This window comes from Calonectris borealis, chromosome 4, assembly GCF_964195595.1.
Source record: "Calonectris borealis chromosome 4, bCalBor7.hap1.2, whole genome shotgun sequence".
In the NCBI taxonomy this organism is placed as follows: Eukaryota; Metazoa; Chordata; class Aves; order Procellariiformes; family Procellariidae; genus Calonectris; species Calonectris borealis.
The window spans coordinates 17,156,011-17,402,143 of NC_134315.1; the positions used below are offsets into that span (position 1 = coordinate 17,156,011).

Here is a 246,133-nt window from a genome sequence, read left to right on the forward strand (position 1 = left end):
ATTCATATCCACTACACTCAATAAAGATAAGAGTAAAAAGAAATATGTCATCTCGTGACCACAGCAGTCATACCAATTGCTGTGGTGAGATTTTCCCACTCACTATTAATTTCCAACAGATTCCCTATTCTTTTCACTTAGCTCCTAACAGCGTTCAGAAATGTCTTTGCTTATGGTCTGGCACTATCAGAAGCCATTATAATCAGATTGCATATTTCAGTGGTAAAATCACCAAAGATCTTGATCCTGAGGATGTACAAGAGACATTACTTTTCACAGCAGCTGCAAAGCACGCCGAGTAACTAGCAGTTTTAATTACGAATAAGCAACTGAACCAGAGACTGCACCAAAGCTTCAGATTTAAACTGAAAGTTGCCCTCAGCTGGAGGGAAGCTGGGCTGCGGATGGGGGTCAGGCCACGCAAGCCATCATCCATCAGGCTGTTTCTTTAACTCAGAGGGGTTTTGGAGAGCAGCAGGCAGGCTGTTTTCACTTGCCATGAAATTTCCATAATGAATTATACTGCAAATGGCACAAAAAAAATGTTAGTCCATTTCTTTCAGTGGTTTTCCTTTCTTTCAGTAGCAACATTTCTTTCAGTATGTTTTAAATTTATCCATACTCCAACATCTTATTATAACCATCACATTAGAACAGCAATAGCTGGACGGTGCAGGATGGACAGACCAGGAGAGCTCTTCCTTACAAGTAGCTGTCAGGAGTCATTAGGATTTTTCTTCTCTCCATTTGTGCTTTATGACTGTTAATTAACTCCTCTGGCACCACTGCAAGGCAGGAAATCATTGCCCTTCATATGGAAATAAATAGAGAAATGAAGCAGATTATGTGATTTGCCCAAAGCTACAAAGAGAATCACTATCAGGACCAAGACAAGAACTGATTATTTTTTTTAGTGTCTGGTCCTGTGATGCAATTAGCAGAGCAACCTCCCTCCCCCTCATCATCTGCTATGTTATCCTCCACCTGAGAATGGCACTGACTTCAGCAGTCCTTGCTATCTGAAGCTGAATTTTGCTGCTAAGGTTGATTTCCACTCCAACAGGGTGACTCCTACCAATACATTCTTGCATCTAAGATAAACATTAATATATGCCTTTGATTAAAAGCGATGTAAGAATCCCTGTTAACTGCAGCGTGACCCCAACACTTGGTGTCCTGGTTTCAGCTGGGATAAAGTTAATTTTCTTCCTAGTAGCTGGTATAGTGCTGTGTTTCGGATTTAGTATGAGAATAATGTGATAACACACTGATGTTTTAGTTGTTGCTAAGCAGTTTTTATACTAAGTCAAAGACTTTTCAGCTTCCCAGTTCTGCCAGCGAGAAGGTACACAAGAAGCTGGGAGGGAGCACAGCCAGGACAGCTGACCCAAACTGGCCAAAGGGGTATTCCATACCATATGACGTCATGCTCAGTATATAAGCTCGGGGAAGTTGGCCGAGGGGCAGCGATTGGTGCTTGGGGACTGTCTGGGCATCCGTTGGCGGGTGGTGAGCGGTTGCATCACCTGTTTTTCCTGGGTTTTGTTCCTCTCTCTCTCTCTCGTTGTTTTCCTTTTCATTACAATTTATCATCATCATCGTCATTATTATTATTTTATTTTATTTCAATTATTAAACTGTTTTTATCTCAACCCATGAGTTTTCTTACTTTTGCTCTTCCGATTCTCTCCCCCATTCCCATCAGGGCGAGGGAGGGTGAGCGAGTGGCTGTGTGGGGCTTAGTTGCCGGCTGGGGTTAAACCACAACACTTGGTAAATTTTCAGGAACAAGCTGACTACAACAGCATTTTTTATGCCATCTAGTGGTCACAGAAAATCAAATGCAAAGCTCAAACCCAGTGTGCCACCCAGCAAAGGTGCCGCAGCAAATCTAGCTCCTGCTCGGATGATCCCTGCCCCGATTAGGGCTGCTTGTGCCTCCCTTTCTTTTGCTGCTCCTGTTGCTGATCTTTCACTTGGATGGCTGCAAGCTGTGCTGCTAAAACTCTGGAAAGCTGCAGTAAAAAGTGGCCTGAAAACAGAGTTAAGTAAATGGATACTCTCAGGAGCACTCTCACTCTCATCTTACATGAATGCTGTGTTTCTGTGGAATAGGGAACACGGTTTCTTCACTGCTTGGACAACGTGAAGGAAACTGTGGGGACTGATGAAACAACTGATAAATAATAGTAGCTTATACACACAGAAGATTAGTCATTTGTTTCCTGAGGAGATGGACACAACCGGGTGCCTTGGAGAACGGAGCTGGCCGCTCCGCCGGGCTGACCACCTGGTCCCTGCGGGGAGGACAAGCAGTGTGCAGGCAGGACCTCAGGGATGGGGCTTGGACCTGGGGTTATTTTCAGCCACCTTTTTGATTCACTTCTCAAAAAACACAGATAGGGACTGATTTCTGCATGTAACCATGATCTTTAAAAGTGCTATCGAAAGAAATACTCCCCTAGCAAGGGCAGTAAGGAAGGACTGCATTATGTATGCTTAATTAAAAACTGGCTAGGAGAATTAAGGAAAGCCAGGCAGCACCATCAGCAATAGCTACATTTTTCCCACTTTTCAATGGAAACAGCATTACCTGTCTTCTATAATAATAAGCAACTGTTGAACAATGGGAAGAAACCATAAATTTAGCGTGCTTGAAAATAGGTCAGCTCAACAGCTAAGGTCATGGCCACATAGATATTTTCGTAAGGCATTTAAGATGCTTTTAAGCTAATACATTTTAACTGAGAATTGTCATGAGACTGAACATGATAGTTCCTAATGCAGACAGGGTTTAAGACACAAAAAGCATGTTAATTTGTCACAGTTGACCTTAGTGTTACATAGGAAGTTTAATACCGTCTGCTAAGATAGTTTTGGCCAAGTGAAGCTAGCAGCTCACCAGACTTGGTCAACATTGTGTCATACTTTGTCTGTACACACATTAACACATTTGGTAAAAATATAACAGCTTGACGAGCAAAGCTTCCTTGTTTGGATTGGACTGCCTCTGACAATCCTTCGTCAGCCCCCGTGGTCCTAGCTCGAGCCAATGCCAAGACCTTGGGAAGTGAGCAGCCCAAAGCAGTTGAGTCCCCTGCCACTCTCCAAAACGCCTTTCCCACAGGTTGCCCCTCACGGCTTCGGCAGCAGGACACGTTTCTGCTCCCACCCCAGCACAGGAGGGCTGCAGAGAGACGGCCTCCTCTAGATCCAGCTGTGCCAACCCGAGCTTGTCCCCTGTGCTCCTGCTGTCCCCTGGCCAGTTAGGACTCCCCACTTCTTGTCAGACAAAATGAACCAGAGCAAACAAGAGCTCTCTTATTCCCACTGTACAGGCCAACCTACTTCACTTTGACTGAAAAAGGGCAGGAGACACACTTTGGAGCACCCAGCAGAGCTGGTGCTGTGCCAAGGAGGCCAGCGTGGGCAGGCGGGCGGTGACCTCTCCAGCCATCACCACCTGAGATGCATGTCTGCTCCCTGCTTGAGCCAAAGAGGATCTGGGATGGCTCTGCCAACAGAGCGGCAAGGGCAATAACCTCCAGCAGTGTGGCTTGTAATCTTCATCTGGCACAGCTCTCTACAAAATGAACATCTGTCCAGAGCCTAAAGATATGTTTCAAAGCTGATTTAATTAGACCAGCCCAAGCACCCATCTGGATACTTTTAGCACTTTGGCTCCCATTCACCTAGCAAACAACGGCGCTGGATAAAAATTGTTTTCACCTGCCCCAATTGCAAAGTGGCCAGAAGGAAAGGAGGATGTATCAGCCACGCTAGCATCTTAAACTTTTGACAAATAAGTCTGGTGAATCCTGATGAGGTGCTTTACGAAGTTGCCACCGACTGAGATCTCCTGCCCAAGGTGGTCACAGCCGCAGGAAGGGCAGCAGGAGGAACACGTGCCTTTGGCCATACAAAGCCCAGTGTCTCAGTTGAAACGGCTGGTTTCAGTGGGTCCAACGAGTGTAGGAATGGCTTACGCTGCACTGTGCCCTGGTCAGCCACTTACCACCTGGGAACCCCTCCCTCTCTTACCCGCCTGGCTCTTATGTTCCTCTACACAACTGTACTGCATAGCAAAGCATGCAAATGCTCCCCATGTGATTTAATGCAGTGTTGGATGGGTTAAACAGCCTGTGGAAGTGGTTGACCTACAAAGAAAGGGAGCCCCAGCAGAACAGCAGTAACAAACTGCAGAAGGATAGTTACATTTTAAATTGGTACACGCATTTCTGCAGCAAATGCCTGACTATATCCTTAGTTTATACAGCCTGACTATATCCTTAGTTTATATAGCTCCTTATTCCAGCTTAGGCCAAATAAAAATGAATTGGTTGGTTCTAGATCAACTAAGGCGTCCACTGAGGATCTGGCATTTATTTAACTAAATTATTTGAAGATAAACCAATGCAAGTTTGTGCATAAGTGTTAGAAAAACATATCCTACAGATTAAAAGAAAAAAATCATCTATGACAACTGAAAGCACCATCATTTTTTCAGCACCATTTGGAGGCTGCAGATAACCCAGGACTCTAATAGATTTTTTCTAAACTCTTAATAAAACCTACAATTTAAATTACTTTTAATCAACCTCATACCTACTATCCATTGTTAAAATCCTTTTTAAGAAAAACAATTGGAATTTTAACTAGTTACAGATGGTGGAGATAAAATTGGTCTTTACAAATCTGTGTTTAAAATAGGATTTTCAGGGAGAGTACTGTTTATGTTTGCTAATGTTATCCAGGTTGCCTATTTGTAAACAGGAGTAAAAGTTTTACAAGCTTTAGCCTGTAGTAAATCGGAAGAATGAGGGAACACTAAGAGCATTAAAACTCCCTGATATGCTGGAGCTGCTTTATCCTACACAGACAGGCCACAGCCAGGGGCAAGCAAGGAGCAGAAGGGAAGAGATGCCCTTCACACAATTTCTGTTTTCTTCATGGAGGGGATAGTATTCGTAACTCATCAAACCTCAGATTGGACGTCATGTTCCCCTGGCCTCTTCCTGATACCCAGACTAGACCAGGATGGTAAACAGGGACGTACATAGGCAGAGAGATCTCGGGGTTCCTGAGCTGTCTGCTGTTTCTGGGAAGTGGTACAAGTTCATGGCAAGAGGGATGCTGAACAGAGCCTCCGCCTGGCCTCTCCCCCTTTGTGGGTTTTAGCTGCTGTTGCAGGTGAGAAGGCTGAGGAGCCTCAGCCACGTCCTGCTGCTCCTCAGACGAGCCCGTCCCCTGCCTGCTCTTGGAAAGCAGATGTTCCTCCAGGTGAGAGCACAAACTCCGCTTTTGCTTATCGCAGGGAGACTTGCACAGCCTCTTGCTTTATTCTCTGGCTTCATTCATTTTTCCCTCAGAGCTATCAAAATGAAGCCGTGCAAAATCCAGGAGCTACCAACCATTTGTCATTTTGAAATGGCAGCGGCATCGTTTCCATGCACTCACTACACGCAGCGGGTCTCAGCTGCCTGTCCGCCTCCAGATCTTTGTGATTTTGGGCACAGAAAGAGTTGCAGACGGCCTGGCTTGCCCCAGGCCTCGCTGTGGCACTCACTAACAGGGCAGAAACAGGAAAGGTTTAAAAAATCACAGAAAAAAGCAACCCCACAGCTTACAGATGAAACTCCAAAACAGAACATCCTCTTTGCTTAACGGGATCCTTGTTTTTGCCAAACCCACTATTTTTGCTAATAGGCAGTGAGTCATTATTGCCCCTTCTCCACAGCCGAGGGCCTCTGGAGAGGAGGCTGTTTTGGCTGCGATTACTTCTGCACAAGTGGTACCACCTGCACAGCATCGCTGTTTCCAGGGTCCGAAAGAAACGACTGGTCTTCAGAAGTCTGCAAACAAGGGGAGGGCAGAGCCAGGGCACGGGGGCTCGGGCTATACCCTACACCCCGTGACCTTCCAGCAGCTCCCTCTTCTGTAACTGCTGGCATATTGCACCCCTGCCATGGTTTGAAGATGGACCTCAAGCAGGGAGAAGTGACTACGACAAGCTCACCACAGCTTGCACGTTCACTACAGCAAACAGTCCACTTCGGCCAGACTTCTGGCAGGAAAAACAAGTTCCACATCTGAGATTTCCATTTAAGGACCTTTCCCAGCCATATTTCAACTCGGCCAGCTGTAGCATCACGCAGCGGGGATGAGCCTTCGCACTGTCACCTCCCTGCCACCACACTGCTCTCCAGACAGGCCCCCCTCTTCCTCTGTCCTGTGCGGACATGGTGGCAATCTGGAGAGACATACAGAGGTGCACCAGGATGGCCCTGGCTGCCCCTGGGCTTCACACGCTGCTGCAGCTCTCCTTCCCCCTCACCTCCAGCCTCAGTGCCTGGCTATTAAAGAGAAAACCCAGAGGAAACTGCATCCCAATAAACAAGGAACAAAGGGAAAAAGGGTCTTTTCCCCATACGCTGTTGGGAGAAGGACAGATGCTTTGGGTTCCTGATGATGAGGAGAGCTCAGCAGTGTCAGGAGCCCAGCAAGGAGAGGGGAGCTCTGCACTGGCAGGCACTGGAGGAGGAGGAGGAGAAGGAGGAAGAGAAGGAGGAGGAGGAGGAGGAGAGCTACCCCGACAGGGAATGGCAAATGTCATCACCCCGTAACCTACCCAGCATTGTGGCTGTGAGGACAGGCGGTCATCAGTGACACCGCTGCGTTCAGCTGGCTACTCGTGGAGAGCAAAGCAAGAGTCTGTATAATCTGACACTCTGTGGTTAAAACAGATAAATAAACAAACTTGATTTTGAATAATAATGAGGCACATCTGTATTAAGAAACCATGATTGTTTTGTTAAAAGTGTGCCAACAAAAGCAGTATTTTATAGAGTATCTGGAAGACTGTCCTTTCAGCTGTCTGTAGCAAACACATGAGAGTTTATGCAGCTTTGATGAATTCAAAGGGTTTTTTTCTTTCTATAAGAGCCACCAATGTCTCCTGGAAAACATTCTATTTTATTTTTTACTACTTTTCTTGGCTTTTAAGTCTAGCAGAATGACAGTCACTACAGTGGGGAGATTCTGTCCCCTGTTGTACGACTTTGGCAGGGACCAGATAACACAATCTTAGGCAGCTGCATTTTTGCAGCTGCATTTCTGCATTTTTGTTAGAGATGGTGGGTTTACGCTGATCTGAGGACATAACATGAAAGCAGTGAAGCTGCTAGACCCACTGATCTTGTATGTCTTTCAGAATCTTGCTTACTAATGTTAATATACTAGAGGAAAATAGCAGATGGCTCTTACAATTTAGTGGACCACGTAACCACTAGAATTTGTAATTGTAAATTAAAAATATTCAACATGGAAATATTTGTGGCAATCGTAAGGACTCCAAAGTTATCACTTTTCTGAGAAAAATAACGAATGAAGGAGCAGATTAATCTTATATTTGTCTCTTATAATGCAAGAAATAGAAGGAATGAAATTAATTTATCAGTTAAGAAGATTTAAGGGAGGCAAAAAGGCTTAAGGGAGACAAATGTGTTCTGTGCATAATTTACAAATTTACTGATAGGTATGTTGTGGAAAGCCAAAGTTTAAACTCATCCCAAGTTTATGGATAAGGAGTCCAGCAAGGCTAGCAGAAAGCAAAGATTCAGAAAATATCTCCAGTTCAGAAGACCTCAGCTGCAGAGCACTGGAAGCAGGGAGATAACCTCCCGGCAGCATCGCTGCGCGCTTCCCACATCCTCGGGAAGAGCGCAAGGGCCTGCTACAGGACACTGCCAGCGAGCGAGGGTAGAGGGCTAGAAGGGCTTTTGATCGTATTTACCAGAGTCGTTCATATGTAACATTAATCCCAAAACAGAGACATAATGAAATGACATTGTTGTGCATGGCTTCGTAATTGCCCCAAGAGAACAAACTGGGATACCAATTAATTTTATGGAGAAAGAACAGCAGTGGCTTATGAACTTCTGCAGAGACCTAGTTTCATGCATTAACAAAATAAGCAGAATAAAAAAATCTATAACAGAGAAGCTGTGCCAATAAAATTGTCTCCAAATGAAGTGTTTCGATATTCTCTCCCATGAGCTGATAAATTTATAAAATTTATTTTTTAACTTTACAGTGTATGTGTACACACATATATACACACATACATACATTTAAACTTTCCTAAAGAAAAAGGAAAACCAGAAGCCTCATAAGAAATCACAGCATCTCAAAGAAAGAAAAGGAGGATTCTAAGCAGGAAAGACGTAACGTTTGAGCCTAGGAGAGTTTTCAATTGCAATTATCCTGTTCAAGGCATAATGTGTGTTTTAAGCAATAAACAAAATCACAAATATCAAAATGGAACTTTCTGCAATGCCCAATGAAGATACCTATCACAAAGATAAAAACAACAAAATGGCTGATTACATGCCAGCTTACTGTTTATCAGCTAGAAACAAATCTAAGTACATCGTTAATTCAGGCCATCGGAGAACAGATCTGTATTAAAGAAAATTAACTCCATCGGTCAAAGTCAAATAGAAAAAAACCCTTTAATAATATCTTTGACATAAAATGCATCCACCACGCTCCAGGGCCTTGAAGAAAAGCTAAGTGAGAATCAAGACCCCTTTGGCTGGTAAAGGTACAGAGGAATATGTGTATGCACACACACACGTGCACACACACACACGCTTGTCTGTGATAAAATTATGCCCTGGCTGAGGGAAAAGCAACTGCCTGAACTGATCTGAGACACTTTAAATTATAAGAAATCTTTTCAGTTTTATATCTTGATTCCATGCCATAAAACTTAAATAGTTTTATCACTGAAAGGAAAGGTCATTTTAACCAAGGCAAGAGAAAGCTTCTCCATGTTTTATGTATTTTCAACTTTATTTGCAAGTCAATACATTTTCAACCTCCGTAGGTTTCCATTAAAGTGGAAATTGCAAAACCCTTTACCCTGATGGAAACTTGAAGATAATATGCTCTAAGCCTTGCATGACTCCTCTTTTTTTATATGTTTTATTTGTATTACCAATTATGTAAGGAAATTTCTGGGAGACAGATCATTAGAAGCGATTCTGGCATACTGTTTGTCTTAGACTAGCCAGAACTTCTTCAGAAATAAATTTAAAGCAAGGTTACAGTTTAAAATGCAAAATGCCTCATGGCAGACAGCTGCCATGGAGTTGCAACTGTAAAACAACACTGAGTTTATTGTCATCATTGTAAATTGTATCAGTAGATACTTGTATGAGAAGCCTGAGCAAAACTCTAGATGCTACAATAAGGCGAAGTCATATTCACTGATTATGGAATTGCAAAGAGGGTTATCTCTAATCCCTTTTCTCTTCAAGAAATACGCACACTTTGGCATAACCTACCACATACCACTACCTTGGGCTGTGTTTCCACTGCAGGTGCACCCCAAGACTGTGTCATCTGTGGATATGACTCTGTGCTACCTGTGTGTCCTGCTTACTCCTTCCCCAAAGGACTCCCCTGGTGCTGTGTCTGGGCAGTCCAGCTGGCACCCCCACCACACAGCTTAGGGTCCACCCAAATGTACATTTACTGCGGTGGACTAACCTCAGCATGCTGCATTTGGGTGAGATGTCTCCATCTATGCTATTTGTTACACAGTGGCATCTTAATCAATGTGGGGAAGACCAGCTGGATTGGGTGACTCGTACGGTGACTTTAATACCCTGTGATTCAAGGTTAGGTGGGACTTGTTGGCAGGCTGACTTCAGGGCAAATTCAAGTGAAAATGAAATTAAACTGGTTGCTAAACACCCTGTGACCTTCAGACCATCCAGGAATGCCCACTTATGTCCTGTGGAGACCCTGCTGAGATCACCCTGAAGCATCACACACATGCAGAACAAAGTCAAGGTAAAGCCCACTCCTTACCAGCCAAAGGTCAGACTTTCCTACTGAAGAGTGGCAAGTTGACTGACAGCTGCAGCTTCTTCGTGCTATTCCCTGGAGGAACCCAAGGCAACAAACATTTCCCAGATAGGACGGATTTCAAAAAACAGTCAAATTACTGTTGCAAAAGCTTAAGTGAGAAAACACCTTGAAGGCCAGATGTAAATACAAGACACGTGTTTTCAATACAGTTATGCCCAACTACATGAGGCTCAAATTTTGGTCTTAATGATAAGCAGGAGTATGGCTGATGCTCTGTTACAAAGTCAGAAATAGCCAGGTAATCAGACACTAGACCTCATCTGCATTGTACTGAAAGAACTGCAGGAATTATGCTGACTTCATCCATTTTAATCTCCCATGAGAGAACTGATTTGGAATATGAAATGGCAGTTCACAATTACTTAAGAAAAACAGAATCTGAAAATATTTTGAAATAAACTGCTTTTACATCAGCAGAGCAATATTGTCCCTGATATTATTGACGCTGTTTTACTGATGAAGAAATAGAAGCATGTAAGATTAAATAATTGCCACGGAATAGACATCACTGATTGAGGAACAGAAATCAGATCTCCTGAAAGAAAACTCTGTGCTCTGTTTTCTTTCTTCCTCTCTGTGAATCTGATCAAACACCACGAATAACAGAGAGATTTGCATTTGATTTCAGTATGTACAGAATCAGGCTGACAAATGATTATGTGTATCAAATTGAAGTTACCATATCACAGGAAAAACTGTCATTCTTCTAAGTGAATTTGTGTCAGACAAATTTGTGTCAGACAAATTTGTGTCAAACAAAAGAAGACAAAGCTCTTCTCGCCTCGCCTCTCCTCTCCTCTTTGCTTTTCTCCTCTTCTCAATATCTTATGCTTGTTAATCTCTTTTTAAAGACTTGTTAGGATATATTGCCATTAGGATATATAGTAGGCTATAGTAGTTAGCAAAACAGATTGACAGATTCTCCAGAGCTCTATACAACAGCAGGAGTTTTTCACTGTCAAGGTTTGTATAAATTAGAAAAATAATAAATGAGATAATACTTTTTTTCCTTCATAAGCTTTTTTCTTGGAGATTTAAAGCTGCCTGCTTGAAATGTCCAAGTTAGAAATACAAGGAAAATAGATTAGTGTCAGTGTTACTTCAATAAGAAAAAGCTCTTATAATAGATTTTAGATTTTTCAATGTGTTGCAAGAACAATCCAAACATTTCTTCAAATAAGCAAGCTTGACACTCACATCTCACAATACATAGCAGTTTATGTATTAAAAAAAAACCAAACTCAGACTGAGACCTTGCAAACCCAAACAGTCCACCAGAGAAATGGTTCTCATCAGGAGACAGATGAAAGCAAAAGCAAATCCTGAAGGACACGAGTTGGCTATGTGGCTCAGCGAATGCTGCAGTGGGGAGGGGGGTAAGGATCCGTACAGAATTAAACAGACCTTTGAATGCCTTGTGCTGAAAACTGTTATTTCCACATGCGTAGAGTGGACTCATGCTGCCAGACTGGGATCACAATGCTTGTTTCCTCTTTGAATAAGTATGAACTGCCAGAGCCATGAGGGCATGACATCCCTGACAGTCCCTGCCAGCCTCTCCTGGGGCGTCCCACCACCCTGCCCATGGTCCAGGACCCGATTTCAGACCAGCTGACCCCCACCCACAGGCTGACGTCTTGGTCTGGCCTCGGATGCTGGGGGTGCCCCGGCTGCCTCCAGGCTGCCCTGCTCCCTGCTGGGGTGGTGGGCCCTGGCTGGCGAGACCCTGCCCTGCCACCCTGTGGGGAGCTCCATCACCCCCAGCCCCAGGGAGCAGCCAGCCCTTGCCCGACACAAACACCTCCACAAGATGTGAAGTTGTAGAACATCAGGCCCATCAACTAGAAATGCAGGTCCTGTGTGAGTGCTTGCCGGGTACCAATGGGGTTGCCAGAGGGTGGGCTTGGGTGGAGCTGGTGTTCCTGTGAAGCCTGATGGGAGGCAGGATGCATTGTCCCTTCTGCTCTTCTGTGGAAACACAAGTCTTTGTTTCAATACAATACCATACCATTTAGAATTTAAATGGAATTTTATTTTACAGCTCCAAACTGTTTAGAGCTCTCTTTCTAACGTGCATGTCCTCCAGTCTCGCAAAGAGGTCAACCTCACTGAAAATTGTTATTTAAAGGTTTGATTTAATCAGGAAGAAGCATACTTAAAAAACGTGCTATTACCCAAAAGCAGACATTACATAAATTTCATTCTATTTTTATATCTTCCTGGCTCCAATCTCCTGAATCTGACATTAACCATAACAATCACACATGTGACTAAACCAGGCCAAATTGTCCTTTTCCTATTCCAGTATAAATATAGAAGTAATACTGTTGAAGTAATAGCTTTGAGGTAGACTCACTCCACGAGAACAGGATTTTTCTCAGAACAGCCACAGTCAGGAAAGTATGCTGATTTTGAGGCCAGATTTTTATCTCCTGTACTGACAAGTTAGAGCACCAGCATGGAGGAGACCACCAGGGTTGATGTGAGGGCCTGGCAGTCCCAGAGGCTGGGGACTTACGTTAACGTGGGTGGCATTTTGAAAAGCTCTTGAGGCTTCAAAGCTCTTGTGCCACTTTCAAAATGCCTTAGGCTTTCCAAAGTTCAAGCCCCACTGATTTACAGTAAGGCTTAAGCTTTCAAATGCATTTATCGTTGTGCCGATGAGACACAACCTGCTAAGACTCACACCATTGTGGGATTCAGCTTCACAGCCACAATCTCTCCAAGTCTGACTCTTCAGTTTCATGTTGAGGCTCTCTCTTTGGTGCTCCTGAACATGCCAACGGTGCACCAAGGGTCAGAAGATAGAGACCTTGCAACTAGCTCTGGACAGTGGATAGTGCAGTGCCCTGTAGACGTAGTCCTGCAAGAAAGCTAGAAGTATTTGCAGGACTACAGGTTGCTTGGGCATTGAGCCATGTCAGGTGTGCACAGACTGGGTCTCACGTTGCTGTCCTGAGTATCTGTGTTGCACAGCACTGCTCCTGCAGATGTGCCTGAAGAGACCCCCTTCAGAAACTCTAGGCTAAGGCAGCCTCTCGTGCTCCAGGTGGTATGTCACAGGTTTTATGGTTCATTCATTTGGACTTAGGTACCCAATTCCCACCAAGATGCATTTTCTATGTGTGAAAGTCATATATAAAAGTTGGAACTTACAGGAACTTCTGTAAATTCAGCCCAAAGGTCTTAGCACCACAAAGTTTTTTCTTACCCAGGAATATTTAATTCCAGAATGCTGATTTTCTAAGTCTGTTTTCAAACGCACAATTGTGCAGTTATCTTTTGAAGGTTCTCAGAAGCAGGAACCTGGGAGCTGGAGTGAGTTTTTTTCGGGACTGGTATTATCTGAGCTCTGTTGTGCAGTTCTGCCATTCCTGGGAGCACAGCTTGGCTAGCATGGAGCACTTCAGAAATTCCTGCTCTTATGCTGCAACATATAAACTCTCAGTAATAAAATTCAGAGTAGTTTAAGATAATTAAATTCATACTATAGGGCTTTTACAATGCTTTCCATCTTCTAAGTCATATAAATAAAAACTAATTAGTCCTCCACAGTCTTGTCAGACATGCATACTTACCCAAATTTTGAAGTTATAAAATTTATACTTTATCCTACCTTTGCACTCCCCAGTATGTTAAGGACTGTTTATAATATCACCTGGATTGAAGGGACCACAGTGTTTGGCAAGACATTTCTAGCTGGGGATTTGCCCATGTAGGCAGGATTTCCAGTTCCCCTCTCAGAAAAGATAATGGCTTGCTGTGTTGCAACAGCAGTGCAGAGAGACCCTTTGTACATGTAAAAATATTGCTAACTGAACTATGACTGTTTGCAGTATGAAAAAATTTACTCGTATCAAGCCCCAAACAGATGTCCTCTTCCACATACAGCAGAACAGGGACAAGAGGTTGCCACTCAGCTGAACACGGCTGCTCCCTGCCCCAGGTCACAGCCTCCACTGCTCCTCTGGCAGAGAAGTTTATGGGAGCCTTCCCCAGCTTGCTTCAGGAGAAATCAACCAGCTTAGTCCTGCCCAAACATTTAAATTGCTCCTTTGGTCTTTGCCTAGTCTGATGTAGAATGTAATCCCTGGCTGGATGCCTACTTTTCCGTAGGGTTCCCAGAAAGGCACATTGCCTGGGTGATATCATTTGAAGAACTTCCAGAAGAAAACAATGTGCTGGAGGAGGAGTGTCCCTTTCAGGGTCTGGAAGCTTTCTTCTCTGCACAATTATCTTTCTAAATGGTGAACACCGTTCTTTGGTACAATATGCTGTCTCCAAGGGAGCAACTAGGTGAAGAGAATCCATCTTCAGAGGCGTCTGTGATCTAATAAATGACATTTACTTGAGGGGATGAGAATTAGGCCATGTCCAGGGACTAGAACATATTCAGCCAGAAATCCAGTGAAGTTCCCAAAGTTGTTCTTGCTGTTCTTGCTGTTCTTGGTGTCCTGAGCTCGCTTTGCTGGCTGGTCCCCACCATTCACCCCTGTGCAAAGTGATTGATTTCATGATGGGAGCTCTTTCTGGACTTTTGCTCACAAAGCCCAGGTGTGAACACAAGTGAGCACAAGGCACAAGGCAGTGGAAGTCCATCCCCTGTGACCTGTGGCAATAATCTATGACGTTTGTTCTTGTTTGTCTTCATGTGCCTTGCAGTCTGACATCTTCTTTTTGCAACCTCTGTTTTTCCTCCTTCCATGCCATCCGAAATGGTTTTCCCAGTCTGTTCTCCATTTCTCTTCTATCATCGCAAGGTTGGTAAAGCAGAATGATCTAAGATAGGAGATGGAAATTCTCCTGGCAAGGGCTGGGGAGGAAGCAAGAAGAGGAAGCCTGCCTGAACTGAAAGGCACTCCATGGGAGATGGGCACACTGCTAGGCATCTATCCACACGCATCTTTAGATGCCTACATGCTTCCACATGCGTTACTCCAGTTCAGACTCATAACTAGCCCTGCAAATTGCAGGTCATCCCTGAAGACAGATTGTGATTTATGGCTCCCGTGTCTTTTTTTATTATTATTTTAAGAAAATAGAGAAAATCTTTTAAAGAAGCCTGTACCCAAGGTGTAGGGACACTTGTATCCTGAGTCTTCCAGTGTTAAATCCTGGCCATTTTTCACTACGTTGCAAGCAAACATATTATTGCGTCCATGTTAATTGCCAACTGTAAGCAACTGGCCTAGCTTCTCAGCTCTCTGTCAAGACACATTCTGTCAGGTTTCATTTATTTGTGTGTTCTGGTACAGCTGGCAGTGAAACTGCTTCGCCTGCCAGCCCTCATGTTAAAATTTCCCCCAGCTGAGTCAGACTATCTCACTGATACTATCTTGTTCTGCACCACTAAGCCATTGCCAGTGCTGCAGACAGAAAAGGCCCAGGAGCATCGCTACTTCTCGTCTACATCTTTTTGCACAAGGAAGTTAAAACACATCTCCTCCTCCTCCTGAAATAGTTGTGCATATGTATTGGAAGTGAATTCAAAGCTAGCAAGGAAAGACAAAAGTAAGAACACAGCCAGGATAACTTGTGACTAATAATTACTGGCTTTTGACCCAGCTTTTATTTGTAACAGATTCACAGGAAATCTTCTAGGATTGTTTCCAAACAATGCCAATTAGCAAATTTTAGAATTAAGACCTGCATAGCTGGACAAGGGAGGAAGATTAGATATATACCAGGAAGTCTCAAAACTGGGAATTTCCTACAATCCCTTAATTCCTAAGCTTGAAAAAATGTTAGTGACATAGTCTGAGTATATTAGTAATGAAGTGAGATTTCCTAAAGGCTTGATGTTAAAGACTCTCTGCCCAGCACCTAGCTTTGATGTAATGTACAGAGTATCTTCTCAAGGTAGATCATAGAATCATAGAATCACAGAATGGTTTGGGTTAGAAGGGACCTCTAAAGGTCATCTAGTCCAACCACCCTGCCGTGGGCAGGGACATCTTCAACTAGATCAGAGCTCCATCCAGCCTGACCTTGAATGTTCCCAGGGATGGGGCATCTGCCACCTCTCCGGGCAACCTGTGCCAGTGTTTCACCACCCTCATTGTAAAAAATCTCTTCCTTGTATCTAGTCTGAATCTACCCTGTTTTAGTTTAAAACTATTCCCCCTTGTCCTCTCGCAACAGGCCCCACTAAAAAGTTTGTCCCCATCTTTCTTATAAGCCCCCTTTAAGTACTGAAAGGCTGCAATAAGGTCTCCCCAAAGCCTTCTCTTCTCCAGGCTGAACAACCCCAACTCTCTCAGCCTCTCTTCATAGGAGAGGCGTTCCACCCCCTGATCATTTTCGTGGCCCTCCTCTGGACCCGCTCCAACAGGTCCATGTCTTTCCTGTGCTGAGGGCTCCAGAGCTGGAGGCAGTGCTCCAGGTGGGGTCTCACCAGAGCAGAGTAGAGGGGCAGAATCACCTCCCTTGACCTGCTGGCCACCTTTCTTTTGATGCTTCTTTTGATTCTTTAGATCTGTCACCTTAACATTCTGCAACAAGGTATTAGGTACAGAATAGGTTTTTTAATATTTTTCCAATATCAAATGAATCAGATGATCTTTTGGATTTATGCACAAGGGCAGTGATTATGCTGCTTGTGCAGTTTGAACAGTGACGGAACAAATGGATCTGCCACCCTCACTTAGAAAAGCTGTTCCAGAAATCCACTGCACATTAGAATTGATCAGCATGTCCATCATCTTCCAGTGAATGCCTTGGCCTGCACTCTTGCTCTACCTAGTGGATTTGGAACCTATTGAAATGCCATTTTCTAAACTTGGAATAACATTATTCTAATCCTGTGTTCATATCATTCTTATTATTATTTTTGGTGATGGTTTTGATGAAGATGATTGTTATTGTTGTGAACAAGAATACCATGTGCTTGTTCTGGCTTTCAATATTTGGAAAAAAGAATGAACTCCTCAAATGTTGTTTTTCCCTGAAGAAAAATTATTTGGCATCTATAAATGACGTTGTTTCCTACCCCAGTTTGTGGACAAAAGTTTGTATCTTTGAAAAGGACAACCAGAAGCCAGGACCAAAGTGTAATTTATTACTCACTTTCTGTCTATCAGTTAACTCTCTGTGATCAAGTATTTCACTGCAACATAGGTGACTCCTGAGAAAGTGATCTGGGAGGTCTATTCCACCCTCTAACTTCATAAGCCCAGGCGAACTGAATTCTCTGATTTTGGCCTGAGATTTCAAAAGCATGGCCATATGTTATCATTCACCTTTAACATTACAATTTACCTTCTAGAGCACTCACCAAGAAACAGGGGGCATGGGTTCAACGCTGTACATCCTTCCTTGGTCTGAGGAGATTCACACTTTCCAAGAGACTGCTGCAATAACAAAGAGAGGCACCTTCCACCCCTCCTTTTAAAACTGGACGATTATGCAGGAAGAAATGCAAGTCAAAGGGCAAAAGAAGTCCTGATTCTGTCACCTAATGCATGGTTTCCCAAATGGCATTTTTGGTACCACTGTTGGGAGCAGCCTTCTGTATTGCCCCCAAGCCTAAACTGAGGACTGTAAACACCATCACCTGAACATTATCACCATTTTCTCCCAATCCCAGCTCTGTTCCCTTTCCTGCAGTCCCACCATTCTGCTTCACAGCCCATCACTCCTTAAGACCCCCAATCCATAGCTGAAAGCTCCACATATTTCTCTCTATGCCTTCTCCTTCCCAAATTGGTTCTCCAACCACAGTGCCCCAGCCATCTAAGGCGCATCCCTATCTCCACAACCCTGTTCCCTTCACGTTCCCCAAATGACTTCTTTCCCATGGCCTTAGCAGAAACACATGTCCCAGACTAATTAATTTCCTGTAGGCACATGAGAAGAACAGCAGGGGAGGTCTGGGAGCTGGAGACAGCTTCACGCATCAATAAGTTACTGGCCAGCCAGTGACAGGAGCAGCTGTGTGAAGGCTCTTACTCTCATTTGTAAAAGATCCTGGACACAGGCAAAACCAGCAGTTGTTGAGATATTGTTTTTGCTTGGCTTAGGTGCAACACAGTGTGGGAATATCTATCTTACTGATTCAGACTTTCATCTGGCAAAGGGCAGTTTTTGTTCCAGTCCTTGATCCTTAGGTCGTGTCTGCTTCTTAACCATCAGCTTTGTGTAAAATGCACATGCAAGTCTTAGGCATGGACTCCCTCCGAGCTGCTCCCCCCCGGCTAAGTGCTTATAGCTGTTCTCTGCAGAGAGCTTTGTTGTCTCTGATTTAGGTCTTATGAAAATCCACGAGCTTTATTTGGGTACACTCAGTAGTACATCGGAGCAAATGTCGCTGTGAAGTTTGTGGTTGTAGCTAACTACTGCCTTGGAGTTATCGTTTGCTGCTCTGCTGTAATGTTAGGCATTCATCTGTTAATCCACTCGTGGAGGCTGTTCTGCCTGACTGTACTGTAAGGCTTTCTCAAATGACAGCAAAATTAATAGTTTGGTTTCTACCAATTTGATACAAGATGCTTAATATGAAAAGCAGAATATACATCACTGAAGAGAATTTTGGAGCATTGCTTATTTCTCTCCAACTACAGTATTTTCATGCTTTTTTCTGCATTGCCATTGATACCAAGACAGTTTCTAATCTTCTATTCTGTAAAACAGAAAACATTCTTCATAAAGACTGTGTATGTGTATGTGTATATGCTGGTCTTTCTCCCTGCTGAATAGATTTGACCATGCCATATACCAGTTGAAATATCATGAACTGCAAATAAATGTAAGGGTTTGGGTTTTTAAATCAATCAGTCAATGCCAATCAGTATCACAGAGAAGGGAATGGGCATGATTTCTAGATTAGTTCACTTTGCAACTTCTTTAACTCTGAGTTTGAGAATGAATCTGAGTTTCACTGTAAAAAAAGGTAGATGGTATTTCACACTGATATTTTTCTGAATCCCCCATTCCATTTCTTCTTTTTCTCGCCACAGAAACCAGTGGACTCTGATTTCCTTGAATGCTGTAAATTAGCACTGAAGGAATGGACAACTCCAACAAAAAACCCCACACAAGTCTTCTGAGAAGCCAGCAAGGGAACTAGAAAAAACAGCTTGACTTGCAAAATCTCACCTGACCCATGACTGACTCTCTGCTAATGCAACACTAATTTAAGACACCTTTGTACATCGGGTACTGCAACTCCTCAGCATGTTACTGTTTGTACAGTGTTTCTTCTTTAGTCTCCCCATATATAGTGGAACAGAGAAATCCAATTTACATTCATTTGTTTACGAAAACACCCAAATACTACATGTATAGCTTTAAACAATTTTCTTGCAAGATATTGCAACACAGTTCATTTCATATGAGAGTCCAAGCCAGGCCTAAAAAACCCCAACCTGTTGGCAGCCCCGTCACACTCCATCCCTTCCCTGCAGGGCAGCTGCCTGACTCCACCTGACCCATTAGGGTGAAGTGGTTATTTGTGCTGTGGTCACCAGGGTTTCCAAGCAGGCACTGAAGCTGTAGCTCTCTTACTGGTATCCCTTCCACAGGCTCAGCGAGTTTCTGCTGCAGTTATTCGGGCTGGAGATTCATTTGTAACCATAAGGGCAAATTTCAAAATGAAATGAAGATGTAAGCTTTGTCCTCACTAGAAGAGACTGCTTCTAGGGGCACATCTCCTAGTACAGATATACCTCCCTCCAGCAAGAGGGCTTTTCTCCGTAAAGCTTATACAGGTCCCAAAGACAAAAACAACCATGCAAGCAAAGGACTTTGCATTGAAAAATCCAGATTCTTTTTTTAACATGTCAAAATTTGGTCCAAAAATGCTGGTATTCGCCAGTTATACTATGTCAGGCTACTTGAAAGACATACAATAACATACACGGTGACCAGAAAAAGGTCCAACCTGACAGACTTTCCTCCGTGCCTCCTACATGGATTCTGGTAATGCAGAAATCCCAGGTTGATCTCTGCATATATACCTGTGCATGATGCACCACAGTCTCACACTAATTAGCATATTCTGAGCCATCTCGATGTGACTAGAGTGCCATAATATGCATAAGTAGTCTTATTCCTATGTATTTTTTCCAGATCCAATGATGTTTGCGTTGCTTTACATTACAAGTTTTGCCATCTACACAAGTGAACAACCTCTTCAAAGCCAGTTCAAAGGAGAAAATTACTACACCAGATACATCTGTAGCATCCCTGGTTTGCCAGGCCCTGCGGGTCCCCCCGGAGCCGGCGGATCCCCGGGGCCACACGGACGCATTGGTCTTCCAGGAAGAGATGGTAGAGATGGCAGGAAGGGAGAAAAAGGTGAAAAAGGGAGCGCAGGTATTGAATATTTGTGTCACCTAACACAGTAGTACAACAAAGTAAGACCTTTCATCGTCACTGTTATACATACATATATATATATACACAATGAATGTGTGTATGTGCCTGTGTGGGGTTTAAGTGTGATGCATGTATATATAGTGAGAGAAAGAAAATATGCAGATATATTTTAGATATGTCTAATACGCATATACTGAAATCTGTGTAAATAAGTGTAAATGCATAGCCTTCTTGTGCAGAGATGCTAAGAAAAAGTTTGGGAAAAATGAAGCGTGTGTGGTATCAAATAAATAGTCTCGTTTGTGCCAGGAATAAAGCCAGGAATAAACAATTAGCAGGTATTCAGGTACACACTAAAAATGCTCAAATAGTAAGAGATATTTAGTGCACAAGTATCATTATATAGGTAGCCACGCTGCTGTCCTTCCCATCAGCAGTGCCCATAGATCAGTCAGCAATGGACTGATTTTGTATAAAATTCTTCAACGTGTAATCAAGACGTATGAAGAAAAGTAGGAATATAGAAACAAAGGACCCCCGGGCTGTGGAGCCTCGTCCTCTGTTCCAATGGGCCATTCCTTTCACAAACTTACTGGGGTTTTGAAAGTGTTTTTGGAGTATTTGAAATTCTGACCACGTTTTTCTTGTTTGTTCAGGCACACACAGTAGCCCACACAATCATTTACTGAGATGATATGTGCACCGATTAACTAACTTAAAATGTTTTTGAAGGTTTAAGAGGAAAGACTGGGCCATTAGGACCAGCTGGAGAGAAAGGAGACCAAGGTCAGTCTGGTAAAAAAGGACCTGGAGGATTGACTGGTGCCAAAGGTGAAGTAGGTCCAGCTGGACCACCTGGACCTAAGGGAGATAAAGGAGACCGAGGAGAGCCAGGTGCACCAGGGGTCTGTAAGTGTGGAAAGATAGTGCTGAAATCTGCCTTTTCTGTTGGCATCACCACCAGCTACCCAGAGGAAAGATTACCAATTGTATTCAATAAAGTCCTCTTCAATGAGGGGGAGCATTACAACCCTTCCACAGGGAAGTTTATTTGTGCCATCCCAGGGATTTATTATTTTTCTTATGATATCACCTTAGCAAACAAGCATCTTGCGATTGGCCTGGTTCACAATGGGAAGTACCGGATAAAGACATTTGATGCGAACACAGGCAACCATGATGTAGCTTCTGGATCCACAGTGATCTATCTTCAGCCAGAAGATGAAGTATGGCTTGAGATCTTCTACACTGACCAAAACGGTCTCTTTTCTGATCCAACATGGGCAGACAGTTTGTTTTCTGGATTTCTCTTATACGTTGATACAGATTACCTTGATGCTTTATCGGATGAAGATGAGCTCTGAAACAGATGACATTAAATGACATTCAAACTGGACACCCCAGCACAGGATGTTATCTAGCTGTGTGGGGGACACAAAGTTGAAAAAAAATAATCTGGGAGCTTGTTTTTGCTTTGATAGGAACCAAATCTGAGCTCATAAGGATCCTTCTAGAATCTAAGCTGGATTCTTTGCTGAACAGCAGGGATATCAAACAGAACTGTAATTAACAAAAGACTGCATCACTCCAGGACTGAATCCTCCTGAAAGTTATGTTTATAACACTATTTAAACAAATTTAAGGTACTGTACATTGGATTTTATATAAAATACATTAAGTTGCAATGTAGAATGGATATTTTGTATATGACATTAAAGTAAAGTTAAACAACGGCAATATCATCTTTGGTCATTTTAAGACAGGAAATACATTAAAAACAGAGAAAACATTGGTTTTAAGAAAGGGGAGGAATAAAATAGGAATGCCTGCTTCAGGATGCAGCCAAAAGGTCATAAGGACAGTCCCATCTGATATTTACACCAACAAGTGATATTCATAATTAACTAACTAACAAATACATGAAGATTTGTACTAGCTGAGGACTGCCCAATGACATAAAAGAAGAGAACAAAGGTATTAAACATATAAAATAATTAAAAACTGGGAGATCTGAAAACTTGGAGATAGACAATCAGTATTCAACGTGGGTATTTTCAGTGTAATTCCAAGTGAGTTTGCTATTCTTTCAATGCTATTCAGTATCTTTATAAGAATGTGGAAGAAAGTATAAACTTTCTGCTGAAGAAAATTATGGATGCCAAAAACCTGATAGAACAGTAACCAGTAACGAGAATAAATTATATGGAACAAACTGAGTCACATCATTAAAGCAGACTTACTTATATTCCAATATGGCCAAATGCAATGAAATAAATGTAGGTCACATACAAGATGAAAAACTTTCAGGAAATCAGTGAACTTGGAAAAGGTACATGGGACCTCATGGATAATCAGCTAAATATGAGTCATCAGAGTAGGCTGTTGCTACAGGCCTTTGGATGTTTGACAAATGGAATTACAAGTAGGAGTAAGTAGTCACTTATGAAGCTGCTACTTCTGTCCATTTTTCAAAAACTTACTGGAAAATTGAAAACAAAAGTGTAATTCTACCCATGCGGATTACACAAGAGATGTAACAAAGTAAATTTATTTTTCTTGTCAATGAGGTTAAGAGGTGATTTGATCACAGCCTGCAAGTACCTGCCTGGAGATAAAATTTCTGGTAGTAGCTGTCCCTTCCTTCAATCAGATAGGAGCACAAGAAGATCCACCTGTGAGAAACTGTATCAATTCCCACTGGAAATGAGGAACCCATTTTACCAGTGGCAGTAATCAATCACTGTGAAAATACCCAGGAACATCCTGAGTTCTCCAGCAATCGACATCTGTAAGTCAAGACAGGCAATCTTTAACTGGGTGTTCTTATTTTCCAAGAATTTACAGTCGTATTTTATTCATCCCAGATTTAGAGGAACCTGCTATTTTTATCAGTTATTCAGACAGTTTCAAATGCTAGTCGTTTGTGTTGCACAACTCCTGCTCCCACTTTATTTATGACCAAGGTGGAGGGAAATTTCTGGTTTTCTTCCCGTGTACTTGACTTAATTAAGAAAATTACAACCAAATAAATACAACAAAAATACTGCTGAGATTGCAAAATGAGGAAATGTTAGTACTAGTACTACAGCTATGTATGGAACGTTAATCTATGTACCCCGTATCGGTGCCCTCACTTCCCCCTGCATTAACACACATGTCTTTGAGTACATGATTGCTGCTTTATGCAGTGAACAGGTGCAAAGTCCTGTCCACAAATCAAACTGGCAATGCCTGTACAACCCTTATTTTATTTGACAGTGAGAGATGTGTGGAAGAAAATAGAAGTGGATTCTTTTTCTAACTAGACATCTAATTTATTAGTGTTATACAAGGGATGCTTCCTGTGAAAAATACGGAAAAGAACACTTACAGATTCAGTTTATCACTGTGCTGTACAATCATTTAGGCATCTGCAAATTAAGCACAATATGAGTGCAAAATGCAGCCCAATCATCATTTACAACGATGATTGATGCCAATGCTTCACAGCCATCAGTGCCTACACAAGGCACAAAGACTATCGGCGTTGCTGAGTGCTGTCTGCACTGAAATTCCACAGGACAGAACAATCGTATCAGGCCCATGACCTCCAGGAAGCATAATTCAATAGATGCAGGATTGGACCTATAATATGTATTATGCAGCAAAAGCAGCTAATAGAAGTATTTAATTATATGCTTATTTTAAAAAATATAGAAATAGGTTTATGACATTTGAATCAATAGAAAGTTTATGTTAGGAGTAACAAGTCAATTTTTATTAGAATTAGAAAATCTCCTGTAAAGCCAAACTTAAGAAAAGAGTATGATCGGTATCTTCAGACTCTACAGAAACATATTTGGTAGTTATAATAAATATGGAAATTTTCAGGCAAAACTCATTTTTCACAACTGAACAGAGAAAAAATAGGGCTTTATAGTGAAATGTTCCTGGTTGCAATCCTAACTTAAAGCAGCTTCCATGTAATAATCTTGTAAAAACGAACGAAATATAAAAGAGCTATTTTAACCACACCTATGTTGAAAATGACACCATGGGAATAAGTAAACCAAGAGTTATTGCTTCCCTTTACTTAATAATTTTAGATTTATGTTTGTACAATCATAGAAGAGTCATTTTAGCTTCCCTAAGTTTTCCCATTTGGATTCTGTAGTTATTTGAACAGTTCATATTTTGGCATCAACTGTTAAAAATAAGTAATTCTGTTGAATTATTCCTATAGGTTTTGGCAAGAAGAATCTTTTTACTACCTGTATGGACAACATATGTATACAAGTAGCATGTGTCCCTGCCCTCATTCAGGATCTCAAGACATTATTCTAAAGTAAATCATTGCTAATGCTATTATTTTACTTGAAAATAGATCAACTTTGATGACATGATATTTCATTAGGGGTATTCCTCTGTCTGAATTTGAATTTATATGGAAAATATCTTGGGCTGAAGTCTTCCCACTATTTACACCAGTAGGTGGGGAGGTCTGGTTTGGTTTCAAGACGTTGCAGGATAACAAAAGCAAAATCTCTTTGGGATTAATTTTGAAATCAATCAAAGATTTCTACACAATATATATGTCATTTTACACATGCCATAGTGCCATATAAAACTAGGCATCCAGACCAAGTTAGTCATCTAGACTTTGCCTACAGTCAGCAGAGAGAAATTAGTATCACCATGAGAAACTCCCAGGAGGAAGGGTGTCTTTGCTGCGGCACCAACTCTTGGGCTTCCTGATCGAGGCCCCAAGAACTCATACAAACCTGAGACCACCAGTAAACTTTCAAACAATATTAAGAAGATTAGCGTTCCTGAGATTCATAAGTAAAAAAAATACATATATTTACTTGGCATGTATGTATGTAAATATATGTAAGTAAAAATAAAGTTATTTGAAACAAAATAGCTCCCCACAATCTTTTACTCTTTCAGACTTTCTTTATAGCTGGTAGAGTGACATCAAGGAAGAAGTCAGTTACATGTTCCACTGCTGAACATTTTTAACCTAGATAACTAATTAAACATTAAACTCCACCTTCAAAATGGTATGCATATGTTACTTTGAATAAATATCTTCACTTTCTTCACTACTTGTATTCATGTCCATATGGTTTAGGCTGAACAATTTTTTCAGGAGCAATAGGTCCTAAAGAATTTTTTACAATGCTCAGACAATATAAAGGAAATAGTTACTAATGGATATCAGAACTGAGAACATTATCTACATTTTTCAAATCTTTTTAAATCTACCTAACGCCATTTATGTACAGGCAAAAATACATAAAACTGACAAGCAGCTTATTTCGTTCCCTACCAAGTATGTTTCATTAGTTGGTGCAGTTTGTATAATACTTTACTTTTATCTGTCTTCCACAGGTCACCCACTAGGTTCAGTTCACACTCATTCACTAAGACATTTACTGAATAATTTACTTTCCATTAACTGGTTTAATTTATCCATTGGCAAGTAATTCATACACAGGATAAATGTACTGATGCTGTACTAGGCAATTTGGTCAGTGGGAACTTCAGTTTTATGTGGAAAGGTGGCTTACTTTACATATGTATTTCAGTAGGTGATGAACCCCATCCAAGAAATAATACATGAGAGTAAACAGGAGAAAAATAGAGTTGAGAAAGCAATATACTACAATCTTTCTCAATGAGTAATACATTGCTTTCAAGAAGCAATTTATTCCTTTCAGTATAAATCATTTAGACTTCAGCTCAGAGAGCATTTAGAGGTTACATTCACTTCCCTGTAACTTCTTACGTCAACACTCCAAACTGAAATTATGTCAGTACTTCTAAATTTCAGAGGCATGATTCTTCCTCACATCGGCATCAAGAAATTTCCGACTACTCTCACAAAACTCTCCGTCTCTGATACCTGGTTTTGTCCTAGCTACATACGTCAGATCAATTCATGAAAGTTACTACCTAAAGCAACAGAAAAATTAATTAGACATATATACACATATCTTTTAAGAGTAAATATATACAAAGAAAAAGGTGTCTTGGATTATTTGGCATTTGGCTTATATCCCTCAATTCTGAGTATAATTATTTTGGTACGATCCAGCAGCTACCTGCTGGATGAGGTGGAAGGAGATTTTTCCTCTATGCAGATTATTCCTGTGGCAGCAAGTATTAGTATAAAATTTATCTTACCTGACTTTAATCTCTAAAAGCTTAGATCATTGCGTAGGCTAAATTAGTTGTTACCTCTCCTGTCATCAGTGCAAAAAAATAGGTGGGGTAAATCTCTGTTTGGATGACACTATATTAGACACAATTATTATTTTAAGACAGGAGGAATCAGGAGGTACCTGTCTCTCCACATTACCTGCATCTATGTGACTAACTTAGGTTAGCCTTTAACTTTGAGATGGCAAAAGTTAAATAAGATGTCTGCTCTTAGAGAACAATCTGCTAAGTGGAAAAATCGGCGTAATTTAATTTGGCAATTTATATGTCTCACAATTAGAGAGAAGATGTGGATTGATGAGAACATAGAAGTACCCTTATAATGATGGAAGTGACCTCTTGTCAGACCTTTTGTAAAGCATTGCTCAGGTTCCTCCTGGAACAACTTCAACTACAGTAACTTGGCTGTCCTCCAGAAAATTTTACAGTATATTAAGGTAGGCTAGATAATCCTCTCATGCCTCCAAATTCAACACACTTAAGTATATATAAAATATTGACATTTTTAAGGATACTTAATTTTAGGTATAGAAAATATGAATGTATCCTGGAGTGTTTCTACTTATACCAAAAAAATTATAAATTTGTTTCTTTTCAACTTTAAAGCACCTGTCAAAAACCTAAACACAAAACAAAACATAATGCAATATTTGTAAAATCATCTCTGTGAAAGAATAGCCTTGTTTATGTCATGTTAACAAAGGGACAAAAAATACTGAATTCTTGAAAAACATAAATGAACTATGATTCTCATCAGGCTCTAAAGTGAACTTTTAGTAAGAAGTTGATGGGATTTCTAGAAATGAGTGAATTGTATGAAGGAAATGTACAGCAGTCCCTTTTCTTTCTGTACTTCCAACAAAGTGTTATCCCTAGGCTCAGAAGACAGTGGAAAGGATTTAAAATTTTTGAGTTGAAGAACAATCTCTTTAATCATCTGAAAACTTGTCTACCACTGATACAGATGTCCCTTCCACGCACCACCTGCGTTCACCCACACGCTGTCAGACGTTCTGGTATGTGAACTCAGATTTCTTCTCCACCTGTGACAAATTTCAGGAAATTTTCCTTGTGATTTCTGTCATGTTGGAGTAAGGTGCGATCAGTTTAAAATCATGAAGATGAGCAGAGTTTGTTCTCCCTTGTTTGTAACCTCCATGAAACAAAGATCCCTGTAGAGTTGCACATCGTATTTGATGTTCCTATTCTAAGAACACAGCAACACATAATCTTATTTTGTAAATGTTGTCCACGGCTTGTAAGATTTGGAGTTTCGCCTGTTTTCATTTGGTTTTACAAGTTTTAGCTTGTAAAAAGGCAAGGCAGGTAAAAAGCGGTGTATATGGCAATGCAAACCTTACATTATTAATTTTAAAACTGTTTTACTGCTGAACTTGGGGTCTGTGATCCCTTAGCCTGCCCGCTCCTGAGGCAGCCTGCACCGTGTGTCACTACAAGCGGCCATCTACCTTGCCTGTGCCAAAGGCCATCCTTGACCATCACTGACAAAATAACTGTTGAAGTGTGACAGTGTCACATCTCACAGAGTAGAGCTGCTCACGTCATCTTATTTGGAGCACTAAATCTGCTGTCCAGTGTAATCAATGACATTGGGCTTGCCTTTGTTTTTATAATGCTGACTGAGATAAATGAGTTGTTCTCCACCCCAGGAAACAACTGGGGTGGTTTGAATTCTGTACGTCTCCTCTGAGTAGAGTCACTGTACTGACATGTGTTTTTAAGCAGCTTTCCATCCTGTTTAGCAAAGGTCCCCCACTGCTCCTTTAGGGTATTATAGTAATGTTCCTTACATAATGCTGTTCATATTTGTCCATCATTTAAACTGTTTGTCCAACTGTTTCTGAGACTGGAATAAATTGTTGGGACACAGACTTATTAGCAAAACAAGATGTTGAACCTGAGTCCTTGCCAAAACTTTGGATGAAGGTTCACCCACTTGATCATTTCCACAGTCCCACATACGGTGAGACTTAGCAGATAACAGAGACTGCGTACTGTATACGTTACCCTAAGAAACCTGTCTTCTGATTACATTTCTGTCCCATTCTTGAAAGCTGTGTCTTCTAGCTGTGATAGTTCCTCTTTTAGCAATTAAAAATGCATACTCTCAATCTTTTTTTCTACTATGACTGTTTACTTCTTCCCATGATCTCCTGCTTACAACAGTATTCAGAAATGGGAAACAATTTAGCCATCTCTTTTCATGTGATTCCAGCTACTAAAACTTTGCAGTAACAGACCTTCAGATATTATGGGGACTGTTTACATAAAGACAATTATAAATAGGTCTAATAACAACTCCATTTAGTATCAGCAATATTGTTTATTCTGGTTGTACTAAAGATACTAATACACATGTTAACATAAGAAATTACTTTGTTATCAATTCAGTGCAGCAGAAAAGACCCCTCTCCAGCATTGACAGGAAAATTATAAATTGCTTTGTACCTATAAAAATTAGGAATTGTATATAAGACAATCCACATTTCTGCAAACTATCTGATAGTGCTGACATTTCTGCCATTCCTAGTGTCTACATAAGCTGGTTGTGAGCATTTACAAGCAGATAACCCGTCCCTCCACTGTTTCTCTAACCAGGGCTTAAGGATTGTATTTCCCTTTAAGCAGTCTCTAGAACAACCTTAATGAAGCCTTCATATCCTTCTTTTTTTTGCTACGGAAGTATTAAAGCATATTGATAACTTCATAAAGTTATAATTTGTCTTACTTCTTACTTTGGTTTCACAATCTGCCTTCTCCCGACTAAGAACATTTACTGATGCATTTTTTAATCCTGGTGCGGCAAAAAGCCTGTCTTTTCAAATTACAGCTGCTGAGAGATTATACTTTTTCTTACTCTGCTATGTTTCCTGTTACTGCTCCACAAAATTACATGCTAAGAATTTTGCTGAGGCTTATGCTGATTTGTAAAGGTCATCTGTAAAGCATAATGCATTGTTGTCCCCTTGATACAGCTTCTGCGTACTTTAATGCATTGGAAAACAGAGACAGCACTTGGAAAACAACTGGCTACTAACCGTCCACTTTAAGGATTTATTCCTACATGACTGATGTCAGGGATTTTTTTCAGAGTGAAATTAATCTTAAAAAAAGTTTTACTTGCTGGAATGTTGGCATATAGTCTGAATTAGAGGTTTAACATCTACCTTTAGTCAACAGAGCGAGACAGGCTCTTCCGCACACGATATTCAGGAATCACTGCTCTGAATCGTACACGTCCCAAGAAGAGTCTGTGCCTCTCCTCTAGTTACAGAGGAAGTACACAGAAATTAAGTCAGATAATTTAGCAAAGTTAGGAACTTAAAGTCAGGAAGAGTGACTGTCTTTATTGTATTTCAGTCTGAAATAACCATTCTTGATCCTGCAAAAATATACAACCGATGCTTTTATTCAAGTCACTGCAGTAATTGAAACGCGTTGCTGTCTGCAGGAGCTGCAATCGCTCTATCGTCCCCATACTTTATTCATTACTTTCCCTTTTACTGTAAAAGAAATTGTTTCCAAAAAAGAAGTCTTCCGGAACTGTTTTAGTGGCTTAAGGAGGAGAATCTGATTCTTTCTCTTTAAAAAAGCAAAGCTGAGGCTTTGTTGCTAGGGGGAGCGTTGTGCTTGGCTCGTCTGTACTCTGAAAGCTGCTGTGTAAGAAAACCCAGGTAGGAAACAAACATTTTCCTCTAGATCTGTTTCAGTATCACTGCATTCTGAGTGTTTTCATGAACAAGACAGATTTAAGAATCCAAAATCCTCAAAATTCTTTTCTAGGTATTTTTGATATAAGTATTTTTTTAAAGGGGAGCGAGAGAAACTTCACTGCCTTTCTGTTGTCAGTTTTAAGTGCTTCAGAAACAGTCTCTGAGCTAATGGAGAGTTTTATAGTTCTTGCATCCAGTTGTTTATTACATTTTAAAGTGCCTGCTATAGTACTTAACTTCAAGAAATGCTACAAAATTGTTAAAGAAAGCAACCATAAGGCCCGTCTGCAATGTTGCCAGCATTCTCCATTTACGTATGCCTTTAGGAAAGACTGTTTAAATTTCATACATAAAGCTTGATACGAAAAAGAGGTTTATGTGCCAAGTAATAAAAATGCTGCCACTTCTTGCAGTGCTGTATTTTTTGTGCCATGAGGAGGGTATTTGATGAACCTTGCCTGCAGCAAGCTAATGTTGCCATTTTGGGGTCCATCACCCTTAGCCCTGGTGCGAGATACTTACTGAGGGAATTGGTGCCGAGGTGAATGCACAGGTGGTTTGAGAGATAGTCACATTTGTTTAAGAAAACCATTTGTTTAGGGCGAGTTCAGTTCCTTGTGCTAGTTGAGACTTATTTAGAAACCTGAAAATCCTTGGGGCTAGTAGCTGGTAAGCACCAAGCCTCAGGCAGGAGATAACCTTGCTCCTCCTCTGCTGCTTCTGCTCTTTTATTAGGCATCTCCAAACAGATAAAGAGGTATGTGGAGATCACTCTTCATGTTCTAGCCTGGGCTGGAAGCACTTATCGAGGCGAGTATGCACTAGCCTGTACATACCCAGTACAAAAAAGTGATGGGTAAACAAAGGATGACCTGTGTAGGTCTCAGTCAGCCCTCTTGCTACAGGAGATTTAGCCAGATACAGAAAAAGGCCCCACCTTTTACTCCCGTGAGTTGCTTCATGGGGATTTTGAAATCCAGAATAAATTATGCTGTTGCGAGTGACTTCATCTGTTAGCTCTGTACATCAGCACTGGGGTTTTGCACTGGTGCAGCTACGTTGGTGCAAGCTTTGTGCCAGGAACAAGTACAGCTGAGGTTGCTTTCCTGTTTATTAAAGGTAAAGCAGGACAGGAAGCTGCAGAAATGGCAGCAATGAGTTGACTTGTACAGATATAAACTTAAAAATGTCCTAAATGCTTGTAATCAAATACAGCAACTTTCTAGTCTAAACAAAGCTGAAGTGATTTGGTGGGTTCCAGGTTTGGTAAAATTGAAACCCCAACCAAGCCCAATGCTGGAAGTGGACGAAAAAAGGGATTGAACATGTCTCTGTGATCTAAATCTTGCAGCTGGCTTATGGACTGCAGGTTAGTTGTTTATTAAAAAAAAAAGTAATGAGTGTTCATACAGCATATACAGGCCCACATTGTTCACTATTATATGGAATAATTAAATAAATGGATACATATATTTTTTAATTATTCCATTCTGGAAAAAATACGTGGTTTTTTAAGTACTAAGGCTGTATGCTAAATGGTATGTCATTTGAGTGTTCAGGGTGCAAAGGTCACATGGAATGTATCTCATGATCATTATGCATGTATTAAAGTGTATCTCTCATGAGTAATTCTCACTGCTTGTGACAGCCAGGTGTCAGTCACCGACCAGATGAACCGCAGTGAAGAATCCCAGATGATAATCATGGAGGTTGGTGTCCAATTAGTTGAGACAAAAATGGTGTATGATCGTAGAGAGTATGTATGATGAGAGTAATAGGAATCTTTTACGTATGTAACTGAGAAATGTGAAATAGTAAGTCAAGATTGTCTTGCAAGCTCGTTAACCCTAGATCAGTCAATACCTAGATCAGTTCTAGCTAATGCAGGTTTGCATAATTATTCACTTCTGTGCAAACACATTGCAACCATAGATACACTGTGAAATAGGCACCTTTAATGTGTATTTTTTTATTCCATTTCGTATTGATCCAACACTTAGTTGATTAAATTATATTCAGATCATTGGTTAAATATATTTAGTCTTGAGTACGTTACGAAAACAGAAAGTTATGTTTTCTCATCTGTAGAAAGGCTTTTGAAGTGATCATGTTTAAACCGTGCCTGCTGCTTTGTCAATAAAATATCAGAAGGGGAAAAAAAAAACCAAACCACCTCTTTGTGGTATGAGAAGATAAGCTGTAAAGATAAGGCAAGATGCTTTAGAGCTGTCAGTAAGCTTTAATTTTGCTAACAAATAGCAGTGCATGTTAACTTCAATCAGTGTCAGGACTGTAGCCTGCCAATGGCATCAGTGGAACATATATATAGAGAGAAAATTGCTTAAATCAGGTATTTTGATAGACCAGAGCTTATTTCCGTGGGTCTGAGGACAAGGCCAGCCTCCACCCCACGAGTGCAGCTCTCTCTCTCTCTCTCTGTGTAAGGAGGAGTTCCTGGACGAGGACCCTGCTCAGGTGGAAAGGCTGACGAGGACCTTGACAACTCGCAGGCACAGGAGAAAGCAAACGGTGAGCACCCCCAGCTCCGCCTCCCCCTACCCACCCCATGCCCAGGCTCGGCGGCCGCCTCGGGGTCACCGCCGCGCGGGCTGCCGGCGGCCGCCGCGGCGAACGCGCATGCGCACACAGCGCCGGGCGACGCGCATGCGCGCGCGCGCTCTCTCCCCCTCGGGGTCGGGGTCCCAAGGGCGGCGGCTGCAGGCGCTGGGCCCGCGCCTTGTCCTGTCTCGGCTCCCCTCACTCATGCGCCGTCCCTCTCCCTTTCTGCCCCGCCGCAGCTGCCGGAGGCTGTCGGTCCCCCCGAGCCGCGGGCGGAGGAAAGGAGCCGCACCAGCATGGCGGCAGCCCCGTCCGGCGCTGCCCCTCAGCCGCTGCGCGGTGAGTGACCCTCCAACGGCCGCGGCGCGGCGGGGCGGGGCCGGCGCGGGGTGCGCTTCCGCCATGTTCCGCATGGCCCTGAGCCACCGTCGGGGGTTCAGGCACCTCATCGGCTGCCTGTCACTGGTGGGGTCCCAGGGCCAAAGCGACAGCGTTGCCCTAGCTGTAGTTGCTTGGGTTACGTGTTTCCACTCTGAGATCACCTTCAGTTCATAGACCGAAAAATTGCTGTGGGATCCACGTGTAAGGGGAGGAGCGTGGTGCACGCTAATTACTCTTGTCTTCGAAGAGCTGCCTCAAGCTCGCTTTTCATTCGCAGTGTGGGAGCAAGGATGGAGGGGTGTCTGTGTGTGTATCTGTCATGTGCCAAGTCAGCTCGGATCATGATGGATACAGTCAGAGCGCTGCATTAAACATGAGTAGATTATGAAATATTCTTGTATAAAATACACAACATTTTTCAAAAGTGTTAGTGTAGACATGCAGTATTTACATATTGGAATGTGAACCTCATATTTTGTGCTTGAAGTGTTATTCATGCTTTGATGGCATATGGATTTATTGATGGGCTATTTTAACTGTCACATGTGAAATAGTCTACTCACAAAGTAGGAGAATGCAAGAGAGTGATGTAGTGGGAAGCTGTTAAAAGAGAATGTCTAATTGCAGGCTTGGAAAGAATGGAGATTGCTGGTACTTGAAAACTAATTTTCAATTTCTTCGGCAGAATCTGTGCAATATTCCTGTTAGATACTTTGGACAATGTTAATGTTGTGAATCTTACTACATGGTTTTATGGGCTTACCTAAATAGGATGCACAAAAGAGCTAATTAAGAACAAAGTATTAAAAAGTCAATAAAACTAAAATCCAGTGAAATATAAACATGCGTGGTTTTTCATCAATATCAAGGTTTATAAAAATAAAATGTATGTGTGGTCGTTAAACTCATTTTAACATAATATAGTATTTGTTACAGACATCTACAATTTAAGGATGTTTCCAGCTCTTTCAAGGTCTGTGCACTTTTCTTTTGAATGTTTTTTGAGTCTCACTGCGCCAACTTGTGCTAGGAAGTGATACGCTGTTGGCAGATGGAGTCCAAACAGTTTTCAGAATTGATGAGGAAATCAAGAGACCCTCTAGTGATGGTTGTTTTCATTTACAGAAGCTCATTTTCCAAGAATAAAAAAGAACAGCACAGCAGTACTCTGAGAAGAAAACTAGCCATTAGTTCCCGTATGCGATAAATGTTTTGTTTTCTTAAGTGTTTTGCTCTGTTACTTGTTATGCTTGCTGCTTCTGAAATCCCTGTTAATCTGGTAATTTCTTATGATTGAGTGAAAAGTACTGCATGTGGTATTCTGAATAGACTGTATCAGTGGTTTACTTAATTGCAGTATAATTTATCCATCTGATTTATTTTTTTAAAATTACATCTTAAATTTTGAGAGACGACACCTTGAGCTCAAGTCTTCATGCATCTATCCAACTTATTTCAATTTTTTTTAACCCTGGAATTCAGTCTGACAGATTTATAAATAATTTAAATTTCCATCTTCTATATATTAAGCTTTTGAATATGCTGACACTGACGTTTACTATTGTATTGCCCAGTCATAAGGTAAAAGTAGATTTCTTTTCAGTTCCTCACTGCCTTTACTAGGCTGATGATCTGCGTATGAATTTCTGCTTATCGTTGTCTTGCCAAGTGATAACTAACTATTTAAAAAAAAAAAAAGTAACATACACACACCCATTTTCCAGGTGCCATTGAAAAATCTACATAGGTTGTTTCCTCTTCTCTCTTGTTTTATTTTTGCTTTAGTGCCTGTGATAGCACATTACCTCTATTCCTAGGCCTGTTTAGTTTGTCGTGGTTGTCACCATATTTGTTCATTGTTTATGTTAAATTTGCAGTGTTAAAAATATACACACACACACACTCTCTCTCTATGAAAAGCGAATTATATTATAACACAAGTGGGAAGTGTGGAATTACCAGTTTGTGATGTCCCTCAAATACTTGGTTTATTTTATGCTAGCATGGTATGATAATTTTCTCGTTCTGGTCCCACTATGGCAAACTTATCTTGAAACATATCCATCAACTATTTCTTCACTTAATCTTCATCATAGTCTCTGTTTGTCCCTATTAGTCTTCTAAGCATTCAGTAGTCAGTCTCTACTGTTTTTTAATGCAGTCCGATGGCAGAAATTTATTATTTTACTATAATCTAATTTGTGTGCTTAGATGCCTATATACCTTTCTTAAATGGAAAGACTTGGCTATATGTCAGTTTACTAGTCAGACTAGTAAATAAGAGTTGCAAAAGAAGAATTGCTTTAAATAAAAAGCCCATGTCTGATGGTTATTCCCTTGTGAAGGCAGGACAACTACAGTGTTACAAAATCTTTTTCTTCATTGTTCGGTTTTTTGAATTTGTTAGTTATTTGGTTGCAGTTTCTGGAGTGTCTTGCTATGCATTTGTGCAATGATTGTATCCATGAAAAACACAAAAGTGTTTCCAGGAGCTATGCTGGAAGTTACCATTCCCTGTTTTCTTTCCGGTAACTGATAAATGTCTTGGTCACAGCATAAATGTCTGTCTGGTTTCTGCATCCTGTTCAGATCCGGGTCAAAATACTTGCCACAGTTCTGGGTCTGCGTCAGTATGGAGAGCTTTGAAGTCACAGACAGAGCTGGTGGGTTTGGGCTCCTCCAAGTGCAGGTGAAATCAAGGGAGAAACTTACTAGATGACATTTTCAGGTTCTCAGTTTGACTATCCGGCAAGCTTATTAGATCTGCCCGAAGTAAAATATGGAGTAAAATTGTCAAAATAATGACACTTCCAATGTAAAATGTGGTGTAAAATTTTTTGATACAGGCCTGTAATGATCCTGCGAAGTAATGCTCTCATGAATATCAGTCTTATTCTTTCACTTCAAAAATACATTTTGAAGTTAAGCACAAATTAGTTGGCTGTAGAGCCCATTCACATAAGCAGAACCAAAGTATAGGTACAGGGAAGTAAAGTAACAAAAATATTTTTTTTGTGTGGTCCTTTTTTCAAGGGACCACAGGATCCCACAGTAGTTGATGCACTGAATAAATTTTACTGCAACTATTAGAGCCTTAAAATGTTTTTCATTATGTGTAGAAAGGATAATTCCCCTGTTATCGCTAGGAACTGATTCATTCATAAAAAATTCTGCATACAGAGCATCAGTTCTGATGCTTTAAGAAGTACTTAAAGGAGTGGCAGATTGTTTCTGCACTAATTTTGCGTGTTTATGCTGTTCACTTTAACCTGGCTTGTCTGGAAATGTTTACAAGGAATTGTCAGGTATTTCAGAAGATCAAAAGCAGGTTCTAATCTGTTGCTTTGTAGTTTTCATTTATCAGAATGGAACTGAAATGAAGCATTTGCTCCAATGAAATAGAGTATGTTTTTACATGCTAACTGAACAGAATACAATGGTAGAAGAAAGTCACAGAAGGTAAATAAAAAAGTAACTTAGACCAACTTCTCACCTTGAGTCATTTTAACTCTGTTGGTCTTGATACCTGGTTTTGGTGAGGGTTTTTTGGTTGGTTGGGTTTGTTTGGGTTTTTTTTGTTGTTTTTTTGTTTTGTTTTAACTTAAAAACTTGTACCGGTGAAGATTCCATAACTATTTAAGGGACTCAATTCCAATGCTAGAATACCCCAAAAGTTAAAAAGCTTTTCCAGTGTGTAACCACCTTCCTTATTGCAATTAAAGTCCATCATTGCCGTCTCCAGCAGACACAGAGAGCCCTTCTGCGTGCAACAACCTTTTGTGGGTTTGAAGTTGTAAAATATACTGAAGTGTTTTCTCCATTTCAAAAACTCTTCAAAGCCATTCTTTGAGCAAATGTGACTTCTCACAGTTTTGCCTGCATGTTTTATATACAGATAGACATTATTCCATTGTTCAAACCATTAATAAATGTTTTAAAGGCATTAGATTGAGGCAGACCCTGAAAATACCTACTCAGTATGGAGTTTGAATTTATTAATTGTTACTTGCTTATCTTTTTAAATGTGGTTTTCCAGTGACTTGCATGCACCCCTCGTCAGTTAATCAAAATGTTTCCTTCTGAGAGATGCTTTCTATAAAGGAGGCTCAAAAGTTGAGATGTATGCTTTTTCCATTATTCACAATATGAATATATGTTAAAGAACATTAAATTGGCTTGATAGGTCTTGATCTTGGCCTAATCTAGGCCTTCTTTTGCTTATTATTTTACTCTCTTTTAAATATTTACGAATAGGCTGAGTCTTTTTTGTAGAGTTGAAGTTAGACTGACTTGTGTATCTTCTGCAGCTCACTCTTTCCCATTTCTTAAAAAAAGCACTTGCCTAGGATTTTGGAACTTGCCTGTTCTCCATCACTTCTCAGAATCACTGATGGTTCTGATTTTGCTGCAGCCAGTTCATTATTGGATACCCTGCAATGATGGTTTTTAATTAGATCAGTCTGATGAATACTTATCTAGATCTTGTTCTCTGTTTTGTCATTAATTCTTACCCTGTTCTTACTCATATTGTGTTCCTTGTTAGAAAAGACAAAAGGCAAATAGGGTTTTCTGTGTGTCATCTCCTAGTGTCTCTGCTGAGTACTTGCTTATTTCTGTCTCTAGTAGTATTCTTGGTAAGGAAGTGGTTATGGGATGTTTGCTTTTCTCTTATGTGTCTCATGCTAGTGATATTCACTTTGTGCCTTGTTCTTTCTTTCGAAAGTTTCCAAATACAATTAATGCTTCTTTTTGCAAATACAGGTAGTAAATTGTGTAATTTGAAAAGATTAGGATTGTCCCGTATCTTTTGATGTTTCTGAGTAGAATCAGTATTAGTGGGGTTTATCTTAATGTATTTTCCTTTTCTAAATGACAGTGGACTAAGGTCATCCTATAAATTAGATTGCACTTTGGCTTTGGTATAGTAGGTAGCCTTTAAATGTTTAAATTGTATATTCAACATACAGTATTTACTGCCACCAGTAAATCTCTTGGTATAATATTGAATCAGCCATAATGTGATATATGTTGTGTGACATTACCACTCCTAAGCCCTTACCCTTTGCTGTTTTATCTCCTTTTCATGAATTTAATGCCTTATATAAACCTGAAATCACCCTTTACTTAGACCTTGGCAAACAACGTTCTTTCGTAAGGGCAAAGAAAAAATCAGTGTTTGGCTCAAAGAACTGACAAGCAATATAATTCTATAAGTGGAGATAACTAGATAGATAACTAGATAACCAGAGAAACTATTTACCTAGAATGTCATGTGTTCACAGATTAAAAATTTGGGGAAAAAAAAAAAAAGCCACACACCACAAAGCACATGTGCGAAAAGAGCTACAGTTTTCTCCTGCTAATCATCTTACAGTTGTTCCAGTAAAGGGGCTGGTGTGTTCTTTGTGGAACGATGGAGCTCCTTCTGGAAATAAAAGCTAGTTACAAAAGTTTGGGAGAAAAAAGTAAGATCTGAGGATTTCACACATAAGAAGGGATGTGAAGCATTTCTTTTTAAAAAGTTAATATTCCATATATCAGTCAAAGTTAAACTTTCAATAAGCTCCTGAGAAGTTCCAGGTGAACTCCAGGGCTCTAGTGAGACTGAAGAGATCTGTGCAGATGGGGAGACAATTATGTAGCTAGAATCAGTTTTGTTTATGAAGAAATTAATTAGGCCTTTCAAAAAGAAAAATACTTAAGTGATGACTTTCTAAGCTATCAGGTATATAAAACTATGTTTTCAGCTAAAAATATTTTGGAGACTTTTATAAAGAGGATAACCTTGACTCTTTTACATGGTAGCGCAATCCATGAGAGGGAGATGGGTACCTTCTCAAAATATCATGTAGAAGACAACCATAATTGTGTTTAATACATAAAGCTGCTGGAAGTGTTGCCATTTGCTTACACATACAATCTCATTCATATTGTATGTTTAAAATGTTTTTCATTTGTGTTTATATGAGAGGATGTGTTGTAGGTATCCACTGCTTTGTATTTCTGACCCCAAAAGCGTAGCTTCTGTGTAAACAACTGGATAACTATTCATTCTTTTTATTTAGGTATCAGGGAATGCAGTAGGGTACAGGTTCACCCTACTAATGTTTACTGAATCTACCTGAAGAAATCATAATCTAAGAGGATCTGATATGTGGAAGATAAGGGGGAGGAATGCTATTAGTCCTTCAAAGGAAAAGGAGGCCCTGATAAGTTTGGTTATCAAAGACATGTTCTCATTCAGTTTTAATTATTGAAGAAAAGTCTGGGCTTTTTGGGAGCAGCAATTCAAAGGCTGCAACAAACAGTAATTCTCCTTTTCCATAATCACATAATTACCCAAGTCAGTGTCCAAACCTGGTATTTACTACCTATCAAAAAATCTAAATATATGCCACTGATTTAAAACTCAGATTCGTATGTTTCACAAGATCAGCAGAGAATACTTGATCTTAAAGGATGTAGAGTTTTGATGAGTTCTTGGGGTTGGAGGGTGGGTTGTGGGATTCTTTTGTTTGTTTGTTTGAAATCAACCCCAGGGGTACAGCTGTAGTAATGGCCTCCATCTGGACTTAGCACTACTGATCACAAGCCTTTGAGCCCAAGAGTTCAGCCAGTTTTCAGTCCACCTACTTATGTCGTCCATCTTTAATCAGTTTCACTATAAGGGTGTTACAGGAAACAGTAATAAACAAGATCCACTGCTTTCCCTTCATCCACTAAGCCAATTATCTCATCATAGAAAGTTGTCTTATTGGTCAGGTGGAAGTTTTACTGCTTCATAAATCCATGCTGATGACTCCCAGTTTTCATCTTGTACTTAACATATTTGGCAATGGTTGCCAGGATTATTTGCTCCATCACCTTCTTGGGCATCAAGATGAGGCTGACCAGCCTTGCTCGCTTCCAGTCCTCAGGATCCTCCCTTGATCATCACCATAATCTTTTAAAGATAATTGAGGGTGGCCTTGAGGTGATGTTGAGCAGCTCCCTTGGCACTCACAGGAGCATCCCATTAGGACCCATGGATTTGCGTATGCCCAGTTTGTTTAAATGTGACCTTACCTGATCTTCCTCTACTGAGGGTAAGTTTTTGCTACCCCAGGCTTTTCCACTCGTCTCTAGGGCCTGGTGTTCCTGATGGCAGTAGAAACTGAGAGGAAGAAAGCACTGATTACTTGGGTCTTTTCGGTGTCCCCTGTCACCAGGTCCCCTGCCCCATTCAGCAGCAGATAACCATTTTCCCTAGTCTTCCTTTTGCTACTAATGCACCTGTAATATCCCATCTTGTTGGCCATCACATCCGTTGCCAGATTCCAGTCCAGGTGGGCTCTGGCTTTCCTAAGCCCATCCCTGCATGGTCGGACAGTGTCATGGTATTCCTTCCAGGTCACCTGTCCCTGTTTACATCTCTTGTAAGTTTTCTTTTTATGCATGAGTTGAGTTAGTTCATCCATGTAGCCTCCTGTGGGTCTTGCTTGACTCCCTGAGTATGGGGACAGACTGCTCTTGAGCTTGGAGGAGGTGATCTGTTGGTTCCAGAGGGGTGGCACAAGTAGAGCTGAGAGTAGCTTGTGCGTGAAATGGGAAGGTACTTGATGATGCTGTTTACATGGAACAGGGTAAAATGCATCTTACTCTCTTGATTGTACTAGAGCTATAGCACAAAAACACTGCTGGAGAAATTATTAGTTTGTCACTACAAAAAGCAGGTAGCTCTAAGCTGAAAAAGGAAGCAAGTCTGTAAATTCTTTACACTACCAATCACATCTGTATCAGGATTTAAAGCACATCACCATTCAAAATTAGATCTAGACAACTCTGGCTAACAGCTTATAAAATGCCAAGTAATTCTTTACATATTTCTAATAGAAAAAAAAGTGTGTATATGCTTTACTTCAGGTGGTTCATAGTGATAATGAAAGGTAGATCCATCACAGCTAAAGGCATTTAAGTGATAGTCTATAAGGTCTGAGTTCCAAAAAATGTTTCATTCCTTCACATTTTCTCATGCAAGTTCTTTCTGTTGGAACATGAGACTCTGTATATATATGGTTTTATTTAAGTAATTTTAAGTTTCTTTCAGAAAATACTTAATTTAAACATGTTACCATGTTTTCTCTGTTTCAGACTTGCCACCTGTTCCTTCTACATCGAGGACAGGCTTTGCAGAATTTTCTGTTAGGGAGCGAATGAAAGAAAAACTAAAAGCAGCAAAGGTGAGAATCCTTCAGAAGTCCTGTTTGGTTGACTTTATTCTTATAAGTAACACCCACTTCATTTTGCTTGCTTAGTGCTATGTGAGTCTGAATTGGGATATCTGCTCTTTATAATTTCTAATGCCGAAATAATACTCGATTCATTAGTACAGTTATTTTCCACTGTATTTCTATTGCTGTATTTTTTTCTGAAGTTTATTTAATTTGTTTGTAATAATACAAAAGACTTAGACTTAATAATACAAAAGATCTGAGAGGTCTTTTCCAATCTTAATGATTCTATGATTCTATGATTGTTCTATAATTCAAATGTTACAATCATTACAAGATCCTTCTGTGTTTCTGTCAAAAAGTTCACTGTGCAGTTTAATAAGGGTATTAACATCTAGGTCTGTAAAATCACTTAAGCTGATTATATAGTTCAAAGATTCTGTCCCTAACACAAACGTGCATAAGTTGTTGAGTTCCTGGGAATTATTGTAGCTTTGGTCTTACTATATTTCTATTATAGCTAAGCGGGTTTTTTTGTTTGCTTAGTCAAAAGCAGAAATTAATTTATTGCAAGAAGACCACAGTCCACGACCAAGGCGTTTAAAAAACATCAGAGAAAGGAAAACAGAAGTCAGACTGGATAAAGCGGTAAGAAGGTGCATTGGGTCTTGCTATTCTGATAATGAGAAAGTGAATGTGAAACATGAAATAAATCAAAGGCTACATGTAGTCTTGAAGATAAATTTCATTTATTTTAATGGGATAAAAATTATACTATTGTTGAATTAGTAATCGGGAAGGAACCTTTCTGATTACTGCTTTTAATGTACATATTTAACAACAATAATTTGCTTTCATTATAGTATGGACATCATGTGAAAGTTCTGTCATTTACAGGTTCATGACTTCTGTCCGTTAAGATGCCTTGAAGTATTTAAAAGTTACTGTAACAGAAAGGACCACTGTATTATAGCTGTATATAAATTTGCACAGTGTCATTGCTAAAGGCTGGATATTAACTTTATGTCATTGTACTGTATTGTATTTCCTTGTTAGGATTTTTTATTCAGGGTTTTTTTAGTATTAGGGTCTTCTTTGTTAGAAAATGAATTTTGTATTAAAAAAATAACAAAAGTTATGCCTGTGCAGAACTTGCACCCAGATATTCTTCAGAATTGACAAAGAGATTGCTTTCCTGTAGAAAATGTGTTCCAAAGAATGTGTATGCCCAGGAAATAACAGCATGTAGCAGTAACATTTTTATCTGGAATTCCAAACAATATGAATTAGCCTGGCTAAATTGCTTGTCTAGGGGAGAATTACCTATTCATGTAGGTTTTGGGGAGGTTTTTGGCAGTCTTTTCTTATAAGAAGTAATTGTCATAGCTTTCAGTTAAGTAGTATTGTTTTAATATCTTTGTTTCAGGAAAATATGGAAGTGATACCCTTATTAAAGTTGGTTACTAATTTTATATAAAGTATATCTGAAACCTTCCACGTGTTGGTTTTGTTTCCTGTACTTATTTACACGTGTAGTAAGTATTGTTTTGTTGTTAAACAACTGACCATCATATTGCCAGGGTTTGAGATTTTCTTTTTGCTATTATTATTTTCAAGTTTAGGTTGAATAGATGTAAACTTGAGAAATGTCTTCCTTTAATCTAAGAATTCAGGCCACAAGGTGGAAAAACAGGTACAGTGTTAGATGTGTTTATGATGGCTTGGCCTGATGAAAATCACTTTGAAGCACTTAAGAGAACTTGCTGAAGAAACCTCAGAACCAGTGATGTTTACAGTGATCTCTGCGTAGGGACAGATAAGGCTTCAGAAAACTGGAAATGGATAACCATGCTACCTCCTTTCTTGAAAAGGTAGAAGAGTATCATCCATGGAGTTTTAGAGTAGCCTGGCAGTAATTGTTTGAGAGAGAACAAAACAAACAATCAAGTCGATATTTAAGCACCCAAGCAATGGACACCACCTTTTTTGAGTAATACCAAATAGGATTTTCCTGATTGCAGGAGGGGCTATATGAGAAGCTGGCCTTAGCCCCCCAACTCCCCTGCCTGGTCAGCAGTGTCTGCCAGCAGCACCTTTGCCACTGCTGCCCGGCTTGTGCTGTCTGTCAGCCTCTCATTTGTAGACGGGAAGATTTTGCATTGCTACTCCGTTTCTCCCCCTTGCGGAGGTTAGTATGTGGTTGCTTGTATTTGGGAGTGCAGAAACAATGATCTCATCAGCAGTGAAGAAAATAAGCTAACATTTATGCAGTGAACCATTTCTTGATACTCTGCAGTCTATTTCTTGACCCAAAGGAGAAAGGAGTTAAGTAATAATTAGATATATCCTTTTAAAATAAATACAAAATCAGTATAATTGTTACCGCAGTGACTGTGTTTGTTTTGTTTTTTTTTTTTCTGTGAAAATGCAATATCTAATCTCTGTACTCAGCTATTTGTCTTTTTTTTTTTTATGGATCAATAAATGTATGCTATAACTTATGTATATATTTTTATGCAGTCTGATAATGATAAATTTAGGGAGATGCAAGAGGATGAATCCCACTTACCATCAAAAATAAAGTTTCGTGATTCTGTAAAAAAGCTTAAGCAAAAGTCAACAGTAAGTACTAATTCCTTCATTTCAGTAACTGATATTAATTTCATTTAAACTTTATATGGCTTCATGATTCTGTTTGAAGCAGCAGATAGAATTCAGTCTTAAGCAGTGGAGAGGATTTTATTTAATGTAAAAATTCACAAACAGTATATGCCAACAGTTGGAGTATAAAAAGGGAACCTTCATCAAATATAAGAATAACTTTGGGTCATTTGATTAAAAAAAAAAATCAAGTAAATCCATCTGGGCACAATTACTGGAGCTTGGAGGAAAAATGTTTCTTCTGTTTAAATCCTTTTTATTGAATGCCACCAATTGGCAGTTAAAGAAATTTACAGATTAGTATTGATATTTATTAGCCACAGAATGCTACTGTTAATTCTTTTACTAGAGAATTCATCCTACACTAAAGTGGCCTGGGTCCTACAGAGGCAAAATGCCATTAGAAATTTCTCTTCATATCTTTCGCCTGGATTTATGCATTATGGCCAGAATGTAAACTTTGGCATTTCTCGTTTGCAAATTGCTTATATTTAAAACAATAAGCTGATTAAAATTAAACCAGGTAACTTTTTTTAATAAAACATTGCAAGAAATATTTAATGAAATAATAGTATGGCAATAGAGAAAGTTGCATGTATCATTTAAAAATTTCAGTCAGCTTCAGCATTTAGGTGGGTTCTCTTTGAGATAAAATAATTATTATCCTGTGAGTGACAAGTGTTTATACATGCTGTTACTGCTATTATTAATAGAAAGGTATCTTCACTTGCCCTAAATTTCTTATAAATGTCATATTAAAGTTTCTTTGTCTTCTTTTCTTAGTTCCAGAATGATTTTCCTTCTGCTGAAGAAGCATATAATTTCTTTACCTTCAATTTTGATCCTGAACCAGACAGTATAAAGGCTGGAGCCAGGAAAAGGAATGAATTAAATGAAGAAGAGGAGGCAGAAGAAGAATGTGTAGAAACCCATGAGGATGAACAAGAGGAGGATGAAACGGTGTGAACTATAGAATAAATGTTCTTATTTTTATTTAGACTTCTTGAATTAATTTTAATCATCTAATACAAAATGGCAACTTTTGTTTCCTTAAAAATTCTGAAAGTATACTTTCTAAAGATTTCCATTTTAAGAAATAGACGAACTAACAGAGACGTTTGCACTTCAACTATAGGATGAAGATGTACGCTTAGTTAAAGATGATGATTTATTCATTATAGGGCAGACAGCCGAAGATTTTCTAGTAATGAAACCTGCTGATTGTGAAAGCTACTCTGAGCAACTGAAAAAGGAAAAAGAATTTCTCTTCACTCCCAGCATGTTAGCAGGTATGAAGATTGTGCTTATCCATTTTGTTCCTAGATTTTGCATAGCATGGCACCCTTTGATCTGCTGAAAAATCTTTTATCAGACTGTCTCTGGCAGTAGAGAGATATTTAATTGCAGTTCTCTGACACTGATCATCCAGTCAAGTCTGAAAATGTCTGACAAAATAGATTAACTAGCAACATGCACACCTCAGCAGGTCACCAGCTAGTACGTTAGCAAGTGAACTCAGGGCACATCAGTTGCTCTGGTGTAATTACCTTAGTGCTGTTTATAGTAAATGCAAGATGACTGGCCCCTCTTTCACTGGGCTTTAGCTATTACATTATTTAACATATGTAAGAGGTTATGGGTACACACATTTAGGTACTAAAAGTGGCTCATGCACTGTACATTATAACTTAAACTATTTCTTCACTTGGCCACATCTGCAATTTTTTCCATGTGGCAACTTCGTCAAGAGTCATGTAAGTAATATAAGGATTTTTGTAATTCAAGGGGCCCTTTTCCCAAAATCTGATTTTGTGAATTGGAAATAGTTAGTCAACATTGATCATATCTCTGACCTTTTTGCCTTATTCCCATAGAACTGCAAAGTCCGAAAAAATTGCTTTATAATATCACTTGCTATTTAATATTTGACGTGGAAGAAACAGAAATGAGTCTCTCGGTGGTCTGTACCAGAATGCTATCAGCACAGCTTGCAATGTGATTTCAAAATATTTGACATTGGGTGCCTCTGGTTTTTCATGTCTTGTAACTTAGTTCTGACTGCTTCCAGTGTGGTCCACTGTGTTCCGATTTAGGGAGTAAGTTTTATTGTAACCCTCAGTATAATCTCTCCCTGTTTTGAGATTGCTCCTTGAAAAATACTGAGCCCATACACACTAGTGAAATAATCCTGCAGGAAGGATTTAAAGAATTCCACCTGCTGTTATTGGTCTAACATGACTTTTTATGCATGTTCCTTATTTTGTACAAGAGTAGCTTGAGCAAAATGGTAATAGTAGTTCGGATTAATCTTAGTTAAAGTTTCACTTTATGTGGGAAAAGCTTAGAAATGTTTGTCTAGTCAGTTGTTGCTGCTAAAGGGTTTTTACACTGTTATGCAAGCAACCATTAAAACTAAACTCCACTAAGTTATTTGAAGTATTTTTTGGTGAGGAAATGTTTCGTTATCTGTTTAGAAGACTTGTGACACTTTTATGATAGATTTAAACTGTGGATCTGTCCTGATTAAGAAAAAGACCTGTCTTGGTTATATATTTGTTTCTTTTTTCCTAGTTAGGAAAATATTTCTGACAGCATGCTTAATATGCAGTACCATTCATTTTAAGAATGGCATAGGCTCTTAGAGAATTAATAAACTAAACTACAGTTATAAGATATTTTACATGCTTTTCTATTTAATTTCTCATTAGTGCCCATTTCTGAGAAGATGCCTGGAAACATGCAGCCTAGGTACCTTGAGGATGAGGGCCTTTACACTGGAGAAAGGCCCTTTGTATCACAGTCTAATCAAAATATTTTAGAAAACAGAATACTCAGACAAGAGAAAGTAAGTCACCACTACGTTCTTGGTTGTCTTTTTAAAATCCTTTATTTATCAGTATTTTATTTTGTTATAGTTAAGTAGGTAGATGGTCATGGTAATATGGGGCTTTCATCTTTAAAATGTTTAGCAGCATCAGACGTCAGGAAATGTGGATTTTTGTAGGAGTGTGTTTTTGTGTTTCCCGAGAGTCAGAGCACCAGACTGGGTTTTAAAAAACCGGTGTCTTTTCCTGGCTCTGCTTGTAGCCTGCTGGGGAACAAATCACTTCACCTGTCTGTGCCAGAGTTTAGTTGCCATTACAATAGGGGTAATTATAATTTGCTTTTTTTATAAAATGCTGTGAGAGCTAGTGGTGTGTATAAAGACTTATGCAAGAGCTGGGCACTGTTGTCATTATTTATTAGAAGATCATAACAAAAGGAAGCACTATGGAATGGCTGTTTTCTGTGTCCACTGAAGATAATATGAAGTAACAAACTTGTAGAAATTTACTGATCAGACTGTAAGGATAATTAAATATTGGTATAGATTATGTGGAGAAGTTTTAGAATCCTTTTAGATTTTTAAGAATGGCTTATGGAAACACCCATGAAGGTGCCTTGGACATATTTCATCCTGCTATATTATCCTCCTATACACAGTAAGGTGTGTATAGTTTAGTATAGATTTAAGCTACTATACAGCAATTGCCCTTTATATTTTATTATGATTCTATGAATTCTTCATGAGCTAGTAGAGGTACTTTTGTGAATCAGACTGGGAATATTTGGATCTAAAATTTTTAACTGGCCAGCATCAACCCAATTAGTTTTCTGGTTTGCTTCACCGTGTTATCACATCAATGTTTGGTTCTAGGGTCAGCTTAAACCAGGTGTGGGAATAAGAGGTCAGGCCAGCATCTTTCAGCAGCTGCACTGGTTTAAGCTATTCTTGAATCCAAGTCATGAGAGCAGAGGGATGAATTAGGACAATGTTTAACATGTGAAGCCATGGATAGCAATTGGCGTGTAAGATACTTACCTCATCTGCTTTCATAGATGCTGTTTAATTAGTTCAGGTTGTGGACTAGAAGAATTGAGAGATGCTTTCATAAATGATCTCTCTGAGCTGCCATTTAGCTCTTTAATTCTTTGCTTTATGATTTTTATAATCCAATTTGAAGATGTGGGTGGCAGTCTTGTGTAAAGCACTACAATTCTTTCAATTTTAGTGATTTAAGAAAAGATAACATTGAAATGTTAAGTGATGTAAGTGTTGATTTTTTTTTTCTTTTTTTTACTTTCAAATGTGTAACACTGAATGTTGAAGGAAAAAATTCAGTATATTTAAAGTTTGAGCAAGCTCTTGGTCTTTTGATTTCAAACTTATCCGTAGTATATTTGAAGATTTCATTTTGGTGTCTTAGAAAAGTTTTGGTTAATTCAGTCACAAACAATTCATAGTCACCTTTTCTTCCATAATTGCTTCTCATAAGAATTATAATTTTGCAAGTTATTCCTAGATAAAGCAAGAAAAAATATAGAATTATGTTTTTATTTGTAGGGGAAAGAGTGGTTTGGTGACGATGGCAAAATCTTAGCATTGCCTAATCCAATTAAACAGTCTTCTACTAGGCCTCCAATATTGTCATTGGAAGAAGGCATTGCACCAGAACTTGAAACAGTGTATAGAAAGGTAGGCATATTTCATTTATGTGGTTCTGAACCAGAAACCTTGGTGAGCTGAAGTGGGTTGTGCTAAGAACCATGAGTACGGACTGCTTTTTGGGGTTCCACAACTGGTCTTTAAATGTGCTCTACTTTTTCAAGTATATTCCGCCTGTATTTTTCTGTAAAAATAATGCATACAAAAAGATGAAGAGTTTAGCCGGTAGTACTGGTTAAAATAGTAAAGTGACAGTCCATGACAAACTGCTTCAAGTCTGTGAGTCTCTGTGAGGCACCCTTGGATATTCTCATGCCAAAGTAGGGTAGTTCCTGTATTAGTGTATCTATAAAGCTCCTTGTGGTAGAAGCTGGTAGACAGACTTGGTGATCAGGACAAAGGTGCTCTCTGCAGCTTAAGAGAGAAATAATTGAAGGGCATGTGCATGATGGTTATTTTACAGTGATGAAACTCCTCCAAAGTAAGTCTTTACATGCAATTCACTCAAGTAGAAAGCAACTGGTTTTGAGTTATGTTGCATCAGTTCAGATCTTTTTTTGTTTTTCCCTCAACCACAACATATCTTCCTGGGCAAAGAGCAGTTGCAGTGTGCAGTCAGTACAAATCAAAATAAGTTTCAATTAAAACCATTCAGCAAGCTTTAACCAAGCTTTAAGTGTTCTGCTTGTTAGCACTCTATTACCCCCTTGGAAAAACTGACTTTTTAGACTTTAAAGTAGATTGCTCTTTTGGGACACACAAGTGTTTCTGTCTGCTGCTGTTGATACAGCTGTTGATACAGATTTGAATGTTGCCCCATGTCCAGTACCACCGATCTGTGCAGGGTGTTTCTGCATACAGGAAAAGAGGTTGCTGCTTCGATCTTAGTAAAGATAGGCCAAGAGAGCTTATGTTTCAAGAACACCATGTTTACATGAATAGTGACATATAAATACCCAAATCACTGCTGAAAGTAAGACATTAAGCTTAGGGGTCCTTTATGAGCAGAAAAATAGTTAAAGCATAAGGAATTCAAAGCTGTTATTTTTATGACAGATTGTGTCATATTAAACATTTTGATGAGAAACTGAATGTGGAAGGATCAGGTGGACTTAAGTGCGTTTCGTGACCATTTATACTAGTCCTGTAAAAGAGCTATGCAACAGCTGAATTCCCCTCTCAATCCCTCTTTTTCCAGTTCTTAAGAAGGGGCTGCAACGAACACTACATAACTAACAACTTCATCTTTTATTGTACCAGAATATCTCTGATAAATCTCTTCTGAAGAATTCTAAGAGGGGAGCAGCAGTAGTCAGGCAGGAAGCACTGCTAATTCTCTTCTGATTTCAGTAACCTGAGGATATAAGCCGTGATTGCCTTTTGGTTGCAGTGGGTTGAAGCAGACTCTTTGAGCTTTGTTGCTGAAAGCTTTCATTGGGCTTTGTTGGTGTGAATTTCCCTGGCGTTAGAATGCAGAAGCAAATAACATATTTCCTCTTCTGCACAATCCAAATGGTCTACAAGGAAAGCTGCTCTCTGAGGGCTGGACTGTTTATGTTAGAGCTCAGTTCTAAGAGGAAATAAAGCAATATTAAACAAACAGGTAAAAAGAGAACTAGCAGGCTTTTCTTTTTCCAATTCAGTGTCATCGTCTTCATTGCTCAGCAAAACCTGCAATGACTTCTTATTTCAGCCTCATATGATGTCGTGCAGAAGCCTTTACAGTTTAAGACTCAGTAGTTAGATGTAGGCAGTGCTAAATGGGTAATTTTCTGTCAGAGAATCTCTTTGCAAGATACTTTTGTCAGGGCTTGTAAATCCATTTTATTCTTTTTTTCTTTCAGGCAATAAAAATGACAGCTGCCAATCAGTATCTTGTTGGACCTGGAGATTTTCAGGGGCCGTTTCAATTGGATATTGATATTTCTGGGCTGATATTCACCCATCATCCCTGTTTTAGCCGTGAGCATGTGTTAGCAGCTAAATTGGCTCAGCTATATGATCAGTATTTAGCAAGGAAACAGAAGAATCTTACCAAACTTCTCACAGACAAGGTATTTCTGTTCCGTCGTCATAGCTTATTGAGATAATGATGTGACAGTTTAAGGTAAAAGCTGAATTTGTTTCTTCAGAGTAGAGTGATGAAATTCTGATTGTATGTAATAAATGACGTTTTGTCAGAGGGTAGAAACCTAAGTATTTTACCTGGGTTGCTGCGTGTTCAGTGCAAAACTGCATTTTGAAGATTATGAATTTCTTTGATCTGTTTAAAATTAACTCTGTGCAGGTTCTGAGATAAAGAGAATATCATCGTTAGAATACAACAACATTTACATAGTATTCCTTAAAGTATCCAAAATATTTTCCAGTGAATGACAGATAAGACTTTACAGGATTGTGTACAGCAGCTGTGACAGGCAGACAGCAAAAGATAGTATTCAAGGATGGAGGGAAGTTAGTGAAGTTTAGTTTCAGTTGTCGATTAAAAGTAAAAGGAAGCAGTTTACGTTCACCAAATTCTACGAAAGCTGATGACCCATTTCCAGGTATATATCTGTGTGACAGATGCTGTATTTTAAATGCATATTGTTGTCACATTTACTATGTCGCTCTTGTGACATGGGAAAACCCTAGGACAAACGTGGACTCTTCTGTTCCTGGCGCCGTTACTGACTTGCTGGCTGACTTGGCTGGGCTGCTTACGCTCTGCGTACCATCACTCTTCCTCCATCTGTACATTGGAAGTAATGGTAGTGGTCTTCTCTGGTGTAAATTTGTATAGGAACATTAGCCATTTTTAGTACAATTCTAGTGTCAGCACGCACAAGAATATTTTTAAAGCATTTTAAAGTGCTTTTGAAATCTGAAAGGGTAACAATTCTGTAGAAATGCGGGGTAAATACTGTGATATGACATAGCTCTATGTAGTAGGGCTGGTCTGTTAAAAATCAGTTTGATTATTAAGTACATTTAAATTCAGATTTCCATAAATGAAAGGTGATTCTCTACCTGAAAGGACTATTATAAGGGAAAAATAATCATTGTATGCAAGGTTATTTTTATATTACTGTAATGAGGGTCAGTAGGTGCTGTACAGATACTTCTGAATTTTGGTATAAAGCATTAGCTTATAATTCTAATGCTGGACAAATATTTCATACAGTGTCTCAAAATAATTCTTTGGTATAGTTTAGTCTGTCATTATTCTTGAAGGATTGGCTTTAGTTTTCCATGAAACAGTGAAATAGGACATTTGAGTTCTCCACGCCTGCATTACAGGAACCTATGTATGGAAGGGATTTCCTGATTGTTTCCACAATACTTTGCCAGTATTGTAGCAACTGCATAATATATTTTCCATAAACAGATTTTAACAATTAGGTATTTTAGCCACCATTCTGCTACTGACAGACAGTTTTAAAACCGGTCTCCTCTAACAGTCATTATTTAATGGCCAGATTGTTGCAGCCAAATTGTTCTTAAGTGTAAACAACTTTTCCTCCTTTTTCCTCTCCCTCCCTGCCATGTTCCAGTGTACTTCTCCTTATCCACTTCTGATGCTTGCTCTCTGTATCTTAAAATATATCACCTTTCAGTCCTCATTTTGGCAGGCTAAAGAAACTGCACTTTCTATGTCCTTTTATAAAACATGCTCTCTGTGCCCCAGATGATACTAGCAGCTTTCCATGTGTTCAGTTATTCTTTCTTTCAAAACTTCTTTCAACGTCTTTTTTTTTTATGCCAGTGAGTTTCATTTTGTGGTTGCCCATGTATGTTTTCCTTGTATACTTCCTGCTCTCCAGTTATATTGTCTCTCCAGTTTGATAGATTTGTTTAAAAAAATCTTTGCTCCTTGATTTGTAATTTCATTGCTTCTGCTTTGGATGTAGTTGCTTTTGTCTCCTGCAGTGCCATTAGCCATTCTGGTTTCACATTCAGTATTATCCTTAAGAAGATCTACAGTAACATAATCAGTTCCTATCCTACTGCTGTTTCTTATTTTTTTACTCTTCTCCTAGCCCGTCCTTTACATTCTCTTGTCTGCACAGCCATGTATATTTTTGCATTCTCCTAAACTAGGTGTCCATATTCCGTGTAATCATTTGATGCCTATCTTCAAATCTTAGTTGAAGGGGTGGCCTCTTGTCTCGACAGTATGGTTTCAAAAGTGCATTTGAACTGTACCATTGTTCCCAGTTCTCTCTTGTCCTTAGACCTGTTCTTCCACTTGTTACATGCAATATGTTATGCTTAAATGCTTTGTTGCAAGGTGCCCAGCTCCTGTAAGGCACTCATCAAATCCACAATCCACTCATTTTTGTTGTTTATTGATTTTCTAGGGCTACCTTTATAGTGGCCTTTCCTAGTCCTGAAAAAAACTTTTATAGAAGGTGTTTTTTTGGCAGACTCACTTTTCCCCCCCACCCCACCCCTTTGATTGGTGAGCTTTCAGAATAATCCCTAGATCAGTCTTGTCCCCTTGTTCAGATCTGTCACAGTAATCAAAGTCAGTAAATCTCCCTCATACATGCAGGGATCCTAATTAGAATTTCATCTTGAAAAGCAGCACCTTACTGCAAAATGGCAAAATCCTGTAAATACAGAATCAAGACAATTCAGAGTTTTCTGTTATGTCAAGGTGCATTACACTGTATGCCTCACAAATGTCAAACCATGTGTTAATTCTTTGTTTGTTCGTTTAAGCTGCATGCTTTGAGGAATGCTGTGCAATGTAGTATAGATGCTGGTGGTGCTGGTGTTCCTAGTCCTGTGGCACAACAGAGCATACCTGAATACAAAATTGAGATCAGGTAAGTATGGGTTCATTAAAACATTGTTTTTTAAAACTGTTTTCCTTTTTTCCTTTCCATGCTGGTACAGAATATGATCCATGTCAGACCTTTAAATTGTGCTGTAAATAGCTCTAGAAGAATTTTGAGGGCTTAAGAGTTCTTACTGATAAGTTGAGTTAAAAAAAAATTATTAAGAAAATATAACTTAGGCTGAAATCTTGATTCAAAAGTGGTCTAATTTGATTACCTTTCATTAATTACTTAGTAACTATTTACTGGTGTGTTTTGCACAATTGAAATTTAATTAAAATAAGGTTTCAATGGACATCAGCTGGATGCATGCAGCTCTCACAACAATGCAAGTGATGTAATTTTTTGAACAGACAAAAGCCCTAGTTTTTTCCATCTTCTTCCTCGTTACACAAGTGTTCTTGATTCACTTCCCATTTTTAGGTATTTTGGCCATGTTTTTGCCAATGGATTAATATACATAAAATGGTAGAATTTTGTTTTACAAGATCACAGTTATTGCTCTTGGACAGTAAATGGGTAGTAAAAATATATTACAGTTTTTGGCTTGGTAGTGAAAGTATTATTTTTGGCAGATGGACAGTGGTGAGCTGTAAGTGTAAGCAGTATGATAAAAATTAAGTTATTTTGGAGATCTATGCTGAACAGCCTTTTAACTAGTAGATACTTAATAAAGATCTGAAAGTTTTTCACAGTCTGAAAGTAGACAATAATGTATTAATCAGGAGTTTAGACTGATGTAATGGGTCACATGATAATACAATATTAAAAATATCTTTTTTTTTTTTTTAATAACAATTCTACTTTCAGCCTTGAAATCTACATCTGCTTACACTTACACATCCACTCATTACTCTTAGTTTGGGAATTGCTTCTTCAGATTTTCATCTTTCAAGTATGCTGTCTTGCAATACGTTGGTGTCTGTGCAGGACATATAGAAGTCTGTAATGTATTATTTTATAGTGAAGGACAAAGTCTTCCTTCCCTTGAAAAAGGTGTAGCTTTTATTAATATTTTCTTAACACATCTGCTAGAGGACTAGGAGCAGGAGGTGTGCAGTTACCATACAGTACCTTGGAGACAGGAGCTCTCACCAGGGGAAGCATGAGTATAGTAATGAAAAGGTTCACTGAGGGAAAGACGTTCTTGGATTTTGGCACCAACCCTGAGGCTTGCTTGATGGTTAATTCTAATTAGATAGAATATTCCTTCTGGGTATCTTGAGTGTTTTTCTGGTCTTGAGTGCTTTAGTTTAGTGTCACACTATTATGAATCAGGAGAAACTCAGCTGAAATCAGTGAGATCAGTGTTGCGTAAGTAATGTCAGATGAGTTTGGCTGGGGTTATTCTAGGGCTTTTCATATCTGTAATTCTTTCTGGCTACAGCTCTGTGTTTGGACGCTGTTACACATACGAGGCTCAGATGGGCTCAGGAATTTTTACTGTCATGGTGTTTAATACTAACTTGGACCACATATGGTGGTAAAAACATCTGACCTGCCTTGTCTCTCTTTTAATATTGCATTTCCCTGATGGTCAATGTAGTACACTCATGAGAAATTACAGATGTGAAGAGAGTATAGCATGGAAAATAATCTTTCCTCCACCCTCCAATAACATAACTGGTGTGTAGTCTTTGCTGTCTGAAGATCAGAGCTGTAGTTTTCCATCGGTTTGAGGAAGAAATGTCATCTGAATGCAGAAAACTTTTGCAAATTAGCAATTTCAGCCCTGCTGCCCTCATTTGCTGAGGAGGAAGCCAACATATGCTGCGGATTGCAGGTTTCAGGCTCTTCTGGCTGATGTATTTTAGCAGAGGTGATTCTCTACTGAAAGGTCCTGCTTCCAAATCGAATACATTAGATAAGTGTAATTACTGACCTGTATGTTCCTCATGTCTTTAAGCTTCGTTGTCTAGCTTCATCTGGTAGACAAAGAAGAAAAGGTTTTTCAGCTGCATGGATAAGTAATACTCAAACTGCTAGCTAATGAAATGGAGAAGTTACTCATATTGCTTTCTGGAAAGTCTGTATTTCATCTTTGTTTATTGTTTTTACTAAATTTGCTTATGCTTTTAAACAACATATGATGTATTTCTTCTCTAAGCTCTAACTCAGCCTCCCTGTCTTCTATATTCTCTCAATATTACAAGTAGTAATGTGTTAGTTTACATCTTCTATTTTTTTTTTTAAATCACATTATTTTTGCTAGACATGTTTAGCTACCAAGATAGTACTGGAAACAGTCTGTGCTTGTGATGCATAGACGTTTACATCGGAAGTGTGTGTTGGTCATTAAAAGTGCTAATGAATAGCTCTTTTGCAAACAGATTAGAGGGTGGAAATGTGAAATACCAATTCTGAGGCAAAAAAAAGCCCTGTTAATTTTGTTTGTGTTAAGAATCTTGTAGGGCTGTCAAAGGACTTACATTACTTCATACATTACTTCATCTCTGCATGTCCTTTTTACTGGAGCTAGAAGCATGTTAAGTTTAAAACATATTTTGTAATGTACGATTGTAATAAGCATTACTTCATAGCAGCAGTATAAGTTTCCTGGGCTGTTGTTTTCGTGAATTGACTTTAAAATTTTTTTAATGATGTACAGCTGTAATAAGCATTTCAGAAAACTTTGAGATCTCTGGAGAATGAACTGTAATTGAAGTCAGATTGTCCAAAAGGCAAGAGACTAGAGTACAGAAGGAAATCAAATCCTGCCATCTTCAAGTCTGGGTTTTATGCTCTTTGGCTTTAAACCACTACAGCCATCAATCAAATTGAAACCCACATCACTTGGCTTTTGGTATCGCAAATTTTCACTCTATTGTTCCATTGAGTTATACAATTCTGATTGATTTTGTCCATATGTATATATATTTCTAGGCAAACCAGAAGACTTCGTGATGCTGAACAAGAAAAAGACAGAATGTTGCTTAAGACCATTATAAAAGTTTGGAAACAAATTAAATCCCTCCGTGACTTTCAGAAGTTTACTAACACACCCATGAAACTTTATTTGAGGAAGTACGTTTTGAGAACACTTCTTGTACTTCATTTGCCAGCAGTGGAGTTTTAATAATATTAGTCAATTTGGGAACTTTCAATTCTGATATGAAGGGTGCAAAAGTAAGAATTTGAGTAGTGTCTGGCACTGGTTGAGCCTGCCACTGTTCTTTTTGAGTTTGGGGAGGAAGGGAGGTTAAAATAACAAGTAACAGAAAGGAATTTCTAAAGGCTAATGAGTAAAGAGAAAGTAATTATATTCATTCTGGATGGTAACTATCTGCTATCAACTCTTAAGACTATGCATACTAGTATTTTTAAATAGAACACACTTGATAGAATGAAATTAATTCACGGAGAAGTAGACTTGTGTATTATAGACTTAATTGTAGCTCTTACGTTAATTTATGCGCATGTTGATAACTATTGTTTTGAAGGGAAGAGGTTGATCAGAGATTAGATGAAAAAACATATGAAGCAGAAATTCAGGCTGAAATAAATGAATTACTAGAAGAATGTATGGAAGAATATGAAAAGAAAATGGAGGAGTATAAAACTGAGCTACAAGAGTGGAAGTCCTGGAAGAAGACACAGGTTTGTTTAAATCATTCAGTTTCACAAAAACTAAAATTATTACTAAATGTGTTCAAAATTTGTCCTTCTAATACAGAAAAAAAATCTATTTCGGGATAGTTATGCGTGAATTTTGTAATATATTTGGATACGTTCTGTCTACTTAGAATTTATTAGTAAATTAATTGTTAATTAAAAAATGAAAATGTGCTAGGTTTTTGTGAGCATTGTCTTCCTGCTATTGATTTTCAGCACTTTGGCAAGTCTTTCTTTAAATTTAATAGTTTTGCAGCATTCCCATTAAATTCATGTCCTTCTTGCAAAGAAAAAACATGGATGAATTTTGTATGTATGTGTGTGAGTGGTGAAGCAAAATAATTATGGAGGGTTTCTAATGAACAAGTAGTTGATGTCATCTCATGTACATTTATGTTCAGGAATGTCCCAAACCTGAAAAATTTAATTAATATTCTAGGCTTTTACCTCTGAAAAGCTTTATTGCTAATAATCTGTACTGTAGTTAAGGTCTCACTTGTGCTTCAAGGGGATATTGACAAATACAGGAGCTAGAACAATACACTGCGACAGGATGATCTTTGAAATAGCCGGTGGCAGTGCCAGCAAAATCCGACTTGCTTTCATAGTTATGTGGCAGTGTACTGGATACCCCAGGGTAAGGGTGATTATATTTGAATATAATTACTGCCCAATTTGAATACTGTGGGGTTTTGGATACCAAAGCAAAATAAAGTTCAAGGAAATGCTTCAAATACAGTTTTCAAGAATCTAGTGCGTCTGCTGATACTTTTATGGAAAATTTTTTCACATAGCAGCATTTATGGAAGGCACTTAAAATGTTTGAGGGGAAGCTGATCTGCCGGTATTGGAAATTCCTGTTATCAGAACACTAGTGGGCACATGACTTATTAGTGTCATGTCAATTCACTTGTAGGTTAAGATGAATAAATGTAAACCTTAAAATGAAGGCAGATAGTCTTGAGCATTGATCCTAATGGGAACTGTTCATCTACCTCTAGCCAGTTATGCCATCACAAATACCATGGTGGGCGGTTCCAGCCACAGCTGCTCTCAGCATCTTTTTATTGTGTTAGTCACAAACTGTTTTGAGACTGAGGTGATTGTGGTTCTCTCCCTTTAGAGTGAAATGTAGTACACAGACCTTCCTTTCATGCCCAGAAGTACTTTATTTTATTTTACTCAAAGTACTTTTTGGTTAATCACTGCTGTCGGTGTCTTACTAGCACAGATCACATGAATCTAAGGAAGACACGAGAGGTAGAAGAGGCTAGATAAATTTAAAAGGATATAGAAGAACAAAAAGGGTAACATAAAATTAGGCTAAGAAAGAAAAAATATTTATTAATAAAAATATGTGAACAAGTTGTTTGGCTAAATACTTCAGTTAGTGAGGAGAAACTGCTTTCCTCACCTCCTCCTCTTTTGCTTATGGTGTCTTAAATCGTGAAGTGACTGGTGCTTCCAAGCAAGCTATACTTCCAAGTAATCTGTAAGTCTGCAGAAGGAGGAACTTGCTTGCAGTTGTTTAAAGCTGAACATGCACATGAACACTAGAGTTCTGTAGTTTAGGAGATGCTGAAAGTCATGTGGTGTTCTGTTTGGTTATTCTTCTGTTTGGCATAGAGGAAGGGAGGGGATCATTCTGCTCATGCTAAAGATACTGCTAAGCTAAAAAGCTTGTGCTCCAAAGTTTGTGGCACATGTGCATTCATTTTGTCAATGTGTAGGCAGACAATATATCTCGAAGAACTGTGTCTACTGGTTGAGTAACCTTCCTTCAATCCTAACAGAACACACATGATAACTCAGGCTAAATGAGAAGTCAGCTGCTAGCCAGAATGTTCAAGAAACATGTTTATTTTGTAAGTTGCTTGGGAAGGTTAAATAAATGTTTTGTTTGAAGCACATTATATTTTTGAAGCATATGAATGGAATGCATTGCTGAATTCTGAATCTGAAGTAGTACTATGGAATGAGAGAAATCTTATTTTTGTGTGTGGTGATTTTAAAATTATACAGTGATTTCTCATACATGTTTATCACTTGTGAATCAAGAGAACAAGAGGAAAAAACTCTACTGATTGAAACAAGTTCAGGAAGAACATTATTATTTTTATATGCAGAAGTCCAAGAAGAAAAAGAAGAAAAAAGACATTCATGAAGAAGAATCAGTAGAAGATTGTGATCTTGGTGAGGAACGTGTAAAACCCATCCCACCTAAAATGGCCAATAGCCTTGAAATAGAGCAGCAGGTTAGAGAAAAAGCTGACAACTGCAGAAGGAAACCTGGAGAGCCTGCTCTGATTCCTGAACTGGTCCTGTCAGGAAGCATAACTCCAACTGAGCTGTGTCCTCGGTAAGATAAATGTTGGCCTGCAAATTACTTTGTTCGTGATTTTCTGCTGTTGTTTATTAATTGATTGATTGTACAACTTCAGAAGCGTGCGCTCACCATTCTGTTTAGACTAGTGATAAAACTTCTGCTTCGGAAGCTGATATAACTTAATTCGTTTTCAAGTCACATGTAACCTTGTATATACTGGGCTTGGAGAATGCATGTCTACACATTCCCTTTGAACCTTCTGATGTTCCTTGAGCTTCTGCAAAAACGGTGGTGTATATATAAAGAAGTTGTTTTCAGTGTAGAGTCTAGGTCACTTCTGGCAGTACCACTCTCACTAGGTAGTCCTTTACACCAGGTCTGTGCTATAGTCAACAAAGGGAAAATAAAGAAATCCACAGAGATTTCACTGTGGATAAAATAAATAAATTTACTTGCTTGTGTTACTTTCCACGTTTATACAATGTGCAATTTAACATACATCTAGCGGATTTTAGTCATTTAAAAACTGCTTTGTTTCGTACTTATTCAACAAATAGCCTCATCAAGGAATATTGCTTGGCTGTTCTGATGCAATTTGATATCATTTGTTGTGCTTTGGAGGAAGGGAGTAGAAGGGAATTTTGTTTCCCTAAATAACTGCTTTTATATGGAGGTGGCTTTAGTGGATCTAAAGTTTGATCTGTTCATTTTTAAATCATTTTATATTCATGAGAAGATAAAACAACTGTTAAATAATAGTTTTAAACTCATTCCTGAGTAGTGACATTTTTAGAAGAATACCATCTTTATTTAGGTGAATTCTGTTTCCCCTTGAGGAATCAGATTCTCATTAAAAATAACCAAAGAATAAAAATGTTATTAAAAATTATATGACATCTTGTTTGACGTATTTACAGAGCAGAAGTTTTGCGACGAGAAGATGTGAAGAAACGATCAGCATTTATAAAAGTCCTTTTCAACTCCAAAGAAGTATCAAGGACTGTCACCCGACCAATAAGTTCAGATTTCAGAGTTCACTTCGGACAGATTTTCAATTTACAAATATTCAATTGGCCAGAGAGTTTGAAACTACAGGTAGATAATGATTTATCATAGTAACTTTTAAAAAGATAATATGAAATGTAGTGCTTGTATTTTGCTCTACGGTAGTGTTGTAAAGACTGAAAAACCTGTGAAAGATCCTTTGTAAGTCATCAATCTTATACCCCTTCCTTGCTTCTCCAGTCGCAAACTTTCAACTTTACTGCTACATTTCTGATGCTTGTGCTTTTTTATACTTATGTGTGTGTATATATATATATATGTTTTATATATAGCATGACTATGGGCTGCATGGGGGAAATGAAATAATTGGGACTTGTGATTAAATATGTTAGTGGAGCAGCCTCTTAATTTTGGAAAAACTGATTTATGTTGCAGATAAACTTGCCAAAGTGGTCTTCTTAACATTATTGTCCACACAGTAAAATCATCATAATGTTTGCTGGAGGGGGATAAGAAAAAAATTCATTGCTAGTAACGTCCATAATAGCACTTGACATGATCAACAGTGCAGTTAAATTAAACCACCACCACCCCCATTCCAAGTATGAGTTAATGAATGAGTCACATGAATAATTTTCAGAGCCAATACAATATATTTTTAGGAGGAACACGGTCAGGATCCTATTTCTCCTGTTAGATGACTTTTCCTGTTAGGTAACTTATCACTGATAGTTCAGGGGAGGGTGTATACCCCTCGCCTGCTCTGTTTATGTAATGCACAAATTGAAAGGGAAAAGGAATACCATCTTCTTGGATTAGAAACATCTGAACGGAGAAATCACTCAGATCACTCTGAGCCTGCAACTGGGCAGGAAAGGGGGAAGCAGCCTGCAGTAGTGCCAGAATGCCAACTGTGTGCCTTACCCTGTCTTTTGTGGTAAGGGAGAATTAGTGAGGCAGAATCCCTCTAGCATCTTCACCTGATGCCTGTGACTGTCACAATCAGTTGAATATTGTTCGATGCTCTCTGAAGCCTAGAGTTTGTCGTACTATTCTCAGATGCATTAGAAGGGTGAGGAGGATATACTTTTAAGAAGAATTGAGACCAAGTTAGCTGCTGGTAGCTGAAATGTCTGCTAATTGGATATTTTAGAAAGTAAATGAATACAACTGCCCTAAATTAATTATTTCATGCTTAAGTCATAGTAAAATCTTTTGTCCAAATACCCTACAATATGTTTTCAACTTCTCATGAATACCTGTGTAAATTTTTTACTATGTCTGTCACCATGTTTTTTTCTAGATATACGAAACAATGGGTGTGAGCAGTACCACCTTGTTGGCTGAAGTGTTCATACCTGTTCCTGAGACTACAATTCTGACAGGCAGTGCTCCTATGGAAGAAATAGAGTTCAGCAGCAATCAGCGTGTGATGTTGGACCACGAAGGAGTTGGGAGTGGTAGGGACGCTCAGTCTTTCTCAGTTCAATCTTTCTCATTTTGCTGAAACCATGTAGCATCTGTGAAGGAAGAAGAAGCCTTTGGCATAGCTTTCAAGGCATAGCCTTTCCTTCCAACCCAAATAGAAAGCCTTTCTGTAGGTGGAATGGAATTTTTCACTCCTTTTGTAGAGCAGAGTCCTTCCCCACAGCGTGCAGTAGAATCAAGTTGTTTCACATTACCCCATTTATTTAAAAGCACAGATTATTTGAGTACTTATTTTCAGGAAGTATTTTTAAAAATGTTTAGACATTGTATTTGAATGCATAAATATACTACTTTGGGTTTTTTCCCCCTTGATAGGTGTGTCCTTTTCATTTGAAGCTGATGGTAGCAACAAAATGACTTCAATGACCTCTGGGAAAGTATCCAATAGTGTCTCTTGGGCAGTCGGAGAAAAAGGAATCCCCTTAATTCCTCCAGTATCTCAGCAAAACACAGGCATTCCAAGGTAATATGATATGAATTTTCAGTGATTCGTGGGAAACTGGTTGTACTAGTATTTTAAAAAAACAGACTTTCATAATCAAGAATTTTCCTTTTTCCTTAAGTTTAGATATTTTACTTTGCGCTGTAACCCCCTGTAGATATCTGAGGGTACACATTTTTGGTAAATAGATTTTAGTTAGAAATTTTATCTTTTAGTATATTGTTTATAGACAATATTAAAGTTAAACTCAAGCTGATTAATTCACTTTTATGATTTTCTAATAGAAGCTGTATATATTGGCAAGGAACTTTCCTGTAATCGTTTTGCTAAGAACAGAACCTCCAGCTCTTTCTTATTCGAAGTGCATTTGGGGACGCTATTGGGACACATGCTTTAAATGCCTTTTCTGTAATTAATGATAAAAATTACGCTATGAAAGCAGTAGAAGTTAGTATGGGGGCTTGACACTGTTAGTGAATTAATCAGTGAAAAATTCTCATCTGTCGGATCATTCCAAGATAATACTCTTTCATGATTTTTCTCCATCAGAAGCCTGTTGACCTGCAGAAATTAGTATATTATTCCATTCAAAACAATCTAATTTGCCCTGTGGTTCCAAGTTGGATATTGTAGATTATTTGTCCATTTTGTTGCTGTTATATAATTCCAGTAAAGTCAAGGAGATGATACGTAAAGTCTGCTTTTGTAATGTCCTCAGGTAACTTCACTGTAAAGCCTTAAGAGTTTTCCCATACTTGTTAACACTGAGCAAGTACCTCTTCCAGCTGATTAGATTCTATCAGATTTTTGTTTATTTAGACGCTAGACATTGGCATCCAAATCACTCTGTTACTATTTTTGACCCAAGATACAGCCATTAGAGTAATTTGCTGATCTGCATATGAGTAACCTGCTGACTTCAATGAGACTAGAACAGAATGAGATTAAAATATAAGGATGCATTGCCAAACGCTAACTTCAAAATCGGGAGACTGGTCACTGTAGTAAACGGAAAAATGGGGAATTTCAGAAGGAAGTTAGCTGTAAAACATTCTTCTTTGAATCACCCTCTAGAGACAAACAGCCTTCTGAGACTTTCCATTGTTTGTTGTGAAAGTCAGAGACAAGATTTTCATGCCTAAAGTTAGTTTTTGCTGCCCATTAGCTTTTCAGTACAATTGTGATTCAGTGTGCATTTGTTCAAGACTGGTGCCTAAAGATATAACCTTGATGTTACCGCTTTGTCTGTTGCTCCAGTAACTACTGGATATTTGGCTGATTCTAACCAAGCGCAAGAAAGATCCATAAGTTCTTAAAGGTTTCTTGAAAATATTCAGATAAGTAGAGAACAGAGACTCAAATTAGCACCCCTAACAAGAGAAGGGGCAACATCCACCTTCTGTGGTATTTGGCTAATAACATGCATGTCCTGGTGTATTGGGTGTATGTGGCAAGGTTTTGGTAGCGGTGGAGCTTCAGGGGTGACTTTTGTGAGAAAATGCCAGAAGCCTGGCCAGCAAGTCAGCGTACAAATGGCCTCCAGACTACCTACCATACTTCCTTGCCTACTGTGAATACAAGAAAGTGAGCAGGAGCATCCAAAGGATAAGGAGTGGAGCTGGGACTCGTCGTGTCAGGGAGGACCAAAAGCAGGGCTGCACCACAAGGGAGAAGGCTGCAAGGGTGTCCCAGCACAGGCAGTGCCCTCGCCAGCCGCCTTGCAGTCCTGCAGGAGCTGAACATGACAGGCAGAGCAGGGTGCTGGCAGCAGTCGCAGACGTGGCGAGGGGATGAATCTGGCCCCAGGGTCTATCCAGAAACAGCAGGAAAGGAGGCAGAGGCCAAGGCTGCAATGCAGGTCTGAGAGAGCCATCCAGGAGACAGGTCGAAGACAGGATTTAGGACATAGCGCACACAAGGACATCTGAGAAGTTCTTTTCAGTATGGATTGTCAAAACTTTTATGTTAACTTTCATGCTGTGAGGCAATTTATCATTTTACTTCTTAATAATCAGTAGCATGGAATAGTGTAGGCGTTTCATAAATGTATCAATAAGCACCTTATTATCTTGTATAAAAGTTCCGTTCCACCAGTTCCTTCATATTTCCCCCTTACTTTCCTTTGCAATTCATCATTCCCTCAGTTGCATAGCTACAACTAAGAACTGTGTTGTGGAATTTACTATTCAGGTTGTGGGAAGCTTTTTGGTTTTTTCTAAGATTGTTCTAAATACTTTTTTTATATTTCTAAATCCATACGTTTTAGGCATAAATTCTGTCAATTCTCTCTTTTTAGTGCTTTAAAAAATATTGATGCTATTGCATCCATTGGCACATCGGGCTTAACTGACATGAAGAAACTAGCTAAGTGGGCAGCAGAAGCAAAACTTGATCCAAATGACCCAAACAATGCAGCTCTGATGCAGTTGATCATGGTGAGTGGCTTTTTCAGAGCTGTAGGGCTAATGGAGCTGTGAAACACCTAGTCACCAGTACCTTCTCAGGCAATCTGCGTGCATGCCAGGGAGGTAGTAGCATTTGAATTTGTGATGGACATACCTGTATGAGTGTTAAGAAGCAAAATGTCTATTAAAAATACGATTTATTAATCCATTTAGTAGTGGGTTAATGATTTATTAATGAGTATGATTTATTAATCCATTCAGTAGTATTCCAGTGGTGAAAAATAGGTATAATAATAATCAGCAAACTGATTAATTTATTAATTAAAAAAAATACGGATTTTGAGTTTATTGTTTCCTTAAAGTGCAGGGGTATTCCCAGTGTACTTGTATGGTGTTAAATAGGAAGTTGCTCATTAGTGACAATTGCACAAAGAGATCTAGTGTATTGTAGAAGTTAGGACTTTTCTAAACATCAAATTGAGGAGCTATTTACATAGCTGAAGTTGTGTAAATGAATTGTCTTTACAGTACAGCTTCCTAGGTTACTATAACTATGTTATAATTTTCCTACTCTTTAATGTTTTGGTTTTGTTACGAGAAAATAGAAATTTATTGTATTCTTAAATGTATAAGCTCATATACTTTGCTCCACAAAAACCTACTTTAAAACACTTAGTGTTTCAGTATCAGTTTGATCCATCTCAGTTGCTTTTGCTTAAAATGAACATCCTTGCAATATGCATGTAAAACTTAGAAAAGTTATTTTATAGACTCTTGTCACTTTGTATGAAAATGTTTATAATTTTTTGAATAATTTAGGTTGCTACAAGTGGAGAGGCACACGTTCCTGATTTCTTCAGATTGGAACAGTTGCAGCAAGAATTTAATTTTGTTTCTGATGAGGAATTTAATAGATCAAAGAGATTTCAACTCTTGCAGCTCAGAAATGGGGAGGTGTCAGAATTCCGAAACTATAAGCAAGTCCCTTTACATGAACGAGAAATCAGTGAGAAAATCTTCCAGGTAGAATGTTATATGAAATATTTCTTTTCTAGTTTTAATGCTAATAATATTTGACTTGCAATTAAGTCAGTTGGTCCCTTAAAGAATGTACAGCTATGCTGACGTGTAAAAAATGTGAATTTTATTCCTTCAGTCTTTTCTAGTGTTATTTTAATCTAATTAAGATAGCTTCCTCCAAGGCAGTATTTGCACAGCTACACTGTGGAAGGAGAAAAATAAAACACACCAACTGCTGTAGACACAAATGTTCTGAGATACTTTTGTTTTTTAAAGATAAGAGACTTTTTTTTAAAGATGATTTCAAATATAGAATGGTAATGCAAAGATAATTCAGGCTTAGGCTTATTAACTTTTGAGCCCTTTCTGTGGAGACTGCTGGAAGCAATGACTCTAACGGGAATTAAAACCTTTTTATGTTTTTCTACAGCCGATGTTGCAGTTATTTCTGTTATAGTACATTGTTCCAATTAGCTTACCCTGTCCTTGCCTGTCTGTTAATTACTTTACTGAAATGCAATGTGTGCATTTTTTATTTGGGTCATACTTCAATTATTTTTAATCTCAACTCCATTATTAGTGTTAAGTCACGCATTCTTTTGTTCTTTAGCAATTCGTGTAGCTAAGGAGCATTTTAGTGTGTTCATTGCCTTAGTAGGATCAGATTCATCTCAGATTCTGGCAACTGCTGCTTACTTCTTCTTACATAAATTTCTTTGCAGAATTCCTTTCTTCCATTTCTTTTGGATTATATCTTTTTTTTTAAAGGTACTTATTAATTCAATCACGTCTGGCTCTTTGCAGTAAATATTTTTCCTTTTTAAATTTTAGATTAGTTTTGTATCTTTTATTTAAAGATCATGCCACATCTTTGATACACATTTCTGATCCAGTTTATTTTACGGACTAACTTTGTTCATTTCATGTTATCATTCAAAATTGAAAACCATAGTTTAAAAATTGTTTTATTTGTTTTTTTCCATTAAGGGTAAATTCGATAAACTCATGATCACCCATTCCAAGTTCATTTTATATGACACGATCTTCAAAACTAAATTTAAAGTGGTATTGTTCCTAGTTGGTTTACTAGCTATTTGGCAAAGAAGTCTGAAAATTCATAGAATCGTGGAAATATTGTTTGGAAAATATTGTCTGGAGGTCATCTAGTCCTGCTTTCCACTGAAGTGGTGGGACTCTTGCCAGTACTAGATGAGGTCAGCTGTGTATTTGTCCAGCCAAGTCTTGAAAATCTCTAAATGGGAGATTCCACAGCCTGTCTGGATAACCTGTTTCAGTGCTGCACTCCTTCCAGTGATTATTTAAAAAAAAAAAAAAAATCATGTCCAACCTGAGCCTTCCAAATTCTATTTAATGGCTGCTTTCCCTTGTTATATTGTCTGGAACTACAGATGTGAGTTTGGCACACTCTTCTTTGTAACTGCCCCTCAAATAGTTGTGGGGGGATATTGGATTATCATTAATCTCTTCCTCACCAGGCTGATTAAGTTGAACACCTTGTCCAGTGCAAGAAAGACACTGAAATACTGGAGCAAGTCCAGCACAGAGCTACCAGAATATCTACAGGGCTGGAGCACATGATGTACAAGGAGAGGCTGAAAGAACTAAGTTTGTTTTGGCCTAAGCAGGCAAGGAAGGCTAAGGGGGTATCTTATTGCTTCCTTCAGGTACCTAGTAAGATGGTGCAGAGAAAACAGAGCAAGACTCATCTTAGAGGCGAGATGATGATAGACACAAGTTACTCCAAGAGAAATTCCAGTTAGAGACAATGAAAACATTTTTCACAAAGATGCATTCAAATTCTAGAACACGTTGTCCAGCAAGTTTGTAGAATTGCCATCTCTAGAGATACCAAAAATTCAACTGGGAAAGGCCCTGAGCATCCTGATTGGAGTTGTTCCTGCTTTGAATGAGGGTTTGGATCAGATGACCACCAGAAGTCTCTTCCAACTTACATTATTCTAAGATTCTGACCTTTTTTTGTAGGTCATGTTCTCTAGGCCTCTGACTGTCTTAGTAGTCCTTTAGGGGACCCCATCCAGTTTCTCCACATGCTTCTTGTACTGGCAGCCGCAAATTGGATGCAGTATTTCAAGTATGCCCTCACAAGTACCAAGTTGGAGGGGCTAGTAATTTCTGTTTGTCTGTAGGCCACGGTACTCCTAATGTAGCCTGTGGTTTGCCTTTTGCCAAAAGAACACGTTGTTGGTTGTCATTATACCATAAGCCCCAGATTTTTTTCAATATGGCTGTTGTTCTTCTGGCTGCTTTCCAGTCTGTGCCAGCACATGGAGTTACTACACCCTTAATACAGAATTTTGCCTTTTCTTCATTGAGACTTCAGTTGTCATAGTCTTCAATTATTAAGAGCCTTCTGAATTGTGGTTCATTCGTTGTGTTAACCACTTTTCCTAATCAAGTATCATTGGCTAAATTGCTGGCAGTGTATTGTGTCTCCTCATCCAGGTCACTGATGAAGATACTGAGTAATATTGGCCCTATAATCAATCCCAGGAGTACTTTGCTTGTTAGAGGACATTAACTGGACATGGGGCTGTTCATCCTTACTGTGAGAGCTCAGTTGTCCATCCTGTTTTCAACCCAGCAAGCCGTCCATTAGTCCATTCAAACCCATATTTCCTCAGGTTATCCCAACCAGGAATAACTGCATTCTACTTGTTGACAGTAGTGATATTTTCAGTTTATATCCTAGCTCTATTCTTAAATGACAAATTCTGTAGTCATACCTAAGTCTGATAATGGAAGTTTCCTGCCATCAGTTAACCGTGGTAGGCCACTAAGCACCACACAGACACTTGTTCACTTCCCCTCTCCCTCCCATCCTGGACAGGGGAGAGAATTGGTGGAGCAAAAGCAAGAAAACTCATGGGTTGAGATTGTTTTTTCTTTCTTCTTCCTCTTTCCTTCGCTTACAAAACTAACAAACAAAAAACCAAGTGATATAAAGGCACTTGTCACATCCCACATGTAGACCAATCCCTAGCCAGTCTCTAAGCATGGCTACCTTCCCCAAAACCCCCTTCCTTTCTATTTCACTGCTGAGCATGACATAATACGGCATGGAATATCCCTTTGGTCATTTTAGGTTAGCTGTTCTTGTTGTGTCCCCTCCCATGTTCTCGCACACCCCCAACCTACTTCCTGGGGGGGGAGTTGGAAAAAGAGATAATCTTGACACTGTGCAAGCACTGTTCAACAATAGTCAAAACACTGCTGTGTTATCAACACCATTTTAGTCACAAATTCAAAACATAGCACCATGTCGGGTGCTATGAAGAAAATTAAGTCCATCCCAGCCAGACCCAATACAATTAGGCCATGAAACTATCTTCTTTTTTTCCCACTGTGGTGTTTCCCAAAGTGATTCTGTCGTATTTGTCCTCTCCAATCTTTTTACAGTGTACAGCACTAATATGCGGTACTGCTACGAAATCTTCTTTTGCTTTATAGTTTTGGTTCCTCGTGTTCCTCAGAACAAATGGATCCATCATCTCTACCAATAAACCCAGCAGCATGGGCTGTAGGATTTTGATAATCCAAGACATGCCATGCTCATGGGCAAGCAGAATGTTTTGATACACTTATGGAAATAAAGCAACATGAGTGTCTTGGGTCAAATGGGAAGAGTTTCAATTTGGTGTTCAACACCAGAGTCGGGGCCAATCAGTCTGTATCTGAGTATGTGCTTTATCAAAAGTTTATGATCTTTTCCTGTTTCTTCTGAAAGTTTATTTAATGCCAACAGTTTACTAACAGTTAACAAGTACTAATCAATGATTTGTGGTATTTAAATCATATTGCAGTAAAAAGACTTCTGAAGGGAGCAATGCATATGCATGTACCAGTTAGACGTTCAACTCCCATTATTGGACTTCTAGCTTAGTCATTATTAGATCTGCCTAAAAATTAAGATTTCTGGCTCAGAGGAGCTATTCTTATTTTATTTTGTTGCTAACCTGAAGTCCTTCAACAATAATTATTATGCATTGGAAAACTGTGGAAATAACGGAGATTTATTGTGGAAATAATGAAGCACTGTGTTTCCAGAACGTGCCTCCTGGACCCTTTATCTTATGAAAAAATTATGTTCTCTTAAGTAACAACAGTAGCAAAATGACCTGAAGATTGATTTTACTGAGTAGCTTTTACATTGTAATTAGCTGTGGTTCTAAAGCCAACCTGATTTGCAGACTGCCATTAAGCTGCAGATCCTGGGACATCCCCTGGACTTCTAGGCTCTGCGTTTTGCTTGGAAGCTGAGTGTCAGCTCTAGCCTTTTCTTAATTTATGAGACACTTTCCTAAACTTGTGAATAAAAGTTGCATCTGTCAGTACAGCTTTCATTGTAGTCCACCAGAATAGTAACCACAACCCTGAGAAACATTCCATCAACATACTTCTCCCCAAGAACCAAGTGCTTCTCATAAATCTTTTTCCTGTGGTTGTAACCAGTATTCATCTCAGCCCCTCGGTTAGGCTACAGACTCTTTTATCAAACCTCAGGCAAAGCAAAATCTTCACACTCTGGCTGCTTAAAGAGCTTTCACTTTCTCACAATGTACAAACAAAGATTTTTATTATGCTATTAAATCTCTTCAATAATTGTTTCTCAACAAACTCTCCCACAAGTAGAGTTTCTTCCAGTGTTAGACACTATGAAAACTAGTTATGTATTAAAACACAGTTCAGATTTCAGGTCATCTTCCATCAATAGTGCATCACTTCTGTTTATAAAGGATTTCCCCTATTGCAGCTGCAGTAAGAGAAGCCATTTCCAGTTCAAATGGAATTTCAGTTTACAGCAGCAGGTCAAAGTTCAGCTTTAAAAGACGAGAGGGAAACCTTTAAGTTATTCATTGTAATTTAAACCACATGAATCTTGTAACTCAGTGGAATTCTTATCTCTATTCATGGAAGTTTAGCAATACTATTGCTGTATACATTATCATTAAAAATAGCTTTATAAACTTCTGACACCTGTTTTGGTTTACTGTGGTCCATACATTAATATTAATGAAATATTTACCATTTTTCTTGGATGTAATAAAGCACTGAATATATATCGAATCACAAACTCTAGTAAATATCTTTAGGACTATGAGAAGAGACTGCAAGAGAGGGATGTGATTGACAGCAAAAATTACCTAGATGCACACAGAGCAGTTGTTGCCAACTATCTACAGAAGGTAAGCTGCAAAAAATATGGATCCACCATATTTCTCTAGGCCATATGTTGCTTCTATACTTGGATGCTTTATTTCCGTGAATACTAAAAACTGATTCATCTCTAAGCATGACCTGCAGACGTCTTTAAAATTCCAAGTTGGGCCTGAAACTGGTCTAATTGAACAAGTGGAGGTTCATGAATGACTCACGTAATGTTATTGAAAAAGATGCAATATACAAAATGACCAGCCATTCTGGATTTTTCTAGCAGTTCTGTAAATTCTCTTTTGCTCCAGTGTCCCAGAGATTTGTACTGTTGTGTCCCAGGTATTCACTGATTTCCCTCTCCTCCCTATTTTCCCTCTTGTAAGCTGTGATGCTAAGAACGTAATTGTCTCCATGAAAGTGGCCCTAACTGCTGTTAAAAATCATTTAATGCAATACAGAGTGTCTTGTCCTGCAGCCTAAGGCAGAGGGCATATCTTCCATCACATTACCTTCATTGTGGTATTAGAGTAACGTCTTCTCCCCCTTATCTTGATTTAATTTATTTTTCTAGTCCATTCATTCTGTTAGAATGACATTCTCTTTAATCCATAGGGGACAAAAATTATAGGAAAACATTGGTCATATAACCAAGAGATGTTTGCAATTCCAGACTATTTTTGCAAAACAGCAAGTGCAAAACATGGCTACCAGTTTCCTACCAGTACTAGAAATATCAAAAAGTGTATCAAATCCTAGCCAGCCAGCAAAACATGTCATACGATGATAAGGTTGATTTGATGTAGGGCAAAACAAATTTTCTGTTAGAAAGAATGGTTTGTAAAAGAATCATAGACAATGAAGAGTGTTTAAATCTTCCAGGCAAGTGCCAAAGCCCAGATTCAGTATGAAAATACAAAAAAATTATTTTTAACAAAGCTGTCATGTGTGTGTCAGCCCTATATGTTTTGCATGGTATTTAAGAGTGGTTTATGCAGCACACTGAATAATAGTATAGTAATACAGAGTAACATACATTATAGTACCTTTATTTGTCACTCTTTCAGATTAAATGCAAGTAGCCTCTTTTAAAATAATATTTGGATATTTTACACTTTTATAAATTGTCAGATGTGCTTGAAAATTAGATTGCTCACATCAGAACTGAAATTCAATTCACTCTGAAATGTGATCTTCATATGCCTGTCACTTCAACACAAAGATATAAGAATAATAAGAATAACTTAAATAAAAACTTCTAAAAACAACAAAGGGAGATATATTGCAGAAAATTGTTTATTATTGCTGTTCTGCAACTGATCTCGTAATAACACAGTATATAAAGGCATTACTAGTGTTAGTGGTAGGAAAAAAGGATAAAGGCAATGCTCTGTCAGTCTGCTTCCACATAGTTGTTGGGAGAAGAGGGAAGACTTTCATCTCTGTGCTTCAGTCTATGACCTCAACATAGAAATGAAAGGAACTAGGGATTTTAAACATCTATTTGAAATCATAGTATTTGTAATACAGGCTTCATGGATTGTTCTGCAGTCTGAAGTGTTGCTTTTTTCCCCATAACTAATACCATATAGATTTCTCTATAGCCATTTTCTGCAACTTCATTTAGACATGGAAAAGAGATGTCTGTTAGTGTCATTTATTGTTGTGATTGTTTCTGATGAATAGCTGTAAGCAGATAAGACTTTATTTTCTGATTGCATGCTTTCATATGTTCTTATATCTGGCTAGCCAGTATGTTTCTAGAGAATCATTGTATTCATAAAATGAGCTTGTATTATGTTCTGAAGAAGCATCTGGTGGAAAGAAAATTTTCCTTGGACCGTGACTCTTTTAAAACTGGGAAAAAATAAAAAATGTATATTTGGACATTTTGTTTGTGTTCAATAGACAGAATGCAAGTATTTGCAGTGGGTTTGGATTAGAAATGTACTTTTGTCTCTTCTCCCTCCCCATTCACAGGTTCGAGAATCAGTAATAAACCGTTTCCTCATAGCAAAACACCATTTCCTTCTCTCTGACCTTGTCAACGAAGAGGAGATTCCCAGCCTGGGGTAAGGGAGCTATCTTTATTTGTTCTAAATCAGAACAATTAATGTAAAACGGTCTCCGATCTTTTTTTGCAAAGTGTATTGATGTGACCAACTGATGCAATTTTATGTTTAGTATAATATATAAACTTCTAATCTCTGTGTACACCTCTGCCAGTACAGGCAGTGTATTGATACAAAAAGTGCGTAAAAACTTTTTTAAGGAAAAGTCTGGTTTTGGCAGAAGTAATGTGAAGTATGTAAATAAGATTTAGCATGATATGTGACCCGATAAGCTGATCATAGCCCTAGGTGGTGCCAGATTGAATGATTTCCAAATATCAGACAAGCATCAGAGGTAGTAACACTGCTACTGGTTCTATAGTGATGCTCACTTTGAGTGAGTGCATGTGCCCTGCAAATAATATGCAATAGGGTTTTTTAACAGTCATTTTCTTTATTTTACTTCTCATGTATTTCTGTTTATTGTTGCTGGATGTCATCATATGCTGTTTACTTTCAGAAATGTTACTGGGTTTGGAAATTATTTTTTTTTTCTTTTAAGATTATTATTTGTTTTATTACTTAAGCACATTCTTTTAATTTTTGTTCCAAATCTCATACTTGTTGATTTTTGACATTTATCAGTCATCACAGCATAGATGGCTCTTAATTAGTATTGCTCACTTAAAATCTGTGTAAGTAAACAAGTTATGAAGGTAGTTATTTTTTCTTTCATCTAGCAGTTGCTTGTGTTCACTATAAACATGACACCCTTAAAGTACAGCCAAAGTTTTTTCAATCAGCAGTATAAATCTAAACAGTCCCATCTGCTGGAGATACAGAGACTTGCTCTCTTACAGAAGAGTTCATCCTATTTTTTAGTTCGTGTTTTCACATCACAGAATGGAAAAATTTGAACGAGACTATAATCAGCTTTTGGAGTTGTTCAAAATCAAATGCTTCACTGATATTTTCTTATCTTGAATATTAATTCATATTGGATTCTATTTGCTAATTTATATGGTTAGTGAATTTAAAATACACCATGATTTGTTTAAAGCGTAACTTAGTGAGATATTTCAGTAACTCATGGTTTTGTGTTATTTTGACAGTAATCACTGTGATTTTTTTTATTACGTGTAAGGAAATAATGCCATTGGCTATCAGTTTTTAAAGTAAATTTTGGAATGTCTACAGTTAATATCAATGATGTGTGAAAACATACATCTGCTTTTTATTCTTTTCCTGATTTTTTTTTTCCTTTGGTTCTGCTTTGCCTTGGGTTATAAGTTCTGAGGGTCCAGGGTATGTTGTGGCATATTTATTCTGCTTCCTTTCTATAGCCTATTGTTTGTTGTACATAGCAGTGTAATTAGATTTTTTGCCTGTTCCATACAGTGGTTGTTGTCATCTGCTAGATACCTTGTTTATAGCACTGTAGTTTAGATCTATCTTGACGCTGTGTAATTGTCGTATTTGTATCTTACCTGGTTTTGGAAAAAAAAACTTTTTTGCACTTTTAAGTTATAATTTCTGAAATATAGGACAGACCTAGATTGGGTAGTACTAAACAATTAAAACATTTTGACATTTCATAGAGTTTTGTATGGCACTAACAGGAGCATATATTTCCTTTTTCTGTTAGTGCATAATTTGCATGTGTGTCATGGAAACACTGGAATGCTGGATTCTATGCAAAAGTGACTAAATATCTGTTTTATGATTATTAGTATTTTGGGACTCAGCCTCTTTAAACTGACAGAGCCAAAACGACCACTAAAGCCAAGAAGAAAAGAAAGGAAAAAGGTCACAGCACAGAATTTATCAGATGGAGACATAAAACTGTTAGTGAACATCATTAGAGCTTATGATATTCCAGTGAGAAAACCAGTGATGAGGTATGTTTAAATGCCTGTTCCCAGTACAGATTCATTTTTTGCAGCTGTTTTGAGGACAGCTGAAGCAACTAATGTTGAAATTCAGCCATGTGTGTTGTTTTGATCCTTATAATAAAAACATATATACATTTATCTTTTATTAATAATTTTCTTTTTATTAATATATATAATATATTAATATATGTGATATAATTATCTTTTTATTAATAATGATAAATACAAAATTGCTGGTTTGTAAGTTTGTAGAATATTATGATCATTTATCAATAACTGCTAAATTCAAGAAATATTTTACTAAAAACTGTATTCATCTGCTTGAGGAAAAAACTGGCTAAAAGATAACTTACAGCTTTGACAACATTAAAACTCTTGTAATATCAGATGAATTATACCTTAAGCAAGCCTGCTAGTTAGGGCAGTTGTAATTCATAATATCTTAATTAAATACCAAAAATAAGTATTAAAAAAATCCAGTTCTTCATTGTGGGATACCATATTTGCCTCCTGAGTGTAGCATGTTGGTCTTCTCCTTCATGAACTGTTTATTTAAGTTAATGAACTGAGCCTAATTCGCCTCTGACTAATTTTAAAGGTGACCGTTACCTTCAGGCGCATTAAGGCAATGCCTGCACTGCACGATGCTGTGTAATGTAAAGGTACTTGAGTTCTGAACAGTCTGGTTCAGTTCCAGAAGCAATGTATTAGTGCAGTGTTCTCTCTCTCTCTCCCAAAATGAATACACCTTGCATTTAACTCGGAGGTGTTTTCAAGCTGACCAGTTGCTGTGCATACAGAATTTAGCATCTTCTGCTGTTTTATCTCTTTACTATAATAAAGGCTCTGTTGGATTTCTGTAAATAAGTTCATATGGAGAAAAACAATTCATATTAGAAACATGTTGACAGGAAGAAAAAGGTGAAAATTTCAATTCATTATCAGTATTACAAAAATAACTAAAAACCCTCGCAGTCTTTTTGCATTATATGATATCTTATTTTGAGCTGCTTTCTCCATGAATAGTTATTCTTTTATAATCTCTACTGTGGTGTTACTACAAAAAAAGTTATGCGGAAACACCATAAAAATAAATGTATTAACATTTATTTTATTTCACTCATGGGTTGCTGATTGTGTAAGATTCATATGGGTTTAATTTTGTCGCAGAGGCCTTGCCTGGATACCATGAAGTCTACACTGTTTATGAATTCTGTGGGGATTCATCTCCTTAAACTGAAAAACCTGTAGCTCAAGGAGATTGTATGGGGGAGGCAAAAAAAAAAAGTCTGGGGTTGATAAGCTCTTTAGAAAAGAGAGCCTCCAGGCACAAAGTACTCTTTTGCAATGAGGCTTACAGGAACTATACACTCACTACCCTTTTCTGGCATTCTTTTCGTGTTATTTGATTGAATAAATATCTTTCCAAGGTTAAAATCATAACCTAAAAATATCAGAAGTATTTCCAGAATTCTGTATGGTTAATACAGAATGCGAGGGATTCATATTTTGTAATGTGTTCTCTGTCTTTTCTTGTTGTTGTCTGTTTCCTCTCATAGCAAACTTCAACAACCATCCAAATCTTCAAGGTCCTTTAATGAGATGTTTGCAGCCTCTTTGTCAGCTCAGAGCCCAACCGATAGCCCAGATTGGGCATTCAACCAGGTATATTACAAAACTAACATTTTCTTACGTGAAGTTGTGAGCATTTTTCTTTTCCACAGACAGTAACATTTACCACCAGAAAGATACCTTATTAATGAGGTTGGCTTGCGCACTCCTTGATCTCCAAAAAGATAGTAAAGCTGCAAAAATTCAGAGAAGGGCGATAACAATGTCAGAAATACGGATGGCTACTGTACAGTGAAAAATGGTAGGGCTTTTCAGCCAGAACAGCAGTAACTGCGAGTAGGGGAGGAGGAATATGGTAGAGAGGTGCAAAATCATGAGTAATACAGAGGCTGTGGCTAGGGATTGACTGTTTAGTGGCTCTTTCAGTACAAGGGTGAGGGATCGTCAAATGAAGCTGGTAGAAGTTAGGTTCAAAACAAACAGAAGGTTGTGATTCTTCATGCAGCAGTTAGTAGGTGCCCAGAGAAGTTGCTTACAAGTATTGTGGACTAAAGAGGTTTGCTTGCATTGAAGTGGGTATTGGACAAGTATTTGGAAGAGTGATCCATTGGGAGTTACTAAATAGAAAAATCATTACAGGTTTAGGAAAGTCCTTCATCTGAAAGTGGTTGAAGCCTGGAAGAGTAATAGGAGAAAATATCATATATGCCTGCTCTGTTCTTACTCTTCCATGTGTGTCTGCTGTTGGCCATTTTCACAGCCTGAATTTTGGGTCCGGTGCACTCTTAGTCTAAACCAGCACAGCCATTCTTATGGCCAATACTGAAACTACATTTGCTTGCTATTGAGAACTAAATTCAGTGTCCTTCTGAATGAAGATGGAAGCCCTTCAGGGTTTTTTCCTATGATTTTCTTATGATTTTCCATCAATATTATTGTTTCTTGAAAAGTAGAAAAGGTTCTGCCACATGCATTTGAACGCTCATGAAATGTTCCATTAAGACATTTTTAATCACATTAGGGGTTTGTTGTGTTTCGTAGGAGTTCCTTATCTGTAATAGGGACCAGTTTTAGAGACAACCAGGATGGTAGCAGTAGGCTTCCTGGATTACAGATAAGAGGATACAAGTGCACTTTTTTCCACTGGTGTCTGGATCACATGTTCTGTTTCAGTTACCTTCTTTGATTAGATAGCCAGTAGCTTTCCCACTCTCAGGGGAAAATGTGGTTTTGATGGTGTATATAAATATGTCAAGTATTCTGAATACACATAATCTTTTGGAAATGCTAACATATAAAATATTTTTAAAAGCTTCATAAATGTTTAGAAGCCTTGGAAGTGCAATATTTAAAGTGTATTAAAGTTTTATCTGGGCTGGACCAGCCTGGTCTCCACAAAGGATACGTTTATTTTTCTAAATACATGAAAATGTGTAATTTAATATGTTCTGATGAATTTTTATAGACGTCCGTTTCCTTTCTTTTGATCTCAATTTATAGGTTTTAGTCCGTCCTTTTGTAGAAGTTTCTTTTCAGCGAACAGTCTGCCGGACAACAACAGCAGAGGGTCCAAACCCCAACTGGAATGAGGAACTTGAGCTTCCATTTAGGTATGGCAAAATGAAATCAAATTATTTCTGAGTAATAATAATTTAATTTGAGCATGCAAATTTATTCAAATTTTTCCTATTCTGTTCAAATCACTTTTTTGGTTTATTTAACCTTTTCAGAGCTCCTAACAGTGACTACAGCACCCACAGTTTACAGTCAGTGAAGGATGAAGTCTTCATTAATGTTTTTGATGAAGTACTTCATGATGCTGTAGAGGTGAGTTCATAATTGAAGGACAGTGTACATTACAGAATATCATGAGCTTTTTGAAGTTGACAGAATAAGACTTTTCAGTGTAATGGCTTTCACCCTCCTGTTCCTTTTTTTCCTCTATTTTGTCATTCCTTACTGTTTTATATCCAGTCAATACTGCAAGATCGTTAGAGGGAGCAGTCTTTACAGTATTAACCTTTGTCTGTACAAATTAAGCTTGTACTATATAATCTGCTGCTAGAATTGAACATGTGTATGTAATCTATTTTACTGATATTTAATGAAATTGGAGATACTAAAATTGAGAGGCAACATATGATTTGTAATCTGAATTCTATTCTTCTTAAACTTAATCAGGATTTTTACTAAATTCCAGATGAATGATCCCAGTTCCTGTATGTTTTATTAACTATATTTTTATGTTCTGTCTCATCCTGTTTTACAAGCTGCTTGGTGAAAAAAAACATCTTTTGTTTGTATATATTAATTTTTTTGAATGAGATAAAAATGGCAAGTACTAGCAACAAGAGATTTTTGTAAGCTCTCAGTGTTGGCATAACTCCTTCCCCTGTTGAAACCAGTGAAAGCTTTCCCAGTCAATTCAGCATGCACAAAAATAGCAGCACTCAACATTCTTGAAAATATAACCCAAAAATAAATAATGCACACATTTCACTGAGAACAGAATTCTGTCCTCAAAACTGAAATGGAATTTGATGCAGCAGAAGGAAGAAAGGTACAGACTTGAAACTCAGATGTCACTCTAGCCTCTAGAGAATTTTTTTTTTTAAATAACTTGTAGGCTGATCATACTAGATCATACTAGATCATACTAGATTTGGAAATCCCTGATAGGCAATACACATGAAAACAGTGCTTCCATTCCACAGGGTTTAGTTAGATTTTCATACAATTTTACCTTCAGAAAGGTTTTTTAAATACTAGTAAAATATTTCATTAGAAGACCATAGCTTAATTTACTTTGTCTGAGAAGACTCTTGTGGACTCCTTGTCAGATTTTTGAGTTATCCATCACAGGTTATACAGGAGTTGAACCCTGAAGTGCAAGCACATTGTATCATGGACCATGACGTTCTTGTATTTGTTCAGCATCTGGCATGCTTGAAAGGCGTGCAGAATAATCATTGCCATAATAGTAACTGAACTTATATTTATAGTAAATTATTAAAACAATACAGAATTTTTATTAATGCGTTGATTGAATTAAAGGAAATTAAGCTGTCTTACAAAGTTTTATGTTGGGCAACTTTTTAATAGGATGATCATGAAAGAGGAAGTGGAATCCACACTCGTATTGAGAGACACTGGCTGGGATGTGTTAAGATTCCATTTACTACGATATATTTTCAAGCGAGGGTAGGTATCAATAACTTGGAGTAAATTTCTTAAAATACAAAACTGGAGAATGGAAAGGGGCTGCTAATGGCATGTCAGATTTAATGATGTTCTCTGTACTTGTTAGTTTATTTTGATGGAATTGTTTGAAAATATCTTTGAAACCACTGGTTTTTGTCAAATTTGGTGAGTATTTGTTAGTAAATTCAACATTTTGAAGGGAGAAGAGATAGACATACTTCTACACTGACAATGCAGCCTGACTTCCTTCAGTAATGAGGTTAAAAGTGCAAATTCTTTAGATGGTTTTGTCAGTGGCTTTTGAGATCTCTGGTATTGCACAGCCTACATAGGTGAACTAGGAATAGGAATATCACCTACATAGGTGATGGGAAACTTGACCTAACTCTTCTTTTTTCACACTTTTCATGAATCACCAAATTTTCACCTTTGCCTCTCCCAATCCCTTCTTTCCTCCATTTTTAGAACTTCTCAAGAGAAGTTGTCTTCAAGAGATACCAAGTTACTCATGGGAGTGATAGTAAAACATGCAGTTCTTTACAGGGGAAAGGCATTTTTTTTGTCCAGCCACCCATCCTGGACTTAGATTAAGGAAACTAATTTTTCACATCAATAGTCCTAATTGTAATCTTGCTGTAAGACTCTTTTTCTGCAGGGCAGTTACTTTCATGTAGATCAAGTCATCGTATCACAAAAGTCTGTTTCTTACTTCATGAAGATTCTGACATCAGTTGCATACCTAATGACACATTAATTTGCTCTTCTGTGGCTATATGGGGCACTTCTCAGAACCATAAGGGCTTTAAGACATACTGTGAGCCTCCTGGATTCTTTGAGTGGAGGATAAGTCTGTAGGGGTCTCATTTAATTTAAGTGCAGTGCTTGAAGCTCAAAGTAGTTTTCTTGGGCTTTCCATTTGCAAGGCATAACAGAACATAATTATCATGGGATTTAAGAAAGCATGGTATTCTTTTCATTGCTGAGAAATTTTGGACAGTGTATGTCTAACCAGTGCCAGTCCACTTGCTTCTGCTTGATCATTAATAATATGCTGTCTTCAACTTGGGAGGTTAATCAAGGAATTTAGGTGTTTGAGGGTTGTGGCGCCCTATAGAATGAAGCTTTCATTGACTTCAAAGAAGATGTAAGTAGGAAGAAGGTCTAGCCTTCTTTTCATGAGTCTTTGGCCATTCTGTACAGACAATGTCACATAATGTGACCACCGTTGTTATAGGTCAACAAACAAGAAAGAACAAGATCCTTTACTCTTTTTAGGGAAATGTTCCATGCTGAATGCATGAAATTCTCCTGAGAAGTGTGGCTGCTCACAGTCCTGAGAGACGTAATGGGCAGACTTAGACATTTTAACAGACTGCTTACCAATACGTAGTGAAGGACACAGCCTATAATCCATCTTTGAGGATTACCAATACTGATGTCAACCTCTGTTCTTCATACTTCTTGTTAGTGTATCAGTCTTTCTGTTGTAGAACCAGAGTAGCTCCAGGATTCCTGTCAGATGCACTCCTCACTCTCTTCGAGGAGGTGTTGCAATTTGTGATTCCCTAAGCATAGATCTTTCCAGCATTAGAGATTCTTTTCACTTGAACAGGATTTCTTACTGAATTTGAAAAAGCCTGATCAGTCCAGTGGTTATATCAAGGTGCAATTAAATTTCAGTAGCAAATGAAGCATTTCTTCATCCCATTCCACTATACTGCAGCAGAAATTCTGAGTGATTTATTTAGAGTTTTCTCCTCAACAAAACTTAATTTTGTTCTTAAATGTTTGATGGACCAGCCCAGTGAGTCATCTGTTCATCTTCCACATCCACTGAAGATGTCCTTCCTGATGGCAGTCATCTGAATTCTGCCCAAATCAGGAGGTTAATCTTCTCGCTTTTCTCTTAAAGCTATGTACTTCCACTGTTGAGACTTGCCTGAGCAAGTGTGGGGCATGGCATCTCTTGTTTGACACAACCTTTCAGAAAGACCTTGTCTTCTGTTTGTGGTGGCAGAGGGAGGTGCAGAGGGCTGGTGAGTCTATCAGAGCACTCTTCCGTGGGGAAGCTGGCTGAATGGGCCCAGTTCCAATTGCACCCAGGAAGCATCAGCAGCTTCTGCGTGGAAGGTGTCCAGCTGTGAGATGCCGGAGCATCATTCACGCATCACTCAAGCATAGGCAAAGGCCTGTTGGTGTGATGCTGCCTTCAGAAGCATAGTCCTGCAACCTGTATTTTGCCATTTTGTCATTTTTCCACGTAAATAGTGCCATTGCTGTTTGAAAGAAAAACAGTGAAAGGCTGGCACTCTCTCTGAGAACTGGTGTGTATGACTTCCATTACATTTGCATATTATGGACACTAATATTTAGAGAGGCTGAAATCCGGTTGTAATTAATGCATTTAACAATGAGATGTCTCATGTTTTCCCCACAGTTAATCAGTATATATGTCATATTCTCTCATTTTATTGTTTTGTAATTCAGATCACTAAAGAAATCAAAGGAATAAAATATTTGAATACAAGTAGCAATGTATTTGAGAAGGAAGTTTTGCTTTTTTGCTTCTAACGAGAAGTATTTCTCTGGATATGTTGTAGATTGATGGTACATTTAAGGTGGATATTCCTCCAGTCCTCCTTGGCTACAGCAAAGAAAAGAACCTAGGAATTGAGAGAGGTTATGATTCGGTGCGAAATCTGAGTGAGGGCTCATATATAACACTGTTTATTACCATTGAACCACAGCTCGTTCCTGGAGAGTCAATCAGAGAAAAGGTAACTAATCAGTAATTGATTGTATTCTTGCTTTTTGTTTCCAGTGGTGCAGTTCTTGAGATGCATATAAATAGGTATGCTTAGTGTACCGAAGGACATGAATACAAGTACGGAAGGACTTTAATACAAATTCTGAGTGTTCTACTTCAAATTTTTTAGCTCAGTTCAATTTAATTGGATGCACCATTAAGTTAGATGGACACTTAATGCATGAGAAATAACTTTCACCAGATACCTAGTTCCACTCTTAACAGAAATCAAATTTGCATTCATTATCTGTGAGCATGTAATTTTCTCATTTACTTCTATAAACAATGAAGTATTCATGTGAGTATTTGTGAACAGTGGACGAAAAGGAGGTGGCAGGTGCAAACATAGTATTTTCTTGCTTCTGTGTTTATGCTATTCAAATACAGCATTTATTATTTATGGCTTCATGCATGCCTCCAGATCTTGAAGATAATTATTTCTAAACAGCAGCTGTTACTTTTTTCAGTTATTTTACTAAACCAGAAGTGCCTTACTCTAACAACAACAATATGTAGTTAAAATGCGTACACCGCTTGCTATTTTATGTAATGCAATGATTTTGAGGTCCGTTCAGCAAGGATGTATGTTTTTCATGCACAAACAGCAGCAGTTCATTCTTTTCCAATTCAGTGCTACACTGGTCATTTATTAGAGACAAACAGGAACTGGAGAGAAAGGTCTATTGTTATGTAATTTCTTTTTCAGAATAAATACAAAATTGTATGATGCATTCTAAAAACCCTTCTTCCTGTTAAATTATAGTCTTGGAAACTATCCAGTCCTATGTTTTCTTGCTGTCGTGCGATACTGTGGGAATTGTTACAATTTAGTACTGTTGAAAATAAGGAAAATTAATAAAGTGCATTCATGGATGCCTTTTAAGGTTAATTAGTTCAAATGATAAAATGATTACTAAGACTCGCAACCATAAATATAAACTTAACAGCCTTAAAGCACCTTTAATAGATGAGACCTTATTCAAGAGTTTCATAGTCTTAATCTTTACATACAGTAATTAGTTGCTGGGAAAAAAAATGTACTGAATACGTAAGGAAACAGATCTCTTTATAGAAAGACCTGTCTCCAGTACTGTTTCAAAAGAAGAATGATAGAAATTCAAATAAGGAGCGAGATTATTGTAAAATATTATGGACTATATGTTGCAAATCTTGACCTCTTTAAATAATGAGCAAATGTTCAGGATTTCTTGCATAGATGCAATTTGATGCTTCGTTACCAAAAGGTTATGTATTGTATTAATGCTTAGTAAAATGGTGCAGTTTGGTAGCTATATTTAGAATTGATTTGAACACTTCAGAGGGAAAAACCAGTATGTTTTATTAAAGTCATAGATCTTTCTGACATAAGTTCTCTTTCATTTCAAATACGACGGTAGGAGCTAACTGCCCCTTGCCAAAACTCAGACATAAAGAACTAGAAGGAGACTGAAGTACCTTCCATTCTGAAGATGCAACAAAGAATCACAGTATACTAAATGAGTCCTGTTCTAAGTAGCAAGCAATACTACATGTCAAAGCTGCTCCTCACAAGGAGCCACACTGGGAAGACAAGGGGCAGTGGGTACAAGTTGCAGTGGGAGAGGTTTTATCTCGATATAAGAAAGAAATTTTTACAATAGGAACAGTCATTCACTCAATCCATCTCCCCAGGGACGTAGTAGAGTCCCCATCACTGGAGGTTTTCAAGATGCGATTGGACAGGGTGCTGGATAATCTCCTCTAGGCTCCCTTTCCCACAAAAGGTTGGACCAGATGGTCTTTTGAGGTCCCTTCCAACCTGGGCTGTTCTATGATTCTGTCAAAGCTAAACAGTACCAAAAAGTGTGCATTGTCACTGAAGTGGAAAAACAGTTGTGATTAATGAATCAGTAGGAGTTTTGCCAGGTTTTTGTTCACTCTTTGCAGTAGAGATTTTTCTAAATCTTATAAAAATTTTACTTGGCAGCAGATTATTTGTTTACCTTGGATACTAAGCCAAACCAAATTATTTTTTTTAGCAAACATTGTACAGGATTTTCAAATAATCCATTTTTTCAAAGCAATATAAATAGAAAACAATAAAATATAATTTCATGTTAGAGGAAACTCAGTAAAGCAGGACCAAATTCATTAAGAGACTGTTCTATTTTAGGTGTTATGTATCTAATGAAATCTGTACATAAAAACACTACTAAAGTGACATGTGTGTGTATTCTAACTGACTGAAAAAGTAATTATTCTGTGCTGCAACTCCCCAAATGTAACATACATACTTATTACAGGAAGTGTTTCACATAAAATGACAAAAACTAACTAAATATTTTTGCTGCCCTTTGTTCCTATTCCTAGCCATTCCTTCTGTAGTTAAGTCATTTGAAATACTTGTATAGTGTTTTAGGATGCTAAGCTTAATTTTAGTTCAATTTTACAATACCTTTCTTTGTTTCTTTACCTATTTTTCCTCTCTCTCTTGCTGTCCTTCCTGAATCTCTATATAGATGAATGAAATGCTTAAGAAGGTACAATATTAATAAACTAAATCAGTTGAGAGATTCCTGTTGTTCCCTGTTTAAGATTTAGCTTCGTTTTACGCCATTCAGCAATCTTTTTGCACTTTGCATTACTTGACTCTGACATAGCAGTTGTCTATTTGTCAGTAATATTTGCAGTGAATTACGACATTTAAATTTACAAAGTGCCGGAGGCTGTATATTTCGGCTGTTCATTATGGTTGAGAGGAATCATCACCACTGTGTGCCTTCTCTGCTGACTCGGAGGTCTAGCTGCAGGGCCCTGCCCAGCTGTTCCACCTCTGGTTAGTTTGAGAAGAAGGGTAACAAATGACAAAGTGGTTTATTTTGAACAAAAATATTATGAAGGATAAGCTTTAATTCTCAGCACTACTAGAAATACACAAGGGATTCTAAGGAGATATAAAAAACTATTTTGACTGATCCTAAGACCTTTAAAAGATGACATCTTAGGTGACATATGAGCAAATAGTTGTCATATTGTCATGTAATTAATACGTGCTTTTGAGTCCTAGATTTACTTCTGGAAAATCTCATCTAAAAGCGTTAACATTTTAGACAAGTCTGAATTATAAGGATTCATCTAAAAATTACTTGGACCTTCTCTGCAAATATTTTGGCATTGTGCAGGGTTGTAGCAGTTTTATTTACATAAAAATTACTGGGATTTTGTGCATAACCTCAATTGTGGTTTTAGTGGAGTGTGATGTGAATAGCATGTAGGATTAGTACCTAACCATAATTGTTTTCCTTTGAATTAATACGTGGTGGTACATACTCATCCCAGCAGTTTTACTTGGCCATAACTTTCACTACATTTTCAGTGCTTTAATAAAGCCAGCTACAGGTACAGGTCATTATGTGCATTCATAAGTAAATGCAAATTGCCTGATTTTCCATTACCTTTCTTATACATCTGTGAGCCAAAGTATATACGACAAGGAAAGTTCAAAATGCTATTAGGAAAAATGGTGAAATAAAGCCAAACATAGTAAAGACTTAAGCCCAAATTATAAATAAAACTATTTTTGTATGAATTCTACTGTCTTTTGAAGTTTGATACCCAAGAAGATGAGAAATTGCTCCAGGCAGCAGAAAAGTATGAAGCTGAATGTACATCAAAGTTTCCGAGCCGCCAATGCCTAACAACTGTAATTGACCTCAATGGGAAAACAGTTTTTATTACCAGATATATCAAACCTCTGAATCCACCACAGGAGCTTCTTGATGCCGTCCCGAATAGTTCTCAAACAGCAGCAGTAAGTACTTAGAAAAGATAGTGAAGTTTCTGGGATATAGATTTCAGAATGTGTGTGTTCGCATGTGCACATGCACATGCAGATAGCCGCATAACATTTTTATATGTTTGCTGTATACTACGCTTTTTGTAAAGAAAAAACTAGAGATGATACAAAATAAAGTAGTAACGACTACAGGTGATGCACAGTAAGTCTATCCATAATGATGCTGGAAAAGGATATTTGTCTTTTCTGGAAAAAAATAGGTATATTAATGAGTATTGTCCTTTAAAAGAAAAAGAATTATGCCAAACCTCAATGGGAGTAAATCATATCAATCTTTGATATAAGTTCTAAAATGAGCTAGCTGCTACTGTAGTGAGGTTAGTCAGTGTTTTGTCATCGGTATCTGTGGAAACAGCACTATGCTTCACATCTGGTATAATAATACCATTGTTAGATATCCATGTTGTGGATTGAAGGGGTGACTTGCTCTATTTTGTTTTCTTGCAGGAATTGGTGGCTCGATATGTTGCTTTGATTCCTTTTTTGCCAGATAGTGTGTCATTTGCTGGAATTTGTGATTTATGGAGTACATCAGATGTAAGTAATGCACTAAACAGAAGTTCTTTATCCTCTTGAATGTCATATGACATCCTAGCAGCCCCTGCTTTCGGGGGGAAATTGTGCTAGATGAGCTCTTGAGGTCCCTTCAGACCTAAATTACTCTGTGATTCTATTATTGTGAGGACTATTTTTCTTTATAAGCCGTTTATTTCAAAGAATGAGGACTAAAGCTTGAGAAAAGTTGCTCATCCTGATATGAGCCAAAATTTTTATCTTTCATAGGTGGCAATTGATTGACGCTAAGAATGCTTACGGCTTTAAGCTTTTCCTGGGTTTTTCAGTTATAAAACAATCCAAAATGGCTGGTCATGCAGAAGTGAAAGGATGCCGACTTTAAAACTAGACTTAAAATTGATCCAAGGAACCACAGAAAGAACATTGCATGTAATGTCAGCAATAATGGGATATTTAGCCTTCTCTGTCACATACAAATAAATCCTGTCATCTATAGAATAACAGCAGACATTAAGTTAATCATAGATGATGTTTCACCATCTCAAAACTTCTCTGCAGAATTCAGAATAACTCAAAAGACAAAGACCTTGGTTCTTGTGGTAAAATCTCAGATCTGCATCATGGATTTTCACAGCATTCACATTTGTCCTGCATGTTGAAACAGTGCCCAGTAAACAATAAAGATCAGTTGCAAAGATCTGAGAGGACTCTTTTGCTTCAGAAGTGTTAAGAAGTATTATTAAAAGTTGTAAGTTGAAAACACAGTTGATAACTGCATAGAAAGAGGCTTTTTTTTTCTTTATATCTATCTCAATTAGCAATTTCTTTATCTTTTGGCGGGAGATGAGGAAGAACACGCCGTGCTCTTGTGTAATTATTTTCTTGGTATGGGGAAAAAAGCCTGGCTTATCATTGGAAATGCTATTCCTGAGGTAAGAGGATTTTTTCATTTGGTCTGAATATTAACTTTTATTCTCTGAAGTCTTTGGTTCCCACCAATGGATAGAGTTGTTTCTTGCTGCATGTTTTTCCAGGAAGTTATCTAAACATTGGTGCAGCTGGAACTGATTTTTTTCAGAGCAAAAAATGTAAGTTGAAAGTGTATCTTAGTATAAATATCGTCTGGTTTTTTTTTTCTGGACCCATGCTTCCTTAATCTGGTAGTAGCTGTCATCCTCGTAGTACAATACCAAACATCTGTAAACGTCGATCGGACTTCAGCTTGTATTAATGGTGTGTGACGGAGTCAGGGTGGGATTGGGTAAAGGTTGAGAGGTGGCAGGAGAGGGTGAGGGGCTTGCCAGGGGTTCTTACTGGTACGTACCTGTCTCTTGATCCTCTCTCCAGCTGATGGCAAAGCGAAGAGTAATGGTAGATCTGTTCAGGCTTGATCAGTCAATCTTCATCTGCCTTCTGTAATACAGGCAGATTAGGCAGTCTGCTTTGCCTTGGGCTGCTGTGTACCCCGTGTGAGCCCCCTGTGGCAGCAATCTGGCTTAGACTGGCTAAGAACTAAAACATTTAGATTCTTTTGCCTCTTAGGAGATGCATTTGTTCTCAGGGAAGCACTCAGATTTCCAGGTAACCAATACTGCTCTTTTCAAAGAGATGGTAAGAATTTTTATAATGCAGATTTCCACCATTAGTATCTTAAATTACCAAGCACATGTGGAAGTTTTGCTGAACAGAATTTTGGTAAAAATCCCCGTCAAGACTAGTTTCTTTAGCACATTCTCAGATACTGCAGCGGCAGGAACAGGTACTCGGGTACACTCCTTCCACTCCAAATCTGATGGAGATGGTAGTCCTTAATAAAACATTCAGTTTATGCATGCTGTAAGGAGGGGGACTATTCCAGGTATTTCAAGGTACCTGGAAAATAGAAGAGTAGTTTAGGGATTCCTGATAGAGAATATAAAAAGATAGCTGGGAAATTCCTTATGTGCCTGTATGAGGGAAGGCTGATGGATGAGGCATCAAGTGTGCTGCCTAGGCTGCGGTCCTTCAACTTGGAGATTGCCCGTGGATGAGAGTTGTGGCAGCAGCCAAGTAAGACACGCTGATACTGAAGTGGCATACATTAAATATTCCTGTATATGGAATTTCACATCAGTTCATAGCTGACCCAAGACAACTTTCAGAATCTGTATTTTAAGAATGGCTCGGGGCTGTGTATGTCTAACATTTCTCGGCCACGTAAAAGACAGAGAACACATTATTATATAAGTCTTAGTTGGTTGGATTGTAATGAACCTGTAAATTCTTCCAACCAGTTTGCCCCAAAAAGGTACTATTAATCTCAATAGTAAAAATTTAATATTCCAAACAATACAAAGCATACTGTCTTTGTAGCCAGTTTTAAGACATTTTTCTCATACTTTTTTTTCTTCCTAGGGACCAACTGCATATGTATTAACTTTGGAACAAAGTCAGTATGTAATCTGGAATCCCAGTAGTGGATGTTTTTATGGGCAGTATGATACTTTCTGCCCCTTACAAAATGTGTATTGTCTGATCAGCTGTGATAATGTAAGTGTACCCAGTCTTGTCACATTTCTATACACATTTCTATACACATTTCTTGACCTTATGCATCATTTGTTCATCAATGTAACTATATTTGTGCTGCCATGTTATTAATGATTTTATTCAATCTTAAATAGGTTTTTCAGCTACTTTAAATACTTAAGAATTTTTTTTTAATCAGCATTTAGGTGGATCATGACATGCATTCATATAATTTTCGTTACTGGGTTTTACTTACATGTTTTCCAACTTGGATGGCCTAAGAATATATTCAGTTTACCACTGCTTAGCTGAGGAGTAATAATTCAGCAAAGCTAATAGTTTGCAGGTGAAATGTAACTGAAAAGTGAAGCATAGTGGAAGGAGTCACTTGACTTGCATACATAATGGCGGGCACAGCCCTGAATGGTCCAATGTGCAAAACGCAGAGCTGGCACTACAAGGCACAAAAACCGTATTGATTTTCTGCCTGGCGTCAAGTCCTCCTGTTTATTTGCTATAAAATACAAGTAATACTAGTGCCTGTTCACAATATATTATTCATTGTGTGGCTGGAAACCCTCCGAGAGATAGTAGTGAGGGAGAGGACAGAGAAGACATAGTAAGAGGTGCGCTGCTCAGGGCAGGTGAGCCAAAAGCCGCAGCATGGGGCAGAGCTGAGCCTCTGGCCGGAGGGATAGAAACCCTGGGCGGTTTCTGCCCGCAGCATTCCCCGACGGCTGGAGGCCAACCCTCACAGCTTCTGGGGACACAATAGCGAGGTAGAGAGATGTGTGAAAGTCTGAAACTGAGGAAACAGAAGGTGAGTTTAAAAAAAGAACCCTAGGATTTATTTGAATGAAAACTGGAAGTTGAGTTTAAAAGTTTGGTCCTCAGTTTTTTGGCACCATTATACGGAAACAGTCTTCCATTGTGCACCAAAATACAGCAAACATTTGCTTTTATTTTCTGTATTGAAAACATACCTGGAGAAGTCCTTTGAAGTGTCATGCATTATAAGTTTTGTTTTTTAATCTTCTGGGGTTTTATTCTAAACACAAGACTTTGGATGAGAATTTAATACTCTAAAGCATATTCATTTTAAAAGTGTCAGTTCTGTCTTTCATTGAAGGTGTTCTGGGGAGCGATTGAATTGGTTTGGGGGTTTTTTTTTAATTAGTACTAAACTTACAGTTAAGAAAAATGTAACTTAATTGTTAATTGCTGGAAGAAGCAACTAAGGACTTCAGCACTGACAACCTAATCAGCTAACCTTGAACTACAGAGCTCAACATCATCTTTCAGTCTACATGTAACTCCGAGCAGGTGTGCTGCCAGCAGAGCGATGCCACTTCATATCCAACAGGAAGAAAAAGCTATGCCATGCATATAGGCTGTACACAGAACCATCAGTTAACAAAAGGTTACATATTAATTAGTACATTAATTGTTGATACATTCTGCAGCCTTAGCGGTAGTTATTTAAAGGTTGTTTTGAACAAGAAGCCTACAATGCTTGCATGCTTCAGGTTAGGCTCAAACACAGACCAAATTGAGCGTCTATAAAGCAGCAGAGTGCAAGACATGGGTTCCCCTTGATGACAAAATATACATAGGAGCTGTATGTCTCTACAATATCTACTTACATTCTGCACATTAAGCTTGAAATAGCAATGGTGCTGAGGTGCAGCAGGCTACCAGGCATCACAGCTGCACTGTGCTGGGCAGTTGAAAGAATTTCATCAGAATTCAGAAAACACTTGTGTAGCAATCCATAGGGGTGGAAATGCAGCTCAGGACAGCGGAAGAAACTCTAGAGCATACTATAACCCAATACAATGATGCTGAAGTGATGGTAAAAGCAGAAAGCTTCTGAAAGCATAAAAACTGCCATGGTGCACAGTGGATGAGGTGTTGAAAAGGAAATGCTGGAGAAAAAAATGCAGCAGGAAGAGCTGCCAACTGCAGACAGTAATTCTGTTCATACACTGGTCTCAATTCATACTCAGAAGCCCAAGACATGACAGACCAGCACCATCTCTTTTGATGCAAGAATGCAAAAGTTGCACATCAGCTGTGACTATACAAGATTGCCTTGCTTCATATGAGCTCATACTGGTAATTGCTATAGGAGGTCAAGACTATAGAGTATTTTATTGCCATGTAAGTGCACTGTGTACCATAGCTGTGATTATATGCTGAAAGTCAAAAACAAACTTGCTTTCTCATAGGTTTGGTTTAATATGCAAGAATATGATTCCCCAGTAAGGACAAATTTTGATATCAGCAAACCAAAACTTTGGAAGTCTTTCTTTTCAAGAAGCTTGCCATACCCTGGTCTCTGCAGCGTTCAGGTATTAATCTATCTATCTATTACCAACTTCATTTAAGGGGGCGAGAGATCACAGACTTGGTATAAAGATTTGGACTTCTGTGGTTAAGTATATTCATGTAATAGCATTGGGTTTTAAAAAAATTTTCCCAGGCACTCCTTAAAAAATGAAAGCAGGAATACGGCAAAGTATTTGGTTTTATACAGAATGAATGCACATCTGTTTTCCTCTAAATATCTATGTAAGGTCTCAGGACAACAGTGAAGTAAATGGGACAAATCTCTAACACAACCCTATCCAAAGGCGTAGCTTGGTATTATAAAGAAAATGTCAACTTTTGTCTTACAGGAAGGCATTATTTTAAGCTGTACAGACATCCTTACTAAACAAACAGGAATTTTTATAGTTTATCAGAGGTATCAGCAGTTGAAGTTTACTGGGAAAAGGAAAAAACCCAGCATTACACACAAACATCTCATTAATGTTTTTATTATGTCTCTACTAAATAATAGATTATCACATAATTGTGAATGCATGCCAGTATCATCAAGGCATTAACTCCTGAAGTTACATTGCTGTATAGCTAGAAAAGACTGTGCTTTTTAATATTTACACTTTTTATTTATTGCTAGCCCGAAGAATTAGTTTATCAGCATTCAGACAAGGCTGCTGCGGTGGAACTACAGGGCAGGTAACTCTACCTCCAAAACAAATGCTGCTCATGAGGTGGAGCATCATCTTACATTCCTCAAGCGTATTCACACCTAGGTCCTAAAACCTTGCTTTGAATGCTAGGAATTGAGAATGGCCTAAAAAAAAAAAATCAGAAGCTGTAGTTCACAGGACTTTTTGAAATTTTCTCTTTGATCAGTTCTTTCTATCTGGTAATCTCTATCAAGCATTGCTGTACAGTTTCCTAAGAAGCAAAATGCTGTAGAGGGATGAGAGGAGAGGATGTAGACTAAAAAGGGTTTTAAGGCCCTGGCCTCCCATTCTGTTACTGAACATGCAGGCACCTTACAGCTATGTTGGCATTGCTTTTCTGTCCTTTCAGGTAGCAGTAAATTTAACTGAGGTCATTTGTGTTCCCCATAATCTGTACTAAGTATCTCAAGAGAGATCAGTTCAGGTGTCCAGTAAATACAATTGTAATAATCAGTATATTACATTGCAGGATTGAAAAAATATTAAAAGATAAGATTATGGAATGGAGACCAAGGCACCTAACTCGTTGGAACAGATACTGTACCTCTACCCTACGTAACTTTCTGCCGCTGCTGGAACAAAACCAAGGCAAAGATGTAGAAGATGACCATCAGGCAGAGCTGCAAAAACAGCTAGGAGATTACAGGGTATATTTGTGAACATATATGGCTTGTGCATGGAAGTAGAAATCTAAATCCCTAGGATTTAGTATCGCTACTCTGTGGTACAGAAGAGTGTCCTAGGCTATTTATTTCCTCTACTACCAAAAATCACAAGAGCTTTTATACCAAAGATAAGCCAATGTAATACTTACAGAGTGAAGGAGGGATTTTATTTCATTTGTAGATGTTGAAGATAAAAACTTTCTGTTGAACATAAAGATAAGAATGTAAAGATAAACTGGCTGCACTGTTCTTGTATTATTGCTGTACCACAACAGTCACTACCTCCAATACATAAATACAAGTGCAGTCTCCTAGCACTGAATGCTTATGGGTTGATGGTGCATTAGCTCTCAAGTCTGGTCAGTAAGAATCTGGCACTGGTGCCGAATAGTGCCACACACAGTCCACTTACAGGTGCAGGAGCCCACACAACGATGTGCTTTACTTCAGTTCTCTGCTCTTCGCTCCACTCTTTAAAGATAGAAAAAAAAATTACTTGGGTATTCACTGCAGCCACCAGTGCACCCATGCATTCTTCCTCCAGGCTGTTCTAAAGGTTAGGTCCTTCTGCTTTTCATGTGAAACACACCTGGTAACAATACTGTACACAACTGTGGCAATCTTCAAAATGAGTTGAGGTTTCAGTTCCTGTTGGACCTGAAATGTATTATGGGCAGGAGACATTTGCCACCTCAAATCCCCAGCCAGTGCAGACAGGAGAACACAATGAATTAAGACCAGTTAAGAGGCAGAAAAGCAGCAAAGTTATGCTGTATGTGTTCAATGACACAACTTTATTCTAGTGGATTTCTAAACATCTTCACTTTGAACTTAACCCAAACTAAAGAGGAAAAATGTCAGAAGCTTGCCTGGAGTATATGAAATAGGGAGGTGGTATTAAAATACAAAATGGGCTTTTTTATTGCATCTCCTCAGGCCAGCAATAGAAAAGATAAATTTACATGCACAGTAAAATGGATTTTTTAAAACTATGTATTTATTCAGGTGCCTTTACCTTTTCTTCTTACCTTATGTGGTTTTTCCTTTCTTTCTCCCAGGTCTCTGGATTTCCTATTCATATGCCATTTTCTGAAGTCGGAGCTTTAATAGAAGCTGTACACAGCACAGGAGTTCATACCATTGATGTTTCCAATGTTGAATTTGCTCTAGCCGTGTATATTCATGCTTATCCCCAAAATGTTCTCTCTTTATGGATTTATGTTGCTTCACTTGTTCGAAATAGGTAGTATAGACTAGTCAGAATACCTCAAGAAATTTGCTTATGTAGGGGTAAATGTAAGAGATTTCTCACACTGCTGATTTGAGCTATCCCAAGTATTTGAAAAAAATAGAGTGAGAACCTGATCTTCAGTAGCTGCAAACACATGGGCTTTATTCAGCCTACAACCACTGAAGATACTCCTTATTACCGCTAAGGAAGAGACCAACAGCTTAAAATTCCCATACTAATAGGTGATTTTTTTATACAGTATTTTATAGCTTCCAGTGGGACATCACACTCTTAACACATTACACATGCCCACACATAGTGACGTTGCAGAGCAAAATGGTAGAGTTCGGCCACCTTATTTCAGGTGAAACTTTGTTCTTGGAATCACGCCTTGAAGACTATGTTTTTAGCTAGTCAGTCTATTTTATCTACAGACCTCCTTCCTCTTCAGAGACACTGTTATTCAGTTACAATACAAATAGTTACCTGATTTCCTGAATGAAGACCAGGACTATTTACCCATGAATAAATTTCGTGCACCAAAGAGCCATCAGTGAAGGCCATACTTCAATCTTTAAGAAGCTGCTGCCTCTGCTACTTTATACTTAGTGTCTGTATAATGTCAGTACCATTTAGAGGTGTAAGACGACATTTTATTTAAAAGTTAAAGTATTTAATAAATATTTATACCAAAACTAAGTGGAAGCTCATTCATTTTATACAAGAGTTTGATTAAATTACTTTGCGGTATGAGATCCTTATCTGCAAGTTACCCTAGCAAAAGATTATCAAAATAATAGTTTACTAAAAATCAAATTCGCTTATTCGTAAGTAGTGGTGTTAACTGTTAATGCTGATATAAATATATGTCCTTTTCCTGCAGTTACCTTACTAATTACTCTTCCAAGCAAAAATGATGGTGGGTTGAGCTAGGAAGGATGTTCATCAGAATATATCAAAGTTAAGATTGTTCTTGAGCTTAATTCCAAACTAGACTCAGTCCACCTAATAAATACTAGACACAAAATCTTTGGTTTAGAGCCTGTGGTTGCCACCACAGGTTCCCTCTATAAACCTCCAGCAGAAGGGAGTAGCTACATTGTCATCACATGATGCTGTCTGGAACAACATTGATGACATCTCCCAAGTTTAGTCCAACTCCCCTTCAGAGAAGGGTGAAGAAGAAATATGATGTAAGTGAAGAGAACTTTCTGCAGCTGACTCAGCCCTCAGCTGTGACTCTACCAGCCTACACAGAAACCACCACCTAGCAGCAAGGAGGAGAAGGACCTCTAACTGCACCTTCCCAGACTCAGAAACGAGTTCTGGAACAAGGACAGAGGCAAGAAAGCCCACCGTCTATCTTGCTGCTCTCATCTTGCCTCATTCAGCATTGCACAATGGCCATGCATCTACTCTAACCTTTGGGCACCAAAGTAAATTTCACGCAGCTTACTTGAAGCAACAGTTGCTGGAATAATGGTACCCTTTTATATTTCTTCTGCAGGCTTCTAACTGAGCACTGTACATTCTGCCTCTAGCCCATGTTCAGCTGTTAACCACGAACAGCCAACTCTGCACCACCTCTACATTCACTAGTATTTTTCTTACCTTGCTACTCTTCAGTATTAGTGGGAGCAAGATGGTGTCAAAACTTGCAGTTTATTGTAATCTCCAGCTGTGCCTGCAAGCCGACTTCCCAGGCACCAAAAGTCTTGAAAGCTAAACGTCACCATGACTGCTGTCCTAAATAAATACTACTGAAAAGAATTTATCCAATCAGAAAACAGGTAAAAGTTACTAGGTTGACATATCGTCAGCCTTCAGAATTAGGCAGGATGGGGAAAAACCACCTGTCTGCCTTCTACAACGGCTGCCACCTACCCCTCCTCTGCCCGAGAGAAAAACAGCCTGCAGCTATGCCAGTCATACAAGCGGGGGGCCATTAAAGTTTGCCACTTAACATGAGCTACGATACCCACTTCCTCTTGCCAGGGGCTCTTCCCCGCACCGCCCCGCGCGCACACACACGACTCGTACGTTACTCATCTCTCTTCCTAGCGTGGGTTTCTCTCAGCCCCACAAAGGATTCTCTGCCTCCCTGCCAGTCTCTACTGTTCAATGAGGGGTCTTGTTAAAAATCAAAGCAGTGGGGAAAATGTAGTTGTCTTCCACGGATTTCATATGAATGGGAACTGACTTCCTTGGAAGCTGTTTCAAAAATGCACCTTAACACATAGAGGGAAAAAAACAAAGCAAAACTCCCCACACACATTGCAAGGTTCACAGCTCTGCAACCACTGCAACACCCACCCACCCAATCTTTGCAGCCTGCTGGCACGGTACACCTGGATATTACACCTTAAAAGCATATATATTCAACTGCTACGTAAATTTTTTATTGGTGGGAATGTTTTATTTGAGTATGTCTTTCAAGCCCAAATACAAAACCAAATGCAAAAGGAAGGTGGGAATTTCCCTAATTTTGCAATATAAAGAACGACTTCAGGATGAGAGGAAAGGGGGAGAAACAAGGCTCCTAAAGATGTGTAATTGTTACCCAAATGCAAACAATAAATTTCAAATTCTCTGCAGAACTTTATATTGTACTTACGGATTCAAAATAAAAAAAATATTCACTTAACACAAAATAATCCAGTAAAGTATGTTTAAGTGCCAAACTTGGAAGAAAGTGGCATTAAAAAAAAAATTCTGAATGTTTTCCTGTCTTCCCCAAATTAAGTAAAACAGAACCCAACACCCTTCAAACCAAATGAGATTTTGTGAGATTGTTACAACACTGTACAGTACACTCATAATTAAGATTTTGAAGTTGTGGGCCGGGTCAGGCTAGTATAAACAAATCTCACTCCAAGGATTGTTAACACAAGATGCGAACTGTAAGTAAAGTGCATGAAAGGAAGCCTGCTCAGCTAAATGAAGTAGACTGAAAGATCAGAAGTCAGCGGTCATTCGCCAGAGCGGCAGCAGGCCCGAAAACCACACTGCAAATTCTGGCATCCACTGGCGGTTTCAGCATGAGGACCTGCACAAAAACAGAACAAATGTGAAAAGAAGAAAAGGCCATTTATTTAGATTCAGAATTCTTGTAACCTGGCAATTCAGAAAATGTCTCCTTTTTGTAAATACACTAAACCTCATTCAGCACTGTGAAGTCTGAAACGCTGTCAGTACTATCACAGTATGAAAACCTCAATCGGAGCAGCCATTTTTCAAGAGATTTTTCCTCCGATAGCTTAGTCCCATGAAAACACATTCAAAATTACACAAATGTATGATGAGCAACACTTACATAGGCAAGTTTAAGCAAGCTCTCACAGCTAGCTGTCAGAATTGAGATCTATTTTCACAATGCATATTTAACTCGCATTTTTCAAATTCAGATGACGACTTCGTGGCATTACTAAAGAAACCATAATCTCCAAAACCATTTCTACTATAATGGGAACAGTTTTTTAGTCTGGAAGGTTTTTTTCTCCATGAACACTTCATGGTTGGCTAGACCTCACGTACTCTGACTGGAAATTCAAAAACTAAAGAGAAAATCACCTTTAGTATCACTGCAGTTATCAGAAGCCATAAGGCTAAAAACTAGCCATTCAAAAAAAAAGAAGAAAAAGTTGCGAGCCCAGACAGTATTAAACCAATGCTGTAATTCTACCCACCTCTACTTACCTTCGCTTACTGTTATCCCTTTAATTTGAAACGTTAAAGTGATCATGAGATAAGAAACTATTAAATTTATTAGTACAGGATTTTACTTCCTGCAGCCATATGCCTGCTTTAGAGACACAAACATTTACATTGAGATTGGCTGAACTCTGGCACCCAACACAAATTGGAAGTGCGCTGCTGAGTTAAGTAAAACAAGCTGGTAAAGACCTAACCAGGACAACCCAAATTTCCCCCCTTTGTATTTGAGACAAATCCAAGATTATTTAAGGTGTTTTTAATACATTTAAAAAAGACTAGCAAAATCATGTAATGAACTAGGGCACCATGCTATGTCTGGCTTGTTTTTTCCCCTTGAACAGTAATTTAAAGTCATAATTCAATTAATTTCCAAGAACCTGGTGTCTGGAAATCAGCTTTCTGCTTCATGCCACACATCGATGAACAATATTCTACAAGGTAATTAAGTTAACATGCATGAGACTGAATAAAACAAATCTGAAGCTATAATGAAGGACAACGGTTACAGTGTGCAAAATAGTAAACTTTTCATTTGTCAATAAACTCATTTTCCTTTTCAAATCTTTTTATTCACCTGAACTAAATTTTGATCCTCCAAGTCACTTACGAGCTAGAGTTTGAAAGCTTCTTCGTAAGTCCTTTAAAAAGGAGACTCGGTGCTTCTGAATAGCTGGTTTAGCAGAGCATGTTCTGTGCAGCAGCATTTTCCAAGTCGTAGCTGACCTTCCTCATCATTGCCACAGCTAAGCAACACATCAGTAATTTTGAAGCAACTGTCACAGTTCTAGTAAAATGCTTGTTGACAAAACGTACAGAACCCCAACATCCCAAGGAAGGGAATACTCCGTATACTTTAATGTTGTTTTCCATCCTTTTCTTGCTCATTTTAAGAATGTTCTTCCTCATGCCCGTAACTGCAACATAAAAACTGCCCTTCTAGGTCTGACCAATGGTCCATCTAACCCTACCTTCATCACTGGCAACAGCAAGTGTCATCTAGGGAGACCATATACGCCTATCATGCATGCATTTTTTATCTCCCCAGCACACCTAACTGTTGTAGTAGGGACATTAAAGTCCATTCCCTTTAGTATTTGTTTATGGCTCAGCTGTGCATGCCTTTGTTTAACTTCTTTTTAAACCTGCTGATACTAACTGCTTCAACAATTCCCCAGGGACCAAATTCCAGAAGTTCAGCATCTGCTTTAAATCAATTGCCCACCCACTTCATCTACCCTTGCCAAGCTGTAACACTGCAGGATTTGGAGAGTTACTGTTGCACATTCACCTCATCTACTGCCTTCCCAGTTCTGTAAAGTCATCCCCCTTTCCTGCCTTCTCATTCCCATATTGAAACATTCCAGCCTTTTGAGCGTCTGCTTGCAAGACAGCTGCTCAGTTCCCTAACTCTTTTTAGGAGGCCTCTTCTGTATCTTCTGTAACTCCATTACATACACTCCTCAAGATGGGGAGACCAAAACCGCATGCAGTACTCCAAAGGTGAGTGCCCCAAGGCTTCCAGGACCATGCAGCAACACCCTCTATCTCGTTCTCAACACCCTGATGATGCATAACATTGGTGGCTTTTTTGGCTGCTGCTGCAAACAGGAAAGATCTCAGAATTAGCACCAACAGCTCTCTGAAATCATTGTCTCCATGTTGCAGCTGCCAGCTCCAAATTCAGTTTTATGCAATCACAGTTTGATTATTCCCAACCACACGGACATGTAACCATACATACAGCTATACTGAAGCTTGTAAGAAGTCCTTCTGGAAATCTTCAGCACCAGTATCATTACTTGAGACAGCTCAGTACCACTCAAAAACTTGGAAATTACTGTATGCATTTCTTACATCACAACAGCAATGGAAATGCTGAGTAAGACTGATCACAGCACAGAACTCTTGGGGGGGGGAACAGGGACAGAGGTGTCACCTCCCAGATTCCTGTGCATCCTCAACAGTGACCATTAAGCCCTGCCCTTTATTTCTATCCTTTAACTAGCTTCCAGTTTTTAAATTTAAACCAGTCTTAAATTTAAACCAGCAACTTAATCTCAAGAACTTAGAAACTTCTAAGTAAACTGCATCATCTGAAAAGTTTAAAGGTTCATTTCCTAATTTATTAGGCACTGAATAACAAATGACATAACCACATCACAGTGAAAATTCACCCTTCTTCCTATGCTGCAGTTCTTGTCCCATGTCTAATCCTTATACCATCACTAACTTTCCTTTACAGTCTCTGATAAAGAGCTCTGATGAAATGAAATACTCAGGGTTCAAACCTCATCTCCTGAAATCTGCCACCCTGTATTCTTTCTTAGCATATACAGGCAATTCCCGTAATTTGGAGGGTATTTTATGCTCTTATTGCAACAAGGTAGTGTCACTAATGGTGGTTTTAATAGTAAGGCTGTTTGGTTATGACTCATTTCATTTATGTTTTGACATGTCAGTTGATCTCCTCCATCACAGGTCATTTACCTCCTCTATAAATGCCCTAGTCCTCCTTAACCTGTTCTTTTTACATTTTATACAGACAGCAAAATTCAAATGCCTTTGCTTTTGATAGCCACAGAGACTGTTTTTGTTTCCCTAGCTTTTATTTACTACAACTGACTTTTGGTTACATCTCTTCGGCTTCCTAATCTCAGATTTCTCCAGTCTTTGCTACTGACCTCATATGGACTGGACTTTGTTTTCAAACTCTCTCTGTTTAAGTTCAAATGGCCTCCTTAATCTTGCCAAAAAAACCCACTCTCTCTTGTTTCCTCTGGACTCTGTATACAAGGTCTCCAATTCATCCCACCTCACTGATGCATCAAGTTAAACAATACGGTAACTGTGTACAGTTCCTTCTATATTGTCTAGTGAGACGGTCATTTCAGATCTTACAGCGGGGCTGAATCACTTTCAGAAGGGTCCCTCTCTTTCTACTGACTGTGAAGACTTAACAAGTGCTAGCAGTGAAGTGCCTAAATTAAATGTGTTTTGAGCTGGTTCACCTGGGAAAGCAAAGTTAATCAGATTCTCATCTAACCTGCCACAGTCTACATTACTGGTTTAGTTACCTCTAAACTGGATTATTGTAATGCTCTTTACATGCATGCCTGATTACTCAGATGCTTCAGGTGACCCAGAACAAGGTCTGTTTACTCATGATTAACAGCTCTCAGTGTTTTCAAATAAAAGTACATATAAACACGTCTTGCAATGTAAGAAAGGAGCATAGCTATTTGATTATTCCATTTTGTTACATGTATTAGTGAAACAAAAATTAGTCAAAATTTCCTAGAAAGACGTTAGGCATTTCACCAGGAACACATGACAACCCAGATCAAGACCACAGTGAAAGAGCCACTCCAGCCAGGACAACTGGCTGCCACCACCACATCCCTTTAGCCACTTGTTCTAGCTCTCGGCTGCGGCAGCAGAAACATCCGTGTGGTTTACAGCAAGATAGATCCCTGACCCATCTAGGAAGGGGAAAAAAAAAAAGAAAGGCAGCTTTCAGCTACCCCAGATCTTGAGTTAGTTTACCAAGTAGCCACACAAAGACTAATGCTGGCCACAAAAGGCAGTAAGAATGAGCTAGGAGGAACACAAAGGAGGGAAGGAAAGACAGTTCTTTCTCACAGCCACCACCTGGGAGAGGCTCCATCATCAACACTGCATACCATATTTGACAGTAACGTAGCAAAGGTAATACATTACAGGGGAATTACCAAAAAAGTGATCAAATTAAGCATTAGCTTTAAAAAAAATATATAAAGGCAATATTAAATTCAAATCTGAGTTTACTAAGTGCTACTCTCTATCAGCCTTTGGTAAAGTTTCACTTACAGACCTTTAGGAGAGCACCTTGGTTATCCGTAGAAATTAAAGAGAGACCAAACTCTTGAAGTCTAACAACAATGCATTCCCATATAAATCTGCACACAGGAGTCCATAAATCTTAACAGAAATTGCAAAGTCTTGGCTCCATTGCTGGAAGACAGATCAAACTATGACCAATGAATTTCTAAATGCCAGAAGAAAAGAGTGAGTCATCAGAATCACCACAACTTCATTTCATTAACACCCTGTTTCTTTAATTACAGCACCTGAGGACCACATCATTAAAAAACTCTAGAAACGGAATCATACTTAAAAGCTGCAAAGAGCTACTGCTGCAGAAATTAGGGAGCCCCATTCTTCTAATCCTGAAGCTGACAGCACTCCAGGCTTTAAAACTGAGAATACAGTAAGGAAATTGAACACAGCTGGACAAAACAGCCTATGGGGAAACATAAACTTCTAAGTGGTAAGAGGTAACTCAAACATTAAACTATTCTTACTGAGTTCAGTGTGATTTACAATCAAGTGTGTTTTAGACACTAAACAAATCAGCAATTAGAAGGGGTGTATACTGACAGATTTGTTTTCAGCTGCAGCTGAGAGTTATCTAAGTCCAAGTCTCCAGTGTTGAGAAAAACATAGGTAGAGATCCTAAACATTAGTATGCAAACCAAGAATTGAAGTCATACTAACAGTAAACAGACAGAAAATAAATTTGGAAGTGTGCACGAATTCATGGTCTCTGCTCATAAAAACTGCATCATACTACTGCTGTGCAACAGCAGCCTGTGACTCAGACCCAACTATCTAACCATAACTGCTCTACCTTTTTAGTTTTAATCTACTAAAAAGGTAGAGCAGCTATGGTTAGACCAGCACTTGCAATGGAAATCTGAAAACTGGAAACAAACATGCCTACCAAACAAATCCAGCAAGCCCTCCACAAAGAAAATCCAATGAAGCTATGTGTAAGGGCCCCCGTTAGGCTCAGTGTTTATAGAAAAAAATCTGAAAATAGGCTGTAGGTGAAAGTAAAGCCCTTATATGTCAACAGATGACAAAGTGGTATCTTTATTATTCAAAGATGACTAAATTCCATGCTGTTGGCTCCATTTTTTGTTCTGCAAGACTGACAGGTTTTCTAACATGATCCCAGAACATATCTCCTTCCCCGAAAACAATCCCTGATAAGCTGGTGGGCAAAGAAAATTATGAAATTATTCTCTACATGCTTACAGACCAGTAATCTTTGTGCAGCAGTTAATAATACAATCTATATATGTGCAAACAAACATAAACAGCTTCAGATATGGATTGATTTAAATGAAACAGCTATTGCTTTCCCTACAGTTACTTTAGAAATACCAAATGATACAGAAATAGTTCAAGCTGTCACAGAAATCCTGCTGCCCACAGAGTGGAATAAGGCATTAGTTTCACACTGAATAGCCCTATCACAATGAAGTTTGACTGAAAATACAAAGAACAGTACCCAGATAAAACTGCAGGGGATTCAGTTATAAAAGGTTATTTCCCATTTCAGAATTTTGCTAGGACATCCCTGCAAGTTTTTATCGACTTCCTTCTTAAAGAAAACAGCCACAAACTTCTGAGATGCTACTATTTCTCAATAGATGTGAGAAGTCGGACCATTACAGCCTCACTCTCCTGTTGATTTCTCTCTACAGGAGTAACTGTTCATCCAAAGGCATGCATGATGCTTTGCAGAACCAAGCAGAGCTTATAGGCTCACAGCTTCCAGCAGGCAGTAAAAGGAAGGAAATAAACAGGAAGAGGATCAAGACAACTTTACAGAATAATTCCAAAAAGTATTCTGTTTAAATATAAATAATTTCTTGAGGATACTATGGAACAGGCAAGCTTTAAAGTGGTGGACTTGCACAAGAGATTCTGGCTTCGTAAACTAATACTAAGACGACATAGTGTGTTTTAGGGACAAGGAGAGAAACAGAAATGTCTGAAGACAAACCAGAACATCAAGTCTGGTATTACAGACAGAAGGGAAAACAGAGGAAAAATAGCAAGAAATAAGACGTAAAAGGAAAAAGGCTTTTAATTGGTCTTTGAAGACATTTTTAAACTCAACACAATGCAGGAAGGAGAGTCAGTGAAGGATTTTTAAAAAGAAACCTTAAAATTTTCAGGTTGAAATGCTAGAAGATTTTTAAAAGCTGTGGTTTGGATGGAATGGAAGGAAGTAACAAAAAGCAAGTGTCCCAAAAGAAAAAAAAAACAGCAGTGTCAAAAAAGTGTATAAAGTGCAAAAATTATGGAAGCAAAATATGATTTAATACTTTCACTTCTAATATTCAGATCCAATCCAAGTGCATCATCTTTTATCAATTTCAGTGGATTGAATATCCAAATGTCAGTACAGATTTACTTGTAGTACCAAAGTTCTGGCATCCTGCACCCCTGCTGCGGCTGCATCTCAATATAGATGCAAATTACCAAGCTGAACACCATGAACTACCAGGGAATATAATTTTGTTTTACACACAATTAGCTCTTATAATCCTGTGAACTCAGTTATTATCCTCCTTTTCCCTTCCTTTCTGTTGCACTTACCCGTTTTAAATTCACACATGGAATACAAATCACACCATGGTTCCCATCTCTAATGCTATGAATGCTTACTGGACCTAACATAATAGACTGAATTCCAGTGTGGTAAACATTGAAAAGACTTGCACCTTAAACAGATTTTATGCATTTATCCAGATCCTTCCCCAGCTTAGATCCATCCATAAGTTACTGACTCAAGCAAAACCAGAAAAACTAAATTACATTTTCCGTAAGGACACGTGATGGTAGGATCGAAAATATCCTATACCAAAACTACTGCAATATGGGAGGTTTGCATGGCAAAACACGTGTCATTCCTTTCCTAAAAACCACCACGCTGGTACCAATCTAATGAAGCCTCCGTCTGAAGTTATGACCATAAAGAAAACATACAACTACATAGTTTACAGGGAAGATATGATGAGGGCAAGTATGTATTAGCTATATGGAGACCTTCTTTCTAGCCTCTATGCTAAACTAAATTATGAGATACACGGACTAAAAATGCTTTCCTAGGTAATACAGAACATACTAGAGTCAAGCAAAAAAGAACCAACTAGGAAAAACTGACTTAACAGTTGTCATTTCATAATTAATCTGTGAAACTCAGTGCTACACAGCCAAGAAAAAAAAAAGTGGGGTTTTGGTGGTTCTTTTTGTTTTGTTTTAACAAGTGTCCTTAAATCAAACATTGCTCCCCAGAAAAGCATCACATCTTCATAAAAAGACATTACCGTTAATGTTGTCACAGTAGTAAAAGTGTTCATCGTTTAGAGAAGGGCATGCAGAAACTAAATCCTGCAGGCCTGCACCAGTTACAGTGAGACAACCCGAGAGGTTAAGGTGTTCCAAATGCGGCAGTCCTCCTCCCAGAGTCAACGCCCTGTTAACAGACAGAAGAGAGGTATTAAGAGCCCGCACAGCGCTAGACTGACAAGTACTCCACCATGTCGCCAAGTCACAGACTTAATTGCATCTTGTAATAAAAAAAACACGCCTCTAATAAACCATGTAGTTTTAAATCTGGCAGTTTCATACCCTATAAAGGGGATCATCCCTGAAGCTGCCTAACAGACCTAAAAATGAACCAATTTCAACAGAAACTAACAATTCCTTCTGACAGACTTAAATGGTAAATCACTTTATGAATGACTCCAGAGATGACCAAGTATTTCGAAGAACTACCAAGAGTTTCTTCTCCAAAACACCACTGATTTTGGCAACTCTTCCAAGGTGATGTATATTCCTCAATATCCTTTCCCTGAAAACATGACACTCCCAAGCTTGGTACATTACGCTTCCAAAAGTTTGAGTGTCCTACATTTCTTTGGTTAAAATTATTTTGGAATCCAAATTTGTATTTTCCTAGGGCTGACAGCAGAGCCACTCTCTGCCAACATACCACTTTATTATTCAAGTGGAATTCTCTATTTTCCCTCCGAGCGCAAGAGAGTTTGGCTGCTGATGCAACAGCCTCCTGGACGTATCACACCTGAGCAATCACTCCATGTTAGGCTGCTTGCTTCTCTGCGAGCTCACAGGGCAGCCAGCCCAAGTTCAGTCACAGACAAGCTCACCCACCTGAAAAAAAACACCAGGCTTGAATCACCAAGCTACAGATCCAAGCCAAGACCTAAAACTGAAAATGCCTTGAGAGCATCACCGTTCAACTTTCTCTTGTCAGCAGGCAGAAGTAGAACTGTTGACCACAAAACCAGCTATCAGTTAACAACTTTTCGATGAAATGAACTGGCACATGTTTCTATTAGGAGGTTTCATTCTCTCTCCTCAGGGACTCAAACTATTCTGGTGAGTGCAAGAAGCACTTCTTGCAGCACACTCTCAGCTCTTAAATACCGTCTTTTATCCAAAAAATACCAATGGGAAACTGGCACCACAACTAATTGTGACTCATAATGACTCAATGACCTTTGGTCCCAAATTATCAAGACATGAAAAAACAGACCAGTAACATGCAAACTACACACAGCATGACCTAATCAGCACCAAACGAAACTCAGCAGCACCAGTCCACTCCACCCCTTGAACAGCAACAAGCTCAACCAGAAAGCACAGCTATCTGAACCTTGTAGATGAGGCGCTTAGGGACATGGTATAGTGGGCATGGTGGTGTTGCGTTGACGGTTGGACTTGATGATCTTAGAGGTCTTTTCCAACCTTAATGATTCTATGATTCTTACTCTGAGCAAGACTAACACTGGTGAGTGAAAGAGTGAGTGTCAGAAAAACCACTACAGGAGACATTTGAACAGCTGGTACTTCTGAACATCAAATGGGGATGAAGTCTCCGGAGGGACGAATCAATGCCAGCAGCGCCTCGCACTATTTCTCAGTTGACTACAGCATACAGTAGAGGTAGGCATAAAGTCTTCCCATTCCAAGAAGCATTAATTAGCCCTAAGTGCTGCAGCACACCTGAGCAGGTGGCTGTAAGTACTTCAGCCTCATCCCATTTTCATTATGAAGCAATAACTAAATTTTTCTGACACAATACAAAATATCAATGGCAAGTTTTATCACACAGTAAATTTTGTAACTCTTGAAGCCATCTCAATGTTCAAGTCAACTATTTTTTCTCCTACTTTGTTACATGAAGTCATATTTAACATGATGTTCTGCACATACAAAATTACCATAGAATCATTCAATCATTTAGGTTGGAAAAGACCTTAAGATCATCAAGTCCAACTGTTCACCTAGCACTGCCAAGTCCACCACTAAACCATGTCCCTAAGCACCATATCTACACGTCTTTTAAATACTTCCAGGGATGGTGACTCAACCACTTCCCTGGGCAGCCTGTTCCAAACGCTTGACTATTCTTTCAGTAAAGAAATTTTTCCTAATATCCAATCTAAACCTCTCCTGGCACAACTTGAGGCCATTTCCTCTTGTCCTATCGCTAGTTACTTGGGAGAAGAAACCAACACCCACCTCACTACAACCTCCTTTCAGGTAGTTGTAGAGCGCGATGAGGTCTCCCCTCAGCCTCCTCTTCTCCAGACTAAACAACCCCAGTTCCCTCAGCCGCTCCTCATAAGACTTGTGCTCCAGGTCCTTCACCAGCTTCGTTGCCCTCCTCTGGACACGCTCCAGCACCTCCATGTCCTTCTTGTAGTGAGGGGCCAAAACTGAACACAGTATTCGAGGTGCGGCCTCACCAGGGCCGAGTACAGGGGCACAATCACCTCCCTGCTCCTGCTGGCCACACTATTTCTGATACAGGCCAGGATGCCGTTGGCCTTCTTGGCCACCTGGGCACACTGCCGGCTCATGTTCAGCCGGCTGTCAACCAGCACCCCCAGGTCCTTTTCCTCTGGGCAGCTTTCCAGCCACTCTTCCCCAAGCCTGTAGCGTTGCCTGGGGTTGTTGTGGCCGAAGTGCAGGACCCGGCACTTGGCCTTGTTAAACCTCATACAGTTGGCCTCAGCCCATCGATCCAGCCTGTCCATGAATTATGTCATTAACCAGACAGGTTAAATGAGATGTTACTCCAGTTTTATGAAGTTTGAAGCGTATTGACAGGCATAATGAAAAAAAATCAGTGAATCAACACAATTTCCTAACAGAAAATCACTAAAATCTAAAAGCATTGATACTGCCTAGAACAACAAATTCACAAAAATACTTGACTTCAGAGGATACGTCTAAAAGATTTTTTTTTTTTTAAATCCACAAAGAAAAAGCTGGAGAAAGTTTTCACATCTGGTACTATAAATATTTTAAGATGCAAAGACCACTTAAAACTTACCAGAGTTTCTTCAATAAAAATGTTTCTATAGAAACTAGGCAGATTCACCCCAAAATGACCCAACAAATAAAATTAGAAAAAACATACTGCAGCAAAACAGCTCAAAAATGTCTCCTCACCTGAGAGCACGGTCTGTGATCTGGTAACATCCAGACAGACTGAGAAACTGAAGAACTCGTGCAGTCTCTTCATCTGTTTTTTCACTCCCAGAGTATGCAGAGTCTTTTTTCTCTGACTGCTTAGTCCTTGTTGGTTTTTTACACAGTGCAGAGGACTCTGGAAGTGCTCGAATAGTTCTTAGTGCTGTCCCAGCACAACAAAATGAGTGACCGCAGTAAATCAAGTCAGTAGAAGCACAGTGCTGCTGCCACCCTCTAGTCCTTAATCCATAAATGTCTCTACTGTAGCAAGATGCAGAACAATTAATATGGGATGTTGGTTCCATAAGACAAAATCCTTCAACATTTCTGTGTCTCCACTCCGCAGCATCTTCAATGTCAGCTAAATCATCTGCATCTAGCATCCACACATAAGCAGAACTGAAGTTTTCTGAGCCATCAGGTTTAGTCCAATGCTGCTCACCATCTCCTCCCTCAATGAGGTTTTCATTGTTGATTTCATGCAAACAATTATACTTCTTGTTGGACTGCAGAGTAATCTCTCTGTTTTTCCACAAAGTCTTAGCATTCCTGTTTCTGCAGCTTTTCAGAATACCTCTGTTATGGTGAGTTGATATGATACCCAGTGCTCTGGAAATCCTCTCTACAGCCATATCTGTGATTTTTTCACATCCAGACAGATCAAGGTGGCGTAGATTTTGACAACAACCAACTGAAGACCAACTGAAATCAGGAAAAAAAGTGGTTTGGTTGGTTGGTTTTTTGTTGGGTTTTTTTTGTTGTTTTTTTTTTTTTTTTTTAGTTTTTGTTCAGAAACAGGTGTTAAGGCTAAATATACAAAAGAACATTTCATAAGTAAAATACTTATATTAATTCACAGGCTATTTAAAGAAAATACCCCAGTGACAGGTTAGATTTGATACTCCAAGTGCTGTATATATGCCTAGAAAAATTATGTCTAAAGAAATGTGACGTGAATCAGTAACAACCTGTATTTTTTCCATATACTGAGACTTAAAAGAAGTCCAAGTTTGCCAGAGACTTAAAAATCCAAATTTGCCATACATTGAACAAATTTTTAAATAGTAGATCAGACTGCAAACACCAAATACATGTGACAACAACTTCAAAAAGCAGCTTCTGTTGCATATAATGCAGTTACCAAGAGCCATCTAAGTTACTAGACATCTCAGTTAACTTCAGAAGGCTGAAAAAAGTGAACCTTCTGAACTAGCAAACTTCACCCCCCCACAAACACACACACAAAAATTATACATCTGAGATGTAATATTCAGTTTAAAGTATCTTAATAGTTGTAATTTCTAGTATTTGAGTTTCTCAAGCTTGGCTGTTTATACATATTGAAATATCAGTGTACTTAGATCATCTATCCTCCTGTCATTTCCCATTTCTTTCAGAGCGAATAGCTGGATTCCTGAAACACATTCTGTGTATAGTATTAATTATTCTACAAAAGTGATTAGGATTAGAGATGTTAATGAAATCAGACTTTTTCATATTAACAAAACCTCACCCCTTCAGCCTGGCCTTTTTCAACTGAAATAGAAATTTGATCTACAGTAATATTGTTACATTAGCTATAAAAGTATATAGCTGATTTAAGTGACCTTTACCTATCCATAGTTAATGTTAACTATCATTCACTTTCAATAAGCAATTACTTATATTTACAGCAAGCCAAACTCATTTTTTGAGTTACAAATTGGGGTGTTGGAAATACAGATATATAAGGAGCAGCAAATAATATATGTTTCACTACAGATTGACAAAACCTCACAAAGATTGATTTCCGAGCCACAGAAATTCCATAAGGCTTTTATTCCAACTAAAACTTCTTGCACAAGCTGCAGAGTGTTGTTACCAGCATCCATGCTGGTAAAATTTTCTGTGTTGTTCACACCTAAAACTTGAGAGCACTGTATAATGAAGGTGTTGAACACTGAAACAGCCAGAGTTTCAGTATCACAGCAAGACCCATTGGTGCAGGCTCTGCATCCATGCACCATCCCATTAACATCAATGAAATTTCTGCAGGCTTCAGTAAAACTCAGGAATCCACAGTTACTACACCTAAGCCTTAGAGCTCTGCCCACCATTTGATCAGTGTCTTAAACAGCAGTATTCCAAACACTACCAGCTATATCGGACCAAGAAGTACCACAACTGAGTGGCTCTGCAAAAATGTATGGACAATTTCAAGTTGTTAATACTAGAACAAAACACAATTATTGTTATGGATAGCTACACATTGATAGGTAATATCCAACAGTGAAGACAGAGCATTTTAAATGGCCATTACAAAGTTATATTGCTTGCTATTTCATCGATTTGTTACTCTGGTTTAGTTCTTAGTTACGTGTGAATCCTGAATGTGATTTCTCTATTTTTCTCTTTATTGGCAATGGACTAAGACATGTTTGAATGTTTTTCCCCCTCAAAAAGCTGGATTTTTTTTTTCCTAAAAGAAACGACAATTATCTAACCTTTCAAACGCAGAGTCTGAAATATCAGTTTGAGTGAGATCCAAATGTTCCAAGTTGGGGCAAAGCTCCAGGATCTGTCTAACCTGGACAAGGAAAGGAAAATAATCAGCAAAGACACAAGCCAATAAGGCTGCACACAGTGTCAAGAGACAACATACGAATTAACATTCTGTTGAACTGCACTCATTTTCAGTACCCGAGTGTTTTAAGCTCAGGCACAGCAGTTATTAATTAGAGGCTGTAGAGCCACAATTATTAAATACCAGTTTCAAATTACATACCATTTTGCTAGACACTGCAGAACTGTAGGCCAATACTAATGTCTTCACTGAGGAGCCTACATGCGGGAGGACATTATGAATTAAGCCATGAAGTAAACGTTTTTCCATTTGTGCTATATTAATGGCAAGTGAATCTTCAGGTGCTTCTTCTGCAAAAGAAAACCAAAAGAGAAAGACTGAAAATATGCTTTGAGTCATCTGGAATTCACATTGCCCTCTTACATCAAACAAGTTACTGGAGAAATTAAAGAAAGCTTAACAAGGCCTTAAGTTTCAGAAAGTACCTTACATCAAACTTCTGCTGAATTCTAGCTCAACATACTACTTAAGCATTATCTTTAGAAACTATCTGCTTGTCTTTCTGACAGTCCTGAAGAGTTTAATTCTAATAGCAAGTAAAAACAGTAAGAGTCTTAACAGAAGATTATCATTAAAGGACTTGGAGAAATATTTACTACAGATTATGTACCGCTCAGGGCTGTCTGGGGCAGCTGTTTCCACCAGCTTGCTTTATACATTGAAATACTATCTCCCGAAGCATTTCATATCCTGTGATATAACAGCTTAAGACAAATTTTAAATTAAAGCCTAGAATGCACAAGGATACAAGATGATTCATCCAAGCTTCCTGAAGAGATGAAGCTGAGCTTTTACCTCTTCCTAACTCCCAACACATCCCCATAACTCTTCTTCTACCTGCACTCATGTTTGCTCTCTCCTAGATGAATTAATTCAGCTCATCAAAACCAGCCGCCTGCTTCTCCCTCCCCTTGCCCTCCATTCCCCTTTTTTTTCACCCAGTTGGGAGTCAGGATGAGATCAAGATGAGGAGGAAGAACACTCCTTTCAGGAACCTTAAGTAGATGCTAGACAAAACTTCCTAAGTTCTTTTTTACTGTGTAAGTCTACTTAGCTTAGTAAGCATTTAATCTAGACAGAACGTAAGTATTATTGCATTTGTCATTATTTTAACGTACTAGAATCAACTATGAAAAAAAATCTGTACTTTAAACTGATTTTACAGAAAAGACTCCATTTTGTACATTTATTTCTTATAGCTATGTCATGTTCAGGGCAGGGGGCGGGAGAGGGCAGGAAAAAAAAAAATCACCAAAATCTGAATTTACCTACCAGATTCATCTATGTCAGCATCTTCATCCCATTCCTGGAAAGCACGACTTTCATCTTTTCTATTTTTCACCCATTCCTCATCAGGTTCCATCTCAAGATCTGCCGCAGGACCACTATACCAATCACCTACTCACCCCCCCCAAAAAAAAGAAGGAAAAGAAAAAAAAAAAAGAAATTAAGACAAACTTTTCATCACTCCAGAAAATAGTAGTGATAACTTCTCGGGATACTGTTACTCGACCTAAAGATATAAGTGAACTTTGCGTTCATCTCATAAGCCTGTTTTTAGTCACTGCACATGACAACTCCAGGACCAAGAAACCCAAATTCCAGAAGTAGCCCACTTACAACAGCTATACAATACTCGACTCTAACATAGGTATTACTCAAATCAATAGACAATCATTTTTTAGAACATCTGGATGAACATTAATATCAGCAACAGCTCCCCTGTTTTAGCTGGTAGGGCACCCCCTCTCCCCAAGGGTTACTGCACAGGCATTATTTACTTCTAGTTTGGGTATACTATAGTGTTGGGCTTAGTATAAGCAGGTCTGCTGCCTCCCTCAGCACAGACATGCTTAAAACAGAAACAGCTTATCCTGTTATCTCACTAGTGGGGGATCCTGCTATCCCCAAAGCAAGAGCAACCCTTGTTGAGCGGTATCTAAAGGAACAAGGTTTCTTATATGAGCAACACAGTGACAACAAAATCCTAATTGATTGTCAACCAACAGTGAAGCAAAAGGTTTCGGTAACATTTCTCATCTTCTTTAACCCATCTTTATAATATATAAAAGGTCTCAGAAGACCTCTCTGTATTAGGAAAAAAAAAAAGTTAAAAATTTAACTAAGCTTGTAGTTTTATGTTCTTTTTCTCCCCTCTGGCAGTAAATCCTATTTGAGAAGCTTCGACCCAGTTTAGAGCACTTCTGCACAAACAACTGTAGTAGTATAGACAGTACGTCATGAGACTAGCTTCCTGTTGTGGCAAAACCATGTTTAGGAATATGTCATTTTAAGCAGTTGCCAATTATCTTTTTTGCATAGCACTGAATTATCGAGACAACTAGGTTTTAGATGAAAATGAAAATTTAATAATTTGAACTCTCCTCTCCACTCAGTCTTTTGCAGCTCAGGGACCAATCTATTATTTTCAGTAAGATTTATCCAAGCAAAAAAATTAATTCAGACCCAAAAGTCATTTAACTCCTCTCTACCTTGTACAGATTTTAGAAGCCATAAAGGCCTGGCCAGAAAGAAGTTTTTAGCTTTTATGTATCTCAAAATTTAAGTTATATATTGTTAGCTTTCTCTCAAAATCTTACAAAGGCACATAAAATACAACTTAAACAGCACAGATGGTCTCCTTTTTACTCAACTACACTGACATGGCAGCAATTGTGAAGCCTGCAATGCCATACTCCAGTGATTGTTTAATTTAGGTGTCACAAATATGGACAAATACAAATAGAAGTCTCACTGGAATATGAAGTATTTTGTCTATTTGAATAAGTACTTTTGCAAAGGTTACACTTCTCAATAGGAATTTTTAATTAACAGGAGAGTTTGAGGAACATAAGTTATAACAAACCACTTAGTCCTTGCTACAGTAGAAGTTATTGAAGTTAGTTATCTAAAGAATCAATACTAAAGCTAACATTCATACAGTTTTCTTTGAAGTTTGAATATAAAAAGTAAGAACAGATTGTGAGAAAATGTTTTTTATTTGTTTTGTCCATTTATTTATTTGTCCATTTGTTTTAAACTTCCATTCTGCAGTTAGGTCTGAATCACAAGACAGACCTCTCAGAGGAGAGCATACTGGCCAGGAACTAACAAAAAAAAATATATTTTATTTCTACCTGGTAACCTAATGAAATAAAAATATTACTGATATAGGTGTAACAACAGTATTTATAATTCAAAACCCCTTAGATTCTTAAATCATAATTAAGATGTTTTATTAGTGAATATACTTGTTAGCATTCATACAAACAAACAAACCTCAGTAAAATTAATGAACAGTTTGTATACAAGAGCTACTCACGAATTACAACCAAGACAACTTTTAGTTTCTTAAGTTTCTTAGATGCAAGTACGTTTGGGGGATTTTTAACATTTAACCAAGTTTCAGGGCACTATCCTTTGCCAGAAGCATGCTCAGCTGCCAGGTTCATTGTACATGACAGCCTATACTAAAACGTTCTCTTCTATAGACTCAGAAATTCTGGTAATTGACATGCTTTCAAAGGAAGAATTACGTTTAACTTACCTCTGGCCCAGTGAACAGGGTAAAGATGTTTCCAGAGAGATCCAGTTTTGGCCAACTGTGACCACTCAGTGCTTACTTGACTACACTGACATAACTCCTGGGGGTTAAGGTAACTGAAAATGGTCAGCATTACTTCAGGAGGAAGATTAGTAATATTTGTGGTGTGCCCTGTTACTTCGGTTTCTGAAATATAGAAAGTGTGTGTTAAGTGAAGCACAGCCTCAGCTTTAAATAATAGTGGAACTCACATTTTGACTAGGGCAACGAAAAAATAATGTCTGAAAAAAAATTTTAAACAATTGTTTGGTGTAAGAGTTGAAAAAAAAAAAATAGGTATTGCTTTGGCTTTAAAAAGCTTTCACTGTAATACCACCTTAAACAAACAAAAAAAATCAGCCCAGCTTTCTGTTTGCCATTTTCTCAACTTGCTAGTTTTTTCCAACCCTGATCCCGCAAGGGTCCAAAAAAGCCCTGGACAAAAGTAAACTGCTGCTACTCAACCACAGCAAGATGAAAGCAGTATCTGCTCTAAATGAAATGCTTTAAAAAAATGCCTTATGTCATAGATGATATATATACCTGCTTTGCCACATTTCCAGGAAATAGTACTAGCACACAGAATCTACCAGCTGGGACCACCCTCAGTGAAAGTGCTCAACCTCCTGACTGGGACACAGCAAGAAGTCCATGCTTAACTCTTTGCAGCTGTCTGATTTTTTTATTTCTAGCTTTAACTGCTAGCATAGACAATTAATTTTAACTCCTGAATGGTGACAAGCCTTCAGATTGGAAGGTAATGCTAAATATTAGGTTAAAGGCTAAAATTTGACCACTGTAATTAATACTTCAGTGGACAGCAGTAAGGACCATCTCCAATAGCTCTCCCTTATTGCAGTACAAAGAGAGCTGCAAACTACATAAAATAATAAATTCAGTGCTTTGGTTAGTGTTTTTTTTGCTGTTTTAAGAAGATTTTTAATGCTTTGTTTAACGACAATTTACTTGAGAAAAAAATATTTCTAAAATAGTTTTCAGGAGTCCTTATAAATAGCAGGTTTCACAAATTAGTAGCATTTTATTTTTAAAGATAGACACAAAGTACCTAAGACTTTACAGCGAGACAAGGATCAGGTTTCTTTTTGCAAAGAAGCTTCAAAAGTGAGCATAATCTAAACTTTACCCTGTGATAATCTATTGCTACTTCAAAAAAATATAATTAAATACAGTTTCACTTGATAAATCAATATATTTATTCATATATCTGGCAAGTCGCTGCAGGTAAACTACAGAGAATTTCACACTAAAATGCAGTTAAAACTGCACAGGACTGCAAGCTGTGTAATTTTCTTCCATTTTTAAAAAAAATGGATGCAGGACACATACTTTCTTCTCCCTGAAGTCTAGAACACACTATTGCAGAATTACTACTGTCCCAAAACTGCTATTCCAGTTAGACTTAAGAGCAAGTAATGCCATAAGGCTACTTCTGTCAATTCATCTGTTCAGACTCAATAGTATTTCACACCATGGACCATGATCTTTTCTGAAGGTTTCACCTGGAGGGCAGAAAATGACCAGTTCAGAGAAGTCAAGTTTCATCAAAAAAATCTGATTACAGAGTAGTTTTTCAAGTTTTTCTAATGAGAGCACCACATCTTATCAACACCACAAAGTCAGTTCACGAGGGCTTGCTCTACCTATCAGTCTCACACCCCAGTATTACACTTTTGGTACATTAATTCCCCTTCTTTGGGGCATCAACTCTTCTTTGTTAGTTAAGAGTGAAAACTGCAAACACTGACAACTTAGGCTGCTTCAACAGTCACAGAACAAGCCTGAAATGCACTTTAATAGTTATCCTTTTATTCTAAATTCCATCAGGAAAGGCAGTTACAGATGAACGCAAATTAAATATCCACTTTCAGAATGCACGATTCATCTGACCTACTCACACACTGCATGGATTCAATCCCTTGCATCACTCCACATACACAGTTTCTTCCTTTCTGATTCCTGAGAGGCCCAGGGAATTTAGGTAATGGAGTTGGGAAAGATGAGTTGCTTTTAATTTGAAATATTGTCAGTTGGCTAACTATTCTGTGTTATTAGACCATCAACAGAAAAGCTTACAAAGTGGTCCTGAAAACCAAGAATTATATGCAGGGTCTGCAAATAGAAAATATAATTTCAATAGAAGTATGAAATCAGAAGTTAATTATCATTTCTGCCTGTTTATTATATCAAATATTACCACGGGAGGGAAGGGAGAGGAAGAAGGTTGAGAACAGGTAAACAGTGAAGTACTATCTACATTACACCCTGCCAAGAAGCCTGTGCAAACAGTAAAACTTCTTGAAGTTTCAAAACTGGTTTGAAGAAATTCTCGTTTTATAAAAACTATTTTATTTGCCAGTACGTAACTTTAGGTATGTCACTGGTGTGGCTTTTTAGATAAAAATTGCAGTTTGAAAATTATTTTAACTTTAATTAGATGCTTCACCTTGATCTGCCTTCTCATCCACAGAATACTTAAAGACCTTCTGAAGCTCTTCAGCTTGATTCCACTTACTAAGACCTCTGAATTCTACAGCCTCCTTCTGTGAGCAGTGCTGTGCAATTACTTTCTTCTTAATATCTTTCAATTCTTCGTAAGTAAAGTATTCCATCAACATTGGCTGAAAAACCTAAAGCAAAAGAAAAAGGGGAAAAAAAAAAGAGTCTGGTGCTGACGGAGATAGTCGATAACGCTACACAGACCTACCAACACAGAACTTCCTGTTTCAAATTCTCTCCAAGTAAAACATGTCATACATTAAGCAAACCTAGGGACAGGACCATGGAAGTTTTGAGTTCCAACCCTCTGCTTGCCAATGGATCACTGCATAGTCTCAGGCAAGCTGTTTAACTGTTTTCCCCAACAGAAAAGGGAAGTAATTAAAGTTGCTTAAACTATGTAACTTATCAAGGTACTCACACAGAAGGCAAAGTGGCAAGGATGAAAAACATGAGAAAAGATTTCTCTTGGACACACTTCGGAAGATTTACTGTCTCCAGAAGATGCTTCCCCGTTTTTGGATACCCACAAATCATCAGACTGGCAGTACTAGTCTACGTTTCAAATATAGGTCAGAGGCTGTTTGGGAGTGTCAGTTTGAGTCATAAAGCACTGGTTTACAGGACTTCTCTTTTTCCTTTAAGTATTGCTACACATCTTCTTAAATAACTACCTGCTGCAAACAAATCCCAGCCCCATTGGACTTCTGTTATCAATTTTTTAAAAGACCAGAATTTCATCTTAATTTTCAACATATTCACTGTTTCAGAATGTGTCACTTTGCAGTCAGAGAACAGAACAATGACACCACAGTCCTGAATCCAAATTGGCATAGTAATAAAAACAGAGAATTGTGAACAAACTGAACCTCTAAGGCCTTTGTCTCTATTCAGTCATTCCAAACACCAAGGAAGATCAGCATATTTGAGGTAGATTTTTACTTACCTCCTCCTCCTCTTTCATATGAGGAAGGAAATCCCTGGTAAAGGCTTCCAATCTTTCTTTCAGCTGTTTCGCATAGTTTAGCTGTTCATATTCATTCTGAGAAGAAAGCAAAGATTTAACTATTATCTAATCTTGTCCATTCATTCAAGGGTTGAACTGTTAAATAAACCAGTGTTTCAAAGTAAAGTCTTCCCCATGCATGCAGCATGTTTGCTCTATTTCATGGTAAGAATGTGTTCATTTACAAAGTTTCATGACAAGCTGACAGTCTGTATTGGCCTGTTACTAGGCAGAACAAAGTACTCCCTTCCTGCCTGATTCCCATTTATTTTGTTATCAGACATGAATTAACTTGTCTAATCACGTTTTTACTTCGGAGCAAAGACTGAAGTCTGCCAATCTATAGTCTCACCCAAAGTTCACAGTAGTAACAGATTAATCTAAATATTTGCATGTTTTACATAAGAATTTTTCTAGGGTACAGCAGTTCCACTTCATGTTTTAACTGCATACAGTTTACATTAGTTATTCTACAATTCTAGCTTCCAAATTATAATCAGAATTTATAGTCAGACATGCTCTATAGATATTTACTTTGGAAATGGAAAGAACTCTTAAATAAAGATGTAACTGACTTTTAAATGTTCAAGTTAGACCAACCTCATCTATCAATTTGTAACTTGTTCTCTGTGCCAGTAACAAGAAGCTGGTTCTGAAGTCTGCCCAGTAATTGCAACATACTGAAGTTCCTCATAGCTCTTACAGTAAACATTGTAAGTTTTTCTTTTCAAACTTCTACAACATCAAGAAACCCTGACTATTACAGAAAAAAGCTTAAGTCATCAGTTTAAATTAAACTAACCACACTCTCAAAGTTAAACAGTATTTAAAGAGAGCTGGAGAAATCTGGTTTTCCACACTTAAAAAGTCAAGTAATAGAACAACACTAGCATCTACCAGAGAAGGTATAACACAAAGCCAAGTGTTAAGTTTCCCCTCTCCTTCACTTTCCTTCATTTTCCGATTCATTAATGGTAACAACTTAAGACAAATTGTAAGGTTTGATATGCACAGGGAAAAAATTATTTGCAGGATTCCCAGGTCAAAAACACCCTTAGATAGTAAAATGGAATCAACTGCATATTTAGTATTTTTCTTACTGAAAATATGGACCATGTGTACTAGACATGTAATATGGGATGAAAAATTATTACTGGAGACTATAGTTCTTAAAGTGCAGGAAGGGGGAGTTGAGCTGGGTACCCCAGAGGAAAGACACAGCAGAATTCAAGTAGGATTCTACAGGAGAAGAATTTAACAACTTTAAGTTGTGAAAAAGCCAGCTGGAGAAATAACATTTGGAGTTTCTTCAGGACTGGAACATTAACAGCATTACTGAGCAACAGATTACTGGAAAGAGTACATGACTCACTAACAGAATGAAACATTTTTATTTTTAAGTCCTGTAATCATCTCCATTTGTGACAGTAATACAATGCTATGTGCCACAAAAAAAAGATACTCAGGGCTTCCTAACAAATTAATAAAAAACATTATTTCTATAGTCAGAAACTATCTTGACCAAATAGCAGAGCAGTCTTTGTATTTAAAACTTCCATGTTGTCTCTCCAAAATACCTCCAATTATGCAGTGATGGACTTCTGTCACAAAGTCACATTCTGAAGAGAATTTTTACTAGAAATTTAGTAACTGTGATGAATGGCAAAAGAATTGGTGTTTTGGACTGTAAAGTTTTTACTACTATATCAAGAAGCCACAAATGTTTCTTCTTCCTCTTTATTTGTAGAAAGTATTAAGAAAAGTTGAGGCAAACTAAGACGTAATCACAGCATGTTTTCCTTAGGACACAAGTTCTTCTTATAGTCTACTTACCTTTACATTCTTTAACCCTTTCTCAAAGAGGCTAAGCATCTCTGAGAGTTTGTTGTCCGAGTGCACATTGTACACTGTCCGGCTACGTTGCTGAAGTAAACCAATGATACACTCATTTTCAATCTGCTCATGCATTTTAAATTCCTTGAATGTGGCATACAGAGATTGCAGAAGAGCCCGAAAATCATTGTTGTTGGAGAAGTTGGTCTTGGAAAGCTAGAATAAACAAGAGTTCATAAAAAAATCAATGAAAATCATGTCAAGGTCAAGTTAAATCCTTAGAACAGATATTAGGCTCCTGTTATTCATTGCTCTCATTACTTATAACATAAAAGCTGAAAACCTTCAGTTTTATAAAGAAAATGGGCAAAAAATCAAAATTGAATTTGCAATTTGAGCAACTCACTTCAAAGACATCAAAAATCAGAGTAATGAATGCTTTTAATTCCAATCTTCAAGCACAATAGATAAAAATAAGGGATTCAAGTGCATAGATAGGAATACACAAACTAGTCTTCTATGTGAATAGTAACTTTCCCATAATTTATCTAATTGGTGCATTAGAATGTAATTTAATACAACTTCTTCCAGAAGTGGGCAGAACTAATATTGGCATTTTAATAGTACAGATTAACAAATCCCTACTAACATGACTCTTGAAATTATTCACAGAATTCATAATTATTTTAACCTTCATGACTGACTTGCCATTTGATTTTTATTTGTTAACAGGAACTGACACAAATTCTATATAAAACACTCAAACTCATTTTAAAACTTTCAAAAACTCATTATGCATGGTTGTTTCATGTATGTTCCCTCTTACACTTTACTAAAACAGTAAGTCATTCACACTCAAATTCTGTTAACTCCCCAAAACAAGTTAACAGAACAGTTGTGCTTTGTGAATGAGGTTTAAGTAAACTAAGGGATTTAATTGCACAATTCTCTGATTTCCAGTGGCAACTATGTAACTGCATTTCCCACCACAGGCTCTGAAGAAAAAAAGAAAATGAAGCTATAAATTTTAGAAATATTACACAGAACTAATGATAAGATAACCACAGAAGTTTAACAAAGCATAATATATGCAATAATGCACATTGTAAAGAAAAGCGTGTTACATTTAATCATACGAAGTCTGAAGGCAACTGTCACATTCCACATGAACGAACAGAGCTTAAGAAAACAGCAAAGTAGTACGATAACTTTTCAAAGGAAGATCATCCTTGAGAGAACAATGCGGTTATAGCATTAGCTTTAAGAAGCCAGTAAAATCAAAGTTGTATTTAAGGAACATAAAGCAATCTTGTGAAACCTTGCGATAAACAAATGTAGAAAGATTTCCTGGTAGAAATCAATGCAATCTCCCCAGGTAACTGAAAGGCTTAGTCATTTTCCCAGATCTACATTTTAGTCCTTACTAAGAAGCTATTATCATAGGCCCCTGAGCCCACCTTTATGGATGTATTATCCACAAGGAACGCTGAGTCCTACCAAGTGAATACAAACTATACTAACTGTTGGAAAAGATTTCCAATGGACCAAGAACCAACAAATTAAGACAGCACAAAGTTCTAGGTAACACGGTAGTGCCATTTTTACATGCATACAGTCACCATTAGCAACGATATGTTTTAAAATTGCATTTTCCTTTGGTGAATGTAGAAAAACAGTATTTTTTCCATTCTTATGTTTTATTCCACGTGCAGCTTCAAGAATCATAGCCTACAGCAATATACAACAGCAAACATTCTAAAAATAGAAGTATTTTAATTTACTTCAGAAAACAAGCCACTGGGGTATTCAGAAGTGTTTTAGTTTACAAAGATTCTGGAATCTAAGGGTTTTACTAGAAATGGGAATCTGAGACTTATATGTTCATATGTAATACTTACCTACATCAAAAATAACCGTAAATTGAGATATCTAAAACTTCTATTATTTAAAAAAACCCAAATGCACTTACTCATTCTGACATTGCATTGCCACTTCCTGGCAACCACTAGCAATGCAACCGAAACACGCTGGACATCTGCCAAGTACTTACGCAACTCCAACTCAGCTGTGCCTACTGTACATTACATACCATACATATGAGCAAAATGACTGTCATTATGGAAAAACACATTTACTTAGCCTCAGCGGAGATAGAAAATAGGGCAAAGTTAAGGGTTTGGGTTTGTTTCCCTGTATCTTTTAGACCAACTACTGACAGATCAGAAAAAAATCATGTTTGTGATGCACTGTGTTAGGATTTGAGGCATGCGTTGTCACGCACATATCACAAACAGGAAAAGATCTTGGCTCCAAAGACCACTTCTATCCTTTGCTAAGCTCAGAGAATGCAATATATAGAGCAGTGGTACTAGATGAAACTACAGGCTAGACTTTCCACACTGAAAAGCAGAAGTCTGAACAAGCACAGGAGATAGGTGCAGAAATATGTCTTCAGGATAGCCTCCTCACCTCCAGCCATTTGTGATTCAGACCTCAATAATGGCTGGAGTTTGGTTTCTAATGTAGCATTTCTCTTGATCAAGGACCGTCTCAGAATTGTTCATTCCACCCATAAGGATCTACAATACCTGAAGTCAGTCCCCAAAAACCCTTTTTCCCAAGAATCCCATTTGCTCCCAAATGCTTGGCATTTTGATTGATGTAAAAACGTAAACAAGGCTGCTGAAGTGTGTAACAGTAAGGTTAGACAAAAATACTGTATTTTGCTGTTGGTTTAAAAAAAAAAAATCACAAAATTAGTTCTGATACAAAATAGCCATCAATATTTCTACCAGGAAATCTTTCTACAAAATCATCCTCCTGACTTTCATGACTCAAACTTCTGTCGAACCTACTTATTATCATCCACAAATCTGGAATAAATAAAGAATCCATTTGTGCATCCAATTTAAGAATTCCTGTTATAGATGTATTGTTATAGAAGCCACTGTAACATGAAATGCTTGCATATTCACCTCTGCTACTGAGGCTTCCAGCAGATATCCAAGAGATTAGGAACTATGGAGAGGATATTGAAGTTTAATGACTGTACTTGAATCAGCAATTGGTACATTAAAAAGGTCAGCCAAAGCTGAGGAAAACTGGCTTTTCAGAGGACAGGTAGCCTAGCAACAAAGTCACTCGGTCAGATCTGTAATTTCATTACCAGGACTGATGAAGTCTTATGATGGGGGACCAAGACTATTAACAGACAGCAGCTGCTACACTCTGAGGTCCACTTTTCACCACTTCTATACAAGGAAAACTAGTGCAGGAGTTTAGTAGTGCAAAAAGAAAGCCACCACCCCCCAGACATGGACAGAGAATCCCAACAGAACGGCAAGGGGGAGGAAATGGATTGTATTAAGGATATTTGCTGACTGGTCAAAAATATAAAGCACAGTGTGTGTGTGATCCCTGAGCAGGCTTAAAACACACCGCACTAAACCGATGATCACAGCCAGAGGTGTTAGAGATACCTGGGAGCTTTCTGGACTTTTGAAGACATTAGATTTAAACAACTGCAAGTTACAGCACAACTGCGTGTGTGTTTGGAATGCAAATTTGAATTGAGGAGCAAGAGAAACAGTCATGGTGCCTCCTGAAGCCTCATGAAATTTAAGAATTCTACATAATCCAAACAGCTGAGCAACAGGCCAAACAACAGACAATCGCATTGCAAATTTTGTCTGAAACACTTCAGAGACCTTTGGCTGATGCAGGCATACTCTAGAAGTAGCCAGGAGCTGTTAAAGTTAGTACTGAGTTTATTTATTAAACCCTTAAAACAAAAACAACAACAAAAAAGCCCCCACCAAACACCACACCATACATCAACTTTTTTCATGTAAACTGAGGTAGGCACATCAATAGTCTAAGGGCCTCTGTGGTGCCAGCAGTGAAGCAAAGCAAGAGGTCACAAGATGTACCAAATCTATTCCAAGTAACAGCATGACGAGGAGATAGTCACGCTAACCTAAGACTGCTGTTCTCCTCTAAAGTTCTTCATAGTTAACTGGTCAATTTAGGGGTTTTGCAGTATACAATATTTAAAATCAAGACTGAAATAAAAATTGGAAATATTGATTATTTAATCAGGGTTGAAAGCACTGTGTAAACAAATATTAGGATTATTAAGAAGTAGATCTTAGAAGTTTTCTGCCATTGATTCAAGATCAGATAATTCCATCCTTCCTTTGCCGGAAAAAATAGTAACCCTGAATTAAGAAATCACCTGATGGACATATTTTTTAAACCTCAAATTACACAATAAAAAATAGCTATGTCTGAAAAATCTTTGTAGTTCAGACAATCATATATCAGTTTTAGGTGAGTGCCCAACTCCACTGGACTACAACAGAGCCATTAACATGGTCAAGATGAACATACAGAGATGTAGCAAACAAACATCCTTCCTTCCTGTAAGCTATTATTTCATTTTTGTGCTTCAAGAACAAGATGACAATACCGGCAAGATTAACAGTAATTGCTATTTATACAGTGCTTCATGTTCATGATGTTCAACTGAAGGTAATTCTACATTCAACTCTTGCATCTCCTTTGTGGCTTTAGTGCTTTCATTAAAAAAATGAAACTTTCTGTCAGATGAAGACAGAGATATTTCTATCCAAAGTGTTGTGAATAAATAAGAAAGCCCAAGTCTCCTGATCAAATCACCAAACAAAATACAGTATTACTTGGTTTCTGGAAGTATTTTACATATGTGCCAACATGGAAAAAAGCCTTCCTAGAAGAAGAAAATTAATTTTCCAGAAATCTTAGTTTACAGTGAGTAAATTGAAACAGTTATTTCACAGTATCGATGCCAAAAATACAGTGGAAAAGGTTTGCTTCTTCCTTAAAAATATCCAAGCATACTATTAACTGGCAAGGAGAAAGTAGCAAACAGGAATAAAGAAAAAGAAGTATGCTGCTTTTATCAGATTAGCACAGCAGTAAGCAAAGTCTATGCTGTGTGCTAACTTTCTGAGTTACAAGTAAACCTACTCAACTACAAGCTGGAAAATAGCAAAAATATGAGGAAAGCGAACAGGAAAGGGAAAAATGATTTTTCCACTCTGCCCAAAGATTTCATTAATTTAAAATGGAATAATTACTCAAGGTTAAAGAAGTTAAAAGTGGCTACAGATTCACGAACTGCTTTATTTCAAATGAAGGGTTTCCCCATCAGCACCTGTAACTTCCGAACAACCACTAGCTCTAGTTCCTAGTCTGGAATCTTAAAAAAATTGAAGGCAATTTTTCTTGCTTTTCATGTATCATCACAAGTAACATTTTCGATAGGTCATTCCTATATATTCAGCTTTCCATGTGTAACCACTGTGTTCATTACAAGCAGCTGATTGCCACTGGAGGTGAAATAAAAATACACCATTCCTGATGATCAATGCAGGCTAAATTTCTACCACTAGTTAACTCAGCAGATTTAAAACTCATTAAAAAAAAAGTAAAATTTTTTTCATTATAGAGCTGGCAGACGACTTTGATTTAAAAACATTTTTAGAATAGAATAGCACCAGGAGAAAGAAAACAACAGCATGGCATTACTAGTCAGCTACAACTTTTCACTCTTACATTTTTAGGTATTATCACTTTGCATGTGCAATAGCACTAAAATTCAAAGGACAGGAACTTGGACTCCACAGGGATATCAACTCAATTTCATGAGCAAGAAAATGGAGGGACAAAGACCATAACAAGGTGTGCCTGTGTCAACACCAAGAGCATGCGGTTTCATGTTATACTTAATCTGCTCTAAATTAGGGGGTAGGGATGGAGGAGGAAACACCCAAAAGCAGCAGCCCTGCCCCTGCTTCCAGCTGTACATTCCTACCGCTTCCCTAGAATATGCTCTAGCAATTATGCAGCTGCAAGAGAAACCCGTTTGGTGTACTGATCCAGTAAGAAGTTGTGCCTTTTTAGTGGGTTCATTTTTCACCTGGTCAGGGCGCTAGTCTGACAGACAGGCTGCAGTGACACCCAGTTACATGCCATGTCTTACTTAGGAATCCACAACAAGAAGCTCAGTTTATATCATCCCCAAGGAAGAACTACAGTGCCAAGATAGCCTAGCAAAAAGGATGACTGTCTTCTCACTGTTCCCTGCTCCTGGGAGGTGAACTGTAAGACAATTAGCTAAACTACTTCACACTCCAGCTGTTGGGATGTATGAAGCCTTAAATCAGAGGAGTAATACAGGTTTTCTACTCTGGGTGCTCTTCTTGGCTGTGGGTCAACCCAAAATAATAGTAATTAGTAAGGCAGGCAGGCAGGACAGGATCTGGCAGAACTCAACAAGAAATCCAAAACTTTCAAATGCCCGCCTGTCTGTCTTTTTGCCTATATAATCCTGTCCTCTGTGTAATCTCATCAGTTGTTCTGCAGCTTAACTAAACTCTTGAAATAGCCTTTCAAAAAGAAACAAACAAACAAACAATAAACACTATATTAACTCAAAGATTAAGGCAAAATTACTTTGTTTTTCAAAGAGCACAGGCAACAGGGCAGGTAAAATCTTGTACTCGCTATTTTGAAAGTCTAAGATCAAGCTGATAAATGCCAAGCATAAGAGCACAGTGGAGTTGGAAACAAAATGCTGTATTTTCATTTTTATTGGTGTCTTTCATATCACTCTCTTGCACTACGTATGTGTCAATTTTGTCTAATGAACACCTGTAGATCAGTTTTTGAATCAGAGAGACATTAAATAAATCTCTCTTTTACAAAGAGACATTAAATAATACAGAACTGACCACACCAAGATTTTCAGTGATGCAATTGCTACAAGTTTCAGACCCCCTTGGGGACGATAGCAGAAAGCACAGCTGAGTTCCACAAGTAGAAGTCTACCAGGAATGAACGGACACAGGCTGTCACCAGGTCTGCAGAGACGAACCCAACAAAACATTAAAGAAAAATTTAGTAAGGATATTAAATTCAAGGGCCTCAAATGAAAACCATGAAAACCACTTGCAACGATGCTGTTATTTACGTATCTGTGTCACAGCATTTCTCATATTCACTCTAGATGCCGTAGAAGACCTCTTTCCTGTCTTATATCCTCACACAGATAGGTACCTGCTAACACTCGGCCTTTTGGCCTTCTGTCAGGAGATACCTAAAGTCCCAAGAGTGAAATAACAGCAGTCTCAAGGCTCCTCTCCACTCTCCCACTGCAGTAACTCACAAACTACAAACATAGCAAAAATGCCTTTGCCAGTCTACGCCAGTCTCACTGCAATTTCCTAACACAATCCAAGGTGGGCACTGGAAAAACTCACCACTCTTGTCTTAATCCATCTTGGGCACTAACTGCAAAAACAAATAAAAAGCCAAGTCTCTCAAGAATTACAACTTATACTCTATTTAATCAGTTAAAGCATATCCTAGGATAGCTGGATAAAACCTGTACAAACACTGATACACGCTAATTACCGTCTCTAGCTTTTTAGAATGCATCACTTTCTCTTTTTTTTTTTTGTGTCACAGAGTAGGAGAGAATAAATTGTAGTTGCTTAAAGCAGAGAAGGGCAAAGGTGGGTTATTACTGCTCTCCAGAGCAGGCTGGAAGTGAGGACAAAAGATCAGAGCAACATGCGAAGGGTGAACACAAAACTTTTCCTACAATTCAAGGGCAAAAATAGGTGCTAAGCAATTACTTGGAAAAAAACCTGCTACTGTGTCTGGCATAAGAAAACACCTTCAAGTTTTTCTTAGGAAGGCAAAAAAGACAGACAAAAGGGCAAAGCATCTGATAGGTAAGAAAAAACAGATGTTTTGCCAGACAAAAAATAAAGAAATGGAGAGAAGGTTTGAGGTGGCAACAAGAGCTAAAAGTGTTCTGAAAAAAGGAGCGAAATTGCTATGCAGGTCTGAAGAGCCTCACTTAAACTCCAAACATGTTTTATCACTGTTGTCCCCCATTTCAGATCTCCTTTGGCACTTTACTTAAAAAGCATTTGCTTTAAAATGTAGATATTTAAAACACATTGCCACTTCCAGATTCATCTTCAAAATATTATTCTGCATGAAAAATGAATTCAAAACTGTTATTTCCCAATAGGTATAACAAGAAGTTACTGAACTATTCACTATCCAGAAGCTAAGATGGAAAGACGACTGGTAGAGTCTCTGATGAAATAGACGCATGGACAGCAAATTGCTCACCTATCTCTGGATGCTAATGAGGAGATTTAATTTCCTTCCATCAAGAAGGAAGGAATTTCCTTCCATCTTCTGCCTGTAGCGATAGTGTAGCGCATCGTTTGCAGACTTATTAACACTGAGCATCCTAAGTAGCTGTTTATTCATTCTAAACATAGGTGAAGGCAAGTACTCAACGCTACAGAATGTTAATTGGTAATAACCAAATACTATGAATTTCTAAATCAACACACACATATTTGAAGCAGCAGTGGAAAATGAATGGCAGTGTACCGAAATACTGAAAAGGGATTTCAAAATTAGAACGAAAGCTTTACCCACATTTGTTGATTAGAAACAGAAAGAGATTCATCTTAATTTGTCTAATTTTTCAGATTTCAGTCCCTCTCCCTGCCACGAAAAGTATAATCATAATGTGGTCATCTAATTCCCTGCCCAATGCTTTACAATATTAATTCAACTTAATTCAGGAGTATTTTTCGCTCCTAAAATGGTTCATCTGCAATATCCTTATTGTAAGAACATCACAAATTTAACACATGAAAACAATTCATTCTCTTCAGCAGAGGCCAAAGCTTGCAAGGAAGAGAAACAACTGCAGCACAATAGAAGGGTACTGAAATAGACACAAAGGTTAAGAAGAAATGCAAGTTATCAAATGAAACCATTATTAGGAAATAAAGAATGGAACTTTTTAGCTATATGGAAGTTTTGAAAAGAATCCTACAAAAATAACCAAGAACTTATCACTGCAGGTAGGTAGAACAGAAGACCATTTAGACTTCAAATGAGGAAGACAGAGGACACAGAAGAACAGCAAAAAAGTCTATATATACTCAGATAAAAGACAAAAAGGGATACTTTAAGTCAACTATTTAACAGAAAAGGCAGAGATGACAACAGCAAAATTAAGTGTCATCTTTGCTCAAGTCTTCATAAGGAAGTTAATTAGGAAAAATATTTATGGCAATTAATTTTTAACAAGGAGTCAGAAGTATAGGCTAGAAAAGAAAAATACTAGTTAAATATTTATACAAGTTCAATGCAGAACATTACAAAATTGATCCAAATTTCCTGGAAGAACTAGCCAAAGTAATTATTGAACCATGAGAAATAACTGCAGAGATCTTTTGTAGAAAGGTGAGATCACAGAAGACTGAAGTCAGGCAAACAGAAGGACCTTAGATCTTTCTGATCAAACACCCAAAGGTTTCACAATACAGCTGAGCTATTAAAGCAGCTGTTTACTTCTGCAATGGTTAGTCCTGTTCCCTCCTCCCATACTGTCAGCCTGGTTCTGGAGCTTGTTTGACCTCTTAGTGAGCCGGTTTTACTGAATCACCTTTCACTTCAGTGCGCCAGATGAACTAGTTGCTCATCAAGGGGCCAAGCACGGAGGATACAATCAACAATTAAGCCTTCCAGCAGCAGCTCGTTGTTAGATCCACTCAGTCACAATATGAAGTCTCATGCTAGTTTTTAGAGGCAGACAGTAAGACATGAGAACAAGTCATCAATCACCAATAACTGCATTACAAGGTTTAGAGCATGACTATTTTTCCTATTCCTTCTCCTAAAGCAGCCTAAATTTGCTGTAATTTGCTGAGTAATTCTATAACACAAAGACTTGAAAACATACTCTTCAGCTGCAGTAACTCCACAAGACAGCAGGAAGTCTGAAATCCCATACAGCAATACCAGGTGTCTTGTCTCTGGGGAAGGCCCAGCCAAAATTTAATCACAGTGTGTATCTAGATCAGAGTCAGCTACTGGAGTTGCCCTGATCTTGAAGCTAATGAAGCAACAATCAGCCAGCAGAGATTTGTTTAGAAAAAAGACTCTGTTTTCCTTTCGATAAGATAACCAAACTACTTAACAGGAAGATGAAACATGTTACAGATCATGATTTCTCTAAGGTTTTTGATACTGTTTTGCCCTACAGCAAACTAATACAGTCTACAGGAAATCACAGAGTAGCTCAAGCACTTGCAAATAGTGCTCTCAAGCCGAAGCTACCAATGCTTCCAGGCAAACCACAATGGGATTTTCAATACATGATCAGTTGAAATCTGTGCTGCCTCATGACAGATACGATACTTTCAGCCACAGCTGGGAAAGCAGGAAAGCTGGTAATACATAAGCGGCACATTCTTGAGTGTGGGAAACACAAGATCATAATGCAACAACAGAAACGGTCTCTACCGGACACCGACATGCTGACTTCGTCAAGTGCATACTTCTACATACAGGATAGAAGTCTAATGACAAACATGAAAGCAAATTTGAGTATCAGTCCTTAGAGAAGCATGGGATTATAGAGAAGCACAGAGCGAGCATGCTGCTTTTTTTTTTTTTAAAAAAAAAAAAAAAAAGAGCTTGCAGAGTAACGCATCCAAAACACATCTGCTCAACTCAACACCAGCAGTGGTCCCATTTTGCACAACAGATTTCAGGAAAACATAGACATAATTAGGCTGAGGTTTCACAGCAGCTTAAGCCAATCTAGTTGTTGGCTGTCACGGTCCCACCCTCTGCCTCGTACTGGCTTCAGTACTCATCTGACCAGTGCTTGCTGGCAGCACTACATCAGCAGAAAATCTACCCCGCTTCAGAAAAAAAAAATTGTTTTCTGCCAGCTTACAGCCTTTGTGAGTCACTTCAAGTGCTGATGGAAGCAAGAAAGGCACGCAGTCGTAACAGCAGCAGTCAGATAGCTTAAGCTGTTACAGAACGGCAGCTTAGTCCTGACAAAAGCAACAAGTACACTGAGGTACAGAAAGCGTGACCCATATGGTGAAGTAGAATGCATCAGTTTGCTCAGGCCAGAAAACAGATAACTAAGATGGAGGCCATGGCTACAATTTGCAAATCGGCACAAGATCTTTCTGAAAATGAAGAATGGTTCACTAGAGATAGGAAAACAGAATCTGCTCTATTTGTAGCAAAGATGACGTCAGGCATTAGGAAAAGCATTTTAACTATAAAGACTGCCTGCTGTAGCACTCCACTACCTACAGGGGGGTACATCCTCTGAGGACTTAAAGAATCTACTTATCATCAGAATAGGCAATAGATTTGACAACTTTGTGGGTTTCCTTACTAAAAAGAATTTTAGTTATTCTTATTATCCAAGTCTAGGGCACTGTGTACAATGCAGGTAAAAATGCCATTTAAGAATGCAGAAAACATATGGTGAGAGGTCTGCTAGCAACAGTTAAAAAAGACGCAGGATAACTTTCCTAATGCACTAAACATCTCAAGTGTCTGATTCACTGTTCTGTCTCACATCAAGTCCTGGAAGAAGAAAATAAACTGTGTCTCTCTGTCCTAAAGGATTATTTAAGTACTTACATACTTTACCCACCAGTAACATTACAGTTGTTCCCCCGAAAAGCAAAGCAGAGATGCACCCATTTCACCTCTCTAACATTTGGTGGAGTTTACTAAATTCAGCTGCTAACAGATTACAGTGTACAGGGAACATGATGAACAGTAGGTAACATGCAATTCACAAAATTAAAGATCCCTCAAGGATGAACTAAATTTATAAAGAGCATGGCTTTACAGATTATAATTACCATGTAAGCAGAACTACAGTCTTATCTAATTACAGCATCTCAATCACACAAGAAGGGAAGTCAAACACAGCTCAGAGTTTTTTCTGATGCAAAGCTAGTAATACTCCAATGCAAACGTCATAGGCCAGGCACAGTCTCCAAGTTCTGAAACAGGGTTAAAGGATGCAAGATTGAATACTTTAAAAAAAGCGCCATTCATTCATGCTTGCACTTCTTCAAAGGAAAAAGGAAGCAAGCAAACTCCTGTATAAAAATTTTTAGAAAATGAAAGATTATGTTCATTGCGAACTGGGTAGTTTTAATTAAATTTGCCAATATTTAGGAAAACCAACCATTCCTGCCCAGGCAGTTTTACTTTTATCAAGTCACGGTAAATTTGGTCAAAACTTTGTGGGAGGCTCAATAAAAGTGACAGAAATGCCTCCCTAGGAACAAAACCCAAACGACTACAGTATCTGGAGGTTCAAATAAAAGCTGTTCAATTGCTGTCAAGAACATGCTAATACGGCTGCTGGGGGCCGAGGGGAGAAGAGTCCCAGGTGGTTTGCTTCCCTTCTTGTAAAATCCACTCTGTTAAGATATCACAAGTTTTCATGCCACCAGAGATTAAAAATAAAGTTAACTGCAAACGCACTCACAGATAAAAGGCAAAGCGAAATTACACAAGGTCTCACCTTCTCCTCCCCCCAGACCCTCTGCTCAGCCTGGTGAGTTAGCTAATCCAGCAAAAACCAACTCATATTTTCGTTACCCGATTAGCAAATTGAACAGGCTCACACGAAGGGATCTGGTGAGCCCCAGAGCAGTACAAGGTGGCATGTGGAAAACAGGGGAAGGAAGTGAGAACTCCCCCATCCTGTTGGCAGCAGTAAGCTATTATACTGTCTCTCATGTAACTTCACCCTCCTTTTAAATGTCTGTTAGCCAATCTGGTTCTCCCAACAGCCATTTATGCCCAGAGATGGGAGGCACTACTTCTTTCAGTATGAGTGCTGAAGTATTGAAGTATTTGCCTGAAACCCTTCCATTACACTCAAAGCTGCTGCAGCAAAGTTTGCCGTTTAGGTGACACATCAGCCTTGATCACTAACTACTCTGATGCACGAATAAAAATTACTTTTGTCCACGAGTAAAATTATATATATTTAAAATAAAAAAACCTACTTAGGGTATCTTTAAGCTACTCACCAGTTAAACGCTGCGCATGCAAACACACACACAGCTGCTTGCAGACTGTTAGCGAGCTCTATGCACAGCACCGGTGTCTTGCCTGGCACCGGTTAGCTAACAAAAAGCGATGGGGCTTGCTGCCCGTCTCCCCGCCGCCTCCTCCCTCCCAGGGGCACCCACTCGCAGCCCCGCGCCCTAACGGGGGTGGCTGTTCCGCCGCAGCCGGCCCCGGCGCCCACTCCCCAACCCCGGGGCAGCAACTGCGGGGGGATGAGCGCCGGCGCCCCCCTTCCCCGCGGCCCGGCGAGAGGGAAGGCGGCGGGAAGGCGTGGTCCCCGCGAGGAAGAGCCGCTCCTCCAAGCCGAGGAGAGCGGGACACCCCGCCGGGGGCCGGCGCGCAGCCCGGCAGAGCCGCTGGGGCAGTGGAAGCGAGGGCAGCCGCGGCCCGGCCCTGAAGGGGCCGAGCGGGGCGTGGGGTGCGGCGGGGAAGGCGGCACCACCAGCCCCGCTGCCCGCGGCGGGAAGGGCTGGAGCGCCCGGGAGCCCCGCAGCAGAGGTGGAGAAGTTGCCGGCGGGGCCGGGGCCGGGGCGGCGGGGAGCTGACAGCTGCGCACTCCCGAAATCCTCCCTCCCGCCTCAGGGGAGCGGGGCAGAGGCCGCCCCCGTCCGCTACCTTGTCGCAGTAGAGCCCCACAAGCTGCTTCATCCGCCAGTGCGGAGCCGAGAAGACGTCCACCTCCTCGGGGAAAGGAGCCATGTTCTCCCCATAGAGCCCCGGCGCTGGCGGCGCTAACGGCGGCGGTAACATCCGCCCCGCGCATGCGCGGCGCGCCGCGGAGAGCGCCCCGGCGCCACGTGACCACGGCCGCCCCGCGAGCGCCGCCGCCCGACCCGCCGCCGCGCGCATGCGCAGTTCGCCCCGCCCCTTCCCGCGGGGAGCGGGCGGCGGCCGCGCAGGGAGCGGGCCTGCGGCGGCCTGCTGGCGGTGGCGGCCCCTCAGCGGCGGTGGGGGGGCTGGCTGGCGCCCGCCTGGCCCTAACGCAGCGCGGCCGCTCCGCGGTTGTGCGCGGCGAGCAGCGCTCAGAGACCAGGGCTGCAGAATGCGGGGGTGGGAGGCTGACCAGAGCTGCGGGTGGGGCGCCTGGTGCAGGCGGGCTCCCGGGCTGCGCCCAGGGCACGGCCGCTGTCCCGCGGTAGCGGGTCTCCATGCCCACCAGGTAACCTGGCACGCGGGGGCCACAGCAGTTTTTATGCCTTTAATTAAATCGGAAGGAATTAAAAATTGCATTGTGCGTTTACACGAAGTAAACAAAACTCCTTCCCCCCAAATAAACTGAGGAGATGACAACGTGCGGGATGAAGACGGTGTCTGCCAATGATCTGGTGTGCGTGAGGGAAGACGTACGATGTATCCCAAACTGGCCTGCAGCGGGGAATCTGCACCCAACTTTTTGCAGTCTTTCTGCCAGATAAGCAGAGTTAAATGCTGCGTTTGTTTGACATCCAAGACAAAAGGAGCAGGAACACCAGCCTTTGATACTCATTTGCCCATGCAATATTTCAAAAAAAGTAGGAACACTTGGCAGAATTGAGATTACACATCAGTTTGACAAAAGGTGTAACTGTCAGCCAACATGGCAAATGTGTAGTAAAACCGTCGACCAGCATGGCAACATGTAGTAAATGTCCCAAAAATGCATTGTCAAACATAAAGTAAATGCAGCACACCTTTCTGACTGAAAACTACTAGTGTACAAAATCTACGTTGCAGATACCAAATAGATTAAAAGCTAGCTAATTGATAGATGTAAGCAATTAATATTTTGAGCAAAGGCACACATGGTTTTAGTCCAGTATTCCTCAGTGTACTAATGCTTGGGAATAAAACGTAAAATTATTGCTGGTAAAAGTAGTAGATAGTGAATTGAGAAGGAGAGATCACATGATGAGGGTTATCTAGATCACACCATGCACAATAATCTTTTTATCTCTTTATCTAAGGAAATGAGGCTTAAGCAATTGCAGTATTGGGTGTTTCCTTTTCCATTCATCCTTTCCACTTCCAAGGACTTTCGAACATGCTGACCTACTTGATCATACTTGCAAATATGTACGAATCTTGGAACGTTAAATTCGTACAATTTTGGCAGAAAAAAGCAGTTATACATGAGAGAAGAAAAGGAAGGCAAAGCACAGGTGTTATGCAGCTGGCCAGCCAGCACATGGTTGCATTTACTGCTTGGCTAGTAAGCACAGCTCTGGCTTTGGACTTGTGCATTTCTGGCACAGAGAATGTGTCATAGCATACAAGGGAGCGGGTGAGACCTTGGGTTACTGCTTGTCGCGAATGAGTGGTTTAGAGGCTGCTCAAAGAATCACTGTCGAAGGTATTAGCAGAAGGTGATTTTAAAAGAAATTTATAGAAGCACGACTTAGCAGAGTTCGATGGCAAGGTTCATTCTATCACTTACTACACGGATGAAGCATACACAGGAAAAGAGCATGGGAAGCTGAAAAGTCCTTGGCTAGTGTAAACACTACTTAGCAACAACTAAAACATCAGTGTGTTATCAACATTATTCTCATACTAAATCCAAAACACAGCACTATACCGGCTACTAGCAAGAAAATTAACTCTATCCCAGCTGAAACCAGGGTATCGTGTTAGAATTGAGTTGGGATGATTTATACAGAGGCCGAGGACGAAAAGGTTAAGGGGGGACCCTTCTGTTGAGTCACGAGGTTCAGAGCAGACCTGGCTAGATCTACCCCTAGTCCCAGACTTGGTCAACGGTGTATGTCTAAGGGACTATATGTGTTTAGCAAGCACTCTAAGGTTCATTCATGATCTTAAGATAGATCATAAGATTTTAGTGGACTATATTTGCTAGCAGGTACTTCCATCCATTCACACACATGCACACGGATGCCAAGATAGATAAATATGCAAAGATATACCTGTTAAAAATCCCCCTCGAATTCAGCAAAATACTCACGTAAAATGTCATGGTGTTTTTCAACGGGCAAAGGGTTGAGCCTTGAAGAGTGTTGCAGCCCAGGTCCCGTGCCAGCCGGCGACGGTCCTCCAAATATTGCAAACTCGAGAATTTGCGAACTCTGACGAGCGTTCATCTCAGAGAGAGATTGTGGGCGCAGCCTGCTGCGGTCAGGAGAGCTCAAAGGATCTCACTTGGGACCGCTGTTTATAGGGTTGCAAGATGATTGACTTTAGTCATCCGTCAAAACTCTCAAGGTTTCAGTAACAATAGTATCATTCCACTTGAACTACGACGCAGATAAGGGTATCAGGGATGACAATTATCCCCGCTCTCGTCCTCCGCTTGGGCCAGGCAGCAGAAGTTTCTGGTACGATCAGAACATTCCCCAACCTCGGCTATGCGAGAGTTCCTGATACGGTAAAGGGACGCTTCACCGCCTGACTTATTACACCAAGGCCAAGGTTTAACGGGAGTTTCTGAGACCGTGGGGCGGCCCAGGAAGGCGGGGGGGGGGGAATGCACCACCACACTGCTGTAGGTAGAATTAGGCATCAAAGACGAAACCCTCAAGTAGCTATGTTAGGTGAAGTTCATTGCTTAGAGGAGCTTGTTAATATGAGCAGTTCCAAGGTCATATTTCCAGGCCTAAAGCATGAAGTCGTACGGAATTGGGGTTATTCTGCCAGCAATTCATGCCTGAGTAATAATAGAGGATTAATGTTCCCACCTGTTACACCTTCCTTCTGCTGGAAGTTACCACTCCCATCTGGTAGAAATAACAAGAGAGAACATGTCTGTTCCTCATCTTCCAGGGCTTCAAAATACAAACATATGCTGAATTTCATGGTCATTTGAGTTAATATTCAGTTTGTGAAATAGAGTATCTCCAGAGCAGATATGCTGCAAATTTTGCTGACTCTGCTTCATGGGCAATAACCTCTTCTAGGAGAGGGGCAGAGAGCGAGGGACAGTGGTCTATATCCAGCATGAATTGCCAGAGCTTGGGAGGCAAGATGGAGAGGCAATTCGTGGCAGTGAAGTACAATAGAAAGAGAAAGTGCCTGATAATGGGATCAAAATACTGAATTTTTCATGGACAAGTTTAAGGGGAGACTTGGTCATTTTCGACAAGAATTTACATGGAGAGAAGATTTCTGAGGGTAGATTCTTCGTTAATGTAGCAGAAAAAGACATCATGAGATCCAATGACTAGAAGCTAAAGGTAGACAAGTTCAGGCCAGAGCTAAGGTTTGACCCTCAAGGCTATCAAACCATTGGAACAATTTCCCGGGCGGTGTGTTAGTTTAGCCATCATGTGAAGTATTTAAATCAAAACTAAGAACATAAATTAAAGTGGCTGTGCTGAGTCAGATCAGAGGCCCTTCTGACTGGCCCGATGATGTGTTTCTAGAAGTGGCCAGTGAGGAAAGGGAGCTTGACAGAGGATGAGATGGGGATCTCAGCAGTTGTTGGGCTTACTTCCATTCCCTCTGGGATGTATGACAAGTCGTCTCTTTTTTGGAGAACACCACTGAGCAGCACCCACATTTTCTTCCCAAAATTGATGCGTCCTAATCTGGTGTGTCGTTGGAGAAAAGCATTCCAAAACTCGGTATCCATCTTTATATCTTTTTAACTTATACTGTATATTTTAAGCAGAAGTTTTAGACTTGATGCAAAAATCAGTGACAATTTCTGCCCTGTTCTATATAGAAGATCACATCAGTTGTGAAGTGGCTTCTGTTAGCCCTGAAATTATTGAACAAAATTTGGTTGCAGCAAAGTTGCTAATAATAAAAAAAAAACATTGAATTCCATGGATTATTGCAGTCTCTAATCCTGAACCCAAAGCAGTGACTTGAAACCGTTTGGTTAACATGCTCATGCCCTATCAGCATGGCCACGTTTCAGAGAGGTTAGGAAGAAAAATAGGGAGAAAAAGCATCAGAGAAGTAACTGAAGTGAAGTACAGCATTTGCTGTGTCTCCACCATATCAAGCACAACATTGCACATCCATTTCTGGGTAAATCTGGCTTTCCTGAAGACTCTGCTGCAGGTAACAAACCAACTGTTTATCTTTCTATCACATTTACAGGAGAAATCTATCATCAGCAATTTACTGGATAATTAGCAAGATTTTGCCTTCAGCAGAATCCATCAGCTAAGTACCAGTGCATCAATGTAAGCATGACACTATATAAATAAGTACAAAAATAATAAAGATGTATATAGTCACTGAGGCATGGAGGCTGTTTAAGAGAAAGAGAAAAAGAACCAGCATGTTCTTCAGAAATGTGAGTCTATAGACAAATTACTCTAAGGCTGAAAAAATAATATTTTTTAAAGAGGGAAAAAAGTAGTGTGGCTGTATCTGCAGCAGTGTATATCACAGAATATTTACACTGAAGGTTAGATTAATTCATGCCATTTGATGATCTAACGAAGTACTTAAGGAAAAGAAGATGGAGGGAGAATATGAGTAAACAGAAGTTCAAGAGATTGCTTCAGTGCACAGGAAGTATGTCTTAATCCTTTTGGTTCTCGTTATGATTGCTTCCTGCCTGCAAGGCGGTTTTGTTCATAAAGACTTTAAAACACATATCATCACACCAAAATGTTGCTGTCAGTATCCAGGGAGAGGTGGAAAAAGAGCTGACTAATGTTACCCCTGTGTGTGGTAAAAGATCACCTGAGAGTTTGGGTGTTTATGAGATCAGCACTTCACCTGCATATTTTTTGATACGTATTTCAGAAAATTTTTTTCAGCCATTAGAGAAATACGTGTAAAAAGTGTAGCCCTTTTAAAACAAAAATAAACTGGTTTAAAACATGTTGCCTGCAAGCCCTTGTGATGTTTTAGGAAGGTGTAGCATGGCAACGAGTATTAAGCAAACCTAAGGCATCATAAATACTGAAGCGGTCAGAGGTTTTTTCTCCTTTTGCTGAAATATATTGTAATTCTTCCCAGTTATCACCAGGTGGCAATATTATGACCTTAAAAGTCTCGTTTTTCTGAAGTGGGGAGCAGTTAGGCATGAGGAAGTGATGTATCCTGTGCTGCAGTCGTCCCAGGAAACAGTTAGATTACAGCCCTCAGCAAGGTTCAGATTTCCGTCTAACTTTGTCTTTTGTGTACAGAGCTATAGCCCGTATTGAAAATATTAAACGTTAAGTCTCCAGGTTTCCATTTAAATTGTATCATTTAACTCTCCTTTTTTTTTCTCCCTTTTTTTTTTAAGAACCTGAGTTGTCAAGAATTCGTGATGAAGAGCGTTTTTTTGTCTCTCTTACTTGTCTCTGTTCTGTTTATGAACAGCTTCTCAGAAGTGCAGGGAAGGAAATGGAAAGGTGAAGCCACAACGCAAAACCTGGAAAGTATTGTCATTGGAAGATGCTATGACTATATTAGAATTGTGAATCCTGCTGTTGGGTAAGTTTTGCTTGTTTCTGGATTAGTTTTTTTATGTTCTGTACAAAATGGTTATTCATCAGAAGCCTGGTGTTTTGCTCCTAGCCGTGAAAGTGATCCTATTGAAGCCAACATGCTTGTAGCTGTCTGGAAACAATTAATGAACTTTGATGGATGTCATATTAATAAAAGTAGTGTAATTAAGGCAAGATTTTTAATCCTTCAACTTTTTATTTCACATTGGTCCCCCTTAGTGCCACCGTGTTCTGTAAGGAGAACACCGCACAGAAACGGTGGGCATGGTATTTCTGAAGTACCAAACCTGACGGTGCTCCTGGGAAGACCAGCTTACTTTGCATGCCTTGTATGTCATGTAAGAAGGAAAGCACCACACTTCATAGCTGTCCTGTGGTACTGAAAGAGACTGATGGCTCATCCACCTGAAAAATCACATAGTAATCAACTGCTGAAGTATGATTACCCATGAGCTTTCATTGTCTCTATTAATTTTACAGGACTGGAGTAAGTCACACACTTTGCTAAAATGACCACTTTTCTTTCTTCCTTACATTGTTTGGGCTTCGGTAAAAAGGAAGAAACTAGGGACAGTCTCCTGGAATTCAGTCCTTTATTCTGCCACTAAAATATTTCCTGGTAGTTTGAAGAGGTATTTGCAGAGGTGTTCCTGCAGCACTGAACCGTGGTCTTAAAAAGTGTTAGATTGTGTTGCGTAATATCAGCAAATATCACCTCCTTCCCCCAACCTCCCATTTTCAGTTGCTGCTGCAAAACAGGAAAATGCAGGACTGAAAATAGATTCATGGCTTTTAACAAAGGCAAAACAACATGTTCTTTCCTAATAACATTCTTAACTTATCAGAAGCATTTTGGTTCAAGTTCCTCGTGAAAGAAAAAATCATCCTAATGCCAATAACACGGTACTAAAATTTCAGCTGAACAATTCAGGTTTGGCAAATTTATAAACACGTCACAGTGGAAGGTGCCAGTAAACTTTAACTATAGATTTCTACACACCTACAATATAACATATAATATAAACTACGGAAGTCAGTCAGTTAACAGTTGTGTAGGTATGTGAAGTCTGGTCTTGCAGTAGGCTCTAGATAGGTAGAGTTCCTGTTGGAGTTAACAGATGTCACTTCATTTATATCTGAAGCAGGACATGACTAATAATACAGAATACACTGAAATGAGCAACACAAAGGATTGTTATTTTGGAAATGTTAACTTTATCGTTAACTGATTTGGGCTTTTAGAAATGTAAATACAATATTCTGGAAAGTATTTCTGTATGTCTCATGTTTATGACAGTTTTGTGGTCTAATTAATTCCTGTGACATTTTCACAATATAATTTTAAAATTGAGAAGTCTGAACACATTCATCAAAGTATTCTTACTCGGAATAGCATGAAGCCAGGCTGGACATTAGGACTGCTTTCCTGAATTAAGGCCCAAAATGGCATTATAAAAAGAAGAGCTGCACAATTAATTTCACATTATGTGTTTTTTTCTTTTTCCCTTAGGTCTATAAGCAAATAGTGTAATCTAAACAAAATGGAAATTTCATATTGCACAGGTGCAAAACAGATATTCTACTTATTTATAACCCTTTCAGTTCATTGTCTGTTTCTTAATTGCCCCCAGGCTAGCTTTTACAGAGGCATAGCCACCTGGATAGGTTTTGCTTCTGAATTTACGTGTAAATAGAATAATTTTTTAAACTAACAGAAAAGAAGCTAGCAAAGCATGTCCTTACACTGCAACATAGTTAAAACATAAAGACGTTTATAGAAACATAAGAAAAACTTTTCTTTACAGTAAAACAGAACATGCAAAATGGCAGTTAAAAGAGGCATTTTACAAAATGTTATGGTCATGTAGAAGTGAGAGATTTGAATGAAAATCATATTTGAAATTTTCTAGTAGCAATATGCTATATAACACAAATGTTCCTGTAGTGCATTTCCCCCATATTTCTTTATTGGTAGTCTATAATGGAAATTTGAAAACATTTTTTTTAAACTGACTGCTATGAAATAAATCTAATATGACTTATTAGTGTCTATTAAGATTGGAAGGAATTGTTCTGAACTACAGTCCTTCCCCACCCTGTAGTTTCAAAAAGTATTTTTGCCAGCTAAGAAATTTTGAGTAACAGAGCAGAATAATCCTTTTGATTTACAAGCTGTTCAAACCTGGATGAGAAGACATGAAGAAAAAAAATGCAGTAAGTGAATTAACCAGAAAATTACTGCTGGATTCAACTGTCAAGAAAGATGTTAAGAGTTCAGTTGATCATAATTTACAAGTACTAGCATGAATAAGTGAGTGTTTACAGTAGACAGCTCTTCAGCAGAACGAGACATAAGTATATACAATTGTCAGAAGCTGAAGTTTAACAGCTTGAAATCAGAAATAGGGTGCAAATCCTTTTATCAAGTAAGGCTATTTAAACATTGGAACTACTGATCAAGAGTCGTATTGCATCACTGAAGATTTTTAGATCAAGATCCCATAGTTACTTATGAGATGTTGGGTTTTTTAATATCGTTGTTGGAAGCATGACCAGAGGTTACTGTAAGAGAATCTGTGGTCTGTTTCCTGCATGGGAGCTGCGTAGCTCCTCACAAGGGGTCCTTTATCTTTAAAGTATCTGTGACATTCAGCATCGCAAAGCAGCTCCTTAAAGAATCTCACGAGGAGAAGCGCCAGCAGAAACCCTGCTGTCTGTGGATGACATTAAATGAGCAAAACACTCTACTGGAAAAGTTTGGTTTACTTAGTGGGACTACTGTTGTTCAAGCTACAGCTTTGCAATTACAGCTGTTCGCATTAGGAATGCTGTATGCACATAAAATACATTATTCTGTTCTTCAGAGTGTTCCCAGCATAGACATTGTCACAGCGTATGTGGGGAAGGTACTGTGGGAAAGGGGTGAAAGTAGCAATTCCCTTTTTAATTACTCCAGGCAGGCTCAGAGCTGTGACAGATGAGATCCTGCAAATCCAGAGCGATAAGACACTTCCATCCCTAGGTGGCCTGGCCTGGCCTTCCGCGGGAGATTATTGTCCCCAACGCAGAGCTGGCAGAAGGGAGCCGTCAAAGTGCACAGCCTAGCATCTTATTTCAGGCCCCCCTACACGAGCAGTTTAAATGTTGAATCTTACCACTATTCTTGTAGCTACTGCGCAGTGAGGGTACGTGTCCCACACGGTCAGCGTACTCATTCCAGCAAGGTGAAGGTGCATAATCCTAGGGCCTGTATACACAGAAGGCGTCTCTTTGTCAAAACCTACCATCGAAACTTTTTAGTAACTCCTCCTGGACTTGAATCTGACATTTTAAGAGTAATTTTACATCCCAGTAGCTTTGCACATTTAGCTACGCTTTAATTGAAATGGTTTTTGAATCTGGAAAATTTCAGAGCAAGCTGTTTTCGTTAGTATTTCTACACTGCTGGATAGCAAGCTCACTGTGTATACTGTACCTTCTAAGATTTTTGTTGAATTACTATGTATTTCTAATTCCACACTGTAAATCGTAATATTTTCATTGCTATTTCTTCCTAATCTGCTGCTGTTGGGAGTCAGGAAGAGACAAGACCTATATGCTCTTCCTGGGTTGCAAGTTTTCTACCACCCTGACTTCAGTTTGCTGTCTTAACCTTGTGGGGTTTTTAATTTGGGGATTTGAAGAAGTTGGGAACAAATTACTTTCTTGCTCTGCTTCGAAAAAACAATTCAGCTTACTTGTTTGTTTCAATGATTACAGTGAAAAGAATTGTTCAGAGATATGGGAGGCGTTTAAAAATGCATTTATTAACAAGGATCCTTGCAGCATTCTACCTAAGGACTATGAATTGTTTATCAACCTGTCATTGCACACAATTCCACCTAACAAGGTAATGATTATTAATGTTACGTTAATAGTCCTGTGACATCCAGCAGATTTTCCATGACACAGTTCAAAATTGACCAAGAGTCCTTCTGTCTGACTCATGATTCATTATTTTTGGCCTGTCTATAGTTTACAAGCTAGGCTCAAGCTTGATGGCATCTTTCAATGTGTTTGGCTGCGCTTATTTTATGCAGCAACTTCTCAGCAACTTCTCTATTTTCGTTCTACAAAGATCCCCCATTTTTCCTGTTGTGCTCTGTTGTAATCCCTGAACTTCCACTTCTACTTTTCCTCAGGTTAGGTGCTCTCCCTGCAAAGATTGTGCCTGCTATCGCCTTTTACTTCCACTCCTCAGGGCAATGACATGTTAAACATTGACATGTTAAACAAGCATAAGCAGAAATGAGATAGGACGTTATTATATGCTAGGAAACGGTAAGTGTTCGATGTGCTGGCAATTGCAGAGAACTGTGAAAGTGCAAAACCCACGCTCTTCGTGCCATCGTATCCCATCAGAATGTGTGCTTTGGCCTTCTCTAAAAGGTTGTGCTTTAAAGCAGTTTTTCTTCTAGCACAATTATTCCTTATCTCTAAATGATACAAGCTAAACCAACAAATACGCCTGTCAACGTAGCTTAATTCATGAAAGAGTTTTGCGAACACAGTAATAACAGCTAGACACATGATTTTTTCACGCTATAGGCCAACATAGCAGTATGAGAGATTTCTGGTAAGATATATCTCACTTAGAAATATCTGTCTTCCCTTTTTTCTCCCTTTTCCTAAATCTGTCTGCTAAGGAAGGCAAAGCGAGGCCTAACTATATTTAATATAGGTCTATATCCATTCCCAGCGTATGGTATGAATATCCCTCAAGCCTCTAGTGATGATAATTTACACCACTGTAAAAACAAACTTTGTTCCTCTAAAGAGATAGCTAACGTTTCTGGTTATTAGCTTGATTTTCAAAGAAATACCAAAACATGTTCTAAACTGTTTTTAACACCCTATAATCTCGTTGTGTCCAAACCCAAGTAATGGTTCATTTCTTCCTCTTTTTTTTTCGTGTTTTTTTTGTATAGTCTCTCTTCTGGGAAAATAATCAGCTGCTAGTCAATAGCTTTGCTGACAGAGGCCGTCGCTACATGTCTCTGGGTGATACTCTGTTTGGCTTCTTTGGAGATTTTCTAAACTGGTGTGGGCAGGCAGACAGTGCTGGTAAGACAATGAGTGCTATATTAAACATCTGTCTGTAAAACTATAATGGAGACTGTCTGCTGTGTTCTGGAGGAGCTAATTTTGCTCTTACCCCAAGAAAGATCACATATAGCTTCCCTGTCTCATTCTCCCCTGTTTTGTGTGAATATTTAGCATTACGGTCAGGGGAGCACACAGTGAAATCTAAACAGTGCTGCACAGGAGCTAAACCTCCTTCTCAGTCCTCTGATCATGGAGCTTTCTGCATCCCAGCTATAGAGTTAGAGTCGTTTCAGACAAATTATTGAGTCCACAGAATGTCACTGTTTGTGTAGACTGCAAAGGATGGAAAATGATAGAAAAAAATACAACTGTCAGTTTTCAGTGTTATGTCAGACCATCTTGTATGTTCAGTGAGTAGTGCAGGAATGTATGTAATTGCTTTCTAAAGTCACTTTTTACGGTCATTATCATCTCTCTAATAGCACAAATCACATGCCTTCCTCCAGGACTGGACTATGAATCCTGCCCTACCACGGAGGAATGTGAAAACAACGCGGTGGAATCTTTCTGGAGGATGGCCTCAATCACTGTAAATAGTGCATTAGTGCTGGCTTCGTACATTAATGAGTGTCCTGGGTGGTTCAGGAAAACCACCGGATCAAAACAGATTTAAGTCTGCAACTGTGCTACATTATTTCCTATGATACAAATATGCTTATTTAGACTGGGTACAGTGTTTTAGCAAGGGGAACCTAACTTTTACCTTAACTAGATAATGTGTTAAAATTCTGTGTTAGCTTTGTTAATATTTATAAGCATATACTAAGTAGAATAAGCACACTAGTTGTCTATTGAATACAGGTCCTAAGTGATGTTTGACAGTCTTTATTCACAGATCAAACCCAACACAGAGTACAAAACACTTTCTTCCTATGCTGAAGAAACTATAGGTTTGAGAAAATAGTTTGAGAAGATGCATTGAATTCTTGTCTCTCTACTGCAGTGGGTGCTAGCTTGATACTATTTTCACAATTCTGATACTCTTCTTGGTAAAATTCTTTCCTTGGTCATTGCTGCTCGCAATACAATACCAAGTCATATGACAAATCTGTAAAATGAGTTCTGAAGAAAAATTGTTATGTATTGCAGTATGCGCAGCACAGTTCTGGGGTGATACATGTCTTGTTGAATGGTTCTGCGGTCGGAGGAGCTTATCCAGACCCAGGGTAAGAAAACTGACTTATTTATGTGTACAAGGTCTGATGCCTGCAAAAAAAGGGTCAACCAGTTGTTTGGGTCTTCTGCTGCACAAAGCATGGGAAGCGTAGCTGAAAGAGCCTGTTGCATCAAAGTCTGCTGAGTTGTGGGGACAACTGTTAATTGTCCCCAGCTGTAGGAATTAACATGAAATGGATGAAAACAATCCTTTTGACTTCTGCATTTTACAAACTGCTGTTGGCAAGCAGGATAAATGCTCTTTGAAAGCAGCTTTCAAGTCAGCCAACATACTGTGGCAAAATGTGTATGTCTTCAAAAAGATGAGTGTTACAAAACTTCTATTCAGGGACACCTCCAAGGAGAGGACATCATTACAGGGAGTGTAGCCTCTGTCAGGCCTAGAAGCAGACTTGGTAAGTTCTATAGTGAAAGTGCTTGGTCCTGCTATTTCTCCATGACCAAGAGAGGAGGTTGTTCAAGATCCATTATGGTTTAAGAAAGCAAAAAATCTCGTTGAGAAGGATAATAGCAAGGATTAGCTCCCTCTTCTCCTTACTCCCTCATATATTGAGGACAGATATCTTTTCCTTGATTTACAAGTGTACCACTATGCAGAAGTTCATGTAAGCTTATATTTAAGATTTATTGCAATACTTTGCAATTTTTGCAAAATGCAAATTTTGCAAAAGTGCAATAAATTAAGAACCTTAAGAATCCTTAAGAATACAATAAATACAAAACCCCCTAAAAATACAATAAATTAAGAACCTTAAAAACCCTTAAGAATTTTTACTGAATGTGTGGCTGTAGTGACTGCCTACCTTTGGTCAAAAATACATCTTTCCTTACTTCAGCAACTGTCTTGTCCAAGGCAGATCAAAAAAAATCTTAAAAAAACCCCATAGAACAGATCCTGCTTCTGTGTGCTCACTGAGGACTAAAAATAATCATTGAAAAGTTAATTTTATCTCTGGATAGGCAAGAAACAAGAACCATCTGTTCCAAAACACCTACTACCTACTTACCTCCATCCCCCAAAAGGTCCATCTCCATACACAGCTTTCAGCTAATCAAGAAGACTTACATGGTCTCCTTGGGTTGGTCAGGTGGTCAGCTGGGATCAAGTCTTCTGCAGATGATAATACCTGGCAGCAGGTCAATGCCCAGAATCCCATATAGAGTCCTTATTTCAGAAACAAATTCCTTATTTCTGTTAATCTACAGATTCCTTATTTCAGAAACCTCTTACACATAAATTAATTCCTTCCACCAGTTCCCTGGGTCACCTGTCTGGTGGTATCATGACCAGTGAAATCTCCACTACTGGAACACAGCCTGCCATGAAAAAAACAAAGCCAGTTACTCCATCTGTTTTCTTTGCTGTGTATCTTCTGGCCCATTTATTACTGAATTCATTTAAGAGAGCTTGTTTGAAAAGGGCTTAGAGTTGAAAAAATTAATAGCAGAAGGTAATCTGAAAGATCTACCTGTCTTCCTAAACATCTCCCTGGTCTGTTTTCAGGCATTTCAAAGCCACTTCCAAAGTTTATCCTGCATTACAGTTTGTACACTTAAATCATCAAGTTACGTGTTATCGTTTCAGTTAAGATTTATTTCTCACATCACTGCAAAATAACTTTGCTCATTCACACAGTTTGAATGTAGTTGGCAGACTTCTTTAATAATATTAGTTGGTTCAATAATTGGTCTACTGAAGTCAATTATACATTGTTCCTCCACAGTTTCTGACTCCTCTAGTTAAAGTTTCCTTTATATTTTGGAGAAAGGTGCATTTTTGCTGGCAATAACATATGCATGAACAAGCAAATGAGTTAAAAATAACTGGAATCTTTATTTTTGGTTATATTTTCACTATGTGTTTAAGACAGGCTTGGACACCTTAGACAGACAAGCAAACCTACTGTTGCTGCTACTGGTCTCTGGTTAGCCACCACCATACCAGACTTGACCAGACAGGGCAACGTTGGTATCCGCTTCCTCGTGTTCCACTTCTCCAGAAGTTTAAATTAGCTTGCTAACTTCATGAACATGCCTCGGCTGGCTGCCAGCAGACACTGACAACCACCACGCATCTTGTGCTTCCGCACCAGAGCACCAGTAGTTTGCCTGCAGGCACCAGGAGGACGGAGCGGTGGTCACATTGCCACCACTGGTCTCATCCAGGAGGTGACGACTAACAGTCCCTTCTAGTCTGGGGGGTCTCAGAGCATTTAAAGTGGCTAAGAGACAGTTCAGCCCAGATGTAGACATTTAAGAAGACCCACAATAGGCAAATCAGAGCACAAACCTCGGTTCAGGCTTGGACCAAACATGCAGTGCAGACACAGCCCTTACAAGCTTTCTGAAAAAAAAAAAAAAAAAGAGCAATTAAAAGGTTGGAAGTCATTACAGAACATGTTGCTGGAAGGGTTAGAAATCTGTGGCTTTGAAATGCCTGCATCTCACAAAAAAATTCAATTTACAGACATTAAAATAGTCCTTTGGATTTGGCATCTTCCATTTAACGTAAGAAGATTTAGTTGCCATTTTATTGTCTTGTTTTAATTGTCATTTAAATACCTATCAAAGTCAATTTACACAAGGCAATAAAGTGGAAGATCCTTCCTAGCCCAGGGATGGACATGTCTAGAAGTTTCTCCTTTATGGTCTTATGTATCCCAGACAAATACTTCATGTTACTGTTGCTGTGATTTTGTATCTGAAAATACATTTGTCTTGTCTTGTGGCTGTTGGTTTTTTATTTAAAGCAAAACTGTGTCTAAAAGCAATAACTACAAGAGTGACCTTTTTTACTGAGTATCAAATGCTTTTTGTTTTGTTTTTGCATTTGTTTAAGTTCACTTCATTGTGGTTCACCTCTAAGTTGTAATTTTTTTCCAGCTGAGCCCCTCTCAGATGAAGAATATGAAAACAAATCTTCTGATTAAATACCTTTGAGGACATTCAGAATGTCAATCAGATTTTTTTCTACTCTGTGTTGAGTCTGATTGTAATCAGAAGATACAAATGTAAAGTAAGCCCATATCCTACAGCAGGATCAGAGCTTTGATTACTGCAAAGAGAAAAAAAGATTTCTTTTTCCTGTTCTTTATAGTTCTAAATATTTGTTTCTTGAATCAGGTTTTTTGCAGATTATGAAATACCTAATCTCCAGAAAGACAAAATCTCACAAATTGTCATCTGGGTTGTGGATGATATTGAAGGACCAGATATGTAAGTTATATCTTCCAAAAAAAATTTATTTCTCCTTTTTGAACCTGTCTTTAAAATTTCACCTTAGTTTTCTATTTGGTTATATTTGTATAGCAATTAAACTAAAAATATTTTAGATGCTTTTACTAACACGTAAGGCACACTCTGCCACTCCCAAAGAGTATATAAATACCAGAACTAGACAAAATAGAAATAGATTTTAATATTAGGTCTGGAGTCCACTCATTAGTTTAGAGGTATGCGTGTGTGGACCTCAGTCCTTGAGTGAAGATATATCATGAACAGTTTTACTAAGAAAAGGGTCAGTCTCAATTTCAGATTAAGTGGTCACGTAAAATATTTCTTCTGCTTTGCCAAATGCATCCTCTTCATTTTCACCTATCTATCTCAGCTGTTTGGAAAGTAGTAGAAGGAAGGACATACCACCAGGGAGCTCGTCTTCTCTCAATACTTAAAATCAATCCAACAACAAAAAGTAGGCTTTAACAGGTCTAATTCTGCTGTTAATTACATTTAAACCAAACAAAAAACAGATCAGTCCAAACAGAATAGCCTGTTGGTAAATAGTCAAAGACCAAGACAAGATTTTCAACAGAAACACAGTGGAAAATGGACTTTGAAGTTAACAAAATAAAATAATTAGGCCTGGTTTGGGACTGATTAAAGGAAGAATTAATTCATTATAGCTTTTGTGGAGGCCCCTACAAATGTGCATAGATGAATCGAGGAGCAGAGGAAGTCAGTTTTACCTCAACCATCTGCAGGGTCCCTGCAATTTAATATAACATATGGTGGCACTTCATTGGTCTTAAAACTGCCCTGGCTGACGAGGGCCAGAGAAACAGACTCAGATGTTACCATATCCACCACTGGTGGCTGAATCCCTGGTGTCATCTGCATTCTGAGGAATGTGAGGCTTCTGTTCTTGCTACTCAACCTTTTTAGTTATATCCATTCATATTGTGTAATTTCTCTTTCACGTCCCATCTCTTCTCTTTCCTATCTCCTTTTGCTTCTCTTTCATCAAATTTTGGCATGGCCAACCCAGACCACATATTTTACCGTAGTGCTGTGGAGTCTATGGCAAGAGAAGCATGGTTCAGATTAGCATTTCTCAGCTTTTCTCTTTAAATCAAAGAATCATACCCTTCTGGAAAAAAATATGTAGCTCACCTTTGCAGAAGTTGCCCTTATTGCAAAGAAAAATTAAGACAAGCGCTGAATGTTAATTTATCTTTCAGTTTGTGCTTGTCTGGATGCATGGGAATAATCGTGTATTTTTATTAATGGCTTTTTACAATTATTTTGTTCATCCCCATATGGTTTCTTTAGAGTCATGAGTATTTACTGACCAATGGGAAAGTAACACTGACCTTAATACCTGACATTGGTGCAATTTTTAGAGGTCTCAGGAGGTTCTGTACTATGTCAAGCTTTCTTTTGCTAATTGGACCACAAAATAAAAATCAGTGCTAGATACAGAAGCTGCATTTAGGATTTTTTCTGGTTTTTTTCATTCTCCCTGTGTTTTTCTATTGCTCTGTATTCAAGACAGAGGACAAGCTTCCAACAAGAAGAATAATTCTTATTTATTATAACCAACTTATTCTGTAAAGACAGCAATCATCAACTTTAGCACCATCTAAATAGCTGCCAAAGAATATTACAAATTAAACTCTTATTTATTATTTTGCAAAATTATTTAGCTCTTTTCCTCTTTGTCTAGTGAAATATTAAATGTGGGAACATTGATCAATAGAATCTGCAAATCCTACACGGGCTGAAGCCAATCTTCCAGTCTCTGCAAACTCAGTATAAAATGTTAAATGACTGTAAGCAAATGAACTATTATAAATAGCAATGTACACCAGTTTTCTGGTGTTAAGGAATATGGAAGAGGCAAAGTAATGGGGATTTACTTAGCTAATTCCATCAAGTTCAGTGAAAGGAAATTAGATAATAAAAGACTTGCAATAATATTAAAATCCTTTCTCACAGAGATTCCTGTGGAACTCATACTGTAAAGATACTAGAAAACAGGCTGAAAACCCTTGGTTATGATGTCACCTGCACTGACAATTACAAGTAAGTGAAAATCCTTCATAAATACAGTGTATTTGCAGAAGCACCTCATCTATTTTAAATCTCACATTTTTCAGACTTAGCATTTTTCAGCTGTGCTTTGAGCAAAACACACGTCATTGTATAATTGTATAATTAAGTGGAACATTGTATTTACCCAAAGTCAGACACAGAAGATGGCTTCATGTATTCCACTTCACTGTAAAATCTTTATTTGGATTGAAAATCTAAACAACAGCAGAATTACTAGTTATTCACAGTAGTATCCACAGCTCTGGTTATTCACAGTAGATTCTAAGATAACTATCATTGAAGGGAAGCTTTAGACATGATAATACTGTTGAGTTTGTTTCGTTTCTTCGTTTGTTTTCCTCAGTTTTCTGCCTGAACGATGCTAAATAAAATTATATTTTCACAGGCCTGTAATGTTCTTACTCTGCCTGGATTATCCTGATGATTCTAAGTGTACCCTTTCATCGTAAGTAAAGGAAGTTCAATCCATTCTCAGTGTCATTACAACCAAATAAATAATGCAGAGGTCAACAGTTCAACAGATTCCACCTCTGTCATCTGTTATATATATCACCCATACGCAATACACAGTATTCTTGAATTTATTACTTACTGTGTATTGAGTAAGCAGTTTCTACCTACAAATTGTGCACAATTGTCTGTGAGCACTGGTATTCAAAACTGGGTGTTAATCAGTTCTCATTGATCACACAATCACACTATGTATCACTGATGGTATGAATGAAGTTTGTAAATATCAGTGTTCTGATGCAAAATCTATTACAAATTTGAAATTGTTTTCATTAATATTTTTCCTTCAATAATGAAATTTTAGGTCAAATGACAACAGATCTAAAGAACATTTCTCCAGCTTTCAGTTTCAAATTTTGAGGAAGTTTTTTCTTAATCTTCCATTTTGTGTGCAAACACAATTTCTGTATTTTAATGTATTTACCTTGGGCCAGTAGGTTATTTGCAGAGAATGCAGATTACAATCCAAGATACAACTTTCTTAATTAGCAAACATCACTCCCAAACTAGGTTTTAATAGTTTCCCCTCCTATCTATATTTTTCTTTATTGTATAAAGAGGATTAAATGAATTTATTATGTATTTCAGTGAATTTAGAGTAAAGATTACTTTTGTGTTTAAGTTTCTTAAGCTATATGCTGTTGCATGTATAGGTACACATAAGATACTTGAACATCTGAATATGAAAACTTCCTCACAGTTTGGAAAGTTGCAGGATACATAGAGGCATAAAAGTTGTTCTCTAGTTATATCATTTTTATGCATAATCCATACATTTGGCCACATCCTATCTCCTGCTGTCCTTTCTGCTCTAATTCAAGCACCTGCAAATCTTTTCTGTGTTAATACCCATGTAATACTGCCATGATGACTTCAGCTATGAAAAGCCTGATTTGCTGTCCCTGGTTATGGCAGCAGAGAGGTGCCTGCCTCTGGTTGTGTGGCAGTAGCGCCTCACGCAGTACAGAGAAGGAGGTGTATATCACTTTCTGTAGCATATGTTCAGTTTTTAATACACCCTTACAGAGTGAGGTGTGAGGGGTGTGTTGTGAGGTGAATACACTCACACAAAGTGAGTATTCTCTGTTCCTGCTGGTCACTGAAAGCTTTTACTCATTTTGTCATGTGACAACATTTATTCTTACATCCAGATTCTATCCCAGCACCAGCCTATGAATGTGTGATGAAAACAGTGGCATTTTAGATATCACTGATAGCTCCAGACTCCGTCTAGGTAGTAGGTCATAGAACAGGCTTCCAGGCCTGTTAAGGCATTTGTTTGTTAGTAGATACCACTTGCACGGTGGATTAAAATAGGGTTTCCTTGTTCTACCAGTGAATGGTAAGGCTTTTGTTCAGGTGTCAAAGGAAAATACAGTTGTCCCATGTGAAATCACAGCTGTGAACATGGTGACAATATTAACAAACTGGAGGAAGAGCTACAGGACTTTAAAAAATATAGTATTACGAACTCCTAACAGAAGATTTTTCTCTTCTCCCAGGTTTTAAACCATTTCCCTCAAAGTTTTGTGATGTGAGTACATTCCTCAGCTGAGGAAATCTGGATGAAAAGGCTTTGGGAAACCATTAATGTATTTTTCTTTCACCTAAAGGATGAGCATACCAGTTTTCCAGTATTACCACATAGCGCTTGCAGTATGTAAGCAGGGGAGCAGCCACCCCTTCCTTTCCATCCATGTCAGTACTTAAATTAATATAATCACTAGCGTATTCTAAGCACCAGTCTCATACTCTCCTGGGGTAACTACTAAGCAACTCAGCTGTTACCATCCTCCTTGCAAGTTTCCTTGCTTCTTTCCTTCCTGAGCCTTCTATTCCCTCCTGTATGCATGGCAGTGTGATAGCCTTGATTCACTTCATATCCATGCTATCCCTAATCAAGACAGAGCTTCCCAATCTGAATGCTATCATTGCCTCTCTCTGAAATTTAAGTAGCTAAAATACTTCAAGCCAATGAATACTTACACTTTTCTCCAAATCACTTACTTCTCTGCAATAAATAACATCTCCACTGAAATTAGCTGCCCTTTCAGAAAGAGCCTTAAGCAGATATATATAAATTATTTGATGATTATCTTCTAGATCTGTTTTCTCTGTGGATGGATCCCCGCTCTCTGATGGTCCATTAACTGACATGGGAACAGTTTGGTCAGTAGTGGTATCACTATTAAGGGCGCGTATCTGCTACGAAAAGGCTTCCTCTGCATAGTGTGTGCTCAGTGTACTACACGTTGCATTTTCATACTTCCATAATAAGTAGTGAGACAGGCGTGCAGGCTCTGTTGCATCCCCTTTCCCAATGGCTATTTGCTGTTACAAGACTGATAGCTGCCTTCTCAGCCTCCAGAGAATAATGTCCCAAGCCCAAAAATACCAGAGTTGTGCAAGTGACTTTTTTGTTACAACTCACATCGGCAGAGTAGGGCTGTGTCAGGATAGCAGAGGGATGACCTAGAAGGTGCTGTAATTTAGTTGGGCTTCTTGGGTAATGGTAGTGCCCCTAAACTCCTCTCCAGACTTGAACTGTGTTCCTGCTGAGTCAAAATTTAGGCTTTGGCTTGTTAAAGCAAGTTTGAAGAAAACTTGTCAGTAAAAAAATATCCACTAGATGGCATAGATGGCTTACAAACAAGCAGAAAGGAAGCCAGATGCAACCTATTAGTAGTGGTATTTACTACTTGCATTATTGCAATGTCAGGGAGACAGAAATGGATCTGGATACTGTTGTATCAAGTGCTGCAAAAATATAGACCTCTAGGACCACTGCTGTCTAGAAGAGCTCTATACAATCTCAAACATAAGGCCAAAGACAGTAAATGGATGTGGAGAGATAAGGAGGCTCAGGTATGAAGGTAGAAAGGAGCATTCCCAGGGTTTTGCAGAGATACCCTGTTTATAAAATCATGACAGCCAAAGAGAATCTGGTGGCGAGCTCTTACAAAGAAACTTCTAGCTTAGCACTTGGACTGCAAACTTCATCCTTGGCAACAAACCCCTGATATTTAAAAGAATCCTAACTCAGCTCTGTGCTGTGAACATCCTGTTTGTTTTCTTTTCTTTAGATCTGCACCAGCAGCACAAAGAGGACCTGTATCTTCAGGCAGAGGAGGCAGCTGGAACAAGCTCATGTTTGTTTCTTTTGTAGGCTTTTTGTTCAGATTTGCTTTGGTGTACTAAGTTAATCATCAACTGAATCCATATCCTCTGCCTTAGCTGGCTATAAATTTGGCTTTAACTAATTTCTAACTGCAATTTCACCCTAGTTCTGGAACTGGCAAACCCGCATATTAAAACCCTGCATACTTCTATCTAGATACCAACTACTTTTAGTATAAAAAAATTATTCTAGTGCTGCTAGAAAGTCTCACCCTTCATTTCCTTTTCTTGAATGGAATCCATTTTCTTGAAGAAATCCATTGCTATTTCCTCTTATCCTTATTCTCCAGAATTAAACTGAGTATAATACTTCCTGATCACATATTTCAGAAAGAAAAAAGAAGCTATGCCTGTTATACATCTCTCACACAGCTTACTTGTTTGTAAAAACAATCCTAGCATTTGGCCTTGGAAACTAAGTGTCTGATTATCATGTTTTAGGAAGGGGATATATGAATTCAGATGGGAGAGAGCTTAGATTGCTCACTTGGTGCAAGATATAATAGGTGAGACAGTGGAAAAATTAAACTAATTTTCATAAGTAGTCCAGTACTTGGGCCAACCTTACCTGAAACTATCATACAGTGAGATTCTGGCTTGCATACTTGCATACAGTATTTTACCACATACTATCGATTGCTTTGACATCTGCACAGCTGTTCCTCAGCTGGCTATTTCCTGGCCACTGGATAGCTAATAGTCAGGAATACCAGGTCTAGAAAGCTCCACGGGTTTTCCACCATGATGTGATAAGTAGATTTATGGCATATCGAATTCCGATGAGAACCTGCCAAGTCAGACATCTGCCTTCTTGCAGTGAACTCAGTTAGCATGTTTCAGAATATATTGAGGAGAGAGCAGATGCCATGTTGAAGGTCTCTTATGACTTATCTAAGTGTCCCAGCTAGATGTTCCTCTAGCTAGAGGAAAAAGACACGCAGCTACCAAGATGACACATAAATCTTTGGAAAAAAGTAGTTGTTGTTCTAGAAAATAACTTTAATTACAACTTTGTTGCACATTCTCTGTTAGTTTCTGAATTACTTATTTGTGTTTGTATTAGCTGATTGTCAGGAAACTGGAATAGGATGTTCCAGTTAGTGCATCTAATTTAGAACTTCATAGTAGATTTACGTCCTTTCAGTCCCTGGTACAGGGGCAGAAGAAGTGTCAGCAAAGCAAGAAACAATAAGGTCATTTGTTACTCCCAGAGGGAGGGAGAGACATGAACAAAAAGTTGTGAGAAAGAGAATCCCTTATATCTCTCTCTTAATTTTATTTCTACATCTACAAAATGTGTGAATAGTGCTATTTACACATATATTTTACACTTACGTGGTGAGAATCAGCTAGGTATGCCTGTGCTCTGTCTTGAACACTCGGTAAGTGCTCTGATTAGCAATGTCTCATGTAACAGCTGTGCCAAATTTGGAGAAATCATAATGTCTAAAAGGCATCTGCCCTTCTCCATAAACTCATGCAAGCCTGGTAATGTTCAGCAGGGTGCTTCAACTATAGATTGAAAATGTTTGTACTAGCAGTACTGCAAAAACAGCTGTCTCCAGACCTGAATTCAAGGGGGAAAATGTTTCATATGAAAACATTATGTATATCACTTCATTTTGAATCCAGTTGGACGCCACAATCCTGCATAGATCTGTTAATATCCAACAACTCATGGCAAATGGAAGCATCATGTACAGGAGCATTACAAGGTGCTCTGCATTTCTGCAGACAGACCTGTGGAAGCTACTGATACTAAGGTAGTATTGCCTGTCTTTGCCCATTTTGTGGACCACTTAAGAACTCAGTTATGTCACACTCTTCATTCCTATATAGAAACCTACTTTTTTTTTTTTCTACTGCATGTGTTCCAGTCATTGTGTGTGACAAAAAAACTCCACTTCGGAATAATTCCTTTTTTCAGCATGTATGTGCATGCACACATATACATCTGCTCATACCTGCTCTGTCTGCTTTTAAATGCAAACTCTTGAGTGCTCTGGCATAAGAAGTTATGAGAATAAAGCAAGGACAACTTGTTCACCTCTCTGCCCTTTTTATACTGCTGGTGTTTATTTTTGTCATATTGGCCTTGATGTGATACTCAGCTGACATGACTCTGTTTCCAATCAGCAATCTCAAATGTAGTGAAACTTGAACTGAAACTTCAAGAAGTTTGATAATACTTATTGTTCAAAGAAAGCTAACTTTTTCGAGAGTTTTCTTTTCAGTTGGATTAGCTAGAAATAATTCTGAGGTATTCTGCTTCAACAATAGAGAGCATAAAGTGCTTTTAGCAGAGCCAAGAAGTTTGGTTTAAAATTGCTCAGCATGGGGAGGTACAGCATCTTAACTTAGGCAAATGTTAGGGTGGCTCAAGCACTTTGCAAGTGTTTTTCTGATTTTTAGGTTTTTCCTAATTCCAGCTTCTGCCCAGTCTAAATTTACTTGCCGTTTTATTTAAGAGGTGAAGAATATAATCTGCCAGATTTTATTTATAATCTGCAGGCATTTGATTCCTACAGTTCCCTGTGAATTACAAAGGCAAGCTCAGAGGAGACTCCCATTCCCTTACTGCAACAGCGCAGTTCGTACAGGCTGGCAGGGAGAGGGGTGCGGGAAACTGGAGCCTGGGAGCATGGTGCATACGTACCCTCACACCGTGCCAGAGTATTCACCCTGCCTGGGCAGCCCTTCTTCGCCTACCTTCTCCTCTCTTTCCTGCCACCCGCAGCAAAGGTGAACCTGATCTCAGTTCAGATGAGTTACTTCGTATTTTTAGCAGAGTGTGTGAGTGGAAAATTATGATGTTGGCAGTTTTATAGAAGGAAAATGAAGGAGGAAATTATATTTAATAATACACATTGCCTTTAAGTAATAGGCACTGAAGTAAAGTAAGTAGTCCTTGACTTGCGACCATTTGGTAGGAATACCTCTGCGCTATGTAAGCAGTTAAGTGTGGTAAGTTCCCAAAGTGCAGGCAGAGGGGATGCTCCAGAACTCTCTATCTGGAGTAACTCGAGTTATACCATTAGTTACAATAATTAAGAAAGAAATAGTATTTTTTCATCCAGTAACTGTGTTTGCCTGGGCATCTCTTAGTGAGTACACTTGATACAGTCTGATATCAGGTGCTAATGAGTGCTTGGATAAATAATTAACAAGGAATGTCAGGTATTGCAGGCATAAACTAGGATGATATGTCAAGAATTTGGCAAACACTGGATCACCAAACTGCAGGAGGACTCTTTTTTTTCCTATTTGCAACAGGTAAAGCCAAGAGAGCCGTGCTAAGAAAATGACAGGTATTCTATATGATATGCTAAGACAGGATACAGGTGTGGAAAAGCTCCTAGGTCACACTATACCATTTTGAAGAGCAGCAAGTGAAGAAGCAAATGAGCAGAAATAAGTATTCAATCAAAATCTTGCAATCTCAAATCCCAACTGTAGGACATGCATGCTGGCCTGTGTTGTGCTTCATTCTTACTTTTCCTTTTGTTTTAATGAAAGATGCCAGAAAATCCAGCGTTGGTATTTCCACAAGGCAGAATGAATGCTCGGGGCTTTCACCCTGAATTTTCTGTCACCACTGCCCATTAGCATGGGGTTAAATAAAAAAAGAGCTGCTGGAATAATATGAAAAAGGAATGATGACAGCGAAGTATATGTCATATATCATGCAAAAAGAAGTTAAGGACAGTAAGAATAACCAATAAACTTGGAAGCCACAGCATCAAATCTTTGACAATATTTATGTGTGGTGTATACAAAAGCATATTTTACATAGCTGGCAAGCAGGAAAGATCTTGTTTTTCAAGTTTCTTGTTTTGTGACCTTTGAACCATCACATGGATCCTTTCCAAATGGCAGATCTACCCCCTATAGTTCTTTTAGGAGAATTTTTGCAATTTACACACTTCTGTGCTTGCAGAGCATACTTCTGTATCAACTTTGTTTCCTTGGCCGCCTCAGTGGGATGGGAGCCTGCTCGGTATTTCCCGTCAGAATGTGTGAGCAGCATAATAATTGGTACTGGCCAGAAAACAAGCACTCAATTTCATGAAAGTCGGTGAGGTTACTGCATTTGCTTTTCCTCTGCACTAAAACTAAACCTTGAAAAATGTTTTGCACGAAAAAAGTACATCAACCTCATCAGAAATCACAGTAGGATCCCTCACTGCTAGGTTATAGCTTTGGTATAGCTCTCACTTCCTTGCAAACTCTTCTATTGCAGCTGTTCCATTTTGTATAAATTAAACATGTCTTGAGTAAAAAAATATTTTCTTCATAGCCTCATTCATGTTGAATTAAATTCATTAAATGTGGGTCCCCCACTCTGCAGATCAGTGCTTTAAACACTATACCCTTGAATGTGTTTTTTTTTAAATTTGTGTAGGACATCATTTTCTGATATGTCAGAATGGCAAATAGAAAGGCATATCAAAAAAAAAGGTGAAGGTGATACAGACGAATGAAGCAACCTGTTTCCTCAAACTGTCCTGGAGCTACTGCACCGCTTGTGTCCCCACTCCACCTCCTTCCCCACCAGTAGAGTGTTTGTATGTAGGGGATCTCTTGGCACGTTGCCTTGCTCCATGAGAAAATCAATGCACAAATCCCAGCTATGACTTTGTTGTGTTACAAACCTGCCACTTCGGCTGAGAAAGAAATTGGGAACTGCAAAATGCAAAAAGCAACACTGGTGACAGGAGGAAATTCTTCAGGCAGCAGCAAAGCTTCGGAAGCAGCTGTACAAGTGCCAGGCTCTCCAAGCGAAGGAGAAGGAGCAGATGCCTGACACTGAAGAGAGCCAGCAAGGGAAACAAGCACAGAAATGGGAGGAAGAAGCTTGGTCCAAAGAGGGAGAACGTTTTGGACCTTTTGGGATCTTTTTTCAATAAACAAAGAAAAAAACAGTCATTAGTGTCTGTTACCCTGTCTCACACTGAACAGCACAGTTGGTGCGGTCATGGCCAGAAGCGAGCTCGCACAGCAACAAGCAGAGAAGCAAGTGCTAATCAGACAGACAAGGGGAAAGGAGCTAGACTCTGCACGTCTGTGCGGAGAATGACTAAGGAATAGCTGCTCCCAAACACCCCTCCCCTGGACATGAGCTTTAAATGCACATCCCATCATAATGTTATTAATTTGTAAGGCAGTCAAAACTGTCGCACAGTTTGAAACATCTGAGCTGAAGAACAGATGTCACGACTTCTGAGAAAGATCAGGGTACGGCTATATTCTTGCCAGTAGATCTCACTGGATACTTGATCCTACTGAAACAATCTGGCTGTCCATAAATCACATTCTAGAAACAAGCAACTTAAAATCTAGTCCTTCCAGTGCCATTTCAGCAGAGCACAACACTAAAGGAAAAAGCAGGTCACTAATTTAGGGATCTTAAACTCTGTTGTGGGCCCCAAAAAGCACTCATCCCTTAAGCTAGCTCTGTAGTCTGCTGTGAAACAATAACATGTAAAAGATTGGAGCTAGTTTTCTATGCAGTGTTTGGTAGAAGTTTCCTGATCAGAAAGGTTTTTAGAAAAATTAACACATATACAACTAAAAAAACCTTTCAAAACATCCCTGAGTCATTACTTGAAACTACAGAAGAAGTTCACAGGAAAATAGGCAAACAGCAATAATTTTCCATACAAGGCAAACAAACCTTACCTATCCAGGCAATCAGAAAGGTTTGGAAAGCTAATTTACTGATCAGGAAAATTTAGCACTTGCTGATGAAAGACTTCTCCATTCTAAAGCACAATGTTTGATGAGAGGAAAAGACACTTGGCTTCCTTGATTTCTCCCATTTGAAAGTAAGGGCATTTGGAAGGACAGAATAGGGTGAGACAGAGATTGTATTCTAGGGCTCAAGGGAACTGAAGAGTCCACAACCATTTCTGCTTTATCAAATCCCTAATGGAAATCATTTGAGAAAAAGAAATAGGAATTGATCCTGACACAGCCATGCTGTAAATATTTACCACAGCTTCCCTTAATCTCATCTATTTCTTCAAAAAGTACTCATCTAAGAGGAAGCATTTCTTAAAATCTTTTTGAAATGACTGGTGGGTGGGTGTCAGAAACCTTGTAAAAGCCTGAACATCATGACTCTCCATGAGACACTTCTGTATGCTATAGCAACAAATCTTCCAAAAGAAGATCCAGAAAGTTATCCAGAAAGGGTAGTTTCTTCCACTATCTAGAGGGCATTGTAGAGAAGATGAAGCCATACTTTTTTTCAGAGATGCACAGTGAAAAGACTAGGGGCAATGGTCAAAAAGTGCAGCAAGTGAAATTCTGGCTAGACATTTTTAAAAAATCACCATGAGGGCGGCTGCCCAGAGAGGTTCTGGATTCTCCATCCATGGAGGTTTTCAAAACTCGACTGGAGAACGCCCTGAGCAACCTAACCTAACCTTGAAGTTAGCCGTGATTTGAGCAAGTGGTAGGACTAGATAACCTGCAGAGGTACATTGTTCAGTGACACTGTGAGTTTTCCAAGAATGGCAATTACTAAATGTTTTCTTTCTGGAACGGCCTGTCATACATAGAACTGTCCCCTTTTTTTATTTCATAATGCTAATGCGTAACTGGAAAGACAGCTTTATTTTTATAACATCTTTAGCTGTCCATAGAATTTTAGCCGTCAGTCATACTGGGTATGTTTATTTTAAAACCTGATGGCTAACATGTTTTATCAAGGACATTTAAAATTCTAATTTAGGCAGCACAAATAATGTTCCACAGCATGTTGCATTCACAATCAACCTTAAGCTACCTGGAGATTTGCTCTTACACATAATTGATTTCAGCTATTGAAAGATTAGCTAGATTTCCATCTGTCTTCAATTCCCTAAATCCCAGTATCTTTGGAGACCTGTCTGATAAAGTTCTTTAGTTCTGCTAGTTATTCTTTAGAAAGCATGGAGATCTGTCTGCATTCTGCAAATCGTTATCACAAAATTGTAGCTTCAGAGAATCATATAGGTTGGAAGGCACCTCTTAAAGACGAGTAGCTTTGCAGTGATGTAAGCCAGCTTGTCTTTACTATCCTCAGATGCATTTCATCTGGACGCAGGGACTTGTATTCAACCAGGGTGCTCAAATGGTCCCTAACTCAATCTTCCTCTACTATGGGAAGTAATTTTCTCCCCAAAACTCCTACCTGGGCACAATAGGCACAAAGACCCTAGGAGGCCTGAGAACAGACCTTGCCAGTGAAGAGTGAAGGCTTTGAGTCGCCTCTCCTTTTTCAGTGTCCTTTTAGACTAGGTCACCTACCCCATTGAGCAGTGGCACCATCTTTTCCTTGGCGTTCATCCTGCTGTGGATGTGCCTGTGGAAGCCGTTCTTGGTGCCCTTCCACATCTCACCAGTTTTAACTTCGGCCCAGGTTTGGCTTTCTTAATTCCTTCCCTGCATGTCCGTCACACACACAAAGCCAGCCAGGACTCCCCTGGTCCCATAGCTGACTGCCCCGCTGTGCTCTTGTCTTTGGAGACACCCAGGTGCTCTCACAGCCAGAGCTGGCCCTTAAGAGACCCACTCACACCCTTGCTCCCAGGTCATGTCACCTGCTCACCAGCTCGTCCAGCTTGATCTCCGCTAGCGCTCACACAGCCGCTCACACCCCCGCACTCACTCCAGTCACTGGCAGCGTGGACACACGGGTCCCCCAACCCACGCTCTGACCCGTTGCTGCACGCCCGCCCCTGTACACACCCTGCACACACAGAATGGAGAGCCATCACCCAGGGAAGAGCTGGAAAGGAGTTTAAGAAGACAGGACAGACTGCCCTGGGCAGGCACAGGGCATAGCCAGCCAAGCGAACTGACCAGCCAGCTATTTATGTGCAACTGACTCTTCTTATTCCTGTACCCCTCTCTTTTACCACTCTCGTTCCTCCCAAATCACCTAAATCCCTCCTTTGTCTCACCTTTGGTTCTCCCCTTAAACTTCTCATAGTAAGTCCTGTGTGATCATGAACTGCTTTTCCCATGTATCCCACAATATTTCCCATCCCCAGGCAGCAAGCCACTTAGTCCGAAAGAGCCGCTCCCCGTGACTCATGGTGACGGGTGTCAGTGGGGCCTGGACAGTGGGGCTGATGACTCTGCTGCAACAGTCCTGGAGGGACTCGGAGAAGGTGGTTGTTCCTCAGGAGTCTTCAATTTGGGTTCCCACATGCCTTTGTGCCTCTGTGCTCCTCTGGGCTTGTGCAGATGGGCCTTTGATGTGTAGATGGTCCCTGTGATGGGCCTGGGAGGAGCCAGGCAGGGTGTTATCTGGTCTCCCCCTCCTGCCATTGTCTCTCTGAGCTCCTTTGTGGGTGTGCAGATAAGCTTTATCACCTAACCTAACAGTCTGGGCAATGCTGCTGCATTCCTCCCAGATAGTCCATCCCTGCTTCTGCTCTCCCCCTACACTTTCTTCCAACATTAAAGCTCGGTCAGGAATTCCTGATTTGTCAGGCTGGCCTCCTGCCACAGCTTCAACTTCCTGACCATCAGGATAGACCACCCTTGGGCTTTGAGGAGATTGTCCTTGAATCAACTTGCTCTCTTGGGCTCCTTTGATGTTCAGTATTCCTTGGGGTGACATCTACCAGGTCTCTGAAAGAGCCACAGTCATTCAGTCACAAATGTTTCTGTCACATCGAACTCCAGTTCTGTATCTTTTTTCCATTTTAAGGCCATTTTCCAACATTTCCTAAGTAGTAATTGTTTACTAATTGTCTATTCTGGTCATAAAATTCCCCATCCTGCTGATTAACTGCTAGAAATGGGTCACTGACTCCATGGGTTTTGAGAAAACTACTACTAGATCAATTCATCCCTAATAAAAATACCAAAGCACCACTCCTCTACTGCACCACTGTCACTGAAAGACGACGCAGTTGGTGCTGGTGCCCAGCACCAGAGCATTGGACTGATCTGTCCTGAGAGGTCGATTTTGCATGGACAAAGACAAACCGTAGAAGTGGGGCTGAGGCAGAGCTGCAGAAGAGCAAGAGCAGCTGGGGGTGTGGAGGAGGAATCTCCCTGAGCAACCCAAGCAGGTCCACCGGGCACTGTCCCCTGCCTGTCTAAGCTTATTCCCAATTGCAGATCTGGCAGGTGATAGACAGATGGACCAGACCATCCAGTGACTCACACAGGAATGAAATAGCTTTGTGCTGGTGGCCTTAAGACATACTCCACCCTGCCCTTCAGGGGCACAAGTATTGTATTTGAGAAACAGGAGGCAAAAGGGTGGGGGAGGGAGAAAGGACTGGCATGAGCCTGTGCAAGTGCAGGAATGTTTTGTGTTGAATGAGGACTTCTCATTTTAGATGTCGCTTTGTCATGTGCTGCTGTGCTGGCTCTTTCTGGCTCTACAGTTCAAACCTGGTGCGTCGGATGCAGTCCAGTATTAAGCCCTTCATACACGTGCTTCTTCACGTTATTCACACAGAAAGCAGAAACACTATCATATTTATTATACTTTAACTGTATTGTTTTTTTCTTTCTTTGCTTATACCTTCAACTTCCTGCACAAGTCTTGAGACAAGGAGCAGCCACACCACATATAGCCAGGAGTGCGTGAAGGGTAATAAAAAGGTCACCGACAAAACTACAAGGCATAGTGGTGACATTTGGTCCTCCCACACTCTCCTCATGTGTGAGAACACATAGGAAAACAATAGCACATTGCGGTCGAGAGAACAGAATGCATTATTGAGAGGAGACAGGCATCGTGCTTGTCAGCACGAGCTGATCTAGCACTCTCGTTTCCTCACCTAAACCCCTCAGCAGCACATGAAACAAAATTAATAACTTCCACATGGAAAAACAGGCTGCTTCCAAGCGATACGGATGAAAGAGACGGAAAGCCCCAGCAGCCTGTAGCAGGCAAACTGCAAATAATGACTCGCGGGTGCCATTTTGCCATTTCCCACACTCTGGGTCAGGCAGCTTGAGCCCGCTGCCCTGCTCTCGCCTGCAGCGCTCAGAGGAGGACCTGTGCCTGAAGCAGCCCGGGGTGACTTTGCAATTTCAAACCTACATGCTGTCAGGGGGGTTAACCCCGAAACATGCCATCAGCATGGAGCGATGTGGATGCATCCACAGCTAGATGCAGCGATAACACTGATGGGACATGGTATGTCTCCTACCCAAGTGATAACGTGTACAGCAGCAGGTAATGGCAATGGTCCCTCCGCATACCTCTCCTCCTTCCTAGGGTATCTGCTCTTGAGGGTATACTGATCATGAGATCATACCCTTACTTACAGCAAAAATAAGATTCAGAACACCTACAGAGTGCAAAGTCACTTTTATGAAGAATATAGGTATATGGGCTTGAGAAAGCAATTTCACACCACTTTCTATCCTGTAATTCTTAAAGATAAGGATGCCTAAGATCTAATGACGTTTCCATTTGGACTGAAAAGTCCTGGGTGCTTAAACATGAGTGTATTAACAAGTTCAGGTCCATTACCAACTCAGAGGCAGGCAGCAATTAAGACATTACTGATTTTTCCAACAAATCCTCTCCTTACACAAAATTCAGTAGCAATGAATCAATGCACACACACACAGAGACAATTTTTACTTTTGAGGATTGTTGCACAACTAATTTATCTACAGTTTTTCAGGATAATTAGATGAGTTCAGATGTGAAATCTTATAGATCTGAAAAGCTGCAAGTGTCTAAAATAAAAATGAAAATGCAAATACATGCATCATTAAACTCAGCAGTCAGCTTTATGTCTACATTAGTGATTGGTTCAGTGAACTACCTAGACGTAGGTCAGGAACAAACTAAATCAGCACTCGAAGGAGGCAACAATTTAACAGAATAGACCAGGGTTGTAAGACAAATGCACCAAACCCTCAGCTTCAGTTGCTCAGAGGAAGCAAAGTCCATCTCTATGCTTGCCACAGGATTTAACTGTGCAGGGCAGTGTTTTGCTGTATGTCAGCAGAGCCCCAAGCTCTATATAAAAACCACACAGGAAAACCAGAAAAGGCTTATGAACTTTCAAACAGCTTCTGTATGCAACGAGGCAGAGAGAGAAAAGCATGCGATATCCTTTCAAAGAATTGAGAAAATGCTGAAGATATTAAAAAAAATTTAAAAAATATGATGAAACATTGCAATATCAGATTAGCTGACAAAGGTCTGAAAGCCAATTACCTAGTTAATCATCTAGATTTTATATTGCACCTGCAGTAAGTGATGGCGGTATACTGTTACTTACCACAACACAGCACTTTGTGTCATTGCTGTTGCAGAGTCATTTGCACCCTTGTAAGTGGGAAGATAATCTATCTCCAGCCTGGTTTACAAATGAAAGGAGGCCTATGCTATCAGTTGGTTTGCTTCTCTGTTCTGACATCTGTCAGCCCTTTCCCTCCCAAAAACTTGTGAATTTATTGGCCAATTTCAACCAGAGTCTATTGGACTGGGCTGCAGAACTGTTATTCTTGTTATTTTACTCTTGTTTACATTTGCATCTAATTTGGGGGGGGGGACGTCTGCATAGATAAGGTATGTATTGCTGTGAATGGAAGCCACACTGTCCTGTTCTGAGGAGATTAACCCTCCCTAATAGCTGATACTCAGACTTTAACATATAAAGAAGCATTTTGTCATCAGAAGTAATCTTAAAGAATTTACAAGAGAAGAAAATGCAATCAGAGTATAAATTTTTGTCAAGTAACAACAAAGTGAGCAAGACAATACCACCACGCTGAAGAAGACAACTGGGTAATGACAACCAGCTGAGAAAAAAAGATTTGGGGTCGGGAAGGGAATGGTGGTGCTCAGACCATCTCCAGACAGCTCATCTGTTAAACAGGAGCATAACAGGGTCCGTGTTCCCAGCAGTGGATATGGCTTTGCAGAAGACATGAATGGGATGTTTTTCATGGCCTTTAGATGGCCGCCAGTGCAGGCTCGGAGTTGAGGCACCATTGTCTGTCTGTTGGTCTCTTTGTCTGCCTATAGCTCCAGGGTGGGTTTGGTGGAGGCTGCCACCAGGAAAACACAGAACAACTTAGAGGTTAATTAACTGTCCTATATCCTGCAAGCGCTCCTGCACTTGGCCCAGAGCACAGCTCTCCAGGAAAGCTCCTGTCGTTGGCCAGGGAGTTGAAAGAAAGGAGAGGTGAACGGGATGCCCAGACACGGAATTACAAATGCATTTCTCGCAATGGCTGGTGTGTCGGTTGGATGGCATACAGCTCTTCACAGCTGTCACTTTGTACTAGCTGGTTGTCTTATCCCAGCCCATTTATCATTTTATTTTCAGTGTTTGTCTCAAACCTTCTCTAAATGTTATGACAGCATTTACCCTGTGAATTCGGGAAGCAATGAGAAGACGAGAGTCATTGCTATTCCAACAAAAGCCAGGAAAGACATAATTTCTTTAATTATTATAACACCTTCTGCTCTTTTCAGTTCAAATTCTCTCATTCATATGTTCTGCTGTGAAGTGACAGCCAGTAATTACAGGTGTCCACAAGACTGGGAGTGATTAGTAGCACTATGAATACTGTGGTATTGTTGTAATCTAGATGTTACGTTGAAATGAGTCTTCATGACTCCTAAACTGTGTAGCATTTGAAGCAGCCTCTTTTTCTATCATACGGACAAATTCATTGCTAGTATAACTGAGCTGACGTCCATTAAAGGCAGGGGCGTTGTTTCTATTTCTACCAGAGCGCTGGCCACGCGGCACACCTGGGCGAGACATAGAGGCCAGTGAGGAATGACCAAAACACAGGCAAACCACACAATTATAAAATATTTCTAACAAACTTTCTACTCACTGAGGAAGAAGCATTTCCAGAGTTTCCTAGAAGCACTGAAAAGATGCACAACATATATTTTCTTACCTTATGTTTTCAGGTCACTCTTGTTTTGGACAGGTTCAGTCCCACCTACTGCACACTACCTTTTACCAGCAATTTCTGCCATGAAGGATTCTTTGTGTCCTCAGCCATGTTTTGGGTGCCGGAACTACCTACATTTGACGGATAGTAAAAAAGAAAAGGATAAATCAAACTTCTGAGTGATCAGGCCATGGGAATGGCTGGGGGGTGGTTTGTTATCCCTTGCTGCCTCAAAAATACCATCCACAGAACTTGCAGGTAGCAGTGGGAGCTAGCTGCTTTTCTCTTACAATACTCCTAGCAGTACGTATGCAGGCTGATACATTATACATTATACAGGTCCATTCTTATAGAAGTCACCTCCTGCAATACACGGTATCAAAGCAGAGGCTGGCAATTACGTGCCTGAAGTATTTCTATCTTCTGATCTTTTACACCCACTTTCTAATCACCCTGCCCAAAGATTTTGTGTAAACGCTGGCAGAAGAGTTGACACACCTTGATAAGATCAGGATTAGTTTAGATTTGCTATCTTGGAAAGTCACATAGCTCAGAGGGCTCCAAAAGATGGCTATCAGTTTATGAGACACAGTGCTTTTAAAAACTGTAATTTTCCTCACAGAAGGCAAAAATAACCATTAGCAACACAGTTCAGATCCATGAGGCTTCCCCGCAATCTCAGGGGAAATCCTAAGTTTGCATTTCCTTAGGGTTCTGTTGAGGGTACTGAATTCCTGTGGAATAAAGTCAGTCAGTTTAAGGTCATCTGCTTGGGAAAACTGCTTAGGAAAGAAGTGAAATCCAGCTCACTCCACAGACCTAAGGGGATGCAAGACCCTTGTAAAACACACTGCTTTTCACCTCCCTTCGTCCTTCCTCATTTCACTCTCTCTTCTGTGCTCCCCTCTCACCGTCCTATTCAGGGAATACTGTTACATCCCTTCTTCACTAAGGCACCATTATCATCTTACTTACGCCTCTCATGGAAATACTCTTGGGCCAGAACATTTGCAAGGAGTGAGTTCATGGTCACATTCATACTGGGAAAGAAACTACCACCTTCTGAACCACTGGGAGTATGTGATTTTACTGGCTTTTCTGCTGCCCCCTCAACTCTGCTTGTCCTATTTATTCATCCTAATTAGGCTGCCAAGGCTTGCTGAAAGGAGGCTTGACATTTACTTGTCTTGGGCATTCCTTATATAGTTCGAGGTGTCAAAAAATCATCAGCAAGGACACCTTCCAGAGTCACTGAGTCTGCATTCACCTTATTTATTTATTCTTAATGAGTCAATGTCATATCTGAACAGAAGAAATAAGTCTTCTCACATCAGGTTACTGAAGAAAAGAGTGTTTTTAAAAAGTTTTCAACTTTTAAATTAACTATTCAATTGTTCGACTCTAAAAGTGACTCTTAGACTTACTGAAAACAGGTATTTCAACACTCAGAGCAAGCAGAGATTGCAGTTTTACTGCATAAACGGCTTAGGATAACTAGTTGGGTTTTTTTCCAACATGGTATGCACTTAGTTAATGAAACTGAAGAGCAGCAAGTTGAAAACACATGCAAACAAACATTAAGGGAAAAATAAACCAAATTCAGTAATCTCTCTTGTGTATAATAAAAGATCACAAAGTTCAGCTGTGAATACCTTGCATTCGTATTTACAGGAGGATGAAAACAAGGAACAAATAACAATCATCTCAGCCTGCCAAGGCAAAACTCGCATGCTTACTGAAAGGATTATGGGGGAAAACTTCCTTTATGAGCTAATTCTTACTGAATTGTTTCCTACAGAGCTTCCTGCGCTTTTTGCAGAACCTGCGATGGGGACCACTGAGGGGACACAAGCAGTGTCATGAAGAGAGAACACTGTTACCTCTCTTACGAAGAGATAACACTGTAAGGAAGAGATCTAGAATATTTCAGTTGGAAGGGACCTACAACGATCATCTAGTCCAACTGCCTGACCACTTCAGGGCTGACAGCCTGATATGCCACCCCAAAACTGAAGCTTCAATTCTGAGTAAAACCCTCCCAAAGTTGGCATAATTTCTCGGAAAAGAGGATCAGAAAAATTCAGATTATGTGCTTAATTTATTGCTTAAGGGCTTTGGTCAGAGCACAGCATTTCTCAGGTCTTTCAGAGCTGCTTAGTGCTAACTGAGATGTGTCACAAATACGCTTTCTCACAGTCAACCAGTTAAAAATGGATGCTTGGCAAGCAATTATTAACAATTTTTTAATAGTTTATAGTTAACGTTATTCTGACATTGCATAGCTTTTTTTTTGTTTAGACTTTGAGATTTGAGTCTTATTTTATGTTGGCTTTTGACTAAGGAAGTAGAATCGCCCTGTTTGGAGAGGATAGTAATGAACTAACTTCCCTCTTCCAGAGAACACTTAATGCTTCGTTAAATGATTTCACACAGCCTCAAACACCCACAATTTACACACTAGTCTTATAAATTCATGTGACAACTAATCCAAGCCTGTCTGCAAGGGAGAGAAATAAAATACCCCATTGTGTGTTGATGAACTCTATTTTTATGACTACTGCAAGGTTCATAATTGCATTCGGTAAAATCCGATTCAACACCTGTCATTTAAAAACAAATTAATTTAGAGAAAACAGACTGGGATCATTTGAATTCAGCTTTTACTCACACATTAGCCGGAGCATGTCGCTGCAATGGGATCTTTATGGGAACAAAGCCTTTGGGAGTTTTACGAGTAATTTCCTGAGATTCACTGTTGTGAGTTACCGCTGATAACTTCGCAAAGTTTAACTCGGGGACGTCACGGCAGAGTGAGAAACAGAAGGCAAACGACAGCGAGGCTCTCATCTTCACGTGTCGAGCCCCGAAAAGCCATTGTTTGGCTTTAAAAATGACTGAATTGGCCCAAGCCCGCTGGGAACGGGGCGGTGGGAAGCGACCTCCTGTTCCGGACTAGATGCACCGTTCACCCGCGCTCTCCTCGGCTCTGCCCCCGCGGGCGCAGCGCAGCGGGCTGCAGGCACCCGGGGCGGTTCGGGGCGGCCGGTGTCCCCGGAGCGGGCGGCAGCCAGCCCGGGGGCCAGCCCGGGGGCCAGCCCGGGGGCCAGCCCGGGGTCAGCCCGGGGGCCAGCCCGGCCTCCCGGCCAGCCGGCGGGGCCGAGCGCGGGGCGGGGGAGGCGCAGAGCCGCCCGCTGGAAGGCTGTTTTCCCTGTGCGCTGGGAGAGCAGCTGCCGCTGCTCCTCAGCGAGCCCTCGCAGGATGCCTTTCCGGCAGGGCTCTGCCCGGACGCGGCAGCGCACCGTCCTTCTGGTGGGGATCGTGGTCCTGCTGGCCGCCCTCGTCCTCGCCGTCGTGCTGGCCTCTCTCCTGACTCACGGAAAGCAAGAGGTCAGTTCCCAGATGCTGAAGTGGAAGGACAGAGGGACCACTAAGAATCTGCAAGAAGTTATCCTGGGAAGATGCTACAGCTACGTCATGGCGCGGTACCCTGAGCTGGGGTGAGTAGTGGTCTCGGTCGTGCGTCAGGTGTGTAAGGTGAACAGAAGAGAGCTCTCTCTCACCTCCACCCGGCCGTGTCCCTTAGGTTTGCAGTGGCAGAGAGAAATCAGGGGGGTAAAACCTCTGTTTTGTAGCAAAATGTACAAACTCAGACAGCAACTGTCGGTGCCCGCGTGGTGGCTTTTTAAGGAAACTACCTGCAGAGCCAATGTAAGTAATGCTAATCGTAGGTCAAAACTCCATCATAAATGCATTTTGCAACTTCTTTAAGGCCAGCTACAATAAAAGCTGGATTCCAACAGGTTTGAGTATGTGGAGGTGAAGGCAATTCGCTATAAAGCCAACCTGCCAAAAATCCTGTAACACGTGATACTGCATTCACGTAACCAAAACTACACAGGAGGGAGGAAAAGAAGAAGGTTCAGCACAGATTTACAGGATGGACAAAGATGTTAGAAAAGCATTAAGAAATATCTTGGGGTTATCCAAAACAGATGTTTTTAGCGTGTGGGTAAAACATCGCGATGAGCACAGACAGCTTGCACAGAGAAGTACAGAGGGATCACAGTGCCAGCACGGTAGTCCCAGGCAAAACCTTCACCCAGTGGTGGTCTCTGCTCAGCCCATGGCAGCAGGTAGTGGTGTAACACCCCGAGCAGCCCACCGCTCCTCTGCTGCAGAAGAGGATTCCCTGGGCCCAGGTCTGCAATAGCATATTAGGGCTGAGAACTGATTTTCTGATCCTCTGTGCTGCAGGGAAAGGCAGAGGATGAAATAAGGAGTGCCCCGGGTACCCCTGCGGATATTGGGGACACCCAGCCCCCCAGGATGGGATCCAGGGAGGCCAGGGTCTCTCAGCAGGGACCCAGCCATCACTTCTGTGGTACCAGCCACTCTTATCTTGTGTCCTCAGTAAGCCTCTGGCAGGCATTTCCACCACCCTGGGCTGAGCACAGTGGGGCTGCCCCACACCTTGGCCAAGTGACAGAACCATCGTGGTCTTGTCTTCAAAAAGACAATTGCCACCTCTCATTTTCGTGACATTGGGCTGATAAAAACAAAGCTGTACATAGTTTGCTTGCATTTGGACTTCTCTTGGCCTCGGATGTACGCTGCTGTATGAAAAAGCTGATTTGCAGCATTTGAAGAGAAATGAGCACGTGGAAAATCATGGCCTGAGCATGCAGATTTAAGTGCATGCTTTACATTAAACACCTAATTGGGTTTGGTGAAGGGAAGGGGGTTTCTCTTAGGAATAAAATTAAAAAGCTCCTGAAACTTTTGCAAAATCATGTACATGTTTCTAAAAGTGCACATTAATTTATTAGAGAAGTATACATTCAATATTTAAATCTGAAGCCTAATAGCCTTTATTACTTTTGCTTGTTTCGTTCCAATTGGGGTGCTGAAAATGTAAAAAACACTTTTGTGTGAGTAAGTTTCCAGCCAATGTCACATATGTTTTCATTCACACCACAGTCTGAATCTGACCTGGGAATAAGTTGTTTAAGCAATTCTTTCAAGGACACTTTTTAAAAAATCACAAACCCGTGATCATAACCTTTCTAAAAAAGTTGTTTTTACAAGGCATAACATTTTGTGCTATTCTTAATCCAGCAGTGTTTAATAGCTTCATGGCTGTGATCTCACTTTCTTTCAGATGAAATGATTTCTTTGTAGAAGGACCCTTTTTTGTTTTATTTTATTTAAGAGTCAAATTTATCTGAGACAGAGAGCACTGAAAAAGGCAAGTATGCTCGTTTACGTACACCTGGAATGTTCAGGAGGTTCCTGAACAGAGAATTAAATGTAGGTGCTTTTCTGGGAATCCAACCTGAGATTCCTCGTTTCTGATCCTGCTGAGCTCAGTGCAGTTTGTTGTGTAACCAACCGCTTCTGTCACTGGCACTTTCTGATAATAAAGCGGGTGCCTTCAGGACACATCAGAGAGCCCCGTATCTTTCATCCTGTGCTCTTTCATCACTGATGTAGGCCTTGGATCTTGCGTTGCGTGAGATCTTTGGTGCACTTCGTCAAAGAAAAGGAGTAGGAACAGGGAGCTGCAGAAACTCGGGCAGGCTTACAAGCTGAGCAAGCTGTGTCCTTTACTCAGTTAGGACTTTTGTTGCCACTGCTCCCACCATGGGAACCTTGGTTAGAAATCTTCTAATTTCCTCATAAATTTGTCCATAGTCTGTTCTTGCCCTTTTAATCATACACCAACATGTGCATTTATTTAAAAAGCTCTGCTTTTAGTAAACTCATGGACATTTCCTCATATTTTTACTTTTTTATATCAAAGCCACTAAGTTCCATCGTTGACAATATTTTCTTTTTTTTTTTAAAATAGCAATCTGTTCTACTGCAGTGGTTGGCGTGACTGTTTACTACATTTTGGAGTGCCATATTTCAAATTGGAATAGCTGCTTGGTTTTGGAAAAAAGGGGGATTGTGACATATGAATATGGACTTTATAATATTTCTAGGTATCACAGATGGATTTAACAGGGGCCAGGAATCTACAGCTCCCAATTAGCTCTGCTTTTGCAACTGCATGCTATAAATCATGTGAGAAGGGCATGGACGTGCTAATGTACACCTTCACCATGACGGCTGCTTTAGCCCTAGAGGATACCTCCTTGCACTCTCCCTCATCTTACTGGAGCCCCGAGCACCGTACACAGTCAGCACGCTCTGGTCAGCTCTTGCCTGTTCCGATACGAACCGTGGGCTGAACCAGGCCTAATGAGGCCACTGGAAAGACTGCTGCTGTCTGCAGTCGAGTTTTGTAAGCGCGTCATGCAATCAGATTTTATCCTGTTGATTCGCTTATTCTCCAAAATCATCAAAACATTCAGGTGCTGTGTTGAACTTGCTTGCTAAAGAACAATTCCCAGGTACTGTATACAGCACCTGCTGGTAATAATTTTGTTTACCTGCCTTGTTTAACAACCCTTGGTTTTATTTCTGCTGCTGGCTGGATGACTCTTATCATTTGTACACATACAGTTTCCTCTGTTAGTCTTCCTGTGTAGAACTGTCGTCGTGCCAAAGTTGAGGAGAAACAAGCAGGGAATACCAAATGCTTCAAATACTGCATTTGCAATATTAGCCTCATTTTTAGGAAAAGATGCGGATGATATAGCAACAGGCTTTAGGGGTTTTGTTCCCTGCACACATAGTTGCACAGTTAGATACATACATTAACGAGAGGCATTTCTTTTTGTCTTCCCTGGAAAATACTGGCTGCTGCCAGAAGTCAGAGCTAAAGCAATAGTTTGTCACAGCTCAATAGTCTTTTTTTTTTTTCCAACATTAACAAAAGCTGCAAGTTCTGCTTTCAGTGGTCTTGCAAAAATCCCGTACCATCAGCCATGCCATTGGTATGTATTGTAGTTTTGTCTGAATAAAGGCCAAAGGCAGTTTGGTCTGAAGGAGGGATTTGACCTCAAATTACTTCGTCTCCTCTTTCCCAATAATACGGCCTCCCTCTTGTGGCTAATAAAACACTTGCAATTCTCATACTCCAGGTCTCATGCAATACAAATTTAAGTTTACCAGAATTTATCCCTGGTATAATCAGAGGAGGGAAGTGTGATGGGGAGTGCAGAGCTGCACGCTCAGCAGCACCAGGCTTCTGCAGGGCCAGGTCAGTGGCAGATCATTCAGAAGGTCAGTGCTGGTCAAGACCAGTTGTGGTGACCTGGTAACTTACCCATCGCTTGGCGGATGTTGTGTATGACGGTTTTGCACCTTGATGCCTGCCAGGGGAGAACAGGTACTACCAGATGTAGCATAAAACCTGTTGATACGAAGTTAACTGGTTTAGTTTTCCTCTTCACCGTATTTGAATTGGCAGGCTGAGGTCAGATATGATCGGCACTTCGTGACCTGGGGAAGGAGAGGGGAAGAAACATCTAAAAGGAGGTCATAGTCACTGATCCTCGAAACACAAACAATGCTACTTTTTCAATCTGGAAATAAACTCGTCTTACATATGCAGCTCCAGAGATTTTTCATTCCCAGATAATGACTACCCCTCCCCAGATCTGCAGTAACTTCTCAGTCTCTGATTCACCCAAGCTAAGCCAAGCTTGCAAGGACCTACTATTTAAAAATGGCTGCAGCGGGTTGACCCCGGCTGGACGCCAGGTGCCCACCAAAGCCGCGCTGTCACTCCCCTCCTCAGCTGGACAGGGGAGAGAAAATACAACGAAAGGCTCGTGGGTCGAGATAAGGACAGGGAGAGATCACTCAGCAATTACCGTCATGGGTAAAACAGACTCGACTTGGGGAAATTAGTTTAATTTATTACCCATCAAATCTGAGTAGGGTTACGGGAAATAAAACCTAAATCTTAAATCACCTTCCCCCCACCCCTCCCTTCTTCCCGGGCTCAACTTCACTCCTGATTTTCTCTACCTCCTCCCCCCGAGCGGCACAGGGGGACGGGGAATGGGGGTTGCAGTCAGTTCATCACACGTTGTCTCTGCCGCTCCTTCCTCCTCAGGGGGAGGACTCCTCACACTCTTCCCTTGCTCCAATGTGGGGTCCCTCCCACGGGAGACAGTTCTCCACGAAATTCTCCAACGTGGGTCCTTCCCACGGGGTCACAAGTCCTGCCAGCAAACCTGCTCCTGCGTGGGCTCCTCTCTCCACAGGTCCACAGGTCCTGCCAGGAGCCTGCTCCAGCGTGGGCTTCCCACGGGGTCACAGCCTCCTTTGGGCATCCACCTGCTCCAGTGTGGGGTCCTCCAGGGCTGCAGGTGGATATCTGCTCCACCATGGACCTCCATGGGCTGCAGGGGGACAGCCTGCCTCACCATGGTCTTCACCAGGGGCTGCAGAGGAATCTCTGCTCTGGCACCTGGAGCACCTCCTCCCCCTCCTTCTTCACTGACCTTGGTGTCTGCAGGGTTGTTTCTCTCTTTCCGGATGTCTGCTGGAAATACCACACGGCAGAGAGGAAACAGTCGAGGAGGTTCCTGGAGTGTGTGGAGGATAACTTCCTGACGCAGCTGGTAAGCGAGCCCACCAGGGGAGATGCCTCGCTTGACCTGCTGTTCACAAACAGAGAAGGGCTGGTGGGAGATGTGGTGGTCGGAGGCCGGCTTGGGCTTAGCGACCATGAAATGGTAGAATTTTCGATACTTGGTGAAGTAAAGAGGGGGGCCAGCAAAACTGCTACCATGGACTTCCGGCGGGCAGACTTTGGCCTGCTCAGGACACTGGTCGAGAGGGTCCCTTGGGAGACAGTCCTGAAGGGCAAAGGGGTCCAGGAAGGCTGGACGTTCTTCAGGAAGGAAGTCTTAAAGGCGCAGGAGCGGGCTGTCCCCATGTGCCGCCAGAAGAACGGGCAGGGAAGGCGACCGGCCTGGCTGAACGGGGAGCTCTGGCTGGGACTCAGGAAAAAAAGGAGAGTTTATCACTTGTGGAGGAAGGGTCAGGCAACTCAGGAAGAGTACAGGGATCTCGTTAGGTCGTGCAGAGAGGAAATTAGAAAGGCAAAAGCCCGGCTAGAACTCAACCTGGCCACTGTCGTGAGAGACAACAAAAAATGCTTTTATAAGTATGTTAATGACAAAAGGAGAGCCAAGGAGAATCTCCATCCTCTATTGGATGTGGGTGGGAACGTTGCCACCAAGGACGAGGAAAAGGCTGAGGTACTCAACGCCTTCTTTGCCTCAGTCTTTAGTAGTCAGAGCGGTTATCCTCAGGGTACTCAGCCCCCTGAGCTGGAAGACAGGGACGACGAGCAGGATGAACCCCCCATAATTCAAGAAGATGAAGTTCATGACCTGCTATGCCACCTGGACATTCACAAGTCTATGGGGCCGGATGGGATCCACCCGAGGGTACTGAGGGAGCTGGCAGAGGAGCTTGCCAAGCCGCTCTCCATCATTTACCAGCAGTCCTGGTTAACTGGGGAGGTCCCGGATGACTGGAGGCTCGCCAATGTGACTCCCATCTACAAGAAGGGCCGGAGGGGGGATCCGGGGAACTACAGACCGGTCAGTCTGACCTCGGTGCCGGGGAAGATCATGGAGCGGTTGGTTTTGAGGGTGCTCACGAGCCATGTGCGGGACAACCAGGGTATCAGGCCCAGCCAGCACGGGTTCATGGAAGGCAGGTCCTGCTTGACCAACCTGATCTCCTTCTACGACCAGGTGACCCGCCTCGTGGATGAGGGAAAGGCAGTGGATGTGGTCTGCCTGGACTTCAGCAAAGCCTTTGACACTGTCTCCCACAGCATTCTCCTAGAGAAGCTGGCGGCTCACGGCCTAGACAGGTGCACTCTTCGCTGGGTAAAAAACTGGCTGGACGGCCGGGCCCAGAGAGTTGTGGTGAACGGAGTTAAATCCAGTTGGCGGCCAGTCACGAGCAGTGTTCCCCAGGGCTCAGTACTGGGGCCGGTCCTGTTCAATATCTTCATCAATGATCTGGACGAGGGGATCGAGTGCTCCCTCAGTAAGTTTGCAGACAACACCAAGTTGGGCGGGAGTGTTGATCTGCTGGAGGGTAGGAAGGCTCTGCAGAGGGACCTGGACAGGCTGGATCGATGGGCTGAGGCCAACTGTGTGAGGTTCAACAAGGCCAAGTGCCGGGTCCTGCACTTCGGCCACAACAACCCCAGGCAACGCTACAGGCTTGGGGAAGAGTGGCTGGAAAGCTGCCCGGAGGAAAAGGACCTGGGGGTGCTGATTGACAGCCGGCTGAACATGAGCCGGCAGTGTGCTCAGGTGGCCAAGAAGGCCAATGGCATCCTGGCCTGTATTAGGAATAGTGTGGCCAGCAGGAGTAGGGAGGTGATCGTGCCCCTGTACTCGGCACTGGTGAGGCCGCACCTCAAATACTGTGTTCAGTTTTGGGCCCCTCACTACAAGAAGGACATGGAGGTGCTGGAGCGTGTCCAGAGAAGGGCAACGAAGCTGGTGAAGGGCCTGGAGCACAAGTCTTATGAGGAGCGGCTGAGGGAACTGGGGTTGTTTAGCCTGGAGAAGAGGAGGCTGAGGGGAGACCTCATCGCGCCCTACAACTACCTGGAAGGAGGTTGTAGCGAGGTGGGTGTTGGTCTCTTCTGCCAAGTAACTAGCGATAGGACGAGAGGAAATGGCCTCAAGTTGCGCCAGGGGAGGTTTAGATTGAACATTAGGAAAAATTTCTTTACTGAAAGAGTGGTCAGGCCTTGGAACAGGCTGCCCAGGGAAGTGGTGGAGTCACCATCCCTGGAAGTATTTAAAAGACGTGTAGATGAGGCCCTTAGGGACATGGTGTAGTGGGCATGGTGGTGTTGGGTTGACGGTTGGACACGATGATCTTAGAGGTCTTTTCCAACCTGTATGATTCTATGATTCTCTCACATATTCTCACTCCTCTGCCCGGCTGCCGTTGTGCAGTATTTTCCCCCCTTCTTAAGTATGTTATCCCAGAGGGCTACCACTGTCACTGATGGGCTCGGCCTTGGCCAGCAGTGGGTCCGTCTTGGAGCCGGCTGGCACTGGCTCTATCGGACACAGGGGAAGCTTCTAGCAGCTTCTCACAGGAGCTACCCCTATAGCCCCCCTACCAAAACCTTGCCACGCAAACCCAGCTTATTTTTTGTCTAACCTCCGCCAGTGAGAGAGCACCAAGGACGCAGACAGGGAGCCGCTTCAGTAACGTATCTGACTCTCCAGGCCCAGCAATCCCACCGGGTTTGACTAAGCGGTACAAACACCCGGTGATGGAGATGCAAAGCATGGAACTTCAACACATTTTTCATGCAATGTCATGTGGACACACAAGATATATTTCCCCTTAAATACAATTAGATGAACTAATGTTGTTTTTATAGGTAGTGGCAAATTCCTGTTATAACGAATTTTAACAGTCTATAGTGCCATTAAATTTAGTAAAAGTTGGTGCACGTCCAGGATAGCTTTGTCTTCTGACTCCATGATCATGAATGCATTTTGCCTTTCCATTCCTTTGCAGCCTGTGGAGGTGGAGATACATTTTGTCAAAAAGAACATAGGAAACATGATTTTCTGTGAGCTACTGTTGCACTTGCAGCATAATTTTTTCCAGAAAGAAATCTGGGTTTTGTTGTATGCTTACTTTTGCATTTTACCTTCATGCTTTGCTAGGCATTTTTAATTTAGTTTCATTGTAGTTGTTCACTGACTGTTAACACTTTCACATCAAGCATGGCACTGAACAACAGCCATGATTTGATTCAGTGTCACAAAAATCTTAGCTTTATTTTATACAACCATGACATTATACTGAAACTTACCTGAGATTCGTTTTTTCATTAAGGAAATATGCCTTACATAAGAGAAACCTTTACTGAATCACAGTTTTCTGAAGAGTACGGTGTTACTACCTAATTGTAATGCATTAGCACCTTTTAGAGTGCACTGCAGACTTCTAAAGCTTCTCAATTTAATATACATCAAACTGCAAAGGATTTAGCTTTTCTTTATTTTTAAATATACGCTTTCCAAAAAGATTGAATTATTACCATTGTTACGCCATCCCTTTGGGTTCTAGAGCAAACAAATGGCTTTATTTGCGCTGTCTATCTGTGGAAAAGGACATGGGGTCCTGGCGGACAAGCTGAACATGAGCAACCAACGTGCCCTTGCAGCAAAGGCCAATGGTGCCCTGGGCTGCGTGAGGAGGAGTGCTGGCAGCAGGGGGAAGGGGGTGATCCTGCCTCCGCTCAGCACTGGCGAGACACATCTGGAGTGCTGGGTCCAGTTCTAGGCTCCCCAGTCAGGGACATACTTGGAGCATGTCTAGTGAAGGACCACGAAGATGATTGAAGTGTCTGACATACAGGGAGAGGCTGACAGAGATGAGACTGTCCAGCCTGGAGAAGAGAAGGCTCGGTGTGTAAATACCTATGGGAGGAGCAAAGAAGAGAGGGACAGGCTTTTCTCAGTGGTATCCAGTGGCAGGACAAGAGGCAATGGGCACTAACTAAAATACAGGAAATTCCATTTAAACATAAGACAAAAACCCTTTTTTTACTCTGAGGGTGATCAAAGGGTGGAACAGGTTGGCTGTAGAGTTTGTGGAGGCTCCATCCTTGGAGATGCTCAAAACCAGGCGGGACACGGCTCTCAGCAACCTTGTCTGAGCCAGGGGTTGGACTAGACAATCTCCAGGAGTGCCTTCCTATTCTTCTATTTCTTAGAAAATGCTTTTAGACTTGCAAGCGATCCACTGGGTAACTAGAATAAACAGTGATGCAGAAACGTTTTGGCTCATCTGTAGTGGCAATGGTGTTGATATCTGTTGCTACTTTTGGTTTGTCTCTCAGTATTAAGATGGGCACTACATCATCATAATAACACACTGCTTATTAAAATGCCCAAGTCAGAACATTTGTTACAATCCTTCAGTGTACACTCTTAATATTCCCCTCCCTATTTCATGTGCCAATGTGTTGACTTTAATACTTTTTCTGTTAGCCTTTGTTATATGAAACATGCATAGCTCTGTTTTTCGTTTCTTCTGTCCTTTAATATTTATAACATGTATTATTTATAAAACTTATGTATAGGTCTTCTTTTACAATTGTTTTCCCCTAACTTGTATATGAGTGACTTTGTTCTTGTAATTTCTTGGTAACTAAGATACAATCGTTACAATTGTTAACAATTGTTTGAGTCTTACTTAAAGATACACTTCCATTGAAATACGCTGTACTCAGCTTTAAGGGGGAACTGGAATATAACATTTAGTAGGCACAAATGGACAGTTATTAGAACTTTAGGATTTAGAGATAGGGCTACTGGTTCTATAGTTGGTCCTTCAAATGAGTCCTCATGCTGTTTAAGGCTAGTTTCCATAACTATTCTGGGCTGTAAGACAGAGCTCCATTTGGGTTTTATTGTCATCTCTTTCTAGGGGAAGTTCATTAGAAAGAATTAATTTTCTCTTTAGCAAGAGGTGAGTTCTTACGGCAGTGGGTAGCTATCATTTATTTTTTCTTGAGATAATTAATCACGAACATATTTATTTCTGCTCTCTGGAGTATAAACATCAATGCTAGACTGTGGAAGGCCATCCAACTCTGTGCAAAGCTCATACTCAGTTCTGCGCAGAAAATTTACCCTCCCAGGCTGTAACTCCACTGACAACAGAAACCCAAAGTCTGAGAGTGTCCTGCAAATTTAAGGGGGAGATGTCAAAAGATGCATTGTCTTTTCTCCATGGCCAACATCAATGTACTTCTGAGGTACAGAAATGCTGTTGAGATCTGAATTTATCTCTTGCTTTGGCAACCATATGTCAACTCATCTGTCTGTTGTCTATATTGATTTATAGTCATATAAAAATTGTTATTAAAGGGCTATATATTTCTCATATACTCAAACTTCTTCCATTTATTTAACAGTGGTTAGATATTTAATGGTTCTTACTGCAAGATTCTGTAGGATTTAAAATAATTTTTCACCTTTGGGTTAGCCTACACATCATGATTACCCCACCATCATATATTAAAATCTCTTTGCAGTGAAAGTCTGCTTTGGTTTTAATCCCAGATACCAGACAGAATATCATTCTGTCTGCACTGGCCTTCTACACATTAATCAGAAGTATTTGTTGATGAAATACTGTTCAACTTAATTTTCTATGGCAACTTTATGCAGCTCTTTAGTGACGCACAGTCAGTTAGCTGCCTGTTCTTTGCCTTCTCTCTTGTTTATTGATTTTATAGCATTGGCTATACAGAGCAATGGCTGGTGGCTGTCTAAATTATAGCACCGCCCTAGGATTGAAATTATTAAATGTTTGGATGAGCCAATCTAAGAGCTTGTTGTTGCTGAAAGGGGGAATCCTGTTCCCTCCCACCTCTCCCTGCTTCAGTTCTCCTGTCACATCTGTAGAGGTGTCGGTGAAAGCAGCCGTGCTCAGAGGTGGTACCGTTCAGCTGTCATTGCTAAGGTATGGTTAAAACTCAAGAACTGTTTAACCCCTCAGAGCACCATGGGGAAATGTAACTTTGCTTATCCATAGGGATAGGAGGAACAGATCCTTTTTCCCTTTGGGGTCAAATGAAGATCTCCCTCAAGTGTCCAAGGGTAAAAACAGATGCTAAAGATGCAGTCTGTCTTCTCAGGAGATGACACCAAAATAAGGTATTAGCAAGGAGCTCACTCACAGTTGTACTAAATCTCCGATCTGTTCCTTTGTCCCTGTCCTGCAGACACATGCCACCCTTGAAGCAGGGACTTCTCCTGACTTACTGCATTTATGCCACATCCCAGCAGTTTTAGTTCTATAAAAAAAACCAATGTACTGCAAATTCATGTTATGGGAAAAAAAGAATCTGCAGCTGCATTAAGCCATTGAGTGTTTCCCTGCTATAACATACTTTTATTTAGATCATTCTTATAGAAGTGTTTTTCCAAGTTTAATATTAAAAATAAAACAATACTAAAAATACACTTTCTAATCAAGGGGTAAGACGTCAGCTTAAATTTGTTCCCTCTATATCTGTTGATGACATGGCCCTCACTTGGAAGCTTAAACTGTAAAGCAGCTATAATCCTCTGTCAAAATGCAGTCCAGGTAAGGCTTCTGCCCTTCTAGAGGCTGCGTCCCACTTACAGAGCATCGCTGAAAACACCATCTGCCTAAGCAGCTTGTTTTTTCACCCAGGAAAGCTGAAATCCAGCCAGCAAAAAAATCTTGTGTAGATGAACTCTTCACTGGTTTATAGCTGCCACCTTTTGGCTCAAGCCTTCCCAGAAGGGCGATAAGGCTTAATGCTGTTCTGGAGCACCGGTTCCCAACTCACATAAAATACTCTAGGAGCTATAAACCAAACCCACAAGTACACCTGCCCTTAAAACCCTCTCATTCCTGCCAAAGGTGAAGGACCAGTGTGACTAGGAGGTATCGTTTGTTCCAGGTCATTCCTCATACAGAAACATACACAGCCCGGAGGTGCACCCAGTGGAAAACTCACCTTGTACTTCTTTTTCCAGACCTCCAGACTCCTCACCTCTGCCGTGGGCAATTTAATTGCTCTGCCTACGGGCAACCTTTCCAGAAGTCATCTTTCTCTGAGGCAGAGATTTGGATCTCTGTCTCTATCCCCAGTCAGTTCCTCCAACGCTTTCTTTACTGGCTTTTGAAATACTTAATTAACAGAGGGCAATACTTACAAAATCAAGCTGCCAAAAAAAATCAAGTATGTCATTCTCATATTGAAAAAAAGTCAGTTACCATAAAAGTTACGGTGGCAGACACTTTGCAATAATTAAACTAAGTGGGTAGTGAGAGGCTAGTGCTCATTGAAGACATTGAGATTGACAGCTCTTCCATGATTTTTTTCCTTCATCCTTTCCCCTGGTAATTTTTCCCCTCTCTTTTACCCTAATGCTAAAAGCAGCAGACAGTAATCTCCTCAAATCCTCAGCGATGACAGCATATTGGCTGACCTCTCTTAATTCGCATTTGTCTGATTTTTAGCACAAAGATACCTGCGGGGAGATTTTAGGTACTAGAATAATAGGAACGAAGCTGATCCGTTGTATGCACGAACCCATTTTCTGACTCAGTGGTCTGGAGATGGGTCGGGCCGTCACCCGGCATGAAGGACCGCACACCTGAGGTTGACCTCAGCCGCGGCTCCCGCGAAGTCCCTTCTCCTGCGTGATGGCGGTGTTCTCCTTGCGTTCAGCTCCTCGCACCCGCCGCTCAAGCTGGCTGCAGAGAAGTCCAACCACAGCCGCCGGGCTGGGCTTGGCAGCCGCTCCAAAAAAGCTACTCCGAAGCAGCAGTGAGACACGGCAAGGCTGGAAGAAGGGAAGGGACAGCAGAAGAAAAAACAGAAATATTTAAGGCAAAAAAGGTAGCAAAAGGATTCTGGATTACAGAGGGCTTCCTCTCAACACAGACGTAAGAGTTATTGTTCATTGTACAATTTTTGACAACATAAAGACATAGCTACTCATAAGCTCACATGAAAAAATAAATTGCATGTGGCTGTATAAATTGCACCGCTGTCTACAGCCATCACAGTTTACCTAAAAGAGGCAGATAAACTGACACACAGGCAAAGATGGGTCTGTTAGCTGCAGAAATACTGCTACACCATTTAGATCCTTTGGTATGCATTCTCCTAAAACGCCTGGGCGTTTACAGGTGGATGCCTTAGACTCCCAGCAGAGTGTGAATTGGTCTCATGCCTTTAAGGAGCTTTGTTATAACCACAAAGTTCTCACTGACTTTTTAAAGAGCCAGATTTCTGAGTGCTTAGGTGCATATCTGCATTAGGTTTTGGCTAACGATGGCAGCAAATGAGAAGGATTTTCATATACAAATTGCAGCTGCTGGTGAGGTTTGATCCCTGCCAAGGCCAGTTACATAAAGGGCTCAGGGGACTGTTTCCAGTTCTAACTTCAGAGCCTCACCACAGAGCCACAACTGAAATCTCAGTGTGGCCTGAAGACGTTGTCATCTTTTAGAAAGAAAACTCTGGACCTTGGAAAAGCTGCTATTGATTGCAGGGGAGACCATGTCTCACCAGGGAAGTGTCTCTGCCTGGTAGAGTGGTTTGAACAATATGGGCAGAGTTGATGGAGTTCTCCAGAACAAAGCCTGGAAGTCATTTTTCAGTTGTAAATTTAAAACGGGTCCCATACTTGAAGTGTCTCTCTCAAATTTTTGAGTAAAAAACTAGAGGCAACACAGCCCAAGGAGACACTGCCTTTCTGAAGATGTTTTTAGCATCCAGTGTCAGTCCAGTGCTGAACTGAAAACAAGACATTGTTCATGGTGGAACTGAAATCAGCAGGGATGAAACTTATCATTGATATTATACTAATTAAGTAGATTTCAACTGGGGATGAATTTGCTCCGTCATTTCCAGTTAAAGAAAAAAAATAAAATTACAAAGTAAAAAAAAAAAATCTATGTTAATAGTGATTTCCCAGGTAGCTCAATGCCATCCTGTTCCTTTAAGTGAAAGGATACTCTTTCAAGGTTAGCCAGACCAGTGTACTGATAATGATGCAGAAGCTGTCCATTTTTCTAATATGCACATTAAAGTTTGGCTGCTAGGATAGCTGCTAATGGAAATATTCTTGGCCCCCAGCTTCCGTTTGATAGATTAATGTGATATTCATATAAAAGGTAAATGGATAGAAATACTCAAATTCATTGGAAAATGCAACTTCTACCCAAATATAAGCACAAATGCAGGATATGCTTTGCAGTATGTATAACATTTGGATTTAATAAGGAAATGTAGTTTTAATGGTTATTTGTTTCCCAGTCCTTATTCGATGCTATACTGAGTGCAGGATGTAGTCTCTGTCTCCAAAAGGTCATAAGGCAAGTTCTGCAATCCTCGCTTTGCAGGTTCAGTTCTTGAGTTTACAGCAGGTTTCACAGTGTTCCTTCTAAGTCTATTAGTGATTATTTCACATTTACCAGCATTTCCCAAACTCTATTCATAAAAAAAAAGTTTGAAAAAATTAAACTGGAAATTAGAGTATATTTATTTTACATGTCACTGAATTTGGATTAAATATTTCAGATTCTGTAGTAGAATAAAAGACTTTAAATATTTCAGGATAAACAAAGTTAGCCTCAAAGGAAGAAATCCATTATGCATAAAGATATGATATTTGCAGATATGATGCAGAATTAATATGCAACCCAAAACATACAAACAAAAACCAGAGAAGCCACACGAGCCCCACAGCCCCACAGGCACTTAAGTATATTCACCATGGACTCCCGTATCTGAATTAGATAAATTTAATTAACTGGTAGCTGGTGATCTCTTTCACACCCTTCCTTTCTTTTGTAAACCAAGGAAGAAAACAAAAGGAGCCCATTCCGTGACTGAGAACTTCACAATGAGAAGTTGGGAGCAGCCTTAAGAGGACGGGTTTCTCAGGCATTTTTTGGCAAGGCAAATGTGCTTGTTTCAACCTGAAACTGTTCTTGCTGGAATTTTTTGCATACCAAGTGCCAGCAAACTTCTCATCTTGTTTTCAGGAGGCCCAGAGCTACAGCAGGTCTCTGCCCTTACCTCTGCTTAGTGTGAGTTAAATGCTGCACACCAGACAAATATTTTCGTGCTGTGCTGGAAAAAGGGACAGGTGAAACTTTATTGATAGTGCCTACCTCAACAGTGAGCCTGGAAAGAGTGGCATATCTTCCTGGAGCTGGGATTAACAAGTCCTAAAGTCTTCTCACTACTTATTTTTTCATATATCAACCAAAATCGGAGTTCTATATGACTGGTAATCTCTTTGAGATGTGAGGCAAAACCTGTATTTCATATCAGAGAAATAGCTTTCCAATGGCAAATCAATTATTTTTATTCAGTTGTAAAATTATACATGTTGCTAGGTGAGGATAGCAAAAATGAAATATCATTTAGCTTTCGTATGTATTTTTTCACGTTGAAGATCTGTATTTTGATTTCTAAAACGATGCTGAAATTGCCTATAATAGCCCATCTTCATGCCTTATCATTCTGTGTGGTACAACTCAAAGTTCCACCGGCTGTAGAAGAGCTTCCCCCATTTGAAGGCTAAGCCCTACCACTTCTATGACATTAAACACGTAACTTTGCTCAGCTCTGCCAGGACTATGGATAAGGACTCTTCTCTCAGATATGAGTGACATCCATGCACATCATCAAGTGCTGAGCTTGGTGTCTTGAAATGCTAGAAAACTGGTACTTGGAATTTGTGACTCAGCAAGCTGTCTCGGCAGGATCGTGAATCACCTGGATAGTTGTTGCTTCATGCTTCTCATGGCCGTGACTTGAGTCCAGCAGCAGAAATGGTTTGTACTGTGTCTGTCACTTACCTCTCTGCTTTGGAAATAGAAAAACAGTTTTTTCTTATGATTCCTTGAAAAATATTCTGTCTTCTGAGACCAAGCTTAAAAACTTTGCAATACGAAAGCATAAATGACCAGGTAACCAGCTGTCACCTGTGGCTGTTAACACTGTTACATAGAACAGATTTCAGGAGTAGCTTTAAAAAAAAAAAAAACACAACCCTGCCAGAAGGACAAATCACTTGACAGATTAGAGAGTGTGAGCCATGTAAATGTCTGTGAGATGTACCGGTGCTTACAGCCAAGCCCTACAAATTCTCTTTATGGGACAGTTGACTGTGCAAAGCAAAGGGGACAGCTGCCTCTTCTGTAATGTCACCCCTTAATCAGCAGGAGCCCTCTCTTTTGGCTGATTCAGTGCGGTCACGTTGTAATCCTGTGTGGCAGGGAGAGGTATTTACAACTTCCCAACCCCTAAATGAAGTACCAAAGTTGGGAGGATGGTCTCTGTGGGTTACTTCACAGTTTGCAGCCAGAGACAGGCTCCTCCAGAAGAAAATTTAATACACCCAAGTTAAATTCTGCTAAGTAAAACGTGAATACTCCCTGACATGACAGTGCAACAGCAAAGCAATGACTGTGCGCCCTAGAATATCTGCAGTTTGGCTTCTTATTCCTACAGTGACCATAACTGAAAGTGCATTTAGGCTCCTGAATAAAAGACAATAGCCAGTAAAAAAACCATCATTATTATTAGTCTTTACTTACCTGGAGGTAAATGTGGTTTATATAAACAAGAGGTGTGGTCCCTAGCACAGCTGGGGCTGCCCCTCTAACAGGCTGGCACGGTGAGAAATGCAATTCGGCATGTGGCCAGCACTGCCCCGGTCGGCCGTACGGCCGGAGACCCTCCAGGCTGACCTGCCTGTCCCTGCCCCGGGCTCTGGCCACATTTCAGACAGCACTGTACAGTGGCAATACCCAAGCTCGTTTTAAATCAGCAAGGTCAGGCTGCGGGATAGCTGCAGCCCAGATAGAGCTCTGCAGCAAAATGCACTTGGCTGCCCCAGGAGTGAGAGATGAGGACGTATCCACCATAGACCCTTCACAGAGGAGGACCTGCGGCATGGAAACCTGCTGTAGTAACCACCGTGGTGGTATGGCCTCCCAGTAACCAATATCATATATAATGATAACTTAGATTTGTTGCTGCATAAATAAAGGCAGAAGGGAAGGAAGGCCAGGGACATCTTGCTGTGGATTGCCTGCTCCTTCCCAGAATGATACTGGCCCAAACCCCTGCAGTGTGTCTGATAGAGGCATTCCCTCTGGGATGCAGTGCTGTCAGGTGCTGTCACTTTCTTCTGGACACAGACAGACAGAGTCTGTCCTCTTCTTGTGATGTTTATTTTCCGTAAGGCTTAGGAAAGGAAGGAAAAGAGTTCCTGGCCAGACAGCGAGGAAATGGCCAGGAGCTGCCAAGTGGTTCTGGGTCCCGCAGTTTAGAGGTGGCCCATGTAATACAAACAGCTCAACTCTCTGCATTCCAGTTTGCCCCTCTGATGCTCAAATGGGCACTCAGTAGAAATCGTGATCAAGTTCAGTAGTAGGAATGAGATCACACAACTGTAGGGAAGATCTACTTGAAAATGTTCGGAAATCTTCAATGAATTACTACTGTTTTTCTTAATCCCTTTAGGACTATTTTTAAGACTAAACAAATTCCACATCCTACATGTTACCTGAGTGCCAACTGGTACCAAAGCCTGCAGCTGTGTGTCTGTCACATACTGATTGATCAGTGCTATTTTTGTAGTGCTCTGAAGGCACCAGTTTCTTCACACAAGAAAAAGTCCATTCTTCAAACGGCTTTTAGTGGGAACACACTGGGAGATGATTGCAAACAGTGAAGAAAGAGTGGATGAGTCAAAGACAGTCAGAATAGCTCCATTCAGACATGCCGACAGCAGGATAATGCAGTCAGCGTTTTAAATTTACATAAAAATAGGGAGGAGAAGGATGCAGAATCTCTGCATTACTGTCACTGCTGTAAGGAGAGGGGCGGGCTTTCCACGCGGGCCTGAAACTATGGGAGCACGAAGAGGAAGGGAAGTGCGCCCATGGGGGACAGCCTCGAAACCACGTAATAGTTATGAATTATCTTAATGCAAGTTTTCATTCATTACTTCAAGTACAAGAAAGCAAATGAGCCGTCCCAAACGTTACTGTATGCTGCAGCCTCGGGAAGGGAGCATGGCGGTACTTCGGTACAGAGATACGGTTTGCCCGCACTGGGCAACAGATTTCCCTGTGGTAGGTACGAAAGGGGCCCTGTTCCGTCAGCAGAGAGGTGCTTTATTTCCTAGGCTGACGAAGCAGCATCTTAAGAAACAAGTGTAGGCTGGGGTGATAGGGTTGTGTCGTGGCATGAAGCAGTTCCCCCCATGTAAATTTAGTGGAATTCCTCTGATCCATGCCAGTGAGAGCAAAAGGGCCAGAACCTGTAACGCAGTGGAGGATCAGAAGGAGACTGAAAAAACCCACTGGAGACCAAGCACCTGATCTGGTTCTTGGTTATACGTGTGCAAATCAGCTGTGGCTCCAGCAAAGTCAATAGCTGCAAATTAGTGCATAAATGAAAATAGTATCAGGTCCAAAACAGCCAGACCCTGGCTTTTGTTTTAGATAAAATTATAGATATTATTTCTGTAGAGTCGAACACTCTGCAGGGAGACACATGGGCATATTCTTGGCTCACTGTACCTGAGGAGGCAGTATCCTTCAGCCATACTTTTAAAATATACAAGCTATATATAGTCTGCCACATTTGCTTCTCATGATTTGGCATGAATAAACAAGAAATTTGATCTTCTGGTTATGTGATATCATAACTGCTCTTTTTAAGGGGCAAAACATAGAGGACATTCAGATATTGCAATAATCAGTAATTTAAAATGCAGGAGAGAAAGAAAGATGTTTTAGAACTGCTCAATCCTCAGTTTATACTTAATTTGCTGAAGATACTCTGCTTTGGTAATGGATGATGTATTTTGGTGCCTGAGCACAGTTAGAACTCTTTTAAAATCTGATCCATAGTGTTTGACCATAACAGAAGGAGATCCTTTCACAGCCATAAATACTCATAAATACTAATTAACTATGTTTTAATCTTTTGCCAGAGATAAGGATTGCCTAAAAATATGGGAATCATTAAAACATGCGTTCATTTACAAGAATCCCTGTAATATTACATCAGAAGATTATCGGCCTTTAATGGAGTTAGCGAGTCATCCTATACCCTGTAACAAGGTAACAGTACAATGCATGGTGGGCTGCTTCAGTAGGATTGTTGTGGGACGGCATGTCTGTGCAGCGCTCTGAGTGATGGGATCTTGTCCGTCATGATTTTGAGGCTCTGTAGGTTGACGAGGAGGATATTTTGCTCTTGCGCTTACCGCAGTAGTCCTGTTCCCCGAGCATATGGCTCTCTGTAAGCAGCATGCTATCATGCTGTTAGAGGGACACTGCTTCCAAAAAGCTGCTCTTCCATGTGCAGTTAAAAAGCACACAACAAATTAGGTATATATCCTATGAGAACTAGTCAAAACCTTTCTTTCAAAATGCTTTACAGGCTGAACACGTCCATTTCCATAAAAAATAACCACCCAAAAAGATTTTGGAAATGGGAGCGTGGGCTGCAGAAATAAGAACTGACCCACTAAGGTGAACTTGCAGCGTTTCAATAAAAACTAAAACTCCTTCATTATCATGAAAACTTTTTGGTTTTCTCCAGGAAAATTTCCTGACCAGCTCTAGTATAAGTATCACTTATTAGACATTGTACCTTATTTCACAGTCACTGTTTTGGAGCAAGACAAGTGACCTCGCTCATCGTTATACAAAATCCAATCAAAATTTCCTTACCTTGGAGGACACCTTGTTGGGTTATATGGCTGATAGGGTTTCGTGGTGTGGAGACCCCTCTGTCCCAGGTAATAAGTCCTGTTTTTTGCAAAACAAATATGAACACTGGAGTTCCAAATTATTCTTTTCTGTTGTATATCTAGACCTAAGCGCAATCCTTTTCACATATTCTTTTCTTGTAATTTAGTTTAAAACCTTAACTGTATTTCTGCCCCATGTTATGGAAGACGGAAAATAATACTTAGTTCTCAGGTTAATTTACAAAACACAACTTTGGCTGTTATTAAAACACCAAGTTGCTGCTTGGACTAATGGTCACATCTATCCCTCTTTATTAGATTACTCGCTTCCTTCCTGTGACTTCTGTGGGACAAATTGCAAAACAAGCATGCCATTCAAAAAGGTCCATCGGCCAGTCAAAGTGGCGGGGGCAGCATGTGGGTACGCTGGGGTTATTGCTGCCCGCGTGGCTCCTGGGTTGGTGCTTAAGGCTAAAACCTCTAAACTGGGCTGGAATTACTGAAAATGTTGGGCAAAGTTTAATTTTTCAGTGCAATCGGACAGTATTTGTCAAGAGCCAACCTGTTTCTCACCTTTAGGACTGTATGTTTTCCCTTCTCAATTTTCTGAGAATTATTTGCATACGGGGCCTGCCGCTGCCTCCCTGAAACGTGTGAGCAAACGGGAAGACCTTTGAACACATGCAAATTCCTTTTCCTCTTAGAGCCCTGTCCTCATGTAGCCTTCTTGCTTTGGTAGGGGGCAAATCTTTTTGCCATCGTTAATCAGCTCTCAAAGCTATATAAACATTGCAACAATATTCATTCTAACCATAGCTGTTCTATAAACATATTTCTTCTCAGGAATCAACTATGAATCTTGTCCAAAACGAAGCGAATGTGAGAGCAACCCTAGCTCTGTATTCTGGAAAATGGCATCCAAGATGGTAAGATCTAGAATAAATCTCCCCGAATCCAAGAATGTTGAAAGGCACTAAGTTTCTGACACAGCCAAAAATGTGAGTTTGTAGATTGGACTTAAAACATGGAATAGTAAAAGTTCACATGAGCTTTAGCTTCAGGTGCTAAAAATCATGGCGTTGGAAATTTGTATTTCCGAGGCCCATATTTTATGTACAATGTTTAATGTCACTGTAGTTTGGGCATTCTTATTTGTGGACAGATACTGTGTGCCAGTGTCTAGAACAACACTTGGCAGACAGCTGGAACTTTGCAAATAATACTTACAATAATAATAATCACCACCTTAATTAAATGACAAGACTGAAATTGCTGAAATAAAATACATTTTAGCATGTGAATGTTGAGAGCAGTGCCCAAATTGGCACAGAAATTTTCCAAGCAGCTAAGAATCCCCTTGCACCTTCCCGGCATAAACCTGAAGAGCACGTCCTCCCACAACGGTATCTGGCAAGGTTCCTACGATGTACCCACCCGTATGCACACGCCAGCTCTCATCACATGAATGAGACCCTGCTAGTCTGAGTTAAGCAGTTAGCCTGGCTTTGTTGAATCAGCACTTTATAGAAAAAAACTGCCAGAAAAAAAACTGCTCTCCTGTATCGGTTTAATTTTACATGTCTCTTGAGACTTCACCCTTGATATGACTGTTAGTAGATGACTGCCCAGGTGGAAAACAAGCATTCCTGTATGCTTCAGCTCTCATGTACGTAAGAAAAAGTCTACTCACTGTAAAAAAAAAAATGTTTTGTGGGTAAACTAGTGTACATAAGTCTTCCAAGCTCAACACAGTTTCTATGTTCTCATTAATCCCCTCAGTTCCAGAGTCTGGGAGGGATAAACCACCATACAGAGTCAGGCTTGCTCAACTGCAGGCTTTCTAGTCCAAATAAATTTAAGATCTACTAAAACTCATGCTTATTACATTAGGGAGTTACACATAATGAAAATTTCCTGCAACTTCACAGCTCTCGGGATCTGAGTTTGAGCCACGTTGTTTATATGTAAGAGGACTTGGAAGATTTGATGAGTACAGTCACCTGTGTTAAGCTTTTTAAAAATTCTTTGTCTTACCAATGGATTATGTATCTAGAGTGGGTACTTTATGTTGTAACCTTAGTAGTCTTTAAATATTTGGCCATGAGTTTTAGAGAATAGCAGAGCAGTGATTACATGATCCAGTAATTTAAAAAGCAAATCAGACAAAACTCAGTGATGAGTTTTACAAAAACCGCTGGGGAGAAGAATCCCAAGCCACAAAAGAACACAGAGCATGAGTCACAAGGTAACGAATACACGATGGTTTTCGTGTCCTTAAACTACTGTACCTCTGTTCTGGATCGTCCTTACTGTCTGAATTAAAGCAGTCTGAGGATTATTCCAAGTTACTACAGCCCCATCAGACAGCTGTAGCTGCTGGGGCTCTGGGAAGCCCTATAAAAACTGAAAGCAGCAGTGACAGCAAAGTTGCTATGCTAATCCCATGCAACTCAGACTGCCAATTCATAGCTGGCTAATGCACCTTTATCACAGTTTTGCCATAGCCTTTAGAGGCTTTTTTTTGCACTGGCACGTTCTGCAAAAATACTGGCCAGATCCTCTACTTGTATAAGTCAGTTCTGATGACATCAAAGAAGTTACAGTAATTTCTACTAGCCCCGAGTCCGATGTGGTACTGCATGTCGTGTCAGAGTGCAATGTCCATTTGTTTTGTTCAGTTTGCAGAAGCAGCATGTGGTGTGGTTCAAGTGATGCTCAATGGATCAGTAGAAGCTGGAGCTTTCAGAAGCAGCAGGTATTTGCTCAGCATGCTACCATCCGTGTTTCTCTGGGGCCTGCATGCTGGTGAACACGTCTTTGCCAGTGAGACCCAGTGCAGAATGGATTTTGGTTAACTCCTATAGTGGTCTAAACCATTGGCTGTTGTAGAGCTATTCACTTAACTCCTTCTATACAGTGACTGTAATTGAAATCCTTCAGAGGGTATACAGGTGGGGTTTCCAGTATGCTCTTACTGCACAAAGTAACTTTATTATTACAGTTTATTTATTCATTACACATGAATGACACATTTCTAACTGTTCATGGAGCTGACTGGATTTTACCCCTCCAGACTGTGCTTCCTTGGGTTACCTGGCTGGAAGTGCAGTTTTGAATAATATTGAAAGAGGAAGAATATGCTGGTCGGGGGAATAGCCATGTTCGTTTCCCTTGCACCAGATCAAATCAATAGCCAATAAACTGAACAGGAGAAAAGGCACTAAAGATGGAAAAATTTCACCTTGTTTCAGTCTGCAGTTTCAAAAGTTCTCCTGAAAGTGAAATAAGAATGGGGAGAAAATATTTTACCATAAGGCAATTAAATAGTCTATGAAAATCCATTAGCAGGATAATGTTCTTTCACTGAGAATAATAGCAGCACTAATAAGCACTAGCATTTGGGGAACATACTCTGTACGTCTTTCTCAGATAACTCAGAATGTTTTGCTTTTTTATGTCCCGTTCTTGCAGCATCTTTGGAAGTGTTGAGATCTTTAACCTAAATCCAGATAAAGTCTCTACAGTACACATTTGGCTTATGCATGACATTGGTGGACCTCAAAGGTAAGTCACACCGGTACGAAACGATGAGCAGTGTGAAGAAGGCGCAGCTCGGTTCTCACGAGTGACTGTCTAACAGTGGCGCTGTCTTAAACCTGCTCCTGAAACCTGCTCTACATTCACTCTCCTAGCTGCTTACTTTACTGGAAAGAATAACATTTGTACTGTTGTTATCTTTAGAATTTTTCATAGGTACTGCTCAACAGTTATAGCGAAGACACATTGACATTTTCCTTGCTTTCAAGAGGTCCCATGACCTTTAAATTCCTTCCAACCCCACTGAGCTCTACAGACCTTTATTATGGGTGCAGCACTGAAGTCACAGGGCAGGCCAAGTTTGCAAGGGTGAACAGCTGGAAAATATGTTTGTCCATAGGAATAGTATAATTATGCTGAGCAGAACCATTTTTGATAAAATAATTTCAAATGCTGGAATAGGTTTCCCAGAGAGGTTGTGGAGTCTCCATGTGTGGACATGCTCAAAACCTGACTGGGTCCTGGGCAACCTGCTCTAGCTGATATTGGTTGGACTAGATGATCTCAAGCAGCCTTTTCCAACCTAAATGATTCTGTAATTTTTAATAACAAGTCTGTAGTTTAAATGCTTACCATGGAATTACTGATCCTAGACCAGTGACCTCAAATCACATCTGAGCCTTTCTGAGTGACCTTTTTCATCCTGATCAGATTCATTTTCAGATCTACCACATTTCAAGCACTGAGCATGAGGCTCAGTGCCTTTGACCCCTATTTTCAGAGCCGGTTCTGTGGTTCATGTGGTTATAATGCACTGACATTATAATAACCACTTATAATGGTTTCTCCTGTTCCTAAGAACCACGACAGATGCAGCAGCTTTGATGCTGTGGGTCAGGAGGCAGGCCACGATGATGCAGTGCAACTCAGGAATGAGTGTGGACCCAGCAGAGACCCTTGCTCGGACAGCCTCACTATCTGACACAGTACCAGCTCCAGTGCTGCAACCCCTCCCCTAGCCCAGACGCCCAGCAGAGTCTCTTTGCCACACAAGCTGACATATCTGTCACAGCTCACAGGCATGCATCTACCCTGTGTCAGCATGCCAGGCATACTTTTGTGGCCCATTGCATAGAGGTTTGCTGAAGAAAAGGAGATTGAGTAATCTGTACATTAGTTCCCCCAGACATGGCACCTGATCCTTTCCCAACATCAGAAAAGCCATCATGTTCCTCCTCAACAGCTTCAACAACCTGGTGCCCTGCCAGCCTTCTGGACACACCCTCCTCCTGTGCCAAGTTCACAGCAGTTTCCTTTTTATTTTCTACTTACTTCCAAGGAGAAAGAGGGAGGGTAGCTCCAGTAATATGTATTCCTTTTATCTTCTGATTCGTATTCCATGTTGAATCACTGATAACATCTGGCAAGTCTAGTGAACAAAGAAGAGCTGGCTCTGCTTTCCACTAATGCCATATGTTAATAACTGGATTTGCCCCAGTATTGTATTATTGCCCTGATGGGTGTCCTATGCTCTGGACCAGGAGGTGATTTTTATCCCAAGGTAACAAGTCTTTTGAAGTGTCCTGTCTGTGTCTATGACATTTGCCAATCCTCTTACCACAGCTTTGGGGCCCCTTGGGCTATTTCAAGAAAATTAAGCAGAGATAAAGGACTCAAAGGTATGATATTGCTACATGCTTCATGAAACCATTAGCTGGATGGAAAAGAAATACACAAGTTAGGGCTCCTACCAGTGGAAAAGTGGTTGAAACAGCCCCTTGTCAAAACAGAGCAGCAGCAGCAGCCACAGACTGAGTCAAACAGAAAGGAGGTGCTTGTAGCCTGCTTCCTCCCATGTTTTTTATCTGCTTCCTCCTATCTTATGTCCTACCTGGGACTTAGCTGCTGGTTTTCGTGATTGACTCTTTCTCATCATACAGAGGACTTTATTCTTTGTCCTTCCACAGATTTGAATGAGCCTTATATCGTGCTCCTGTGGATGGAGGCCACCAGCAGCTCTGGAGCAGTTCTAGAGCACCTTGAACTGTGAATGGAACTGAGTTATTTCCCACAGATATCTTCCTGCACAAAGTTCTCGTGCAAGATGCACAGCCAAACATCACATAGTTTCTACCAGCAAAGGCCCAATGGTAGCCAAAAATCCACAAACCAATGGACTTAACAGCACATTAGCAAACAAGCTTTTAAAGAATCTTACCTGAAATAAAGCAAAGTGACATAGTGTGGAATTTAGCTAAGCTTCTTGTATACACAAGGAACACAAGTAACAAAAGGCTTTTCTCTCCAGTGAATCCTGCTCAGGTCATTCCATAAAGAGGTTAAAAAGCATCTTAGAAGAGCGAAACTTTAAGATCACCTGTGAAGACAATTACAGGTAATTACCTGCTCTTATTGGTGACAACTGGCTAACATAAAACTAATATTGCATCTCCTTCTTGACTTAATATAGGTTTACAGCAAGCTAGAGCAGACTCCTCTCTTACTGCCATCACATCCCTTTGATGTGGCTGTTTCTTCTCAGGGGCTTCCACTCGTGTTGGCTGGGTCTGGGGCTTGCTCTCTGCCCTGCACTTGCCATTGTGCATGTTCAGTTGCCTTCAGGGAAAGAGCAATCCAGCCTCCTTCAACAGATTTTCATCTGACCGGGCTTTTACCTACAATAATCAGAACCAAATAGGCAGCTTTCCTCCCTGCTGCATGTAGATAACGCAGTGTGTCAAGGATGGTCCTTACTTCCTTCGCTATAGTTTGAGCTTACTTTCTGTCCAGCCACTTTGTCAGAGAGTGAGGCATGAGACATGTTAAGCATTATCAATTACTATAATTCACCATTGTCAGGAGAGAAAAACAGGAGTCCGGGAAACAGCAACCCGAGTTCTGACTTGCCTGAAATCTCTATCCGCCTGCTGAGGAGATACAAAAGCCTGAGACCTTATATCCTGCTGTGTGGGTTCAGAGACCTTCACACAGAGCAAAAGTGTTCTTTAGTGACATTAGAAAAGCAGCAAAGGTTCAATATTACTTATATCTTATCTGTCAGGAACAGCTTTTCAGAGTGAAGAACTTGTATAAGAACATTTCCGAAGTAAACAAACATTTCTATAAACTACTGAGTTCGTGACGTTAGTTTTAAATAAGGAAAAGTTGGTCTGCCAAGGAGACAAATGCCTTATCTGGTGATAGGACTTCAATTCTGAAGGCAGAGCAATACATTCCTGTTTAGGTATTGCTGAACCTGATTGTTGGTGCTTTGCACATTGTGAAGAGATTAACACTGGTGTGGTGCATGAACCTGCCAAATCGTGATGCTCGCGTACTCGCTTTCTCTTTGGGTAAATGCAGCCTTTAACCAATACTCCCAGGACCTGTAAGTAGGTATAGATTGTTTCAGCCTGTGATGAAATAAGCTAAGGGGCCAGGGAGGAAGGGGAAATATGTAGTAGCTTAGATCCCTTGTGGCTCAGCGCAGGGAGAAACCTGTAACACATCATGAAGAGTTTTGACACACTCGTTGCTGTGGCTCACAACTCGCTTCTTAAGATAGAATAACAAGTAGGGGTTTTTGTCAGAGCTCAACTAACATGCCTAAGCAACTGTGTAGAGCAACACGGACAATTAATTTTACTATTTTATGTACAGAACAATAATAAAATAAGCAACGTGCAGTAAAACTCTTCAGGATAGACCACATAAATTCGCTTCACTCCCCTGAAGTCATTGCAAACAGAACTGTGTGGGTCTGCATCAGCTGGGCATCTGGCTTTTCATGCCACGTAGCAATTGATGCTGATCATTTTCTCGTGCTTTTGTCCATGTCAGCAGTGTCTTCCAGAAGTAACTCAAAAAATAGTTGCACTGGATGTACTTCTAGCAAACAATCTAATCATATCTGACATTGTTAGCAACAGCTTTACACTGTAGCAGTAGGGGTTACCACCGAGTAAGCAAGACGGTGAACTTCCAGCATGGCAGCAGCTCCGTAGTCCATGCAAGAGGTCTTACTTCTTTTTCATAATTGTTTTTGTTATCGCAAGTAGCTGACATGCCGTGAGTTCACACCCTACTTTATTTTGTACTCGCTCCCGTCCCTAGCCCCTTTAAACACTGAAGTTATCTTTCTGCAGCAAGGTCTAAAAAAAAAAATCCTAAGAAAAGACATCCGCTTGATAAGCACAGATGTAACGTGCACTTTGACTCTCACGTTGCATTTAGTAACTGTGGAGTTACTCTGTTGTACTTGCAAAGTAGTTACTAAATATTTGTTTGTTTTTGTGCCTTATCACAGACCAGTTCAGCTCCTTCAGTGTGTGCAGAACCCTGACCACACAGACTGCAGACTTTGCACCAACACCACGGCAACTCCATGAAACGGAGTCCTCCGCACTACTGAAGACTTTCGTTATTTGTGTGTAAAGCTGGAAAAGATGTGGCTACATAGCTTAGAGTGATAAATAGTAGCGTGGTGTGTACAGAGTCCATAACCAGAAATCCTTGCTGTAATACTGACAGCCAAATAGCAGGAGATGGTGGTTTAGGTGTGATTACTGTACACACACGCACACAAACATACTATTTCAGAGGGGCCGGGGGCATGTTCACTGGTTGAAGGCAGATACTTGGCCCTGGTTTGCTCCCTCCCATAGAGCTCCCTTGTGCCCAGAGGCTCAGAGCAGGGGTTTCCTGGGGCGTGCACAGAGAAGAAAGAGACTTTCCAGCGGAGGCAGAACTTGCCCGGATCAGCGCTCGGCTTCCTCCCCGCAGGAAGGCTGGATGGGAAGTTACCTGAGCATGCTACGCTCTCCCTGCACCCCAGTGCAACATCCCCCAGAGGGGAACAGTGGCCCATGGTATAAATCATGTTTTTCCCAGGGACTGTGGCAGGTCTGAGCAGGTAGAGCAAGCGATGGAAGAGGCGGAGCGGTTCTTACCTTTTAATGGGCATCACAGTAAGAGGCTGGTGGGGAAACGGCTGAGCTGAGCCAAGAAAAGACCAGAAACCGCTCAGAGGGTTGCCAGCATCTGTAAGCACGGGCCAAGTGTGTAGCTGGGGAGAGAAAATAGCAAGACTGACTCAGGCAACCCCATTAAAATCCTACTGGAAACACCATTGCAGTTCAGATTACATTTTATTCTTAATATAGCAGTAAGGATAAGCCTTCCAACTTTCATAAAAGGTCCCTCAGGCCACAGTTTGGCCAGACACTGGAATAGAGACAAACATCAAAAGGTTGCCACAATAAGGAATGTCTGTTGACCTCTGTTTCTGAGGTGAAAGGTGATGCCTCGCAGTGTATAATTCACAGGCACGGACATGCCATAGTACACTGAAACAGCAGGTTTCATCGATTTCCTTTGATTTCCATTTTGCCGGTCTCATATGCATATTCAAGTGCAGTGTTTATAACAAAATAAAGATCTGAGGCCAGCTTTTGGCCTCGGCTGTGGTGCCTTTGTGCAGGGCCATTGACACTAAAAGAACAGAGCAGGCTTTGCTACAGATATACTCTTAGGTGTTGCCGCACCAGCGTAACCAGCCATTGCCAATTCATTAGGCAGACTGAGGTTTCCATGATCCCACAGGCGGAAGGTTATAATGCCGTATGTTTTAGTGACTACCCAGAGTGTGAAGCATCCTTATGGAACTACACAAGCTGGTGTAACTTCGAGCATCTCTAGATAAACCTTTGCTCTGTAACACGCAGGCCTGCACTGAGCTGGACCACGCCCAAGACCTCGCCCATAATGTTTACTTTAAGTGAAATGTATTTTTATTTGCACTCTGTTATGTAACTGCTTAGATGCATTAACGCAGACACATACCAATATTTTCAAATAGGTTATTTCTGACTATAGGTCAAGAGTTTGTCTTCATGCTCACTTTTGTACCTCTTCTGTTGCGATATAAAATGTTGACTGTAAAATCGAGATCTAGAATAAAATTGCTGGTGGCAAACGTTGTTAATTCAGTTTCACATTCCACTTAACCTCAGACTGAACACGAAAATAAGCCATTTCCTAAAAATAACTCAGAAATTCATTCAACGTATGAAACTCCACATATACCCACCCAGGAAAGCAGAGAAAGGTCACAGCTCCTATCCTCCTCGGACTCTACTCTCGCTACCTCGCTCCATCTTGTTCAGAGAAGTCATTGCCGTTGTTGGCTGGAAGGGAAACATCCTGTGTCTTTGTCTTGAACACAGAGATCCAGATATGTATGTTGTTCTCAGCCATATTAGTTAAGGAAGATGACGGTTCTTATCAGTGGTTACGTAGTCAAATGTTAAGAAGCAAATCAGTGTTTTTGAAAGCTGAGGTGCACACTTAATACAGGCAACTGTGCTGGAGTAAATGACAGCTTTGTACCACAGGTGGCTGGCACGAACGTTGTCCCAGCAAAACGTCTTTCTTTTAAAGGTATGTAAAAATGACACACCTTTACAGGGAAACTTGGCAATAAAAGACAACACTAGGGAAATAATTGAACTTGCGATTGCCTGGTTTCATTCTGACTGGTTAATCTGCTGCCAAGAAGGGCTGCAAGTTTTGTGGATTGCAGGTGGATGTACTGGGAAGAGGGTGCAGGACACTAATGCCTCATTTCTTTTCCCCTCATCAGCACTTGTTGCAAAGGGAGAAGAGTCGGCCCAGGTACTGTGGCTATTGCACGCTCTGGATACACCTCACCCCTTTCCCCAATACCACTCCCAAGGCCCACAAAGCTTGGTGTCATCTGCTGTGTCGTGCTGCTTGCCCTTAAAGAGGGAGCATTAACATTGGCCCACTTTATTTATTAGTACAGGTGCACTATAGGTGTACCTCTGGCCCACTAACACACACCCAAGTCTGTGCTGCTCGCGTTACATGTGTAGCAGAACGTAAGCGAGCTGATTTCCAGCAAGCAAGGAGAAGCATTTTTGTTATCCATGATCACACATTTGACATGCCATGCAGACATGCCCTACCAGACAGGTATAATTCCAAATCCTATTGCTCTGCTGAAAATTAATAAAGCAAAAAACCTCCCAAACCAATACAAAGTGTCCCAAATTCACAGAAAACTAACTAAAAGGAAAAATAACCTATGACTACATGGAAGAAATGTTTCTTAATATAGTTTGAAACATGTTGGGTTTTGAAAATATGCTTTCAATCTGAAGAAGCTAACCTCTGTCACAACTTGTTCAAGACAGATGGGCTAGCTTGTGCCCCAGGCCCACAGCAAACACTGCCAAAGAGCACTGCTCACAAACCCGAGAGCAGGCTGAGTTATTGTGTGATAAGGTAGTATCAACATTATGCACTCCCAGAACCACACAGCACTGGGAAAGCTGCTTCTATGACCCTATTACCACAGTATTGCTGCTCCCTCAGGCTTTGATGTACTTAACCTGACAAGAGCTTGCAATTATTAACTTATTTTTGAGATTAGGAAACAAATGAAATATAGAAAGAGTTGTTCTCCTTGCTAGCCATCGCTTGGCCTTGTGTGCTTACCATGAATCACAGCGTTTGATTTAAAACATGTCAGCCCCTCCTAGAGTCAGGAGGCTCAGTAGGATGGTATGCATTCCACTTAGGTCCGTACGCCTCGTGTTTCCTCTTGGCTGACCCCAGGTAGCTGCCCCCACACATCACTTCAGGCTCCCGAATCTCCCTATGGTCACCCTTCAGGGGCCACTAGCTCGCTCCGTTGCTTATGTGTAGGGATGTGGGTGAAATTAATGACTATGACTGTAGGCTTTTATTTAAAATAACAACCCTTATGAGTCTAGAGAAAAATTTGAAAACTGGAAACAAAGATTTAAACATGTGAAGGGCAATAAATCTTACCCTCAGCATCTATTCTTTTTTTTTTTAAGCACTTTTTTTAAGCTATCGTGCTGCTTTTTGGAGCGCAAAATTCTTAGTGCAGTGCCGGTAACATAATCTATCAGGAAAAGTCTTTGGAGAGGGGGGTTTTATTCTGTTTATGGGTGTATTGGCAGCATATAGTGCAGTGGATCTGGGTCCCCCTAGACACTGGCAATAGGGGAGTGGTTTTGGACGGGACTCGACATAGCAGCAGCGCTGTGCAGGGTCTATCAGGCAGAGACAGAAGTTTCCCCTTGCTTGATTTGGGCTGGCCTTCATATGTGTACCTGGGAAGACTCCTGGATACTCAAAACAGTGACCCCCAGACATTGCCTTACATAAAAGAGCCCTGTGGGAAGAGCAGAAAAATGAGATCCGCAAGCCTTCAGGTAGGAAACCCTGCAAAGAGGCTGCAGCTCAGAAACTCTTTCTTAATAACAGTATCATTTACAGGCTTAAGACAAAAAAAAAGGTGCTAAGAGGCTAATCCTTCCTATTAAATTGTTTGAAAGGAGTAATGCACTGGCTAATCCAGAGAAAACACTTTGCATGTAAAACATGAAGGCTGGTGAAAAGATAAAAAACACATAGTATGGGTGAATGACAGAAGCAAACTCATAGACAGTACAACAGGAGCTGCAGTAGCAGAAGAAAAAGATATGTAAAAGATCTAGCTAGGTAGTTGGATCATAATGACCATACTGCCCACACACCTATGACCATGGGGTGTATGTCTGCCTGTCCTCAAAGTCGAAGGGCTGGATTCAGCATTTGACTAAGCCACAGAGAGCTGGGCAGGCTTAAGCACCCCCCGTGCAGCCTTTCCTGTTCGCTCCTTTATCTTGCAGCAGCAGCATCCCTCTGTTCTGCCAGCACAAATGTTTCGTGAAACTCCTGATGAACTGGGACAGTCAAATGGTCTAGGATAATATTTTTTTTCCCTGCTTGGAAAAATAAAAGCTTATACCTAGCTGGAAAATGTGAATCAATGGGATTTTTTTGTTTCAAACTGTACATCTATTCTCATCACTGCTATGCGCAGCGGGAGAGGGCAGCTGCCTGCTCGCTGTTCCTCCTTTCTTGTGTGGCACTGCTTGCCCAAATCAGAAGAGCCCGAGAAGCACGTACAGCAGTATCTGCTCCACACCAGCACATTTCACAGCAATACAGCTACCCTACCCCTGCTTCATCTCACTGCTGGGCTTTGGGTGTGCATTGAGGGAGAGTAGAGAGGAGAGGGTTAAGATCCATACAAAATACTTTAGATAGGATTCGTATAATTTAAGGTTAGTGCCCTGATTGTACAGGTTTTCTCTGTAGTAAAAGGGACAAACCAGGCACCTCCTGAAAGCAGTTATCCCGCTCTGCAGTGGGGGGGTAAGACATTAGGGATGATGTGCGTTCCAACAGAAGCGTCTTCTCTCCCTCCGCTGACTACGGAACTTGCCTAGATTATTAGCTCAAATTTATAAAATTAGCTTCCAGGTGGCTAAAGTTGCATAAAATGAATCCCAAGCTCTAAATATTTTCCTGTGAGAAATATTCATAAACAGAAAAAAACATCTAAGCATCCTCTTATATAGACTAGATGAAAGGTTTTTGCAAAATACTTAAACTCATAATTTCACAATTCATTTCCTGAGTATGTAGAGCCATAGTTCCAAAATTCGCTGACTGTTTCAGGAGCTGACTGTGTGATAATGCAGTCTTTCAAGCATGTCAAATGCAGTCAGTTAGAAAATCTAGTATAGTGCTAGGAAAAAATGCTGTTATTAATCTGCTGCCTCCATTTCATAGGTTGTGGTCTGCTGGCTGCCTCCATTTTCAAGACTGAGACCACATATGCCTGCTTTAGGATTTTCCTTTCATGGACATGCCATACTTCTTTGGATTTTTTTTGCCAATTTAGTTACAGAAGCACAGCCAAAATTGCCTGATGCCACTATGGCAGAAATCTTACAGTTTCTTTCCTACTTCCTAATGGAGTAAAAATGCAACAACTTAAAAAATGCAAATAGCTTAAAGGGTAGCATAAATGTTTTTTTCTCTTATTGAAAATCCACAGATTAATCAATATAGGAGAGTCACACTAATGGTTTGCACAGGACCGGGACAAACTCCAGGGAAAAGCTTTTTTCCATTTCTACTTTTCTTGAAATACTAATCAAATCCATAGCACTGCATTGCAATTAGACCTGGGACTTCCGCAGCTGAGGTCTGAACCTTAGGAGCTTGGGCAAAAGGTCTTCTGTCTGAGAACATTACTTAAATTACATTCTCTGTGGGTCAGACACAGAGGGGATGTATAATTTGCTAAACAGTCAGTTGGAGCTGCACTGGGATAGATAATAAACTTCTTGACGATGAGACCCTATGCCGAGCCATATTTTTGTGCTATAATATGCTACATACAACGTTAAGTGACCAGAAGGAGCCAGCTTTGCTTCCCCTGAAGTCAGACTTTCAACAACACCAGTATGTGCCTATGTGTTTGGTTTACGGCAGGAAAACATCAAGAAAAGACTAAGAAGTGGTCTAGACAGACATAAATTACAGAAATAAACAAAATAGTAATATGAGTAATAGTTCATTCCTTATACTAAAAATATTCCTAAAAACAGGATACAGGAAGACAGTGACAGTTTCCACAATTTTTTATCAGAGGCTGATAACTTTCATGAGCAATATCAGACACTTTGATATGTTTTATGTGATATGTGGGGCTGCTTCACATGAAGAAGTAAAAGAGTAACAGATGGCTTGATAAGTTTAAGCAAGTCCTGGGATGCTTGAATCCTTTTTTCATTAATCAGCTACATTTTTCTTCCAGCTGTAGCGGTATTGAATGCACTATGTAGATAGGGATTTAGTTCTAGGGCTACTAGGGACTTGCTATGGGAGACTGGGCAAACAATTTAATCTCCTAATTTGAGATTTCCTGCCTGAATGGGAGAAACGATAAATTGATATTTTAAAATTTTAAGATTATGAGGGTTATCATAATATCTAAGCTGATCTTATGAATACTTTTAGTATTCACAGCTTTTTAGTTTCATCCTACATCATGCCTCTGCTCTGTCCTCAAATTGTGCTTTAGGCTAATGCAGCCTTTTCAGAGAGGCACTAGCCTCATGCTCTCTGATAACATGAGGCGATGAAGCATCCACGCTTCCCATGGTAGGTTGTTCCAGTAATTACTCAGCACCATTATTGGAAATTAATTTATACTTTACCTATATTCAGGTTCTAGCAACTTCTTCTTGTATCCTGTGCTAAAGATCTTTTGTCTTGTGGGGAAGGGTAGCTTCTCCTCCTGAAAGGAATCCTTAATCCAGACACTTCTCGCTCTGTTTTTTTGGTGAATTAAAGAGATCAAGATTCGTAAACATCTCAGGATTATACATTTACTAGAATCTGTGACTTTTTACTTCCCCCTCTCCCATTTTTTATTATTCTTGTAGCAAAGAGACATTTTATATCCTGTGTGGCATGTTGACTCTTGGATTAGATTGACATAGCTAGACTGAAATTCAATCCCTGCTTTTATTGTGTTTATCACTGAAGAGTCATAATAAAATGATTACAGAAAGTACTCACCGGTTTGTTGGAGCAAAGTCGAGAGGCAGATTCTCCACTACAGAAAACCAACTCAGTTGTTATTCTAACAAGCAGAAGTGGGTGGACATTGTGGTCAAAATACTCAGCTGCAGGAAAGTTTCGGGGAACCTCTCTTTCAAGTATTTCTTTCATTTAATCTATTTCACACATTATTTTTCATCGTGGCATCAATTAACACATCATGGTAGGCAAGATTTTTTTCAAACTTACACCAGAATACATTCTTATTATTCTACCATGGTTAATTGATTACAAAATAACCTTTCCCTTTAATTATCAGCCCAAACGTTCTGTCTTAACAGAACTATAACAAGTTGATTTTTCTTTTCTCATACAGACATTTTGTCACTCCAACCTTCTTGGGAAAAAGAATTTCTACATAGCAGTATACCTGCAAATACAAACTATGTGTATCAAGCTCTACCTTTCCTGGAAACAAAAAAGCCCTCACCAGCATCAACATATCACCACCTCAATTTACCAAGAGAAAAACAACAATCTTGGCAAGTTAGAGAGCTCTTTACCAATGTCTGAAATCCTTCCTAATCTAAATACTGAATTGAAGCCCAGAAAGGAAATACAGCTGTAGACCTGCCGATGCTCTATAGTCCTCTTTAATGCCCCAACCCTGCTCAAGTGCCACACATGTTCCATCTGACCATAATTCTACTAATTTTTCCTGTTTATGCCTAATTTCTACTCAGTCCCCCAGGAAAACGGAGACACCCAGAAGTAAATCATATGGAAGGCACAAGCATGTGGGCTGTGGGGTATAACTGAACAGTGAAGCCAAAAAGAGATGATCGACATTTCAAAGAAGAGGAGCAAAATCACTTAATATTCCATGTGCTTTTGGTTTGAATTGCTTTTGTTCACAGTCTCACAATATTACCTTAAAGTAAGTGGCACAGAGATGATGTATTGGGAGATGATTGATTTTGATCTGGGGATGTACAGCATGACAAATTGTGTCAGTGCAAAAGTAATTGCTTTTTAATTACAATGTCAAAAATTATGCAGTCCCACAGCAGAAATATACCATTCTGCATTTCTAAAATTGCCACTCTTTTCATTGACATTATGTTCAATTAGCTCAGGCAAGGTTACTTTGGCCAAGTCTTGGCATGATAAAACTTGACGCAGTAAATTAAAAATGGATAGGAAATTATTTATATATCTCCCCCAGTACTATTTTCGGCAGCGGGTGAGTTGTACTAAATACTAATGACAGCAAAAGTAGAAAATGCCTGGGCTGTCCCTTGAGCTGATAGGCACCTACAGGTCCATAAACCCACTGTAGAGTCTGTTGCAAAATGTCCCTAGCCAGAGATAAGAACGTCGTTATTATTATTACCCAAATTCAGTTAAAAAGTTGGCTTAGGATTGACAGAGATATTCCAGTTAATCATTACTGAGACAGAACCCAGCCTGTTGTGCTGCTTCATCCCCAGTTCTGAGTCCAACCAGGAAGCAGTCCAGCTCCCACGCGTGGGGACGGAGCGGCACCCTTCACGTAGTGACTGCGCTGCAGCAGCCCGGTCCACGGTGTTCCAGAATTTGTGATGGATGCCATTTCGAAGAGCAGCGCTGGCAGTGGAAGACCACCCAGAGAAGGAGAGCATCAGCCATTCCCTGGGCCTGCTCAAGCATCTCAGACCTGAGGAAGGGAAAACAGGAGCCGCTGCAGGAAAAAATCCCCCAGGGGCTGGGTAGGAGCTCTGTCACCAGAGACCCAACATTCCCCAGAAATAAAAAGCTGGAGGAGGAGTGAGGAAATATGATGCATCATTGCTAGTGGTGATTTTTTCTTCCTGGTGTGATTGTCAGGATTTTTGGTTACGGCTAAGAATGCCTAAGCCTTAGAAAAGGTTAATGCTTGGAAAAAAGTATGCAATCTTTGGAAGGTTTCACCGGGCACGCTGCAGCTGTAACTGCAGTCAGAAGAGAGTGGGATTAGCCAGCTTCTCTGACTGCTTTCCCATTTAGCACCCAGCAACACCCTCCAAGCACCCACATTTTTGTGATGCTCAGCATACCGGCAGATGTAGGGAATTTAAATCCAAATTCAGTGCTTGAATGAAATATTACAGATTTTTTGGTAATATGCATGTATTAGTAATTGTGATGACAGAATAACATAATCAAGATATAAAGAACTTGTATTATTGTAATTACAGTTTTCTCTGTCATGGATATAGTATCTCAACACAGGTCTCAACAAAACTACAGCTCGTTACCAACTGAAACAGAACAAACTGTTCACTACAGAAAGCATTGTTTCTTGGGTTGTTCCTGCCTGTAAAATTTACAAGATAGCCTCAGGTAAAGGTTCTTTTCCGGCAAATACTACCAGCAAATTTCTGGCAATAGTACTAAGCAAGTAAAGGGTGAGTAATGTTGGTTTTTGACCTGTCAGCTTCAAATCTAGCTTTTTAATTTTTGCAGACAGGATCAACATCAGCAGGTTCTGCAGACAATATGCTGCTTGTAAGCCATGGGGTTATTTTATGTGTTTTGGGTAAGTAAGTCAAGTCTTTCGTGGAAATAGCCCAGGAATAACAGAAACTCAGTCTGTGACCTATAGGACCTTGGACAAGAGCACGCATCAAAGGCATGTGTCTAAGTTGCAAGTAGCGCAGATAAGATTCGCATTGGTGTCTCAGACTCCTAAAGCTGCTGCAGGCTTGTCACTGCTCTCTGTGTTTCCTCTAATAAAACTACCGTACCTGACTCTGGTTGCAGACGGCATGTGAAATGACACCAGTACGTCCAGAATTTATTAACATACTATGCATGTGCTGTTTTCCTTCGGCTCTGTTTAAACTACTAGATGTCCAGAATCCTAGGTAAATGCCTGACGTCCTCAGAGAAATCCAGGACAACACTTCTTGCTGGAAAAAGAGATGAAATTCAGGCAAGGCCACGCACATTGCTCTTCTAGTTTATTTCCCCAAAGGAAAATCAAGCTGTAACACATTTCTCTTTTCCCCTATCTCCACAGTATTTATTATAACAGGTTTCTGTGTTATTACTAGCAAACAAGGTATTCACCATCATCATATAACCCTTGTGGTTGAGAATGACTGTGCAGAGTTGCTGGTGAGTTAAACTCCTGCCTTCTGCAACACCGCTCAGCATGACCATTACTGTTGCTCTGCTGCTGCTCGTTATTCCCCATCTTATTCCTGTCCCAGGTCTTGCCACTGCCGATTCAAAATGCCAACAGCTTTCCTCATCAGGGTACGCTGTACTGCTGCTTGTAACTAAGCACTACAAAGATTTGCTTAGTATGTTACATGCAGTCAAACACGTCCCTCATATAGCCTGAGGCACTTCACCTTTCTTCATTAGCAGATGATATATAATGAATGAATAATGAATAATTGTAGGCTTTCAACTAAACCAAAGTCTTAGGCATGACAGTTTGAATATTTTATTCCACATTTGATCCATCTGTTCATATGAATGGCCATTAAACAAAATGTCTAGCAGCAGGTATTATTATGTGATCTTATTGTTACATTATTACTGCTCTTTGATTTTTCCAAAATTTTGGGCAAAGGCTCAATTTTTTACATGTACACCTTTGTGATAACTGCAGGGCTATTTTGACAGCATTTAACCCAAATTCATGTCTTCCTTACAGTGGCAAGCACGAGTCAAGTTCAGCTACAAGGCATATGAAAGGGACTCACCTCCACCTTTGGGAGCTTCCTTGGAGCATGGTGTTTTGTCTCTAAGGCAGGATGGATGCTGCAGATCTGCTCAGCTGTCAGTGTGGTCTGAAAGTCTAAAGCAACGGTGGGGCCAGGGAAGATATTTCTTTAGTGCAACATACAGGTTTGAGTGATTTAAATGTGGATGTAGAAGACATGAAACTTTTTGAGTCGTGCAGAAAATTGAAGTCACTGCATATGCATTTTAAAAGTTTGCACACAATGGTGGCCGAAATTGCCAGCTTGCTTCATTTGCTGCATCCATTGCTCATAGATTTTGAGATGCTGACCACAGAAGAGGCACATGAATTTCCTTGTGGGTGAAAAAGGATATTTTTCGAACTCTTTTTCCAAGCTGGAGCTTACCTGGCAGCTCACCAGTCATGATGCCTTCATCAGACAGACTTCACTGCATATTAGCATCTCAGTGGGAGGTCTCCACAAATCTCAGTGAAGCAAGCTGGTTTCTGGAAAGAGCAAAGAAAACATTGTTCACATGTGCTGCTTATTGCCAGACAGATGCATATCCAATGTGCAATAAATCAACTTGGTACAAGAGAAGCACTGGTAATTGTTTTTCTACAATGATTTTCAAAGGTGATTTCTATAAAAGTTTGGGCTCCAGTTTGGAGCCCCTGCGGCCCCTGAATGATCTGCACTGGAATGCACCACTCAGATTGTGCCCATTATTTGTTGTTTCCTGTGCACCAGCAGTGTCTGTGTTTGGTGATTTAGTACCGTATGACGAAACGGCACACAGTAGAAGGAGCGCTACACATCCTCCATCAGAGCTCTAAAGCATAATTCAGCTACCTTTAACTCATCGGCTGATAGATCAAATCCAAAAACTCCCAGATTCCATAAAGATATCTTTTCTTATAGCATTCAGAGTTCAGAAGTCAAGTTTTAGAACCTATTGATTGACTTCTGAGGACCAGAGGCATTTGGAAACACTTATGATCCCAAATTCAGGAGAGAAAATAGGGCCATAAGATTGTCTAGTCTCAAAGGCGTTTCTAGCAAACAGCAGATATGTTGTAGTCTCTTGCACGCCTGCAATTGGTAGATGAAATCTGAGGTGACTGTGATGAGCAGTAACTCATCATAGTTGGTTGCAGTAAAGAGAACATTTAAACTAGTGGGAACACGCCTAAAGAAAACAAACATTTCAAGTGTTACTACAGTGAAGCCTGTTTCTTTCTGTACTTAAATTAGGAAGGATATTGTGATAGCAGCCACTGGATGAGACTATTGCTCACTACGAGCAATCAATGTGAACTCTGGGCTACAAGGGAATTGTAGATTCTTCCCATCATCAGCAAAAATCAGAAGCAAACAGCCCAAGAGTGGGAATGACACTCCGTGATAACCGGATGTCCCAGTCACAATACCAGCCAGAATAAATATGCCTGGATCTTCTTAGGCACACAACTATTTTACATAATTTATATAGTTTATTTAAGCATATAATTTTAAGTTGGCTTTTTCCATACATTTCTGTTCACATGACTGGTTATATAATCTAATAAAAATGTTTGTAAGATGCCCAAAATTTTAAGTTGATCTCTTTTGCTTATAAATTAAAGCTATTCGGTTGATTTAGCGAATAGAGACTGATAATTTTAACAGGGGAGTTGGATTAAGTTTATAGACTGGCTCTGCATTACATATCAGTTCTTCCAGAATCTAGGACCCGGTTGGATTCCCACTTCATGATTGTTCATATTGCTTATGTTCAGCCATACACCTACATAAACACTTGAAGTTTCTGGAGGAACTCAGAAGCCAAGTGTTGAAATTTTGAGCTCTTGGAGAGTGTAGGTGCTGGTGGAAGTCGTCAAAGATTTACAAGGAGAGTGCTGTTACATTCAGACAGACTAATCAGAAATTGCAGGAAAATTGCTAGCTTCTGGTCACTTGGCTTCATTATGTTCCCAAGTGCCATTCTGTGGCGGCTCAAAGAAATGAACACTCAATCTGCAAATTCTGAAACCAAATTAATACTTAATATAAGTCCAGAAGCTTGAATGTAAACAGACTTAGCCTACAGATTCTACCACTACATTGACATATAGTCTTAGTTGGTTTAGTCTTCTGTCTCCATTCCCCTATTTGTAAAACAGACATAATCTCAGTAATATGCAAGTAACCATTCATTGATCAGCTCTGCCCACTGTTCCCCAAAAATATAAATTCTACCTTCTGAACCCTGCTACTATGAAAACAGAAAAATCTGTATCTACTGAATAAAAGAATTCTGGCATATAATTTTAACAAGACGTGTGACACTGTAAATCTTTAAATAGTGTGTTTTTTTCCCTCTGAATCTATCTTCAAGTACATGCAGTTCTGCATACACACACTAATGCATCTAAACTGTTGCACTTGTAAGAGTCAAAGGTTGCCAGCAAGAAATAAATTAACCTGTTATTTTCTCTGCCTTTATACCTGTCCTGGTTTCGGCTGGGATAGAGTTGATTTTCTTTCTGGCTGGTATAGTGCTGTGTTTTGGATTTAGTATGAGAAGAAAGTTGATAACACACTGATGTTGTAGTTGTTGCTAAGTGGTGCTTACACTGGTCAAGGACTTTCAGCTTCCCATGCTCTGCCAGGTGCACAAGAAGCTGGGAGGGAGCATAGCCAGGACAGCTGACCCAAACTGGGTGTGCTAGTCACGAATTTTCATGCCTGCACAGAGGATGAGTTCTCATCTACCTGACTTAGTGGCAGTGGTGAGTATTTCAGTACTTCAGACTTAAAGAAAACTACCCAGACCAGCCTTTCAGCGTCCTCCAGAACAGAAAGCTGCAGGATGCAAAAGCAAAAGGGTTTATAATCATTATGAAGGTCTTAAGATAGACTCATTGAGCTGGGCCCTTTGTTTTTTCCCTGCACAGAGGTGGCTTTCTCTCTCCGTATGAATGAAAGTCTTTGGTATTTTGTTGTTTCTTTTGCTTCCTGCTGACTTTGACTAATGGTAGTAATGCAGAAAAAGGATTTAATTACAGCACCTGACTAACATTCTGCAGATGTATGAAATGTGGCTAATTTTTGTTAAGCGTGTTCTAAGAAAGACACATCTTCCTGTGATATGTGGCAAAACCTATTTCAGCTCCACAGGAATCATGAAAGGCAATTATCTTTAGAACTGCCAAGGACACTTACAGACACATGATGGCTTCATCTGCGTTCCAGGGTTTTGATCTCATCCATTGCTTTATGTCACACCTTGAAGAACTGTCAACTTTTTCAAAAGTTGTAGTTCCATAATCAGAAGACATAAAAAAGGGGATATTCGTTCTACTGAGTCTGCATTTCCCCCCCCAAGAAATCCCAAACAGTTCCCATTGTCCAAACTTGAGCAACAGAGCAGCTTCTGTTACTCCTGCAGCAATGCCCATTTTCTCTTTCTCCTCTCATCTTGCTATTTTGAATTCACCAAGACAGAGCCTCTACCTTTCTCTAAAATTTCCTGATACGTCTATGGCCAGGAAAAGTAACAGTGTGCTATTTGTCTGAGCAGAACAAAGCTAACGACTATACAAATACTATTCTCAATTAATTCCACAAGCTATGTGGATGAAGAGCTGAGAGCAACTTTGTGTGTCACACAACTATCTAACAAGACAAAATTAGGAAGCCAATATTGTGTACTGCATGGACTAGCAATCCTCTCGAACCAGATATTGCAGGCCAATGTAAGGAAGAAAGGTATGCTCAAACACTGTCATCGTTTGGTAGCCCATTATCAAAGCAGAAGATACTGCCTAGAAGTACTGCTCAATATGCTGGCTGCCATCATGAAGAGTCTTGAGCTGCATATTTTTGGGAACTGAAGAACTTTCATATTCATCAGGTCAGATACTTACCTCTAGGTATCAGTAGGGTCATATTGACTGGAGTGTTTGCTGAACTCATGCAGCAGTTGTGTCTTGTATTCATGAAGAGGCCTAAAAGACATGACACTTCTTTACATTAAGAAAGAGTGTGGAAAGAGAGAGCTGTTGACAGTAATTTTTTGTGCCTTTGCTCCTTTCTCCTTTGGTCGTGTTTTCAGTTATTCAATTAATTCTATCTGAAAGCAGTTAATTATTTGGCCACCTCTGGCTTACCGGTAGCTAGCTATTTCAAAGAATGAAATCAATCCTAATGATAGGCTATTAGCCAGATTTACTTCTGAGTAGTACTTGTGTAAGTCCAGAGGAGCTCCATTAGTATTGAATACACATACGTCCCTGAAAAGAGTGGTTTTGTGTAAATGGGTGGACCTCAGGAGGAAAACACAGGGCCTCTCAAGGAATACAAATACAAAGTTTTCAAATGCAAACAAGAAGCCAAATTCAACATTCATTTGGCAAGAGATAGGAAGGGTGATATGAAGACTGGTGCTCTGTGGGAAGGTGAGTTAGTTTTCATCTCTAAGTAAATTTTGCCCTGCTTCCAAAGACTGAAGCCAATATACTGATAGAAATGTTAGCTATACTCTTACCAGAACTGTCTACAGGAGCAAGCATGGGGAAAATTCAGACGAGCCATGCAGGCATGATCCAGTATCATCAGCTCCTAATAAAAGCCTAAATTCAGGCATTAATGTGACCTCAGTGCTGCAGTACTCATACAAAAAAAAAAAAAAAAAAGGAAAAAAATAAATGCCTACAGTTTTTAAGGGGCAGGGCTCAAAAAGCCAACAAGTACCTGCCAGTTCAGGAGTTTCTAATGACTCACCAAGCCTCACTAAACCTGCTCTAATACAATTCTGGTTTGGTTGTCTTTTTCCATATGCCCCTGACTCACACTTCATCTGTTCTTCTTAGAGAGGAAGGAGACATAAATTTGCGTAATGATCTTCTGGAGTGATCCTGGTTTATGTACATCTTCTTCTGTTCTTTCATTGTCACAAAGGGCTGTAAAACAAGTTGGTACTTGAATATCCACCTGAAGATAAGGAGTAGGTTCATAATGTCAAGCAAGAAATATTATATATGGTAGCAGTGGCATTCAGCTAAACATTGCCAGCTATAGAAAAGGGAAACTCCACTGGATCTTTGCTTGGAAACATACTCCAGCTGGATGAGGAAAAACTACATACTCAGGTTCTGAGAAGTCTTTTTAATAACATGACAGCTTTGTTTTACTTTTGGTAGTAAAATTATTGTATGTTAAAATAGGTCTTTCCTCTTTTTTTTTTTTCTGCATAATGTAGCAACACACACCATTCTTCAAAGCCTTTTAATTATGGGGATAGAATTTTTTTTTATGAGCCTCCCCTGTACTCTGAATAAAATACATTGAAATCAAAGTAGATCTAACCAGTCTCTGTTTTTTGTGAGTTATATTTTTATTCATCACTAAGCATCACACCTACAGAATCTCATGTGATCCTTTCTTAGCATTTCTTTTGCATGTACATTTTCTCTCCTTTTAGTTTGAAAAAACAAGTCAACTTTACAAATGTAATTTCTATTAATACTGTTCCCATTCCATTGCCTGAAACCTCTCCCTTCATTTTACCAATTCGAAGCACTTAAAAGTCATGGGTCACCCTTATGAGATTAAGTTAGAATGCAATTTTTAAGGGAGTAATAAATAGGGGAGTCTTTGTATTTGGCATTTGGCTTTTGAACTGTTGATGTGGACTTGTCTGTGTTTTTAAGCCTTACTCATACTGGGAGGGCTGGATTCCTTTATCTGAATGAAAGCTAAGATACTCACATTTTCATAGGATCCTGTGGGTTGTAGTATAAAAGAAACATCAAGCACAAGGATGTTCAGGCTAAAAACACTGGATAAGAAGACTTTGATTCAAACTCTTAACATTAACTCTACCTCTCTGAAAACAGCAGTTTTCCTGCTTTTGTTTTTATACCCTCACTTTTAATTTTCCTTTTGCCTTCTGTCTAAATAACAGTTGGAAATTACCTTAACAACTGGTCCTCCTTCAGGCTTTGGGGGGACTTCAGTAAATATCCTCCCAGCCCCCTGCCTAAGTAAAATCAGCCACATCTAAATGTTAGCGGCCAGAGCACAAAGCAGTTTAAGGTGGTGAAGAAAGCTGCATCTGATTGAAATTCTAAGAAGAGTTTGGGCAGCAGAGTATAATTACTTGGCTGGACATTGGCCAGGACATCACCAGCTAACATCTTCACTCTTACAGTGACAGTAACCTGGGAGCTCTAATGACCCTGTACAACCAGCAACCTGATCGTTAACTCAAGTGGAGTGTTGTTAACCCAAACACCCCCCCTGCAGCAGTGCATGCAACCCCTAATGCTTTGCATGAGGATTTTTTAGGATACAAGATGTCATCTGAAATCTCACACAAACCAGCATCCCTAATGTTCCAACTTTTCTCTGCCCACAAACTGACCCCTTTAGCTCACCTCTGTGTCATTTGCAGAGTCTCTGAGATCAACTGGAGTCATTTAACTGGAGTCCTCCCTGTAGGACACTAAGGTCTATAGGCTGCCACACATACAGAGCAAAGACCATGTTCATACCTGCAGGCACAAGAGACAAGACACAAAATTCCCTGGAAGCTTGCACTGCAGGGAAGAACTGCAGCCATCCTTTGAGAGCCCTTTGGAACAAGGAGTAGGAAGAGAGATGCCATGGCACCTACATCTGCAGGGATTCAGCTGCTATGGAATAGCCCAAAAGCAGTCCAAGATTTTCCAGGGAATCACACCACCTCTAGAGTGACTCTAGAAACCACATCACCTTCAGGCAACAGATGTAAAGGTAACTCATATTATATAAATAATATTCTATTATCTAAGCATACTCATTACATATAATTAGTGCACATATTATGGATGCATAGAATACATTCCTATTATAGATAATATTGTAATTCCTGGATTTTAAGATTCATCTTAACATCAAACGTTCTGGCTGACTGGAACAACCCTCCTCTTCCTTGGCACGCACAGAGCACCACAGAATGCTTATATGTGCACACTCGCAGACAGTTTTCAACGTGTTGCAGGCTCTCATTATACAACAAAGTCCCTTTGATGTGTCTGTCTGTTGCCTGGAAATCAGTGTGAGACTTCCATGGTCCACTGGGAGCTTCAGTTTAATTAAGTCTGTCATTTCTACATGGGGCCTGGTATGATCAGTGACTGAGGCAGCCAGGTGGCAACAACCTCCTTAGAAGTCTTCACAGTTCTTCCACCTCCTCATTACCACTTCTTTGTCTTAAAACACCTATGTCTACTGGGATCAATAAGCAACTTCGGAAGGAGTTCTAGTAGCTGAATAAAACACACACTTTACATGGATAGGAGGATGTTTCTGGAGAAACCTGTTACATGAATCCTTGTTAAAGAGGTAAGTTGGGCCCTAACACATCCTTTTCTGCTAGTAGTAGCTTTACAAACAGGGAAAAAGCTTTGTGACATGGCCAGTCCCCTCTCTTTATGTGTGACCCTGTGTTATCTCACTGCAGTAATGGCAATGGAAGGAGCAAGCGAGACACCTGGGTATCCTTTCGAAACCTCTAGGTGTTTAGTGTGTGGTAACTCTAGCCCTACTAGGATTCTTGCACTCTGCCTTCTCCTCTCTGGCGCTTTGAAGACAGGTGATGACTGCAGCCGGGGTTCAAAGTTCCCCTGCTCTTTCAAGGGAGGGAACGGAAAGAAGCTCAAAGGCGTTAGAACACAGGAATACCTACAGTGGTCTTGAGATCCATGTTATACCATTTATGGTGCTAACAGGCAGGAGCCGTGCGTGCTCCAGCCAGGGATGGGATGGTACCACCACCCTAGTGACAAGATCGCAAGAAACCTCTGCAGGCTGGAACCTGCTGAACTTCCCATCCTTGAAGCTGGATTTTTCCATTTGATCAATTCCCAGTGTGCTAATCAAAGTGGTATCGCTCTTAGAAACAGCCTAGAGGAACAAACAATATAATATATTGAAATGGAATGAAAACCAGGCAAAGGCACGGGTGAGGTGCAGCAGCTAGCAACAAGTATTGAGCTGCCTTGCTCAGGGCAGCATCACAAAAAAAAACCAAGGTAAAGGTGGAAAAGGGAGTGGAATTTATTATCTAGGTTCAGCTATGTCTACATGGATTGAGCACGGCCGTGTAAAATGTGTCTTGTCTGAGCACTCAGTCTCCGCTATGGTTGGTCAAATTCAGGTGAGGTGATATCAGGCGGTAGGTACTCATTGGCCCCCTCAGGGGAAGAGGAGGGTAGGGCACTCCTGGAAGTAGGAAGGTTGAGTCACTCAGCTCTATTCTTCTACAAGTAGTCATGCAACATATGAGATTAGATATGTAATCTACTGTTGTCAAAGTGGTAAACGAATAAAGAAGGTTGCAAAAGGAACGGAAACTCATTCAAATGAAATTGTGTGTGAAAGTGAGTAGAAAATACACTGCAGAAAATAATAAAAGAATAAAAACTTTAAAGTTAAAGGAGCTGAAATTTTACACATTCTTAAGTAGTACTGCATTGCCAGAGCTATTTGCTGGGCATTAACAATGTCTCCCCATTTCCTAGCCAATACAAAGATACATCTAAAATTTTCTAGATAAGAGTGTCGTGTATTAAAAGATAACTTTGGAAAAACTCTTACTTTCAAATTTTCCTCTCCCCTTTTTTAAAAAATCCATTTTTTACCTCTCCAAAGTTTGGTGAGAGTTTGAGAATTTGTGGGAGTATGTGGGGGTTGGGTCCACCTGAAAAGATCATCCATAGTCTAAAGCAGTTACCAAAAGTATAAGTATTCCATACTGCAAGAGCAGGGAAACTCCCTGAAACGTCTTTATCTCTGAAGCAAGAATGAGTTTCCTGTCTTCAAAAGCCTTATCCTTCTTTCCAAGTAAATATTCAAATTATAATACCCAGGGTTGTCTGGAGAAACAAACTATATTGCCTAGAAAGTAAGTTACTTTTTCCCAAAGATATTCGTAGTAATTTAAAAATACCTAGAAGTTACAGGGATAGTTTCAAGAACAAAGACACGTAGTTCTTGTGTAGAATGATCTAATCACGAGGCATGAGAAGGGGACCACTGGAACTCTGAAGACCTCTGTTTGATTCCTGATTCAGCCACTGATTTTCTCCCCATGACTGCCAAGATCATCCAGTTTTTCCCATACCTCATTTCCCCAGGTGTAAAATGGGGCTGATTTTACATAACTCAGGTTGACACTGAGAAAGCAGAGATCCTTATGTTTTCAATATGGTAGGACAGAGGACTTGGGCTGCACAGACATAATTTAAATCCATCCACTATTTTCCTTCACTGTGTTCCTACTTGCCCTACTATAGAAGGTGTTAGAAAAGTCACTACCACCATTATTCCAAGTTATTCAAACATGAAGTTCCAACACAATGACAACTGGTGCACCTGGGGAAAAGAGGCACAGAATAGAGTTCAGCTGTGAACTTTTTCATAATGACCACAGATCCTAAGATGAAGAGTGCCAGGAAATGTCTTATTTATCCTAACCAGCTTGATTCCAGAAGCACTAAAGTTATACTGACCTAACTGGCTCTGTAAATGCCCAGAAGAAAGCGACTCATGTAATTGCTGTCAAGCGATTGCTTTGTAGATGTAGGACTGAAACACAAGGCTTGATAAGTGCAATTAGAACTTAGATGCAGTTAGCCGTAGACTTGTGGTCGTGCAATTATGGAAAAGGCTGTTCATGAAGTTAGACTCCAGATATATTTTCCTCAGACCCTGCTATTCTGAAACGTCCCCTTCTGAAGAACAGCCAAAACTACATACCCATGGACGTTAAAAATCCCGTCCTTTGGCTGAGACAGTTTTGAGATCTGCACTGTCACATTAGTCCACCTTCCAAGGAAAAAGGCTGCACGGAGATCTCCTTTTTCTCGTGATGCTCCACAACTGCATGCATCACAGGTGAAATGCACCCAGGCACTGTTGAGATCGAGCATGTTTTCCTCCTGCAAAGGGGCATGCGTGAAGATAAAAGTCAGTCCTGAAAGAAAACAAGATGATGAAGCAGCAGAAATGTAATGCATCCCTGAAGAGGAGTGTGCAGCTCCCACACATAGGTCCCGGTGCTGTCAGTCCTGCACATGGAGATGTAACTCACAGCTCTGGAATCCCAAGCTGGAATTTGCTCTGGGATATGTCCCTGCAAACTCGGTGTGCCTGGCTGGCCAGCAGCCACCGGGAGAGCGGTGCCTCCTGGCAACTCAGAGCGGGGCGGATCACGCTTCAGGCAACAAAGTACTTACCGTAGTACTCCTGAGGGTAACAGCAGCTAAGGGTAGTCAGGATTGGGCATTCTCCAAAACATCTGGAGCAATTGAGCTTCTTAAGCCAGGCCTGCCCAGTGCTCTGGTTGTGATCTAGGACTATTATACAGGTGTCTGTAGGCCGGATTAGATAGTCATAATTAATTGCTACAGTGTATGATTGCTTGAGCCAAATGTGTGCTCCTAATCCTTCCTCTGCATCTTTTGACTTTCTTATCTCAATGATCTCCTAATGTGAAGTGGTGTAGGCCAACACACAAAGTATCTAGCAGCTGGAACTCACCTGCACTTTCAATACTTACCTATCTACCTTAATAGTGAGGAGCTGGGAGCTGGTTTTCCACCCTGCTTGGCACCGGAATGGCTGTGTCTTCCAGCCTCCACAGGAATTAGTATTGATGCCCTTTTTTACTGGAATTTTGCTTTGCTGTGGGCATCAATCTAACAGAATTTATCCTGCACAGCCTGGTAATACCCGGTGTTTGCACAGGGCATGCAGAGGCTGGAACTTCATTAAGAAGAACCTGCTTCTTTTTTTGCCATTCAGACTTGGTAAAATACAGCTGAATCCTTTTCAAACACAGGTTGCCTGACTAATAGCAGCATCCCACATTCAAGATATTAGTCACATAGAGATCGCAATAGTGTAAGTAGCAAAAAAATGTAAATGAATATCATATGAAGTACTTATGAGAGCCTCCACAAATACTGTCCTCTTTAAAATACTGTAGCTAATGCCCGAGCTGATGCCATGCCTTCTTCCCAACTCTGCCAAAATAATTTCAACCCTGTGTAAGGAGGCTTGATTCCTACTAACAAGCAAAAGAGAGAAAGTAGCCCTTTCCTCTCTTACTGAGGACTTCCATCTAAATTTAAGTATTTTTGCTAAGTTAGTTCTTCATTGCAAAGAAAATACTAACTGATATTAAATAATGGCTGTAGCGACAAGACAGAGTAGCATTATAATGCCCTCCCCAGATATGCTTATTTAAATAAAAAGTGAGTATATGTGACAATGAAGGAAAAGAGGGAAATTGCAGGAGGTGAGTCACTCATAACATCTTACAAATATTTTCTCAAATATTCTAGCAGTGAGATAATTATAGAAGGGAACTGCCTATCTTTCCTCAAGAAATAGAAATATTATTTTAACTTGCTAGAAATGCTCAGGAAAATTGTATTTCATGAAAGTTCAAGTTTATCCAAGTGGACCGCTGCGGTAGGAGACCATCCTTCCCAGCTGCGTGCCACTGGAAAAGTATAACTTATATATTATATTTCTTCCAGCTAGAGTTTCAAATATTAGCAAAGCTCAATTGTCATTATTTAGCTTTACATTTTCTAAAATCTCTATTCTTGTTGAGTTTGGATTTCTTTTTTTTTAAATACAGATGAAGTCTAATGCATAGAAAAGTATTTATTAGTGTTGTCCATACATAAAGATAACAGAAAATGGAATTTCAAAAGAACATACAGGCAGTGTTGAGCACAAGTGCTTTAGCTGCTTAGTAAGGGGTCCAGTCCTGGGCCTATGTACAAACTTGTATAAGTCATTTTATCTCTACGTCCCTGTGTACCTGCCAGAAAATGAGTATAACATGCTTCATGCTATAGGAGAAAAGAGAAAATTGAAGTTTGCAAAGTGTTCTGACATCCTTTGATGAGACTGGAAAGCTGAAGCTTTGCAAAATTATGGAAAAATTGGAAAACCTTGTTACCCTTCATTATCACGATGATGAAAAACTAATGATAATGTAGTTCCCTATCAAAATGTTGCTTGCACTGGCTGAGAAAGCTGAAGTCTGCAAAGCTGCAGAAGTATTTTCAAAACTGCTTTATAAGCAACACTTTGCCTAGATCCTGTGAAAGATCAATCTTCAACAAAGGTTTAGCACTTACAGAGCAATCGAGTTAAACACAGAGAGAGAGAGAGAATATTTTGAATATATTTTGAAGTTTATTTCTCTTAATAATTTTTAGGTCAAAAGTATTGTACATAACCAGGAAGTGCATAGCACTGAATTCATCACTTTGGCTAGCACAGCTCAAAGAGGAGCAAGGAGACTACTTATATACTTCTGTGTAGAGTATGTAACATCCATTGGTAACACCTGTGTAGCAATCTACGTGCAAATAAAATCTATAATATCCTCAACTATGCCAAGTGTAGTCTGTTGTGTATATACAGAATCAGAAAAATATATGCCATTTTTTCTTATGTACACTATATAACATGAGAATAATATCTGGAATAGTTTGCAGTAACTTAGATGAGACTGGACTTTCATTATACAGAGCTTTAGAAACACTTCCTCAGCATTTTTTGTCTTGCACCATTGTGATAAAAAAGTTGCAGAAAGAAAGCAGGCTTTCTGGACAGTATTCCTCAGCCACCTTTTTCTGATCAATATAATCTATGTCTTCAACACAGTCTTGAGGACTGTGTTCTAGCTTTTTTTCGGTCACAGAGACAGCTGGTGGAGTCTGAACAACTTCTTTTGCATGATGAATTGTGTTCCCTTTCGCAGGACCCACTGATGTTAGTAGGCTTGAGCGGGTCAACTTCAGATGAGCGCTTCGTGGGCCTTTCCTACATGCTTTAGATTTTAGGACACTTTGAGGGTCTTGACAGATCTGCTTCTGCTTCTTTAGGGATCGGGAGACTTGTTTCCAGTAGGATTTCTGGTTTGCTGCATACTGTGGACAGGTGGAAGGGTTTCCAGAGAATTCGCACCAGAACTCGTTGTCACCATTCTTGCACTCTACGTGCACAGTAGTAGCATTCATGCCGGTCACTACCCAGGTGCACTCAGCATTTTCTTTGGTTTTAAACTTGCCTTTAGGAGATGCTTTTCCTCCTTTTGTCTTCCGCCCTCTTTCATTTTCTTGGTTAGATTCAGTTTGTTTTTTTCTACCGTCTTCTATGCCTTGTCTTCCCTTTTTTCTTTCCTTCTGCCTTTCACAGTTGGCTAGTAGCATCTGGGAGACCAGAATCAACACACAAAGAAGTCCGAAGCTTTTGATCCTCATGGTCTCTGTTTTGCTTGTTATCTGCCTTCAAAACAAACAAACAAACAAACAAAAATATAAAAACATTTTCACTTAATACTGGACTCCATTTGACAGTTGCAGTATTTCAGACATGATATTACACTGCTCTTTGATACCTATTAAAATGATGTTACCGGCAAAATCCTCTGTCCTTTGTGTGAATAATATCTGGTTTCTAGAACCACTACATATTACCCTTGAGAACTGTAGATGGCTATGGAGTAAGTCCTTCCGATCCAATTACTTAATTATCTGTGCAATGTGGAACAGAAGAGAGTCACTCAAGGACGTGCTAGTGCCCAGTGACTGAGGTATCTTAATTGAAATCTCTTCTGCAGTCAGAGAAGGAATTTGAACCTTGGATTTGTCAATCACCTCAGATGGATATCATAAGTTATAACATATAAAGCAGTTGTTGTTCCCATGAACTCCCATTTTTTAAATGGCACGTAAGCGATTCTGACTCCAACCTTTGGCTATTCTTCAAAAATATGCCAGACAGAAAGGAAACCATTTGGTTCAATTTGAAGAAAATTATTTCTTAGACATCCTGAAAATTGTCTTAATTCCCTGGCTATGCCAGTATTTCTGTTGAAAAAAATAATGAGAATAGTCTTTCCAGACACCAAAAAGTAACTATTGATGCATTCATTGCTGCCTTGACTGCTAAACAAACAGAACTATCTTTTTGTTTTTGAAGATGCCTGCAGTGTACTGGGCTGTGTCTAAAGTACAAAATTCAAGGGACAAATATGCAACTTCAGTTTTGAAATGTAGCTAGTTAACAAATTATTATGAAGTTGATCCCTGCGTCTGCACAGAGCACATTTATTTCTGTACGTGTTTCTCTTTATGAAGCAGCTTTCAGGATCAGAGCATACCATAATAGTAGAGGGTTTAAATCTGGCATTTAGTTCATTAAATCCCTAAATGTATTTTTCAGATGTTTCCATCATAGCCATTTCTGTAGCCAAGTTTCTGTGTTAGAAAGCAGAAATTCATGTGTAGGCACGCTAATAAGGAACCTATTTCAACATTCAACTACCTCCAAATATCTTTAGCTACACAAATTTAAAATCTAGAATACATAGGTAGCAGCAGATGTGAGCAGGTCCTACATTTGTATAGTTCTTACTTGACTTGCTTCATGCCTTATACTATACACAGAGATTTTCACTCCAAAAACACCTCTTTAGAAAACATCATGTAGTATTTACAGTTCTGTTGCAAATACAGCAACTAATAACATTAAAATGAATAATGATGCGACAGTAACTTTCTGTCGGAAGTGGAACAGTGCAGAAGTAAGATAACTGAAAGACATACCTTTCACAACGCAACTCCTGATGCAACTTCTCTCTTTCAAAAGAATCAGAGCTAGTTGTAAAAGCAGCGTGGTATTTATAAAGGCAGAGACACACCTTCAGGTCTCCAGCAAGACTATTACAACACAATAGGATAGTTCAGTGCCATGTTTTACCTCTGACACACCTCCTTGGAAAAGTGCCAGTTCTCATTCTTAGCACAAAAAAAACCCCAACCCCCAAAAAACCAAACCAAAAACCCAACCACCTACAGTGGAGTGACAAGGTGTGTTTGTGTAAATTAGATGTTATTTTAGCCAAGTCCTTCCCTCTTCATGAACAATGATAAGAACTTTATTAGCTCATGAGCTTCTCTAAAAGAGCTTTTCCCAGCCATCCAGGGATGTATCCTGCAATGCCCTCAACAGCCCTGCACTACCATTGTGTTTAGTAGAATTTGGGTGGTGTTCAATGGTTCTCTGTGAAATGAAAACCATTCCACAAAGCATTTCAAAGTTAACTTTTGAACATATTGTCACAAAAATGTATTGCAGAACATTTAAAAATCAAAATAAGTAATTATTCTGCACTAAGAACAGCATTCATTATGGTGAGACGGTCATAAACACAAAGTTCAGAAACAAATACAAGCTCCCTCAGAATTAGTGACTGTATGGGGTCTAAGAGCAGGGATCAATTGCACAGCACTGATCTGTGTTCCTCCTTCTCTGCCAGCTTTTGTGTATGTAAAGAAGTGGGTTACATCAAGAGATTTCATTATGGGACCATGTCTAATGCATATTAACCTGAAAAAGATGATGTGAAAGTGAAAGAACAAGCATTAAACTAGTATAAAAATGCATTCAGAGTTGGGAATAGGCATCCCTTAAAGAATGGATAGAGCAGCTAGTGCCTTTGTAGCTCGGTTGCTTCAGGTGGTTTTACTGGAGAAAAGTAAGTGGGACATTTGTAATATGTGCTTGGGAAACACTTGCAAGAATAAAAGGTGGGATGCAAGAAGAGAAAAAAGTAGAAATTGGTGTAAGATATAGGCAGATCTTCCTCTTTGACTCTTTCCCATTAGATATAAAATTTGGTGATGAGGAGACTGTTAACTTTCTGCAAAAAAATCAGAAGCCAAAAAAGGAAGAAAAAATGTAGTTTTGCAATGAGTGCAGGACAGAAATGTGGGGAATGGGATGCATTTACTTGAAATACTAAGGGTCTGATCTGTGTGCCAGGACTATCTCCTAATCTATCTATGTGTGTTCAACTACCTTTGATGCTTTCTGATCGAGGTCAGTTATTAGATCTGCCTTGAGCACTTTTGATTGGCATGAGTTAGTATTGAAACTATTTGCAATAGTCTGCTAAATGTGAAAGATGTATGGTTAGCTCTGGCAAGGGCTAATGAATGGATGATCCAAGGATGACTCATGGATCAGAAAATGTTTAACAGTGTGTCAGGTTGGATGGGAATCAGAGAACAAGGATAATGTAAGAGATAAGTAAGGGAGGGACTATCCTGTTCAGGAATCCTAAACTAACACCACAAAGTATCCACAGTATCATCTGGAGTATTAGTATTTAGGTTTATGGTATTAGGTATTAGTATCAGATTTACAGTTGGACTTGATGATCTTAAGGACTGTTGTGGTTTAACCTGGCAGGCAGCCAAACACCACGCAGCCGCTCGCTCACTTCCCCCTCCCCTCCCCAGTGGGACGGGGAGAGAATCAGTGAGAAAAACTTGTGGATTGAGATAAAGACAGTTTAATAGAACAGAAAAGGGAAAATAATAATGATAATGATAGAATATACAAAATGAGTGATGCACAATGCAATTGCTCACCACCCGTGCTGACCGATAACCAAGTAGCTATCGCTACTTCCTGGAACACGCCTACCGTTCATATACTGAGCATGACGTCACATGGTATGGAATACCCTGTTGGCCAGCTGGGCTAGCTGTCCTGGCTGTTCTCCCTCCCAACGCTTGTTTTGTTTTGGTTTGGTTTTTTTTTCTTAAGCTGAATGTCCTTGATTAGCAGGGTACTTAGCGACAACTGAAAACATCAGTGTGTTATCAACATTCTTCTCATACTAAATCCAGAACACAGCACTAGGAAGAAATTTAACTCTATCCCAGCCGAAACCAGGACAAAGTCTTTTCCAACCTAAATGATTTTGGGATTCTATGATTCTATTTATGTGGATCCTCAAAATTGTGCAGCTGCATTAGTGTGTCTATGTGGCCTAGCTAATGAGCCTCTCATCAGGGCTAATTACTTTGGGGGCAGCATCGAGCCAAAGTGGCTACACTACCTCAGGTTCTGGCACTAAGTCAGGTATGTCTTTATCATGCCCCATTGCCTTGTGTAAGCATACTATAAATTGATTTTTGTGTGACAGATTAGGGGGTTGGTTCAGGCCTTATCACCAAAAAACGCCACCACCAAACCACCAGTACACCCCCCCCCTACTGTGGCTGAACAAATCTACAAATAGGGAAGAGAGGAAGGTTACAAAGAAGTATGTAAGGAACCATGGGCAACGGGGCCAAGCACAAGATTTACAGTAAGGAATTACATGTTCCTGTCCCAGCTCTGCCACAGACTTTCTCAGAGATATTCACTAGGAAATGCCATATGTTCTTTACCTGGAAAGGGAATATAATACTTATTCTTGTAGTTGATGTTGCAATAATTTTTTTGTTGGTGTTTACAAAGTACCATTTACTGGTGAAACTAATCACAATGTATTGAAAATATTTAAGCCCTCCACCATTCATCACTTCCAAAATTGCCTATTTTGACAGCTTTACCTAGCAAATTAAGTTTCAACGTCAGCCTCGGTTCAGCTGCCCCGTTGTTGATGGGACATATCAGCTTAGTTTTCCTACTTGATAAATAATGGGGGAGACAGGGAGAGAAAAGGCTGCGCAAGAGAAGATTTGCCTTTCTGCTGCTTTGATATTCCCTTCCTGAGGTCGTGGCAGACTGGACACGTTAGCTCTTCCTGTCTTCAGCATGTAGAAACTTCTGTAGCGAATTCTGCAGTTGAATGCTTGTTGATACAGGCGATTACATCTTTCAGATGATCCATCTTGACCCAGCTGGACCTCTTGTCTAACCTGCTTAGATGATTTCAAAATCCCAGTAAACCAAGATTTACTTATTTAGGTGCATAAAATACAGTCTCAGTCTATGGAGGCTGGCCTGGATACCCTGCAGTTTTACTGCTATGCCCCCAGGATATATTTTTGTTTTATTTTGTTTTAATTAGACATGAACTGATGTTTTATGGATGCCTTTTACCCACCTGGGCATATAGTGCATATTCATACTATATCCCAATAATCCTGCTGGGAGCTGCCTCGTCACTCTCTCCACATGATCAGAACTTCAACTTTCATTTTGAAAAGAAAGTACACAAAATTAAAATAAGACCTCAATTTCTTAGGTGCTTAATTAGCACCTAATTGTCAACAAAAAACTGCTGCAAAAACTTGTTTATAATATGATTTCCAAGAAAGTAATTTTTTTTCTTTCTGTCATGCACATTTTAAAATATACCTTAGTCTTGCCCTTTGCTGAGGTGAAACGCTGTTTGCTTGTAAACTGCAGGCACAGTTTTGCCATAGAACAAACAGTGCAGACTAGTAATTAAGAGACAATTTGATCCATGCAACATATGTCAAACCTGAACAGCTAATTTGGCAAAATCAAATTCACGGGGAGCTGTTTAGTTATTATAATAGAAAGGCACAGAAATCATTTGGCAACACTAGCAAATAAAAGTAATCACTGAGAATTACAAACGTAGATGCCCAAATCCCAATGTGACTTTTGTATAAAAAATCTTAATCCAGATGTATTCCTGCTGCCTTTTGACTGAAACTTGGGACAGTTAATCAGCATTTTTAAATTTTCATTAGAACTGTTATAATTAAATCTAGCTGGTGTCTTTCTGCTGTTCAAGCAAAGAGTGGAAGAAGTTTAATCCTTATTCCTAGCTATGATTCATTGACGTGGAGAAAGTGCAGTATTTTCTAAGTTATTCCTTATTGCTGCTTATATATTATCCAAAAACATATCTATTTTTATATAGGAAATTATTATCATTTGAAATATTAGTTGCATTAGCGCATTATTTGCAAACTGCAATTTGCTTGTGGTGTCATCTATGTGACATTGTGAGGCTCCTGTTCATTTATTTTTTTTTTCCGCATAGAATAAAAAGTTAATTTTATATACAAACAGTAAAAACTTAATTTAATTTACAAATAATAAATGATCAATGAATTCCCTTGACCAGCTATGGCTCCATATAAGAATATCAGCTATTTGTCAGACATCAGGATGTTGTTCTCCGTGCAAATGCTCAGGCAGAGTGAATTAAAATAGATCCAGCATCAGTGAAGTGAACAGCTGCTTACATTTCAGATCCATGTCCGTGAGCATCATTCTGCAGCATTCAAGCAATCCTGATGATGGAGAGTGACTCACTGCATCAGGTAATGCTCCAAGGATGTAAAAATAGGACTTGATTTTAATGGGACTCCAGGGACATGTGTAGAATCAGTCCCTCTGTAACAATAAACCTCACTTTCTACTTTTATATATACACTAGAAGTGAATCTATGTTTCCTGCAAGACCTGAAGAAAGAATTACATTAAGCGCTCTACATCTAGAGTTCCTTTAAAAATTACCAGCCTGACTAAATGGATGATGTTAAGCTGCAGTTACTTTCAGGGGCAGAGTGGGGGGGTGTTTGTTTTTAATGTGACTAGCATTCCAGGTGTTCCCTGCAAGTAAATTAATACCATCAATGTATGTAAATCAGACATTTTCAGTGTATAGGTACACATATTATTAATATGCAATTAATATATGCAAATAATATGCACACATTATTAATATTAATAAATAAAACAGACTAGCCTGTTCATGTACTGTTTACTAACGAAATATAATAATGTTCAGGCTGTAGATGTACACCATTTTGCTGAAAATACCTGCTGAAAGACTAAGTATGTTAACAAATGTGGCTGTCATACCCCTACCTCCCAGTGCAATACCCTTTTTACTGTGGTGGTGAGTTGTTCTCTGGCACCTGCTTCCATGCCTAGGTAAACAAGCTTCGGGCAAGGAACTCGTAACTTTATTTCTTTTTTAATTCTGTGAATCTAGTATCTACACAAGGCAGTAAGCTGACAGTCCTAAATGCCGAAGCCTTCTTTCATAGCAACAAAAAATTTGTCACATGGGCAGTGGCACCAATGCCAGCCTTTCTGTATCTCACCGCCTGGGCCCAACACGGCAAAAGAATATTCCATAGCCTACTGGCATTTCTCTGGAAGAGGCTAGTTAATTTAAAATGTGGTGATGGTTTCAGTGCACTGAGATCTGTTTACTAACTATTTTACATGGAGGCATAATTATTTGGAAGGAGGTTGAAGGAAACTCATCAGCTAACAATAATTTTCATTTTTTTCTGACCTGGAGTTAAATTCGTATTAGTTAAATAATAATGAAAAAAAGGCACCAGATTCTCTCTTCACTGAGTCTTTAACAGTGTCCAATTATTTCACAAACTGGCCCAAACTGACAAGTGAATTTGGCAGAACAGCATCCACGTGAAAACCAGTATTGTGAAAGCCAAATAAGAAAGAAACAAAACCTGCTTTATTCAAACAAGTGTTAACTCTAAGTTAATCACAGAACAACAGAAACTGTATGACTGCTGTATATTAATTATAAGCTAATAAAAAGAAGAGCACCTTACAAGACTAAATGCTAAGGTTATTTTATAGCACACTCCAGTTCATGCTGAGGTTCCCATTTGCAGGTGCTCAGCCATTTCCATTAAGAACTGAATTCCTGAAACACTAGTAAATTAAGTCAACACTGCTCCTTCATACAGCGGTTATCTGTGAGTGAAACTAACAGCTTAATCATTTTATCCATCATTTGTAGCCCTAGTATTATCGATGACCTTCCTCATCTATGAATTCAGTAATTCTTACTTGCAGTGTTATTCTTCATTTACTTGTTGCATTATGTTGGCAACATTTTGATTAAAATATCCTGAAATTCATTACTGCCAAGGTTTCTCTTCAGCGGAGTTCTAACCCTCTTGGCTCCCAGCTCATACCTGGCAGTCAGCAGTTGTTCATCTATTACCTAGCTGCTTATTGAACACACTCTCACATGCAGTCAGAAAAGGGGAAGTTTGTTTTCAGACCTGCAGAGTATTGCTTTATCTTGGTAGGCAAGGACTGTGGTGTTTTCAGAAAAATATAAGTGGTTGTAATTAACCCAAGGACATCCAAGCCAGTGATGGAGCACAACCATTAGGAATGTGTTTCTGAAATGATGAGGAAATCCCTCTTGTTTCATTAGATAATACAGAGGAAAATTCTGCGGTCCACATGAATACAGGAGACAGAAAACTTTGATGCCAAATGGAGTTGACAGAGTGTTTCGTCTTGGCAGGAGGAGGCTTTCCAAATTCAGACAAGGATAGGAAAATTTTAGATGCCTCTTTCCCCTTAATTTTATTGTGAAAGTATGTTGAACCAACCTTAAGGAAAGTTTGCCTTGATTTTGAAACAATTCAAAGACAAAGAAGTATAAATAATTGCCATTGCTAACTGAACATTATTCCCTCTTCTATACAGGATGTTAAATGCTGATACCATGATAAAGATGATTGTTACTATGCAAGAGTTAGTGGGAAACATATCCAAATCTAAGCAGATCCTTAGATTTTGGTCCCTGCATATTTGCATCTGATAATGCTACAAGGTCACCAAAGAAGAGATGGGATTAGATAGATACCAAAAAAATATGTTTTTTCCTTTTCTTTAGAATTTAGCTTTCACAGAATACAAAGGCTATATTTTATAAAGAAAAAAAAACTTGGAAGAAAAATAATGTAAAATAGAGGGATACTATACTGAAATGTGTGTTTCATACTGATTTTTGCAATATCAGAAAGAACTTAACCTCAAAATCTGAATTTTACATATTTCCATTTAATTTTGACTCTAATGGAAGTTATCACTTCTCTATCTCAATCACAGCTAAAGACTCTCCAAGCACAACTATTTCATTGTCCTGTGATTTTATTTGAGCAGGCTGGCTGCTTGATTTATTAGCATAGATTCACTATATTTAGGGCATGCTCAAGTTGTTTTGGCAGCCAAGGGAAGCAACTATTGACTAATTGCCATCTGAACTATTTAGCCTGCTAAGATTTTATAGCTCAGAGCAATGCAAGAGCCTGTCTGTCTGACCAGAACAGCTTCAGAAATGCAATCAGACAAAGGATTGCTCTCTTACAGAAAGATAAAATGAGTAAAATAATAAAAAGATGCCACTGTAAATTACTACCTGCCATTAGACTGGAGTTTACTCCAGTAGTGGCAAGTCACGCATATCTATGAGAAAGAAGAATCTGACACGTTACATGAAATCATCAGACACATATCGCTAGAACACAATGGACTGTCTTATGAGCTGCAGTGTTTACCATAAGCACTGAGCTTAACACTCCAACCAAAAAATTCATGTCACGAATGCCTTATGTCTTGTTAAAGCATTGCGGTAAAAAATTCCCCATATGCTCATTCAGATGAATAGCTGATAAAAGACTTTACATTAAGGCAATACTGGTGGAGTTACTAAAGGCAGACGAGGGTAAGCAACGAGATTCAGCCCTCTTCTAGTTCTAATCCACCTTCTCATAAAGGTAAGATATTTTTTTCTTAGTGGGATTTTAAATGACTTAGGCACTTCTTTTAGTTGTATACTATACACAGCAGTCTCCACTGAATTAGTTCCTTTATAGGCAGCAACTAATTAATCCTGCATAGGTGAAGGGAACCAAGATCAACTGAGGGTTATAGTGTGGTTTGGAACATTTCAAATACTGACCAGATCAGTGGTGAAATTCTTCCACACCTTGGTGTGGTTGCAGAGTGATACAGGATGAACATGCACAGAGTTGAAGACAGAGCGTGCACAGACCAAAAAGTAGTATATTAGAAAGACATTCTTTCCTAGCTGCTGAACAGTTTTTTTGAGGTTGTGTCTGGGCTTCTGTAAACCACACCTGATCTGAACTGATATTATCAACAGTATTTTTTTTCAAGGAAGATGCCGCAATTCTCTTTTCTACTTTTACTTTAAGAAATCAAAGGAACTTAGATTTCCTTTCTAGTTTTTCTCTAATGCAGTCCTGGTCAGAATAGATGGACTTTCAAAAGTCTGTTTTTGATATCAGTGATAGCTCTGGTCTTTGTCTGTTCTCAGGATCCTTTCCATAAAGCTTAAAGCTGTTCTGTAAATAAATTAAGCTGTACCAATAAATATACATGTGCATATATACACAGATGTATATATAATAAAATAAAATAAGTGTAGAATAGTTTTTTCCCTTCCATTACCATTCATTAATATTAGTGGTTTTATTTGTATATTTGTTGAAATATGGGGTGCATATATATGTGTGTGGAGAGAGAAGAATAGATGGATCTACCCTGACTGAGAAAGTGTGTTGTGTAAACTCTTATAAGTTTATCAGTGCCTGGTAATTTTGTGGTTTTTAGCACTCGTTCCAAGCACAGCAAGATGTTTCCAGTACTTGCTATGGAATAAACATTCATTTCAAGTACACTTTTTAAATACAGAGGGAAAATGGAAACAGGAATCAAGAAATTGTTCCAGGAAAAGGAAACCAGGAACCAGGAATGGAAAACCAGGGACTTCATGGTGTAGGAGACTGTGCTGGGTCTGGCTGGGATGGAATTAATTTTTTATAGCAGCCCATATGGTGCTGTGTTTTAAATTTGTGACTAGAACAGTGCTAATAACACACTTATGTTTTAGCTATCACAGAAGAGCATCAAGGCCTTCTTTGTTTCTCACTCTGCCTCCTCTCCAGTGAGTAGGCTGGGGGTGGGCAAGAGATTGGAGGGGACACAGCCAGGACAGCTGACCCCAGCTGACCAAAGGGACCTAAGGGATATTCCATACCATATGATGTTGTGCACAGCAGTAAAACTGGGGGTAGTCTTTCTAGAGTAGCCACTGCTTGGAGACTGGCTGGGCATCAGCCTGCTCATGAGAGGTGTAGAGTGAATGTCTTTGCATCACTTGGTGTTTTTTTTTTCCCCTCTTCCCTTCACTTATTAAGCTGTCTTTATCTTGACCCACATTTTTTTCTCTCTTTTGTTCTTCCAGTTCTCTCCTCCATCCCACAAGGGAGGGGGAGTGAATGGCTGGTGGGTGCTTCATTGCTGTCTGGGGTCAACCCACCACAGAGATTTCAATCCTGCAAATAACTAACAGAATTTTTTATTTCAGGGGATTCCAGTTGAGAAGAAACCAACAGAGAGTTCAGTCCATGTGCAGAACTTCCCCTTCGCTAAGCTACACTGATACCACCTTGGCTCCATGCCTCTTAACCACAACAGTTATCACAGCAAAGACAACAAGAAGGTACAGTCACAGTTGTGACAACTCCTTTGCTGATTTAGATTACTACATTTAAAGAAACTATTTCAGCTGCATGGAAAAGTGATCTTGGGCTAACACAAGCTATGGCTCCACAAGTGATGTCAGCCTGACCTATGCACTGACAGGATTAGCCTGGAAGATAAACTTTATCTTCCATAATCTTTGGGTTATCCTTGAAACATAGTATAAGCATCCTTTAGACGCACTTAGGCTGTAAGGCTCAAGAGCTCACATCTGGAAGGGGCTCTGACAAGTCCTGCTGAAAGCTCAGCAAGTCAGAAGAATGACTATAAAGGTCTGCGTTTCAGAGCTACAGTGTGGGCTGGTAGCTCTCAGCCCATCTGGTCACATCTGACATAAGTCTCTGAAGGCACAGAGAAAAGACAGAGTGAATGGACAAATCTTATCTGCCATTTTCATTTTACTAAGATCAGCATGTTTGGGTATATAGTGAATAGAAGCCGTTAACAAAGAAAAAGGTTTCTTGACCCATCTTTCCAAGTTCTAGTGCAACTTGTTATGGTTAGCAAAAGCTGAAAGGACATGTGTCCCTCAGCATTTATGACAGATTTGGGGTTTGCTCTGTTAACCAAGAGAAGATATGATGTCTCTGACTACACTGTTTCAAAACTTAGTGTTTTTTCTTGGGTCATTTCTAACTCTACAGCTCCTCCGTGTGGAGATCATTAACAAACAAGAAATTAATAATCCTAAACACTAGGTATTAATACTTCTTTTTATGGGTTTGCATAGGACTAGCAGTATTCTAAATATTTAGGACATTTTTTAGAGGTATTGAACCCTGTTCAGCCAGAAACCCATTTTCTGAAAATGGGTGAAAAGCAGTGCAGTAATTACATACATCAAAATGCCACTGCTAATGTGGCAACGTTACAATTCCAATTCTAGTTTAAATTATCCTTTTTCTTCTGTTATTACATGAATTACATAAACTAACTTTTTACTCATGTTTAATTCTATTTGTTCCTGTGTGTCTGTATAGGGATCTCGCATCTATGTCCTACTTCACGCTATCAGGGAATTTGGGGATTTTCTCCTGTATGTTGGTAAAGAGGACCTAAATCCTGGTTAACTAACCTGCTGGTTGGGAACAGGGCTGAAGGCTGTCTAGTAAAGAACAGCCTTCCCATAACCACTTCCCACACTGCCTGTCCACAGCCTTCAGAAACAGAGTCGCAGATTATTTATTGCAATATTTTAAACAATTACTTAATAGATAGTTAATATTATCTTTAATTTTGGATCCTGGGTTCTTTCCAAGTCAGAAATACTTACGACACAATCCTCCACAAAAAAAATGATTAATAGCAAGGAAGAAAAAAAGTTTGCCTATTCCATCAAATCACTGTGATTGATCTATTGTACTTCAAATGAAGTATGTTCCTGCCAAAGGACATTGCTGCTGCTGAGGTGAAATATGTAGTGTTCTATAAAAAGTTTTATAGTTCCCTAAGCTGAAGGAAAACAGTGTTTCTGATTTCTTTCTGTTGTTGAATCACCCTGAGCCAAGAAGATGTCCAGACACCATGCAATCAGTATGAAGCAAAACCAAAGGCTATTGAATTGATTCCAACTATGTAAAAGATTTCAGGCCCGAGAAGGCAGGAAAAGCAGATGACTACAGATGATGTTCCTTGTTGGTGCTACTCAATGGCTCTTACCTCTTCTTGTCTTGTACACTGTGAAAAATATCTCCTGTCATCCTGGCGTATCTTACCTTTATGGCAGACGCAATGTGGGTTTCTATGGACAGGTTTTAATAACAGGTCTTGGAACATCTTTCTGATGAGAGAAAGTGGTGTGGGATGGGTCACAGGGGACAGCAGTATTTAAGGCAGGTCTTGGGCAAAGACGGAGATCTTGTCCTGATGAACCATGTCTCCACAGCCTGCTCCGGCATCCACCCTTGGGGCAAACCCACCACCCCATGGCCCAAGTTCACCAACACGACTTGAAAGACATTGGTGTCTCTCCCACTCTGGCGTCCAGCCCCTGGCAGGGTCCTGCCAGCCACACCTCCCCAAAGCACCGCTGCTCCCAGCCAGACCCTGCAGAACAGCCAAAATGCCTACATCTGCCAGCTCAGGGCGCCAGAGCCACAACCCAACCCCAACACTGCAACATGGCTCCACAGCACAACAGCACACAGTCCCCCAGGGCCTGCACGGCCTGCTTGCGCCTGGGCCGGGGCAGGTCACTCAGGAGATGACCCTCATGGAGGCCACACAACTTTTTCCCCACGCAAAAACAGGTGCTGCTCTAACACTTGAGCTTCAGCTTCGTTTGTGCCATCTGAGGCACCAAAAAGCCACGACAGTCTCAGGTAATGTTTTCTGCACACAGATGTGGAAACCCTACTGCGCGCTTCCCTCCTGCCGCCTTCCCACACTGACCAGGCCTCCCGCCTGATAGCGAGGGCATCAGATAACCTTCCCCGGCTGCAAACACGAATTCGTGGATTCCCACGAATTTAATTTCTGGAGTGTAGAAGATGGGAGGTCATCTCAGTACCTTGGTGACAGCACCCATGCGGCCTGCGCCTACCTTGAAGGGGGGAGAGAGGGGAGAACGTGGGCAGCACCGCCTGCCTGCCGGGCTGTTTTGGGAGAGGAAACGGCGAGGCCCCTCTGTCGGAGGTCAGAGCCTGAGTTTTGCTCACCATTTCCTTCATCGGGAAGTTTCTAGCCTTCTTCAGCTCCTAGGCAAATTCTTAATTTTATTACAGCCGCGTTTGTGGGGAGGGCCCCCTCACACACCACGTTATGCTGGTAAGACAAATAAAGGGGCAATTTCACCATCTGCACATTAAATTTTACAGGCGGCAGCAACAGAATAATGCAGTTTTTTACGTCTCCAGCCAGCAGACCCAAAAGGACACCTCTGTTTCCCCTCCTGACTACAATCATTGTAAGCCTGGAGGCAGTGGGAGCGTACCATGGGTCGGATGCCTACGGCGAGCAGCTGGTAACGCAGTTTTATAACCTGCTGAGGAGAGGGAGGCAGGGAGGGGAACATAAACTTCTGCTCCAGATCAGACATCGGCTTCATTTTTTTCTTGCTCTGTACATACCGTAATAAAGCTGCTCTGGAAATCCTGCACCTGGCCTCCTGCCTAATGTTTATGCAGTTAACTTTGTATACAAGATGTGAAGGTGAAATAAATAGATTCTCAGTATGTCTGATATGACGTGTCCATGAGATAACACCAACGTCTTGTCATCATACTGACTGCATCTCTTCCCACTTTTTCTTATTCCTGTTTTTGTATATGAATCACATACTTTTTGTCATTGTAAAATGATCTGTGAGGTCTGATGAGGGCAATTCTCTTGTTTGTAAGGGGAAAAGCAGAGACGGCCAAAAGAAATCTCCTGTGCTGCATCTGACTCTTCAGAGAAGAAAACAGAGATTGGGAAAAGTAACAGCAAGAGAAACAGAAAAAAAGAAATTGACAACCATAAAGCTCCTAAAGAAGCAGGAATGGCAATGGGCAACTTTGGGAAATTTTAGTTTTTCCTTTGTCTTCTTATTTTTGTGGAAGATCTGTGTCCCTAAAATCCATGCCATATCAGCTACGACACCTATTGAAAAACCAAGAATGCAAAACGTAAGACTGCAAACCATGCAAAAATGACCAGACAACATACCTAAACAATTCTCTCTGAAAACACCAGAGTGCACTACTGCATAGTTGAGATGATTTACAGGCAGACTAAGCAACGTTATTATTGAGGTGTGGATTTGGTCTATTTCAACACAAATAACCTACACACTGCAAAAGGTGATTTCCTTAGTTTCTGATACTTGATTTTAAGGCAAACAGACCTGATGTTCAGTGTTCCTTAACACCTAAATTTCGTGTTGATTTTCTCTGCTGTCAAAACCAGGCTAAATAAAAATATGTACCAAAAGACAGAGACACTGAACATCACGTTATCCAAGATGATGCATTAATGATGGGATCTGCCATCAGAACATACTTAAGAAAATCGTCTCTCGTTCAATTTGATATAGTTAGAATGGCTGATCCAAGAGCATTTTTTGCACTTTAAGGAGACACAGATGGTAACAGAGGTGTTCATTATTAAATAACCAGAACTTTTAAGCTTTCTTCTGTTTCCATTGTAAATCACAGAATCATTCAGCACAGAAGGCACCAGAAGGTTTGTAGTCCAACCTCCTGCTCAAAGCAGGAGTCACAGTGAATTGAGACTACGTTGCTTAAACTTTGTCCAGTTGGTCTTGAAAAGCTCCACAGATGGAGATTCCAGAGCTGCTCTTGGGGAACCTGCTCCTGTGTTTATTCTCCTTACAGTGAATGTTTTTCCTTACAACAAGTTAGAACCTCACCTGTATCAATTTGTGACCATGATCTCTTTCTCCTATCACACAAGTCAATGAAAAGCCTAGCTCCGTATTCTCTATAGCCTCCTTATATGTATTGGGGGGTGGCTATTAGGTCCCCTCTAAAGCCTTCTTCAGGCTCAACAAGACCCGTTCCCTTGGTCTTTCCTCACAGGAACGTGCTCCAGTCCCGACCATCTCGGTGGCTCTCCATTAGACTCGCTCCAGTTTTTCTCGGGTCTTAACTATGTGTGTTAAATACACATTCTTTTATATACAGGTTCTTCAAACGCCTGATTTTGCTTTTCTTGGAGGCTTATCTTGTCAAAGTAGCAAATACTCATGATGCTTCTGTGGGAACCTAAACACGAGGACCTTGAGGCAGGCGGACTACCTCACATTGCAATGAATTAGTAGCAGCAGCAGGCCTGGATATCAGGAATCTCTCCGGTTGCAGGAATCCAGACAAACATTTTTGCCTGCTGTTCCTCTGTCAAGAAAATAAAGACAAATTCCATCTCCACTTGAGCGGATTTCCTGAGGTACTTACGTATATGGGGACTAACAGGTAAACCTAAAATGAATGAAACAGCAGGTTTCATTCATTCACAAGGTACTTGAAGATTGCATTAAACTCACCACTAACACTTCTCAATTCCTCCTTTCATTAATGAATAGCACTTTCATACCAAGAAGGTAACTGAAATGTCACGCCTGTACGTTTCTAGTGCTAAACACAATTAAATGGCAATGTAGCTGATACAATCACTGCGCTGTTACACTAAGGCAGGGTATTTCAGTTAACATCCAATTTTTAAACACTTTGAAAGCAAGATCATTATAGTTAACCGACTTGCTGAGGGTACATAGTGTTGCCTAATGAAATGCAATGCAAACCATGTATCACCTTGGTACCAAAATCTTGACCTTTTTGTAAAATTTAGTGCTTAACTACATATTTTGGATCCTGGATATTTTACAAAAAGCATTTCATGAAAGAGGGGCCTTTGGTGCAAGACTATTTGATTTCTAGTTTCCACTTCAACAGTGAAGCTTCAGGTGGTCATTCCAGACAACGCAGCGAAGCATGGAGCCCTGTGCAGCAGAGCTCTGCTCTACTGAAAGGAGATAGGAGTTCTCTAGGAAATAGTGCACCAGCCAGTATATGTGACATTCATCCCCTACCAAGCAGAATCAATGGTGGCCACGTATTTTAGACTGTATCATGAAGAGTTCTACAAAGTGTGAGACAACTTTGCTGCCTTCTGTGCTGTGCATATCAAGAAGACGGCATAAAGGAGAAAATTTTCTTCGAACTGATGAAACCTCCTCTTTTCTCCTGCTATCAGTATGATGGGTGATTCTCCCAGACTTCTCCCAACGCAAGATATTGTCTCATTTTTACCTCATTACATCGCCGTTATAGTGGATACTACTGCAAAATATTCACTCTGCAGTGTGGATTTTGCATCATACAAAAGAAAAGTTTTAAAATATTTAACAAACATACCTCAAGAAAACCCTCAACCTCCCCTTTACATTTCCAAATAGTTCCCAAATATCACTTTGATGCATTTTGCATGTTTGCAAATCAAACAATTATATTCATTTCTATGACAGAAATAAGTGAATAGGTGTACTACCACATTTTTTACTCACAGCACAAAAGCCTGGCAAGGGTAATAGAAGTTCCAAATGAAGATTAACCACATTAGATTTATGCCTGACAAAAACACAGACTTGCTTGCGCTTGCATTTTTATCAGCATTCAAGCTATATTTCTGTCTTATACATAAAACCTTCCGCACTGACCCCGTCCGTGTTCATTACTTGCTGTTCCTTTCCATATATTTCAAGAGGTTTGGGGACAGAAAATTATTTCAAGCTTTTTTGGTACAAGGCACCAAGTTTAGTGGTTGGACAGTCACGATCTGGAATTATGAAGTGAGAATTACAAATCTGTGAGTAAAGCTGGAGAAGTACTTAAGTGTAACAACGCCTTGTAGAAACTGTTTAATGGCAAATATACAGCACTAATTTCTGTGGTACGAACTTTTTCCAGTTATATCCCTGCTGCGAAGCTCACTTGGGAACAAAAGCGATCATTGCTAAAAAATAATCTGAATATAAATGTGTTGTAATCTCTGACAACAGGCTATTAGGTCTTGCTTTATGTTTTGATGAGACAAGAACACGAGTGCATAGATATGAGTTACCTTTCAGAATATTTACTGAACCCAAACATTAATATTACCACTAACAGATCCTAATAGCACTGAGCTCTGCAGATGCATCACAGATGAACACTTCTAATCTGCTATGTTTAGAAACGTATTCTTACACTACTCTCTTATTTCTCCAATCTTTTTTTCCCTGCTGGCTGAAACTTATAATTGTAGTAACATTGAAAATATTAATATTAATGAAAACATGTTCACAGTGGGAAAGTAATGACTTAGACCTGTAACTTCTCTTACACATTCTACCAATAATCTCTTAAGAAACAAGTATCAAATACCGTGACTTTATACAAGTAGCACCATTTAAAATTTTAAGCAAGCACACTGAGTATGTTTTAAAAAATCTTATTTTTATTGTTTGCACTAACTGTAGCATCATTTACAGCTTTCATCTCTAACAAGTTGAAGCGAATCAGCACACGAAAAAACCTATTTAAGGTCAGTACTCTTAAAGCGGAACCTTGGTTACATAAATGCAGTACACCTTGGTGCATACCAGACCTAGGAACAATTAGTTCATCCTAACACTAAGTACAGTCACTCCAGCTTCATGCATTTTTCAGGGCTGTTAAAAAGTTTCATTTTAGGGGAGCAAAGAGAAAACAGCTACAAGACTTATAAGAGGTGACTCATTTTTCAACCAAAATTCTTACGTCTAAATTATTAAACTACAGCAAGGACCCCTCTTCAGCTGTAAAAATTTTGCTCTGCAAAACAAAAAAGAAAAAAAATTAGTCACTTTGCTGTATTAAGCACAAGTAAGATCATTAGCAGCCTGAACACTTGCTGGCTCATGCTGCATATATTCCCGTCAAAAGTTTGCCTGGTTTAGTCACTGGCTCCTGGCTTTCTCTCTGAGCTGAAATGGAAGTGGGTATAAAACCAATCACTTCTGCGAGGGCTTTGTCTTTTTAAAGCCTGGCTGAAAACCTGAGACTCACCAGACAAGCGCTTGTACGCGATCCCCTATCACCTCTACAGAAACAGACCCGTCATCCAAGACAGTCCGTTTGGTTTTACTCATTTCTGCAAGTTGTTTATGAACCAATTCTTAAAATTAAAATGGTTAATTATTAACTAGCAGTTTTGATGAACAAGCTTTATCCTCTCAATTTCTGAATGTAGTTTTAAATTGTTCTAGCTGATGCATTTGTTATTGGATCTGATGCATTTGTTATTCATCCTATTTCACTGGCTTAAATCCAAAAGTCAGCACAAGAGGGAAGGACAGACAGAAGGTAGAAAAGAAGCCCAATTCAAACAGTTAGAACTGAAATACCGTAGGATTAATAACAGATAGGACAAACATCTCAGTACACACTAAAGACCTCACAGGAGGCTGTCAGGGAGTCCTGAACTAGTAGCCATCACTGGGAGTTTAAGCTGTCCAGCCCCTCAGAAGCCACAGTGCAGACTTTGCCACGTTAGATTTTAGAGAGCAAGCCTAGAACCTCCATGTCCACACCCCTGAGAGACCCCCTAGATCAAAATATAACAAAACTACAACAGGATTACTCTTAGGTATATTCTGCTGTGCTTCAAGATGGGAGTTTTACCTGAAGCAAATCCTTAACCTCTAAAGATGCCAATAATGTAGGAGCAGAAACCATGCAGGGATTCCCAGCAATGTTCCCGTGCCAGTTTCATTGCTTCCGTTTCATTTTCGGACCCTTGACCATGTTGGGTTGGTTTTATAAGAGGCAGTATTGGAGGTTTCCCTATTTTCTTAACAGAGCTTTCCCCTGCTCCTCTCATAGAAGTGGAAGTTTTCTGGAGTGATTTGTCCTGGTTTGCTAGATCTTCTGGCTCCATACCAGCAGCTATTTGCTTCATGAGAGCCTCTGTGGGAGCCTTTTGGCACATGGTGATCTTCAACACTTGTGTGGATTCGCAAGCGTGTGGGAGCTTTCTAAGTTCCATGGCGATCTGATTCCAGTAAATCTTTGGATTGTTTCTGAAAGCACGACAGACTGATGGCTTGCCAGTGAATTCACACCAGTAGGACATGCCTTGGCTTTTGCATTCAATTCTAAGTTTCATCTCCTCATCCCCATTCATGCTCATTGTGCAAACATCTTTGGTTTTAGTCCGAAAATTGATTTCTTCACCATTGCTTCTTTTCTTTGGCTTCAGCTTCTGTCCCAATCCTCCCATGCCACAGATCACTACTAGGAAAAGAAGAGCAAAACTCTTCATGCTGAGAGGAGTTGACAGAGATCCTTGAGCAACACGATCCAAAAAACTGAAAGCAATAAGTAAGTGGCTGCTCACAATTTAAAGGCTTTGTGCACAAAGAAGCCTCTTTCCAGTGAAACGTCGGATGTAAGTTTTTTTTTTTTTATAAAAATAATAAATCACACTTCAGTAGGCATGTGCCCATAATTTATAGCCTGAGGGAGTGTCAAATAACCTGTGAACTCCCAAGAACGTAACAAGACAAATCTTGTAAATGCAGTTAAATACAGAACGATAGTTGTATAACCAAGAAGCACATTCCTATCCAGGATGAACATGTCATATTTGATTTTTAACAGATATTTTCCATTCTCCAGCTGCTTTATAGTTATCTTCATGCCAGAGCTTGTAAGACTATATTGAAGTAAAAAAAGTTAAAAGTGCCAAAGCAATCTATGCAGCTACATCTGGATGATTATAAATGTGTCCTACTAATAAAGGCTGATTTGTGGAATGGGTTTTCTGTGGATTTGCACAGTAAGGACGCAACTTCAGTACTTCATTTTGTCAGCACATGACATGCACTGGGGACACATGGAAGAATCAAGTGCACGTTCTTTGAGCCATGAAAGATTTTTAGACTTGCAATATTTAAGCAAGATTAAGGAATAAAGCTTTAGCAAAATAAGGTATTACAGGCCTAAACATAAACCAAACATTTGGAAGTTTTATCATCAGTGTCACACCATGGGTTATTTTCAGCCAACAGAGCAAAGCAACAGAACTAGATTATCATGGATCTCAGCACCAGGGAATAGACCCCAGAGCATGTCAGAGAGATATTTGTGCTTTATCACCTTTCCCTTTTTTTCTTGATAGATATTTTCCTGTTCATAATAAATGAGCTGTAAAAATGCCATAAAACAAAGGCAAGATAATAGAAATATTTTCGTGCAGAATCCTGTACTAGCAGTTTCTGCTGCAGTAACTCAAAGCAGAGCTAAGGAAAATCATGGTAACTCCCTTGGCATTCAGGAGGTAACGAGAAAAAATCCCTCCCATGCTGTTGCAAGTCACAGTACTTTTCTGGCTAGTAAGACCCCAGTAGGCATTTCTTTAGAAGACATGACCTGAACAGCCAGCCTGACCTGAACAGCTTCTGGAAGGAGTATTGTATTATTTAGGTATGCTTGAATAACTGTGGAGTGCTAGAAACCCTAGGTTTAAGAATGGCCATACATAATGGAATAGAATACCATTTTGTATATCTAGCCATTCAATAGGTATCACTAAAGAAATTACCAAGGCAAAACCATTCATTTAACACAGACAGCGAAGCAGAACAAAAAAATAAAATCGGAAAAAATGCTTCTCTAATACTTGACAATAGAGTCCCTAGCTGCTGTGGCACCTCAGCTAGTCTGAGAGCTGTCTGCTTGAAGATAGAGCCACCTGAAACAGCCATTCTGGGTAGCCTGAACCTTGTTCTTCCAGTGAACGTGTCATGAAGTTCCCCATGACTAAATACCATTTGACGGAGAGAACAACATTGTTTTCTTTTCATCCCCTCTCTAAGGTTATTTTAATAACATTTTTAGTAGAGGCCTCATTTCTAGTTTCTTGCCATTGTTCCTCCTGACTGTCTGTTTCAAAGCACAGTGGTGTGGCTCTCCAGTCAAGTCTTAGGAGAAACAGCAATGGTACAAGCCTACTTAAGCTTTACAATTCCCTCTTCTGTTGTTTTCTGGGGAGTCTTCTCACCTGTCACCCATCCAGCCAGAAGAATCTTGTTGCCCACCTCACACTTTATTTCAAGGATTTCAAATCCCTACTGCAAGCACTCAAAGACCTCCTAATATTTGACAAACACATGTATTATTTACACTTGGTTATGCACAACAGCACTGACAGTTCCTAGATTAGAAACGAAAGGCATTCATCTCTCTTGTTCTAATAATCATTAGAGAGTTCAAAACTACTTGAAAGTTACTTTATACGAGTTTCAGATCTATTGTTCTGAAAGTTTTTAAAATGTAATCATGAAAACAAATCAGACTACAAGGATAAGGATAAATACCAAAGCTTGGACTCAAGAGCTCTGATATATTTATGTATTACAGTTAGTATGTGACTGCCAAGTGTTTGTCTCACTCCCACCTGACATTTGTGTCCTCTGCCTGCCTGTGCTTCAGATGAAACAGCTCATGGTCTCTTATATCAGTGGAAAACAATTGTCCTTTTACAAGTTAAGCTAGGATGCCAGCAGTGAACTATGGGAGCTGAAGAACTGGCAAACATTCAATTCTGCTGTCAGTGCTACAGAAACAACAACAAAGGCAAGCGGTAACACCTTGAGCACTTGCAGGGTATGTAGATATCTTCCACAACTCAGTAGCTCAAATCCTACCATCTTTGCATAAATCACATCCTTTGTGGAAGTTGGAAGCTCCCTCACCCAGAGTCAATATTCTTGCAGTCCTTCCTGCTCCAATTCTTGGTCTCTTATCTTGCTTAAGCTGAAGCCATCAATAAAAGTCAAATACAGCAGATATTTTTAATCAGGGTAAAAAAATTCATTTTCATAACATTTTAAGTCAGTGCAACTCTTCTGAGACAGGTCTACACAACAAAACAATTGAGAATCAAACATCAGGTAGTTAAGCAAGTTCTTTTTTATTTAAATGAACTGGGAACATTTTCTCAAATTAAAAATAGAAACTTTTAAAAATCTGCAGTTCTAAACATTACATATACACATATGCTACATACTGTCAATTAGAAATGTTTCCACTTATGACCTAAAAATGAAAAAGTTAAGGTTATTCCAGATTGAAGACTGGTATCACATTTCAGCATTTCTTTAAAATTATATGAATGATTTACAGAATTATCCCTACTTCAAGCCAATAAACCTTGGTGGAAACAAATTTAACAATACTGATATATGAAGAGACACTATTTTAGATCAATATACGCAATTACTTCACCCGCCGAAATGTTTTACACTAGTAACATAGATACTTTTGGCCTTGTTGATGAATTCTGCTGTTAACTAATTCAGCAATGCAACTGCATGCCTAAATTCAAGGCAATAACTCTTAACAGTAGAAATGTTAACTCCAATTGCTAAACACATTTTAATTTCAATATTGGAAATCATATTTTGAAATTATTTAGCAAAAGTAGTATCACTGCCCTCTGAAAGAGCCACAGCTTAACAGTGATACTATTAAGGACATTACAGAAGTGAGTGTGAATGAGGAAGCGGGAAACAGAGAAAGTAAAAATCACCAACTTATGACGTCTCTCATGCTCTTTTTGAGTACTAGTGAACTCTAGAAAGCTTAGCTTTTTCGCTATATTACGCATCACACACACTCCCAACCCTCCCACCCAAAGAGTTTCAAAACAAACTTCTCCAAAAAGTCCCTTTTAGGTCTATACTGCAAAACCCACTAAATATTAAATAATTAAAAAAAGAGGGAGAAAACAAAACTGCAACTGAACTTTTCAGAGACACAAGGAGACACTGTGGATCCCATTATACTTCAAATTTAGTCCAAAGTGGTCATTCAAGAGCACCAAATAGCAACACTGATCATGCTGGTATATTCATTTGTGAAGAGTATTATACAATATTAAAGTCTTAACTAAATACTTATAAGTTTTAAGAAAAATGTATATACAAAAGTATACAAAATGTATTTTCATGTAAACGTGTATGTACTGTATTTAACACAAATCAACAATTTAAGATAAGAACTTGACCAATTGTCAGAGGATTGCTAGGCAAAGGCTGTTAATCTAATTAATTTATATACTGTGATGTAAGGTAGAAAGCCCAGTGTAAAAAAGTAAAAAACAAAAAACATTTTAATTCAAGCCTTGAACAGTGGTATTTGAGAGGCA

At 39.9% G+C, this 246,133-nt stretch overlaps 6 protein-coding genes and 1 long non-coding RNA gene across 17 annotated transcripts; 3 read left to right on the forward strand and 4 right to left on the reverse strand.

The window, feature by feature from the left end:
* The first annotated feature begins 19,994 nt into the window (after positions 1–19,994).
* On the forward strand, positions 19,995–94,803 carry LOC142081741 (complement C1q tumor necrosis factor-related protein 7). Of its 2 annotated transcripts, XM_075148795.1 has the most exons (37): positions 27,331–27,470; positions 31,837–31,897; positions 32,634–32,717; positions 32,987–33,086; positions 41,259–41,347; positions 41,885–41,986; positions 43,859–43,960; positions 44,783–44,959; positions 45,135–45,288; positions 46,708–46,844; positions 48,384–48,515; positions 50,330–50,539; positions 53,190–53,296; positions 56,192–56,332; positions 56,749–56,905; positions 59,047–59,279; positions 60,164–60,341; positions 61,555–61,711; positions 62,055–62,202; positions 64,478–64,616; positions 65,406–65,609; positions 70,739–70,831; positions 72,777–72,868; positions 74,578–74,745; positions 76,299–76,404; positions 77,812–77,921; positions 78,042–78,138; positions 79,414–79,512; positions 82,113–82,289; positions 85,905–86,108; positions 86,601–86,690; positions 87,488–87,601; positions 89,064–89,198; positions 91,406–91,528; positions 92,140–92,198; positions 92,682–92,859; positions 93,936–94,803. In XM_075148795.1, the coding sequence occupies exons 2-37, from the start codon at positions 31,859–31,861 to the stop codon at positions 94,122–94,124; spliced, it is 4,824 nt and encodes a 1,607-aa protein (XP_075004896.1). In that variant the 5' UTR covers positions 27,331–27,470; positions 31,837–31,858; the 3' UTR covers positions 94,125–94,803. The 2 variants fall into 2 exon arrangements, with proteins under 2 accessions (XP_075004897.1, XP_075004896.1); XM_075148796.1 differs by lacking the exons at positions 27,331–27,470; positions 31,837–31,897; positions 32,634–32,717; ... (32 more) ...; positions 92,682–92,859; positions 93,936–94,803 and adding exons at positions 19,995–20,247; positions 20,983–21,752.
* Positions 94,804–96,500: 1,697 nt separating this feature from the next.
* FBXL5 (F-box and leucine rich repeat protein 5) lies at positions 96,501–133,485 on the reverse strand. Of its 8 annotated transcripts, none has more exons than XR_012673464.1 (12): positions 133,328–133,485; positions 119,723–119,938; positions 117,830–117,925; positions 116,831–117,014; positions 114,331–114,513; positions 112,056–112,181; positions 110,925–111,073; positions 110,644–110,726; positions 108,140–108,862; positions 104,983–105,131; positions 98,397–98,565; positions 96,501–97,154 (listed from the first exon to the last, which is right to left on the reverse strand). XR_012673464.1 is itself a non-coding variant. In XM_075148799.1 (12 exons), the coding sequence occupies exons 1-12, from the start codon at positions 133,460–133,462 to the stop codon at positions 97,071–97,073; spliced, it is 2,268 nt and encodes a 755-aa protein (XP_075004900.1). In that variant the 5' UTR covers positions 133,463–133,485; the 3' UTR covers positions 96,501–97,070. The 8 variants fall into 8 exon arrangements, 6 of the variants coding, with proteins under 6 accessions (XP_075004900.1, XP_075004899.1, XP_075004903.1 ...); XM_075148799.1 differs by lacking the exon at positions 98,397–98,565 and adding an exon at positions 99,278–99,417; XM_075148798.1 differs by lacking the exon at positions 98,397–98,565 and adding an exon at positions 99,278–99,420.
* Positions 133,486–138,573: 5,088 nt separating this feature from the next.
* Positions 138,574–169,235, forward strand: BST1 (bone marrow stromal cell antigen 1). Of its 3 annotated transcripts, none has more exons than XM_075148806.1 (10): positions 138,574–138,755; positions 138,971–139,084; positions 142,858–142,987; positions 144,066–144,201; positions 144,690–144,772; positions 145,333–145,409; positions 148,543–148,635; positions 150,634–150,720; positions 151,136–151,195; positions 169,127–169,235. In XM_075148806.1, exons 1-10 carry the CDS (start codon positions 138,700–138,702, stop codon positions 169,167–169,169), a joined length of 879 nt encoding a protein of 292 aa, XP_075004907.1. In that variant the 5' UTR covers positions 138,574–138,699; the 3' UTR covers positions 169,170–169,235. The 3 variants fall into 3 exon arrangements, with proteins under 3 accessions (XP_075004907.1, XP_075004905.1, XP_075004906.1); XM_075148804.1 differs by lacking the exon at positions 169,127–169,235 and adding an exon at positions 154,344–154,729; XM_075148805.1 differs by lacking the exon at positions 169,127–169,235 and adding an exon at positions 154,344–154,729 and having other exon boundaries at positions 138,750–139,084.
* LOC142081745 (uncharacterized) lies at positions 146,997–170,421 on the reverse strand. Its single transcript, XR_012673466.1, has 3 exons — positions 169,997–170,421; positions 167,332–167,459; positions 146,997–147,763 (listed from the first exon to the last, which is right to left on the reverse strand). It is a non-coding gene; the product is annotated as an uncharacterized LOC142081745 (long non-coding RNA).
* A 57-nt stretch (positions 170,422–170,478) lies between these two features.
* Positions 170,479–200,092, forward strand: LOC142081746 (ADP-ribosyl cyclase/cyclic ADP-ribose hydrolase 1-like). Its single transcript, XM_075148807.1, has 8 exons — positions 170,479–170,825; positions 189,810–189,939; positions 190,487–190,622; positions 191,418–191,500; positions 193,253–193,329; positions 194,046–194,138; positions 196,420–196,506; positions 198,418–200,092. The coding sequence occupies exons 1-8, from the start codon at positions 170,587–170,589 to the stop codon at positions 198,497–198,499; spliced, it is 927 nt and encodes a 308-aa protein (XP_075004908.1). The 5' UTR covers positions 170,479–170,586; the 3' UTR covers positions 198,500–200,092.
* Positions 200,093–221,494: 21,402 nt separating this feature from the next.
* FGFBP1 (fibroblast growth factor binding protein 1) lies at positions 221,495–222,594 on the reverse strand. Its single transcript, XM_075150534.1, has one exon. The coding sequence runs from the start codon at positions 222,592–222,594 to the stop codon at positions 221,878–221,880; it is 717 nt and encodes a 238-aa protein (XP_075006635.1). The 3' UTR covers positions 221,495–221,877.
* A 19,024-nt stretch (positions 222,595–241,618) lies between these two features.
* FGFBP2 (fibroblast growth factor binding protein 2) lies at positions 241,619–242,245 on the reverse strand. The gene has a single exon (XM_075150536.1). The coding sequence runs from the start codon at positions 242,243–242,245 to the stop codon at positions 241,619–241,621; it is 627 nt and encodes a 208-aa protein (XP_075006637.1).
* Between the last annotated feature and the right edge of the window lie 3,888 nt (positions 242,246–246,133).

Coding starts and splice junctions, on each gene's coding strand:
- BST1 (XM_075148804.1), top strand. CDS start 138,700: ATGTATCCTGTGCTGCAGTCGTCCCAGGAAACAGTTAGATTACAGCCC. Junction 139,085..142,857: donor ATTGTGAATCCTGCTGTTGG/GTAAGTTTTGCT, acceptor CAATGATTACAG/TGAAAAGAATTGTTCAGAGA. Junction 150,721..151,135: donor ACCTGCACTGACAATTACAA/GTAAGTGAAAAT, acceptor ATATTTTCACAG/GCCTGTAATGTTCTTACTCT.
- LOC142081741 (XM_075148795.1), top strand. CDS start 31,859: ATGAACCGCAGTGAAGAATCCCAGATGATAATCATGGAG. Junction 65,610..70,738: donor TCAGTGAGAAAATCTTCCAG/GTAGAATGTTAT, acceptor AAATATCTTTAG/GACTATGAGAAGAGACTGCA. Junction 74,746..76,298: donor GTGAGAAAACCAGTGATGAG/GTATGTTTAAAT, acceptor TTCCTCTCATAG/CAAACTTCAACAACCATCCA.
- LOC142081746 (XM_075148807.1), top strand. CDS start 170,587: ATGCCTTTCCGGCAGGGCTCTGCCCGGACGCGGCAGCGCACCGTCCTT. Junction 191,501..193,252: donor GGAAAATGGCATCCAAGATG/GTAAGATCTAGA, acceptor TGTTTTGTTCAG/TTTGCAGAAGCAGCATGTGG. Junction 194,139..196,419: donor GACATTGGTGGACCTCAAAG/GTAAGTCACACC, acceptor TTTTCTCTCCAG/TGAATCCTGCTCAGGTCATT.
- FGFBP2 (XM_075150536.1), bottom strand. CDS start 242,245: ATGAAGAGTTTTGCTCTTCTTTTCCTAGTAGTGATCTGTGGCATGGGA.
- FGFBP1 (XM_075150534.1), bottom strand. CDS start 222,594: ATGAGGATCAAAAGCTTCGGACTTCTTTGTGTGTTGATTCTGGTCTCC.
- FBXL5 (XM_075148798.1), bottom strand. CDS start 133,462: ATGTTACCGCCGCCGTTAGCGCCGCCAGCGCCGGGGCTCTATGGGGAG. Junction 110,727..110,924: donor CTGCAGTGTCTAGCAAAATG/GTATGTAATTTG, acceptor TTCCTTGTCCAG/GTTAGACAGATCCTGGAGCT. Junction 105,132..108,139: donor ATCACAGACCGTGCTCTCAG/GTGAGGAGACAT, acceptor GTCTGTTAACAG/GGCGTTGACTCTGGGAGGAG.